Genomic DNA, 288,358 nt, shown 5'->3' on the forward strand with positions numbered 1-288,358 from the left:
TATTAACTCTAGTTGCAATGCTGTACATTGCATACCATGACATTTATTTTATAAATCGGAAGTCTCTATATTCTCTTCCCCTTCACCCATTTCATCCACTCCCTACTTCCTGCCTGTGGTGACCACCAATCTGTTCTCTGTACTCCTTATTTTCTTCTTGTTCTTTTTTCGAATTCCACATAAAAGTGATATCACATGGTATTTGCTTTCTTCTGTCTGACTTATTTCACTAAACACAATGTCTGCAAGTTCTGTCCATGATTTCACAAATGGCAAGATTTTTTTATGGTTGAAAAATATTCCCTTGTTAATTTTTTTTTATATATATGCCACTTCTTTTTATCCATTCATCCATCAATGGACACTTGAGTTGTACTCTTTTCTTGGCTACTGTAAATAATGATGCAGTGAACATGGGGCACAGATATGTTTTCAAGTTAATATTTTCATTTTCTTTGGCTAAATACCCAGAGGTAGAAATGCTGAGTAATATGGCAGTTCTATGTTTAATTTTTTGAGGACCCTCCATACTGTTTTCCATAGTGGCTACACCAATTTACATTTCCACCAATGGTGCATGTACCGCGCAGCTGTGACAACCAAGAATGCCACCAAATGCCACATTGCCAAATGTTCCCTGGGAGACCAAATCGCTCTCGGTTGAGAACCTCTTAGCTAGATGATGTGGTCCTATTCTGGGGACATTAGTTATAGTCCTCGTCTTAATTAGCAGCTCGGCAATTTTAGAGGTTACTAATTTTATCAATTAACAGCTCCTCCATTTACCACCTGTGTGACCTGGGCAAATTACTTAACCTCTCCATGCCTGTTTAATTCTGCGTGCAATGGAATTTTACAGACTTCATCCTACATCAGAAACTGCTGTGATCGGCAATGCATGCAAAGCTTTTGGAGCTGCATCTTGAACTTGGAAAGCCTTCAGTCCACATGGGCCAATATTAGGTTGGTTTAGTGTGCCAGGGCTGCTCTCTAAGGAGGCAGATTTTGAGGTACATCCTAGAGCACATTATCAAAGCAGAGGAAGTGGACATAAACTGCAGGCCTGGACAACAGGAAAGAACCTGCCCTGTGAGAGACCAATGATCTGGGGAGAACTCCCGTTTGCTGACCCGCTGTGTCATTCGACTGACTCCTCCACAAGCTCTATGAGGTAGGTACTATGCCCATTTTACAAATGAGAAAAACTGCTCAGAGGACTCCAGAAGATGCCTAGGGTCTCACAGAGGTAGACTCCGCTTGCAAAGCCACATTGTCCTGGAGCCCAGAATTTGGAATAACAATTTGGAAGATTGCTTGGTTCTTTTCTCTAATTAATGTTGTCTCCTGAGGAACCTGGGTGTACCGCACCACCATGAATGTGTCCTACCCCATTCACATGGCCATCATTGTTCTCTTCTACCTCCACCCCACATGGGGCTGTTGCCTGATGTGGACAAGTGAGGCACAATCTCAGCCTTGTTGCCCAGCTTACTTCCCATGCATATAAGAAACGCTGTCTAAATTTTTGCTGAGAGCACGACTGGAAGACGAGTGAATAGTGTTATCTAATGTGTGAAATAAGCTTAGTCTTTCAGATGGATTCAGATCTCGGATCGTGCCAAACTTAAAAACATTATTTTAGTGGGTTTGTTTTTATTTATTTTAACACGTACTAGAAAAAAAATAAACACATTCAGCCTTTGCTTGAAATATAGCTGATTTTAATTATAGCCAAATTGACTTTTTTTTTACTGCATTAAGTAGATAACAGTCTTTATTTCTGGCAACCACAGGAGCCGGGAGTATGAATGACAAGGTTAGTGTGCTTCCCCTAAAGAAGCAAATCCTTGTGAATCACTAAAATTTCTGAAGCACGGGGAAGCACCAAACACCATCTTCTCTATTTTACCATCTTTTTAAATTTGTTTTAATCATCACTACCAACCTACGATATAGTCTTACTTCTGTATTAGAAGCAAGGAAAAAGAGGCAGGGAGCGAGGTATTAGTAAAAGCCCCACAGTGAGCAGTCTTAAGGCCAGGATTTGAACTGAAGCAGTCAGACTTCAGAGCCGCACTCTGACCTTAAGCACAAGGTGAGGCCAGAGTTGGAGGGCAAGGTGGAACCCTGGAATACTTGGGGATCTGATTCCTTAGCCTGAAATGCAGATGGGGAAGGTGCAGTTTGCACTGGAGGGGCGAGGAGTGGCCATCAGGGAGCCCAGGAAGCAAAAGTCATTTCTCAAAGGCATGTGAACTCTGGGCTCCAGCCCAAGTGCTCCAGCCAGAACAGGAGCCAAGATCTTCTGACCCCTCTTGCAGGCTATGTTTTGCCTGGGTTCTTTCAGTTCTGGGTGCTGCAAAGCCAGAAGCATTCCTGGTTGGCAGTAAGTCTCTAAGCACCCTTGGCAGGGTCTTGATCCTTGCACCGTCAGCAGCTCTGGATGCAGGCACTCCTGGTGCCTGGGAGTTTCTAGTTGGCAGGGGTGGGTTTTGTTTTAAGCTCTCTATGCAAATGACACACTAATAGTCCAGTCCTGAGGGAAATCCCTTCCCAAGGTGACAGAGAACTTTCCATGTATGCAAGCATGCCCATCCTTTTTCACAAAAGTCACCACAGTTGGCATTTGCAATTTTGTTCATTTTCCTCCCAAAATAGGCTGCCTAATTGTTGCTTATCACATTTCTAATTAGTTTTTTTTTTTCACTTGAATAATTATAGCTCCACACACTGAGTTTGGGGCCATGGCTTTTGGTCCTACTTTGCAAAGTATGCAGATAAAGACAAGATTGTGAACTTTCCCACATTACATGGCCTGCCAATCAGCCTCACAGAGTATAATTTAATTCTAATACACCTCTTGATCTTCAGTGCATTTAAAAATAGCTTGCTAATAGTCTTCCTATTTGAATTAAGCTAAAATTGCACATGGTGTGAAATGTGTGCTCTCTCCCTCTTGTCTCTACACACACACACACAGGCACACAGGCACACACATCCCTGATCCTGAAAAGGCACTCCACATGCGGCTTGTGCAGCAAAACACTTCTGAGATTGTCCTCAAATCTTCCCCATCCCGTGTCTGCAGTATAAACAACAGAATAATGGTAGCCTTGGGGCCAGAGGGTCATCAAAAAGGATAAAATGCCTCAAAATCATGTTTTGTTTGAATATCCATAACAAAATCCTTAAAATTGGGACCTCTGGAGTCAGGCCTCCTTGGTTCAAATGCTAACTCTGCATTGACTGTCTGACTTGATGTAAGCCTTTTAACCGTTTTATTCTTTTGGTTTCCTACCATGTAAAATGGGGTAATGGTAGACCCTCCCTGGGAGAGTAGTAAGAATTAGTATAAAAACAGAGCTACTGTTTTCAAAGTGGTTAGAACAGAGTGCATATAAGCATTATTATTATCTGCTTCCAAATGAAGTTGTGTTGTTGTCATATTTTAAAGACATGATATTCCCAAAATCTTTGGATAAAACGGACTCTTGAGGGAGCTAAGCCCTATTTCCCCGTAACTGTAAAGAGACCACCCCTTATCCTTAGAGGCTGGGTTGTCAGTGTGCCTGGTGTGGCTGTGGTGGCACATATGGAGCCCTGTGGGACTAGGAGTCTTGGGTCTCACCCAAGCTCCTCCATCTACCACTTCTTCCATTATTGCTCTTTTGCCCTATCTGAGACTCTCCCTATCCTGCCTACATTAGAAAGCTGGGAAAACTCAGAGGAGATAATAAGGAAAAACATATGTGAAAAAACACTAAGTATTATTAATGCCAGCTATATTTATTAGCTCTTTGTTTGAAATGGATATGTACACTGAGAACTTTGCTTGAACATTAGACCTGCATTTATTAGTTTATATATATATATTCTTTATGTATGTTTTTAGAGCTGTTTTCTATATGTGTTTATATGTGGTATTGGTGTGCCTGTGTGTGTAACTGTGATAAACTCACTAGTTCACTATTCTGGAATCTTTTTTTCAGAATTAAATCAACCAGAAGGATATCTAGAATCTTATTTTTGAGAAGCATCTATGGATGCAGTAAAACATAATATTCTAATTAAATTGTACTGGTATCAACATCAGGTTACAAACTTGGGTGTGCAAATAATGTCACACATCTTATTTTTCTATAGATTTATTTATTTGTGATCCTGAACCCCTATCCTACAGAGCTGTGGGAAATTCAGCTCCTTATTCTTGAGACAACCTTTCCTACTAATTTTCAAGCTTTCTGGTTGTTCCAGGTCTTGTTCAGTGAGAACAATGGGATGGGAATTAGAGAGTTCTGGCTCTCAGTTCTCCATGAAGTCTGATGGCCCCTGAGATGCCCATTTTCCTGTGTATGGGTTTGTTCAGGTCTGCCTGTCCCTCTGGTTCCTTGTCTTGTAGGGCACTTCGTATGATTTGGGGGAACCTCAGTGCCTGGGGCGTATATTTGCTCCCCTGCTACTTCCATGGGATACTTGCTTACCACCCACTGCACCCGCAGGTCCTTGCCTGGGAGCACTAGGCAGGGACCCTCTGCTCCAGAGATTAACACTCCATTAAATCCTAGGGTTTCTGATCCTCCAGCATTTCCTTTGCTTAAGCTCTGATCCTGCCATTTTCTCAATAAATGTTCATAGCCTATCAACTTGGAACCTGAGTCATTAGCAACCAAATAACTGGTTTACTTAATCTGCTGATTTCAAAAGGTGAAATTCACACACTACCAAGTCAGTAACATTGGTACTTATTTGATCTCATTTAGGAATCATTCTTCACAGCTCTGACCATCAAGCTTTGGTTGTTCACTCTGCCTTATTTCCCAACTTTGCTGTCTGGATCTTATTATAGGGTTGGCATTTCCAGTGTTTAATCCATGCTTTCCCAAGGTACATAGCACGGTGGTGCTGCTGGATCACTGCATTCCAATTAAAATCTGCAACTCACTTTCTGGCTTTAGAGAACCCACACCTGCTGGCAACATCTGGTCAACATCCAAGTTAAGCTAACCCCAGCCTTATAACCACACACCTTCAACCTATAACCCAGCCCCACCATATAACTAGACACACACACACACACACACACACACACACACAAACACAGTGAAGGGGAAGCTAGAAGTAGAGCATTTGGTTTAAAGCTGTATCAATTGAGATCACATTTCCATGATCTTGCAACACAGACCAATACAGGCAAGGGGATGCTAAGCTACAGCGTAAATATGCAGGATTAGGAACCAAGAGTTTTTCCAGTGGTTTAGTTAGGCCCAGGAGGAATGGAACAGGCCCAAATGCCACATAGTCTTCTTATGTGTAATCTCCAGGCTCTATGCTTCACCCTTGATTGTTGACATTATGAGAAGTGATGCAGAAAATTCTACCTAGGCTGGATTATGTGGCTGCAACTGTAACAGGCATCCAGAGCTTGCAGGTAGTGGAGGAGCCCAAACACATCCTTATAATTTGCATGCCAATTAGGAGAAATGTGTGTGCTCTTGCCTGGCAGACCAGCAAATCCCTATAATATAAAAATAACCTCTTTAAAAGCCATGCCAGTTGAGTTGTATAGTTCTGTCCCAACAACATTAGAAATACCAAAATTTATTCACAGACTCCAGGGCAACAGTCATTTAAGACTAAGTTGAGACTGTGAGTCCCAGGATAAGAAAATTCATCTCTGAAAAGGCCAGAGAAAATATCTAAAGACAGTTGAAAACTCCCCTAACATGGGAAAGGAAACACTCCCCCAAGTCAGGAAGTAAGGAGAGTCCCAAACAGGATAAACCCAAGGAGGAAAATGCCAAAACATACTAATCAAATTGACCAAAATTAAATATGAAGAGAAAATATTAAAAGTAACAAGAGAAAAACAACAAATAAATTATAAGGGAATCCTCATAATATTAACAGCTGATTTTTTAGCAGAAACTGTATCCAGTAAGAAAGTGATGAAAAGGAAAAACCTACAACCAAGAATACTCTACCCAACAAGGCTCCTATTCAGACTGGACAGAGAAATCAAAAGCTTTATAGACAAGCAAACACGAAAAGAGTTCAGTACCACAAAAGTACTAAAGGAACTTATCTAAATGGAAAAGAAAAGGCCACAACTAGAAATAAGAATAATTATGAATACAAAATTTCACCCATAAAGGCAAACATACAGTGAAGGTAGGAAATCATTCTCACACACTATGATATATAAACAGTCATCATGAGAAGAGAAGAGTACAAATATAGGATACTAGAAAGGCATTTGAAATTACCAGATCAGCAACTCAAAACAACCATATATCTATATAAATATATAGACATAGCTATATCTCAAAATGTCATGGTAACTGCAAACCAAAAATCTACAATAGACACAAACACAGAAAAAGAAAAAGCATTCCAAACCAAGCACTAAAAAAGGTGATCAAAATAACAAAGAAGAGAGCAAAAGAGAAAGGGACAAAAAAAGACCTACAAAAACAAATCCAAAACTATTAGGAAATGGGAATAAGAACATACCTATTGATAATTACCTTAAATGTAAATGGATTAAATACTCCAACCAAAAGACATAGCTGGTTGAATGGATACAAAAGCAAGACCTATCTATGTGGTATCCACAAGAGACCCACTTCAGATCTAGGGACACATACAGGCTGAAAATGAGGGGATGGAAGAAGATATTCCAGCAAATGGAAATTGAAAGAAAGCTAGAGCAGACATACTCATATCAGACAAAATCAACTTTAAAATAAAGACAATTACAAGGTACAAAGAAGGACACTACATAATGATCAAAGGATCAATTCAAGAAGAAAATATAACAATGTAAATATACATGCACCCAACACAGGAGCATTTCAACATATAACACAAATGCTAAAATCCATAAAAGGATAAATCAGCAGTAATACAAAAACATTGGGAGAATATAATACCCACTGACATCAATGGACAGATTATCCAGACAGATAAGTAATAAGGAAACACAGGCTTTAAATGACACACTAGACCAGATGGGACTTAATTGATATTTACAGCACATTCCATCCAAAAGCAGCAGAATACACATTCTTCTCAAGTACTCATGAGACATTCTCTGGGATAGATCACATGCAGGGCCACCAGCCAAGCCTTGGTAAGTTTGAGAAAACTGAAATCATATCCAGCATCTTTTCTGACCATAACACTGAGACTAGAAATCAACTGCAAGAAATAAAAAACTGCAAGAAACATAAACATATGGAGAATAAACAAATGCTACTAAATAATCAATGGATCACTAAAGAAATCAAAGAGTAAATCAAAAAATACCTAGAGACAAATTAAAATGAAAACATGATACTCTAAACCTATGGGACAGAGCAAAAGCAGTTATATGGTGTAAGTTTACAGCAAGAAAACCTTACCTCAGGACATAAGAAAAATATCAAATAAACAACATAAACTTACATGCAAAGCAACTAGAAAAAGAACAAACAAAATCCAAAGTTAGGAGAAGAAACGAAATCATAAAAATCAGAGCAGAAATAAATAAAATAGAGACAAAGAAAACAATAAAAAAGATAAATTAAACTAAAAGCTAGTACTTAGAAAAGTTGAGCTCAATAGATAAAATTGATAAACCCTTAGCCAGACTCATCAAGAAAAAAATGGGAGAGGGTTCAAATCAATAAAATTAGAAACAAAAAAAGGTGGGAATTCTGTGGTGCAGTGGGTTAAGAATCTGACCACAGACTCAGGTTTCTGCAGAGGTATGTGTTCAAACCCTGGCCTGGTGCAGTGAGTTAAAGGATTTGGCACTGGCACAGCTGCAGCATAAACTGCATATGTGGCTCAGATTTGATCCCTTTCCCGGGAACTTCAATATGCCTCTGGTGTGGCCATTAAAAAAAAAAAAAAAAAGGAATGATAAAAGTTACTATTGCCACCACAGAAATACCAAAGTATGATAAGAGACTACTATAAGCAACCATACGCCAATAAAAAAAGACAAACTATAAGAAATGGAAAAATTCTTAGAAAGGTATGATCTTCAAAGACAGAACCAGGAAGAAATAGAAAAGATGAATGGACCAATCACAAGTACTGAAATGCAAACTGTGATTTAAAAACTTGCAAAACCAAAATCCCAGGCCTCACAGGCAAATTCTACCACACATTTAGAGAAGATTTAACACCTATCCTTCTGAAATTATTCCAAAAAATTGCAGAGGAAGGGACACTCCCAAACTCATTCGCTGAAGCTACCATCACCCCAATACCAAAATCACACAAAGGTACCACAAAAAAAAAAAAAGAAAGAAAATTACAGGATAATATCACTGAGGAACACAGACACAAAAATCATTAATGAAACACTAGCAAACTGAATCCAATAATACATTACAAAAATCATACACCATGATCAAGTGGGATTTATCCCAGGGTTATAAGGATTCTTCAACATCCACAAATCAATCAGTGATACACCACATTAACAAATTAAAGAATGAAAACCCTATGATCATTTCAATAGATGCATAAAAAGGTTTTGACAAACTCCAACACTCAGGTATGAGTAAAAACGTTGAGCTCAATAGATTAAAAAAGTGAGGAATGTAAGAGATTTCTGTGTATTAAGGGAACAATCCCATTTAGAATGAAATACCTAGGAATAAACCTACCTAAGGAGGCAAAAGACCTGCATGTACTCTGAAAACTGTAAGATGCTGATGAAAGAAATCAAAGACAATACAAACAGATGGAAAGATAGATCATTTTATTGAGTTGGAGAATCAATATTGCCAAAATGACTATACTACCCATGGCAATCTACAGATTCAATCCAACCCATATCAAATTACCAATGGTATTTTTTCACAGAACTACAACAAAAAAATTTTTAAATTTGCATCAAAACTGAAAGACCCTGAATAGCCAAAGCAATCCTGTGAAAGAAAAGTGGAGCTGGAGGAAATGGACTCCCTGACTTCAGGCTATACTACAAAGCTACAGTAATCAAAGTAGTATGGCGCTAGCACAAAAATATATATAGATCAATCGAACAGGATAGAAAGCCCAGAGATAATCTGGACAGATACATGTTAAAGAATTAAATTAGAACATTCTCTAACACCATGCACAAAAATAAACTTAAAATGGATCAAACACCTAAATGTAAGACTATATGCCATAAAACTCTTAGAAGAAAGAGAAACACTTTTTGACATAAATCACAGTAATATCTTTTTGGATCTACCTCCTATAGTAATAGAAATACAAAATAAATAAATAAATTGGACCTCATTAAACTTAAAAACTTTTGCACAGCAAAAGAAGCCATAAACAAAATGAAATGAGACAACTCACAGAATGGGAGAAAATCTCTGAAAATGACATAACCAACAAGGGGTTAAACTCCAAAATATATAAAAATATCATGTAGCTCTCTCTCTCTCGCGCTCTCTCTCTCTCTCTCTCTCTCTCTCTCTCTCTCTCTCTCTCTCTCTACATATATATATATATATATATATATACAAACAAACAAACAAAAAACCCTTAATAAAAATTGGGCAGACGATCTAAACAGACATTTCTCCAAAAAACACATACAGATTATCAAAAACCACATGAACAGATGCTCAACACTGCTAATTATTTGAGAAATGCAAATCAAAACTACAATGAGGTACCACCTTACAATGGTCAGAATGTCTATCATCAAAAAGTCTTCCAACAATAGATGCTGGAGAGAATATGGAAAAAAAGGGAACCCTCCTATACTATTGGTGAAGATATAAATTGGTGCAGCCATTGTGGAGAACAGTATGGAGGTTCCTCAAAAAACTAAAACGAGAGCAAACATATGATCCATCAATCCCACTCCTGGGCATATATCCAGAGAAAACTGTAATTCAAAAAGATAGATGTACCCTAATACTCATTGCAGCACTTCTTACAATAGCCAAGACATGGAAACAACCTAAATGTCCATTGACAGAAGAGTAGATAAAGATGTGGTACATATAAACAGTGGAGTATTATTCAACCATAAAAAGCATGATAGAATACCATTTGCAGCAACATGGATGGACCTATATATATATGATGATGATACCAAGTGAATTAAGTCAGACAGAGAAAGACAAATATTATATGATATCACTTATATATGGATCCAATTTAAAAATGATTCAAATGAACTTGTTTATACAACAGAAACAGACTCACAGATCTTTAAAAACAACTTTAAGGTTACCAAAGGGGAAAGGTGGGAGGGAGGGATGGACTGCAGTTTTGAGACTAGCATATGCACACTACTATATATGGAAATGAATGATCAACAGGGTCCTGCTGTATAGCACAGGGAACTCTACTCAATATTCTGTGATAACCTATATGGGAATGGATAAGTGTGCATGTATAACTGAATCACTTTGCCGTACAACAGAAAATAACACAGCATTGTAAACCAACAATAATTCAGTAAAAATGCTTAAAGTGAAAAAAAGTTCTTCTCTTTAGACTCAAGCCTAGGCAAACTAATACAGCTACCTGCTGACCTTCCTCAGTGGCATGGTTATTTATTGAATAATTATTGTGCTAAGCCCCTGTTACATTACAATCTAATTTTTTAAGTGCAAAGAAATACATAATTATGAATAGTGGTGCATGTATTTTAAGAAAATTATAGAGGGCTTGGTGTAGATTTCTTTTTCAGTGTGTGGAGGGCAGGCAGAGATCACCCCTAAGAAATGGAGAATCAAACTGAGATTTGTTCTATAAACAGAAATTTCAGCTTGGTGGAGGGGAAACAGCATTGTAGGAAAAGAGAGAATGACATCCGAAGATTCTGACAGCTGTTCTAAAGAGGGAGGGATCTGAAAAAAGCCTGACTTCCGGCTCCTATCAGGAGTGGAGAAGTACAACACAGAGCTGAACCTCTAAGGGGTTGGAAGAACACAGGGCCTTAGCAACCACTTAAAGAACTGGATCTTTATCCCAGGAATTGAAATCACTCGCCTTCCTATAGCTTAACTATCAGGCCTGAGAGCACCTACGTCAACATGATTTAACTTTGTTTCGGGAGACTCTCACTCAGAAATTTCGTGTTGTAAATCAATGGATAACTTTACCGTTTGCATTAGGAAATTCCTGCCAACTGACTTATCCAGACAAATACTTGACTCATCTCTCCCATCAGGACAAAAGAGGGCTCAGCTGCAGCAATAACTCGCTTTTCACACAACTGTTTATCTATCAAGATGTGTGCCAAGTTGCTCCCCTGGCTGAGCACACTGGCCCTACTCTATTACACGGTGGACTGTATCCCAACTGGTTTGCCTTGAAGACCCACCTTAAGCTGATTGAACACACACCTGAAGCCTGCAAATATGCTTCTCCAACTCCCCATTCTGAGACTCCCCTGAGACTCTTTCAAGGCAGTGTTTGCCCATACTCACTGGGGCTAATAAACTTATAATTGGCTTTGCTTGACCAACAGATTTTTCTGAAGGCCTCTGGCAGAGTCTGCAGTTATCAATCCTAAGAGCAAACAGAGAGAGAAAGGATCAGTGTTGTGTTTTAATCTGGCTGCGGTTTGGCAAGCAGATTGGACAAATGCCAGAATCAATGGGTGGATGCAGTAAGAAAGCTATAGCTATGGTCTAGAGGAAGGGTGGAAGCAGTATGGAATTTGGACATGACAATGGAGTTGGAATAAATGGATGGATTAGAGATATGTTTTGGAAGTAAATCCAACAAGGCCTGCTGATAAATTGGACAGTAGGGGAGAGATGGAGACAGATATTAAGCATGAATTATAAATTTTGGTTTTCTGAACTAGATAGAAAATGACATCATTCACTGAGATGGAAACCTACACAAGGGAACTTGCCTGAAGAAGGGTGTGGGGTTGGGGATAGAAAATTTTGAGTCAGTTTTAGGCATGCTGAGTTTGAATGAGACCCCTGAGTAGAGCTGTCAAGTAAGCATTTGCCCACATGGCATGGAACTCACAAAGGTCTGAGAAACAAAGCAATAGCCAACTTCTTGGAAACTATTTCTTCTTAACTCCACTGTGGTTCCTGATAAAATGTCTTAATATTTCAAATCAAAAGGCCCTCTAGACTGTTTCCCTCCAACTTCAATGACAAAAAGCTGCCAGGAACATCTCTAACTTTTGGTTTTGAGAAAGGGGCCATGGCAGTATGATATAATTACTACCCTCTGAGACTAAGTCAGTTCTTGATGCTTTTGTTTGCCAAGTAACTGTGGGATGTCAGACTCAGATTGCTAAGATTAGTCCAAGATGATGTTTTCTTCTCAACCACAGCAGCAAAGTGAAGAAGTTGAGAGCCTGGGCTCTGGGGTGAGAATTTAGATTTAACCCTTGGATCTACCACTCAGTAGTCTGATAATCATGGAGAATTTTCTTAAACTCTTTGAGCACCATGTTCATTTGAGTACTGAACTGTAAAATTCAGATAACAAAACTCCCACCCCAATGGAGTTTTGTGAGGTATAAGACAGATCATGTAATGTACTACCTTGCACAGTGCTTGGTACTTCATATGGACTCAGTAAGTGATAGCTATTGTCTCCATCATCCTTGGTTTCCCGCATTGAGGATTCTCAAACTTGTGGAATTTGCCATGAGAAACACCACACCTGCAGCACTAACAGGTTAAGGAAACAGGAAATCTGCATGATCTTTTTACTTTTGGCTACTGCACTCCACATGCCCTGCCCTAAGGGTCTTTATTTTAAGGGTTTGGGAGTCCAAAACTTCATTAGTTCAGTCTTATGCCTGTGAAGACGGGAGTGGAAAACAGGATGAAGACTGAGAGCTCTCATTTTTTTCCACTTGTGACTCCAGTTTAACCTTGGGATTGTGCTTTGTGCAGTTTGAGGACCTTTCTCTGAGATGCTGGTCAAGACTCTGCTTCTAGTGCTTCTGCTGAACTGCATTCCCTAAAGCTAAGAGCTTCCTGAAAAGGGGAATGTTTTGTGCTTCCAGCTGGATTAAGCAAATTCAACCCAATTTTCCCTGCGTTAAACCATATAAACCAAATCTTATACAAATTAGAACAAATCATTAAACCAGAACACATCCTAATTTGTTGAAATAGATTCCCACAAGATCAAGCATGTGCAAATGGAACTGACTGAGGCAGAGAGAGGTTAAACTGCTACAAACTGGAGCCAAACCATTCAAATTATATTAGGTGAGTTCAGACCAGTTTGAATTAAGAGAAATCAAACTGGTCCTGAAGAGGTCAAATGGAATTATTTAAAAAATTTTCCCAGTTCAAAATTGGCTCTAATTGAGTTAAGGGGATTAAGACATTTCAAGTTGTATTAATCCTTTTCCAGTTGGAGTAGATAAATGAGAAAAGGAGAAAGCTGACTCTGTTCAGCTTGAACTAGCTAGACTGAGCTGCAAAACAATTTAAATACAAATCAAATTTTATCAGTCTAGGTTGATTTCTGACCTTTCAGGGGAAAAAAATGCTTTAAGAACTGGTGTTACCCAACATACATGACAAGTTGCCTGCCAATGTGTGTGTGTGTGTGTGTGTGTGTAGCTATAAAATATGTCTAGTATGTGTGTGTGTGTGTATATATATATACACACAATATGTCTAGTGTGTGTGTGTATATATGTTATATATACATATATATATATATAGCTACTAACAGAACTATTTACATGATTGCAGACATCAATATATCTAGCTAAACAAACAAACAAACCCTGATGACAACAAACAAAAACCCCCAGTATACTTCCTGGTCTCCCATAAAGAGAAGCTGTGGCTTGATGAGTGATGAGTTTTCTTTTGGGGAAGCATCTCTTATTTTTTGCTGCCTGAAATGTGGAAGAAATGGGTTCAAATAGCACTCTGAGTAAAACCTGATGATTTAATCCAAGTCAGAGAGCAAAAATAGAGGAGGATCTGGGGTCCCAGACAACACAGTGGATCCCTCCATTCCAAAAACCATCCATCAACGTCCTCAGCATTCACCAACCCTGCTGAAGGCTTCAGCTGCAAGTGCCTGTTCTCCCTGCCTGGAGGCTTCCCAGGACCATGGAGGCCCAATCAGGACTGCCAGGGAGCAACTGTTCCTGGCAACTGCCCTCGACCAATGAGTCCATTAACAAATACCCCATCTTCCTCACCCCTTGGGTAGGACACCTCTGAGGCATGTTCTATGCCTTTTCCTGGAGGTCATGGACAGGGTCAAGGGTCCCTTAACCACACCATTAATGTGCTCACTGATATTCACTGTGCTGGCTTCCTTCCTTCTCTGTATCACTTCACTGCTCCCTGCAGTTGTGTCCGGGGGTCACCCGATGGCTAGGCTGCTTGCTCTTGAATCCTTGTCTGTGTTTCTGTAGGGGGGTATCCAAATGTAAGACACCATCTCTGGATTGTCTATCTTGGGACTTCTTTTGAATAACTTAAAAATAACCCCCTCTAATGAAACCACAATTACTTGGGTTTTTCTGTTACAGAAAAACTCTCTGATCAGTGAGTAATATGATACTTTCTTAAGTTTCAATCTCTTTATGTTACTAGATCTCTTTTCCAGTAAAGAACCATTGCTAAAAATCAAAAGCCAGAGGAGGTATTTAAATCTTTGGAGTGAATCAAGTCTGCTGACTATTTGAAGAAATATTAAAATCACAGTCTAATGCTTCCTTTTCTTGCAAATAAAATTTTAAGAAGTCAATGTCCTCTACATTGCCTACAGTAAGTCTCAGTTCTTACTTGACCCATGCCCAGCATTTGATATGGTTGATATGTCAAAAATGTTTTTTGACCATTCAGTGAAATCACCCTTCTAGTGGTGGTATATCTGATTATTTTAAGGAGAAAGGAGTGGGATGTTCAAAGTACCTTGCAGCAGTTGTTTTTGTTGTTGAGCAAGGAACTATCATCTCTCTTTCAAAAAAAAAAAAAAAAAAAAGGCCCAAAGGAAGTTGAGCTGTGACTATAACGTTTCCCATGGCTTGACTAGTAGATAAAGAAAGACTAAACAAGAGCAAAATCCATACTTTTTACTTCATTGAAGGCATTAACTAAAAACAGACTGCTTCCTGTAAATAAAAGGTGTCTGGTACATAGATACAATGGGATTATTCAGCCATAAAAAAAGTACGAAATACCGCCATTTGGATCAACATGGATGGACCTAGAGATGATCCTACTACGTGAAGTAAATCAAAGAAAAATCGTGGCGCAGTGGTTAACGAATCCGACTAGGAACCATGAGGTTGCGGGTTCGGTCCCTGCCCTTGCCCAGTAGGTTAACGATCCGGCGTTGCCGTGAGCTGTGGTGTAGGTTGCAGATGCAGCTCGGATCCCGTGTTGCTGTGGCTCTGGCGTAGGCCAGTGGCTGCAGCTCCGATTAGACCCCTAGCCTGGGAACCTCCATATGCCGCAGGAGCGGCCCAAAGAAATAGCAAAAAGACCAAAAAAAAAAAAAGAAAATAAAAATGTCATATGATATCATTTATATGTAGAATCTAATAAAAATACAAACAAACTTATTTGCAAAACAGTCCCTCGAAGACTCACAGATTCCAGAAACAAACTTATGGTTACCAAACAGGAAACAGTGGTGGTGGGGGGGATAAATTAGGAGCTAGGGATTAACATACACATTACTATATATAAAATATATAACTGCCAAGGACCTATGGTATAGCACAGGGAACTCTACTCAATACTCTGTAATAACCTATATGAGAAGAGAATCTGAAAAAGAATGGATATATGTACATATAACTAAATCACTTTGCTGTACACCTGAAACTAATACAACATTTTAAATAAACTAAACCCAATAAAAGTTAAAAAAAATAAAGTGTACAATGTGATGGTTTGAAAAAAAAAAAACCAACAGACTGCTTCCAACCTACCCTCTCAATTTTAACTAAAATGCCAACAGAGCCCTATTCACTTCTAAAATGTAGTGGTACAAACCAGTAAAGAGGGGGTGACAGGAAAAGAAAAGCCAACCACACTAAGTGTGTGTTCATGTTGCTTTTTATTTCATGAAACTCAAATTATTGCAAACATCAATTTCAGAACATTTTATGAAGACATTAAAACAAAAAGGCAACAAGAAATGCAATATAAACACACACACAAATATCGCCAGAGACTAAAGTCATTCAGAGAAAAATTAAAATAGTCTTTGACCGAAGAGATATTGAGAAATCACACACCCTAAAATGAAAATATGGAATAAAAGCAAATAGTATACAATTGCTTTTTACTCTAAATAATTTAAATGATGCAAGTTAATGAAAGAGTACAAAATGGTAGTTGAATATGCTAAGTCTAGTACTTGAACACTCTTCAATCATGGGTCTTCCAAATCAGAACTCTAATTAGAGTTGTAATCGTACCTTGTTGACCTCTGCACCCACATCTCTGAATTCTGCTTATTTTTTTAATCAAATAAGATTCTGCTAGAAATCTAGGACCAGGATCAGTGGTAGAATTACAATTATTCATCCCCAGGAGAAATGGAGGAGGTGTTTTCCCTGAAAGACCTCTAATTCCCAGATACTCTGTCCAATACAAACCACTTAATTGTCTACACTGACATTTCAAAGCTTGAGAAAGGGAATGTTGTATAACCCTGGACTTCATTCTGGTTATTTCCTATAAGCAGAGAAGATAAGAAAAGGGCCCCTCAAGCTAAGAGAGGTACCTAATTAGAGACATATATACCTAATGTCTGTTCCCAATTAATGACACAAATGATTTGGGGAAGTGAATTAGGACTATTGCTTGGATTAAAGAGAGCTACATCACAAAGTCGTTGTCTTTTATCCTTACCTCTAATTTAAATAATTTATAATAGATAATGGCTAACTTTAACTTTTGAGAATAAACATTTAGCCTGCATAAAAGATACCTTTTTATAAAGTAAATAGCTTATATAGTTTCTCTTTTAAAAATAGCTTCAATATACTTTTGATGCCCCTAAGCATTTGTGCTATAGATGCTACAGCTGTATTTTCAAAGACTGATGCAGGGGCCACTGCAATATTAGAAATCCCTTTGCTGGCAAAACATCAGAGTGATCATTTAGTCAATTCAAAGTTAAGCTAAACCACTGGTTCTCAGTTTTTACCTTGCCTTAGAATCACCTGGAAATCTCCTTAAAATACAGAATACTTGGCCCACGCCTAGAGTTTCTGATTCAGTGGGTCTGGGGCTAGGCTGAGAACCTGCATTTCTGACAAGTTTCCAGGTGCTGCTGGTGCTGCTGGTCTAAGGACCATGCATTGAAACCACTGCTTTAACCTACTAATTTATACCTCCTTTAAAGAACAATGAAAGCTTCGAACCCAAAGCCCACATGGTACTTATTAAACTCCCTTCAAGGCTCTCTCCCACGGATGATCTTTGAGAAAAGCCATCTGTCATTACCTCCTTTATCGCAACAGAGGCACCCAGGCAGCTAAACAGTCCTTAAATCTATTCACTTAGCATTTTGGTTTTGCTGGGCAAGGATGGAGTACATTTCCTATTTCTCATCAGAACAGCTGCGATCTCCTAAGTGTCCCCAGATGTCCTGGATCTGCAACCCTCCAGGGAAGGGCCCAGGCCTCTGGGGGACCAAAAGCCACAGCTACATGTCCCTACCCAGAAGGTCTATCTCGTCCAGGAGGAAGTCCATGTCCTCCCGGCTGACTTGAGGGCTGATCACCACCTGCCGGAAGAAGTTGACCTTCCCCCGGTGGGGCTGGTACCCCAACATGAGGCTCCCCTTCTTCATCATCCGCTCCTTAATGGCCGGGGCCACCTGTGTGGGTAAGAGGAGGAGGCAGTGAAAGAGCAGACACCAAGGCACTGCAGTGCATCTCACCCAGTCATTACAGTTACATGGCAGCTGCTTCTGGGGATCCCATTCTTACACACACGACACGGTTGGCATTAATAATAATCATCTGCTGAGAATTCACTTAATTTTCACAATAACTCCATGAGGGAGACTATTAGTATACACTTTACAGATGAGGAAATTGAGGTGCATGAAGATTAAGTAAATTGTCTGAGGTCCTGCATATTGCAAGCCAGAGAACTGAAATGGAAAACCAAGCAGTCTCATCCAAGCCCATGCTGGGAAACTTAGAGCATGATGCAACTGCTGCTATATTAAAAACAAACCAGGTGTCCTCAGGAGTCACAGTCTCAAAAGTGTGAAATGTTATATTCCCAAATTTGTCTCAACTAAAAAGTACTCCAGTTCAAGCATCTCAAATAAAGAAGGTTAGTCAGAGATTGGCAAAAATCACGCATGGAGAGTCTGCCAAGGAAAACACAAAAACAGGTATTACGTGCAGTTCTATTTTGAAGACTACCAGTTGATTAGTTTATTAATAGGACATATTAGTTTAGTAATAGGAAATATAAACACTCTGTCCTTTATTAAAAGGTAGTAATAAAATTAGGAAGCCCATATTTTAAGGATTTCTGGTTAACATAAAGATGGCCTCTGATAGTCCAAATGTACACATTTTTCTAATTTTTCATTTCCATGTTCATTTTAACTTTTTCAAGTTTCTGAGTGTGTCCTAAGTGAATATGGGAAAAGAGAATATAATGAGAGTGTGTCCTCTCTTGTCAGGAAGATGGGGCTTAGCTAGTCCAGAAGGGAGAAACACCACCATAATAAGACCAGGCACAAGGTGGTATAAAATCCCTTAGGTGAGGGGAATAAATCTCGGTTCCCATGAGCCCTCTCCCCATGTGACCACCCCACATCACTCTACTTTGAAACATGCCTATGTTTTGTCGGATACTTCCTGAAAGACAAGCCAAACTACTTCATTTGACTCTCAACACAATCTTGATCTGTTCCAAGCTCACAAGAAGATCAATGCCTCAGACCTTCTCAGATACGAGTGTCAGACTCGACCAGGGTCTTCTCAAGGGATGGCCTAAGGTCATTTTAGCTAAATACATTTTCGTCACATGAAAATGATTTTAGAACCTCAATCTTGTAAAAACATGGACTATACTGTGAGAACAACAGCAAAAACAAAGACCTCTTAAGCAAAACCACACTGTTATTCCAGCAAAGGTTTGGGTGTTTCCCAAGATATAAGGGACAAAAAGAAAATATATAAGCTCTAACAAAAAAATAAATGTAGAAAAAGAAAATGAAGTCAGAGACCAAGTTAGTGAAAAGAAATGGACCATAAGGTTCTAGAAATTTCTGGAAACATGTCACAAATTTTATCCTGAGCTCTTTAGAGATTAGAAAAACGGTTAAGTCAACACCATCTCCATTTTCTTTGCCAAACTTAGTGACAAAGGTCAAGTGGATGCTAGAAGCTGGAAGCTAATACGGGACTTTGTATGTGCCTATTGTGTGTCTATTTGAAACCCTTAAATCTGTATGCTCCAAGCATCCATTTTCTTCCAAAGCTGTTTATGCAAGTACCATTTATTTTTAGGGCTGCACCCATGGCATATAGATGTTCCTAGGCTAGGGGTCAAATTGGAGCTACTGCTGCCAGCCTACGCCACAGTCACAGCAATGCGGGATCCGAGCTGATTCTGTGACCTACACCAAGCTCATAGCAATGCCAGATCCTTAACCCACTGATCGAGGCCAGGGATCGAACCTGCATCCTCATGAATACTAGTTGGATTCGTTTCTGCTGGGCCATGACATAAACTCCAAAGCAAGTTCTATTTTTTATTAGAATTATAAAATCTAATGAAATAATATGTAAGCAAATGAAATATGAAAAAGTATTTTCTATAAAAATTAAGTTGAATCCTTTGGAAAAACAAGATGAGGGGGGCTGCCAAACATTATCTCCAGTCAGGTGTGATAGGGAGTGTTTAAAGCTTTAAAACAAAGTGCTGAGTCTGCACAGGTGGGTTGCACAGGTGCCAAGCACTCATCCCATCTAAAGAAACCCAAGCTGAATAGGACAGAGAAGTGGGGTGGTTTGTGCAAGCCCCATAGAAGCCATCTGAGCATCAGCCCTCTGCTCAAGAAAACCTTCAATTGCTTTTGGAGAGCATTTGGAAATCCTCACTTGGTGGAAAAAACCTTTCAGAAGATCAGGAAATAAAAATGTACACAGATGTGTTTGAAGTTAAAACATTTAAGTTATGTATACACCACATTTTTTTCCAGGGTTATTTGCTTTAATTGACTAATCCTCATCACTTTAGGTAGGAGGGTTTCTGGTACATATGTGGATGTGCATGTGTGAGTATGCATGTGTGGTGCATGTGTGGATGTGTGTGTGCATCTGTGGGTATGCTTATGTGCACATATGGGCATGTGTGTGCATGCATGTGCAGGAGTATTTATGTTCATGTTTGTGCAGAGGTGTATATGCAGGTGTGCATGCACGTGTGTACATGTATACATGTGCATGTGTGGGTATGAATGTGTGTACACATGTACATGCACAATCTCATGTAATTTAAAGTTCTAACCCCCCACTTATCATTTATTGCACAAAACGTCTCCTATGTGGTCACACAGCTACACAGAACTGTGGTCTGACTTAGGTTCTTGACAAAGGCACATTTATTTTTAATTCTAAGAGTGAGTGGGCTCTTGAATGGAAGCTATAGCTTTGAGAATAAGTGTTAAGAAGGCATGGCCCACAGAGTCAATCATCAATGTCAGGAAAATCTGGCCCACATGGGAGAAATGTCTGCCCAGGAGAGTCATAGATTATCAGTTTTAGAGTTTACAACTTGTGGTTCCATAGTTTTTTGTTTTTGTGTTTTTTTTGTCTTTTAGGGCCGCACCCACGTCATATGGAGGTTCCCAGGCTAGGAGTCTAATCAGAGCTGTAGCCGCCAGCCTACGCCAGAGCCACAAGCAACTCCAGATCTGAGCCGCATCTGCGACCTACACCACAGCTCATGGCAACACCGGATTCTTAACCCACTGAGCAAGGCGAGGGATCAAACCCGCAACTTCATGGTTCCTAGTCATATTCGTTTCCGCTGCACCAGGATGGGAACTCCAGATGTTTTTTAAAATAAAAATTCCCTTCATATTTATCTCAATTCTCCTCCAGGAACCCAGAGTTCTGGCTTATAGCCAATTTTAAATTTAAAACAGGCATGCTCTTGGCTCAAACATAATTTGCATTGTCTACTGCTATTTACTTTTCCCTATTTTTCTTCCCCCAATGATATTGCCTTACCTATGGAGAAGAGTAGAATTTGATTCCAGTTCTTAATGTGTCAGGGGCTCACAGGAGGTGATTTTCAAAATGAATGTCAGGCTTGCACTTCTTATAAGCAAACCAAAAACATCTAATGTGAACAAGAAAGATAAAACTAAGAGGGTCCTTCAGCTGTTCTAATATAAAGATATTTTTGATCTTTAATCTCTTCCTCTTGTGTAAGGCATGACTGTGCTTCCACAGGCAGAACATATGGCATACGAACTAAACTTCTAAACTAAACTTTACCATTGACTTTCAAAAAATAGAAATAAATGATAAATATCTGTGATTCAGAGAACTGACTAAGTAATAAGGTATTAGCAGTAGAGCACCCATTGTATTTTTGTACCATGAATATAAGCCTAATTCCTAGAGGCAGTTACTCCTGGGCAAGAGAGGAAAGCCTCCTTTGTCTACGAATACTTTTTGGACAGAGCAAGCTAGAAGCAACACAGAGGCTGATATTCATTAAATTGGCCACAGTTACAACAGTAGTAGGAGCAGTTGTTGTTATTTTTACCAAATATTTTACGACCCTTTAAAAATTTTCAGTGTGCTTTCACATCTCTGGTTCCCACAGACTCAAATCAAAGCGTATTTGAAAGGAATCCATGTTTTTTTCAATTTCTCATTAACAGCCAGCTTATCACCTTTGCACTTTGAAAAAGTTAACCATTTCCTATTTAGAAAGCTTCAGGCATAATCCAGTGCTGGGCAACTTGGATAGTCTCTTTTGCTGATTACAGCAGAAAAAACAGTCCTAATCTGACAGGATGGAATATTCACAGGGGAAAGAAAATATGCACAAACTAAACGCAAGTATCCGAATATCGCCCCTAAATGGAGCACGCATGGAGGAAAGCAATCTGGCAGGAGTGAGATTGCTTTCCAGCTCTCAATTATTTTACTGCTGGTTTTCCTTCAAATTGTAAATCAAATTCCTTTCTCCTGCTTCACTGCACTGGTCTCTGCATCTTAAGTGGAGGAAGATCCTGACATTTCTATCTGGTTGCACAGAAACAAAATTGACACGTTTCTCTAGGATTGCTGTATCTCCCCTTAAATTATGTTTCAGCAATGATTTAGTCATTTTAATAGAATTTTTTTTGTCACGCCCCTGTTGCATAAAATAGCATCTGGTATTTAAAAGTTGCTTAAACCCAAGGAAAAGAAAAAAACATCTCTCTCATTCTGGCCAAGTACAATAATGTGATAACAAGTAACTGACCAAGTGCTACCATAGCCTTTTATTAAAACAAAATTGTAACATCCATTAAATGACATTGCTTTTTTTGTTTGTTTTCAGGGCTGTACTTGCGGCATATGGAAGTTCCCAGGCTAGGGGTCAATTTGGAGCTGCAGCTGCCAACCTACGCCACAGCTACAGCAACGTGGGATCTGAGCCATGTCTGTGGCCCACATCACAGCTCACGGCAATGCCGGATCCTTAACCTATTGAACCAGGCCAGGGGTTGAACCCGCATCCTCATGGATACTAGTCAGGTTCTTTACCACTGAGCCACAATGGGAACTCCCAAAATATTTAATGTTAAACACATTGTTTTCAGTATACAAAGTGTTTCTCAAACTTTCTATAAGAAAGTTTTTTTCCAGCCCATTACATACTTTTGTGAAATACAATAAAAATAAATTCTTAAGTGAAAATAAATTACTAAATAAAAATTAGGAGTTTCCATCGTGGATCAGTGGAAACGAGCCTGACTAGCAGCCATGAGGACGTGGGCTCGATCCTTGGCCTTGCTCAGTGAGTTAAGGATCCAGCATTGCCAGGAGCTGTGGTGTAGGTAGCAGACACGATTCCAATCTGGCATTGCTGTGGCTGTGGTGTAGGCCATGAGCTGTACCTCTGATTTGACCCCTAGCCTGGTAAGCTCCGTATATGTATTAAAAAAGGAAATTCCCATGTAGCATAGTGCATTAAGGACCTGATGTTGCTGAAGTTGGAGTGTTGGTTGCAACTATGGGGCAGGTTAGATCGCTGATCCAGGAACTTCCACGTGCTGTGGGTGTGGCCCCCCAAAATAAAATAAAAATACAAGCTAAATTATTTTTTAAAATCAACAGTAAAGTCATTATTGTTATAAAAGTTTTTTTTTTTTTTTTTGCTTTTTAGAGCCGCACCTGTGGCATATGGAGGTTCCAGGGCTAGGGGTTGAATTAGAGCTACAGCTGCCAGCCTACACCACAGCTACAGCAACACCAGATCCGAGCTGCTTCTGCAACTACACCACAGCTCACAGGAATGCCGGATCCTTAACCCACTGAGTGAGGCCAGAGATCGAACCTGCAACCTCATGGTTCCTAGTCGGATTCGTTTCCACTGTGCTACAATGGGAACTCCATTTTTTAAATTTTTTTAAATAAAAGTTTCTAAACAGTAACTCTGGATTCTCAAATTTTGCTTATTGCAGACTGGAAACACCAGTTCATGGATCTGCAGGGGGCTGAGATTACATTTTGAAGATTGCTGCTCTGTTCTGAACTCCCTTGGCTCCTTGGGGGTATATGTAATTTTACTCACAAATCTTTGTGTTATTTTGCATACTTATTTCTGCATATTGTCATGATCTCCTGACATTCTGCATCGTGTTTCTGCTTTTCATGAAATCCCTGAGCCATGGTATACCTAAACAGGCCCTGCTTGTTAAATCTTAGAACTCTTTCAGTTATAATGGTATTTCAGTGAAACCATGGACCTAATCATGAAACCTCCAAGTCAGTTCTTCAAAATCTAGTTCAGAGATTATAAGAGAAAGTGTCTCAAAATGTTCTAGACTTAAGGATCTTTATGCAACCTTTCCCATCATTTACTGTAAGGGTGAAATATTCACATTTTCACCTGTAAAATATGGCACAGCACAACACTCAGTGTGGCTGAGAAGAAAAACCCATAATTAAAGGAGGTGATCTTTTTGCAGCAAATACGGGGAACGAGGACCACACACTTCTACGATGACTCTAAACAGCAGAATCATTGAGAGCTTCTAACAAAGCTAGCAAGATTTGTGTTTTGCTAAATTTTCCCCTAAATCATTAACAAATCAATGTTCTTCAAATTCCAGATTTTAGAGCTGTTTTCTCAATTTCAGTTTATTTATTTATTTATTTGCCTTTTAGGGCCATGTCCGTGGCATATGGAAGTTCCCAGACTAGGGGTAGTAGTTACAGCTTCCAGCCACAGCCACAGCCATGCTGGATCCCAGCTGCGTCTGTGACCTACACCTACACCATAGCTCACAGCGAACACCAGATCTTCAACCCACTAAGTGAGGCCAGGGATCGAACCTGCATCCTCATGGATACTGATAGGATTTGTTTCCACGGTGCCACAATGCGAACTCCCTAATTAAATCTTCATTCTATAATCTCCAAGGAAACAAAGAATCTTTAAGGGGTAGAAAGTTATAAATTCGTAATACTTTGCACATCTTGCAAATAGAGCATGGCGTGGGCAGGCAGACTAATAAAGAGAAGAATAAATTATGAGAGTTTTATTGTCATTAACATTATTTTCCCAAGATTATCTTGCCTAAAAGAAAGCTGTATCAAATGCAGAAGAAAATATCTACAATATTCTTTTTCTATATAAACATCAATTGAAGCAGTTTATTTCCTTATATTTACACTAAACTTCATACATCTCAGGCCTCTTCTGTACTTTCCAGAACACAGTTTAGACCAAAGCTACTCACTGCAATACATGGTTAAGCAATAAACTTTGAGAAAGCAATATACTGGGGGCTAATTCAGCTACTCTGCTTGAATGTTAGTTGTTTTAGATATGGCTTGGCAAGCTTTTCTTCTCTAAAGAACCAAAGAGTATATATTTTAGGCTTTGTAAGCCATACAAGCTCTGTTGCAAATTCTCAAATATGCCACTGTAGCACAAAAGCAGCCCTAAACAATATGTGAGCATGGCTATGTTCTAATAAAACTTTATTTATTTAGGGACAATGAAATTTAATGTCATATGATTTCCATGTATCACAAAACTGGTTTTGATTATTTTTAACTACTTAAAAATACTAAGCCTATTTGTAGCTCCCGGGCTTTACATAAATAGGTGATAAGCTAGATTGGGATTTGGACATAATTTACCAACTCCTTGGTCAAAATGGGAAAAATACATTATAATATGTAAAATTTACCCCCTCAAAAGAAAAAGTATATGAAAATTATGTTCATTGAGCTTCTTTCATAAATTCTGAATTGAGTCAGGAAAAGATAAAGGTCTTTTTTGCTCTCCTTCTCCAGGAAGGCTGAGCCACAGGTGAGTGGGCAGGGTTACCACTGTGACTTTCTTTCAGAAAGGAAAATTATTCTTGAACTACCAAAAAAAGCAGCTTGCTTTATATTTTCTTCCCAAATAATCTAGACTCCAAATAATCCCTATCTTCCATGTTAACTTGAGGTGGGGTCTTCTGAGTTAGATATTAAAATAGAGCTCATGAGAGAGCTGTCATGAAATGGTCACACTTTGTACCTGGCACCCAATACAAAACTGTTTTTGAGACTTACAACAAGCTACATGACTCCTTTTCCCTTTAAGACACTACTTCTGTATAGTTTGGGGTCATCTCAGATTTTCTTAGGTGCAATACAGATCAAGGAAGGGGCCAGAATTCAGAACATGAAGAGCAGCAAGGACCAGAATTTACATGAAAGAATTCTAGTTCAAGAGAAGAACTGACATAACAAAACATTCAGAGAACCAGAATGAGCTTTCAATGTCTCTCCTTCTTCTGAGAAGGATGCGGGCCAGTGCAGTAGCAAACTAGGAAGCAAAGAGAGCTTTCCTAGTGCCTATAAGCTAAAGGCTAATCAATCATCTGAGAAAAGCTGCTCTGGAGAGATTACCCAGGCAGTCTTGAATGCCCAGTTCTGCAGTTATGGAAAATAAAATATGAGAAAGCCTGCAATTTCTTTACTTGTTCACTGATTTCTCTGGTATTTAGTTTGTTAACTAAAGCATCATGATGGTCCTTGCATTAGCCAGTGAGGGGAAGGTCATCAGAACACCTATATTGGATCAGTCTTAACACATATTTTCATCTCTGTTTTCCTTTTAGCTTCAATTAAAAGAAAAAAGGAGGCAATAAAAAGAGGTATACTCTCCAGTGAAAAAGTGTATTCCATCAATTTCCCATGATGAATGAGCTCAAATGTATAATAAATTCCTAAAGCTTAAACATTTTTATCTTTGAACCAAATATCTTGATTTCTTCTGACTGTAAATAAGAACTGGCTTTTCCTTTGCACACACAATTCAAAACATATAGAGTTGAAATGGGTTTGGAGTTCAGCTAAATATATATCTTACAGTTTGCTACCTCTATGTTACCTAGTGAAGTTGCTCCTAAATGAACTATTGAGAAAACATTCTTTATGGTCTAAACATGCTGTCATCCAAAGGAGAAAGTGATTTCTTAGTCTTATATAAAAAGTTCTTTATGGTAATGATTAGCTTGAAAATGAAGTAAATGGACTCTCTCACCTGATACTAAAGAAACAGTTGCTACCTCACAGTATAGAAATCATCCCTTTGTATTTCTAAACATATTTGATTAATTTGCCCCAAATGTGACCTTCAATACAGAAGAGGCATTTGCCTTCCCAACACAGTTTGCTTTGGTCTAAAATTATTCTGATCTGCAGAAATTTTGCTTGTGCCTGATCATATAGGCAGCTTCCACCCCCTATCAAGGGAGAAACCAGCAGCTGCTCAAAAAACGTTAAAGCACTTCTATGTTTCTAGAGTGTTTGGTGACTCAAAGGGGGAAAATTCTGTGATACTGTGGTGACGCATGCATGACCACTGGACTATAAACTCTGTTCAAAGCTGGGTTTTCACCTCTTTTTTCCTTATATCCCTCAGGACCTAATGTAAAGCCTTGCCAGTAGCTAATGCTATGCACTTGTCCAAACTCATAGAACTGTGCGCACCTTAAAAGGTGAACTTTACCTGCATGTAAATTTAGAAATGAATAAATAAATTAATTTAAAAAACAAAAGAGGTCCAGGGAAGACATGTAGATACATGATATTAGGCAAATAACTTCCTTTCCTGGTGGCCTGGTTTCCTTATCTCTAGGCAGGAGATGATAAAAACAGTGCTGTGCCTCTTCCTATGATGGATAAAATTTGAAAAGTGATATTGTTGGTGAAGTATGTAATGACATGGTGGAGAATAAAATTCTTACTCAAGAAGGGTCTAGAATACAAACTCTAGAAAGCAAATGGAGCATGAATTGATATGTTTCTTTCCAGTTCTACTACTAAATGTATGTCCTTACATTCTCTGTAGGTCTGAAAATGAGAAGGGTCACATTGACCACTCTTAGGTACAAAGGATGGAAGTATTTTGGACATGGTGGCACTTGAAACTTTTTTTCATGGTGAGCACTGGAGGCAAATGCAAACTGTTTGGCTAGAGTCTTTTTGGAGGCTCCACAGCACGAAAGATGAAACATTTCAATATAAACCCACCAAACTTATTAACTTAGAATTCAAAGATTATCAATTACAGAAGATTTTGGTTCAGTTGTATAACTAAATTAACATAGTCTTTCATTATGTTTGCTTTTGCAGCTTTTCTTTTGCATTTTAGAGCCATCTTTAAAAGCTTGAAAGTATTTTTTTTGTTTGTTTGTTTTTTGTCTTTTTTGTTGTCGTTGTTGTTGCTATTTCTTGGGCCGCTCCCGCGGCATATGGAGGTTCCCAGGCCAGGGGTCCAATCGGAGCTGTAGCCACCGGCCTAGGCCAGATCCACAGCAACGAGGGATCCGAGCCCGTCTGCAACCTACACCACAGCTCAGGGCAACGCCGGATCGTTAACCCACTGAGCAAGGGCAGGGACCGAACCCGCAACCTCATGGTTCCTAGTCGGATTTGTTAACCACTGCGCCACGACGGGAACTCCTGAAAGTATTTTTATAAGCTGCTCTTCAATTCCTATGTCTCCCTCCCCATGCTTATTTTGTCCAATGACTAAATAAACTAGTTCTATCCACATTAGAGTAGCCAAATATCCAGTGTCCTCAGGACAGACCCAACTTATACTTCAACAGCAGCCCTTTTAATGGTTATAACTATCCCAGTTTAGATGCTAAGTTATATGTTTTAGACTAATCACGCATAGAGCAACAGACTAGTTTACTGACCAGGGACCCAATTCCTGAAATTTTATATGACTTTGGACAAGTATTTAACTCCTCTGGGACTCACAGTTCTCTCCTATGAAGAACTGATAATCCTTGTAGGATTGTTATGTAGACTAAATGAGACGACACATATAAACGCATTAAGCATGGAGCTGGCACTCAATAATATGAACTAGTGTTATTAATTTCTTAAAGTGAATTTGCTTTTAACAAATTTACATTCACACCTGGTCTTTCATTACACTATTTCATTTACCTCTTGGGACATGAGCATTTGAAAGTGTTGTGAAAACATGACCTGTAATTTATTCTTTCTCCTCAAAGCATATAAATTGTATAAATAATACTGAGAGATTGTGAGTTAGCAGTTTTAGAAATTAAATCTTACACCTCATGTATACTGCTTCTACATTAATCTTCTATTTTTGTTCTGGGTTTTTTTCCAAACCAGACAAAAATTAACAAAGCAAACTTTTTTTTTCTTTATAAGTACAGCAGTTGTTGATTATCTTGGCAGTTTGGTGGTAGGGAGAGATATTTCCAATGAAATGTATTAGCAGGGGTGAGCGTCTATTACATTCTAGGAATTTCTATGTGTTGTTATTTTGCAATACACAGAAATATTTTCCAAGTAAAGACGTTACTTCTTCTTTGGCTATGTGAAAAAGTCAAACTTGGCTATAATGAAAAGGTCAATTGTCCCTATATTCATGACTTGTGTCTCCTTGTGGATTCAAAGGAAGATCAAAGGATTGTGTGAGGTGCTTCCCCAAAGCACCTGCTGATATGGAGCACCTGGACCCAGGCCCCACTCCACAGCAACTAAGTCTGGATCTCCATGGGATAGGTAGGCCTGGTGGCCTGTATGCTTACTGACTAGGCACTCAAGTTGTTGCTATCATGATGCAAGTTTAGGAAAATGGATAATGGCAGTCCTTTAACCAGGGCTTTGGGAGATCGGCTAGAAGTTAGAGTTGTTGGACAGGAAAGACAATATTGACAAAGGAAGGGAAATGAGACCAGAAATCTTCCTTCTTGGATTGCTTATGTCAGTTTCATAATAAACCAGTGACTTTCAGACACTTTCCTATTAGTCATAAAACATGAAAAAGTGTTCAAAGCAGTTAACCATGGCCCAAGAAACAATGAAGTTCTTCATTCTGACCACTTGAAGAATGAACTTGCCTCTCAATACATTCTCTGCCATTCCTCACTTGCTCATTTCTGCGTGTACTCCTCTACCCAATGCTCACTTGCTTCCCCGATGTCTCCCTCTCTAACTTAGAGGTAAGCTGTACTGGCAGGCCTCCCAAAATAAATTATGTAAAATTGGTGGTCTAGACTCCATGAAATCATATGCATCTAAGAGATCATTTCAGCTTGGCAGACATGGAGAAATAGGCCACACTCAGGGCATACCTTTTTTCAAATATGACTTTTTACCCTTGTTTTCCTTCAGAGTATATCTCAAAATCAGCACATCTTAAATAAATGCTTAAACTTAAAAAGCACTGCCCTGTCCATACCCTTTCCAATACTGATGAGCAAAGCCACAGGAACGAAGGGGTCAGACCCCCCAGGAAGACTAAAGAACATGGTTAGCTTCACCTGTGTGTTTGCAATGTAGAAATGATGATGACAGCAATTCCTATAAACCTAATGTCAGGCATATATTCAAGGCAGCCGAAACGAACAGTCATAAAAAAGAAACCAAACTGAACTGAAAGCTTCAGCTGAAGAATGGACACAATAAACATTTTACACACTTGATAAAGCAAAACCTGAATATCAATCGTGTCACATCTGAGCCAATAGCTTCTTAGTACTCAAATGTTTGCCCATGTTGGGAGATCTTTATATTGTTCCTCAAAGTGATAAGTTATTCGGCAGTGCTCAGCTAGGGCTGGCACCATCTCTCAGAGGCATCTGGAAAGAAGTCTAAGCATTCTGGGTTGTTGCAATGATGGCAGAGTGCTGCTTTATGAGGTCTATTTGAGAAATAAGAATGGTAAGTATTTACAGTGTATAATGTAACGTTTTGATGTACACATGCATTGTGAAATGATTACTCCAAGACCCTTTACATGTTCAGAGTAAGGTTCACTGGATAGCAGCCAAAAGGTCCAACCTTTCTTGAAGCCAGAGGGAGAGACTTCGGTCAATCACTGTTACAGCTGTGTGTTCTCCCTGCTTTCTGGGACCAAAGCAACAGTGTATGGATTGATGTGGAACACCATCTAGTGAAGGATTTGAGGAAGTGCATGAACAGAGAAAAAAAAATCCCAAGTCCAGTGCTGATTCAACTGATTAAACTCCTTCAGACTATTTTAAATGGTCCTAAAATGATGATGGCATTTTTTTTTAAAAGTCAGAGAAGAAGTGAAACAGAGTGACCTGTGTGTACTTCAGCAAAGACTGGAGTCAGCTAGTTATCCGGCATGCCTCTTGGGACAGAACTACTGCCCCCTAGAACTTTCCCATGGACTGTAAGGAACACCCAAGCCGCCAGTCCCCTTCTGCCAGAGAGCTTCGTCTGGGAATGGTGCCAAAGGGCTTGGGAACAATGATGCCAGGGCGCCAGATTTTCAAACATGCACCAATCAACTGTGATGTTTTTCAGTTAAACAGAGTATAATGTCAGAGGTCTTAGGTATCACAAATTTTAAATTTTTTCTGGAAGTCAATAGCTTTTATTGCCAGAAAATGAGCACCAACAGTACCTATTTCACAGCGGGCTGCACACAAAAAGCACTCAATAAATAGAACATTGTTCAATAACTAGAGACAGCAGTGAATGTTTAACTGGGGAGGAAAGTTGAATATAATTCAACTACTACATTTTGAATTTTTCTATATAAAACTGTGTCATTCATTCATTGATCAATAGCTTCTCAGTTCCACTTTTCAATGTCACACACCTCTGCACACTGATCTACCTGCCCTTGGCCCTGAATAAATGTCATGTGACTGCATCTAAACTTCAGGGGGAAGAAAGAAGCAAATGAAAACAACACTCCCAGATCAATATTGTGGTACATTTGCCATAATTAACTATCAATAATTCCTCACAAATATTTATTCATCTTGCTCTGATTTTCAGAAAACTTCACTTGGGCTAGGGACTGAATCTAAGCTGCACCTGTGACCTACACCACAGCTGCGGCAATGCCAGATCCGTAATCCACTGCACTGAGCCAGGGATTGAACCCACACCTTAGCAGCAACCAGGGATTGAACCCACACCTTGGCAGCAACCTGAGATGCCACAGAGACAATGCTAGGTGCTTAACCCCCTGTGCTACAGCAGGAACTCTCATCACTTCGCCATTTTTTTTTTGCCTTTTTTTCTAGGGCTGCACCCGAGGCATATGGAGTTCCCAAGCTAGGGGTCTAACTGGGGCTGTAGCCGCCAGCCCACATCACAGCCACAGCAATGCCAGATCCAAACTGTGTCTGCAACCTACACCACAGCTCATGGCAACGCCGGATCCTTAACCCTCTGAGCAAGGCCAGGGATTGAACCAGCAACCTCATGGATGCTAGTCAGATTCATTAACCACTGAGCCACAATGGGAACTCCACTTCATCTTTCTTGACTGGAATTTTTATTGTCATTTAGCTATTACTCTAAAGTTAAACAGTCTGTTTGCCATTTGGAACATCACAGTTCCTAAGAATAAATGATTCTAGCTACTCTAAATGAAATCAATCCTGTAACTGTATCTCATGTTTCTAGGTTTTCCTTTTTAGGTGAAGAAAAAGGGCTCCATCAGGCCTCCCAGCCTTGATCACAGGTGCTGAGAAGATAGTGACCTTCCGTCATACCCTTGGTCTCTCTCTGGTCAGGAGGAAAGAAGACTGGCCAGATCACTGGAAGGCTCTCTTACTCTCCCCTTGAACTCTCCCACGGTTTGCCAGATAGGTCATTAGCTATCATTACCTTAACCCAGCCCTGCACTGACCACACCAGGCTTATGCTAAGCAACAAGTGACTCTTAGGACTTTTCTCTAAGAAGCCAACACTTTAAACCAATTGGGCTTATGTTGAACTTAGAGGATATAGAAGTTTTCAAACATTTCAACTATGTTTTCCTTATATTTATTCATGGGCCTCTATCTAATAAGGAGGGAAGGTTTTTCACCTGGCAATACATTCTCCATCTGCTAGATGATGCATGAAGAGCTCCTATAGGCAGGCAGGATGGCGGGGGTGGGGGGTGGCGGCGGCAGTAGCTTAGGGTTTAGAGCCCCACTACCTGTGTCATTTGCTTGAAACCAGTACCTCACAAGCCACTGAGGCATTCTAACCAGGAATGATCAGGAAAAACACACCACCTCTCAAGGAGGATGAGAAATCATGAAAATAACTATCCCATGAAATGAAATGTGTTAAATATTAGAACTGAAGAACCACATGTGTGGAATTTCAGTCACAGTGTTCTATAGGCAGTGACTAGGGTGATGAAAAAGGTTGTTTTGGACAAGGGTCTAGATACTGCTGGAAGTCAGGTGTGCAGTGTGTAAGTAACTTATTAATCAAGTTAAAGCATAGTAATTTGCAAGTAACTCCTTCTCCTCCTCCTCTTTCTTCAAAGTTAAGTTAAAAGCATTTCAGATTATCCTCAGATAACGTCTTTCTCACTCCCCTGACATGCTTTGGTGAAAGGAGAGGAGTTAAAATTACAATCAAAAGAGCATATACCAGACCATTTGCCTCTGTTATTTATAGTTAAAAATGTAAAAACTAAATGTCAATAACACAAGACCCAGTCACATAAAATGATGGTAATTCATTCTCTTGTGTGTATAGCCACTGAAAATGATGCAGCAGATGCCTGAGTATTTACTGAAGGAAAGCAAGTTGTAAACATTTATTTGCTCCCATTTGTGTAAAAGTATATTAGTATATCTGTGCACATAGGCTCATATGTAGAGAGTATCCGAGGAGTGTTTACCGAACTGTTAACAGTAGTTATCTCTGGGTTCTGGTGTTGCAGTGGTTTTTTACTTGTCTTGCATTTTCTGTATTTTCTTTTCTTTTTTTTTTTTATTTGTGTTTACAACGAGTGTGTATCATTTTCACTGAAACAAAGGTCTCTTTTTCTGCTAGTTTCATCAAACACATATATCAAAAACTGAATGCTTTCTGCATTTGGAATTCATCAGAGGAATAATAATGAACTAAAATTGTGACAGAAATGCTGATTTGCTCTGAGATATATTCTTCTGGTGTGATTATTAATAGCATCCACTTCACTTTCAAAAGTGTCCTGAGTTGAACAATACAGTTGCTGGTCACCAGATGCATAGTGACTCTGTCTTTTGGATGCTACATAAATGGCTGGAGCTGACCAAGTGGGTATGTTGCATTAGCAGCACCCACTGGCACCAGGAGCACTGCTGGTCTCTCTCTGCTTAGGTTTCCAAAATGCCCGGTCTCCCAAGACATCCAAACAACATTCCAAAGGTGAGGCTGCCTGCAATGTCATGGTGGCCAAGGAGAGGGTACCATTTTATGCCTTCAGATGTCAGAAAGCATACTAGATCAAAATCCCAATCGCTCCCTTCCTTCCCCAGATGCCAATCTTTTGCCATAATTGCTACAATTAATTTCCAGTATTAGCAAGACATAACCCCATACACACATGCACATCCATATAGGGAAGCTGTCCTGTGGTTTCATATTGCTAGATTTAAATTAGTATCTTCAACAACTAGTTTATTGTCAGCTCAACTCCAAATAAGTGCTAATTCATTTGCTTGAAGTGGCTTATTTCTTATTTATAATGAACACAAGGCCCTGGTAGAGCCTATATTAAATAAAACATGATATATTTTACACATTTTTGGAAGACACAGGACATCATCTGCATTCCAAGGTCAACTTTTGTAGCAAATGTAAAAGGGCATATTTGGTAGAGAGAAGTAAAGAGCTACTTCTGAAGCAAACTGAATATACTAAGCAGAGTAGGAAAAAAGCCCTCCAGGTTTTGAATGGGGGTATCTGCAGAAAAGAAGATAATATAAAAATTTAAATGATCTGAAGGATAACCATTTCCCCTCCCGCAGTCTATCTGTACTGCAGTTGTGTCTCAGAGACATGGAGAAAGGTAGAGAAACTCGATTAGATTTCTGCTACAGTGGCACCCCCCACTGATCTCACCATCTCACTGCTCGCCATTTCAGAGGAAAGCCCTTTGGAAACTTTTTCACTGGTTTTTGTCATAGGCTGGAACAGCTAAATCCAGCTAAATCTCACCCTCAGCTACTTTCATTCCCCTCTCTTTCCAACAAGTGAACGGCAAAGGGTAATGAGGCCAAGGATGAAAAGGACCATACACACACACACACACACACACAGACATGCCAATGGCTGAATAAGACAGGCTGTGTTTCTGAAATTAAACCCAGCAGGTGGAGATGGGATTAAGATGGTGGAATAGAAGGACTGGAGCTCAACTTCTCTGCTAAAAACAACAAAATTCACAACTAAAGACTGAGCACTCTTCACCCAAATGGATTGGAAACCTTAAAAAAGATATCTTACTCCAGAAGAAAAAGAAGAGGACACATCAAGATGTAGGAGGGGCGATTTCACGATATAAAAACCCCATACCTCCTGGGTGGAAAGCTCCACAGACTGGAAACTAACTGGTTCACAAAGACTCACCTACAGGAGTGAGAGTTCTGAGCCCCACATCAAATTCTCACCTGTGGGGATCTGGCATGGGGAGAAAGAGCTCCCAGAGCATCTGGCATTGAAGTCCAGTGGAGCTTGTGTGCAGGAGCTCCACAGGGCTGGGGGAAATGGAGACCCCATTCTTAAAAGACACACACAGATTTTCACATGCACTGGGTCCCAGGGCAAAGCAAAATCTCCATGGGAATCTGGGTCAAACCTGACCTCCTGGGAAAACAGGGGTGAATGTGGCTTGTTGTGAGGGAAGGACATTGAAAGCAAAGCTTTCAGGAATATTCAGCAGCTGCCTTTCTCTGGAGGTGGCCATTTTGGGGAAATCTGGCCCCACCCATCAGTCAACACTGAGAAGCCCCAGGGTAAACAACAACCCAGGTGGGATCACAGCCCTGCCCCTCAATAAACAGGCTACCTAAAGACCCCTCAGGCACACAGCTGCCTCTAATCCCATCCAGAGACTAAGCCCCACCCACCACAGGGATTAGAATCGGCTCCACCTACCAGGGGGCAGGCATCAGCCCCTCCCATCAGGAAGCCTTCAGCAAGCCCCCCATACCGACTTCAGCCACAGGGGGGCAGATATCAAAAGTAAGAGAGGCTACACCTCTATTATCTGTAAAAAGTTCACCACACCAAAAACGTATAAAAATGAAAAGACAGAGAACTATAACTCAGATGAGGGAGAAAGGAAAAACCCCAGAAAAACAGCTAAGTGAGGAGGAGATTCTCAGCCTCCAGGAAAAAGACTTTAGACTGTCAATGCTGAAGATGATGCAAGACATTGGAAATAAACTGGAGGCAAAGATGGACAACTTACAGGAAACACTGGCCAAAGAGATACAAGATATAAAACTTAAACAAGAAGAGATGCAAAATACAATAACTGAAATAAAAAATTCACTAGAAGCAGCTAACAGCAGAATACAGGAGGCAGAAGAACGAATAAGCGAGGTGAAGGACAGATGAGTAGAAATTACGGATGCAGAACAGAAAAGAGAAAAAAGATTAAAAACAAATGAAGAGAGTCTCAGAGAAATCTGGGACACTGTTAAACGCACCAACAGCCATATTATAGGGGTGCCAGAAGGAGTAGCAAGAGAGAGAAGGGGACAGAAAAAATATTCCAAGAGATAATAGCTGAAAACTTCCCTCACATGGGGAAGGAATCACTCACTCAAATCCAGGAAGCACAACAAGTACCATATAAAATAAACCCAAGGCAGAATACCCTGAGACACATATTAATCAAACTGACCAAAACTAAAGAGAAAGAGAAAATCTTGAAAGCAGCTAGGGAAAAGAAACAAATAACATACAAGGGAACCCCAATAAGGTTATCAGCAGATTTTTCAGCAGAAACTCTGCAGGTCAGAAGGGAGTGGCATGATATACTTAACGTAATGAAAGGAAAAACCTCCAACCAAGATTATTTTACCCAGAAAGGCTCTCATTCAGATTTGAAGGAGAAATAAAAACCTTCACAGACAAGCAAAAGCTGAGAGAATTCAGCAACATTAAACCAGCCTTACAACAAATACTAAAGGAACTTCTCTAGGCAGAAAAGAACAAGAGAAGAATGAAAGAAAAAAAAAGCAGCAAAAACAAATCCAGAGAAATTAATAAAATGGCAATAAGAACATATATATCAATAATTACCTTAAATGTTAATGGACTAAACGCCCCAACCAAAAGACACAGACCGGCTGAATGGATACAAAAACAAGACCCACATATATGCTGTCTTCAAGAGACCCACTTCACTTCTAGGGACACATACAAATTAAAAGTGAGAGGATGGAAGAAAATATTTCATGCAAACAGGGATCAAAAGAAAGCTGGAGTAGCAATACTCACTCATATCAGACAAAATAGACTTTAAAATGAAGAATATTTTAAGGGACAAAAAAGGACATTACATAATGATCAAAGAATCAATCCAAGAAGAAGACATAGCAATTTTAAATATCTACTCACCCAGCATAGGGTCACCACAATATATAAGGCAATTGCTAACAACCTTAAAAGGAGAAATCAGCAATAACACAATAACAGTGGGGGACTTTAACACCCCACTTACAGCAATGGACAGATCAACCAGACAGAAAATCAATAAGGAAACACAGGCCCTGAATGATGCATTAAACCAAATGGATTTCATAGATATTTATAGGACATTCCATCCAAAAGCAACAGAATACACATTCTTCTCAAGTGCACATGGCACATTCTCTAAGATTGATCATATTCTGGGCTACAATTCAAACCTTGGTAACTTTAAGAAAATTGAAATCATATCAAGCATCTTTTCTGACCACAATGCTATACAACTGGAAATCAACAACAAGAAAAAAACTGCAAAAAACACAAACACGTGGAGACTAAACAACATGCTTACTAAACAACCAATGGATCACTGAAGAAATCAAAGAGGAAATTAAAAAATACCTAGAAGCAAATGACAACAAAGATATGACACTCCAAAACCTATGGGATGAAGCAAAAGCCATTCTAAGAGGAAAGTTTATAGCAATACAAGCCCACCTCAGAAAACAAGAAAAAGCTCAAATAAAAAAGCTAACTTTACATCTAAAGCAGCTCGAGAGAGAAGTACAGCAAGACCTAAAGTTAGCAGAAGGAAAGAAATTATAAAGATCAGAGCAGAAATCAATGAAACAGAAACAAAGAAAACCACAGAAAAGTTCAATGAAACGAAAAGCTTGTTTTTTGAAAAGATCAACAAAATTGATAAACCCCTAGCCAGACTTATCAAGCAAAAAAGAGAGAGGACTCAAATCAATAAAATGAGAAATGAAAAAGGAGAAGTAACAACAGACATCGCAGAAATACAAAGGATCATAAGAGATTACTATATGCAACTACATGCCAATAAAATAGAAAACCTAGAAGAAATGAACCAATTCTTAGAAAAGTACAATCTTCCAAGACTAAACCAAGATGAAATAGAAAAGATGAATGGACCCATCACAAGAACGGAAATTGGAATTATGATTAAAAAACTTCTAACAAACAAAAGTCCAGGACCAGATGGCTTCACAGACGAATTCTATCAAACATTTAGAGAAGAGCTAACACCTCTCCTTCTGAAACTATTTCAAAAAATGGCAGAGGAAGGGATACTCCCAAACTCATTCTATAAGGCCACCATCACCCTGATTCCAAAACCAGACAAAAGATACCTCAAAAAAAGAAAACTACAGGCCAATTGCACTGATGAACATAGATGCAAAAATCCTCAACAAAATACTAGCAAACTGCATCCAACAACACATTAAAAGGATTATACATCATGATCAAGTGGGATTTATTCCCATGGATGCAAGGGTTCTTCAATATCCGCAAATCCTTCAGTGTGAAACACCACATTAACAAACTGAAGAATAAAAACCATATGATCCTCTCAATAGATGCAGAAAAAGCCTTTGACAAAATCCAACACCCATTTCTGATAAAAACCCTTCAGAAAGTGGGCATAACGGGAACCTACCTCAACATAATAAAGACCATATACGACAAACCCACAGCGAACATCATTCTCAATGGTGAAAAGCTGAAAGAATTCCCACTGAGATCAGGAACAAGACAAGGATGTCCGCTCTCACCATTACTCTTCGACATAGTTTTGGAAGTCCTAGCCTTGGCAATCAGAGAAGTAAAAGAAAGAAAAGGAATCCAAATTGGAAAGGAAGAAGTAAAACTATCACTATTTGCAGATGACATGATACTATACCTAGAGAATCCTAAAGACACTACCAGAAAACTGTTAGAGCTCATCTGCGAATTTGGCAAAGTCAGAGGATACAAAATTAATACACAGAAATTGATGGCATTTCTATATACTAACAATGAAAGAGCAGAAAAAGAAATTAGGGAAGCAATCTCATTTACCATCACATCCAAAAGAATAAAATACCTAGGAGTAAACCTACCTAAAGAGACAAAAGACCTGTACTCTGAAAACTAACTATAAGACACTGATGAAAGAAATCAAAGATGACACAAATAGATGGAAGGATATACCATGCTCATGGATTGGAAGAGTTAATATTATCAAAATGACTATACTACCTAAAGCAATTTACAGATTAAATGCAATCCCTATCAAATTACCAAGGACATTTGTCATAGAACTCGAACAAAATATTTTATTTATTTATTTATTTATTATTTTTTGTCTTTTTGCCAATTCTTGGGCTGCACCCTCAGCATATGGAGGTTCCCAGGCTAGGGGTTGAATCAGAGCTGTAGCCGCCAGCCTACGCCAGAGCTACAGGAACGCAGGATCTGAGCCGTGTCTGCTATCTACACCACAGCTCATGGCAATGCTGGATCGTTAACCCACTGAGCTAGGGAAGGGATTGAACCCGCAACCTCATGGTTCCTAGTCAGATTCATTAACCACTGCACCACGACGGGAACTCCTTGAACAAAATATTTTAAAGTGTGTTTGGAAGCACAAAAGACCCAGAAGAGCCAAAGACATCCTGAAAAAGTAAAATGGAGCTGGAGGAATCAGGATCCCAGACTTCAGACTATACTACAAAGCAACAATCATCAAAACTGCATGGTACTGGCACAAAGACAGAAATAGAGATCAGTGGAACAGGATAGAAAGCCCAGAATTAAACCCATGCGCCTACAGCCAACTCATCTATGACAAAGGAGTCAAGGATATACAATGGAGAAAGGACAGCTTGTTCAATAAGTGGTGCTGCGAAAACTGGACAGCCACATGGAAAAGAACGAAAGTAGAACACTCCCTAACACCATACACAAAAATAAACTCCAAATGGATTAAAGACCTAGATATAAGACCAGACACTATAAAACTCTTAGAGGAAAACCTAGGCCAAACCCTCTCTGACGTGAATGACAGCAACATCCTCTCAGATCCGCCTCTTAGACTATTGACAATAAAAACAAATTAAACAAATGGGACCTAATCAAACTGAAAAGTTTCTGCACAGCAAAGGAAACCCTAAACAACACAAAATGACAACACACAGAATGGGAGAAAATCTTTGCAAGTGAATGAACTGACAAGGGATTAATCTCCAAAATTTATAGACAACTTCTGCAGCTCCATACCAAGGAAACAAACAACCCCATCCAAAAATGGGCAGAAGATCTAAACAAGAAAGTTCTCCAAAGAAGACATACAGATGGCTGAGAAACACATGAAAAGATGTTCAACATCACTCATTATAAGAGAGATGCAAATCAAAACCACTATGAGGTACCACCTTACACCAGCCAGAATGGCCAACATCCAAAAGTCTACAAACAACAAGTGCTGGAGAGGGTGTGGAGAAAAAGGAACCCTAGTACACTGTTGGTGGGATTGTCAATTGGTGCAACCACTGCGGAAAGCAGTATGGAGATTCCTCAGAAGACTAAAAATAGAACTCCCATTTGATCCAGCAATCCCACTCCTGGGCATCTATCCAGGGAAAACCATGACTCGCAAAGACATGTGTACTCCAATGTTCATTGAAGCACTATTTACAATAGCCAAGACGTGGAAACAACCTAAATGTCCATCGACAGAGGAGTAGATCAAGAAGATGTGGTACATATACACAATGGAATATTACTCAGCCATTAAAAAGAATGAAATACTGGCATTTTTAGCAACATGGATGGACCTAGAAACTATCATGCTAAGTGAAGTCAGCCATACAATGAGACACCAACATCCAATGCTTTCACTGACATGTGGAATCTGAAAAAAGGACAGACTGAACTTCTTTGCAGAACAGATGCTGACTCACAGACATTGAAAAACTTATGGTCTCTGGAGGAGACAGTTTGGGGGTTGGGGGGATGTGCTTGGGTTATGGGATGGAAATCCTGTGAAATCAGATTGCTTTATGATCATTATACAACTACAGATGTGATAAATTCATTTGAGTAATTAAAAAAATTAAATTAAATTAAATTAAAAAAAAAAAAACCCAGCAGGTGGAAACTTCCAAAGGCTGCTGAATTGATAGCTGAAACCTTCTTCATCCAAGTGATAATTGTGGGTTCTTAGTCTACACACAAAGTGACCTTCACTGTCACACCTGAGCTGTGATTCTGCTCCCTGGGTTTTCTCAGGTAATTCCAGGGTCATTACCATGGAAGGCAGATTCACAAACTGAGCACTAGCCCAGAATGGCATGAGACAAAACCTAATGTTCTCTCATTTCAGACACTGTAGGGCCTGCCTCTACTATCTGACAGTTAGAAGGTACAGTTTAAGCATAAATCCAGATGAGTGGTGTGCTGTGCATGAAGATGGAGAAATTTATGGTACAAGATAAAGGGGCTAACAGTGGAATCTGTGCCATGCCAACCTCAGCTTTAGAGGATGCCCTGCATCTCATGGTTACCATAGTTACTGTGCATTTACAATAGTCCTCGGGATGAGAATGACATGAACCTCAATTTGCTTCTTTAAATCACCAGAACCACCTGGAGACACAGTCTCAAAGAGCTAAGTGAATTTTTCCTTGCTTTTTGTTACTTCACCTCTTCCCCTAAAACATCTGACAGTCGCAAGGAAATGACGGTTGGAACACATTCCACAGGGGATGGCAGGAGCAGAAGGGCAGTATGGATTGTTCTGGAAGAAACTTCCCTCACCTCTTAGTTCACGTGTCGGTTTCTAGAAAGTGCTGGAGTCCAAAGATTTGTTAACATCTGAGAGATGTTAATGATTTGTGAAAACAACCTAACTGTTGGGAGATGAGTACTTGCTTCATTTAAATTAATATGGATAATTATTTCTTAAAGTTTCAAAAAACAAATGCTAAAAAGGCAGATAGAATTCAAGCCAGTATACATGGGTGACAGCATACAAGTAAGACTCTTGAATCAGCTGAGGACTGAGACTCTTCCTTCTTACCAACTTCAGCCAGTGTAGGACACTCCACCAACAGTACAGATGGAACCTTACATTAAATTTCAAGTATATTCAGATTCTTAGAGGAGAGTCCTAATAGGCATCTTTGTAAACCATCTCTTGAAAATAAAGCACTGTCACTGCCAACAGACAAATGCAGTGTTTTCTCTTACTGGTGAGACAGCAATTCACTGCCTCTGTGATCTCAGTCAGCTAAGTAGCCTTGTGAAATATTAACCACACTCCAGAAATCCCACCACGACTGCAAGCAAGTGGGGAGGAACTGCCTGCAGATTGTGTAAGAGGAGATGGTTCCAAATGACATTACATGCTGTATCCACAACAGCATTTTTTCCCTCTGACAATTATTCCTTCAATTTAGAAGTCTTTCCTCAAAAGCAGCCTTCCAAGTTCTGGATACATCTTTAAAGGCACCAGGGACAGGATTGCACACAATATTCATTTTGCTTACCTGTCTTGGTTAATTGGGGTTCTTATTTTAAACTTTTCTCAAGGGTATTTTTTAGGGAAAACAGGATATTATACACTCTCAAGTAGTCGTTTTTCTGTTTGTTTGATTGATTGATTGATTTAAGGAAGAAACCAAACTACTTCTGTTAGGGAAGGATGGTTTCTTACAGAAGAGTGATTAACGAGAAACCCTTGTCCCCACCCACAACCACTGAGCACACCCAAGAAAACCACAGACGTTAAAGGATAACTTGTTCTTCCTTCTCCTGTGTAATACTTGCGTTCACCCTCTTAACCCTATGTTTACCTCTGAGATTGGGGTTATAGGAGATCCCACTGACTTGTGGATAAATAATATGAGAAAACTAATGTGAATCTAGTAGCCCAAATACAAAGTACCACAAAAAATAAACAATGACAGCCTCATTTGCTTCTTAACTATTAAATCTGGAAGGCATGTGTTGCTATGTAAGCTTTAGTTAATTCATAAATTGCAAGAAAATGGGCCAGTTTCCTTCACTTAGGAAGTTCCTGACCCAGTACCTAGTCTTAGTGAGGCCTGCAAAAACGGGTAAATAGAGCCTTGACTAATCAGAGTAGAGGAAGTGACTGCTTAAATGACATCACTAGTCTGCTAGGAGCACACTTAAAGCGTGGCCCTGAACCGAATTTCCCTGAGGGCACTAAAGGCCACTTGCATCAACAATTTTACTCTATGTCTCCAACCTTCAAGTGATAAATTCCATTAGTGACACACAGGCTCCTGTGAAGAAGCATCTGATATATGGCCTCCAGATGATTAAAAATCCTTTTGGTTAAAAGAGAAAAGGAGGCATACTGGTTTGCCTTGGAAGTATAACTCCATCCTTGTTACTCTCTCCACAGGTTACAGGTCTAGCATAGTGGAAGGGCATTTATTTTTATCAAGATATATTAAAAGGGTCCTAAATGTAATCCCTTTGGCATGCAAACTACAGTTTTATTCAACTGATGAAATAAAAGTTATCAACTGATACTACCTTACAGATTCCTTCAGAAAAAAAAATGAAGTGTGTTGTGACTGCATTTTGAGAGTAACACTGCAGTCCCCATGATAAATGTTATAAAGCCTAAATCCTAAAGGGGTGCAGAAAGGGGCAACCCCACAGGAATGCTGATGACAAACATTTGAAGCCACAGGACCTGAGAGACTCAGGAATGTGGGAGTCTGTGGCTATGCTGACAGATGATAGAGTATATTACCTCAATGGCTAAATATTTGAGCTTCATGGAGTAGAAGATATTGGACTGTAAATGAGCCAAGAATACAAAATTAGAAGGAAAAAAAATGGCCTGTGAAATTATACTACAGACATAAACTCTCAACTGCCTGAGAGCCCCAGTTTTTTATAAGCCGTGGCTGACAGAACAAATTAAGCAGTAAGATGGTTACCACGTTTAACAGAGATAAACCGGCACATGTAAAAGACATAATTAGCCAGCTTGTTTTCCTAAAAATGAATCTTAACTCTGTGCACAAGGGCAACACTGCAGGGCACTGGCTTATTTTCTCTTTTTTACTTCCTTTCTGAAAAATCGTCTCAGGTGCTTGGGAAATTTTTAAAAAATTTCTTTAGAAAAATTAGATTTGAAAATATTAGATTCAAATACTGAAAAACAGAGACTTTCATTGAGAAAACATTATAGTATCTCTGAAGAGCATTTCTTGGATGAAGAATATTACTTGAGCTAGCATGAAATCTAGAGAATTTGCATTTCAACCAAGGACTAAACTTTGCCTTGATATAAATTACATCTAGATATGCCTTGTATATTATAGGAGATAATATTTACTGAATTGAAGGTATATATACAGAGATATTTACATCATGAAGCCATCAACCTGATTTATTAAAAACCTGGATTTTTTTGTATTAAATGCAACAGTAAAAGAGGACAGTTCTGATCTTGCTCTTGGAAAAAGAGAACCACTATAAATACTTAAAAATTCCTACATAGTGGAACATTAACAAAAAGTCAGCACTGGAGTAAATACAAGGATAATTCGTCACACATTAAAAAATGTATTTAAAAATATATTAAAGTCTTGGTGAAGAGTCTTCCTCTCTGTAGGGTATTTTTTGGGCTACCTGCTTTGCAACACTGTTACTATATATAGTAGGAATATATATATATATATAAAATAGGAAATTGTCAGAGGGGTTTTGTTAGAGTGTATCATTGGAGAGAATTGTATTTGCTGAATGATGTTAAAGTTACAGTTGTTTAAGTGTTTATCTGTATATTTATATATATTTATATATTTTACACATATGCACAGATATACACATACATGTATATATGTTATATATTTATATACAATAATGTAATGTTTATCTGCATATTTATATGTAGGCAGTATATATACACATGCACATATATGTATCTACACATGTATACATGCATGTAAGCATGTATATATGTAGTATCTTTATATGTTTTTCTCCATTACACCTTAAACTCATTGAGGACAGAGAGCCCTCCAAGAATAGTGCCTGATATATTGGAAACACTTAATAAATATTTATTAAATGAGTGATGAAACAAAATCAAAGCTGAACGTCCAGAAAATATGTTATGATCAAAGTGATTTAAACATGTGCCAAAAGGAGTTACTGTTGTGGCTCAGTGGTAACAAATCTAACTAATATCCATGAGGATGTGGATTTGATCCATGGCCTCACTCAGTGGGTTGAGGATCCGGCATTGTCATGAGCTTGGTCACCGACGCAGCTGGAATCCCACGACGCTGTGGCTGTGGTGTAGCCAGAAGCTGCAGCTCTAATTCAACCCCAAGCCTGGGAACTTCCATATGCTGTGAGTGTGGCCCTAAAAAGACAAAAAAAAAAAAAAAGTGCCTAAGGACTCCCTCTTTTCCTACTAAGAGAAAGGGGGAGCTCTCAACTGTACACCAGCACTCACACAGACCACCCCAGGCTGACCTTTCAGGGCTGCTTCCTGTGGGTGAGCCATGCTGCTTCACTGCCGAACTCCAATCCTGACAACTCACAGGGGCACCATGCCCAGGCCGGGCCGCAGAGGCCCAGCACCGTAACGGAGACATCACTGAGCAGGAGGGAGCTTCACAAATGCCCAGGCGGCATGGAGCCAGCAGCAGCAGATACACAGGGATTCATCACTCCTTGCACACACACAATCTCGCTATGTCAAGAGGCATTTCTTTTCATTTCATCCTTTGATATAATAGTTTCATGCATCATGAAAACAACAGAGAATCTGATTATACTAAGAACTGCATTTAAATCCTGGCTCCACCTCAATCCTACCTAATTAACTGATCTGGGCCTCGGTGTCTTCATATGTAAGATGGAAATGATCATAAGAATGAAACTGACTTGATAGGATTCTTAGGAAAGTCAGCTGAGACTGTGGATGTAGAAACACTTCTCAAGCCATAAAACACTCTGCAGTGTATAAAGTCATAAGGAAGGGTGTCTCTGTGGTAGAATGGTTGCAATACAATGCTCACATTGTATCCTTCTGCCACACTCTGCAATGTCATTTTCAAGTTCTTCCCATCAGCAGTGGTGGAGTCTGTTCCTCCATCACACCTCCTCTCCATTCTGTCTGGCTTTGCAATTTGCTCTGGTCTATAAAAAACAGCACAAGGGATGATGTGCTAGTTCTGAGCCCAAGGAGTCTAGCAAACTTTCACTTGCTCTCTTGGAACCCTACCACTGCCAGGACAACGAGCCCAGAATAGCTTGATGAGGATTAGAGACCATTTAGAGGATGGCTCAGTTGTCCCAGTGGTGGCCATGCTAGTCCAGCAAACACAGTCATGATGAACAGAGCTGCCTTCCTGCCCCATAGCTGGCTGTTGGTGTAACAGGGAGCCCGGCCAAGACCAGTGCAACCATCCAGATTATCCGTAAATTCATGAGAATTGATGATTGCTTTTTGTTTTAAGCCACTGGGTTTGGTTGGTTTGCTATGCAGCAATCACTAATTGATCCAGCCTGACAGCTTCCTGCCAGAATCCTTCGGAAGATGGCCAGAAATGAGGACTCATGTGGTCAGAAAATGTGTGAGTCAACAGCAACTGCATGGTACAGCTTTTCCCTTCGGCTTCCTGAAGCATTTCCAGCCTGGTTTTAGCCACAACTCCTGGCTGACCTCAGGATTAAGGCTGAAAGATTCTGATCTCAGCAGAAAGCCTACCCTGAGTTTACCGGACACCATGTGAAGAGATGCGCTTCTGTTTCCAAGATGCAATCTAAAAAGAAAATAAGAAATGGCCCCCTGGATCCCATCCCTCTTTAAGTATGCTGCCCCATTAAAGAGCCAAAGATGCAGGAAGGTCTCTTTTAAATATAGCTTCTGAAATCAACCTCCCAGACTGACATTTAAAAACCAGCTGATACAGGAAAGCATAAGGGATTAGTTAGCAAAAGTGGAAAAGGGAATAGAGCAGAGGCTAGATCATCAGAAGTCTATAAATATCATAAATACTCAGAACAATCTGCATGGCAAGTGGAAAGGTAATAAAGAAAGAAATGAAAAGGTAAGCCATCAAAGTCTTCCTTACGACCAGCTGTGTCCTTGCTCACAGAGCACTGGCCATCATAGCCAAGGCTAATGTGATGCCCTTTGTGAATATTCCAAGGGTGATCACAGGGCCATGAATAAATGTTTCCCTGCATTTCTGCCTTGTGTTTAACATGTTCTTTATTTCCTAGAGCTTAACCTCCCCCACAGAGTATGCACAGGCATGAGAAGAGGGCCCAGGACTCCAATCATCCAATATGTCTCATGATTATAGTTTAGGTTCACAAGTTACAAGGACTTGAAATTCTACAGCTTCTACAAATACATCCCTGCCCTTGATTAAAGGGCCCAATTTTCAGACTGCAACTTCTAGATACCCTTCCCTCTTTCTTCTTTTTTATCAAAATATACCAGCAACTAAGTTGCTCAAACTGCCAGCAAATCAACAAAAAGTGAGAAAGAGCATCTGAGGTTAGGATGAGAAGGCCAGGTTTGTTCGCATCAACAATGACTGCAGATACCATTTATCGAGCACTTTACCATGCACTGAGTGCCACCATGTACATTCACTATCTCAAGTTTATCTTCTCAACAATTCCGTGAATCAGGTATTATTAAATCCATTTCACAGATGAGCCTTGGCAAGAGACAGCAGCGTGTCCCAAAAGTCTCATAGAGCCAAGAGCAAAACTAAGTCCGGATGAGACCAAAGCACTTCTCTCCCCAAACCACACGAACCTCATTTGACTCCAGCCAACATTCTTTGCATCTGAAAGTAATATTTATTCAACATGTTACCACATGGAAAGTGTTGTCAGCTACATGAACTAAATGTTTCATCTTCCTGAGGGTATGTCTTTCCTTGGCAGAGGCTGGTCCAGCTCCTTGCTTAGCTCCTCTTGGCTGACAACTTTTCTCGGCGCCACTCTGCAGTCTCTCTCATCTTTGCCTTTTGTCAGAGCTCCATTACCTACACTTTGCATTTCATCCTTTTCACTCCCTTCTCTTTACTAAGAGCCACAGTGCCTGGGATTAAGAACTTCAGGGTAAGACTAGCTCTTTCACAAACTAACTAGTTAACATGAGATATTGAACAATAACTTACCTTCAGAGAAAAGACTAAATGATAAATGCGGAGGTCTCCACGGTTATCCCATTCAAGAAGACCTCATTCCATAAAGTGAGACTCCTTCCCATGTGCTTGCTGATTTACAGTTTATGAGGTACATCCATTAACAGAATCCTACACCATCCTTGCCACAAGGCGGCATTTTCCAACTCCTGGTACCAATGCCACCATCTCAATGAAAGCTTGCCTGAGCTTCCCACAGAAGACATTAGGGATTGACTCAGCACCAATCCAACCTCCTTCTAAAAAAGTCCCTTCCTATACTGAAGAGTCCTATGCATTTCCAAGACTCCCTTGTAGCTAGGGTATCTGAAGTGATTGAAGGTTGGCCAGTCAGAGGCAGGTGTATAAGCTGTCATTTCAGAACTGACTTTAGTGAGCGATGAGGGATAATGATAAGGATACAGTTTTGCTGGGAAGGTAATGGTGGGGCAGCTGGTTCTAGTTCCTGTATCTCTTATGGCAGGTTCACAATTCAACAGGGCACTTCAGACTGGGGCAAGAGCAGCAGCCCCCTGCGAGGCCAAGTTCTTGGGCAGAGCTTTGAAACATCTGTCTTTTTAGCCCTCCAAAGATTATGAAGTTTTTAATTCTCTATAAATCCCTTTCTTCTTAAATTAGCCAGAGGATATTCTATTTTCTGAACTAAATCTCTAAGCAGTCACTTGAAAGAGGAATTCTTCTTGACCTCCTTTCTAAAGCCACAGTAATTTGTTCCTGCCCATAATTCCTGCAACATTTGACTTTTCTTTACAGTAACTTTTATATATGGCCTTCTCTTCTTCAAATTGGAAGCTGCTTGATTGACAGCATTATAATTTTCATCTTGGATTTTCCCCACAGTGCTAGGCCCCATGTATGTGCTGAATGGAACTGAGACAGGTTCCCACAGCAGCACTGTGGCTGGCAAAAGACTGGTTTTGAATTATCACTAGATTTTATTATTCAATGTTTGAGGTCTTGTTAAATTAGGCCTAAATGCAAATTTTCAATGTGGCCATCCTATTTGTGGTAGATAAAGCAACTCTTCAGAAATATTTATTCTCACTGCCTCACTTCCAAGGGAGTAATATAATGATTTTGGCCAAGTGGCTTGATTTGGCCTCACACCAGGGTGGAGTGTATCTCTACCATCTTTTCATGTGGGGTTCAGTTATGTGATTTGTTTGGCCAACCATCTGCGAGCAGACATGATATGACAGAGATTCTTGAAATGCTCTTATGTAGTGGGTTTGTGCTTGTGGGTCTCTGTCACTGTCATAACATCATGCTCCAGGCAGCCCACTGGTTCAGGAGAAGAGAGATCCATGGAGCAAAGCTACCCCAAGAGTCCAGCTTAAATCTGCACCCTGAGTTCCCATCATGGCTCAGTGGAAAAGAATCTGACTAGCACCCATGAGGACACAGGTTCGAGCCCTAGCCTTGCTCAGTGGGTTAAGGATCCAGTGTTGCCGTGAGCTATGGTATAGGTTGTAAACACAGCTTGGATCTAGCATTGCTGTGGCTGTGGTATAGGCCAGCAGCTACAGCTCTGATTGGACCCCTAGCCTGGGGACCTCTACATGCTGTAGGTGCAGCCCCAAAAAGAAAAAAAATACAAATCCACACCCATTCCCCTTTCCTTCTCATCTGCAGATGTATGAGCAATACAAGCTTACTGTCTTATATCACCGAGGTTTGTGATTGTTGGTTACACAGTGTCATTGTAGCAATAAATCATGTTCCTAGAAAATCAGAAAGGGAAATTCTCCTTTCAAGGAAGACTTTCATTTCCTAAGGGTACATTAGGAAATGAAAGTGCATCCTGTAGGAGGTCTCATACTTTCCTGGAACACCTTCCTTTCCTCCACATCCACCTTCCTCCTGGAGACTCATCTTTGCTTCCAAGGCCACACGCATTGCAGGGGCTCCAGTTACTTTCTACGCTGCCCACACTACCCTCCTTGTGCTTCTCAGTGGATGTCGCTTAAAACATTTACTTCTCTTCATTGAGTCTTCTTCTCTTTTCTCAATAACATTTTCTAGAATTTGTATCCCTCTCTGTGGAAGACTCCCAAATTCTATCCCCAGTCCCTAAGTTGTCCCTAAGTCATAGCCACTGAGTTTCAGCTGCCAACAGACCGTCTCCAGCTGACATTCCTCCTGGGGATCTTTCACACATAACTCCCAGACCATGACCAACAACTTTTTCTAATTTACCCTTCTGCCTCCTCTTTCTTTAACTGACCATCTCCCAGTTCATCTGTACACAAAATATCAGTATTAAATAGTATCTCCCTCTCACAAAACCACACTCCAAATTTAATAACTGCCAAACACCTTGCAGATGAACTGATGTGGCTTTCAAAGGCACTAAATGGGAGTAATTTAGGTTTGTGGAACTTCTAAGTTAAAGGAACACTTTGGAATAATTTTTGGAAAGCAAAGAGAGACTCTGGCAATGCAATTTTGCCTTGAATGTGTTCTCTAATTTCAGGAATGTTACTGTACACATTTTACTTGAATTGGACAGAGGGTGGTGATGGAGAGAAGATGGAGCCTCACCACCAAAGACTGTGGGACCAGAGAAAGCTTTGGTGAGAGAGAAGGGGCATAGGGAAACCGTGGCCACACCCAGTTTAATCATCAGAATTAAAGGCTGATATCATGTACTGTCTTATTCAAAAATCAATGGCTGATGAAAATGTAAGCAATAGTAACTCAGACTGGAAAAAACAGGGATTAAAGTTTACCATGTAGAACACAGCCCATAAAATTTTTGCAACTGGATTTTCTTCCACTCAAAAAGGTTATCACACTCTGCTTTTATATAGGAATTTAATGAAGGACCTCTGAAGAGCTCCTGGGCGTAAATCTCATATTGGATGCTTATTTAACTCATTTTATAGAATTCCAGCTTTTCGTCCAATCTGGCTGAGTTTCTATCATACTGTCCATTACTGAGAGCTGTCCTTTCGGGGAAAGCAATGAGAATTCTGGGCAAAGCCTCCAGGGAGGAGGCAACGAGAGCCTACTGGAGCCCTTTACCAAATTGCCAAATTAAAATTGACTCAGAGAATATTTATTTGGTGAATTCTAGGAATGAATGACAACTGTTTACTGAGTATGTGTGGGGCTTCTTGACAGAACAAGTGGCTAAGGCTTCTCCCAGGCACCTGGTGTCAGCAGCACACACATTTTCACATCCCATTAACTGCAAACCTGAGGTTTTATGTGTTTACTTTTATTGCATGGCATATTTTAGCTCCCGTGCTGAGTATTTTTGTGCTGATGGAAACTGGGTAAGGTTCCTTCCCTGATTCTGTAATTGATCCTTATTCTTTACCCAAAAATTATCACTGAGTCTAAACTTTATCAAATTGAAAATATCAATATTTATAGCACACTGGAGTGATCAAAAGGGAGACTGGAATGAGATTTTTCAGAGGTGTGTAGGGAGAGAGATAAACTGAGGGAAAATGACTTTACTAGACCAGTATTAAGTCCAAAAATCATATTGGAGCTGTTATTCTACACTATACCTACAATCCAGCACCCATACACAGGCCAAGTAGGGTCAAACTTAAGGTTAGTATTCAGACAGTGTTGAAATAGTACAAGCCTCAGCACGTTATAATTTTCATTATATATAAGAAATGTATATGTGTGTGTACACACAGACATACATTCACATATGTGATGTTTGGGGAAGTTGGGACCATGGGTGGAGTGGGATTCTAAGAAAAGGAGGCACCCAGAACTGAGCTACAAAAGAGAAAGATGAGACCTTGGGCTCGGAACTCTGGAATGTGAAAGGAACTCATGAGGCCTAGACAGGTGGGTGGTATGGCCATAGGAGGGGACAAAGCCGCGTTCCCAGATGACACAAAAGCCCTGCCCAGGAACTTGCATTTCCTAGAGCAGGTGGTGAGAAGGTCTTTAAAAAGTGGAATACAGTGACTCAGTGGCCATTTAAACATGGTCCTCTGACAGGGTGAAGACAGGCAGAGGCCGTGCTGGCAGGTGTGTCAGGTGGAGACATCTGTGGCAGTGGCCTATGTAGGAAAAGGGGAGTGAGGACATACATTTAAACAGTCTCTGATCCACCCAGAACTTCAATATAATGTCCCTTTGGAAGGCTGGTTCCCATGGACTTTTTGTGTTTTTTTTTTTTTGAAGTACCATTACCTGAAAAAATACAGAGGCATATATGAGTTCTATAGTGCAACAAACTGACTTCCAAAACCAGAGATTAGAAATTCAACAAAAAATAGTTTATTGGCTTATAAACTATTTTTTTATTCAACATAGCTTCTGCTCTCTGACTTCCATTACAGATCTCTCTCTCAAATATGTGCATATAAATAAATGTATATGTACACATTCAAATTATATATGTAAATACATATATATGTGTATATGTTTATATGTGTTTATATGTATGCATACATAAAAAAGTTTTACTCAGCTTTTGACCAGCATTTTTACCAAAATTTTGTAACAAAGTTAACATACCTATAAAATGAAGAAATGTACAAGTATCAGAAAATATCTTTTTTGAAATGATGTAAAATATGAGTATCTATAATTGGAAAATATGGCTTCATAAATAAGTTTGATAATACAAAAGGAACAATCTTTCCATTGATATTTTTTCTTTGTAACAAAATCAAACCAAAATGTCATAGGTAATAGTTCTTATTAACTAACTTTAAACCTCTGCATGAGGCTATCAGGCAATAAAATACTTTATTCAATATTAATTTTATGATAATAACAGAAAATTTAATACAATAAGTATTTGACAGAAATGTAAACTTATTTATTTATTTATTTATTTTAAGGCTGCACCTGTGGCACATGGAATTTCCTGGGCTAAGGGTGGAATCAGATGCAGGCCTACACCACAGCCATAGCAAAAGCAGATCCAAGCTCCATCTGCAACCTACACTGTAGCTTTTGGCAATGCCAGATCCTTACCTTAATCCACTGAGCGAGGCCACGGATTGAAACTGCATCCTCATGAACACTATGTCAGGTTCTTTTTTTCTTTTTGGCTGTCCTGCAGCATATGGAGTTCTCAGGCTAGGGATTCAGATCTGAGCCACAGTTGCAACCTAAGTCACAGCTGTGGCAATGCTGGATCCTTAATCCACTGCACTGGTTGGGGCTGGAACCTGTGTCACAGTGCTTCCAAAATACTGCCAATCCTATTGCACCACAGTGAGAACTCCTATGTCAGGTTCTTAACCTGCTGAGCCACAATGGGAACTCCAAATTTATATTTAATACATAGATTTATATATTTATATTTGACATATTCAGATTTATCTTTAAAAAAGTAGTGAAGCTATTTTATATTTAAACTTCATACCAAAAATTAAACTGCTTTAAAGAAATTTTCAAAATTTAGTTCTTTTAAATAATAACTGACGATATGAAGGAAAAAAAGTCTCTTAATAGAGTTATAGGATAAGATTTTAGATCCAAGGAATTTTCCCTGCTCAAACTGTAAGAAGATACACAGTAGAAAGGGTTCCAAGGCAGGATCTGATAGATTCTGGTGCTCAGAGTATAAAAGAAATCATAACTCAGTTTTGCTACATTTCTGTTGAATCACACTTACAATGTGAGGCACAAGTGTAAGAAAAACAGCACTGCACTGCAAGACTACTGCATTACAAACCAAAAACCAGGTTGAACCTTCAGGTGTAATTCAGTGTTAATTTTTTAACCTTTCTTGTTATCTTTCATGAAAACTCAGTTATAATTTTAATTATAATTTTTCTAAGCTTTGATCAACATTTTTTAAGAGAAATTATACAACAAAATAGATGCACCCCCAAGCACCTAGAAGAGTGTTTGGCACATGGTATGTGCTTGGTACATATTTTTTGAATGAATGGGCAGATTCGAATGAGAATTTCGACTTCCTGATTATCCTTTTACACAGAGGCATTATTAACTCACAGGAAAGACATGATTAGGGCCCAATTTTCTACCTACAAGATTCTGGTCCATGGTAGGACCACCTGGACAAGCAGCTCCCCCCAGGTTGCAGGCAGAAAGGCAGTCTCCACCTTGAGTCAGGCAGGTGACATTACAATCAACTATAGCAAGCTCTGCTGCATATTTCTAGTTTTTAATTATCTCTGCCCCTCTCAAAACAGTGGGGTACTACCATTTCCAGGACCTCCTAGATAAAGCAATACTTTCCTAAGGAGCAGAACATGGGTGTTCCCACTGTGGCACAGTGGGTTAATGATCCCATTTGGTCCTGTGGAGGTACTGGTTTGATCCTGGCCAGGCACAGTGGGTTAAGGATCCAGAGTTGCTGCTGCTGTGATGTAGGTCATAGATAAAGCTTAGATTCAATCCCTGGCCTCTGAACTTCCATATGCTGCAGGTACAGCCAAAAAAAAAAAAAAAAAAAAGAGCATGATTCAAAGATAGATAGTAGGAAAAGTCTGAATGAAAACCAAGAGAGCCATCTAAAGTCAGACTTACAAGTTTTGACCTTCAAAAATTTTTTCTCACTCTGAACTAATGATAATTTGGCCAACAGATTACAATTAGATAGCAAATTACAATACTAACCCTGTTAGATTTACAGAGAAACAGAGGAGGTGGCCTCTTCCAATTAAAACACCTATCTCTCTAAATTGTCTTCCTTATCAAGCTGCCCTTCTCCTGAGAATTCCCCTCATAGATCATTCATGAGATGCTATGGTCCTCTGTCCTTCCTGCCTCCTAGAAGCCAGATAAAAAAAGATGATCCTAGAGCTTCATTCTGGACCAACCCAATCACACTCTAAAAATGAGCAGACAGTTTTTAAAAATTCTGTGGATGAGTTCATGGGCAAGAAAGGTAAGAACTAATGCCTCTAGGAAATTACTATAAGCATGTGATTCCCTTACCCAAAGGGTAAGCCATTAGTCCATGTCTTTATGCACTGATTCATTCATCTGCATTCAAACATTTATTGTACAACTACTGAGTGATAGCAGCAATGTGAGAAAATGCAAAGCAGTAACAGTAGCAACTACCCCCTTAATAAATACACTGCACCAGGCTGGCTTCAAGGGTGTACAACCAGTGCAGCTGCACAGGGCGCTGGGTGTGGGAGAGCCCCATGCTTGGTTTAATGTTCTGCTGTCACCATCTTGAAATCCTTGCTAATTCTGGAACAAGGAGCTCCACATTTGTGTCTTTCACTGTGCTCTATACTAGCCTGGCTTGGAATATCAATGATCAAACATGGCTAACCCAGGTGCACACCCTACCCCACTTTCTTCAACTCCTCTTCCAACAACAGTATCATCAATATGAATGAGTACATCTTTGTTGATTAGAGGGATTATCAATGCATCATCCTTGTGCTAAAATCCATCAGCTAGTTCCTCTGACTGGTGACTTTTCATTGCCTGCTCCTCTCTTTCCTGGCTTGCTGCCATCTTTTCCACTCCTCACCCCAAATGTTGCTATTTTATGGTAAGAAAGAGTAGCAAAGATATCATAGAAGTGTGTGGGGGGAGGGTATTGACACTCATGTGTTAAGAAATGCTTCCTGCACAAGCCAAGGAACTGATAGTCTAAGGTTGGGTCAGACCCCTCAGTTCCTTAATTATGAGGATGAAAGACTTTGAGAAGTCTACATCACAACCATGTACCTTCAGAGGAGGAAATAAGTGCATATCTCTGGGGCCTCCAGGAAGAAGCCGCACATGAAGAGAGTTAGCAGGGAGCTCCCTGGTAGCCTACTGGTTAGGATTGGTGCTTTCACTGCTGCTGCTCAGGTTAAGTCCCTGTCTGATAACTGAGATCTCACACTAAACTTCTGCATGCTGTAGCAAATAAATAAATAAATAAACAAATAAATAAATAAACAAACAAACTAGAAATTTAAAAAGAGGGTTAGCAGAAGACAGGGAGTGACGGCTGAGTTAAATCTGATCTCTGGAGTCCCTGAATGATTGTGGACTTTTTCCTTTGGGACAAAGGAACATAAAGAGTGTCATATGCAGGATTGTATTTTAGAAAGTTTATTATTATACAGTATTTAAAGTAATTTGGAGGAGGACAAGCAAAAAGCCATGAAGAAGGCACTTAAGGCTTATATAGTCCTTCAAAAATGGGGAAACAGGATTAATAATAATGAAAGGTAATATTTAATTAACACTTACTCTGTGCCAAGCATTGTATCTGGATTATGGATTATGCGCCTTTTTTTTTTTTTTTGGCTGTTCCCATGGGTCATGGCCAGGGACAGAACCTGTGCCAAAGCAGTGACCAGAGCCACAGCAGTGGCAACATCAGATCCTCAATCCACGGAGCCACCAGGGAACTCGGGTAGATGCTTTGTATTATCCCCATGCTACTGATTTTTAAAAGGAGGCAGGAGTTCCTGATATGATGCAGTGTGTTAAGGATCCTGCATTGCTGCAGCTGTGGCACAGGTTGCAGCTACAGCTTGGATTCAATCCCTGGCCCAGGAACTTCTATATGCCATGAGTGCAGGCAAAAAAGAAGAGGCAAAGAGATTTTAAGTAACTTGTTCATGGTTATAAAGACATTGAGCAGCATTGGTATTATTTATTTAACTCCATATCCAGTGATTTTAAACATCAATAAAAATCCTAACAAGATGTCTTTTCAACTAAAGAAAGTTCTTCAATACACGCAAAAAATTAAATATAATATTAAGGAATGCTCTTTTAAAAAAAAGAACCAGAAGGGTAGTATTTTAGCAGCCACGAGAGCTCATTATAAAGCAACACCATTTAAAACTTTAGTTCCTGGCATGGAAACAGAAACACAGATCAATAGAACAGATTGGAAAATCCAGAAATAGAATAAAGTGTTTTTAAAAATGTAACACATGATAACACAAGCTTCCCATAATAAAAAAAAAATGTTGGGAAGAATTATTTAATATGTCAAGTTAGAATAACTGGATGATGACAATTTGGGAACTGATCAGGTAAGATACATATTTTACACTGTACGCAAAAATAACCTCCACATAGATTAAGGAGCCAAATACAAAAAAAAAAAAAAAAATGAATGACAGAAAAACCAGCAGGAGATGGAATAGAATATTTATCAGATTTGTGAAAGAGCAGTAACTCCAGCTTTGAAGCAGTGGAATAAATCATGAAGGGAAGGACTGACAGATTTGAATACACAAAAAATTTGAAACTTTTGTACAATGAAAAAACAGCAAGACTAAAATAAAAAGGACATTATACTGAGGGCATTATTTGCATTCCATCTGACAAAGAGGGCTTTAAAACTCAAACTAAATATACCCTTATTCAAATGTATAAGGAAAACATCAGATCTCAAAATATAAATAAGGAAAAAAACCCCAATGAATTGACAGAGAGGTACCATCAGTAAAGAAAAAAGAAAAATAGAAAATTGTTCAGCCCAATGACAATTAATACAATAAAAGTAAAGCAAACTTAAGGTAGGATTTTCCACCTTTCTATTAACACTTCCCTCAAACAGGCAATACCCAATGTTGCCCCAATTAGATAGAAAGCTGTGTACTCGTTGATTACGGGTAGGATGTAACCTTCTTAAAAGTCATTATCACAATCCACAGTCAGAGTCAGGATCGAAACCACACTGATTTCCATAATCAGCAGTTACACAGAGAGCACTTTCTCTTCTGGGATAAAAAAGCAAAAAGTGGGTTGAGCATAGAGATAGTCATTTTTTATTGCTCACAAGGGGGGAATGCTGGAAAGAATCCAAACACTCCAAATTATGGGAATGGTTTTATTAAACTATTACACAGACTATTATACAGGGCGAGACATTTTAAGATTCTCTTTTCAGAAGTTTAGTCCAAATGAATGGAGAAAGAGACAGGGACATACCTTGAGGGGAAACAGGATTAAGAGAAAATCATAAAATTATTCTGTTTAAGCTTGTCAGAGCCTAGATGTGCTTATCACTTGAGGGGACCAATATATTAGAGAAAAAAGGAAGAATGAGACTGTGAGAAGGAGAATGAGAATGAGAGAAGCAAGGAGAGGAGATGGTGGGAGGGCAGAGAAGGAAAGGGAGATGCATGGTGAGACTGCAGGAAGAATCAAGTCCAGAAAGCAGACGCAAAGGTAAACACAGAAGAGTTTGCTGGAGAAATGAGGAGTGAAGACAAAGAGGAGTTCCCGTCATGGCTCAGCAGACTAGCATCCACAAGGACGCAGGTTCAAGCCCTGGCCTTACTCAGTGGATTAAGGAACTGGTGTTGCCCATGAGATGTGGTGTAGGTTGCAGATGCGGTTCGGATTTGGCATTGCTGTGGCTGTGGCGTGGGCCGGCGGCTACAGCTCCAATTAGACCCCTAGCCTCAGAGCCTCCATATGCCGTGGGTGTGGCCCCAGAAAAGACAAAAAAAAAAAAAAAAGAGCAACAGAAGCATGTTTAAAGTGAAAACACACAGATAAGTTTGATCCTCTGAGAATTCCTTCCTCAGGGGAGCTGTTCTTGGTTTAGCAGAATCCAGTAGCCCTCACCCAAACATACCAAAATTCTGTAACATTTTATAACAGCATCGCTTCCCAGCTAGGAAAGGAGAAATGAGCAAAAATGCCACCAGGGGGCAGGTTTGGTACTGGCAAAGGGACTTCAAAGATAACTTGGGAAAAAAAAAAGAAAAGAAAAAGAAATATATTGAACATGATGGAGGATAATGTGAGAAAAAGACTATATATATATATATATATATATATATATATATATATATATATATGACTGGGTCACTTTTCTGTGTAGTAGAAATTGACAGAACACTGTAAATCAACTATAACAGAAAAATAAAAATCATAAAAATAAATAAAATTTAAAAATATATAAAAAATACATGTTGTTTTTTCCTTTCTGCACAGGGTCCATTCTTTGTTTTGCAACAATAAATACTCCATCAAGTCCACAGCAATTTCCTTAATGGTATAGTAGATATGAATTTTGCCCCATAACCTCAGGTATGTAAGAAATGTCACAGTATTTCATATCCTTTAAATAAAATTAAATCCAACCTCAAGCCACCATTCTTCTAGGTCAGGTTCAAAGTCAGTCTCAGTCATTATTATGGTTCCCTCAGCTTCAAAGGGTCTTGGAAGGGTTCTGGGGGTCTCAGCCAGGGCTAATGTTTCGGTCATTGGTCCAATATGTGCAATGCTTATGGTGTGAACCAACATGATCCCTTGACAGGCTGTGACTAGTTGGGAATGGGCAGATATTCCATCACATGGAATGCTCTCTCTCTCTCTCTCTCACACACACACACACAGCTCCTTAGGGCTCTCAGAGAAGGGAGGCTGGGAATTGTCCTTATCTATAGAATTCTTGCCTCCAGTACACCATGCCTTTCTGCCCCTCTCTCCCATGCCTGCCTCTCTGCCTCCAGACTCCTTACCTTGCTCTTATGGGTTTTAACACTGGCCAGCTGATGCTTTCAGAAAATCTAGGAGACAGGTGTCTTCAAGGCTAGAGAAGACTCAAGAGAAGTGTAGAGCTGAGAGAACAGGTCTAATCCTCAGAAGTGGGAAAGGAGAAAACACAGGACAGCAAATACCCACATACCGTAATTGTGCTACCACACTGACCACAAGATGGCAGTTCTTAAAACCCCCCTTTTACAAGTCTGACAGAATGTGAAAGTGGGTTTTCTTTTCCTGGTAGATGATGCAGAACTCAGACATCCCTCAAAGTTTATGGGCCAGAGAGTGGCCATCAGATTAGGTGCCCTGGGGGAACAAAGACAAAGAAGGGACACATCCTCATCTTAAGGAACTTCCAGGGACATATGAACAGAAACAGGTGATCAAGCACTGATGGATTTAGGTAAGAGCTGCAAACTAAAAGCCTGAAGGCTAAACCTCACCGGTGTTACAAATTTTTCATGTGCCAACATTTAAAACATTTAAAGTAAAGGATAGTTCACATAAGTATCTGTAAATCTAATAGCCCTTAAAAATGAATAAGTCCTGGCACCCCAGATCTGCATCCCACATGGCAGCCATCATTAGGAGCTATGTAAACAGAGGCTCATCCCTTTAGCTGGGGTCACTGCTTTCTGATTTACTATAGTCCCCACCACTTCCTATTATATTATGCCCCATCTACTTTTCTCATGCATGCTATTTACCTAGCTTCCACAGGTATTTGGGTTTGCAACCTATAAACTAAAAAAATTGTACTCGGGACACAGTGGTTCAGTATTGCATGATGCTAATCAAGTTTCTGCAGTTCCTCAATGCTCACCCTGATAGATCTGGAAATTCAAAATTATTTCAGATGGGCCTTAAGATCTGAGCAGAAACTACGGAAACTGGCATATTTTAGTAATCAATTTGATTCATATGTGAATGTTACAGACAAGGCTAGCGGTACTGCTAGCATGGAGCAAAGTATAATCATGCTTGTGTGTGGAAGAGTAAACAAGGCAAAAAAAGATATTTGTGAACTGAAGATTTATCTGTGTTCTTTGGTTTCATTTCCCATTACTGTTATCTCAAGTGCCCCATGGATCAACCAGTCACAAGTGGATAAGTGTTGCTGGTGTGAGTGGGCTGTGGGAAGTCAAACCCATGGACACTGCGTTCCTGTTATTTGCATCAGCAACATCACCTACTTATAAGAGCCTGCATTTGAAGACTGCTCACATGCACCGTGATTCTGAGTATGTGGGAGCATGTTATTTCCTTGTCTTGACTAATATTGTAATGCCAAATGTTGGTGTAAGAAAATACACCTTTATTGTAAAGATTATGTTTTCTCCAGGTGACATGTAAGGCCTTCTACTGCCTTGGACAAAATTATGTGTAGATAGGTGCTATTTTCTATTGGTTTCATCCCAGGAGAATAAAGGAAACATTAACAGCATTATTATAAACAGTGGTCACTGGGCTGTCTGGTTGAAAGCTGCTTCCATAAAGAATAGGAAAGCATTAAGAGGCTTCCATTGGGAAGGCAACCAGATAAAGAAGGGCTGCAGGTATAGCTGTGCAGAGTGTATGGAAAATAAACAGGAGGCAGAGACCAGAAAAGAAGCAGAAACAATCTGGGCAGGGGAGTAATAAAAATCTAGAATACCACAATTTCCCCCCAAAATCAAAAAGAGCATTTACGGAGGACATCGTAAAAACTTGGTTGTTGAACACAGTGTCAGAGAGGGGTTGTCACAGTGTCATTAGATTGGAGAGTGACGATGTTCTCACATGTGCATGCACCCACACACCTTTAACACACTCAAACTCCAAATGAATTACCAAATACTCCCTCTCCCCTCCTGCCACCACAGGGAAGACTCACTATACCAGTGAGTCTGAAATCTGACGGCTCCACCTAACAGTAGTCTGAATCAGAGGGGCAAAGCCTTCTTTCGTTATTTATTTGTTTGTGATTCTTCACCCAAGATAAAACCAGAAATAAATTTCAAGTGTGCTTTCAGTGCACTCCAGGTTATAAATCACACACTTGGATTCTCATACTACAGTAAGCATAAAACCACACAGATCAACAATAGATAAACACATATATATATGCCTCCAAGCCTTGCCAAATTCATGCACACACACCCACGCAAAGAGAGAATAAAAGGAAACTAAGAATCTGAGAACCAGCGATAATCTGACTGCAGCATGCATGTTTACGAATCAGAAGCAAGCAGGGCAATTAAAATAGTGTGACATAAGCCTAGGCAGGGGCACCATGGTTCTAAATGGCAGACAAGCATTTCCAAAATTGAGGGATGGAGATTCATGGATGTGAACCATAAGAGAATCAATGCTGGCAAATAATGGGGAGAGACAAGAATGTCCTGACTGAGATTCGATTTCCAGTTCAGATTAAAATTGTATTAGATGCTGAATTATCTGATTTTAGCTTATATTTCAATCTTCAATTTCAAATTTTCTGAGACTAGATAATATAAATATTTCTTTAAATAAAGGAAGAGTAAATAGACAGTATCTCCAAATGTAATGGGGCTATTTAGTCATCCTGATCCATGTCCGTACAACAGTATTGAGTCCATAAAACGCAAATATCACCTTCTCTATTGCTTTTCTTAACAATCAAAAAGTGAGAAAAATGGCAGCCATATCTCTCTTAACTGTAAGAAATTATACCCCCAGCCACCAAACAATGCCTGCTGCATTCCATCAAAGTGGAAGATGTCCGTGGAAACCTCACCATTAAATTCTCACACTGTCCAGCTCTTGCTCTTTCTCATGGGCTACTTATCATCTGAAATGTATTCTTTAGCACTTAGCCATTTGTGTGACAAAAAGGCAAGCCAGATCTAAGGAAATGCTAACTGTCTGAAATGGCCAATGGAAGGCTTGCCTAGGCAAAGGCACAGGTAGCCCCCTGCATCAATCTCTCTCTTTCTGCTGCCTGATCACAGGTTTGCCAAGAGGGAGCACATTTATATATTGGGTATTACTGTGTACCTTGCAGGGGACTAAATGAGCCATGAATAAGCAGGAAGTGACTCAAGGCTAAAGAAGATGCTGCAGGTGACCATCCAGGTGGCTATGGCTTAAAGGCCACAGTCTTCCCACCTCCACCTAACTAGGCACAAATTCCAAGGGCCTTGTTGCAAAACACGGGCCACCATGCCACCCCCACCTGCTGCTCTCTTCCCACTCCCAACATTGCCCTTCTGCCCACTGTGGTCTTTGATCACACCCTCCCCTCTCAGGTCTCTGGGCTGTCATGCTGTGATCCTTCTTGGAACCCACTTCTTCACTGTTGTCCCTGATTCATACCTACTTACTGTTCAAGACTCTGTCACATGTTGGGGTAGATATCCTTTATCTCTGTCTTTAAAGGATTTATCTCCAACTTGGAACTAGTTACCTTGTGATGATCTCTTTACTCACTTGTCTCCTAGAATATGAGCTTCCCAGGGCGGGGACTAAGTCCCTTTGATGTTTGTATCTCCAGTGCCTGGCACAGTGAACACCCAGTGACTGTCTGTCCCTTGCCTGACTGGGAGGGTTTTCTTTTTCTCCCAGGGGGCAAACAGAAGGACTATCACCTGTAAAAACTGTTAAAGCTATCATTGATTTCCCCGAGGGCAGGGGGGAGTTGGCAAGTCAGAGCCATCACTAACTCGGGCCATGCAGCTGGCTGTGCTGGAAAGGGAGGATGCAAGCAATACAGGATGCCCCGACTTGATGGTACCTGCTACTGAAAACTCTGCATGAAATGGAATGGCTATAGAGTCCTCAGGGGACACTCACTGGCTCAATTCAATCTACTCTATGTCCATGTGGCATCAAGCAATGTTAACTCAGGAAACTTCACAGTTCTTGGAAACCTAGGTTAGAGGCAGGACTTTCCCTGGCAGGGCCATGCTAGAGGAGGCACAGGTGAGACACAAATATCCCTAGCACCCGGCACTTCTCCTCCCTCTGGGTGGTCAGCCCTTGAAGCTGTGTTGGAGGACATCTTCTGAACATTTAGATCAATAATTGGATGAAATTCATTGTTGTCATCTCTTTTCTTTTTATCACATGGGCTTAAAGTCCCTTGGTAGAAAAAAGAGAAAGTCTCCCACTTACAAAACATACCAGACTCAGACTTTAACATTATCTGTCAATAAGGTGATGCTAGCAGTCACAGACATGTACCAGCAGAGGTGAAGGAAGACGCCATTAATCATATGATACTAAGTATTACCAGATCACATGCTCTCAAGTGCACTATGAATAACAACGTCTGATAAATTCTACAACCATCTTGCAAACAGCACAATTATTTTGAATTTGTGTGTGTGTCAAGTACATTGACTTGTTAAATGTAAACAATGCTTAGAACTGTTTGGCATGTCTCTAGACCTTCAAGAAGTTCTTCCAAATACAAAATTATTTATAGGATCAATAGGCAATGGGCGCTGGATCTGCTTCATTGACAGGAAAAATGCAATATTCCTATTACTCACCAAATGAAGTTTTGCCCAGAACTCAGGTCCTTCCTCCATCTCTCTGAGGCTCGGTGGAATGTACCAAAAGCAAATATTGGCATATTCAGGCTGAGGATGAAGAAAATTTTGAAAGTTGTTTTATTTACCTAAGATTACTCTTAGAATGCAATTTAGCTCTTAGCTAATTTCTTTAGGAGTAACCATGTGTGTATTAAGTTGATAACATCAGAATCTGATGGATTAGACATCCAATCTGCCTTTTTTTGGGGGGGGTTCTTTTTTTTTTTTTACTCAAATGAATTTATCACTTCTGTAGTTAAATAATGATCATAACAATCTGATTTCACAGGATTTCCATCTTAGATAACAGCTAATTGGGAAACGTTCTTCTCAGTTGGGTGCACCTAGGGGGCGCTCTTCCATCTGGGTAGGACATGAGCCAAGAAAAAACATAATGAGGTTTGAAGGTGACTCAGTGTGGTTGTGACCTTCAGTTAGCCCCTGATACACAGATACCCACGATGCCCTGGCTTCTCTGTCTTCAACCCTGACCTTATCTCTCACACACCACCATCCTTCCAATGATTTCTTTTCTACTTAAGGTAGCCAAAGCAGTCTTCTATTACCTGCTACACTTGACAGATGCAAAATCGCCCACTACCCGAGTTGATAATATACGACATACGTGGGCTTCACTTAACTAGTCCTGTTGTGACCATGGTCATACATCTTCAGAATGAAAAAAAGAGCATCATTTCACTCCTAACTCTCAAGTATCAGTATCAGGAAGGGTGTGTTGGCTAGAGGGCTTGCCTAGAATGTAGACTCTCAGTCCCTGGGCTCAGAGTGCTGAGTCTGATTCAGTCCATCACAGAAATGGCTGGAGAACTGGCATTTTAAGAATCATCTCAGTTTTCCTGAGGTGAGTACTACATGGTCTATGTTTGAAAAACTCTGGTCTAAAGTGGCCATAGCCCAGTCATCTTCTCTAGTAATCTGTTTTCCTATCAGAAACAATTTGATTAAATGTGGGATAAAGTTCCAGAATAGGCTTCAGTGCAGCTATTGTCACACAGACAAGGGGGTCATCTCCATCACACCCTCCACCCTCACTGCACATAAACACAGGGCATGCCAAAGGCCATCACAGACTTGTGATCAGTGACCAGGTGAGTCGGGGCATTATGCCAGGGGTTATGACTTAGATACACAGAACTGTATTCAGGAAAGCCTATGGGTCATGCCCACCCACTCAGCACCTTCCTCATCTGATGCTTAGTGCTGACAGTATTTGAAATGACTTCCATTTATCCACCACAAACACAGTTTGTAGGTAATAATCAGTGTTATCAATAACCAACAGAGTTATGTTCCAGTGTCAGTATACAGTTTCAAAGTATTTCAGAGAGAGGAAACAGCTATCATCTCATATCTTAAAATCAAAACTGGTACTATAGAGAGTTTTGATTTCAGTGGATTTTAAATTACAAGTGATAGTCCAGAAACATTCCCAGCTCAACAAGATAAGCTCTTGATCTGATCATCCTTTCACCTGTGAAGTCTGTGATGTGCCTACTGAATTTGACAAAAAAAAAAAAAAAAAAAAGGAGCTACAAATCTTCAAAACAAAGAGTAGTTCAAAATGGAGTACTATGTATTTCAACTCAATTTCCACAAACATTTATCATGAGACAATAAGAGTGTTTATAAATCTACACAATTTACACTTGGTTTTCTAATTTATGATTAATTTGCTTTATCTAGAATAGAATGTCCTGGCCTTCAAACTATTTAATCACTTAATGTGAGCAAATCTTTTCAAATAAAGTAACTATGGTTGATTAGAATGTAGAAGGAAAACACAGTTATTTTCTGTCACTAGATTCCAGAAATTTGTATCTTTATGTCAATGAAGATTTTTTTCCAGGTACCGTTTAAGTCATTATCATTTGTTACCTCTCAGCCATGGTTACCAAATCCACCCATTCTTTATGTCCTCCAGTAATGGAGGTGGACTTTACATAAAGATTTCTCCTTGCTGTCTGGTCCAACTGGAGACTTGATCAGCAGAGGGTGCTGGAGGGATGAGGAGAAGGAAGAGACTCTTTCTGGTCCTATGTGCTCACTTCACGGGCCTCCTGCAATAGGCAGGGCTCTTTTCACCAGCACTGTGACCAGCAGCAAGTGGGCCCCTGATAGCCTCCCCATAACCATGCCCTGGGATGGCCTCACAGCAGCCTGGCCACAGGTGGGTGCCCATAATGGTTTTTTCTTGCACACTCTCCTCAGGGGAGTGCACAGGGGAGGGCTGCCAGGGAGGCACCTTGCCTGGGTGGCTTGAGTGAGTTCCGAGATTTGGCAGTGCCCTAAAATTGCGTCTTCTACTGCTCTAGCAGGTGGATTCTTAGAGACCCCACAGGTGTGACACCTCAGTGGACTTCCTGCCATCTCATGAGCCACAGTGAACCCATCCCCAAACAAGTCTGATCTCAGCCTGGGAGACTGGCCCCTTCCCCAGATGCTCCATCCCAGTTCTAGGAGTGATGGCTATTCTCCATGGTATGTGCTAACTGCTATTTTTAGGGTCTCTCTTCTATGAGGTGATCTCTCATGACTCCAACTCTCTGTTAATAATTCTTTTTTAAATATGGAACTCTTTACAAATTCGCATGTCATCCTTGCACAAGGACCATGCTAATCTTTTTTACATCCCTCTAATTTTAGTATACGTGCTGCTGAAGCAAGCATGATAATTCTTTACATTGCGCTTTCCCATTTCAAATTACTGTGCAGTTTTTGCCTTCTTATGGGACCCTAATACATCATTAAATTAGCCATTCTTTTACATTTATGTGGTAACATTATTAATAATTTTGCCACAGTTTCTATCTGCTACCAGATATGCTCTATAAGTTAGCACCTAGACCTTTTGAACGATCTTTTAAATGTTCTTCTTTATAAGTTTCAGTTCAGATATTTTAGAAGTGACAACTCTGTGATTTTTTTGCCCATTCTCTTTTAGAATGGGATGGCTCCAGTGCTATGACATTTAAAAACTGGTGAAGAAGCCCTTTCAATACTTTCATTTCAGTGGAGGAAATCTGGTGTTCTATTTTGCAGAATACCTTTACTACAGTTATTCCTAAAATTATTAAAAGTTGGAAAAAACATCCCTTGAATGTTCATAAGGAACATATTTGAGTTTTTTTTTTTTCCTGTCTCTTTGTCTCTGGAGCTTGTTATATTATACAGACTTTTTCAAGAGGCTTTAATATACTAAAGTGTATTTTCAGGGTAGAACTGTTTACATGCCACTTAATTCCTACATATGTGAAAGCCTGACCTGTTGGGTGTCTTTGGACCACATTTAGTCCATGCTGTCTTGACACCATACACTGAGAATGCATAAAAAGGACCCAAGTCTCTGGACCTGATAAAAGACAGAAAGGGGTACCTAAAAACAGCAACAATAAAAGCAATGCCACGATCTTTAAAAATTCATAGAAAAGTAGAGAAGTGTCACTAAAGAAAAGAAAGGTTCATTTTACCCTGACTTTCAAAGAGAAAGAAAATAGATATATTTTAAGAAATAAAGCTAATGCTTTGAGGTCGATTCCAGCAAGGGTTTTTGAGCAAATACCATGCGGCACTTGAGAAGAAACGTCATTGGTCACCAAGCTGCAGTAGCTTGCATTCTCTAAACCAAGTTTTGTCAAAAGAAATTCATCTCTGTTGCTTTGATGGTATTAGGTCACAATAATAGTAATAATGATAATAACAATAATAAACAGAGCTAGCACTATCTTTTTAAGGGATAAATGTAGAATCTAGCACATACACTGACATGATCAAACATGCAAGTATAAGATGGAGAAGAGGATCACAGTGAATTTTATTTTACTTCAAGCTTACAAGTTTTAACTATCGACTGGACTACTGAAAACTGCAAAGGCAGCCCTTATTAGCACCAAAATCCTGGGTTTTGGAGTCACATGGATGTGGTTTGAATCCCAACTTCACCAGGCCTTTGCTTGCATAAGTGTCAAACTCTCTCAGCTGCAGCTTCCCAATCCATAAAATGGAGATTATATCATCTCCCCCGACAGAAGAGGTTTGATGAAAAATACATTATTTCCAATATTTACTACCACATCTGGCCCACAGAAGGTACTCTATTAGTGTAGTGACTATTAGTTGGAACTATTGGTAGAAAGAAATGTCTTTCTCAAGTGGATGAACAGCCTCATTAAAACCTGTACTGGGAAAGACATGTCCCTGTATTAATTTCTGCCTACATATTTAAGGGGAATCTTAAAAAAGTACAGCATGTCTAAAGAAGGGCAATTGAAATAAATGTTCAATTTAATAAGAATTAAACACAGTATAGAACTCAGAATTTTTCTATGTTCTAGATATTACACAAGGCATTTGGATAAGAAAAATGACTTATATTTTACGCTTATCTCCAGGAACTCAGAGAATAGTAATAAAGCTAGGGACAGGCAATCAAACTACCATGGGATGAGCATTTCAGAAGAACTTTCTCATAACCCAAGAAACATTCTTGGCAAAATACACAGCACCCTTGTAGAAGCCAGTGTATTCAGGGTGAAGGCAGGTACTTGGGATGCATAGATGGCAGGGTATGCTACAGAAGTAATGCTGGAAAGAGGTGGGTACCCATCCATGAAAAGCTTCCTCACCCACCATGCTGGGGAGTTGGGGCTTGATCCCAGAGGCAACTGGAGGGTTTCAATCATTTCATTTTAGGAATCCCACAGTGTGGCTACAGCAAATGGTATCTAAGACTGGACACAGACGATGAGCTGGGGTCCAGTGCCAACCTGAGTAGTTGGGGAGCCTGAGCTAAGGTGGTGCCTTTAGAAGTGGAGAAGGGAAAAGGTGGCGAAAATATCAAGACTGGTGTTATGGAGTTTCCATCGTGGCTCAGCAGTTACCAAACCCTACTAGGATCCATGAGGATATGGTTCAATCCCTGGCCTTGCTCAGTGGATTAAGGATCCAGCACTGCTGTGAGCTGTGGTGTAGGTTGCAGATGCAGCACAGATCTGATGTTGCTGTGGCTGTGGTGTAGGCTGGCAGCTGTAGCTCTAATTGGACCCCTAGCCTGGGAATCTCCATATGCTGTGGGTGTGGCCCTAAAAAGCAATAAAAAAAAAAAAGACTGGTGTTTAGGTGGGTCATAGTTCTCATGAATAAAAAGAAGATGGAGCATAGTTCTAATGGAAAAGAATTCCATAATTCATCTTGAAAATGAATTTACCAAAATTTTGCTAAAAGAAATGGCTACACTTCAGCTTTAGAAACGATGAATTTGAGATGCCTGTGGGAATCTAGTTGAACATTCTAGGGCACATCTATTTATAAAGGCTTAGAGTTTAGGAGACAAGTGAAGGATGGAGACATCATTGAGACTATTGATCACAAAGCTCTAGATATGGATAAAACATTTTAAGGAATGTATGTGCACACAATAAAGGCACAAAGACAAAAGAGTGGTATCCAGATGAGAGCTTCACAAAGAGACTGAGAAGATAAAGTTACATGGAAAGGAGACAAACTGGGAAAGAAAAGAGACAATTTCAAGAGAGATGGAGTATCATCACTCTGAATTCTTTTTCAGGTAGACCGCCTCTCTCCTCTTCATTTAGTTGTTTTTGTATGTTTTCACCTTGTTCCTTTGTCTGAAAAATATTCCTTTATATCTCATATTGTCTAACTTTCTATGTTTGTGGCCTCCTTGAGAGTGGGTGTATAGATGCTGTCGGTGGCTGGTGCCCAGTCCTAGAGTTCTTGGGGGTGGTGGTGGCTCACATGTACCCAGAGCATGTGATGAGAGCAGTGGCATCATGCTACCTCTCCTGGAGCTGGGTGGCTACTAGCGATAGGGGTCCATGAGGGAGATGGCACTAGGTCATGGCTCATGGGAGCAGGGGTGGGGGAGAGTGGCTGTAACATTTCCCACAGCCCCTCCCTTTGCCAGAAGGCTTGTGGAAGATCTGTTTGTGGCCGTGGGGGAAGATGCCCTTCATGAGGCCCCTCACTTTCCCAGGAGGTTCAGGGGATTGCTCTCTGCAACTATAATGGGGATGGCAGATGCTTCTCCTGTTGCAAGGCAGCAGCTGCTCACACTATGGCTCTTGGAGTTAGAGTCGGAAGTGCCTTGCCATCTGAGAGCACATGTAGGGTACGAGGCTGTAGTGGTTGATCCTTCCCTCCAGAACCTCCAAACAATGGTGCCTAGACACCAAGCCCATCCAGATTTCCTCAGAGTAATGATGGTAAAGACAATCCAAGATCTTGGAAAAAGAATGGAGGCACAGATAAAAAAGTTACAACAAATGTTTAACAAAGAGTGAGATGATTTAAAGAACAAGCAAACTAAGATGAATAGCACAATATCTAAAATGAAAACACTAGAAAAATCAATAGCAGGATAATGGAGGCAGAAGAACAAATAAATGATATGGAAAACAGAGCGGTGGAAATCACTGCCTCAGAAAAGAATAAAGAAAACAGAATAAAAATAATGGAGGACAGTCTAAGAGACCTCTGTGACAACATTAAACACACCAACATTTGCATCATTGGGGTCCCAGAAGGAGAAGAGAGAAAGAAAAGGCCAGAGAAAATGTTTGAAGAGATGATAGCCAAAAACTTCCTTAATGTGGGAAAGGAAATACTCATTCAAGTTGAGGAAGCACAGAAAAATCCTATACAGGATAAACCCAATGAGGAACACAACAAGACACATACTAAGCAAACTTACAAAAATTATATACAAGGAAAAAAACATTAAAAGCAACCAATAACATATAACAGAACACCCATAAGGAGAATAGCTGATTTTTTCAACTCTGCAAGCCAGAAGGGAGTGGCAAGATATATTTAAGGTGATGAAGGGGAGGAACATAGAACCAAGAGTACTCTACCCAGCAAGGCTCTCATTCAGATACAATGCAGAAATCAAAAGCTTTACAAATAAGCAAAAGTTAAAAGAAGTCGGCAACCGCAAACCAACTTTACAACAAATAGTAAAGGAGCTTATCTAGGTTAAAAAGAAAAGGCCACAACTAGAAAAAAGAAAATTATGAATGGTAAAGCTCACAGCAAAGGCAAACATACAGTAAATGCAGGAAATCATCCACAGACAAAAATGGTATCAAAATCAGTATTTGTAAGAAGAAAAAATACAAATGCAGGAGCTTGGAAATGCATTTGAAATTAAGAGACCAACAATTTTGCCTATATTCAGAATGCTGTAACAAAACCTTGGGGGAACCACTAACCAAATGAGGATAATAGACACACATGGAAAAAAAAAGATCAAGAGAACAAAAGAGGAAGGGAAGAAGAAAGTCCAACATCAACAAATCCAAAACAATTAAGAAAATGATAATAAGTACCTATATATCAATAGTTACTTTGAATATAAATGGATTAAATGCTATAACCAAAAGACACAGATGAGCTGAATGGATACAAAAACAAGACCCATATCAAGGCTGTCTACAAGAGACCCACTTTAGATCTAGGGACACATACAGACTGAAAGTGAGGATATGGAAAAAGATATTTTATGAAAATGTAAATCAAAAGAAAGAAAAAATAGCAGTAATCATATCATACAAAATAGACTTTAAAATAAAGTATGTTACAAGAGACAAATAAGGATACTACATAATGATTAAGGGATCAATCCAAGAAGAAGATAGAACAATTGTAAATATATATGCACCCAACATAGGAGCACCATATTATATAAAGCAACTACTAACAGCCATAAAAGGAGATGTAAACAATACAATAATAGTGGGGGACTTTAACATGCCACTTTCAGATGGACAGATCATCCAGACAGAAAATTAATAAGGAAACTCAGGCTTTATTTATTTATTTTTTGGTCTTTTTTAGGGCTGTACCTACAGTACATGTAAGTTCCCAGGCTAGGGGTCAAATTGGAACTACAGCTACCAGCCTACCCCACAGCCACAGCAATGCCAGATCTGAGCCACATCTGTGAACTACACCACAGCTCATGGAAACACTGGATCCTTAACCCACTGAGTGAGGTCAGGGCTCGAACACACATCCTCATGGATACTAGTTGGGTTCATTATTCCTGAGCTACAGAGGGAACTCCAGAAACACAGACTTTAAATGACACATGAGACCAGACAGACTTAACTGATAGTTATAGAATATTCCACTGGAAAGCAGCAGAATACACATTCTTCTCATGTGCACATGGAACATTCCCCAGATTAGATCACATCTTGGGCCACAGATCAAGCCTTGGTAAAGTTAAAAAAATTGAAATTATATTAAGCATTTTCTCCAACTACTATGCTATAAGACTATAAACCAACCGCAAGAAAAAAAAAACTGCAAAAAATACACAAACACATGTAATCTTAACAATATGGTACTAAAAAAACCAATGGATCACCAAAGAAATTAAAGAGAAAATAAAAAAATACCTAGAGACAAATGGCAATGAATATATGATGATCCAAAACCTATGGGATACAGACCTCAGGAAATAAGAAAAATCCCAAATAACCTAATCTTAGATTAAAGGAACTAGAGAAAGAAGAACAAAACCAAAAGTTTTGAAGTTTATAAGGAAAGAAATCATAAAGATCAGAGCAGAAATAAACCCATGTGCCTATGGTCAATTAATTATGACAATTGAGGCAAGAATATACAATGGAGAAAAGACAGTCTCTTCAATAAGTAGTGCTGGCAAAACTGGACAGCTACATGTAAAAGAATGAAATTAAAATACTCTCTAACACCATACATAAAAATAAAATCAAAATGATTAAGAACTTAAATGTTAGACCAGATACTATAAAACTCCTAAAGGAAAACAGTCAGAACACTCTTTAAGTCACAGAAATATATTTTTTTACCCACCTCTTAGGATAATGAAAATAAAAACAAAAATAAGCAAATGGGACCTAATTAAACTTAAAAGCTTTTGCACAGCAAAATAAACCATTAACAAAACAAAAAGACAACCCACATAATAGAGAAAAATCTTTGCAAATGAACTAACAAAGGGATTAATCTCCAAAATATACAAGCATCTCATATAGTTCATATAAAAAAACCCAAGCAACCCAAGTAAAAAAATAATCAGAAGATTAAAAATAATTTTCCAAAGAAGACAGACAGATGGCCACAAAACACATGAAAAGATGTTTAATGTTGCTAATTATTTGAGAAATGAAAATCAAAACTACAATGAGATATCACTTCATACCAGTCAGAATGGCCATCATCAAAAAGTCTACAAACAATAAATACTGGAAAGGGTGTGAAGAAGAGAGAACTCTCCTACACTGTTGGTGGGAATGTAAGCTGGTGCAACCACAATGGAGAACAGTATGGAGGCTCCTTACTGGAGGCCCCTAAATATAGAACTACCCAGCAATCCCACTCCTGATATATGTGGAGAAAACCATAATTTGAAAATATATATGCAACCCAATGTTCACTGCAACACTATTTACAATAGCCAAATCATGGAAGCACCTAAATGTCTATCAACAGAGGATTGCATAAAGAAGATGTGGTACGTATATACAATGCAATATTACTCAGCCATAAAAACCATGGAATAATGCCATTTGCAGCAACACAGACAGACCTAGAAATTACCAATGCTAAGTGAAGTCAGAGAGAGAAAGACAAATATCATATATCACTAATATGTACAATCTAATAGAAATGATACAATAGAACTTACAAAAACAGAGACAGACTCAAGGATTTCAAAACCAAACCTAAATTTACCAAAGGGGAAACATGGGCAGGGGAGGGATAAATTAGGGTGTGGAATTGATATATACACACTAATATATATAAAATAGATGGGTAACAAGAACCTACTGTATAGCACAGGGAAATTTACTTAATACTACGTAATAATACACATGGGAAAAGAATCTGAAAAGAATTCTTTATATAACTGACATACTTTGCTGTACACCTGAAATTAACACAACTTTGTAAGTCTTCTATACTCCAATAAATTTTTTAAAACAAGAGAGAAGGAATAGATAACAGTACAAAGAAGTTCAAGAAGATGAAAGGATGTGTATTGGATTTAGCAATTTGAAGGTTTTGATCTAATAAAATTATATAAAAACTGTTTTTAAAAACTATAGGAGTTCCCTTGAGGTACAGTGGCATTGATGTAGGATGTGGCATGTCACTGCAGTGGCTTGGGTCACTGCTGTGGTGCAGGTTTACCATCCCTGGCCCAGGAACTCCAGAGTGCTGTGGGTACAGCCAAAACAAAAACAAAAACAAACTAAGTTGCGATGTGCTTGATACATGTTAAGATTCAATAAGTATTAGAATATGCATAATCAGACCTCCCTGGAAGAAGAATGAACTGTGAATTCTCTTGCACAGGAAGTTTTCATGCTGAAGTTGACTTCCTGTTTCAAAAACTGTCAAGAGAGGTTTCCAGCATTGAGTAGGAAGTTGACTGGATGTCCTTGAAGATCCTTTGTAACTTGAAGAGTCTATGAAACCAAAATAACTCTCTCTAAAGTAGAACTCAAGAAGAGAAAAACAAAAAGTTGAATAATTAGGACTCTCCCAAGAGATCAAAATAAAATATGTGAATGATAGTATATACCTCCAGGAAAATATCTATTAGATCTTAGATCCAACACAGAAAAAGAGAGACGGGATTTTCATGGGCCTATGAATAATGCAGAATTCATTTGAAATGATAACTCTCAATCATCTTCAAGAAGATATGCGTTATTTTTGTTCTTTTTGGGAAAAGATATTCAAATACTGGATACCCTGTTTTGCTGTGTTTACTTACTGTTCTTGATGTTCCATTTCACACTCTTACTACCACCTATCTGCTTTACAGTGAAAAATATATTATAGACTGTGGGTTTTCCTAAACCGAAAGACCTGCAGTTTCACAGACCTGGGCTCCCATCAAACCTTTATATTTCTTCTCTTAAGTATGAATTTGGATTATGTTTAATCAATCCAAAGAAAGCATTTTCTAACTAAAAGAGGTTAACCAACTTGACACTTACATGTGAAATTCAAGGTCTACATTTACTTTATTCTCCAAATGGGTAAAGATAAAAGAGGCAAATATGAATCATATACAAAAATCTCTCATAAGTAGGAATTCTGGAGGACCACCGAAGAAGCCACCTTCACTGCTTTTGAGCCATCTGGCTCCCACAGATAAAATATGCAGGGCAGAAGGCTGCCTAATGATTAAAACCTACCTTACCTTTCATTACAAGGATGCGAATGTTTGAAATTCCCTAAAGATGATGGCAAAAGGTTCCTCCCTCAAATTTTAAGCCTTTAGGAAGAATATATATTTATATATATAATACTATATGATATTAAAAATCTATATTTTAATATATAAAATCATATTTATATAACATTTAATATATAAAATATAATTATATAATTTACGTATTAAATTAGATTTATATATTAAATATAACATATATTTAATGCATAAAATTTATATTTTAATATACAAAATATAAAATTTACACAATTTAATATTATATAATATTAAAATATAATATTTTACATATATATAAAATTTTAAAATCAGTTCATTTTTCCTGTCACTTTTTTCTCTTAGTGCCATCAAACAATTATGCCATTCTGAGGTGTACAGCTCTTTCCATAAGTACTATATGCTCCCACAGCCAGAGAAATAAAGATGGCAATTCATACTTGAACAAATAAAGAGGTAATTCATCCTAGAGAAAATAAAGATGGCAACTCAATCTCAAGAATATAAAAAAAGGTGATTCAAACTCAAGCCAATCACATAGCTCTTGTTTCACCCCTGCAATGGTGAGCATTCATCACTAGAAAATAGACATTTTCTTCTGTAGCTACCCATGCCTAACAAAATTACTGACAAACCTACAAGTTCATAGTAGAAATTCCCCAACTGTTTCAAAATTTGCTTCTTACAACTGGCTCATTCAAACTAGGATTCCAACAGGTCCATACACTGCCTTTGGTTGTTACGTTTCCTAGGTTTCTCTGACCCCTGAAGTGATCACCATCATTCTCTCCTTTACGTTTCTTCACACCACTGATCTGTTGCGGAAACTAGGTCAGCTGCCTGCAGAATGTCCCACATTCTAAAGTTGTCTTCTTGCTTCTTTGTAGTGTTATTAAAAAGTTACTTAAATATGAATTTTTCAGCATTTTTTTGGGAAGTTCCTTTATATCCCTAGTTTTAAGGAAGTTTGGATTCTTAGAAGCTTCCAGACTAGAAGGTCCCCATTACAGACAGTGGTGGAAGCCATTTCCCAGAACCTCTGGAGCAGTATTTCTAAGTTGTCTGAGAACCACTATCACACCTCACCTGAGTCACTGCAACAGTCTCCCAATTTGTCTCACTTATTCTCTTCTTCTCCTTTCCTCACCATCCTCCATTCCTCTTTTCTCATGACATCCTGTTAGATTCCCCTCTGCTTAAAACTTCTCCAATGATCACACTTGGGAGAAAAGCCAGAGTCATACCTGACCTACCTGGCTCCCGCCAACCTCTCCAACACAAACACCTACTATACCCCATTTCTTGCTTAATGTGCCATCTTTTGGCTCCACAAACACCAAGAACTCCTTTCAGCCTTCAGCCTTGGCAGCTGTTCTTTGATTCTATCTAGAATGACTGTCCCTCATTCTAAGGGAATGGCAAGCTACTTATGTCACTCAGCAGGTCTCGGTGCAGAGACAGCCCCAGAGCTCTACCTGTTCTGCCCAAACCAAACAGGCTGCTCACCCCTACACATCCATTTCAACAGTTCACCCTATTTATTTTCATTATGAGTACTTCCCATATCTGGATATAATTAGTTATTGTAATTATTTATTATCTCTCATGTATCTGTTTTATTATTTTCTTAAGACTTCCCCCAATCTGATGTTTCCTGTGTATTAATTTGCTTGTTTATTGCCTGTCACTTTCCCTTTGAATGTAAGCACCATGAGAGCAGGCAATGTCCCTGACTTGTATCTCCAGTGCCTAGAACTGTGCCTGGCACACAGCAATTGCTCAATAAATCTTGTTAAATAAATAAATATCCCACAATAGCCATATTGCTTATATACAGGTTAGGTTGCTAGTAGCAGTCTCTAGATGATTTTTACATTAAGTTAAAAATTGCTATAAAGTACATGCAATAAAAAGACTGATGAGAAGCTCACACTTTGTATTTCTTAAAAATCAGGATTAAATGATATTTTCCATAGTTTCTAACCATACACTTTAGGAAAAAAACACAATTCTCTATCTTTGTAACCATCTTCTTTCTTATATACAGTCAACAATACAACAAGAAAATGACCTATTTTCCAATTGTTTCAAAGTTAATATGCTCTCACTGTTTTATAAAAAGAGAAAACTATATATGCCTTATTGTACATCCACTTAATTGATTTTTCACATGTGGCCACCATGGAGCATGGCTGAATATTTGCAGTACAATCATTATGCAATTTATATATCAAGATAGAGGTCATAATTTATCCAGCATTATCCTTGGTAATTATTATTGAGCACTTTAATTTTCAATACTTAAAGGCAAGTGTGTTCTCTGTGAATTCAACAAAGGAAAAATACTTACTAAGAGAGTAAATTAACATAATGGACTCTATGAATTAAGCTAATGACTTATTTCTAAGTCTGCAACACAAAAACCAATGAAATATAATAGATGAGAAAATTACCACCCCCATCACTGTTGACGGACAAAATCACAAGTACAATTCTGTAATTACTTACTTCCAGCAGTAACTTGAATCCTTCTCTTTTCTTGATTTCTTCTACTAAGTACCTAAAAAAAAGTCATGATGATACTTATAATCTGCAACCTAAAAATTCCACAAATGTGACTGACTACAACAAAACTGCTATACTGACAAAGAGATAAGGCTTAGAAACAAGTAAGGTACACATCTAGGCATAGGTGTGAATTTAGAGAGAGATACCTGGGCCTACTGCAATCTGCTGGGGCTTAAATAAAAAGACACATCTTTCTGATGAGATGATGTCTATCTTACATGTTAGCATCAGACTTTAACACAAATGTGAAAGCCATGCAAAACAAACTGGATATATATCTCTAACCATTCATAGTCCAGATGAGGATTCAGCACAAATACTTAAATTACCTAGATGGCTTGGAGGAAAGGGTTTCTGTGTATAGTTTTGCTTTTGAGTTCTTTTAAGATCAAGGAAGCTCAACATCATCTTTCCAGAGGCCAGGCCAGGAGGAAGAGAGACTGATTACTGGTATCGTGCTAAATAAAAAAAGTGGGTTGTGGCCATTGATAGAATATCTATGAAGTTATCTTGAATGTCAGGAAACAGAGAATTATTATGCCATAAGCAAAGAGTGTAGGTAGATGACATATGGAATATGATGGAGAAAAATCTAAAATGACATTGAGAATTTTTGAATGCATAGCAAATAATACCTGCCTATTGGCTAAAGTAAAGTTAAAAATGTTTCACACTGCTAGAATATAAGTTGGTGCAATCACTATAGAGAATAGTATTTAGGTTCTTTAAAAAACTAAATATAGAACTACCGTATGACCCAGCAATCTCACTCCTGGGCATATAACCAGAGAAAACCATAATTCAAAAAAGATACATACACCCCAATGTTCACACAGCACTATTTACAATAGCCAAGACATGGAAGCAACCTAAATGTCTGTAAAGAGGACTGAATAAAGAAGATATGGTACCTATGCAACGTGGTATATATACAATGGAATACTATGCAGCCATAAAAAGATGTGTATATATACAATGGAATACTACTCAGCTATAAAAATCATGGAATGATGCCACTTGCAGCAACATGAATGGACCTAGAAATTACACTAGGTTAGACAGAGGAAGACAAATATCATATGATATCACTTACATGTGGAATCTAATAAAAATGATACGAAAAAACTTACAAAAGAGAAACAGACTCAGATTTTGAAACCAAATTTATGGTTATCAAAGGGGAAATTTGGGGGAGGGAGGGAAAAATTAGGGGGTTGTGATTGCCATATACACACTACTATATACAAAATAGATAAGCAACAAGGACCTACTCTATAGCTAGGGTAATCTGCTCAATAGTGTCTAATAACCTATATGGGAAGAGAATCTGAAAGGAAATGGATATATGGATATTGTACAACTGATTTACTTTGCTGGACAGCTGAAACTAACACAACTTTGTAAGTCAACTATACTTCAACAAAATTTATTTAAAAAAATGTTTCTATATTAAAGCCCCCTCAGAGCCCTTAAAGTGCTAACGAACTCTGTGACTCACCAAGAGAAGACTAATGTATTAGTTAGCATTCCCCAAACATATCTGACTGTGGAAACATTTTTGGAAAGAATACCTATTAAGGTCTTCTGGAAGCGTATTATCCTGTAGAGGTTAGGTTCAGAAATGCTAACTAAAAAGTGTCTCTTCTACAGGGTACTTACCCTCTCTTTAAATAAATGCTTAAATGACATAAGTTTTAGAGAGGGAATCCAAATAAGGTTTGAGTCACTTCTGCCTACTTTCATAGGATGATTTATTCCTTGCAACTTTTCAATATATAGAAAAAGGCTTAAGATAAGATACATTAAAAAAAAAAAAACTATTCTTATCTGAGGAAAGCCAGAAAAAAGGTGTATGTTGAGTTCCTGGATAAAATTCAGGAATCATAAACCACGTCTACCAAAAGGCATCCAGATAAATGTGTTCAAAACACAACAATAGTTTCATAAAGTTAACTTAGTCCTTCCCACTAAGCTTAGCAAAAGGAGAAAAAAGAGAGAAAAAATATACATCAATAAGAGTTGTCACCACCCCCCTGGGTAAAAACTCATTATATTAAGATTCTGGCTTAGTTTTGAAGCATACGTTGATGAAATCTTGCTCTAAAGCACTTCCCGTCCTTAGTTACATGAGTCCATTTAACACTTGTGCATTTCATTTGCCCTTCTGCAGGACATGCATTCCTTTCTGGAAATAGCCTTTCCAGTTCCTTTCTCAATTCACCAGCCACTTGGAACCTCCGAACCAAGTTATGTCTCCCTGTCTCATCTCATTAGAAATTTCTTCTGATGCAATGGAAACTCCCAGAACTCCTGAGATTTTTTTTTCCATCTGCTTTCTGTATGCTCTGCATATATTAGAACATATTGCATGGCATGTGTGATTCATCTCAGACACCTACATGCTACATTCTACTGCACTGTGATTTTTTTAAATTACAAATATAAAGAAAAAAGTTCTCTAGACTCTCTCTCATCACCTAGAGAAATACGCTAGCACAAAAGTGCCATTGTATAACTGCTCACCTTTTCCTTACTGGTAACCATAAATCCCTCAGTATTCATGCAAGTCAGTGAAATGAATTCCATCTGAGAGATTACAGAGAGTGTGTGTGTCAAGGGAATAGATAAATGACACACAGGAGACCTAGCAAAGGAGCAGAATGGGAGTTCCTGAGTTGTTTGTTGTTGTTAAAAAGACTTCAGCACATGACTCTTCTAGATTTGCTTTTAAAATTACCCCTTATTGAATATCCATTTAACTTGAGTGTCCTAACAAAGGCTTACAAGGGTCCCCTCAGCAACTGATAGGCCTGGGTATTGCAACACATTCTCAACTTTCCTAAGCAGATATCAGAGATACATAATCGCCTACCTTATGCCAAAAATGGTGGTTTTAAACCTCAGCCATTTGAGTTTCAATTATGCTTAATAATCACATGCTGCTTTAGGTTTCCAAAAATCAAGTTTTTAGTCATTATTATTTCTTGAGAGAAATGTTCTCTCATCAGTTGGAATGACAAGGGTCAAATGGAAATTAGGAAACGTTTTAGAGATCTTCTGGGCACTAAGTAGTCCTTTATGCTGGGTTTCTGATAACTCATAAAATAGGAATCGTCCTCTTGCTTTTCCGAGGGAAGAGGGAACATCTGATTAGGGTGGTGGCCGTCCAATGGTCCATCAAAATCTGGTCTTAAAACTAATTCCATTCATAGAAACATAGAACATAGAAATATAGTTTCTATGGAATCAGTGTTATCCTTACTGTAACAGGCCAAGGGGAAAGACATGCACAGCATTCTCTGTGTTTAAGAGGCCTGACCTAGGTAGGCTGAGGAAATGGACATCTTTTCTACCTCAGGTTGCTGTTGATAGATACACACCCCAATACAACTGTCACGTGCAGCTTGACTTTGCTAGAGTTGTTATCTACTGAAGGAAATCACACTTCTTAGAAACAAAAGAGCATTGCTCTGACTTAGAAATTAGGACAAGTGGTGTCTTCTGACTGTGGATGAGATTTATTTTTATTAGGTAAACTCTAAAGCAAGTGGATGCAGATTAGTAGACTTGATGAGAAGTGGCATTTTAATTCCCACCAGCCAGTGGTTTGAATCAATTATGCTGGATCACAAACTCCATGGTGGTCCTAGAGCTGGTTTGTACTGGCTAGTGAGAGCCAACCATTAAATATTCAGGAATTTACAAACTGCAACTGTTAGGAGTTTGCAATTTTCCATGGTGGGTATATTTACACCACAGAAACTGGCAGACTTTCTAAACTGGGTTTTTTTTTCCCCTCTTGAGATCCAGTTTACCAGTACACAACTGCACATAGTCTCCAGCAAATAGAATAGACCTCAAAACTCAGAAAACTATTTCCTCTGTCCTAAAGAACAGAACTACAAACTATTCAGTTTGAAAAGAAATAAAATAACGAAAATAAATCACTTATGTTGCTAACGTAAGATAATTCTCAATCTCAGAGAAACTTTCTCCAGGTTTACAAATTTCACATTCATTCCAAGTGACATGCCTAAAAGGACTCTGCCTTTGCACTTGGCATCGGGGTAGGGAGTAGGATGACTTTTGCCGACTCTAGGAATGGAGTGTCAGGTATCAAGAACGTGGAAAGTTAAGGCGAGAAAACCATTATAACTAACAGCATGACAGAAAAGGGATTATTTTTCAAATATTTAAATATAGGCCACGGAATCTGCAGTGATGTTCACTGAAATGTTAATTCAATTCAACTTGACAAACATTTACAAACAATAAGTGTTGTTGAATTGAATGGAAATGTCAACATTTATCCTCTTGTGATATTTCTATGCAAAAATTAGAAAAGTATCCTTAGACTATAAATTAAATTCCACTCTGAGATGAATGTTAACTTTATAATAAATATGATCATCAAATATTTATATCTAGCCTTGTTTCAAGCCACTTGCCATTGAATTACTTAGCAGCTTAGATAAAATAATGCAGAAAGCCTACCATATGTATGAGAAAAATGCAAGCAAGAGAACAGAGCCACCTTTTAGTTTAGTTTAATGGGCAACTATGAATATTGATGGTAGACAGTTTCATGTTTTCACCACTGGGTAGTTATCTCCCTACTTGTGACAAAGGCACTTTAACTGTACTTCTAACAGAGGCACACTCCTCACCCAGTGTCAGTATATATTCTATATACATAGGAGGAATTGGGAGACCATGTGAGTCAGAGTCCCTAGCAGCGGTAACTGATTCAGAGATGGACATTTACCTCATTCAGAAATAATTAAAAATTTCCTTGGGATTGTTACAAAAGAAGCACTCTCTTTTTTGGCCTTCAAGTTGAAACTGGGAGGCTATAGAGCTGACCCTTTTGGCAGCTACCTTCCTACAAAGGAATAAATCCAATATGAAGGAGAGCAGACCGGATTGATGGACAGAGATTAAGGTCTAGTGATCTTGTTTAAGGCCCTAGAGCAAGTCATTTCATAGCTACCATTTCACTGGTTTATGAGTAACAAGGGCAAATAAATCACCTTTCTTTGTTTATAATACCTTGAGGGAAGGTTTCTATTGCTTATCACCAAAAGAGTCCTAAGTGACACAATATTTACAGATTTTTCAAACTACTTTTTAAACCAAAATTACCAGAATTGCTGACTTCTAACAGTCTTCTGAAAGTACCAAAGCTGTCTCTTTCTCTGTTGTTAGAGCCAAGCCCTTTGCCATGGATAACTTTATGGTTCTTTCTGCCTCTTAACCTTGGGGCTTGGCCATTGGAATGGTAATAAACAGGATGCAATCAGGAGTTTAAAATGGTCTGGCCTTCTTGGGCTTCCACCACCACCATCAGAAGAACAAGGTCTGCCTAGCCTGGTCCAGGGAGTATGCAAGATGTATAGGCATCAGACACAGACCCTCCCCCTCCACCCCCAAGAGTCACTACAGTATGAGGTGAGACGCTTCAGCCAACTTGCAGACCTCTGAGAATAGACTACAGTTGTTTTAAGATACTGGATTTTCAGACAGTCTGGAGTGATGTTCAGAGTATCACTGTTACACACAGCATCACAGAGCACTCATACCACTCGCCTATGGAAAGAGAAAATTCTCACTTCCTCCAGGAAACCAACCTCTGCCAATGCCCCTCAAGAACATACTAGGAAACCCTCCTGAGTGCCTCTGGAGCACCACATAGTTCCCCTTACCAAAGAGTAGGTGCACATGCAATTTATCTGCTTTGTTACCTGGATGTATCTCTCACGAGGCTATGCTGAATAGTAGAGGGTAGGACTGCTTTGTCTTCAATTCCTAACACATAGTAGGTACTGAGAAAATGGTTATTCAATGAAAGAAGGAATACACACATGAAAGAACATGTATAGTCCCTGAAAATGGTATTTTCACTGAGTCTTTCTAGTAGACACCCAAGGACACACACACACACACACACACACACACACACGCACACACACACACACACACACAGCAAGTACCTAGATAAAGCAAGAGCACGATTAACTCTCTCTTCAAGGCCTAATGTGCCCAGGGCCTTCCAGGTCATCCAGAATTTGAATGCATCTGGTCTCCTGCTACACTGGATAGACTTGTCTCCTGTGTCATAGCTGACATCATAGAATTTATCCTGCTGGAAGAGGTAAGATGCCTTGGCAGAGTAGCATTTCTTGAGAAGATCCTTTTGGAAAAAAAAAAGAAGAAAGAAAAATTCTAAGACTGTTCATTTTTAGAATGCAATAGATTTGAAAAACACATGCCCTCAAACAAAACCTGTGTACACCTTTGTGCCAAAGATATTTGGTCTCACAGTGTGACTGGAACAATAGGAGTATATTAACTCTGAGATACATATTACACATTGAACTTTCAAAAAAACTCCACATTCCTCAGAGTTGAGAATGTTAAGTCCATCTTCACAGTTATACTGATGACTTGAGAAGCTTTGAAATGACCATGCCATTGCCTGTATGACATCAAGATGGGCCAATTTCTCAAGACGAAAAAAAAATCTGTTTATAACTCACTCAAGGCTCCTATTGGAAAAAATACCCAACATATTGTATATGCTTTACATAATTTCATAAGCCAAAAATTAGGCTTTTAAATAATTTTTTCAATTCATACCCACATTGAAAAGGCCAGAATTGACAGTAAGCCAGGGATAAAACAAACCTGAGGAAAGAGCTCTGGGAGAGTCAAACAAGAGCCAATGAGTTTTAATTACCACAAAACAGTATCTACAATTCCATAGTTTTAGGGGTTGGTTCTCCCATTGGTTTTATTTGGAACCAAATTCAATTTGCATTTACTTCTGTTTACTACTCTCTCTGATTTACCATGGGTGACATTGACCTTGTTTATAACAATTCTAGAATCTTTACTTTGACCTCAAATTATCAGAGTTCAAGCCCCATTTCCTTCAATGTCATCTGGTATCTAAATCTCTCAGGTTTCCTAGCCTGTTCATCACAGCTCCCACAGTTCTCTGAGCATATTCATTCACAGAGAATGCCTATCAGCATCCTCTGTTCCCCAGCATAACCAAACTACTCAATGTCTTCTAATTCTAGACCTTGCCCCATCTGTATCATTGTTCACACCATTTGTTTGACCTGATCTCTGGTTTAATACATCTGACACATTCAAAAGAACTGTGTGCAGCATATTTATAAGTTGTAAGGTTTCCTGACACTGAAAGTAGTCTTCCTTCTTTGTCTAGGTCTGCTTTCCTTTGGGTCCCATCTCAAGTTCTGCTTCCCCTCCAGCTTCTTTATCTGCCCATCCCACTGGACTCATATCTCCCTTTCACATGTGGCTACACTTGTTGGCTGCTCCTACTCAGTGAGCAGCTCCATATACTCCCTCTTGTATGGCCAAGCAGCTTCTTGAGCACAGGAATCATTTCATACCCATGTCCACATCCACAGTCCTGAACCTTACACTGGGCACAGAGGACCCTCACTAAGCAATTAGAGCAACTATACCACTCCCCAAATCCCATACTTCTCCCACGTCCCCCTGATGTGCCATATGAACAGAATAAACACAGACATAGGAACTTCTCATTTGGTGCATCTTCCAAACTTTAACAATGCAGAAACATCAGTGATATTCAGGAAGATATGGAGAAACTCTTTAGGAGTCACATAGGTCCTAGAAAATGATCCTTCCTGAAGACAGAATGTGTTACATGGACTCATTTGACTAATAAATTTGTACTTAAAAAATAAAAAGAAAACCTCAAGGAATCACATTCCAAGCAAAAGGATATATTTGCTGTCTTAATAACAATACTGTCTTATGTGGACACTAGTCTGGATATTATGTGCTCTGGAACCAGAAATTATGACTCTATGCTACATCAAAAAAGATATACCAACTATGGGGAATTCCCTTGTGGTATAGTGGGTTAAGGTTCTGGAGTCACTGCAGCAGCTTAGGTCACTGCCATGGCGTGGGTTTGATCCCTGGGCCAGGAAACTTCCACATGCTGTGGATGCAGCCAATATATATATCAACAATAGTTAAGAACTCCAAAATCCCACTTATCCAGTATCCAAAAGTAAACTGATTTTAAATAAAGGAATACTAGTAAGCCTTTGGCCTGGCTCAAATGTGTATTATTGGTAGGCACAAGGAAAGAGGAGACTGCTCTGACCTGATCACTGGGGTAGAAAAAAAAACCCTATTTTTAATCTTTACTTTAATTCTATCATTAATCTCTCAACTCTGATCACAGCTGCCACCACTGCCTCTCCCTACTCTCAAAGGTCAGAAAATTTGGTTATTGTTTCCATAGCAATTACAGCCTGACCATATATTATAACATTAAAAGGCCACTGCATTTTAAGGACAAAGCATATACACACACACACTCACACGTGCATCTAATTATAAATTTACTTTCATCAACCATGAAATATTCAAAAAATTCTCAAAGCAGATGAACTTTGGACATGTCTTTGGCAAGTATCAGTGCCTTATGCTAGTGATTAAAAGGAAGAGGAAGCCCATCCATTATCAAAAGACAAATGGCATCATCATAGGCAAATGGAGAAAACGAGAGCCCAGAAAGCATATCGCAGAATGAGTGATTACCCTGCAGTGTGACAGTGTTAATCCTGCTGAACTGAAAAATCCTTCTGCATTGGGAAGGCTTTATAAAGAACAACTAGAGGCTTGGGATTTACTTTATTGAAAATAAATGAAAACTTCCCCCCCACAAAGTTCCTGCTTTGCATTTTAGTTTATGTCCTTGTGTTAAAATAGATGAGATGTCTTTAGTTTTGAGATAGACAACAACTAAGAGGAAATGTTCAGATCTCCAGAGAAACAACATTTTAGAATAACTGTAGTAAAAGTTAACACTTTTGAAAACAACTAGTCCAACTATTGTGCTATCAAGGAGAAGAATGTTTATATTGCTCATCTATATTGCTCATATATAAATATTTAGGGCAGCACCCACAGCATATGGAGGTTTCCAGGGTAGGGGTCAAATCAGAACTGTAGCTGCTGGCCTATGCCACAGCCACAGCAATGCAGGATCCTTAACCCACTGAGTGAGGCCAGGGATTGAACCTGCGTCCTCATGGATACTAGTCAGATTCACTTCTGCTGAGCCAAGAGGGGAACTCCTCATCTTTATATTCTTAATCATAGCAAGATAATAAACAGTAGTTATCTAAATTCCAGAGACAAATATACATGGAATACCAATTGCTTCATATTGTAATAGCATCTCAAATAGTTCTCAGGAATTTGTAGACATTGGATTAGTACATGCATAGTTGCAAGTAAAAGAAATGCAATCAAAATAGCTTAAGCAAAAAGGAGAACAGGCTCATATATTTAAAAACCCAGTCATATGCAATCTTCAGGCACAGCTATATCTGGGCTTAAATCTGGAATCTGTTCTTTTCCTCTTGTTCTATTTTCTTCTATATTAGCCTCACTCCTGAAGCAGGAAGCTGGGAGGAGGTCTTGGAATGGGGGTCCCTTTAGGGCCTGTGAGCCCAGAGGGAGGCTATGTTTGGAGAGTCATGAGGAAGGAGAAGAAAGAGCCCCTGACAGTGATGCTACCCCAGCAGAAAGAGACCATTGGCTCCCAGCTGCAATCCCTATCTGAGCCTGGGAAACATGGTTTCCAGCAGTTAGGTCCCTTTCAGAGCAAAGCAGAGGAAGGCTGGACAAGGACTTATAAAGAAAGAGAATGACAAATGACAAGCATAAAACATGGGTCTGGAATCTACAACTCTCCTTTTTACCTAGCATGTCACAGGAGTGATGGGAACTAACAAATATGGAGTCCTTACTGTGTTCCAGGCACTGTATGTGGATGAACTCATTTAAATCTCATGACAGCCAGGAAGTTCTATTACTCTTTCAACATGACTACACATGTGTGAAAAGTGCAACCAGTGAAGTTCAGTTAGTGACATAAGATCACATAGCTACTAAGTGGTAGGGCTGGGTTTCAAACCAAGGCTGCTAGGTAGTCAGGGCATGAACTCTTTGCCCACTGCACTCTACTCTCTCTGCACTGGAACTTAAATACATGTGGAGGAGAGGGCCTTGTAAACGCTCATGAAGAGTTCTGTAACATGGCACTAGAGAACACATGGTCCTAGAGGTCAAAACAACTCACATTGTGTTTCAGATCCTTATTTTGCTCCTATAAATATGACTTCTGGTCTTACTAGTTTAGTATCTTCCCTATAAAGCATTTTAAGTTTTATCTAAATATTTGTGATTGATGATACTTAATAAGACAACAAAAACACATACCTGATCATGAGGTTACATATTTCCATTGTCAAGATGAGCTAAGCCACCTTTGATTTCCATGGGCCAGACTAGGTTCTGCAGGCTCTTCAGCAGAAGTCAGTGGCTATGCAGGCCTACTTGGGTTTTTTTTTGCTTTTTTTTTTTTTGTCTTTTTAGGGCTGCACCCGCGGCCTATGGAGATCTGCAGGCTAGGGTTCAAATTGAAGCTGCAGCTGCCAATCTATGGCACACACAGCAACATGGGGTCCAAGCTGCATCTGCGGCCTACAACACAGCTCATGGCAATGCCAGATCCTTAACCCACTGAGTGAAGCCAGGGCTTGAACCTGGGTCCTCATGGATACTAACTGGTTTTGTTACTGTTGAGCTATGATGGGAATTCCTACTCAGGCCTACTTTAATTCCTCTCTTCTTGTAATCATGTTTTTCAGCTTAACAGGAGCTACTAAAAACTTTTCCCATATGGTTTTTCCCATATTCTATCCTTTATCACAATTGTTTACATGTAAGAAACTGCCTAAATGCTTTAGGGAATGAATATATCTTTGTATTAATTAATTCATTCCAAAATTATGCATTGAGGACTTTTTGTAACACACACTATGATGCCAGGTGCTTGGACATGCAACCCCATGGAGATACTAAGCATGTAATAGCTAATACTTGTTGACTGAATGTGTAAAACTAAATTTAGACGGTGAAAAGCAGGAGGCCTGGGCTGTAATCTAGAATACAAAAGTGAATTTCAAAGATAATTATGCTTTCTGATATTGGCTTTACTTATTTGTCAAGGAAACATTTTGAGAGCCTTAATATACGCCAAAAGCTGTGCCAGGCCCTGGTGCTGTAGTGGTAAATGAGAACATCACTATGTTTAAGAAGTTTAAGTTGCAGATGGGAAGAGAAAAACAGGCACTTACAGTACAAAGCAAGATCAGGGGAAAGAAAAAGGTCTGAGGAGCAGGCAGGAAGGTCATCTTTCACAAACTTAGTGAAAGGGGTATTAGATAGTGTACTTCGGAAGCAGGAAAGTGTCACCTGAGAGCAGAAGGATGGAAGCAGCCTACTAGAAGAGAAGATGGAGATAATTCAGTGTGGCTGGGGCCTGTGAATGGGTGGCACATAAGAAGGAAGGAAGAGGAGCCAAGTCACCAAGGAAGGGGCTTTAGCGCCATTGTAAGAAGGATGGGTCATGGGATTTTCTACTTCTCCTAGAGGTAGAACAGTTTAAACTTCATTACTGATCTGGCAAGATAAAGAGTGAATCAGCACATGCGGATTCCACTTTTGATTTAATCATGTGGGGTCAGAGCTCAAAGCAAGTCATTTAGCAGTTTGGGCTTTATTTTCCTCAGACTAATGGAAGTAATGATCCTTGCTCTGCCCATCATCCAGGAAAATCTAATAAGTAAGGTTACCTTGGACATCTTAGTCTATGGCCAAGACCCTCCCCACCACTCCTTTCCTCTTGCACATCCCCAGACCCACTCTTCCTTCGACCTACTTCTCTCCCCAGCAAGCTGCAGAATAGGATGTCAGCTCTAGACTAACTCACCCACCTTACCCTCTTTGAAAACCTGCTTAATGGATGGCCTGATTCAAGCTGTTTCCAAAAATTTTCTGGGTGCCATGTGCTAGGTTTCCCACAAAAAAGGTAATTTCCTCTCTTGCTTCATTTGGTTCATATATAACGCTTTAAAGCAGGAAGTGATCTGCAAAGGTTTATCTTTCTTGAGGAAACATCACTTCATCTTTGATTATCCAAATGGAAAGTTTTATATGATACATACTTGTATCTATCTTCTGCTTTAGGGCTATGGTTATTTTTTTTTCCAAAATCTCTAAGTTGTTGTGCCTAAGTGAGTTTAGTCTCTCCTTTCTTTAATGTATTTGACGTAGTTTTCAAAATCATCACTTTTCCACTGTGTATTTTTCTAAGTTATCAAACAGTCCCAATAACCCCGTGCCCTGATTCAAGGTAGAAGGGGCAGAAAGCACACACACACACACACACACACACACATACACACACACACACACACACCCATTGTTTCTGAAGTATAGATCTTCCTTAAATACCCCTGAACTAAGGGTTAGAATAAGTGGATTTGGAAATGAGGAGGCTGAGCTAAAACACATTTTTAAGAAATGCAACTTAATAACTCTGAGCAGTGACTCCAGTGCTACAGGAGAGGGCAAAGTCAGACTCAATGTCTCAAAGAATGTGTAAGGGCTTCTATAAATAGGTAAGAAACATTTGATAGCACAGGGATCACTTGGCAAATACCTCTGCATGCCCAACACGTATTTAAAAATAGTTCAATCGGGCTTCTCCCTTAGGACAGATGGAGATTTTCTGATCTTCCCCAGGCAACTATCAACATACTTTCTCTGTTAAAAATAATCTAAAACTGTTTTTTAAACTTTGACTACAATCCACAGGAAGATATTATTTTTAAACAGTGACAGCATCCACCCTAAAATACATGAAACTGAACCAAAAGTTTCATGATAGAGTATTCATCATTACCACATGCAATACATACTGATGTTTTCTATTCCATTTTGTTCTCAGTGTTCATTAAAAAGGAAAATAAAACCCTGATGTGACTTTCAACTGACTTATGTCTCAAGTTAATTAGTTTAACCCAAGATAATATTAGCATTATCTGAAAATTTGTTGTTGTTGTTTTAAATAGCAATGCGGGGTTTCTACTCCAGATCTCAAACTCAGGAATCTTTGGTGTAGGGGGTTAGGAAATGCTTTTTTTTTTCTCTTTTTTTTGGGGGGGGGGGCACACCTATGGCATATGTAAGTTCCCAGGCTAGGACTAGAATCAGAGCTACAGCTTCCAGCCTATCCCACAGCCACAGCAAAACCAGATCCAAGCTGCATTTGCAACCTTCACCACAGCAATGCCGGATCCTTAACCCACTGAGCAAGGCCAGGGATCAAACCTGCCTCCTCATGGATATTCGTAAGATTCCTTTTCAATGATCTATAATGGGAATTCCAGGAAATGCTATTTTTTAAAGCTTCCAAGGCAATCCAATTGTGCAGCCAGGATTGAAAACCACTGCTCTGGTGGGTCTTGACCTTGTGTTAAAAAATCCTGACCCAGAAGTTTCAGTCAGCATTACATTCATTTTGAATCTGGAGAACTCTCAAGTGTTGACTTTTCTCAAGAGCATGTAAACCAGGGTGATTATCTCATTTCTTTTTGTGCTGTGAGTGCGAAGCATCAAAGTTTTATTGGTGTGTGAATACAAGGGAAGAATGACTTTATTCCATGTGCCTAAATAAAGAGAATATAGGTTGGCTACAGATAATGCTGGAATCTTCTTCAGAGGGGGAAAAAACACTCCAAGCTATGAAATGTCTGTCCAAGGATTTGGCATGGATGTGATGTGCCAAAAAAAAAAAAAATCCCACAACTTTAATCTATTCAACTGTTGATTTGTTATACTTTTGTGATATGGAACAGAGATTCATTTTTTTAAGAAGCTTAATCATATCAACATGGATAGAAGTAAACCTCCATCACTCAAATCCGATGGGAGGAACTGTGATCATTGTTTTTCTTGCATTACTCCCAGCTCTGAATTTCTATGATTCTATCTGATATATATTTATTTTCTCCTTACTTTGTTGCAAAAGATATTTAAGACAGCTTACGAAAATAAAATATAGCAGGATTAGAAGAGAAAAGGAGGAAAGGAGGATCAGAGAGCAGGGAAGGTAGGAGAGATGTGGAAGGTGGGGAGGTGGGGAAGGGAAACAGAGGAGGAAGGGGAGGAGGTCCAGTGCAAGAGAAAAGATGATGTGGAAACAATGAAACCTGGAGTGACATCTGCGCACCTAAGGCTGGAAGGAGGATAAAAGGGGACAGACGGTTTGCCAACTTCTCAGCACACCTGGTCACACAGGCACAGCCAAAGCATCTGGTTATCACTTGCTTCATCTGAGCTCTGAGTCTCTCCTGTGAGCTGTCAACTGCATCTCTTTGCCACTTCACATCATTCCTCATTCATCTATAAATTGAGGATAATGACACTGTGTTGTGTCCCACTCCTGGGGATGGGTTTTCATGGCACATTGTTTAAGTGAATGTCTGGAAATAAATATTTACTAACACAAGACATACTTCTTCAGTCTAGACGACTTAGTTGCCTCTCTCCAAAATAAGTGGACAGATGTATATGGAAACAAGGTCTTTCCAAATGGACAAAATAGACACTGAGCAAGTGTGCTGCTTTGGATGGAGGCTAGGAAAGTGATATCACTGCAAAAGCATGATATTTAACAAAATCAGTCAATGTCTCCTGCTTATTGCAATGCTGTTAACATGCTGCTCGCCTACATTTCTTAGAATTTCAGCATTGTTGAGAGGTCTGGCCTCTGAGGCCTGGAGGATAGGTAAGAGAATGATTTTGTTCAGGGGAAATGTCACCCAGGAGGGCCATTTCTAAAACACTGTTCCCTGTTCCTCTTTGTATAAATTCCATTGAGGGGTTGTTGGAAATTGTTGATATTACCATAATCATGGGCAATCTCATAGAAAACTGGCCTAAGTAATAGTTTAAAATAAACCAGGAAACACTTGGTAAAAACCTTTGAATAGAACCTAAGATGTAGTGAACAAAAGAATTTTTCTTCAAAGACTCATGTTAAAATACAAAAATATGCTAAAACAACAAAGGATTTCCCTACTATAACATGGACATTTATCCATACAGAAGAATCTGTGCATTTACATGTGGCTCACTCCTCAATTTGGATCCAACAAGGAAACAAGAAATTACACTCACTGATGCCCACCACATGGCTGGCCATGTACTGTACACTTTTGAACATAATCTCACTCCATGTCATAGCACTTCTTCAAAATAGGAGAAGTATCTCCATTTTATAGAAAAAACAATGGAAGTTCATAGAAGTTAAGCGAATTGTCAAAGTCACACAGGGGTTAAGCAAAGGCAGAATCTGAACACAAGACTTGCTGGGTTTCAATAGCCCTAGGTGGATGCTCCCACTGAGATATCACATGTAATCTAGAATTTCCTAGTCACACTGTGGTCCCAGAGCATGGGGAAGACAAAGTCCTTTCCTCTGGATATTCTCAATCAGGGATGGACAGTTTCTGTAAATGGCCAGAGAGTAAATACTTGCAGCCTTATAAGCCATGTGGTCGCTGTCACAGCTACTCAACTCTGGGACTATAGCATGAAAGTAGCCTTTAATGACCAGAGCACATGTTCTCCATTTCAGACTATTTAGAACTGGTGAGAAATCAGAAAATAACTGGGATGGAGGCTTCACTTCAACTCCTAACCTGTATTCTAACCCTGCTCAGTATCCTCTAGGAAAGCACTGCGGGCTGACAGGCCCAGTCACCAGACCCATAGGAACCTAAGATGAACCATAATGGCTTTCTTTTCCCGGCCTTGCAAAATCCCTGAAATTGGTACAGTGACGCAGGACCATATGTTTTCTCTACAATTTCATCTAGCCCGGCAGTGATGAATGATATTTTTGGTCCTAAGTAATTATGGCAAATGCCCTGAATGTAAGAGATGACCTGTCACAAGGATGTCTAAAGCAATGGCAGCTGTGGGGAACACCCCCACTTAGGTAAAGTTAATCTCATGAGTTCCCAACATGTCACTGTTAAACTCTAAAGCCAACTGCTGGCTCCTTGAAATTAACCTCACAACCAATCATGAGTGAGTCAATTCCCCAATCACAATAATTTTAAATTAAGGAGACATACAAAGAACTCCACTTCCCTGGAGAGTTCCCTTTTGGATTCAACTGAACCCTTTGAGTGAAGGGCATCCTATAACTCTCATAATGGAGAAATAAAACCTGTTAAAGTGACTAACCTTATGCTTGCAGCTGCTACCTCACTGGCAGAAAACAATCTTTTCCTTATTCTGTATAAATTTCTGGTTCTTACTAGCTCTGAAAAAAAAAGCAATGTATTTCATTGCATTTCACTACATCTCTGGCAAGCTGGATATTGAAATGGCACAAAGACGCTGACAATACTCTAAATGAATGCACTGGTATTTCTGTGACTGGATGTTGGAGGTTTTAAGCTGCACGATGGTGCTGTCTAAAACCGGTAATAAAACAGAGGAATAATACATCAAGATAAGATCCAAAGGACATATAATAGTGACATGTGCTTCTCTGTGACAAGGGCATAATGGAATGTATTGAAAAGAGAGTAGCCTTATAAAAAAAGAAACTGTGAACTTCTTTCTGACAACTGCCGTGGAGCTAGAAACGGGTAAGATATAATCCATCTTCCTTGTTCCATATCAGTTTTTGGACCAGGTTTAAAACTCAGTAGTCCATTAGTAACTTGTCACAGCAAGAGATGGAAGAAGTTTAGAACAGACACAATTTGGGCTCTCTGCCCAGTTCACAGCAAGCCCTTACTCCCTTTGTCTCGCATAGAGATGGTCACATCGCCCTGCTCCTCCATCCCAGCCCCCTGGCCCCAGCTGACTGGACCAGAGGTGGAGATGATGATAGATTTGGAATGAACACTGAGAGATCCTAATTTAGCTTGGTCTATTGGGCAAAGATGTAAACATCATACTGTGGAGTGCCAGCTTTTACCTGTCACATGAACTTAAAAACAAAAAAAAACATTATGAATTTCAAACTGATAGCACTTTGGATATGCAAAAAAAAAATGACACTTCATTTTTCTTTCACTGAAAACATTTCTGATTTGGAACTACATTTATTTTTAATGCGAAATATTTAATCAACTCACTTCCAGAAAAACACACAACCCAAACTAGGTGATTTCTCAGACCACGAAGACATAAACCACGGGCAATCAAGATTTTTTTCTCTGCGAGTCCTCTTCCTCTTGCTGTTATTTAACATATTTGAGACAAACGCCACTGAAGGGTTGCCAGATAAAACACAAACCAGCCTATTAAATTTGAATTCCATATAAATTTTGTATACATTCATAAGAACCAAAATTTTTAGTAAAAGTATGATTATCCCATGCAATATTTAGGATATACTTACACTAAAATACTATGTGCTATTTATTTGAAATTCAAATTTCACTAAGCCTTCTGTATTTTCAGTTGTTAGATCTGAAGCTAGGGAAGGAATGTCTACCTCTACAGTGTGATCATGCCATCCTCAGACTGACTGCCCGCCCCATCCCCAGCTCAGCCCAGTGGTCTCTCCATCTCCCTGCTTATGTCTGAAGATGTGCCATGGGCTGTAGTTGTCAGATCACATGAATCCTGCCTCTTGCTTCTTGCCCCTATTTCTAGGCTACCCAGTGCCCTCTGGTTCATTTACAGTCACTTTCATTTGATCTCGAGACCAGCCACTCTGAAGCCACAGAAGAACCAGGGGCTAGCTCAGGCACTGGCACCACGTCTGCCTTGATACACCCCTTCAAGTCCTGGTTACCTCTGCTTTTCAGATTGACATGAGAGCTGGGGGACAAGGGAGGCTTCCCAACTCTCTGAGTCTCACCTAGAACTTGAGCCAAGAGAGGGAAGAACACACTTATTCTGTATTACAGGGAAGTTCTGTTTTTTCTTGAACCCTCTGGGTTTTCTTATTCACATTTAATAACTGGTTCCTCTTCCCACACTCTTCTCCTCACCCCATACTTGACAGTTTATCTATGGAAAAGAAGATACAAACTAAAAATGGGTTCTGGATAATAAGATATTCTTTCAAGAATAACTTTTGCATTTAAAAAGTAAAAATTCATCACTCGATCTCTGCTTTCATGTTGATTATCTGATTACAATAAAACAAGCTAGAATTTCATAACACACCTTAAGCACGTGGGAAGTTAAAATTACTTTTATAAATCACTCCAGGCTCAAAGGCACATCAACACAATTACTATAGATTAATTGGAAAATAATTTAAATGAGAACCCTCCAAAGTAAAACTTAAGGAGCTGAGCCAAAACTGCCCTCAAATGTAAAATAACATTTTTCCAGAACAAAAACATAAAGCAGGAATAAATGAATAACAATTAAATAAACTTAATAAAGAAGTGAATTGAAAAATAAATACAAGAAGTAATTCTTATGGAAAGAATATAAGGTAAGCAAACTAAGTCATAAAACCATTTCAAAAATTAGGACTTCAGGCAAGAATATAAGGTAAGAATTAGATGATAATGATGAGATGGTATATATTCTACTAATATACTTGAAAATCTCAATAAAATGTATTAAATATCTGGGAAAATATTGAAACTGATCTCAGAGCAGGAAATTCTTAATAGTTGAATAAAAATGGGAAAATAAACAAAGAATTATCTCCTCCCAAATTTGTGCATAAGAGTTTTATCATTGACTTTTCCACATATCTCTAAAAAAATGATGTCTATGCTATTGTAATTATTCTAAAACAAATAAGACTGGCACTCAAAATACCATCCAATCAAGATAACATGCACATAGACACATGTGCATACACAAAGTTTATTTAATAGAAGTTTATGTATATAGTTTATGCATATAGAAGCCAAAATCTAAGTATACAAAGCCATCAATACATTAAGGCAATTTACTGCAGTTCAATGAGGTTAGTCAGTAATGTAGAAAATCGATGATCACATCTTACTTCGTTCAAGGAGTAAAATGATAGAATTATCCTATCAGATATTTTAAAAGATATGGTGAAATTCAGTGCTCATTCCTAGATCATTTTTCAAGATTCACACTAAAGATTGTATATCCCAAGGCACTTTTAATAAAATCACAAAGAAGATAAAAATGCCTTCTATTTACTATTATTACTAAACATATTTTTGGAAATTCTACCAGTACATTATAATTACAACTGCACAAAGCAAACAAAATTACAGTTACATACTGATATGATTATATATTTCGAAAATGAACAGAATAACTTGTAATCTCTCAGATTGATAAGAAATCTGGTAAGATAATGGTGGTCATCATTAAACAAATTAATAATTTTAAATTTAGGTTCTATAAGCCTAAGCACCTCTGTTTTTTAGATCATAAGGGGGATAGGAATGGGAGAAGAAGGCAGTTGCTGGTTACGGAAGCAAAATTTATGAATTTGTATCTATCAACGTAGATGAAGTATAATCATATTCACCTAACAGAAAATTTTAAATGACTGAACTTTGACAGGTGGGTTGTGACCAATTTTTATATTCCTTATAATGCCTGACATTATGTTATTTTGCTCATATATTGCTTTAAAAATGGAAAGGAGTTCCCTGGTGGCTCAGTTAGTTAAGGATCCAGCATTGTCACTGCTGTGGTAAGAGTTAGATCCCTGGCCCAAGAATTTCCGCATGCCATGAACATGGCCAAAAAAATAAATACATAACTTTTTTAAAACGGAAAGAAAATATTAGTAACTGATATTCTAAAAGTCACCTCTGTTGCAGTTAAGTTTTCTAGACCAGCTTCTTCAGCAGGGCTTGCCTCATCTACATTTGAAAAACAACTGCTCACTATGCTATTACATAAATAAAGATATTATTATATTTGCTTAAAATCTGTTTTTTTTCTACTAGTCCCTGATTTCACTTGAGTGGGAAGCATGTCTTACTTATCTAACACAGAAGAAGCTGTACACACTTGCAGGTTGAATGCAAGGACGAGTAAACTAACAAATGCTCATCTCTACTGGCAGTACAGAACAGCAGCTGATTATTAAAAAGCCAAAGCCTGACATGGATAAACTCGAGTAATAAAAGAATAGGTAAATATGAAAACAATAAACAATGCTGGGGAAAAAAACATAAAAACTGCATCTGATAAAAAGCATGGCAGACCTACATAAGACAGAAGGAAAATTCTGGCAACCACAAGGAGAGGAGTGGAGCTCAAGAAGGTGAGATATTTCCACCCCAGGGCATGTTCAGATGTAGGAAGGGCTGCTGAGACCAGGGCCAGAATGGGGAGAGGTGAGGGAAGAGAGAGTATGGCCCCCAGGTGTGGAAACCTGGAGTATCATCAGCACTTCTCCCAGCAGGCATTTCAAGAGCTTCAGGAAAAAGTGCAGAGGTGTTCAATATAACAAGGGCATTAAAGCAATCCTTCTTCTTGTTTAGGACCCAAAGGTCTCCACAGAAATAGAGAAAATCTTCAGGTCTTGGTCTTAGACTGCTAATCCCTCTAGATGCCCATAGAATGAAAATAAAATCCTTTATAAAGAAAGAGAGCTTCACTCCAGGTTTCAAATTATTCCTGAACATAAATTTTGAAATAAAATATTCAGTAAATGATCAAGGATTATAAGGTGCTCTGTAGACAATATGAGAGCCAGGACCCATTGACTTCAGAAACAACAGGCATCTGAGGGAATCTAGATACCAGAGTCAGCAGAGGGAGATTGTGAATCTACGTTCAAAATGTTCATGGAGATAAAAGCTGGTCTTAAAAATGTCATGAAGAATCGAGAGAATTTCCATATGTGAAAAATATTCAATTTGATATTATGAAACTAGAAAGACATAAACTAGATAATAAAGTAAGAACTCAAGAGACAGTGTTACTAGCAGGTAGACATAGCTGAAGAGAGAATTAGTGAATTTTAATACAGGCCCTAAAAACTATCCACAATGAAACATGAACAGTCAAAGTTATGAAACCTACAAAATAGAGTAAGAGACAGAAGAAACAGTGATAAGGTCTAATATACATCCAATTGGAGTGCTAGAAAAGAGAGGAAAGGAAGCAAGGTCAATAATTAAATGGAGAGTCTTAAAAACTTATGTAATATGTCAATACACAGATTCAAGAAGACCAGCAAAGCCCAAGCAAGATAAACTAAACATAGCATATATTAATAACATCTTAGCTAAATGTTAGAAAATTAAAGGAAGCTTGAAAATCGAAAGGAAGTCAGAGAAAGAAGTATTTGCCATCAAAGGAATGGCAGTTAAGTAAACTTTCCAAAAGACCAAAAAAAAAATCATTAAAGTTTTAAAGGAAAATTACGGACAGAATTCTGTCTCCAGAAGTTAAAAAAAAAAAAAGACATTTTCTAAGAAGCAAAGTCTAACAGAGTATGCTACCTTTTGATTCATCAAGAAATTCCTAAATATAATCTTCAAGCAAAAGGAAAATTATACCAGATGGGACCTCAAGGAAACAGCAAGCAAAGAGGATGTGTGCACAAAATTTAGCAAAATTTTCTAAAGGCCCCAAATTAGAATAACTCAAATGTCCACCAACAGCAAAATGGATAAACGAATCATTATGTACTCATGAAATAGTATAAAGCAGTGGAAATGAATAATTCTCAGACTGTGCAACACATGAATGAATCTTACAGATATAAGGTAAGTTTGAGCAACAACAACAAAACAAAACCAAAACAATACATATTGCATGATTCCATTTATGTAGGTTTCATATAAAGGCAACAGTAAACTACATTCTTTGAAGATGCATAACTACAAAGCAAAAGTAAAGAGAAAAGTAAGAAAGTAGGTAACAGGATTAAGATTTCTGTTCTTTAAATCTGTGTGGGAATCACCTGATTATTCTTTTCATAAAAATAAATTAAGTTGTTTACATATATTTCAGGCATATTTTTATATTTTCTTTATATTTCATAATAATTAATTGAAAAAAATCACTATCTTCTAAACACACAAGAGCCCTCAGATTTAACTACCAGAGAAGATACTGGTTCCTTTCTCAATTAACAAAACTCTCTAAATTATGATTTTTCCATTAGCATCATAATGACCTAGAGGCAAGTATGTCTGCTGTGTAAATGCACATGTGCTTGCATGCATGAATTATACACATCTTCAAAGTATAAGATATAATTATTTTACAGTATTTGTTTTTCTTACTCAGTCCACAATTTCTGTACAGTAACAATTTCTGTACAAATTAGGGTTTAAATACAAATACTGAAAGTCTATATAAAATAAACATATGTTTACTACCTCTGAGTTACCTGCAAAATTACTTCTTTTATTCATATGCACTTGTAATGGCATTTTGAATTGCTATGGAAGAGAAACACACACACACACAAAATAAACTCCTTGAAATTATTTGGCCTTGAAACAACAAAGCTAGGAAGCCTAATTAGGAGTGTCAGGTATGTTTTTAGATACCTTCCTTGGAAAACAACAAATACAACAGCTAGAATTGTGCAAAGGAAAACAAATCGAACAATTTATTTCAAGAAGTCAAGTGTCACACCAGGGAGCAGAAATAGAAGAGAAAGCCTTGGTGCTGCAAGTTAACAGTAACAACAGCAACAAAGATAGAGAAGAAGAAGGGAAAAAAAGATGTTCAGAATCCTTAAAAAAAAAAATACTGAAACCGGAGCTCCCATTGTGGCTCAGGGGATAACAAACCCGATTAGTATCCACGTATCCATGAGGATGCGGGTTCAATCCCTGGCCTCGCCCAGTGAGTTAAGGATCTGGCATTGCTGTTAGCTGTGGTGTAGGTCACAAACATGGCATGAACATCTTGTTGCTGTGGCTGTGGCATAGGCCGGAAGCTGCAGCTCCAATTCAATCCCTAGCCTGGGAAACTCCATATGCCATGGTACATATGGCAAAAAAGACTTAAGACAAAAACAAAAAACAAAACTACTAAAGCCAAATTTTAGCCTACCTACTGAGGCAGGTGTAGCATGCTAATTATGGCATGAACTTTTTCCATTAGCTTCTTCCAGGTTTCCTTTTATGCCTTTATCCTTATGTTTCCCTTTTTCTTAGATTTTTGACTTAAATAATCTTCCTGTATTACGGGAATCTAATCCGTTTTGTTACAAGGTAAGATAAAAAGATTCAATCCATAAGTAGAATTCTATTTCCAGTATATTCTTCAACTTTTAGTTTTTGTTGAATCAGAGATGGCAAAAGGACACAAAGGTACAATTTCCTATTTTTCCTCCCTGATCATTTCTTAGCAAATTGAAGTCTTCTGTGATGAGTAGCAGAGAAGCAAAGGTTGAGGTCCCATACTGAAATGGGATGGCTGCCATGAAGGATGAATTCTTTACCTGGAAGGATGTCAGAGAGATTCCACACTCTTTGGGTTCTCCAGAAATAGACAGGCAGATGAAATTAAATCCAACCATGGGCAGCACCCCAACTCATTCAAGTCAAACTGATGAAAAAAATGTAGCTTCATCAGTTGGACCAGGTGGCAGTCACCCAAAGGTGTGAAGGAATTCAAGGATGAAATTGGAAAACTGTTGGCCAAGATGCTGGGTCCAGCATTACAAACAGCCACCATTGTCAATGTGGCAGATTGTGTCATTCTGTTCTCTAGGAGGGTCAGGAGAGGACCCAGGAACCTTAGAAAAGAAAGCTTCTGGAGTTCCCGTCGTGGCGCAGTGGTTAACGAATCCAACTAGGAACCATGAGGTTCCAGGTTCAGTCCCTGCACTTGCTCAGTGGGTTAACGATCCGGCGTTGCCGTGAGCTGTGGTGTAGGTTGCAGATGCGGCTCGGATCCTGCGTTGCTGTGGCTCTGGCGTAGGCCGGGGGCTACAGCTCCGATTCGACCCCTAGCCTGGCAACCTCCTTATGCCACGGGAGCGGCCCAAAGAAATAGCAAAAAAAAAAGACAAAAAAAAAAAAGAAAGCTTCTCTTCCACTTGTCCAGTATCCGATAAAGAACAGCACCATTAGACATTATGCAAAAATAACTTTTTAGGGGAAAGACAATATGGTTTCTGAAAAAAGAAAAGCATGAGTCACTGATTTATTATTGGTCTCTGAGGCATGGAGATAAAAGGCCAAAGTTGGCAAAGTTGAGAACAAGGACTTTTTTAAAGCACCAACATGAAATGGGATGTAAGGAGATAATGTATATCTCAAACCATAGGAATAAGACAATTCTTACACCCTATCAAAAAAAATATTTGTACAAACTAGCAAGAAAGGACACTCTTTGAGACTTGAAAGAGTTCAGGTTGGTGATGATAAAGGATCTACTGCAGGTTGATAGTATTGGAAAAAGATACAAAGTAAGTTCACTTTAGGAAACATTTTTAGTGACCATTAATCGAGTACTAAGTAGGAGAACTATGAATAAGACCCCTTCTGCCCTCCAGTAACTCACAGTATACCATACAGATGATTCCAAGAACTGAGGGACAGGTTCTGCATTGGGACTTGTGATCGTTTATGACATTATGAAACCAGGCAGTAAATCGTGATCATACAATAACATACCCCTAAGAGTTCACAAAGGATTAATATACTAGGCTATATGATGCATGATTCTAAAACAAAGTACAAATTCCCTTTTTAAAATTAATAACAATTGCAATATGAACAAAATATATCCTAAAATCCATAAAATTACAATAAAAAATCAAAAATTTCAATAAAAAATCAAAAAATAAAAAACAAACCAATAAAAGTTTGTTCAAAGGAGAAAGATATGATGGATTTTCAACACTTGCAACTCTAACATTATTGCAATAAAAAAATTGCAATAAAAAATAAAAAAATAAAAAACAATCCAATAAAGGTTTGTTCAAAGGAGAAAGATATGATGGATTTTCAACACATGCAACTCTAACATTAATTATCATATCTCTTTACGTCATGAGGAAGGAAAGCAGACATGATGGGGTGTTTGTTATGACTGTATAGATACCATGTCAGTTTTTTCAATGTGATGCATACATAAAAACATATGTATGGGAGTTCCCACTGTGGCTCAGTAGTTAATGAACCTAAGATCCATGAGAATGCAGGTTTGGTCCCTGGCCTCACTCAGTGGGTTAAGGATCGAGAGTTGCCGTGAGCTGTGGTGTAGGTCACAGATGCAGCTTGGATCCTGCGTTGCTATAGCTGTGGAATAGGCCGGCAGCTATAGCTTGGATTTGACCCCTAGCCTGGGAACCTCCATATGCCTTGGATGCAGCCCTAAAAGGACAAAAGACAACACACACACAGAGACATGCACAAGTTTCCAAAAGCTTCACAAGAGAAAATTAACTTTTAATTATAAAATTAAAAAAAAAAACAATTAAAAAGAAAAGAGCTAATTACCAACCATGGATTGGAAGAGTTCTGCCAGTGTTATGCAATTCTCAACCTTGCCGAAAAGTTGAATTTTCTCAGCTCAAGCTAGAGTATCCAAGATCTGGAGAATAATTTCAGCAGCCTCAAAGCTGATGCTTCTCCTACAAGTCAATGCTTCTTTTTTTCTAATCCGTTTTGGTTTTTTTGTTTTTTTGGTTTTTTTTGGTCTTTTTGCCATTTCTTGGGCTGCTCCCGTGGCATATGGAGGTTCCCAGGCTAGGGGTCCAATCGGAGCTGTAACTGCCAGCCTATGCCAGAGCCACAGCAATGCGGGATCCGAGCCGCGTCTGCAACCTACACCACAGCTCACGGCAACGCCAGATCCTCTACCCACTGAGTAAGGGCAGGGATCGAACCAGCAACCTCATGGTTCCTAGTCAGATTCGTTAACTACTGCGCCACGACAGGAACTCCTCTAATCAGTTTTAAACATCTACTTTCCCCCATGTCTGCTCCATTATACATTTCCAAAGAAATGTATAATGTACATGTGTAGGGAAAGTGCATGTTCCCTGGCAGGAGAAAAAAAAATTGATGATCAGATTGTTGAGTATTTTCAAACCATGCAATGATACTTCCACAAGAACTCCATGAAGCAAAACCAGAGATGAAAAAGAAATCCTCACAAAGACAGTTTGTTCTAGTTTCTCTGATAAATCCATGTTCTTGCCCTTTCTTTTCTGGCACAATTTTTTTTTAAATGCTATATATACTAGTTGTCATTTGCAACATCAATTACCATTTAGAACAGAAATTTAAATGTGTCTAAGAGAAAACATATTTCTCAGGTGTGATTTTCCAGTGAAAAATTCCTGCCTTTTCTTAAGGACCCACACTGGGAGTGGTATTATTCCCCCATTTTCATTTTTTCTCTGTGCACAGAAGTGCCAGCCCCACAGTATGTCTTCAACTAGTAGGTATGGAATGAATTTCCCACTCCTTTTCTTCCTGCTACTTCTCCAAAATAAAACCGGGAACATTCTGAGCCTCCTCCAGAATGAAGATGAAAAGGAAAGAATTGCAAGTTTATCTCTAAGCCCTCACATTTGAAACCTGGGTAGCTCAGAATTGCATGTCAATACCTCTAGCTAAAGAATATCCCTGAGAAGGAGGTATAGCATGTCACCTGATAAAATGAGAACAAAAATAGTTACGTTGTGTCTGTAAGTATGGGTGTACAAATGCTTTGCCTATCAAATCAACAAAGCTAAAAACCCTTTCAATGTCAGAAGTTACACACACACACACACACACACACACACAAACACACAAGCTCATACTCTGCTAATGAGAAGGCAAGCAATTTTTCAGAAGGAAAATTAAGAAACAGGTATAAAAAAGCATTATCAAAGATGATTATTGCTCTTTGACTTCTAATAATTTATTCTAAGGGAAAAATAAAGGATATGCATAAAGATTCAGGCCTCAAATGTAGGAGCCATATCTACATTAGCCCCAAATCAAAACAGTCTAGTTGGTCAATGGTAAGGAGGTGGTCCAGTTAATTTTCAAATATCAAAATGATAGAATACTATCATTGAAAATACATAGAATGAATAATGACATGGAGCAAAGTTCACAATTTGTGAATGAGAAAAAGCATGTTAAAATCAGTGTTTTTATATATTAGAAATGTGTGCATATATGTACATTTAAATACATATGCAAAAAAATGATGCATTTTCAGATATTTGTAAAGGCTATCTTTTTCTTCATACCTCTCTATGTCTGAATTTTCTGATTCTGGTCTATGATGAATATAAATTACTTCTGAGGTGAACATAAAAAAGGACATAATAATAAAAAAAAAACACCTTAATATCATGATCCTTCTAGGGGGAAAAAAATGTCCCTTTAACTATCTATAGCTGCTAGGTTAAACAGGAAGTCCTTATGAGTTAATATTGGATGAGAATGATAAGTAGAAAAAGAGAAGAACAATTTATATTCAAAAAGTCATCTGATTAGCACATTTCAGGTTCTCATATATCTGTCAGATTGTTTTCTTAACTCAAAAGTACTTGCAATAAACACTAAAAATCAAAAGCCAATAGTGAGATTTTTCTCCATCTATGTAACTGATTCTTAGAATATATTGCCTTTTATTTCAAATCAAAGCATCAAAATTGTCTTTGATCCAAAGCAACCACATAGATCTTGCATTTGCCTCTGAAATCAACCTATTTATAATCACAGATTTTCCTTAAAAAAAAATCCCTGATTTTCTCCCTATGATGCAAAGTGTGCTAGTGACAGTACAACTTGGAGAGCAACAGCCCTGCTTTGTTTGGGAAGCAGTCTTCTTTAAGAATACAGGAGTAAAAACGCAAATACCACTAGCCTATCAATCAGGAACACAGCATTGTGAATTCTGGGGCTTTGAGGGTAAAAATTAGGGAATTCATTTTTTCTTTAACAGAAGTCTATTCACTAAGTAATTTGCTTTCTTTACCCTCTTCTATTAACTGAAGAAGTCCAAATTAAAATCACTCTTCATCAATTGCTGCTGGAGGCATGCTCAAACCTTGTGTTAGGACTTAGGCAAGAAAGCCCATCAACTATCATTTTAATCATTGTTATCTCAGAGCTCTCAGAAGGAATAATTTGGGCTAGGGGAGAAATTGGAAATTCCTAGTTATTGCTGACAATAAGGCAGATATTTCTGAGGGTTTAATTTAATCATTTTTATTTAATCATTCATTTTTTTGGTGAATTTTAACTTTTTCCTCATTCAGTGAATACTTGCTTAGGCAGGAGGGATACAATGGTGAATATAATGACACAGTCCCTGTCTACATAGAACTTACATTCTAGTGGGAGGGGAAGTTAATACAGGAGGATTCATAATTATAAATCATAATGAGCCCTTTAGAAGAAGGGGACAGGGTCTGAGAAAGAAGAATGCCAGTTTACCTGGCTGAGTCAAGGAACTCTTCCTTAAGGAGGTGACACTTAAGCTCTGACACAGAGACAGAGTCACTCTCACACCTCATGACTCGCCTCGATTCTGCAGCATCACCCTTTCCTGGTCTTTCCACTGCTTCCCCCAGCCATTCCAATTCAGCTTTCGCTCCCACTGTGGGTTCCTCTTCTTCTGTCCCATCTCTAGCTCTGAAGTTCTTTGAGACTAAGTCCTCCATCCCCTTCTCCCTCCAAAGTTCCTCCCAAGGCAATGCATTCCTCTCTATGACCTCAAGTATCATCAACACTCAACAATCTCCTAATATGTTTTTCTAGCCCAGAGCTCGTTTCCTAATTTTGTATCTGTATGTCAACTGCCTACACGACACCTTCGCTTGATACCTTGCAGGAACCTCAAATTTAACATAGCCCATGCTAAAATAAGACATTTCCCTCTCAAATCTTCTCTTCCTTCAGTGATCTCCATCTCCCTAACAGGACCATTTACTCAGTTTCTGTATCACTCATCAGGGGATCAATCAAGACACTTCTTCCTCATGTCCCATATAGAACTGGGAATGCAACTTAGTCTAGATGGCAGCCAAAATATATCTTGAATTTTATCACATTTTTTTCCTTCTTTTGTTTGGATATTGCACTACTTTTCTCTTCTTGTATTCATTCTTGCCCCTTCCAATTCATTGTCTTAAAATATTTTCTCATTCTTCGCTTTTAAAATTCTTCCACTATCCTGAACACAGAGGCTAAAACCATTAAAATGTTTTCCAAGTCCCTACATGATCTATCCATTGCCATCTAGTCTCATCTCTTGACACTCTGAGCATTATTCTCCATGCTTTCAGTTTCTAAAATTAAAAAAAGAACCCTCCTTTCTTAAAGATTTTTTGCATGCTGCTCCATCCACCTGGAATTTCTCAGGTCTCCCTGCTTGGTAAGCTCAGAGTAACATACTGTTCTCTGTCTCAGATAGGAGTGCATTTGGCTTCAAGTAACAGATTGTCCAGTGGAAGGAATTTCAGCAATAAAGGCACTTAATTAGCTCATATCACAAAGAATCTGGAAGTTGGCACTTCCAAAGTTAGTGCAACATTTCAAAACTACAATCCAAGACCTTTCCCCTTTGTGCTCTGCCATTCTGTGCATGTTCACTTTTTAATTTAGGGTCATTGCCTCATGGATGCAAGGTGGCTATCAGAGCTCTTGTATCACATTCTGACACAAGAATGTTTCTGCATTTATGGTAGAAGAGGGGGAAGGAGGTTGTCCTCTTGCGTATATCACCTCTACTGGAAACTAAAACCTTTGTTTCATTTTCCCCCCACAACATATTGGCCAAATCTTAGCAGCAAGGGGGGCTGGTTAGATGAGTACTGGGAGAGAGAAGAGAAGGCAGGTTGGAATAGCTGGTGAATTTATAATCAACAGTGTCTGACACATTCTCCAGAGCACGTAGCAAAACAGTAATCAAATGATTAAATCTGCACATTTCGTTCATTGTCTCCCCCATGAGATTATAAACTCTTTAACTATGGGGAATGTATCTATTTCTGAGCCCAGAATTAGCAGTGTATGGCTTATGTAGGAATCAGTTTGAGGTAGCCAAATGAATGAAAGTATGAAAGAGAACAACAGAGGTAGAAAATACATCTAACAGGGACAGAAAACTGCCGACAAAGAACTTAAGCTGATGGTCGTATCTCATGGTTCAGGTCTCTATTCCAGTTAATTTGAAAACAGTCTTTTATCCCCCCAAAAGGGCAACTTTTGAAAGTGCTCCATTCTTTACACCATGAATGCAAATTTTCTCACCTCTTAATTCCTGCCATGTAAGTAGACATGTGTGTTATTATTTTTATTGAGGTCCAGGAGTGAATTCTTCAGAAAATTTTGTTTCACCACTGTTAGATGATCCAGAAAATTTTAAATTGCCTCAAGGACATAAATGCAAATCAATTCTTGGCGAAATCACTCCAAATATCATTCAATAAGAAAAATGTATAACAGCTAGAAAGTTATTTAAATGAGTAGTCATAAAATTTGGGGTCTACATTTTTCCATTTCTGAGAGCATCCCACACTAAGAAAAAGGATGTCATTCAGATCATCTGATTAGGGAAAAGCAGGTGTAAAATGCCTGGCACATAAAAGATGCCTGGTATATTTTGTTCTTATGTCCAGCCCACAGGAGAACCTGGGTTTACTCCTAACTCATGTCCTATATATATAACTCTGGACAAGTTGAGTATGTTCTTTGGTTCACAAATGGTACAGTAATCTTAAACCACCTTTCAGTTACAACATGCAGTCACTCTACAGTTTAAAAACTTAAATGAATAAAAGTTAAAAGACATTGAATGCAGTCCATGGTAGCCAGCCTAATAAAACTGCAAGGAATAGATTAGTATTCCTAAGAGTCTATCTATCTATAGATGCAGAATCTGCTCACAGTTTCTGATGGACATCCTATTTGGTCACTTCAAAACACAAAGGGCACTGGTATGCAAATATCAGAGATTTGTGTAAAGAAGGTTGTAGATATCCACACATACAAGATTGGGCTCAAGCTTTAAATATGGCTGTCATTTGAAATAAAATTCCTTAAAAAGAGAAAATGACTTTAGCATTGGCAAAGGGAGTCCCCTAAGAAAAAAATGTAAACAGATGGCTGAGAAAGATCACCCACATGCTGCACACAGATCTTGAGGAGGCATTTCTAAGAATGAGGTAGCACTTCTCAGCCTGGGCCACTTCCCACAAGGATCCTTATTTACCCCCACAGAAAGCATACGTTTTTTACCTCTAACTGAGAGAAACTCAGCCCACAGCTCCAGCTCCCCAATGCACCAGCAGAAGCCAGAATCACCCACTTGAGACAGGAAATCCCCTCATAAATCAGGATTTGATGATCATCCCTGAACCAACATCTCCCTATATAAATGGGCTGTTAAGCCCAGCTAAGCATATTAAGCACTCAATTTAATGTATGACACACATCTGCTCCACTTTTTCAGGGAGCCAGAAGTTTCAAGAGAACTTAAATCCCAGACTTAATCAAGGGAAAAAATTTCTTGGCAATGGTTAAAACTGAGTTATAAAATATAATCCAGATGAGTGCAAGAAAGACCATTTTGTGGTAACTAATGAGATTATATAATACCTAAATCAAATACACAAAATTACCTGAGCAGAAGCACTTGATCTTTTATCTAGGCCTATTTGTCTTTCCTTTTGATGCCGTCAACATTTACTGAAGTCCTTCATCTACCTCTGGCCCAAGGCACAAAATATAAGCAAAAAAATGGGTCCAATGCAAACATGGTAATCTACCCCCCTTGATGCCCAAGGGCCATAAGAGGAAAACTCACAGATTTGTCTTTTACAAGGAAAGCACAGCACTGAATTCCAGCCATCAGCATCTTGTGTGGGTTCCAAGCCACAGAGTCAGCCCTGTTGCATTAAACAAAGAAAAGGACAAGGTAGGGAGGGGACTCAGTGTGTACTGGTGGGAAGAATGCCATCAGTGGCAGCAGGTACATTCAGTATTCACATCTGAGGTAGTGCTCTGCAGGATTCTTTGTGTGAGTGGGTTGGGGGCTCTGGAGCTTGGGGGGTTTGGGGGATTGTGTTTGCTTTTGGTCATGTCTATGGCATCTGGAAGTTCCCAGGCCAGGGACTGAACTGGTGCCACAGCAGTGACAATGCTGGATCCTTAAATTGCTGTGTCATGAGGGAACTCCAGTTTGGGTTTTTTTAAAGGCAAAACAATACTTAGTTTTTTGCCTGTCTTCAAAATGTCACTTAATTAGGCAAAATCCAAAGAGCCTCAGGCGGAAATAAAAGGCACTGTGCCTGGGAAAGTACATTTACCTGTGGATGCCATGCAGAAGCTTGCGGTGTTTCCTGGACATCAAGGCTGAGCCACCCCAAGAAGCCTGTTGAGACAGTTACATAACCAAAACAGTGTTATTTCAATGTTGGATGTATTTTGATATTTTGTTTAAAGTCGATGTTAACCAATGTGTCCTCTAGGAAATTTTGATCACTGGCTCTATCAAGGCAATGAGGACCTCATCACAATAGATGGAACCTCCCCCCTGACCCTTAGGATTTGAATTCCTGTATTATAAAGAAATTATTGCAGTTACTCACTGAGTTTCCTATGGATATAAAAGACGTTTAAAAGACACAAGACACAGTCTATACACTCTCACATTTTAGAATCTAAAATAGACAACAGCCCTCCACACTGACATTCTACTGTAAATAGTGTACAAGTGCTGATCATGAGACATGGGCTAAGGACTGGCATTTCATATAATACATAAGGCATGTGCTTGCCAAGGAGGATAGAAGGGTATCCAGGAAGCCATAGCCAACTAGGACTGGCGAGGTGGACATGGATCCTATTGTTGAAAAATTAGATCCTGTCAGTCAAATAGCTTTCAGAAATATTTGCAAATCAAAAATGTTAGAGTGGGAGAAAGGAAAGTTAAGGAAATTTTTCATTGGAGAAGTAAATATGATAAGCAAAGGAGAGGGGTGCTTAGAATGAGGGAAGGAAAGGAAGTCCCATAGTCAGCAAGCCTGGAGGGGAGGGAGAAGGAATCAGTGGGAGAAATAAGAGCATCATGTGATACTTGAAATGGAGCAGACTTATAAGTTTTCTTTGTAGGGAAGTGAAGGGTGACTGCAGTGAGGGGACCAGCATGGGCTATGTTGAAGGCTTACCAAAGTTATTTAAACTGCAAATATCACATTGAGAAGAGAGTTATTAAGACCACAACTTTCAAGTAGAAAAACTAAAGTTTAGAGGCTATAAACTGTCCAAGGTCTCAACAGTAGTAAAAATCAGATTAGGGAGCAAAAGCCCATTTTTCTTTTTTCAATCTCTTTAGGGCCACACCCATGGCATATGGAAGTTCCCAAGCTAGGGACTGAATCTGAGCTGTAGCTGCCAGCCTACACCACAACTCACAGCAATGCTGGATCCTTAACCCACTGAGCAAGGCCAGAGATAGAATCCACATCCTTATGGATACTAATTGGGTTTGTTACTGCTGAGCCACAACAGGACCTCCAAGCCTATTCTTTTTTATGCTAACAACATATGTTAGGGAAGTTGGCTGACTGGCCCAGTGGTAGAACTCAGTCTGGAGAACTGAGAGTGGTAGGAATCCTATAGGCAGAAGGGGAGCTCAGGAGCTGCTAGGAAGTAGACAAAGCCTATCCTATTTTTTTTTATTATTATTATAGTTTATTTATTGTATTATTCCATCAATTTCTGCTGTACAGCAAAGTAACCAACTTATACATACACACACATTCTTTTTCTCAGATTATCCACCATCACGTTCCATCACAACTGATTAGACATAGTTCCCTGTGCTATCCTATTTTGGGCTATAGAATTTTAAAGGTAATCACATGAACATGTACTCCCAGTGTTCACTGCAGTACTGTTTACAGTAGCCAAGACATGGAAGCAACCTAAATGTCCATCAACAGATGAATGGATAAAGATGTGTTACATATATATAATAGACTACTACTCAGCCATAAAAAGAATGAAATAATGCCATTTGCAGCAAAATGGATGAATCTAGAGATAATCCAACTAAGTGAAGTAAGGCAGATAAAGACAAATACCATATGATATCACAATGAAAGAAATCAAAGAAGACACAAATAGATGGAAAAATATACCATTCTCTTGTATTGGAAAAATCAATACAGTCAAAATGACTATACTACCCAAAGACAATCGACAGATTCAGTGCAATCCCTATCAAGCTACCAATGACATTCTTTACAGAACTAGAAAAAATATTTTAAAATTTGTATGGAAACAAAAAAGACCCCAAACAGCCAAAGCAATATTGAAAAGAAAAAACAGAACTGGAGGAATCAGGCTCCCTGACTTCAGATTCTACTACAAAGCCACAGTAATCAAAACAATATGGTACTGGCACAAAAACAGAAATATAGACCAATGGAACAGGATAGAAAGCCCAGAAATAAACCCAAGCACCTACAGTCAACTAATCTATGACAAAGGAGACAAGAACATACAGTGGAAGAAAGAAAGTCTCTTCAATAAATGATGCTGAGAAAACTATACAACCATATGTAAGGGAATGAAATTAGAACATTTTCTAACACCATATACAAAAAAACTCAAAATATATTAAAGACATAATGTAAGGCCAGATAATATAAAACTCCTAGAGGATAAAACAGGCAGAATGCTTTGATGTAAATCACAGCAACATCTTGTTTGACCTACCTCCTAGAATAAAGACAATAAAGACACAAATAAACCAATGGGACCTAGTTAAACTCAAAAGCTTTTGCACAGAAAAGGAAATTACTAAAAAACTAAAAGACAACCCACAGAATGGGAGAAAATTTTTGCAAAAGACTCAATAAACAAAGTTTTAATCTCCAAAATATATAAACAACTCATACAACTTAACAACAAAAAAAAACAAACAACCCAACTGAAAAATGGAAGACCTAAATAGACACTTCTCCAAAGAAGACATACAGATAGCCAGGAGGCACATGAAAAAATGCTAAACATCAGTAATTATGTGAGAAATGTGAATTAAAACAATAAGGTACCACCTCATACCAGTTAGTGGCCATCATTAACAAGTCAACAAACAATAAATGCTGGAGAGGATGTGCAGAAAAGGGAACCCTCATTCACTGTCGGAGGAAATGTAAATTGATACAATCACTGTGGAAAACAGTATGGAAATACCTCAGAAAACTAAATATAGAACTACAATAGGACCCAGCAATCCCACTCCTAGCCATACATATATCCAAACAAAATTTTCACTGAAAAAGATACATGCACCTGTATGCTCACCACAACACTATTCACAATAGCCAAGACATGGAAAGAACCTAAATGCCCATTGACAGATGAGTGGATTAAGATGTGGTACCAAATAAGAAGAGTAGAGGTAAAACTGTCACCACATGCAGATGACATGATACTATATATAGAAAGCCCTAAGGACTCAACCCAAAAACTACTCGAACTGATCAACAAATTCAGCAAAGTAGCAGGATATAAGAGTAACATTCAGAGAGAGAGGACAAGATGGCGGAGGAGTAGGGGGACACACTCGCCCTCTCCCACAAACACAACAAAAAAAAGCACATCTACAGAATAAATGACTCACACAGAACAGCAACCAATCGCTGGCAGAAGAATCTAAACTCCAATAATAGCAAGAAGTTCTTGACATTACGGGGCAGAACGGGAGAAAAGAGGAGAGTGAGAGAAGGTGAATCCGAGCGGGACGGGCGCTCCCGAAAGGGAACTGTGGAGGAGAAAGGGATCCCGCACCCTGGAAAGTCACCTACATGGGGGAAAGATCAAACGAACCAGAGGAATCTCCAGATGCAGAGAAGAGTGTAGCAGTAAGTTGGAGTATGGAAAAGCCGATCAAGAACCAAACGGACCATCTGAACTATGGGCACAGTCACCAAAAATTGAGACGCCTGGGTGGGGGCTGGGCACGGAGACCTCGCCTCCGAAGTTTGGTCCCCAAGAAAGGGCCCGGGGACGCCTGGGTGGGGGCTGGACACCGAGACCTAGGCTCCAGAGGTTAGTCCCGGGGCTGGGGGGGGGGGGGGCGGGGCGGAGCAGAAACTGCTTGGGAGGTCTAGAAACCATTTGACGGGGCAGAGACTGCCTGGGAGACTAGAAAACAAAGCTGTCGCAGAGGAAGGGAGCAATACTCTAGGGACGGGGAAGTGGAAAGCCGCATCAGAGGGAACAGAGCCTGGGAAAAGAGCCTGGTCTGCGCCCGTGCTGGGGAGGGGAGAGAAGAAGGGGTGGGTCCCCATAGAATACCCCCCACGCCACAGCAAGCTTACAGGCCCGCTAGATAGCTGAAAGCTGTGCTTCCCAGTGCATCCCCTCCCCCCACACCCAGCACCCCCTTCGCTATTGCCGAACCTGGGGCTGCCTGCCATCCAGGAGGGCTGGCCTCAACAATTGCCTGAAGCCTACCACTGCAGGGGCTGTCCCTGCACAGGCCTGCCTGCCCTTTGGAGGGGCTACACTTCCGCAGAGTAGCACCAAACACCACCAGCCCCCGAGAAAAGGCCTGCAGCCCCGAAAAGCTAGAACAAGCCTAGCCAGGCAGTGAATAGATCTGCCTAATTCCCGGGCAGTTTTTCTGAGTTGGGCTGCCCCGGGGAGGAGCCTCTTTGGTTTCCAATGGCCCTGCTACCCGCCCAAGCCCCCAGGGGGTGCCCTAGTGGACCAGCTGATAGGACTGCCAGCTCTAGGCAGGACCCCCTACAGCCCAGAAAAGCTGCAACAAGCCTGGTCGAGTCGGGAAAAGATCTCAGACAGTTTTTCTGAGTTAGGCTGCCCAGGAAGGAGCCTCTTGGGTTTCCAACGGCCCTGCTACCCGCCCAAGCCCGCAGGGGGTGCCCTAGTGGATCAGCTGCATAGGACTGCCAGCTGCAGGCAGGACCACCTACAGCCCAGAAAAGCTGCAACAAGCTCGGCCGAGGCGGGAAAAGATCTCAGACGGTCTTTCTGAGTCAGGCTGCCCTGGGGAGGAGCCTCTTGGGTTTCCAACGGCCCTGCTACCCGCCAAAGCCCCCAGGGGGTGCCCCACTCCCGCAGAATAGCTGCTCAGCACCACCAGCCCCCTAGAAGAGCCCCTGCAGCCCAGAAAAGCTGCAACAAGCTTGGCCAGACTGTGAAAAGATCTGCCTACATTCTCAGGCCATCCTTCTGAGTTGGGCTGCCCTAGGGAAGAGCCTCTTAGGTTCTCAGTGACCCAGATAGCTGCTCCAGCCCTCAGGGGGTGCTGCACTCCTGAGGAACAGCTGCCCAATACCGCCAACCCCCTGCAAGAACCCCACAGCCTAAAAACACCAGACCAAGCTCTGCATGACCAAGTGAAATCTGCTACCATCGTGGTGTGGACCTCCCAGTCCTGTCTGCCCTCACGAAGTCCTCCATTGCTTCAAAGAGTCCCTGTTAGCCCCATCAACACTCCAGAAAAGCCACACTGCCTCAAAAAAGACTGACCAACAACACCAGCCCTCAGGAAACATTCCACGGCAGTGACAAGGCAAACACTGCCCGATAACGGAGAGTACAACTCCCTCAGGAGAAAGAAAACACCAAGCAAGATGAAGAAGCTGAGAAACCACCCCCAGTCAAACCAACAGGAGAACTCACCTAAAACAGTCAATAATGAAACAGATCTCTGCAGTCAGACAGACCTGGAGTTCAAAAGAGAAATAGTGAAAATACTGAAGGAATTAAGAGAAGATATGAACAGTTATGCAGATACCCTCAGAAAGGAACTAGAAAATATAAGGAGGAGCCAAGAAAAACTAGAACATTCATTTGCAGAGAAGCAAACTGAACTAAGGGCAGTAAAAACCAGAATGAATAATGCAGAAGAACGAATCAGTGATATGGAAGATAGAATAAGGGAAATCACCCATCAGGTCAACAGACAGAAAACCAAATCAAAAAACTGGAAAGCAATATAAGAGACCTATGGGATGATATAAAGTGGGCCAATCTACACATAATAGGAATTCCAGAGGAGTAGAAAAAGATAAGGGGATGGAAAATATATTTGAAGAAATTATCGATGGAAACTTCCCAAATCTAAAGGATGCTGGGTTCAAGATACAAGAAGCACAGAGGGCCCCAAACAAACTGAACCCAAATAGACCCACACCAAGACACATCATAATAAAAATGGCAAAAGTTAGTGATAAAGAGAGGATCCTAAAGGCAGCAAGAGAAAAACAGAATGTTACCTACAAGGGAACCCCCATAAGAATATCAGCTGACTTCTCTACAGAAACACTACAGGCCAGGAGGGAATGGCAAGAAATATTTAAAGTGCTCAAAGGAAAAAATATGCAACCTAGAATACTCTATCCAGCAAGAATATCATTTAAAATAGAAGGGGAAATAAAAACTTTTTCCAGCAAACAAAAACTTAAAGAATACTGCAACACAAAACCCAGGTTAAAGGAAATATTGAAAGGGCTTCTCTAAACCAAAAAGAAAGGAAGGAAAGGGGAGAAAAAAGAAAAGAAAAAAGAAAAAAAAAAGAAGAAGAGGAAGAACTAGGACTGAGGAAAGCGCAATCAGAGAGCAGTCACTCAAATAAGCCAGCATAATGATTTAATCATGAACAGGCCTCAAACAAAATAAAATTAAAAAGAAAAAAATAAAAAAGAGTCATCAAAACCATAAAATGTGGGCAAGGGATGTTAGGAAGTAAATAACCCTTTTTGTTTGTTTGTATGTTTCTCTTCTTAATTTTATATAGTAATGAAGGGTTTGAACTTACAGGACCATCAGGCTAAAACACACAATTATGGGAAGGGGTTAGCATACTTAAAAAACAGGGCAACCACAAGCCAAAACCAAATATTGCATTCGCAAAAAATGAAAAAAAAAAAAAAAAACACTCAAGCAGATAATAACAGGAGACCATCCAACCAAAAAAAAAAAGAAAGGAAGAATGGAGAACCATAGAATCAACTGGAACACGAGGTTCAAAATGGCAATAAATAATCATCTATCAATTATCACCTTAAATGTCAATGGACTGAATGCTCCAATCAAAAGACACAGAGTGGCTGAGTGGATAAAAAGGCAAAAACCTTCAATATGCTGCCTACAAGAAACTCACCTTAGGACAAAGGATACATATGGATTGAAAGTGAAAGGGTGGGGAAAAATATGTCACGCCAATAGACATGACAGAAAAGGGGGAGTTGCAACACTCATATCAGACAAAATAGACTTTAAAACAAAAGACATAAAGAAAGACAAAGAAGGACACTACTTAATGATTAAGGGATCCATCCAAGGAGAGGATGTTACTATCGTCAACACATATGCCCCAAATATAGGAGCACCCAGATACATACAACAAATATTAACAGACAAAAAGGGAGATATTGATGAGAATAAAATCATAGTAGGAGACCTTAATATCCTCCTCACATCAATGGACAGATCCTTTAGAAAGAAAACCAATAAAGCAACAGAGACCCTAAAGGAAACAATAGAAAAGTTAGACTTCATTGATATCTTCAGGACACTACATCCAAAAAAAGCAGAATACACATTCTTCTCAAATGCTCATGGAACATTCTCAAGAATCGACCACATATTGGGACACAAAGCTAACCTCAATAAATTGAGGAGCATAGAAATTATCTCAAGTATCTTCTCTGACCACAATGCCATGAAATTAGAAATCAACCATGGGAGAAGGAAAGAGAAAAAACCTACTGCATGGAGACTAAACAACATGCTACTAAAAAACCAATGGGTCAATGAGGAAATCAAGAAGGAAATAAAAAAATACTTTGAAACAAATGATAACGAAGACACAACCACTCAAAATCTATGGGATGCTGCGAAAGCAGTGCTCAGAGGGAAATTTATAGCAATACAGGCCTTTCTCAAAAAAGAAGAAAGATCCCAAATGGACAACTTAACCCTCCACGTAAACGAATTAGAAAAAGAAGAACAAAAAAGTCCTAAAGTCAGCAGAAGGAAGGAAATTATAAAGATCAAAGAAGAAATCAATAAAATAGAGATTCAAAAAACAATAGAGAAAATTAATAAAACCAAGAGCTGGTTCTTTGAAAAGGTGAACAAAATTGACAAACCCCTGGCCATACTCACTAAAAAGAGGAGAGAAAGAAACCAAATAACCAAAATTATAAGTGAAAAAGGAGAAATCACAACGGATACTGCAGAAATACAAAAAGCCATAAGAGAATACTATGAACAACTATATGGCAACAAGTTTGACAATCTGGAAGAAATGGACAAATTTCTAGAATCTTACAGCCTGCCAAAACTGAATCAAGAAGAAACAGACCAAATGAACAGACCGATCACTAGAAATGAAATTGAAGATGTCATAAAAACACTCCCTACAAATACAAGTCCAGGACCAGATGGCTTCACAGGCGAATTCTATCAAACATATAAAGAGGATCTGGTGCCCATCCTCCTTAAACGCTTTCAAAAGGTTGAAGAAGAAGGAATACTCCCAAAGACATTCTATGATGCCACCATCATCCTCATTCCAAAACCAGACAGAGGTACCACCAAAAAAGAAAACTATCGCCCAATATCATTGATGAATATAGATGCAAAAAGTCTCAACAAAATCTTAGCCAACCGAATCCAACAACATATCAAGAAGATCACACACCATGACCAGGTAGGGTTCATCCCAGGTTCACAAGGATGGTTCAACATACGCAAATCAATCAGCATCATACACCACATTAACAAAAGAAAAGTCAAAAATCATATGATCATCTCAAGAGACGCAGAAAAAGCATTTGACAAAGTCCAACAGCCATTCATGATCAAGACCCTCACCAAAGTGGGTATAGAGGGAACATTCCTGAACATAATCAAAACCATTTATGATAAACCCACAGCAAATATAATACTCAATGGGGAAAAACTGAAAGCCTTCTCACTCAAATCTGGAACAAGACAGGGATGCCCACTCTCACCACCGCTCTTCAACATAGTTGTGGAAGTCCTAGCCACAGCAATTAGACAAACCAAAGAAATCAAAGGCATCCATATAGGAAGACAAGAGATAAAACTGTCACTGTATGCAGATGACATGATACTATACATAGAAAACCCGAAGGACTCAACCCCAAAACTACTTGAACTGATTAAGAAATTCAGCAAAGTAGCAGGATATAAGATTAACATTCAGAAGTCAGTTGCATTTCTGTATACCAGCAAGGAAATATTAGAAAAGGAATACAAAAATACGATACCTTTTAAAATTGCACCTCACAAAATCAAACACCTCGGAATACACCTGACCAAAGAGGTAAAGGACCTATATGCCGAGAACTATAAAACTTTCATCAAAGAAATCAAAGAAGATGTAAAGAAATGGAAAGATAGTCCATGCTCCTGGATTGGAAAAATCAACATTGTAAAAATGGCCATACTACCCAAAGCAATCTACAGATTCAATGCAATCCCTATCAAATTACCCAGGACATTTTTCACAGAACTAGAACAAACAATCCAAACATTTATATGGAACCACAAAAGACCCAGAATCGCCAAAGCAATCCTGAGGAACAAAAACCAAGCAGGAGGCATAACTTTCCCAGACTTCAAGAAATACTACAAAGCCACAGTCATCAAAACAGTGTGGTACTGGTATCAAAACAGACAGACAGACCAATGGAACAGAAGAGAGAACCCGGAAACAAACCCTGACACCTATGGTCAATTAATCTTTGACAAGGAAGGCAAGAACATAAAATGGGAAAAAGAAAGTCTATCAGCAAGCATTGCTGGGAAACCTGGACAGCTGCATGCAAAGCAATGAAACTAGAACACACCCTCACACCATGCACAAAAATAAACTCAAAATGGATGAAAGACTTAAATATATGACAGGACACCATCAAACTCCTAGAAGAGAACATAGGCAAAACACTCCCTGACATCAACATCATGACTATTTTCTCAGGTCAGTCTCCCAAAGCAATAGAAATTAGAGCAAAAATAAACCCATGGGACCTCATCAAACTGAAAAGCTTTTGCACAGCAAAGGAAACCCAAAAGAAAACAAAAAGGCAACTTTTCAGGATGGGAGAAAATAGTTTCAAATGATGCTACTGACAAGGGCTTCATCTCTAGAATATGTGAGCAACTTATACAACTTGAGAGCAAAAAAGCCAATCAACCAATGGAAAAATGGGCAAAAGACCTGAATAGACTGTTCTCCAAGGAAGACATACAGATGGCCAACAAACACATGAAAAAATGCTCAACATTGCTGATTATAAGAGAAATGCAAATCAAAACTACCATGAGATACCACCTCACACCAGTCAGAATGGCCCTCATTAATAAGTCCACAAATAACAAGTGCTGGAGGGGTTTTGGAGAAAAGGGAACTCTCCTGCACTGTTGGTGGGAATGTAAACTGGTACAGCCACTATGGAGAACAGTTTGGAGATACCTTAGAAATCTATACATAGAATTTCCATATGACCCCACAATCCCACTCTTGGGCATCTATCTGGACAAAACTCTACTTAAAAGAGACACGTGCACCCGCATGTTTATTGCAGCACTATTCACAATAGCCAGGACATGGAAGCAACCCAAATGTCCATCGACAGAGGATTGGATTCGGAAGAGGTGGTATATATACACAATGGAATACTCCTCAGCCATAAAAAAGAATGACATAATGGCATTTGCAACAACATGGATGGAACTAGAGACTCTCATACTGAGTGAAATGAGTCAGAAGGACAAGGACAAATACCATATGATATCACTTATAACTGGAATCTAATATCCAGCACAAATGAACATCTCCACAGAAAAGAAAATCATGGACTTGGAGAATAGACTTGTGGCTGCCCGATGGGAGAGGGAGGGAGTGGGAGGGATCGGGAGCTTGGGCTTATCAGATACAACTTAGAATAGATTAACAAGGAGATCCTGCTCAGTGGCATTGAAAACTATGTCTAGATACTCATATTGTAACAGAACAAAGGGTGGGGGAAAAAATGTATACATGTAAGGATAACTTGATCCCCATGCTGTACAGCAGGGGAAAAAAAAATAAAATGGCTCTGTCATTCGGGGCTGGGCCCAAGGGAAGTGAGTCATCCAGGGCACTTATTCCCCGAGTTGGGCTCTTGAATGGCCCTAGGAGTGAAGGTCTCCTTAATTTTCAAGTACCACACTGAGTCTCTTATTTCTCCCATTGAGTCTTCCTCCCACACCTCCAGGCTTGCTCATATGAGACTTACTTTCCTCCCCTCTCCTCTGTGCATAATGTTTACCCCTCCAATAAGCCTGCTTTGATTCCAGCCCCACTTCCATGGCCTAGACTCTCCAGTGACCAATGGGGTTCCCAAAGGTTTGTGAGCTGAAGGTGGTGTGCAGGTTAAAGATTACCAGGTAAAGGATGATGCTCGGGGTTGTCAGTCAAGTCCCCTGGCTGCTGCCCTCTCTCCCTCACTGGCATTCATTACAGGCCACATGTAACCAAGGCTGAGCTATGGAGGCAATTGCCCTCAGCCTCTAGGAAAACCTTATGTGAAACTGCTAAGTAAGGATCCCCCAGGACTGGGTTTTGAGACCTTGACCCTCATGAACATGAAAATGACTTAGTTATTAGGTTCTCTTACTTCTCTTACACACCCTAAACACTAAGTTGCTTACGTTCCTCAATCCTTTTATCCCCCAGCCTCATAAAGAACCTACCAGTGGAACTAGGGTAAGTTCTAATGGGCAAGACCCAGTCACATCCATTTACTCTCACCCTTTCCACCCACCCGTGGGGCCTCCTGCTCTGTCCTCTGCCTCTTCTTTCTCCTTAAAAAGGAGACAATATTCTGTCAATCTTACTGAGCAGGACTGCAGTTTTAAAATTACATGAACTCTTTCAAGGCATCAGTTCAGTGGTTTACCAAGTGGTTACGCAGGGTTAGGGACAGCTCATCCACAGATGTGCTCCTCAAAAGGGATGAAAGGAGAAAATAACAGCCCTGATGCTAGTGTCCTACCTCTTCATCCCAAAGCCTGCAACAACACCAAACCAATGGATGCCATTTACTGAGCTATGAGTTAGGCACCATTTTAATACCTTTTTTTTAAGTAATTCATTAATAAATAAATTGTAGGACCGGTCTGGAAAGGGAAGTGGAGGCAGGGTGAAACAGAGGTGGCAGCCTCTAAAGCCCATGATTTTAGACACAATGTTTGCCACCCTCCTGGAACTTAGTTGTGCTGTGAGCCACAAGGGAAGTTCAGCCCTTCCCAGAACTTAGGATGGAGTGTGGGTGAAACACTGCAAAAGTATTTCTGGGAGAGAAGAGCTGGACTAGCCCTGAAATCCTGGTCTGAGGCAGAGGCGAGAATAACTCTGGCTCTTGTGGCTAAAGAATGGTCCTGGGGGCAAAAAGTTCCAACACAATGAAAGTTTTTCTCATTCAGTTTTTTCAAAATGCTTGGTAATTAACCAAACTTAAGATATTATCTAATATAAGAGTACCATGTTTTCGTGGCTTGTTAGGAAGGAAAAAAAAAATATTAACATATCAATCTCAGGTACATTAAAAATGTAAACAAAATGTATATCTTAGAAATAATTAGTATGGAGTTTCTGTTGTGGCTCAGCGATAATGAACATGACCGGTATCCACGAGGATGCAGGTTTGATCCCTGGCTTTGCTCAGTGGGTTAAGGATCAAGCTTTGGCGAGAGCTGCAGTGTAGGTTGCAGATGTGGCTCAGATCCCACGTTGCTGTGGCTGTAGTGTAGGCTGGCAGCTGCAGCTATGGTTTGACCCTTGGCCTGGGAACGTCTATATGCTACCAGATGTGGCCCTAAAAACCAAAAAAAAAAAAAAAAAGGCAAAAAAAGAGACAAGAAATAATAAGTGTGGTATATAGGTAGGATGATTGGGTTTTATGAAAAAGTCAGAAGAACAAGCAACTCTAATCACAGTTTTAAAAAGAAATTAGGTAAATGCCAGTTTTTAATATTTTAAAGGAGCTATAAAATATCCTTTAGAAAATTTCAAATAGGCCAAAGCAATTGGTTTAATTTTATTAATTTTTTATCTTTAAAGTTAATGAACTACCCTTAGTATATGAAGTTTCTTCAAAAGAAGTTAACATTGTCCTATATAAAATTTTATCAACAGAATCAATGTCTGCAATATTGGGGGATAAATGGGCACTGTCTCAGTGCTGGAGCTAATTTTTTTTTTTTTTTTTTTGCCTTTTAAAGCTATACCTGTGGCATATGGAAGTTCCCAGGCCAGGGGTCGAATGTGAGCTAGAGTTGATGAATTACGCCACAGCCACCGGAAGGCAAGATCTCAGCCGCATCTGTGACCTACACCACAGCTTGCAGCAATGCCATATTCTTAACCCACTGAGTGAGGCCAGGGATTGAAACCACATCTTCACAGAGACAACACTGGATCCTTAACCCACTGAGCCACAATGGGAACTCTTGGAGATAATTTTTTTAATAGGTCAGATAAACTGCTGTCAAATTTATTCTAATACTACAGACGTTCGACTAGATGTCTATTCCATGCAAAAGGAATAATTCGTGTGACTTAAATATTTCCTTATAAAAGTGTTTTCTTCAAAAATTCCACCTTTGATAAATCCAGAGAGGTTTTAACTCCTATATTATAAATCATAATTCTCTCTAAGCCCCATAAATCTTTTCATATACTTCCCAATTTGGAAAATGCTGTAGTTACTCTGTTCTACATAAACTATATAATCCATATTTGATGTTTCTTTTATGAGAGTAGAATTATTAAGTATAACTGCTGACATATTTGATTTTGCCCCATTTCCACAGTCACAAAAGTACTTATTTCATATTATCTTTTAGGACAAAATATATTATTATGCTTCTAAGTCTATAAAAATCAGTAAGATATAAGCAGAAATGTGAACAGAAACAGATACTACAATCCCATTTAAAGAAGTCACAAATAATTCACCTGATGTATTGCCATTGGCATACTAATCAAGCCTATAACTCCAAAGAGCTTTATATGACTACTGCTGCTTTTACCAGATATTAGCATACATTTAATGAAAGCTTGAGTTGCTGAAAAATTCTCTCCATATTATATCATAGACACTTTACCCTGAAAGCAGAAAATCATCCAAACTACAAAAATTATGTGTAGGTGTATCTCTCAAGTTCTAAGTTACCTTTCATTCAGCAAGTCAAAAATACTGTTCTTCCTTTTCCTGATAAGGAGGGTATGAACCACTCACCTAGCAGAGGAAAGTTCCCTAAAGTCTCATCAGCCTGTTTGCAGTCCCTTCTAGTGGGTAGAATCAAACTAATTAACTCCTGGTTTCACACACACATAAAGAAAACTAAAAAGCTCAATAAGAATTCATAACTGGCTGAACTTGACTTTTTAATTTTAGATAAGTAGAATTTTAAGAGTTTTTTTTTTTTTGTCTTTTTGCCTTTTTTTTCTAGGGCTGCACCCACGGCACATGGAGGTTCCCAGGCTAGGGGTCTAATCAGACCTGTAGCCGCTGGCCTACACCACAGAAACAGCAACACGGGATCTGAGCTGCGTCTGCGATCTACACCACAGCTCACGGCAACACCAGATCCTTAACCCACTGAGCAAGGCCAGGGATCGGACCCGCAGCCTCATGGCTCCTACTTGGATTCATTAACCATTGCGCCACGATGGGAACTCCTTAAGAGTTACTTTCAATTAAGGAAAAATGTATTATGAACAACCCCAAGACCTATCTAATTAACTGGGGGGGGGAAGCCAACCATTTATTTAAGTTAGAAAATTGTGAAGAATATATCATCCCTGCCCCCGTCAAAGAGTTATCTATGACAGATCCAGATAAAACTTGAATTTTTTTGTGTTCATTTCCATTTTTGTTATTTTTGTTTTGGAAAAACCTGAAGTCACACAGCTTTCTGCATTTTCTGGCTGACTGGGATCACAGAATGTTAGAGCTAGAAGATCTTTTACTGACCATGTCAATCATTTCCCTCTTTACAAATGAAACCCAAACCCAAAGGGCTGGGGTCACACTGAAGAAAAGGCAGATCAGAATCCAAAATCAGCCATCAATTCCACAATTCAACATGGTCCCTCACACTGTGTTACCCTAGTGACAATAGATTTAAGAGACCAAAGAAATGATTCAGAAGAAAAGAGGAAATAAAGTCTGGAAAATTCAAAAAAAAAATGTGTATTAAGTTTTAGGATCTTCTTCTTTATCACCTTCCAGGAAACAACATGCTTATTTCCCCAATTAGAAATATACATTTAAATATAAGTAGTTACGGACTTCATATTTAGCTCCTGAGAATATGAAAAACTTCCCACCAAAGATGCAAAAAGGCCAGAGAGCCAAAGAAATGCGCACACACAGGTGAACTTACGTCCACGTGGAGCCAGAGGCCATGTCTCTCACAGATGTCTGCTATCTCATTCAGGGGATCGAAGGCCCCCAGCACCGTGGTACCAGACGTGGCACAGACAAGGAATGGAGCTGCGCCCTGCAGGAAGGACCCACACTTGAGAATTACAAGAATCGTCATCATCGCCACCAAATATGCTCTGTAGTAGGCTGCTAAACACAAAGCTTATACATTTATCTGGTTTCTTTAGAGATAAACATTAATTCAGTGAGCGTGTTTAAACTTCATCCCCTGGCATCTAGTCACTATAAACAGGTTAAGAAAACAGAAAATGCCATGCCAACAGTAGTCCTTTGTCCCAGCTCCACAGGCATCTTTATTCTTTTCACTCTCATTTTCTTTCTTCGTTTTTTTCTGTTCTCTAGCCTTCCCAGATAGAAGTGTATAAGCTCAAGGGCCCTGGCAAACTGGCATCCTGTGTGATTCTTAACTCCTCCCTTGGGAGCCTCACTGGGGCCACACTCACATCAGCATTGTTACTCTTCTCCAAATAAGAAGGAACAGGACTGGGAGACAAACATTAGCTCTGGGGGGCGAACCATGCAGGCCTATCTGCTGCCACTGGGTGAAGCAGGTACAGTTACAAGGCAAGGGATGTGCTCAGGTACAGATCTGGTATCAGAAAGGATAGGGTAACCTCACTGGGAGACACTCCCCCAAAATGAGTGCTGCAATTGAGAAAGTCATTAGAAGCTGCTGGAAAAGAGAATCTGAGTCTTTCTGCCATCCTCCTGCTGGTGGCTGCATCTTACAGAAAGAGCAGGTGCCTGTGTGAAACAGGGAGGGTTGCAGGCAGAGATGAATGGTAACTCCAGTGGAGTGAGCTGCCCCCCGACCCCCGCCCCATGGGGGATTTTATGGCAGCAGGTAGAGGAGAGTACACGAGGTCTATCCCAACATGCCGGCAGGGTGTGATGCTCTCTGTGGAAGTCCCCCCAGGGGTATTTGCAGGCAAAGGTAGGGGTCAGGGAGCAAGTAAAATCCTGATTCTAGAGCACCAGGAGTTAGTGACAAGAATGCATATTGTCCCTCAAAGACATTTTAGAATGGAGTCATGTTCCCCTCAGTTTTATCTTGAAGTGCACTTGTTCTTACAATATATTTTTATGTCTCATTTAATGTCAGGGGTGTTCAGTTCGAACAAGATTCATTCCTATTAGCTGACTTTGATAGAAAGACGTTATTTCTTGATGGAAAGTGGGTCAGAACAAGGATGCTTCCCCACCTGTGGGCTGAGATGCATAGGGACCAAAGTGATGGTACAAAATGGATTCCTTTGCCATTTGGGGAGATGGCAGTGACACATGGAATCCAGTCCACCAGGCCTCCTAGAGTAGAGCCAATAGGTGACAGAGCCCCAAGAAGCACAGGCTTTGGGACACCCCTATACTCAACTACCAACCATGACCTAAATGAAATGAGACCGGACTTATATCAATCATTAAAAGCAATAGAAAAAGTAATTTACTAAAACCATTGACGGTATCTTCAATGGCTAGGCTTTCCTTATAAACTCTACAACATGCTGACGATAGTGAGAAAATATCTGTGCAAGCTCTTATAATTCAGAAATGAGTTTTCCTCACCCTTTTCACAATCAGGCTATAAATATAAGATCCAGAAATTAAACTTTTGTAATCTGGATTTAACATTCCAGTTCCCCACCCCCTCTTCTCATATCTCATGCTATAAATGAGAAAATCTAAGGGAAACAGAATTGATTGTGTGTTGCCAATCAGCTGTCTTCCCTAAGAAAATGTGTCATCTCAAATATTCATATACAAAAGTACCTCCAATTATTCAGTGTTTATGCTAGTTTTATCCTCTTATAACCACTTCAGAGCTTCTGATGCTTCTGTGTAATGGCACCAAGGTAAAGGTCACTGCTCAGCAGATATTTAATGGATTGTGATTGTCCAGGGAATTGAATCCCAGCAGAAAAAAAGTTGATGTACTCTTTCTTCCATCTTTAACAGTATGAGTTAAAAGCTTGAAGCCAAAAACTAGGTCTGAAGCTACTGAGAAAAAGAAACTAGTCATCAGGTATTAGAATTTCAGAATGGACACAAGGTTTGTCCTCAGTGAATCCAAGCTTAAGTTTTTTAACTGTCTTAAAAGGCAACTGAGTAGGCATGGCAACTCTAACCCTGACGACCTACTTTCAAATGTGCCTGAAGCAATTTTTACTTTTTAAAAACTTCTCTTTTCAAGTTCTCAACTTCAGGATATGTCACTTGCATAGTTTTTTCACCAACAAAACAAACAAAAATTTGAACAATAAAAATAATAATGACTGCAGAACTAATTTATTAGTGGAATAAAACCTATCCAATAGGCTAGAAGGAAGACGAGTTCTTATTGATTCTTTAAAATGAAAAAAAAAAAGGTTTTGGCTATCTTTCAGGATGCTTGGCAACTCACTCACTATTCTGAAAATTGGTAAATAAGGGAAAATAATAAAATAGTGATTCTGTCTTGCTTGTTCAAACTGTTACCTTGGGAAACCAAATAGGGGTGAAGGAACAAAAATGTTTATGGTAGTAGATCTGCCACTAAATGAAGAAGGAATGACAGAATGAATTAGAACATTATCTAATTAAATAATGGGTCTAGATTATGCTGACAAATGGCAGCAAAATCCATGAGGTGAGAGGTTGATGAAGAGCTCTATGATAGATGGTTTGTGATGATTATCACAAAAAGAGGCCCAAGACCTCTCCTGATCAAAGGACAAATGCCAGCCATGAAGCTTTCCTAGTAAAAATTCCAACCTGAATCTCACCAAGTCTCAACAGAGAGAATAGATGGAGGTAGAGAGGAAAGGAGCACTTCGAATCTCAAATTCTTGATGGAACTGACAAAATTTATAATGAGGAAAACTCTACAGGACAAAGGACTTGGTTTCTTCAACAGATCAACTGGAAGGGAGAAAAAAGGAGGGGGACTATAGATTAGAAAAGATTTATGTGATATATCAACCAAGTGCAACACATGGACCGTGAATGAATCCTTACTCAGACAAGCCGACTACTAAAAAGGCAATGTGAGAAATCTTAACACAGAGTGAATATCTGATGTCATTAAGAAATTATTCTTTCTTATAATGGTGTTATTTTTTAAGAAAGAGTACCTAAACTCTCACAGATATACTGAACTATTTATAGATCAGATGATCTGATATGTGGGATATTCTTCAAACTAATCTAGTGGTGATGGGAGGGGATGTGGCATAGATGAGATGGTATGGAGCATAAGATAATGATTACAGAAGTCACATGACAGGTGTATGGTATCTCATAATGTTAGTTTCATATATACTTGAAATTTTACATAACAAAAAATTTAAAATTCAAAAAAGAAAGGAGGGGAGGGAGGAAGGCAGGGAGGAAGGAGAAAAACCTGGGGGAGGGGGAGAGGAGGGAGAAAGGAAGGAAGGAAGTGGGGGAGGGAGGGAAGGAAGGAAAAAAAGGAATCATATAAACCATAAAAAAGTACAGTCAAGGGATTCCCATCGTGGCACAGTGGAAACAAATCCATCTAGGAACCATGAGATTGTGGCCTTGTTCAGTGGGTTAAGGATCGGCACTGCCATGAGCTGTAGTGTAGGTCACAGATGGAGCTCTGATCTGGCATTGCTGTGGCTGTGGTGTAGGCTGGCAGCTGTAGCTCCGATTTGACCCCTAGCCTGGGAACTTCCACATGCCACAGGTATGGCCCTAAAAAGAAAAAAAAAAAATACAGTCAATATTCCCCAATGAAAAGCATTAATGACATAAAACTTTTTTTGATAGGGACTTCTATCAAGACATAAGAACAAGATGAAATTAGATTTTAAAAAGAGATAAAACTAGAAGGTGATATCCATGGTTCATAGCAGAACAAACAGGTTGTAATGTAGAATTTTACCTGGGAAAAATAAATCTGATAATCTGTATCTCCAGACAACTATCAAATCTACTTGTCAATGGAATATCAAAAAAAATGTGTATCTAAGAACACACATCTGAAACCAACACATCTGCAATAAAGGCATAACTTTTAAGTACAGAATTTCAAACTAAATAATCTAGTATGGTCCAGAGAAGGTGAATTCTATGAAAAGTTAAAAAATATAAAGAGCAAGATAAATGTAATATTAAAGCTGAAAAAATAAAATAACTCATTTTCCTAAAGTGTGAAGTCCTCTGAGAGATGTATCTCAGCTGAAAAGCTGGGGGTCTAATTTTTCTGCAGTCATACCTGATATTCTTGCCACCTATTGGAAAGTTGTGGGTGAGTGGTCTAAGGCTCCACTGGTGTGGGGACCATGGGAGGATGGGAAGAAAGCCATACAGGACCTGCATGTAACCTAGCAGGCGTTTGATTCACAAAGCAAGGCAGCTGTATTGTAATAACAGGTGATCAGGGTCAGGCCTTGCCTTCTCCAGAGATGGACGTGTCAGCTTTCATACATTCTGGCAGCTAAGGAAGAGAGGACAGTCTACCAGAGCTGAAATACTACACCCAGATCCAACGAGGGGTTTGGTTATGGATGGGCTTTGGGTGGAAGCAACCTTGGAGGATAGTTTGATCAACCAATCAGAAATAATTCTGAATACAATTGGAGACAACTTCTTTGGCCTTCAGCATCCTCAGAACCAGGATCTATGTAGGACTGTGGATGCTGGGACCCTTCTGGGGAGGCTGGGCATATCTTTTGAGATCAATTCTAGGCAAGAATCCTGAATACAGTGATGTCAGTGTTTTAATAAGCTCCAGCCACCTGGGAATGAACACATAGGAGAAACTCCACAGAATGTGTAGAGCTGAGCACCCAGAAATAGCACATCTGTCAATGAGCTTCCCTACTTTAATTTTAACAGGCCCTCTTCTCTCCCCCGCCCACAGAAAGGGCCTGGCTGCTGGCCCTGCACCCTCTCCCTCAGGCCCAGACACACACATGTCTTCTCCCCCTCCTTCTCCTTTCCCTTCTCACCTCTCTCCTGGCTTGCCACACTTGCTTCTCCAGTTCTTCAGGTATCATCTTACCTCTAAGAGACACAGATTTGAGATGTTCTGTTACATTCACTAGTGAACAGACATTGGTGCTGTTTTTTAAATGGTATGAGCCTCCCCCTCCACCCACCAGGCTTCCGGATCCTGTCCCCATTACCTTCCATCTGTTTCCACAAAGCAAACATTCTCAGTACCAATCCCAAGAAATGAGGCTGCCTTCTTCATGGAGTAATGACACTAAATTAAAAGTGGCGAGGGGGAAAGAGACATGAATACATAGCATGGAAAAGTACTGCTTATTATCTAAGTGGCTGTAAGTCATATAGCTGAGCCCAATCTTTGCTACAGTACTACTTAAAAAAAGAAAGTAGTCATTTAATGGAGCTCTTTAGTATGGTGGCTGAAAACACTGATTGTGGTTAAGGTCAGAGAAACCAAGATTTAATTGCAATTTTTTCCAGTTATAACTACAAACCCTTGAGCAAAGAATGCACACTCTCCAAGCCTCAGTTTGCTAATCTATAAAGTGGGCATGTGGATGCCCACGTGAATGCCTCCTATATCTGCTTGCCACAGACTTAAGGGGGTCAATACATGTGAAGAACTAACATGTATTATTCTGGCATACAGAATTAAACTTGATCACTAGAGGTTTTTGTTTTCAATAACAACGAGAAAAATTTCTCTTAGTGCTACCAATGGAAACAGAATCTAGTCCACTGCTGACTCAAAATCCTCTAAGGAGTGAGAAAGACTGTCCCCCAAACTAATCACAAACCACAGAAGAGTCTATTTCCAAGATCAAACAGTGGGTTATAAAGGCTTATCATACACCTGGTCAGTCATGGTTAATACTGAATGTAAGACTGAAATTAGACACATAGGAATGTGGCTAAAATCACAAATAACAAAATAATAATAATTTACAGACACTTGAGGCAGCCATGGCAAGAATGAGGATAAGAGCTGGCTTTGAAATTAGGCCTTGTCTATTTCTTATTGGCAAAGAGTCATATATACTTCGGATTGTTGGGTATTTTTCCCTACCACATAAAGCCTATAAAATAATTAGCATTCAAACATTGGAGATGTTGCTCTTTATACATTAGTGTGGACAGGTGGTCAATTAATTCTCTTTCATGCCAGAAAAAATGAAGGCACTAAAGGACATTATTGTACCAAAACCCTTAGTAATTTAATTTGTAGGTATGAATACATTAAAAGAGGAGTCATGCCTTCACACTTAACTTGATAGATTCCCTCAAATGTGGTAATTTTTTTCCTCTTTTGACAAGAGAGTTTTATTGGGAGCTCTTTTTTTTAACTCTGTAAAAATAAATGCAGAAGTAACACCATCAGGAAAAATGAACCATCCTAAATAATTAATTTCCAAATATCAAATAGGACACATTTGAAATGCCTGTAGGAAGCATTCATTCCAGGCTGTTACAAGAATATATGCATACTGAAGAGTAATAATGTACATGAAAATATAATTAATTCTCTACCTGCTGCATCAGCCCTCCATAGCTAAGGTGCCACAGCTAAGGCGCCACAGCTAAGGTGAATTATTTCTCACCAGAGATTGGGGCTCTGGCACCAAATAGTTACTGACTTCATAATGATAAATAGTAGCCTACCCCCACTGACATCAACCAATAAGGCAAATCACATGGCTTTTCCCTGAGAAATAGCAAAATACCCGCAACCAATGGGTCTGCTGAATAAAACATTTGTCATGAGAATAGAAATAGCTTCAGTGGAGTGGTCTCTGGGCATCTCAGGGCAAAGAAAAGTTCAATGTCAATCTCAAATGGAGAGGGGCAGATTGTAAAAGTCTGCAAAACTGAAGTCTAAGCATCTGAAAGCATCAGAGGAAGAAAGGAGCCCTGGAAAGGGAAAAAAAAAGAGAGGGTAATGCTTCAGACATGATGAGTTGTTTCAAGGAAAGGAAAAACCTAGAAGGCTGCAGTTCAGAAGTAATAGCTGCATTTAGAAACAAGAGGTGCCTGCTCCCATCACTGGCAGAAGATAAGTCAGCCCTTCTAAGACCCAAACTCTCTCTAGGTTTCACTCATCCACATAAGATGCACAAATCTCAGGGGGTATTCATTTCTATAAAGATAATACAGCCAGTGCCCAGACTTGGGAGCACTGCAATTGTGAAAGACACAACTGCACTAATGTTTTACTTTCTAGTCCCAGCAAGGATCTTGTCTGTGACCTTGGGTTTCTCAATGAACCGCTTAAAACTGCTTTCTCCTCCCTTAGAATGTGATCTAGACACTTGGCATCCTTCTAAAGCTGACTAGCTTGATAATCAAATTAGCTTCGGGTAGTGGGGAAAGCAGGGTTTGTCAACGTCATGCCTTAAGAAATAAGTACAGGGACTTTTCCAAGAGCACACAGCTGGTTCAGTTCCTATAGAGGCAGAGCTGGAATCTAGATGAACTCCTGAGAAGCCCCTACTTGCTGGGAATGCCTGCAATGACATGTGAACCCATGGAGGCCTCACCTAGAGAGCAGGTGCCACAAACAGGGTGGAGTAAGTGAGGCACCTGGGATGGAAAATTTAAGAGGGAATGACCTTGAAATATGTCCTCTAGACACCTCACTTGCCTCACCCCAGCTTCAATCCTGCTGGAAAGAAACGTAGACAACTGACCACTGGCTGGCCTGGGAGTGGAAGGGTTTCTTTCCTGCCTTGCTTTTTAGTGGCAGACAAAAATCACAGTTCATGCTAATTTAAATGATTTGAATTACAAACTTAAGATTTCTACAAATTTAGGGAATACATATCTAACTGCTAATCAAGCCACAAAAGTGTTACTTTTATTACTTTGTTCCAAAAGTCCCCTTCTTTGGTTCCCATTTGGCCTGGAGAGGCTACCCTGGATAAGCTGACAGTTCAATGGTATCCCTCTCCACCAACAGCTGAATTACCATGGAAACCTGAAGTGGAGGCAAAAATACCTTCAGTGGTGGGTGCACCTGCAGCTGCATTTGATGGTGAGAGGCAGAGACAGAATGATTACCCTGGTTCACCTGGGAATGCATAAAAACTGGAAAAGTAAACTTTTAGGAAATATAGCATTCTTTAATTCTTTTTTTAACTAAGTAATGAGTGGATTTGTTGTAAATAGTGGTAAAAAAGTCACTCAAATATGAATTAAAATAATGGTGATACTATGACCTGGGTCTCTTTGGCAGAGCAGGAAAAGGAATGAGGTATAAAGAGGAGTATGGATGGACCAGGTAAAATATATAGACCAAGCTATTGTGTGTTCAAAGTTATATTCCATTTTCTGTGGAGTTCACTTTGTTATGGACTGAGTATTTGTGTCCTCTCAAAATTCACGTATGCTTAATCCCTAGCTCCCAGTGTGATGGGATTGGGTTTACTGGGTCACAAGCATGAGATTTTCATGGGATGAGTACCCTTGTAAGAGAGGAAGGCAGATCTCACTCTGACAAGCATGGACAGAGGCAAGGCCAGGAAGCAGGCCCTCACCTGACACCAGACCTACCAGCCCCTCAATCTTGGATGCCCCAGCCTCCAGAACTGTGAGAAATATGTATTTCATTTAGGTCATTCAGTCTCTATTTTGCTATAGTAGCCTGAGCAAACTAAGATACACATCTGCTTCTTGGTTTTCTGGCTCCATCTTCTGCTGCCATGTTAGTCAAGACATATTTTGGAGTTCCCTTCGTGGCTCAGTGGTTAATGAATCCGACTGGGAACCATGAGGTCCCTGGCCTTGCTCAGTGGGTAGAGGATCTGGCGTTGCCGTGAGCTGTGGTGTAGGTCGCAGACGTGGCTCGGATCCCGCGTTGCTGTGGCTCTGGTGTAGGCTGGCAGCTGCAGCTCCGATTAGACCCCTGGCCTGGGAACCTCCATATGCCGCGGGAGTGGCCCAAGAAAAGGCAAAAAGACCAAAAAAAGGAAAAAAAAGACATATTTTAACTCTTGTTGCATATATCTCTCCACCAGAGATTTAAAAAATACTTTGTTCTGGTCTCACAACTGCAAGAGATTTCAATTTCTTTTCATTCCCAATTCGCCAGCAACACCTGTGTTACTAATCTTTCCCAGGCATAATCTTTATTCTAAGCTTCCACAGAATTCCTCCCCAACCCCTGCTACCAGGGCAATTATTCCAGCAAAGAACTCCAGAACATTTTAAGCCAAATGAAGAATGAAAAAGGCAAAAGTTAAAGCACTGCACTGTTGGCCGGACCCATATTATTTAATCAGCTTTCCCAAGCATGGAGATAGCAATTCAAAAGTGGAAGGAACTCTGCATTTCTGATACACTAGGGTTCCTCAAACTGAAACACTGAGGGAAAATCTACTACACAATCATCCCAAATAACCAAGTTTTTTTCCCAGATATCCACATTCCCAAACATTCTTCTGCTACAGGAAGAATGTCTCATGAGAAAGGGCCTGGGGAGCTGCATGTAGAATCTCAGACTGGATGGCTCCTCCCAGCTGTCCCCAAATCCATGCCCACTTTGTACTCAGCACTGAACTAACCAGAGGTCAGGTAGGGGTGGTCAGGTTCTTGCACAGTTTATACTTTTGTGATAATAAAGTAACTTTTGCTCTTGAAATAAAGTAACAGATACAGGCAAGTCCAGCTGGAATTAACAGAAAATTTTCAGATTTTGCCTACCTCACATGTTTAGCAGAAGACCTAGAATTATTGCAGAAAGTGAAAGACCTAAAATCTTCCTGCAAGGGGTGTGATGGATGGGGCACCCACAAGAATGGCAAAAATAGAAGAGAAAAAAAAAACACTTCCTCCAAATAAGTCTAAACTTGAGCTGTGCCATCTACCCTACTCACATTGCTGTAGCTGGGTCATTCTCCTCCTACTACTAAGGTCCAACATTTTTGTCTGTCCATTTATATGTCAGATGCTACTGTACAAGCACTAACTCATTCAAGGTTTGCAACAACCCACTCACTAATCATGACTTCTAAGCTCATGTGGCTGCTGAGTTGTTTTAATGGCCTTAGACTATTCACTGCTTCCTGGTGTCCAATCCCTTCTCCAGATGATGAAATGCCTTAAGAGGTGAAGCTTATTTTCTCATGTCTCGGATCTGGGTTCCTAGATGCAACTTACTACTTAACCAAGAAAATGATGGAAGAAAGACAATGTGCCAGTTCAAAGCCCAGGACTCAAAAAGCCCAGAGTGTTTCCATGCTGTTCCTTGTCTGCACCACCGCCACGACAATAGAGCCAGACCAGCCTGCTGAGGGATGGCGGACATGTGGAATGTCACTGGGGTCAACCCAGCCCAGCCACTGACCAGGCAAGCCCCAGACACATAAGGGAGCCTAGGCAAGAAGAGCAGCACTGCTCAGCTATCCCAAAACTTGCAAGCAGTAATATCTAGCTATAGTTCCAAGCCACTGGGTTTTGGAGTAATTTGTTAGATACTAGAGCTAACCAATACACTCTATTTTATAACTTGGGAAACTGAGGCACAGAGGATTTGATAAACTTACCCAAGGTCACTCATATAGTAAATAGTGGGGACAGGAGTTGACTTTAGGCAGCCTAGCTCAAAGCCAATGCACTTATCTACAAATGGACCGCCTACTTGAGTGGCAAACACAATGAGACAAAGGACCATGGCAATATCCAATTGTGTGCATGTATGTGTGATGTTCATTGTTACTGAAGCTCTCCCTTTCCTCTTGAAAAGCCCTTGTGTTGGCCATTCAAAGCAATCAGTTTCCCAAGTAAATGGGAGTAGAAGGCATAGCTGAGATCAGTGGCAAACATCTAAGTTCTAATAAATAAGACTCTCAAGGAAGAGATTCATAGAAAGAGATGGCCCTTTCAAATTAAGTGTTCTCTTTTTTCCAAGAAAATGTTAGAGCCTATAAATTTTAAATAAAGGAGATGTACAAAATTGGGTGGCCAGGGCTTACAATATCCAACCCCATCAGAATTTCTCTTGAATGAAACATGACGTTGTCCTAGGCATGTGACTCACACAGGGATAGGCTAAAAACACATCAGGGACGCTCAAAAAAACAAGCCTTTCATGAGTTCATTCTCAGAAAATCTATATCATATCAAAAGTAGGGTTTGTGTGTGTGTGTGTGTGTGTGTGTGTGTGTTTACCTCTGCAGATGTGAAAAGGATTAATCTTGGCAAACCAGACAGTCCCTTTTCCTTAATATCAGGACAGTACTTGTATCTAGCCAAATTCATGGCATACATATTGGACACGGAACCACCTGCAAAAAGTAAAAATGGAAATGGATTAGTTATAGCCTGATGTCATTGTTCCCTAGGTGCCAGCTACAGTGGGAAGCATGGATGGCTGTGTCTGCACTGGTCTCATGACAAATCACAGGAGGTACCCCCCCCCCCATTCCATTACTCTTAGACACTTCCTAATCTCCAATTCCAGAAGTTCTGGTCTAGTCACTTATTACAGAGTTTTTCTAAACTAAAAGTATCCATCTATGGATTTAGGGCCAATATCCAAGTCTCCATAGTTAATAATATTCTTTCTGTCCATATCTATTAAATAAAATGACAATATGTGCTCCTCCCTGGTTCCATAGGAGAAACAAAATATGATTCAGGAAATTTCTCAGGTAAAACTGATTGAGAAACAAGAAAACTTATGATAGCCCTTCCAAAGTCCCATCTGCAGATACATTCATTTGTATTGGACATAAATCCAACACTGTCGACATCTCACTTGTTAGCATTTAGGTCATTTATGCAGCATTTATGCAAAATATTATCACTCTGGAGAAAGGCACAAACTAGATTCTCCCCCAAGCAGCAATATTTATATCCAACTTTTTGTAGTGTAAATCTGCAAGGAGTTGTTCCTCATATAAATCATAAATAAAATTTTAGATGCTTTAATGGAGGGAGATGGCAATAACTAATTGTACTTACCTGGGTTAAATATTCCATCCCCTTCTTTCCAGCCAATAAATTCAATCATTTTCTTCAGAACCGCTTCTTCCACTAACAGAAACACTGGGGACACCTCATACGTATAACTAGACAGATATAAAAAACACTTCACTTCTATGACTAGAGTCAAACCATCCCTTTGGAGTCCCAAGAAATGTACATAGAGCTTTATTAAACCAAGTGGCTGTCAAAGTATAGGTAGAGTCTTTGGAGATGAATCCATCAGAAATGGAGAAATACACTCTATGACAGTGCTAGTAGTGGTTAAATAAATGCCAATGGCTGGTGGTTTTAGGGATACGCAAGCTAATCTGGCAGTCTTAATTGACAGGAAACCTTCACAAAGTAGTGCATCTGGATTCTTTGCATTCACCACAGCAGTGGCCATTTTGCTCTTTGGATGCTGGTTAAAGAAAAGCCCTTATCTCTCAGTGGATTTGTTTGTTTGTTTGTTTTGGTCTTTTTAGGGCCGCATCTGTGGTATATAGAAGTTCCCAGACTAAGGGTCAAATTGGAGCTGCAGCTTCTAGCCTACACCACAGCCACAGCAAAGTGGGTTTCAAGTGGCTTCTATGACCTACACCAAACCTGTGTCTTCATGGATACTAGCCAGGTTCATTACTGCTGAGCTGTAATAGGAACTCCAAGAAAAGCCATTATCGTGGGAACCAGGCTTATTAGGTTACTACTACGAGTGCCCTGGCAGTCAGCTCTAGAAGCTGGGCTTCCTCCACCACACTCCCATATTTGTACAAATGGCAAGAGCACTGTGGACATCCCTTAAAGTGTGATGATTTTACTAAAAAGCACTGCACAGATCCCTCTCATGAAGGTTTGTGGCTCTGGGCTAGAATGCTGTCATTACAGAACATTGCTAAGTTAGCCCCTTTAAGAATTTCCTCTGGTGGTCCACACCTGATGACTGGTCCAGCTGGAGGTCCAAATGGGCCTGGCCATGTAGCCCAAGGGTACCTCCAGAGACATCAGTGGGGTCAGCTGAGGTGGCCTTAGAGCCTGCATGGTAGCTTAACTCTTCTCTCTGCCCACTCCCCTGCTTCTTCCCCCTCCATCACCCATGTTGATCCCAAGGGTATTCCTTACTAGACCTCCTGCTCACTAAGCTCTCTCTAGAGGAGTCGCCCAGGAACTCAACCTGGGACAGTTAATACATAATTCTGAAATGTTTCTTTCTTTCTCCAGATAACTGGAGGGTGATTAAGTATGTATAATCTCCTTCTCTAACAATTAGGTGATTACATTAAATTGAATTTGAATAACTGTGTACTCTAAATATGTAAGCTAAGCAGACACATTTAAATTTATAGTCATGGAATTTAATGCACTTATGTTAACATCCAGAAGGGAAAATTTTGGTAAAGAAAGAAAAAAGGAAGGGAGGGAGGGGGGAAGGAGTAAAAAAAAAAAAAAAAAAACCAAAACAAAACAAAAAAAAAACACCTACTATGTATCACCTCCCTATGTGCCAAGCACTTTACAGACAATATGCATAATTTTTCAAACAATTTAAGTTCTATTTTCTTTTTTTTTTCTCTGTCTTTTTTGCCATTTCTTGGGCCACTCCCAAGGCATATGGAGGTTTCCAGGCTGGGGTCCAATTGGAGCTGTAGCTGCCGGCCTACGCCACAGCCACAGCAACAACGCCAGATCCGAGCCACAATTGCAACCTACACCACAGCTCATGGCAACGCCAGATCGTTAACCCACTGAGCAAGGGCAGGGATTGAACCTGCAACCTCATGGTTCCTAGTTGGATTAGTTAACCACTGCGCCACAATGGGAACTCCTAGGTTCTATTTTCAAACATGCTAGGAAACCAGTTTACACTTATCAAAAGTGTGAAAAAATGTGTGTGTATGTACACCTACAAATAAAAGTGAAATAAATCATTTACTTCTTTAACAAAAAAAATACTATTAAATTTGTGTTTGAAAAGTTGCTCAACTGTAAACCTGGAAAGAGGCCTGGAGGTGGAGGAGAGAGCAGTATTATAGAAAGCTCTCATGGCTTGGTGACATTATTAGTGTACTGTCCAGCTTAGCAGAAATTTAATACTTCAAAAACCTCCAAATATTTCAGTAAAGGAACTCAGATGAGGAGTTAGAAATCCCAGGACTTACAAGGAAAGGTTCACAGAATTGTGGACTTCTACTGTCTTTTCTACCACTTAGCTCTTCCACTCATTGTCTCCAATTATTCCATCCAAAATTCTCTAACTGAAGTCACCAGTGAAATCCATGCCATTAAACCAGGGGATCTTTTTAAGTCTTTGTCTTAGTTAAATACTCAACAAAATGAGTCTCTCCCCCATGGCTCCCATGCCTTCCTGATGGATTTTTCTCCCTCTCTCTTCATTGCAGTCTGATTTCCCTCTCCCTAATCCTGAAATGTCAGATGTCCTCAAGGCCCAGTCCTAAACCCTCTTCTCCCTTCACTATACACTCTGTCCTAAAGGCAGTGCTTCTTCAAATCCCAGTTTGTTTTTATTCTAACCATCACCATGCTGCTCATTAAAAACACTTGTTGGGCTATGAAAATATACCAGGGCCCGGGACACATTCACAGAAATTCAGATTTAATTGTTCTGAGTGAGGACCCAGGACTTAATATTTTTGTAAGTCCCTAGGTTGATTCTTTTTTTTTTTTCTTTTTATGGCCACACCTGCAGCATATGGGAGTTTCTGGGATAGGAACTGAATGAGAGCTACAACTGCAGGCCTATGCCATAGTCACAGCAACACCAGATCCGAGCCACATCTGCGGCCTATGTCACAGCTTACAGCAATGCGGGATCCTTAACCCACTGAGTGAGGCCAGGGACTGAACCCACATCCTCATGGAGACTACACTGGGTTCTTAACCTGCTGAGCCACAACAGGTATTCCCAGTTGATTCTAAAGAGGAAAGAGAGTTGAGAATCCCCTATTTAAGGAATCTCATCCATGTACACTCTTGCAATTACTATCACTCACCAGTAGCCCTTAAATTTATAACTTTCCTATAAATATCAGACTTCCAGGCCCATATGTATCTCAGCTCTCCAAGAGTACATACTTTGGGATATTTTGAAGTTACCAAGAACTCAAATGTTCACAACTAAAAACCAAATTCTTGTTCTTGCTTTTTATCAACATATTCTTGAAAAATCGGTCCCTCTTCCACTGCTTCTTGTGTCAGTGAGCGACATGACCATTAACCCAGGTATTAAAACCAGAAACCCAGGTATCATCTCATAAACCTCACTCTTGCTCCCATTTTAAAGATCTAATATATTATCCAGTCCTTTCTGTTTTATTTTCCAAATGCATTTTTTTTTCTCTCTATTCCTACCACTTCTGTCTAAATTCAAGCCATATCCTCTCTCACCTGAACAGGGTCATGCCATCCTAATTGGTCCCCTACAACCCACTCTCCATATTTCCAAGGACCTTTTCAATAAGCAAATGTCACCTAGTGATTTGGAAACATTCTATGGCCTTTCACTGTGCTTAACTCATAGATGTGACCCATTGGGTCCTGCATGTGTGACCCCAAACATATCCTCCATGACCCTCCCCATACCTTTCTCAGCTACACCCACATTGACTATTAAGTTGATAGCATAGGTCAGTCATGCTGTCTCCTGCCACAGAGCCTTTGCACATGTTCCCTCTGTATGGAACTCATCCCCCCTCTTTTGTTCTAATTAATTTTCAGTCATTCTTCAACTCTTAGCCACCACTTCCTCAGAGAAGATGTCCCTGAGTGCCCAAGTAGGAAAAATGTCCCATTTATATTTATAGCATCACATACCTCTCCTTCATTTGAAAATCTTACATTACTCAGTATGGGCCACTTTGATTAATTTGCATGAAGCATCTCTATCTCACTAGATTATGTGCTTCATGAAGGAAAAGCCAAGGTTTGTTCTCAAACTATCTTTCTAGCACCTTAGCACAGACATGGCTTTTTGTGCAGGAGTGAATGAAAACTGGCTTAATCAATTTTCTCAACTGTTAAGTGGAGATACTGCCTGCCTTACTCATCTCACAGTACCATTATCAAATCAAACTGTTCTTTGAATATTGCTAAGTGTCATAAGACTCTTCTATTATTTATGATGACACTGCACAAATGAAACCATTAAAAAGAAGTTCATGAAATAAAACTTCATCTACTTAAAAAAATCTCTAATCCATACTCAGTATAGAATTCCAGTAAAATGTACTTACACACTTGGGTTTAATGCTTCTGTCATAAATCTGGCCACCAAGGAGTAATAATCAAGTCCAGCATATAGCTGGTTGAAAAATCTTGGATGGTCTGTAAATTGAAATAGAATATTAACCTACACAGCAATTAAAAAAAGAAATCAAACTATTGATAGAGCAATAACATAAGTGAATCCTATAGACAATGAAAGCAACTGGATACAAAGAGCTTACAATGCACAATTCCACTCATATGACATCCAATATCTGGAAAAGCTGATTAAACATTTGTTTCCCATGGAGACAGATGTTAGAATTCCTGGTGCCTTTGACAAGGAGATGTTGATTAGGGAGGGGCTGAAGGGAGCCTCTGGAGTGCCAGAAATGGTCTACATCTTGATCTAGGCGATGGTCACTGATATGCAGATATGCACAATCTCACTGAGCTGAGCTCCTAAGATATGCCCACTTTACTAAATGTAAACTGTACTTCAATTTTTAAGAAGTATCTAATCATGTGCAGGGGAAACAAATGTTGAAGACCTATCTCATAGCTCTGTCTACTGAACAATATGTTTTTAAGCAAAACTTGAGCATTCTTTTGAGAGCTTTAGTTTCCCTGTTCCTTTTTTTAATACAACCCAGACCCAAGCCAGAACCATGAAAAATGGATTAGTTGAACAGTCTGTAGCCTGCTGCTACCTTTACCCTCTAAAAGTACTGATGGTAAGTTCCCTAAATTTAAACACATTTTACTCACCAACAGGGTTCACTTCAGGCTCCTGGCAGTGAGTGGCCTTTTAATTTTTCAGATTGGACTATTTTTCATAGTGCAACTGGCATCATGAAGATAGAGTAAGATGTGACTCATCGTGCCACTTATATAAACTTTCTGATTCAACGTACTTCAAAGGCAGTTGCCTTTAAGACTTAAAAACTTCAGTTCCAACTTTCTATTTTTTCTCTCCTGTGAAAGGTCTCATAAAGGTTCTTGGCTTTACACAGTGTGAATATTCACACCAAACACCAGGCTTATGGCTGCCTGACATTCTCAATCACAGGAAGCCCAGCATGACAAAGAACAAAGAGGCAGGAGTCCTATTTCTAAATTTGGGTATTTGGGAACCATTTTAGTTAGTGACCTCTCATTACAACTCACACCATTGGCTTCAGGTTTGTTTTTTTTTTCCTCTTTATACTAGTTCAGTGAAAAACAAGTCTCAAAAGAAAATGTCTTTTCATATAAATCATGGCAAACTCCCTCTAATCTGGCAAAAGAACCCAGACATTGCTACAAGGATTTTAATAAGATTTTTTTTTTAGTTCCATGTTAATTTATGATTGATTTCCATGGTAACATTATGGAAAATATCCAGTAAACTGAAAAATCTACTGCATTAAATGTCATTCTACACTTCTGACATGCACTATAATAATGAGATGTGTATCTCTGCTTTTGAAATGCTAACTGGGTTTTTGATACATACACCAGACTTTCCCAAGGGAATATAAACCAATTATTTTTAGCCAGGATTTTATTATGTTCTTTCCACTAAATTTAGCTCAGTGTCAGAATTCACAAATTATAATAACTGTATGGTCTTAAGCACTAGATTACCTTTACAGCATACTGAGAAATGCATATTTTGGAAAGTTATTCTCCTACTTTTGAAACTTGTTCACTGGGTGTAGAGGTTATCAGCAGTCAGTTGGAATAGTATTTGTGCACAAGATTAATATCATGTTACCGCATTTACAAATCACAGTGGTTAAGAATTTTTGTGAAACTATCATAGCAAAAACTAATCATATATTCACTTTCTTATACCCTCCTAATAGATTTTTTTTTATCGTGCTAGATTTGATAAAAGAATTGGGTATGTGTCAACTTCCAAGAGTTAATCAGTACCTTCCAAGTAAACTGATTCCTATATATAGTAAAGACAAACTCTTGGGGAGAATATTCTGGATGATCAAGATATAAAATCCTGGAGTTCTCTTGTGGCTCAGTAGCTTAAAAATCTGGTGTTGTCACTGCAGCAGCTTGGGTCACCGCTGTGGCGTGGGATCGATCCCTAGCCCAGGAACATCCACGTGCCACAGATGTGGCCAAAAGACAAAAAAAAAGAGATATAAAATCCCTTAACAAATTCTATAGAAACTCTCATACTGAGTGAAGTAAGTCAGAAAGAGAAAGACAAATACCATATGATATCACTTATATATGGACTCTAATATATGGCACAAATGAACCTTTCCACAGAAAAGAAAATCATGGACTTAGAGAATAGACTTGTTGCCAAGGGGGAGGAGGAGGGAGGGAGTGGGATGGATGGAGTGCTTGGGATTAACAGATGCAGACTATTGCCTTTGGAATGGATTAGCAATGAGATCCTGCTGTGTAGCACTGGAACTATGTCTGGTCACTTATGATGAAGCATGATAATGTGAGAAAAAATAATGTATACATGTACGTGTAACTGGGTCAACATGCTATACAGTAGAAAACTGACAGAACACTATAAACCAGCTATAATGGAAAAAAATAGAAAATCATAATAAAAAGAAAAAAATATCATTTGTCAGTTTGGACCTGCATAAGAAACAATAAGTAGCAGTCATAATATATGGTCTTGATTATAAATGGAGGATGGAAATTTCTAATGAGCAGATAATATTTATATAGGACCACTAATACCATCAGTTTTCCTATCAACCTGTCTTTAGCCTTGACAACAAATCTGTATTAGTGATTAAATGGATCACAGTCAAAACATCAGAACTACTATTTTTGTTTTTGTTTGTTTGTTTTCTGGATCCACCCACAGCATGCAGAAGGTCCCAGGCCAGGGATGGAACCCACACCCCATCAGTGACAATGCCAGATCCTTAACACATTGAGCTACCAGAGAACTCCAGAAGCACTATTTTTGATTGATGATTCTCATCTCATAAACATGGTCATACTCGGTTTTACTATGAGATAAATACATGCCTAAGAAAATGTAAGAACATGTTTGAAGTACAGATCCAGGGGGTAAGTTAAAGTTCTTACTGGTTTTGACACTGTAGCGTATGACATCGTGGCAGAGTTCCAATAGCCGGTTGTGTGGCTCTCCTGTGTCCCTGAGCTCCAAATCAAGGAGTTGTTTCAGCTGTTCTGGAGGCTGCCACTCACAGACCTGGAGATTCAACAATGGCACAGTTAACTGGGCACCAACTAAAGCCAGGGCTGGAGAGGATGTCAGAAGCGTGGACCCTACCCTATGAGTTTCCAGGAAAGGGAGAGAGAGATTTAACTGTGCAACCAGAGTTCCCTGTGGGCAGAGCTCTGGCTATAATGCAGATGTTGAAGGAACAAAGGAGGGACCTGTCTTACACTTGGGAAGATTTCCTGGAGGGAATTATATCTAAATTGTTACATAAAATAAGAGTGGAGTGAACAAAGCGAAGATTAGGGAAGTATGGTCATGCAAAAGGCCTTCCAGGTGGGAGGAACAGGACAACCAAGGCTGAAAAATGAGGGCAGCCATGGCCCTCCTGAAGAATGAAGTTGGTTGGCTGTGGCTTGAGAGAGTGAGGAGGGGCAGAAGTGAAACTGGAGCCAGTTGCTCTGCTTGCCCCCTGACCCATACAATCTACTCTCAACCCAGCAGCCAGAATCCAGAACACTCCTTTTCAGGCCAAGTCATGGTCATTCCTAGGCTCAAGTTCCTCTGATTCCTCCTCATTTCCTTCCAAGTCCTTCCAATGACCACAAATGATCCTGCATGACCTACTACCCTGGTGATGTTTTTTCTCTAGTCTCATCTAGCACTGCTTTCCTCCCAGTTGACTCTGCCCTACCATACTGGCCTCCTTTCTGTTCCTTAGAGGTACCAGGCATATTCTTACCTTAGCATCCTTGCCCTCAGCCTGGAATGCTTCCCTCCACAAATGTCCTCATGGCTAACTCCCTCACTTTATCTAAAACCCCTCTCAAATATTACTTTCTCAATGGCAGCAATCCTGAGTCACAAGCTGTGCTTTACCCCACCTTTAGTAATTTCCCCTGTTTCTTCTCCTCCTTATTCCATAGCACCTGTCACTTTCTAGTATGGTGGGTAATTCATTTATGATGTCCTACACCATCTCCATGAGAGGAGAGATGTCTTTCAGTTTTCCCTCTGCACTCAAGTAATTAACAGAGTGCCTGCCTTAAAGAGATTTTCAACAAAGATGTGTTGAATGAATGAATGAAGAGATAAACGAGTTTCAGATTGTGAAGGCTTCATGTGGCATGTTACAGAGTTTGAATGTGACTCTAAAAAAACCACTGACACAATGGAACAATATGATCCAGTGGGACAATATGATCATACTTGTGTTTTAGATAGCAGCTTTGGTTGTATATGGAGATTCCAAGTAAAACTAGAATTAAGAGGTTTCTATAATAAAGGAGGCAAGAGAAGTACCTTGTCCAAGTACTTTGGACAAGGCTGGCTGTTTTAGGAATGAAAAATATCTGGAGACATTTAAAATCTACAACCAATAGAACTTAGAAAGCAGTAACACATTCAGGATAAGGGAGAGGAATGAGCCAAAAGTCATCCTGAGGTTCCAGCTTGAACATGGGTTGATGGTTGGTGGGGTGGAGTGGGGATGATGAGTTTGGGGCATATTTAGTCTAAGGACATACAAAAGAGGGCTGTCAGTTGGTCTGAAACTCTTGTGAAAGATCAAGAACAGAGTTCCAGGTGAGACAGGTGACACAGCTCAGAGGAAACCAAGAGGAAGAAGGGAAGGTGTGGGGTCTCATCTGGGCAGCTCCAACACATAAGAAATGTGCAAAGGGAGAGGAGCTGGCTTGTGAGGTGGGGACAAGCCAGAGAGGCAGAGCAAATCCTCGGAGAGTTTAGTGCTACAAAAACAAGGAAGAAGGCTGCTTTAAGGAGGAGATGGTTATCACTGTCAAATCCTGCTGGTATAAGACAAAGGAGAAAGACTGTTTTAAGGAAAAGATGGTCACCACTGTCAAATCCTTCTAAGAAGCCAAATTAGACAAAGCCTGAGAAGTGCTTCTGGGATTTATCAACAAGGAGGTGTTCTTGGCAAGAATCTGACTTAGGGAGGTGGGGGTGGAGGCCAGATTGCATGAAGTGAGGATGTGGGAGGTGAGGAAGTAGAGGGAGGAGGGCAGTGTTGACAGTCTTTAAAAAGTTTCCCCGTGGAGGGGAGGAGAGAGACAGGGAGTCATCAGGGAGTAAAGACCAGGAGCGAGGAGGGATATTGCGAAAGGCAGGGGGAAATACCAAATCCTAAGAAGCACGAAATCAAACTCTGAGCTATTCTGTGGCAGAAATCAATCAAATGGGCTAAGATCATCCAAAGGAAGGCTAAAGACTCATGGAACATGGATAAATCTCCGGTGCATTTTGCTGAGAGAAAACAGCCAGACTCAAAAGGCGACCTGGGATACGATTCCATCTACCTTACCTTCGGAAAAGGCAAAAACTGCAAGGACATAAAACAGATCCATGGTCACCAGGGGCTAGAGGGGAGGGGAGAGGTTGATGATGGAGGGGCAAAAGGAAATTTTGGGGTGACAGAACTATACTGTATCTTGATTGTGTTGATGTTACATGACTTGTCAAAACTCACAAAACTGCACACCAGAGTAAATTTTCTGACTGCAAACAGTAATAATAATAATTACAGCTCAATTTTTTAAAAAGCAGCTGAGAAAGAGTATCTACCAGAGAGGGTATTAGAAGTAGTCATTTCACTAAAGGTGGGGACCTATCCCATCCTCAAGTTACCTTTTATCGGGGCCTTGCTGAATCTTTAAGGAAGTAGTTAAGTCAATGGCATGAAACCTGACATCCCTCTGCCAACTCCAACCTCACTTTCAATCCAACTTCACAAGGATGCACATCTACTATATTGCAATGGACTTGGAATTGCTTCACTGACAAGGCAGGTTCTTAACACTGCCCTTCTCATCCTACCTCCCAGTAGTTCCCTATGTGAGCCTTTCTCCCTGGGCAAAGGGTTCCCTTAGTGTACTAAATCTTTGTGCTATTACTACCATCTCTCCATCATTTACCTTCCGCTCTCTTAAATAAGCCTGGGACAACTTCTCTCTGCCCATCAAAACCTGACTTCACCTTCAGACTGCATCAAAGTTCAAGGTGCCCAATCCTGCATGAAACCCCCCAAAGTCTGCCCTAATCCCATACAGGATTTATCACCTTCTTATTGGGACCCCTTACTCTCTTTCCCAATGAAAACTTGTTCTTCTGATCAGATTACAAATTCTATTCAAAACTGAGCCTTTATCTCATTTTTCTTTATATCCCCCAGGGCCGAGTATAATGTCTTACCCTTCATTAACACTCAGTTAGTATTTAATGACTGAATAAAGGCCAATTTAAAAAAAAATTCAAGATTCTAGTGTACTCCAAAGTAAAGCAGGTCCAAAATATTTCCCAAGTACAGATAAGATAGGAAAACATGCAATTGTAATTACATAATCAGGAAATACCTTCAGTGATTTTTGCCTTGAATTTATTCCAAGATCATGGGTCATTTCAATCTATCTTATTCGTTTTCCCAAACGCATGTTACCAAAAATTCAGAATAAATACCACTTCACATTCAAAGTCTTTTTTTAGATGACATTTATTTCTGACTAATAAAATTGGAATAGGAGTTCCCTTGTGGTGTAGCAGGTTAAGGATCCAGTGTTGTCACTGTAGGGGTTAGAGGCACTGCTGTGGCTTGGGTTCAGTCCCTGGCCCAGGGCTTCCACATGAGTGTGGAATTAAAGTCTCTACTATACATCCATTTGATGATACTCCAATTTCAGCAGCAAAGGTGATCAGTGTGAGGATAATTTCCTGATTTTTAAGAGCTATTTTAAGAAGAGTAATTAAAAGCACAGACTCTGAAGCCAGCTTGCCTGGATGTTAGTGCCAGATCTGATACTTGCTAGCATGTGCTCTTGGGCAAGGTGCTTGACCTCTTTTGCCACATTTTCTCCCTCATCTTTAAAATGAAGTTAATAAATAGTACCTGCACCTTAGGGGTCTTTAAGGATTAAATTATGAACACATGGATATAGACACAAATATGAATCATGGAATAATTCTTAGAACTTCACTTGGCACACAGTAAGTACTCTTAAGAATAGATGTTATTAACAGTAACTTCAATATGAATTTGCATCTGAAGTTGAGTCTGAATTTGAAACCTAGAACCAGTAATTGGTGCCAGTCAGAAGTCAGACTTAACAACCCCAAATTTCCAGTCTAAGCTTGGACAAGCTCCTTGTAAAAACCCTCATTTAAATTTTAAAACTTTTCATACTTTTTCCACCTTCTGCTTGGTTTTCACTAGTAACATAAAGAATACACACAAGAAAATGGAAAGCAGAGTGTGTTCTGGAGAGTGCAGATATCAGATCATCTGGTATCTGATCTATATTGTTATCTGGGGCAGAAAGCTTCATCCTCTGTTTCACAACCTGACCTGCTTAAACTCTGAATCTCAGCCAATCTCCCAACAAATTCTGGCTGACAAAGTAAAAGTCATCCCTCCAAGAAAAGCAGGTATGTGGTGGGGATCAAGAGGCAGAGGTGAGGTCAGGGAGTGGGTAAGAACTTTAGTGTCTGGGCATTCACTTGAAACACAGGTGTACAGGTAATGAAAGCATGATTCCCGTTTTCCTTACATCTACCCATCCAGATTTGGATAAAACCCATCTTTCCCATTCTTGGGATTTGTTTTCCCTTTACCTTCTCATTAATGTCTGTAGCCTTCAAAACCACCTCTTCCATTATTAATCTACAGGCCTCTTCAACAAATTTTTCTCCTGCTTTTACATCTATGGTGGGGCCATTCAGTACAACTCCATCCACAAGAACAGCATTCTTCCAGCTTGGGACCATCTCTTGTGGGTTGATATCTCCTGGAAGCACAATCAAACTGTGCGTGAGAAATAATCCAATGAAAGCACAGAGCAAAATGCAGGAGGAATGGCTCACCATCCCACCTTCAAAGGGCATATCTTCTTTTAACACATTTAAGACATGGATGCTGACAGCTTTTACAATGCCCAATGGCATGGTAGAGTTAAAGAAAGTTCCATTGTCCATTTCTTCAGTATGTTGTTTAGCATCAGGGAATATGGAGGAGCTCAAGCAATGGAAATTCAACCCATTTTACTTCCATATGCAAACACCTTTCAAATACATGTACAAAAAGATCTTTGTAAGCCCAAGCCGAGGTCTATTTCATGTGCACACACTCTGCTGTAATGTAAGAATGACCATATATCTCCCTTTCGTAAGTCATTCCTAAAGAAGCAATAGCAACATGCCACTTCTCTTACTTTTACATTTTAAGCCTGTGATAAAACGCCCCTCTGCGGTGTCTCTTAAAGCCCTTCCTTAAACCCACTCAACCATTTCTTGCTGGAAGGAGGATGAAAGAATGTGAGCAGTGTGACGGTTCCTGTAAACCTGTATTTAACACTTTTAAACTTTGCCAACTTGCAGTTAAGGCAGAAGGATGGATCAGAACATTTTCAGGACTGGACAACAGCCGGCCAGTGAGTAAAGGTTAAAAGTCAACATGGAAATCTATATCTGAGAATAATGGTTACAGCTGACCTGAAATAATCCTCCACAAAAATAATTCTGGGCAACTTAATCCAGAATTCAACCAATATCCAGCTTGAGTTCTGATTTGATTGTGTTCTTTTTCTAATCACCATCTCTTTCCTCCGTATAATGCACATGTTTCTTGAGTCGTGGAAATTTACAGAAACAAATTTTAAAAGTATTATTCAGCACTGCAGCCACCACAGTACCTCACTTATACTTTATAAAGAGACGTTAAATATGGTGATGGTCTGTATGTAGTTTAAATATTTTTTATACTTACTGAGGGTTCTAACAGTATTAACATTTATTATGCCCTAGAGTCCGACTTCTCAAAGTTAAATGTTTTGGTGAAATTCTGAGCTTTTATAAACCCTTTAATTTTATGACTGGCAAACTCAAATGGTATCCACAAAGGCAGATAAAAATGTCACAGGAAGATTCTCCAATTTGAGAGAGACAGAATCTGTGGCAAAGATCAATCTTTTATCCTCACACTGAAGAGTAAACCATTCAGAGTTCCCACGATGAACTTCAGTTCCATCCTTCGTTTCCACTTATCTTTCACTTGAAAGGATGCATTTAACATGGTTTAGGGCCAAATGCTGAAGCCCTGGAATTGAGCTTTTGGATGGAAATGCTCTACACCTACAGGCACTTTCCTCCCCCAAATTTTAGGTCCTAAAAATAAATTGGAAAAGGGGTCAATTATTCAGGGAACCCTGGTTATGTCAGCAGGCACTGCTATCATTGAGCACACAGGAAAGTTTGATTTTTTGCTAACCTCATTAGTAGGATTTCAGGTTTTTATTGCCCAGGGAATAGCAGCCACTACACAGCTCTCTTGGAATCTCTTTCTCTTACACACACACACACACACACACACACACGTGCATGTGCGCATACACATACACACTAAAAAATGTCAAACACCCACTTGCAACCAGAATAGCAGTGAAATAGAAATTAAAATTGTCTCTTTCTCCACAGCTATCAATTATAGAAATCCTTATAATTCATACAATTATATAGGATAAAATACTGCTCAAAAAGAAAAACTATGAAGAATTGGGTATAGATTATGTGTTTTTTCTTGACAGATATGTCTTATTTCTATTACAGATGTGATTCTGTACCTCTTTCTCCACTACATTTGCCCAGATGGGAAAAGACCCTCTGGATACCCGACTGGAGACGGTCAGTCAAGCGGTAGTCTTCTGGGATGCACACTCAAGACCTTCCATCTAATTGCTTGGGTTGACAGCAATAAATAATGAAGCCTTTCAATGAGAGGAATGTTCCATGAAGAATATATATAGAGTCTGTCTGCTCTTCATTACCCTCTCCCTTACCACCATCAAACACCTGGGTTAGCCCTCCTAATAACCCCCAGCTGCCACCCTTGCCCTACATACAGTGGAGGTTTTCTCAACATAGAAGCTCCTATGTTTCTTTGAAAAGATAAGTCAGATCACATGATAATTCCTTCACTCAGACCATTCCATGTCCCCTTATCAAATTAAAGTCAGAGTCCTAATAATGACCTCTTAAGACTCTAAATGAGTTCATTTCCCCATTCTCTTTTGGACCTCAAACCTCATCTCTTACTACTGCCCTCCAAGGTCACTACAGTCCGCCCACTTTGGCCTCCTTACCCATCTTAGACTCTTTCCTTAAACACCAGCTTCTCAGCAAGGTGTCCCTGATGACCCCATTTAACATTGCACTCACTTCCTCCCCCACCATCTTTCTCTGCTTTACCTCACCCAACCCTGTGACATGTGATACATATTTATTAATTTAATGGTTTAAGTACTGCCTCTGCAACAGAGGTTTAGCTCTATGAGAACAAGAGCTTGTGGCTGTTTCACAACACTCAGAAAATAACTGGCAGTTGGCAGGGGTTCAATAAACATTTGTGGCTATGGAATAAAGAAGCCCTCCCTTGTTCCTTCAACCAGCCTGTGATCATGTCCTCTTCTCTGAGATGCCATTGCAGGTTGCCATACCTAAATAAGCAAGAGATACCTTTGGTAGAAATAAAGCAGATATACAACACAATTCATGGGCTAGGGTGGGGAAAGTTGGGGCTAAAAGACACATCTGGGGAACAGGATCAATGAGACAAAAGTGAGTTTGTCATTGCCATAGTTTGTATCACTATATGTAAGAGATTCTCACCTTCCTCCCCATGTTGTTCTTTTCACTAGGACCACTCTCCATCTCTTTCCTTTTCTTTCCTTTCTTGTACTCATCAGACTTCCAAAAGTTAGTCCATCAGTTAAATCTTACTCCAGGAACTATACTTCCAAATGTGAAAACCAGTCTATCCCAAAACACTCTGACTTCTGAATTTCCACCAATTCCTTAATTCCATACTTTCCAAACCTCTATATAAGCTCAACTTCTGTTTTGTTGAAAGAGATGCACAGCTCTGCCTGGATGAACAAACAATAAATTCAGCTTCAAACACTGAAGAGATTAATTCATGGCCTCTTTCATTGACGTAGGATTAAATTAATTAATACAGATGAAGAGCTAAAACAATGTTCGGTACATTGTGGGCACTCAATAAATGTTATAAATATTAGCTAATTCAATAAATATTAGCTAATAGTAGTAGGCAATCAAGACTATTTATTAAATACGTAAACTTACAGGAGTAATGTATATGTGGCAGTAAGCTATGACAGCAGAGAGGGAGACCTCCGAGTAATCAAGTACCCAGGATAATGAACTCTACACCCAGTGGCTGGTCAGTTATCCCCTGTGGAAATGCAGGAAGAGGGGGCCACAGTGGGAAAGGACTGTCCTTGTAAAGAGAGTGGAACTTCCTGGCACAAAGTTCAGGACAGAAGATGGCAGTCAAGTAGTCCGAACCACACTGGGTGAGCAGCTGTCTAGACTTCCCGCCTCATCACTTTCCACCTTGCGCTGCAGTTATCTGCATAGAAGTTTTATTTATTGTACCAGATTGTAAACTCAAGAAAGGATCCATGTCTCATTTTTCTGATATGCCAGAAAACAGCTCAGCCAATGGCATCAGTAGGCATTCAAGAACTATCTGAGGACTGACCAGCTGACTTTATCATTATCTTGGAAGTCATCTTATCTAACTCTTTCACACAATCCCCAAATCCCCTCCCCAACCCAGTGGCTGAGATATTAGGAGACCTGGTGAGTTCGAGTCTCCTAGGTTCTCTGATCCTGATAAATACATCATCCCTGTGCCTCAGTTTCCTCATCTATAAAATAGGAGACAATTCAAGGAAACTGCTGTGCTGGATGCACTGACTTAGACTAACAGTACTGAAACAGACTAAAATGAAACTGTTTTAGGGACCACTGATCTGGTAAACCTTTAAGACCCTTTCAAAATCTGGAGTTCCCATTGTGGCGCAGCAGAAATGAGTCCAACTAGTAACCATGAGGTTGTGGGTTCAATCGCTAGCCTTGCTCAGTGGGCTAAGGATCCAGTATTACTGTGACCTGTGATGTAGATCGCAGATGTGGCTCAGATCCTGCATTGCTGTAGCTGTGGCATAGGTCATCAGCTATAGCTCTGATTCTACCCTTAGGCTGGGAACCTCCATATGCCGTGGGTGTGGCCCTAAGACATAAAGCAAAATTAAAAAAAAATCTAATATCTTTGGTTGTCTGGCTTCCCTCTCATCTTTAATAATTATGTATTAATTTTAACAACTATGTATTATTCACATAGCATGTGCCACAGAGCAGGCTAGAGACTAAAGACAGGAATTGAGTCATCTCCTTGAGGTTCTCAAAGTCCCTTTGGGGAGTTAAGTGCTGAAAATTTATAGGAGTACAAGACATGTTCTAAAAATTTTATAGATTTAGAAAATTTAATTGTCACAAATTAAATTGTTACTCAATTTTATAGCTGAGGCAGCTGAGACACAAAGGGTTTAAATGGCTTGTCCCAGGTCACAGAGCTGGTAAGTAGTGAAACTGGAGTAAACAATATATTAAAGTTCTAGGAAGGAGCAACAAGATTCTGCTCTGTGGGCATCTACAGTTTGCAAGACAACATTATGGAATTAATAATGACAGAAAGATGAGTTAGACTCAGTTTCTGTCCTCCGTAACTTAGGGCCTCGGAGTTTGAATAATGTGATAGATGATGATGGGAGTCAAGTGCCATGAGAAGGATGCCACGAAAATGTTTTGAACGCAACACTGTAGATATTCAGGGTTAAGGCTTAGGATTGTAGAAGAAGTTGAAGTATCAGAAAACACTTCTGAATTCGAAGACTTGCCTTCTCTTTAAATATCTGCAGTAATACATAATAATTTTAAAATCTCATCAATTCTTAAGGTAAGAACTCCATTGACAGACAACTGGAATGGTAACAAAGATTCTCTTTAACAGTGACTCTGAATGTACATTTGTGTTTTTTCTTCAGACTTTGATAGTAGATGGGTAGACAAGACCCGGGACTCTAACCAAACACAGAAAGATCTTCATCAACTCTCACCTAAATCTCTTATGTGCCAGTTAAAACTGCTCCAGTTTCTTCCATGGATCTGACAATCCATGGTTATTAGTCTGGATCAGTTTATTTATATCTTATAAAATGATTCATAGACCAGGTGTGGTCTTAACCAGCTGTAAATACGGTGAATTGGTATTTCCCATTCTCTAGTTGCCATGGTTCCATTAATAAAGCTTCCACTCACTTCCTAGTTGATTTCATACTTAAGCTTTGAAACCAGTCAGTTCCTGGACCCATTTCTAAGTGTGCTGCTGTGACCTTACCCACATTACTTAACTTCCACGTAATCCAGATTTCTTATGTGTCCAATGGAGAAAATAGCCACACCTACTGCTCTGAGTCACTGGAAGGGTTGACTGGGGCTATGCATGCAAGCTTCAGAGCCAAGTGCCAGGAGCATAGCATAGAACACAGCAAGGGGGACCATTACTATGGGTGGTCTGTATGGACTCTTCCAATACCCACATCACACTGTTGGCCCAGGTTAAGGTTGGAATTAATAGCCTTAGGTGTTTATCAGAAAGTCTGCCAGTAAGAGCCAAGCTTCCCACACAAAAGCTTTTATTTGTTAAGAGCAAATCAGCACTAGGAAATAATGCTTGCTTCCAAAGAATAGAAAGAGGAACAATGGGGCAAAAGTGAATCCAGGCATCTGGTTTGGAGGCCAAGGAATTCTTCAGAAAACTTGTGCCAAAGATACTAAGAACCCAGGGAGATCTGAGGGTCAGGACCTGGAAAGCCCAGTAGGCCAGTCCAAGATAGACATGAGAAGCAAAACCTGGGGAAAGAGGATAGTATTAATTAATAAATTAACAAGGGCCTACCAAGTATCATGCACCCAGCCTAGTGGCTGGGGATAAAGAAATAAGTAATACAGAGTCTCTGCTCTCAAGTTGCTAAAAGTCTTGAAAGAGAATATCTAGGAGGCTGGGGGTAGAAAAACAGAGTTGAGAAGAAGTCCATAGCCAAAAATCAGCCTCAACTAGGCAGAAAAGTCTGTGTTTGTGTCTCCAGGAAACTTCAAGAACTCCTGTTTGTCCAAGGGGCAGGGTCTCTAAATGGAAGAAATGACTGCTGAGAGGCAGCATGGGCAATGATCTTGGCAAGAACTTGAATAGAGACTGAGGAATTTAGGTGTTACTTGGTAGGCAACAGGGAACCATTTGAGAGTTTCTGGTGGGATAAGAAGAATGCTTTAGGAAGATGAAGTGGTTACTGGTGTCAAGTTCAGGTAGGAAATTAAGAGTTGAATTTGGGGAGATAAGATGGCAATAATTCAGGCCAGGGACAGGGAGAACATGACTAGATAACACACAGGACGGGGTGGGGGATATATTTATTTTGAATTTTCACCTATCACAATAGTGTTACTTTAAATTTGGAGTCAGGAATTTCATGTCTTTCGAATGAGACATACTACTGTTCATGGATAGGACAGCTTTTCTATCCTCTAGAAAATGTTCTAAAATGATCTTTGGATGAAAGGTAATAGAAAAAGTTAGGGAAAAGTCATTTTGTGCATCTATACACCAGATCTTCTCTTGCAAAGCATGGATAAACACAGAACATTTCTGGGAGGTGACCTGTCTCCATCACTCCCAGTCTTATTTTATGAGATCCCGTTGTCTTAGCATCCTGGGATGCCAAATGATTCAGATTCTGTGGAAATATCAATACATGCCCTTTAACGAAAGAGCTGGGTCCACAAACACCATTCACCTCTGAGAGGACAAGTTTCTTAGAAGAAAGTCTCTGAAAGAGCGCCCCTCCCCCCCAAAGAGCTGTCAGTGCCCTGCCAATGGCCAATAAGTGCCTGGTGCACCATAAGCCCTATTTACTTACTTTTAACTTCAAAAACGTTTTCCTTTCACTGAGCACTAGGCCAGAAATTGGGTAAGCTTCTGATGGTTCCAGGAGAGTTGGATTTCCTAAGACATCTACTCATATTGCTTGAGTTAACATTACATGATAAGCTCTATATTCCGACATGGTAAGCCTTAGCGTGTCATATTGATAGGAAGCTCTCAAAACCACCCCTACTTACCATCCCCCATTCCCACCTTATGAACTTCTCTGATGGGTACAACTTCAGCTCACAAGGACTTGAAGGCAGCCAGGCTCCATGAGAAAACTGGATTAGTGTAGCATACAGTAAATGTCAGCCCCAGGCTGGAGAACATGGCAATGGGTGATGTGCTTTCCTCTGGTTCAGCAGGAACCACTGCATGAGGGGTAACACGGTCCCTGGTAGCCAGATGCCCCATAACTGCCCTCTCCTTCATCACCCACTGCCCCCAGTGTCACGGTTCCTACTGGCATCCCTCCTCTGTCATTTTGCCTTTGAGCCCTCTCTGACTCTTCGTCTAGCTTCTTACCTACATAAATTTGTGAAAAATTAGATTTGATTTGTTGTTTTATCAGTGACTCCTGTGTTTTCTGAGATTTAAGGCTAAGGAGAATGCCCATTTTGAGTTTGCTTGTATGCCTAGGGAATTTTTAGTGTAGACAGCATCCCAATGGAACCACCCTTCCCCAGACAGGAACTGGATCATCTCCTTGAGGTTCTCAAAGTCCCTTTGTGGAGTTAGGTGCTGAAAATATATAAGATAATAAGACATTTGTGGACAGTAGGTAGAGTACCATCCTAACAAAGGGGCTACAACAGCCAAAAAGAAATATGTCAGTCACCTGTGTGATTTTATCTTTTCTTACAGCTTTTCTAGTAGCAGTATGACAAAAGGAAACAAAAACATAATTGTACTTAGAAAATAATAATAGTTACATTTACCAGGTATTTGCAATGGATGACATCTGAGCTAGGTACCTTATATGGGTTACTCATTTAATTCTCATAATAATTATCTTTATTAACTCAATTTTTCAGATAGGAAAACTAAGGCCAGAGAGATAAAGAGAGTTTAAAGTGGCAGAGCCAGAACTCAAAGCTAGGCAGCCTGAATTCAGACATCATGTTCATAACGACCACATTCTATCTTTTTCCCAAAGAAGGGAAATAAGAAGATATTGCTTCTTGTGTCTTATCAACCACTCTCAACTATTTGGACACATATTTTGTACTCCTAAAGCAATAAGCAATTATCTTGGAACTATGTATTAAATTGCAATGTGCTGCAATTTAATATATAGTTTTAAAACCAATTTGCTCAAGTGTTGACTACGGGATTCTAAATGATTCCACTTAGCCAGCAATTTAAATGAAAATTTAAATAAATGCTATAAATGGGTGCCTCATTTGCATGATGTGCTGATTAACTCTGATGTGATTCTCATCTGTGCCCTGGGGTCTGCCTCCCTGCATAGGCCCTTGAAAGATCATCTTCTTGGTCAGTGGTGGGCAATTATTCTCACAAGTGTTGTGACACTCACATGTGGCCACCCTCAAATGCAGAGAACTACACTTTTCAAAACCTCTTTATGGAGTTTATTACATGGCACTGGAAAGAATATACTGAAAAAAGCTGCTTAGAATGGCAATAAGACCTCCCCAGAAAGCTGCCTTCTAGGGAGGGAGGACTCTGACTTGCAGGGCAAATGCATTGCTAACGGGGGTATGCAAATTTGGGCTCAGAGATAAATTGCTCAGGAAAGTAGAAAAGAGGGTGAGGCTACCACTAGCATCTTCCTCCTGATCCATTATGCTACACAGAATCAGCCTCACCTCCACATAAAATCAGAGAAAATACTCCCTGAAGCTTAACCTACCTAGGAGCCAACACAGTCACATAAACTATATTGTAGTTGGTACCTCTAAAGTGGCAAATATAAGAGATGTGCAGCATGCCCACACATCTCATCGCTATTCTTATGTTGATAAATGAAGCTCTCACAGAAGCATAACAGACCATAAAGACACTGGCATGGGCTATTCCACAGCTGAGACCCAATGAGGCATGAGTTTAGATCCATCTAGAATATGTGCCAAGGTTGGATTTGGGCCAATTTTGTGCAGGACCATGGGATCTTAGAACTTGACAAGCAATTACAGACAATTTAGTTAATGTCCTCATTTTGAATTTGAATGAACTGTGATTTAGTGGCAAACACATTGTTTGACCCCTTCTATAGGTCTACCAAATCCTCTAAGGGCTAAATGCCCCCTCATAAACAATTAGAACATATTTCACATAATAATAACTACCATTTATTTACCATTTCCTATGTGCCAGGTTTTGATAAGTCCTTTACAAGCAGTATCACATTTATCCCACACAACAACCCCATGAAGATACAAACAACTAAAACCCACTGCTTAAGTTAAGCAGGAAAAATAACTTACTGGGAGGATGGATATGTTATCTATAGTTGTGATAAATGACATAAAAACTTAGTAGCTTAAAACAAGAATGTATTATTTCTTGTGATTCTGTGGCATGACTGGGTAATTTTACTGGTCTTGCCTGGGCTCACACAACTGCATCAACTTGTTTGTTGGTATGGAGCTGAGCTCAGAGCTGAGAAGACTGAATTAGCCAGACTTCTCTCTCCTTGTGGGATTTCATCATCCAAGAGATTAGACTGATCTTCCTTAGAAGATTATGGCAAGTTCAAAGACAGTGAAGGCAAAAGCTGCGAAGCTTCTTGAGAGCTCAGATAGGACATCACACAACTTGCTTTTTCTTTAACTTTAGCCATACTCTTTTGGTCAAAGCAAGTCACAAAGAAAATCATATTCAAAGATATAGGAGGAAAAGCTCACCTGTTGACAGAAGGCAACAGCACATTGCCAAATGGTATGTGTCCTAGGAAGAAAAGAATTTGAAGCCATCTTTGCAATCCATCAGAGCCTACCCTCTGACTACAAATTATTCATAGTTCTCTGAACCGCAAAATAAGCTCTTTCCCTAGACCTAGAACCTTCTCAAATCTTATAGAAACAGACTTCAATTCTGGGATCTAATGATTCGTATCAGGTCTACAGACAGACAAGGCTGTTAAGTTATCTACTCTTGGTCCAGGAACCCATTAACTAAAACACGTTATCAGACCCCCCCCCCAAGCAAAACATACAATAGTGAGGACAGGATAAATACCACAGACATACCCAGGAAAGAATAAGAGGCACAGGGCTAGGCACTGATCCATAGCAGTTCTGTAATCTAGCAAGGCAGATATTGCACGTAATTAATGGGTCTGATTCTGCCCTCTGGGGAGGTTTCCTAGCCCATTACTCTTCGTGGATCTTGGCTCTGATCTCTGACAGAAGTGAAGAAGCATCCCAGCCTCTCTGACAGTCTCTGAGGCCTCGCTCTCTTCCCTTTTCATCTGGATGCTTGGTACTTGACTCCCTGAGATGGAAATTACACAGAGAAACAGGTTTGTTTCTTCAGCTTTTTTACAGTCACACTTTGGCAACTGTGTATACCTGCATTCACGGATTCCTGTACAAGCTCTAACTTAGTGGGGGTGCTTCAGGAGGGCTGGTTAGTGACTTTTCTGAATTTCAACTCCCCCTTGTGGAATAGACTTTTCACAGCTCCTCCCACAATTACATAAGCTTTAATTCCATGATCTCTTTCTGTTTTTTAGATAGGATTGTCTATTAGATTCCAGATATAAGTGCTATCATATGGTAATTGTCTTTCTCTTTCTGACTTATTTCACTTAGTATGAGAGTCTCTAGTTCCATCCATGTTGCTACAAATGGCATTGTTTGTCCTTTTACAGCTAAGTAGTATTCCATTGTATATATGTACCCTTCATCTGTTGATGGTCATTGAAGTTATTTCTATGCCTTGGCTCATGAATAGTGCTGCGATGAACATAGGGCCACATATATCTTTTTGAATGAATGTTTTGTCTGGATATATGTTCAGAAGTGGGACTGATGGATCATATGGTAGTTCTCTATTTAGTTTTCTGAGGTACCCCCATACTGTTTCCATAGTGGTTGTACCAATTTACATTTCCACCAACAGTGAAGGAGGGTTCCCTTTTCTCTACACCCTCTCCAGCAATTGTTATTTGTAGACTTGTTAATGATGGCCATTCTGACCTGTATAAGGGGGCACCTCACTGTTGTTTCTATTTGCATTTCTCAAATAATTAATGATGTTGAGCATTTTTTTCATGTGCCTACTGGCCATCTATTAGTCTAGTTAGGTCTTCTGCCCATTTTTCAATTGGGTTGTTTGTTTTTTTGTTGTTGAGTTGTATGAGTTATCTGTTTCATCATTTGCAAAGATTTTCTCCTATTCTGTGGGTTGACTTTTTGTTTTTGTTTTTAAATGGTTTCCTTTGCTGTGCAAAGGCTTTTGCATTTAATTAGGTCCCATTGGTTTATTTTTGTCTTTTTGTCATTGTTTTAGGAGGTGGATCAAACAAGATGTTGCTGTGATTTACCTATGTTTTCCACTAGGAGTTTTATAGTATCTGGCCTTACATTTAGATCTTTACTCCATTTTGAGTTTATTTTTGTGTATGGTGTTAGAGAGTGTTCCAACTTCATTCTTTTATATGTAGATTTTGTTTTCCCAGAACCATTTATTGAAGAGACTATCTTTCTTTCGCTGTATGTTCTTATCTCCTTTGTCCTCGATTTGTTGACCATAGGTGCTTGGGTTTATTTCTGGGCTTTCTATTCTGTTCCATTGATCTATATTTCTGTTTTTGTGCCAGTACCACATTGTTTTGATAACTGTGGCTTTGTAGTATTGTCTGAAGTCAGGGAGCTTGATTCTTCCACTTCCGTTTTTCTTTTTCAATATTGCTCTGGCTATTTGGGGTCTTTTGTATTTTCATACACATTTTAAAATATTCTGTTCTAGTTCTGTGAAGACTGTCCTCAGCTATTTGACAGGGAGTGCACTGAATCTGTCGATTGTCTTCAGTAGTATAGTCATTTTGACAATATTGATTCTTCCAATCCAAGATTGGTATATCTTGGTATATCTTTTGATCTGTTTGTGCAATCTTTGATTTCTTTCAACAGCATCTTATAGTTTTCAGAGTATAGGTATTTTGTCTCTTTAGGTAGGTTTATTCCAAAAATATGCAATGATTCACAAATCTGCATGTCATCTTTGTGCTGCATTTAATCTTCATTACAGCTGTGTAAATTATTTGTCTCCCCATTTTACAGACAAGGACACTGAGGCTCACAGAAATTAGGTAAATTTCCCATGACTTCACAGCTAAAGATGTCAGAGGTAAGATCTGACCTAAGATCTGATTCCCAAGCCTATGCATGCAATTCCTATTCTCCATCTACTGGGAGAAAAAGGATAGGGGCAGTGGTATGCTGCTAAAATTGCTTCTGAAAGAAAAAAGATCCTGATTGATAGTATTTGCCTATTGCTATAGTATGAAGACCTCCAAGGCTTACAAATATCAAGCTAATTTCAAGATACCAATAGTTTACAAATTGGCTTACAACATTTCTGAATACTTGACATTCTCATGAGCTGGTATGAGATGTCTTCTACCCACCACGGGATAGGGATCCAGGAAAACAAAAAGTTCTTCAGTAAGGAAATGTATTCACAGTTAACAAAAGTAGGGTGGGGTGGTTCTTCAGGTATTTCTTCTATGTGAAAGTTATCTGATTCCCAAGTGCTAACAACTTTACCTTTTGCCTATGGCCTTTCTATTCTGCCCACACACACAGCAAACCTGAAGCTCTGAAAAATGAGTACCCATATCAGCATCCCTCAACCTACAACTGAGAGAAATTAATGTGTAAACACCCAGAGCTCTTGTCCTTCATATGGGATAACTCTGAGGTGTGTATACTTAACTGATACTCCCAAATACACTTGGAGTAAGCTTTAGTTACCCACAGTGATAACTTGCTTTATACGATATTCTCTGTTGATCTCCCTGGGACCACTTTCCAAAGGTACTACTTCTGTTCCAATCCTTGACTCACAATCTGCTTCTGGAAAAAACAAATCAAAACAAAACAGATGCTGCAATTTTCTGAATGCCTATGGACCAGATAAACACTGTACTAGGTATTGACATTACATGTTTTTGCACAAATCTTCATAACACTTTATGAGACAAGCATCATTCTTAGTTCTACAAATATGGAAATGAAGATCAAGGAGGTTAATTAACTTTATGGAGGTCACATAGCTGGTATAGCAAATAGCAGAGCTGATATTTAAACTATGATTGATTGCAATGTCTCTACTCTTTGTACTAAACCATGCAGACACTCTCACCAGGGAGGTTGGACTAACACAGGTGAAACAATAAAAGAACAATTAACTGCTAAGCTGACATATTGTATTGAACACTTCTGGGCAAAACTGTCATCATATGTATGTTCCACAATTACTTTCTAAAATTCTCTTTTGTTGTGCCATCAACTTGAAAAATAAGGCCACTGATGAATATTAGGAAATTCAATTTTTCATAGATTTTCTTTCTCCTCTATCATTGCTTCATACAAATTAGGCACTGAAATAAAACTGAGCTGATGGCATAGCAGAATATACAATAAGGAAAATGCATATGAGGAAAATACGTTCCCTGGATGTATTTTTGGGCCCACATAGCATCTAGAAGAACAGATAAGATGTGTCATAAAATACCACCTAAGTCTCTACTGATTTTGTAAGTCGATAGCAAGTATTAGAAGATCAAACAACATGGCATCCAGAGTGTTGAACTGGGAATAGTCTTATCAGCTAAGAAAATCAAACAAAGGAGAAATTTAGCAACATATTTAAGAGGGAAAAATTAGAGTGTGGAAATTTAAGATTTGTCACTGCTACCACTAAATTACCAAAACAGATTTTAATATTTTACAATGGACTGGTGACATCAAGTAATTTAAATAGTTATTCAGCAAAATTTCCCACTAAGAAGCTCCTGGATACCAAAATTCTTAGCACTGCACAAAGATACCACAGACGCTGGTGGAAACGAATATAAATCCAACTCTGATTTAATCAGTATTTTGCAGGGTTAATTTCTCACATTTAATTATTTGCTCTGACACACTCTGGAATTTAGGGTGAAGGAGTCCTAGCCCCAGCTCTAGCCCCAAAAAACTTCTGTGGCTGCAAGTAGTACCTTAACCTCTCTGGTGAAAGGATGCTTTCAGTTAAAAGATGCTTTAAAGACAAATTGCCACTCTAAGAGTCAATGATTCTATGGCCAAAGCCCTTTTTTCAGTTAAATTCTCATTCATGTAACTGACATAAGTCACATTCTAGCATTTCTAAAAGTGGTCCCCACTGATAATTGAGGAGAAACAGTGAATTCCTATAATGTTTTGGGCCCTCCATGGTAGTTGCTCAGGGGAGGAACTGATGGAGAGGATGAGCAGGTGGGCCTGTTTTATCTCAAAGCTTCTTTATACTGTTTTACTTAAACTGATTCTGTAGGAATGAATCAATGAAGGAATACTTTGGCTTCAAATTATAATTGATAGACTTTAAGATTTTTATTTTTTTCCATAACAGTTGGTTTACAGTGTTCGGTCAATTTTTACTGTACAGCAAAGTGACCCAGTCACACACACACATATATACATATATTCTTTTTCTCACATTATGCTCCATCATGTTGCAACATAAGTGATTAGATAGAGTTCCCTGTGCTATACAGCAAGATCTCACTGCTTACCCACTCCAAATGCAATACTTTTCATCTATTAACCTGAGACTCCCAGCCCATCCCACTCCCTCCTCCTTCTCCTTGGCAACCTCAAAAGTCTCTTTTCTGAAGAAAGGTTCATCTGTGCCGTATATCAGATTCCAGATATAAGTGATATCATATGGTATTTGTCTTTTTCTGACTTACTTCACTTACTATGAGAGTCTCTAGTTCCATCCATGTTGCTGCAAATGGCATTATTTTGTTCTACTTTATGGCTGAGTAGTATTCCACTGTGTATATATACATCTTCTGAATCCATTCATCTGTCGATGGACATTTAGGTTGTTTCCATGTCTTGGCTATTGTGAATAGTGCTTCAATGACTATATAAGTGCATGTACCTTTTCCAAGGAAAGTTTTGTCCAGATATATGCCCAAGAGTAGAACTGCTGGATCAATGGTAGTTCTACATTTAGTTTTCTAGGTGCCTCCATGCTGTTTTCCATAGTGGTTGTACCAATTTACATCCCACCAACAGTGTAGGAGGGGTCCCTTTTCTCTACACCCTCTCCAGCATTTGTTATTTGTTGATTTGTTAATGATGGCCATTCTGACTGTTGTGAGGTGGTACCTCACTATAGTTTTGATTTGCATTTCTCAAATAATTAGTGATGTTGAGCATTTTTCCACGTGCTTGCTGGCCATCCTTATATCTTTTTTGGAGAAAGGTCTATTCAGGTCTTTTGCCCATTTTTCAGTAGGGTTGTTGGGTTTTTTTGCTGTTGAGTTGTATAAGTTGTCTGTACTGATTGACATTTGACATTCATTGCTTTTCCTTCTTTAAAAAATGGGTAACTTATCCACTTAGCCTCTCAACCTGGAACTGAGATTTCATCAGCAGACCTGAGACCCAGCTTTACACACATTTTTCTTTGACAACTGCACACCCCAAAGCAATGCCAGTTGGTTTAAACACAGTGGCTAAAGCAGCCAATTTCATTTGATTAGAGGTTATTTGAAAAACTATTACATTTATGACACTCAGGTAAACTGAGAAAATATAGTGCAGGGATACATCTGAGATATTTCATGTTCTGTTTCAGACCACTGCAATAAGGCGAATATCAAATAAAGGAATCACTAATTTTTTGGTTTCCCAGTGTGTATAAAAGTCAGTTTAGCCTATACTGAAGGTTTTTATACATACAACAGTATTATGTCTAAAAAAATACATATACCTTACCTAAAAATACTAACCATCATCTGAGTCTTCAGCAAGTCAATCTTTTTGGTGGTGGAGGGTCTTGACTTGATATTGATGGCTGTTGACTGACCAGGGGTGGTGATTGCTGAAGGCTGGAGTGCCTGTGGCAGTTTCTTGCTTTTTTTTTTTTTTTTGGCTGCACCCATGGCATGCAAATGTTCCTGGGCCAGGAATCAAACTTACCACATAGCAGCAACCCAGCCCGCTATAGTGACAATACTAAGCCACAACAGAGCTTATGTGGTAATTTCTTAAAATAAGACAACAGTGAAGTCTGTCACATCAATTGGTTCTGCCTTTCACAAATGATTTCTCTATACTATGCTAAGCTGTTTGATAGCATCTGACCCACAGGAGAACTTCTTTCCAAGTTGGAGTCAATCCTCTCAAACCCTGCCTCTGCTTTAACACCTAAATTTATTCAAAATACTTTGTTGTTTTTTCAACAAGCTTTACATCATCTTCACCAAGAATACATTCCATCTCAATAAACCAGTTTCTTTGCTCATCTATAAGAAGTAACTTCTCATTTGTTCAAGTTTTATGATGAGATGGCAGCAATTCAGTACTATCTTGACTTCTAATTCTAGTTCTCTGGTTATTTCCGGCATATCTGTGGTTAATTCCTCCGCTGACATTTTGAACCCCTCAAAGTCATCCATGAGGGTTAGAATCAACTTCCAAACTTCTGTTAATGCTGATATTTTAACCAACTCATTATAATGCTTAATGAAGTTAATTTAAGAACTAAGGAGCTGCACAGGAGAAACTTAATAAAATGCTTTTTGTCTAATAATAAAAATCTTAATAGATAAAATGACTTAATAGATAAAGTGACTTAATGGATGTTTCTAGAATTTAAGGATCAGAGTAAGATGTGTAACTTAGCCAAAAGAACTAAGAAAGAGGAAAGCGAAGGTGGCAGAAACTGTAGTTCAAAGGAAGTCAATCTTTGAGGAAAATTTTAAACCATGAACAAGAAAGCAGCAAAATCTAAACTGCTGAGAATTCTATATACCAAATGGCCCATGTTATTTAACAGACAAATGATCTGAATAGAAAAAGGACAGAAAAGTAAATCTATAAATTAAAATAGTTACAATTTTTTAAATCAGTAAGACTAAATTGTTAGGTCTAGGAATGTACATTTAGTTGGTTAAACTATTAAAAAATGCAAAAATCAGGGCAATGGTTTCTTAGCGGAAGGAAAGGTGTGCTCTTAGGACAAATTATCTTTTTTCATCTGGATGATAGTTCCAAGAGTATAAAATGATAACAAGGTGTTCTACATAATCAATCCTTCATAATCCAAAAGGAAGTCTAATGAAAACAAAACAGAACAATCATCTTGGAGTTCCAGTCCCTCAGGAATCATTAGGTGCTCAAGGCAAAAAGAAAGTGGGAAGAGGAGAGAAGAACTGAGTCAGATACATGAGTGTTGGGGCAAATTAATGGAAGGGGTTCTGTTTTTGAGCCAATATTTCCTTTCAGGTAATTTTTTCTTTCCATATCTTTTGTACTAGAGTGGGGTGGAATAGGGGTACTTTCTCAAATGAAGAGGTCAGAACTTCTGGAGAAGGAGTGTAACAGAGCTAGAGAGATGGGGTCTCCCATACCTAGAGAGGTTATTAGAGTGCCTGGGAGAGAAAACATCAAAAATGAGGTAGGGATTTCCTTCAAGACTGAAAACAAGTTCTCCTCATGAAAGAGAAAAGGGTTGCTGCCAGCATATCCTGGAAAAAGAGGCCCAGGATAATGTTAATTATCAAAGAAATGCAAATTTAAGCCACAATGAGATATCACCTCACACCGGTCAGAATGGGCCATCAATAAAAAGGACACAAATAACAAATGGTAGAGAAAAGGGAACCCTTATATGCCGTTGGTGGGAATTTAAATTGGTACAGCCACTGTGAAAAAACTGTATGGAGGTTTCTCAAAAAACTAAAAACAGAACTACCATATCACCCATCAATTCCAGTCCCAGGTATATATTAAAAAATAATGAAAACACTAACTTGAAAAGATACATGCACCCCAGTGTTCAGAGAAGCACTATTTATGCCAAGATATGAAGCAACCTAAGTGTCCATAAACAGACGAATGGATAAAGAGGTAATACACACACACACACACATATACAAACATGAATGGAATACTATTCAGTCATAAAAAGAATGAAAAAAGAATGAAATTTTGCCACATACACATATGCAACAACATGAATGGACTTGGAAATAAATTAGTAAGTCTGAGAAAGACAAATACTCTATGATATAACTTACATGTGGAATCTAAAAAATAAAACTAGTGAATATCACAAAAAATAGACTCACAGATATAGAGAACAAAGCAGTGTTTACCAGTGGGAAGAGGGAAGCAGGGAGGGGCAACATAGGGGTAGGGGAGTAAGAGATATAACCACTATATATAAAATTAATAAGCTACAAGGATACATTATACAACATGGAGAGTATAGCTAGCATTTTATAATAACTATAAATGGAATACAACCTTTAAAATTGTACATCACTATCTTTGTACACCTGAAACTTATATAATATTATTCATCAACTGTATCTCAATTAAAGAAAGAAAAAATATGTAAGGTCAAAAGTTACTCATTTACTGCTCTGTTTCTAAAGAATGGTGATTCCCCCCCACCCAAAAAAAAAGGCAAGAGATCACCTTGCTTTACAAATTTCTTGTTATTGGAACTGATTATGGAAACAAAGAAAGCTACTCAATGGTATCCACCACACAAGCACCTCAAACACACAAAAAACAATTATGAAACACATACTAATTATTTATTCATGAACTGTCAAAACATCTCTACATAACAAAGCAAGTAAAGCCAAAAACAGAGGGGAGACCAAAAGTTAGCTTAACTATGACTTACAGCAACATGTTCAATATGATGACATGTTGGAAAATTAATTTCTTTTGTCATTAACATTGAGTTACTCTTTTTTTCTTGCTTTGAGTTTCTTTTTCAATTTCTTATCTCTTTTAAATAAATTATGCTACCTTGTAACCCTAAGACATTCAAACTTATTTAAATGTTCAAAAAGAGGCAGGCAAATTTGGAAAATAAGTTGAGAATCCAATGAAAGGAGATTGGGAGGTGTAGTGTCAGGCAAAGTATGGTAATGTCTTTCGGTACATATTTCTTGCATTGTGTTTCCTCCTTATAAAAGAAAGCAAGATCATTACATAAGAATCAAAAACATAAGCAAGTAAAAAAAATTTAAGGAATATCCATCATCTTGTCTACCCCGAGGCAACACCGATTAATCCTTTGCTATTTCTCCATCTAGACTCTACAGCAACAGATAATCATTTTCCAGAAACAATGCCTTCACATAACACTTTACAGCCTATCATAATTTATATAAGCCATCCAGAAAAAAGAATATTTATATGTTTTAAGTAACATCATATTGATTGGGATGTAAATACAAATTTTCACTATTTTATATAACTTGGAGGAAAAGAAAGTAAATATGAATTCAAAACTTAAGTGCAAAAGCAACAAGGACTAAAATATTTCATGAATCATACATTGTTACCTCGCATCATGCTCTTATTCATTCATGTATCTGTTTATTCAACAAACATATATTGGATATATGGACCAGACACATAGCTGGATGCTAGGGATCCAATAAATAGATAGACAGAGGAATTAAAATAAATAAATAAATAAATAAATAAATAACTTTTTTAAACCCCCCCCCAAAAAAAGAAGAAAGAAAGAAAGATATGGTCCATGCTCTCACGAGTTTTACGCAAGAAACAGAAATATAAAAAATTCCAAAATACTTTGAAAGGTGTTATTATATGGGCAATACAAGGTTTACAAAATTATGCTGGAAAAATCAGTGAGCAAGAATCATAGTCTTGAAGTCATTTGTGAGGGTAACTCCATGATACTGCTGACCAAATCACTTTCTGAAACTCACTTTCCCAGGATTCGCCTAGACTTCAAACTCATCTTTCATTAATATATAAATTAACTTCTCAGTCTTTGCCCCAAATGAAAGCCCAAGCCACAAAAACACAGCAGTAGCAGCAAAAGCACATGCACAGCACATGTGGCTGATCACACAGCTGTCAGACTTCCTACATTAGCAGGTATGCCCAGTAGTGAACGGATGTCACCCCAACCTGATCTTTCTGGGGAACTGCATGGAGATAACACATTCCAATTACCTCATTAACTTGTACATCCAATTTACTGGATATATTGTTTGTTTACAGGGAAGCTGATACCTGTCAGACACTCTGTATATTATTCCTAATATTCATAATAATTCTAAACAGTGGGTGTTTTTATCCCTATTTTACAGATGAAGAAACTGAGACTCACAAAGTTTCAATCATGTATACAGAGACACACATCAGAGCAGACTGTGGGCCAAAGTCTTCCCTGTGCATCAGTTACTCATAGGGAACAACTCTACTCCACTGCAGGACTATCTGCTCTCAGGGCAATGCCTTCTAAGGTGGCCCATCTGCCGCAATCTGAGAGCAATGGGACCTGAGTGAACCTGCTCTAGAGAAGGGAGGGCTTTAGAGAGTGTCCCATGGGGCACTTCCCTCTCCCTGGGAGAAGCCACGCTGCCCTTCTTTCCTAGCAACCAGAAGGCAAAGCATAGGTCCCAACTCAGGCCAGAGGGGCTGAGGGACCTACCAATTCCAGCCCTCTGAATATCGATGCCTTTCCTCCATTGTCCCCGCCCAAAGGAAGAAGGAAGAAAGCTAATGTCACTTCAATGAGCTTAGAGCCACCTCCCAGGGACCACTCCAGGGTTCTTCCTATGGTCCCTGCATAGGCAGCAAAGGGTGCTGCTGCAAGCCACCTGTGGACATTTCCCATCATGGTCCAGCAGGATGCAAACTGGCCCCAGGTTAGATGTTAGGTGCATGGACTGAACACTCAGAGCTGACAATCACCCTCTCAGAATCTCAGTTTTCTCAAAAACAAAACAAAACAAAAACAAACAACAATAGTTCTCCCATTGACTTGCAAGTGAGGGTTAGAGAAGATAGTGCTTGTAGCTCAGCATAACCAGTAAGCGTTCAAAAAACGTGAGCACTTCTTATCCTAAAGGAGGGATCAGCCACTGAGTGACACATTTTACCTGCAGGGGTTTTATTTAAACTGTGATATAAAAGTAGAAAGTTTACAAAGAGAAAGAAAATGGAGAGACATAGAGAAGGTCAAAAAAATTACACCGAACTTTTGTTCCTAAATGTCATGGTTTCAATTTTATTTCAACATACCAGATTTACAGACTTACAACAATCTAGAAAAGTCAGCTTTTCCACCAAAAGAAGAGTTTCTGTTCCCTACTATTAAAACGTAACATTTTCTTCCATTTTAAAAGTGTTTCAACAAGAATCAAAGCTGAATAAAAGAAAACCAATGACTTTGCAAGCCAAATTATGTGAAAGGTCTGTGTTTTGATTTCAAACCATAAGGAAAAATATGACTTGAATCCAGAGAATTTTTTTTTCTAATGGAATTAAAATTTTAATCTGATTAATTAATTGCCCAATTTATTCTGGACATACTCTGGGAAGATCATAAACTAGATCAAAGAATGAGGAATAGAATAAGAATTCTTTATCTGCAACAGGATTCTTTGAGACATTCTTTTATAATGTATAGACTATAACAGATATTTAACCAGAGTTTGTTTAACACAAGCATGTCATTAAATATACTCATCAGATATTAATTTCACGATCTTGTCATATACACTTGGAAATTTACTAAGTCTGACATATATTCTATACTCTTTTAAAATGTGATAGCCAACATCTGGCACAATTTGGTATTACTGGACATGTTATCGCCTTGTCACTTACTCAATGACAATCAGACTGACAGCAGTCTAAGCTTTTTGGTATTCTCCAAAATTCAGTTTTAAGGTTAAATTTTGCACTTCACTATTCATATATAGCAACTATTGATGTAGTCACAAGTTTCAGACATGCCTGGTTACAAGGCAAGGATATACACTTAATTTGGGAAGACTAGATACTTTTTAGTAGAGTTCTGAAGAGTTTGTAGCTTTAAAACAAGTACTAAGATTCCAAACAAAACAAAACAAAAGTGTGCAGAGCTAAGGTAGTAAAATATAATGATCCTGCCTGTCCTTGCCTCACATAAAGAAGCCTGTCATATTACTAGTGTTGTTTTGTTTTGTTTTGTTTTTCTTTTTAGGGCTGCACCTGCGGCATATGGAGTTTCCCAGGCTAGGGGGTCAAGTCAGAGCTGTAGCCACTGGCCTACACCACAGCCACAGCAGCTCGGGATCCAAGCCACATCTGCAACCTACACCATGCTGCCCACTTAGCAAGACCAGGGATTGAACCCACATCCTCATGGATACAAGTCGGGTTCTTAACATGCTGAGCCACTACGGGAACACCCAGGATTTTCTTTTTTAAATCAACAGTCTTATGTATCAATCAGTTTTCAAATAACCAGTCGTCTTAAATTACATTGTGTGCTGACCTTAGAAACACAAAAGTAATCGTTTTACAAAAAGTTCCAGCCAATTTTTTATGTTATTGAAAACAATAACAGTGCAACTTTTTAAAAATATATTTTCAAAAGAAGATCCAGGGCAGTGATGCTGGGAACTTTGCTTAGGACTGTCAAAGGAAGGAATGAAATGCTTCTCGCAGCACAATGATTCTTGTCTTGCCAACTACTGTGCAAAATCCCCTGCCCTGAATATGACTGGTTCTCAGGGAACCCTGGCCCTGTTCACCAGGCTCACTAAGCCCCCAGAGAGTTTCACCTTAAGAAGCAAGTTCATTAAGTTATGTTCAGTACAATCTGAAAAGGTTATTGATGCAAAGAGAAGCTATTCCTGAAGGAGCACTCTTCCTAAAAGGTCAACAACTAACTAGTTAGTGAAAATGCCTGAATAGTGATAATGATGACCTTTCAGAGTAGGGCTTCTGAATCAGGGGATAACCTGAGGCAGTTAAGGGGTTAAGTTGCAATCTTCAGCAAACATGCAAATATGTGAATTGGTGAATTTTGCTGGAAAAAAAGGTTCGTCACATTCAAAGCAACCTGAGACGCTTTCCTCACAGAATCAAAGAACCATTATTCTCCAGAATAACTAAATGAAACCTGAGTTCTAAAGTCAGATTGGGGAACTCCCAAAACTGAAGGCATTCAGCAGGATGCCTTCTTTAAACCACTAATGTTCTGGGTACCCCACCCACAAGCTCCAATCAGAAGTATGCGAGTGCATCACTCTGCAAGATCAGGTAGCTTCTTTTCATGCGTTTGTGGAGGAGTGGGATGGAGAGGTGATGCTTGGCACATCCCAAAATAGAAGCAAAATCATTTCTCAATGGGAAGGGACTCCCACTGAGTATCTGTCTAGAGATACCTGCAGCAGAGCACCTGGCCAAGAACCTGTTTTGCGTTTTTATTTACCCAACCTGCACATCACTCACTGTGTTCCAAGCGCTGTTCTCTGTGCTTTATCAAAGTTAACTTGTTTAATTCTGCAAATAAGCCTAAAGGAGAAAAATGGGTGCAAAAATCCAAAAAGGGTGGGGAGGGGGGACTTCCTACACCTGCCAACTGCCTTATGGGTAAATAAATAACCCTCCTACTGGTCCCCGCCCCATCCACTGGAGCCTGGGAGGTCAGACCCCACATGGGGCCAGTTAAGGACTAAGAGGCTGCGGGCGCCCGCAAGTTGTTACCGTCCAGCGGGCGCTCGCGGTCGGGGTTGGGGTCGCGGCTCATCGCTGCTCCAGCTCCAGGCGGCCCAGGCGCTGCTCTATCAATCCAGGCGGCGGCTGCAGTTACCCAGGCAGCGTCCCCCTTGGGGAACGCAAGTGCGCACACGGGAGCCGCTGGGCGCTCGCCACCACGCAGGGACAGACGGAGACGTGCTCGCACTGCCTTCCCTCTGCCGCCTGAGGCCCTGGCGCCAGCCTCCTGCGGCCCGCGCCTCTCTATTAATACTTGGCCAGCTGCTGGCAGTCTGCCGCGTGCTTGACTCATGACCAGGGTCCCTCTGACCGAAATAGGAAGGGCTGGGGGACTGTGTGCAGGGGCGCAGGACATTTGCCTGGGTACCATGGGCAGGACGCACCTCCAAGGAGCCCCCCGCCCCAGGGTAGAGACTGAGATACAGCAGGTGAGTAAGCCTTGGCCTGTGATCTTTCCAGCATCCAGCTTTTTGGAGTCATCACCTAGCAGGGCCTGATCTGGCCTCAGAAACCCTAAGCTAAATCTGATGCCCGCTCCAGCCACCAGCACAGGGAACTTATTTGGGGCCAACTGCTGTGAACAGGATTCTCTGCCCATTCATTCAGTACAGCCTTGACATTTAAGAGTCCCACTAGCAAATGCCCTGTCCCTGATCAGATTTCACCCTTTTGCATCTGCAAAATTCCAAGTTTGGAGAAGGGAAGGAGTAGGCACCTGTTGTCTGGTGGTAAAGGGTGGAAAGTGGCAGTTAAGTCAAAAGGCCCACTATTTGGTCTTTAGCCTAAAATTTTCATCACACTGTAATTCTTCCACGAGCCCCTAGAAGCTGGGTTTCAGCCATGTTCCTATTGTAAATTTAAATTTAATCAGCAAGTGCTGCTTTTTTGTCATCCCTCCAACAAGTTTTATGTTTAAAGTTAAATCCCTTAGGACATCTTAACTTAGGCTGTTGATATGATAGGAGCAATCAGTTAATGCCATTTCAAAGCACATTTATGACAACTACATTATGGAACTGCATTTGTAATCTCAATCCTTCAAGGGGCTAGAAAAAAATCTTGGTTTACTTTTGCACAGAGCCTAGTATGGTCTCTTAGCTGGTGAATTATTTCCTCTGGCTAGTGTAATTAAAATCCCTATCAGTGAGGACAGTGCAGACCTTTTCTCTCAAATAAGAATTGATTATTTCTAATATGCCTACAATGAGAGTTATTAAAAATATTAAAGTTAAGGCCCGGCAGACAAATTTTATGAAGTTTTGGAGACCCATCCCACCTTCTGCCCTTTTGTATGCTGTTTCACCAGATAAAGGACAGAGATCTAGTGATGGAAGTTCAGGAGTTAATCTTTGGCGATTCTATTAAAACATACTGAAAGCAGTATACACTCTGGCAAGTTTTTCCTTTTATTTTTTTTAGCTTTTTAATAAGTGGACTCTCTCTATACCAGCTACTAACAGTAACCAGTGTCAGCTGCTGCTAAATTACATATCCCTCTGTCTGAGGCAAACCATGACCAATTGGGGCCACAGTGGATTGCAGAAATGCCCATTTATAGACCTGTTTCTCTGCCCCTCTTGCCCCAACCAGGGAATCTGCCATCAAAAATGCCTTAGACCGAAAACCAGAAACTGCTCTATGAACTCACCGGTTATTGGCATATCTCAACTCTCATATTTTTTCCTATAACAAAGGCAGTGTGTTCTATTCCTTCTTGCTCTCATTCTTCAATTACTTGGCACTTCCTTAGTGCCTGTTTCTAGGGATTTCAAGAAAAATGCTTCCCTCAGAGTGCTTTAGTGTATTGAGAGAGACAGGCTTAGAAAGAGCTCATTTTCTTATCTATTTTATGTTCAGTGAAAAAATATGGACATTGGGAGACACAGCTGAGGAGATGGCTAATTCTACTTTAAGGATTAAGAAATGTTTCCTATTAGTAATTTTCACTAATGATAGTTGCTATTATTTTTAAACATGTACTATGAACTAGGAACTCTGATAAATGCTTTTCATATATTCCCTCCTATAATCCTCATATAAATGGGAATTATTGTTATCCCCTTTTTACAGTTGGACAAAGGCTCAGTTTAATAACTGGCCCACAAGCACAGATAGAAAATATTTCAGAACCATGACTGGTATTCCACTTTCTGTAATTACAGAGCCTGTGTCCAAATTACACCCTGGGTTGTACTGATGAGCAAAGACACTTTGCACCATCTGTGGTAAGAGCTTTTCACCAAAACCTTTCAGGAAAATGGATTCATGGAAAGTACAGAGGACAGGCCAGTTGTCCTTGCAGGAAATTGGACTGCATCCTGGCAGTCATAATTGAATCAAAGAGGAGCTACCACATCTCATAACATGGTGGGACTTAAAAAAGGCTTTTAAGAAAAAATGTGGGAATCCATCACAGGAAGAACTGCCTTAAGAACAGCATCCATTCATTCATAAATCCATTCATCACTTGTTGAGCACTTATTCTATTACACACACTTTGCTGGAAGCTGATTTCATCTTGAAAACATATCCCTGTAGGGATGCTCCAAGGAATTAGGAATTTGCATTCAGATAAAGAAAAACAAAATACTGCTCGACACAGAGTTGTTTGGTCATTGGGCCAATTTACTCAAAGTTGAAAAACATCCCTTTTGCTGGACAGGAGTTGACCAAGAAGAAAGAAGATCCTGAGTATCCATTCCAATAAGAACATTTCCAATGGTCACACCTGCTGGAGGCCCACAAGTTGTACTGGTCTAAAATTCTTGCAGCATTCTCAGCACACAGGCAGAAAAATGTAATGATTAGGAAACCAGCCTTTGTTGTCAGACAAGCACTACATTCAAATGCTTACTCATCAGATCTTGGATCAATGATGATCTAGTACTGGTCAATCCAACAATACCCAGTGAATGAGTAACTTGGGCAAGTTATACAACTAGTCTAAGGCTCCATTTTGTAAAATGGGACTAATAGCATAAACCTTATATGATTTTTGCATGATAGTCTATGTACTGAGTTGTAAGTAGTAGAGACCAAAATTAGCAGTGATTTGAATAAATTAGATCATTTTTTCTCTCCTTTAACATGAAAGTAGTGGAGTTAGATTGTCTATAATTGGTGTAGTAGATCCATGTTTTCAAAAAGGACCTAGAAACTTCATTTTTATCCTTAATACAAACTTTGGCCTCAAGACTTCCTCATGGTTGCAAAATGGCTGCCAGAACTCCAGACTGACTTATGTCCAAACATGGGGAAGGAAGGGGGAAAGGGCAAAAGTAACACCTATCAGCTGAGTCAGGTCCCTAAAAATAACTTTCTGGAAAGTCTTTCCAACAACCTCTGTGTAAAATTCAAAATGTACTCCTTCTGCAAGCAAAGCTGGGTTGTGTATTGTGTGTTGGGTGTGGGTGTGTGGGGGTGTGTGGGGGTGTGTGTGTGTGTATTAGTTAACCTAGGCATTTCAGAGATTCTGTTATTCTCAGAAAGGGAGAGAAAGGATACTTGGTAGGCAGCCAACAATTTATGCCATCACTGTAAAAACATTTGACACAGTGCCTGGCACAAAGTAAATTTAAATCAAGAGAGAGAGACAGAAAAGTAGCCGTGTTAGAGAACCAAGAAGATCCCCAAACAAATAGATGATAATAAGACTGGTCTAAATATGGGTGTGTGCTGGGCAGAGAAGTGGTGAGTTTGGGTCATGCAGTTATTTTCCATGAAAGAACATTCATTCATTTTCTAAGTTTAAAGCAGAGTTCAGAACTGCCAGGAAATGAATTTAGATAATAATCAGCACACTTTGGTGCTAAAACTTGAGAAGGAACTCAAATCAATCAAAGAACTCCAATTCAAGAGGAAGACTAAAGAAATTCATAGAAATAAAAGTAGAGAAGTGGGAGAGAAAAAAATGAGGCAGTAACCTACCATTTACTGTTTTCAAACAACCTAAGTGACCTCTGGCTTAAGATGTTTTTTTACAACAACTTTCCCCTTCCTCTCCTTGTTCGGTCATTAGTCAGTCTGGGATTCTGGATGTCAAGCATATCAAGGACATCAGACTTGAAAGTCCAGCAAGAACCAAGTCAATGAAAGTTCAACAAGGCATTTTTTTGCAGGGACAAGTCTAATCAAGGATGTACCGTCCCTTCAAGCCCCATTGCTACCATGAGACCCTACCTCAAGTACCCTGAGGGGATGCAGTTTTTTATCTTGGTATCACTTAATAAAGTCAATCAGATGTGTGTTTCTGATTGGCCAGCCTGGACCCAATGGTAGATACAGGATGGATCTTTACCCTTTGGCTTTCCCAGGCTAAAGTGTCCCACTATTACAATACTCAAAGACGGGACCCCACACGGGAAGGATAGATGCAGGATAGCCAAAAAAAAAAAGAAAGAAAGAAAAAAAAGAAAAAGAAAGAAAAAAAGACAAATATCAACTGCAGTGTCCCAATGAGCTAAGCTGTATTGAGCATTTAGCATGGCATCTTCCTGAGAAGCAACTGTAGGGGTTCAGAGCAAGCCTTCCTCAAATGTGCCACTTTTGCACATGGAGTATTTTTTTTTTCTTTTTATGGCTGCACCTGCTGCATATTACATTCCCAGGCTAGGGGTCAAATCCAGGCCCCATCTGTGACCTATGGCACAGCTTGCGGCAACACCAGATCCTTAACCCACTGAGCAAGGCCAGGAATTGAACCCACATTCTCACAGAGATGATGTTGGGTTGTTAACCCACAGAGCCATAAAAAGAATACCTATGTGTGGAGTATTTTGAGACAAAGGCAATCAAGACTTTGCAGGTTCAAGAGAAGCAACTTGTCCTCCCTTAACTACCTAGAACTTAAATTGGGGATTTTTTCCCAGAAAAGAGTTACCACTGAAGGTAAGTGTTATCTAAGCGGCCCATGTATATGGAAGGACAAACCTCTAATTACCAAGTATCCTCTCTTCTGATCAGCCTGTAAATTTCCCTCCTATCCCTAGAAGCCCTAGGCCCAAATCCCATTCCTAGCTCAGGATGGCATATATAACTCATTTTACCTTTCTGTCTCTGATACTCTCCTGTATGTGGGGTTCCCGTATATATGAAATTAATTTGACATTTTCCTGTTAATCTGTCTCATGTCAATTTAATTCCTAGATCAGCCAGAATAACCTAGAAGGCATAGTTTTCTTCCTCCTCAAACTAATTGGTACTACTTTCATTTTATAAAGTTTACATTACGCCTTTGTCTAAACCTACATAGTTAATAAGTAACAGAGCTGGGATTCAAACTCATGGATTTCAAGACCTCTTAATTTTTGCAATATTTGACGTACTTCCATGCTTTGTCTATCTGGATTTGTCACTGTAAGAAAACAACTACCTCACTGCGGCTAGGGTTAAGGGATTTGGAGGATGACATTGGGATATGAAAAGTCATGTGACATTGAACATGGTTCTTACAGCTAACAGACAATGAAGACATAACAGTTGTTTGTCCATTGATTGGTCATTTGTTCAAGTAACTCTCTTTGAGCTTTGATGATGTGACAGGCAGTATGTTAAATGTGGTATGCAAATAAGACGTGGTCCTTCAGAGAATGCTGTCTGGTAGGGGAAACAGGGTACTTGATCTTCCCTCTGAGTGTCTGTGTCCTAGCTGCCTCTTCTTATAAAGACACCAGACACAGTAGATTGGGGCAAACCCCAGTTACCTCAATGACCTCCTCAAAGGCCCTGTCTCCAAATACAATCACACTTTAGGTACTGGCAGTTCAGCCTTCAACATATGAAATGAGGGGGTGCACAATTCAGCCCATAACAGATCATAAGCACCTTTTAATATGCTTATTTTTTCTCCCTTTTTGTTAATTCCCTACTCCATTTTTTTCCATACTATATCTCTATAGCCTCTCCTAAGGTAATCCATGCATATATATTTCTATTCCTATGCTATGTTTTCATACTCATGTCCATTATAAACACACACACATACATTCATACTCATACATACGTATGGGAGGGCCTTTAAAATGTACAAAATGGCATATATTAGTCACCTCTTTCTGTATTTTATTTTTCTTTTTCAAGCAAACCCCATGTAAATATCTCCATTAAAAATCAAACTCACTCATTCTGAGGCTGCACAATATTTTGGGGTGCAGATGTTCCAATTCATTCATCTGTTGCCTTGATAGTTTTACGGCCACTAAAATAATGCTGTACAAACACACAAGTGCCTTCTCTTCCTATGGGACAGATTCCAGAAGTGGGGTTTCTAGTTTGAAGAATACTCAGATTTTTTATTTCAGTAGATGATTCCAGATTGTATATGAGGCAGGATTACTATTTCCCTTTTAAATCTTAAGTAACTAAAGTGGTGAGAAGGTCTGGAATATGCTAAGACCCAAACCTTACCTGCCTGGCTTCCAAACAGGTGCTTTCTCCACCTCATACTCAGCCTCCCATGTAATTGCACCTGTCCTTCTGTGCCCAAGTATGGGTGCTTCAAAGTGAAGAGCTAGTTTTCTCTCAAACCTCTTGTGCATGCAGCTGGCAGTGCCCTCCCTACAGCCCAAGGGGCCACCACTACTGGGTTTGTGCTATTTATTTACAACATATAATAGCCCTCTCATAAAAGTATAATGATGTACAATCTATAAGAATAATGGTACCCCTGGAGCAGAGTGGTTACCAGAGCTTGATGCTACTAAATTTTACCTGAGAGGTCACAAGAGATCCCAGTCCAATGAAAAATATGGGGATGTTTCTGCTGTATTAAACTCATTGCCCAGGTAAAGGTGCTAGGAACATAAAATGAGAAAAAGAAGCAAGTACCGGGATCAGTTTTGTTACCGTATCTCAACCCTTTTAGTTATTATGTTTTGTAAATAACTAAAGATTGTGCCATTCACTAAGTCCTGTTTACTTAGTAGATACAGAGAGAGGGTGAGAGAGGGAGAGAGAAAGCAGAAAGCAGGATTGATTTTAAGAATAAACAAGCTCAAGCATGTTTCAGTAGCTATTGTCAATGGAGTTCGTTTTGGGGATTCAATTATGCCTCTGGACATATACACTGGAAAAGTTTAGCTATAATAATTCAAAGAGCATTGCTGTAACAATATCCTTTCCAAATAAATTTGAGAAAAAACAAACAAGTTTCTGTTTTGACCACAGGGGGGAATATCAGCATGGTGTTTGAGTCCTTTCACAGTGTAACAGGCAAGAAGTTTTGCCTATTTGTGAATTCTGGCAGGAGAGACATCATAATGAATAATATTATGAATAATAACATCTAACTTTCTTCATGGAAAAGTATTATAGAGAGTGGTTAGGTTGACATGGGAATGGTCAAGTAGGGCCAAACCATAAACTTCATCAGGTCTAATTTACATCTGACCACGAGCACATGATGGGACAGGAGTTTATGGGTATTTGTAGCAGACAGGAAACTTGTAGGAAAAATAAAAAGCAAGAAATATTGGCGTGATCCAATTCTGCAGGATGGGGTAATCCCTCTAACCTTCAACTTTCTTTTAAAACGTTCTTTAAATAATTGAGGTTTGTTTTGTTTTGCCTTTAACAACTGTTGAAGATCACTTAGAATGAATGCTTTAGTTTGAACTAAAAAAATAACCAGGAAGTGGAGATGGGGAAAAGTAACACAGAATCTACTTCATTTTGAGTCCAAGGGTGTCTTCTTCTATTACTTCCATATTTGCTCCATTTTATGTCACCACTTGTAGCTTTCTACATGGCTAACGGAATCAGTAATAAATATTTGTAGCATATCTTTGACTTTTTCTAAGAGCAGTCTTTTCACAATTGCCTAGTGGGGTAAACACGTAGGTGTAATTACCTCCAATTACAAGTGTACAAATCAGTTAAGTTGCCTACGGAGGGTCACTTAGCCAGAAATAGATTCAGGAAGGAGCCAAGCCTCTAGAGGCCTAGTCCAAACACTATCATTATCATCCACTTTGTACCAATAGCTACGTAGAGTCAAAATCGGCATTATCCCCTTCTGTGTGAAATACCCAAGCTCTGGGCTGACAACACACCATGTACAGAGGTGTTTGAGAGGGATCACAAAGGCACCAGTGCCAGGATGAGTTGGTAATATCTGCTGCAGGCAAGGACATGCATAGCACACCAGCCCCAGGGGCCTTACTCTATCTGGACTACAGCTTCACTGGCACCCAGTTCTATCAACTCAATCTCACAGTCACTTCCTGGATGGTGACCATGCTAACATCCTCCACTTTCTTCATCTCTGTCTACAACCCCTTTTTCTTCCATCTTCCTAACTCCCCGAACACTTATTTTTTCACCTCAGTTATAACCCCAATTTCTTGACCACTTTCTTATTGGTTTGCCTGACTCCACAATCCAGTCATTCAGCTTTTTTCCTCCTTTGTCTTTTTACTAAATGTTATTTGAAAACTTCTTACTGTGAATCAGTCCAATCAGTGTGCTCTTACCTGAACCCTGCTGCAGTAATGTCTCCATATATAAATCTTAGTGCCACTAAAATTTTTGGATGTTCAACAGGCCCACCTGTATCCTTTTCAAACCATCTTCTCCACATCAGTCAGCAGACCATCATGCTGCATAGCACTGTGCCTGGGGTTGTACAATGCAGCAGTACTGTCCGTCAGCATCCCTTCTCATACTACTCACTGGTTATCTCAAAATTTCAGAACCAGTCTCAAAGTTACCTGATAAATACCCAATTCCCTCACTCATTAAAAAAGATAACCTCGTGGGAGTTCCTGTTATGGCTCAGGGGGTTATGAACCTGACTAGTATCCATGAGGATGCGGGTTCAATCCCTGACCTTGCTCAGTGGGTTAAGGATCCAGCGTCACCTTGAGCCTTGGTGTAGATTGCAGACATGGCTCAAATCTTGTGTTGCTGTGGCTGTGGCATAGGCCAGTGCCTACAGCCCCAATTCAACCCCTAGCATGGGAACTTTCATATGCCACAGGTGCACCCCTAAAAAGAAAAAAGCAAAAACAAAATAAACAAAAAAAAAGATGAATTTGTGGTACATTAGTAATTTGAAATTATGACATAAGGTAGACCTCAGTCTCTCCACCCTCAACCTGAAAAATTGTCTATATCCACCTCCATTTTCTCTCCTTCCTTCCCACCCCTAATCTGTTCTACAACTCTCCCATCCTCTGGTCAAGGTCACGAGGCACCTCCTCTCTGTCACTCTGCCACATGAATCGATTCCTCTTTCTCCTCAATATTAGGCCTCTCCCTTTCTATTGGCCCCTTCCCCTTGGCTTATAAACATGGTCGAGTCTCACACACTAAAAACCAAAACAGAACACATCCTGTGCAGCAGAAATGGTGAGAACATATAGGCTCATATAGCTGTATATGCTCGATTCCATCCATTTCAGAGTACGCCAGCCTAATTTCAAATTTTTGATACTGCTCCTCTTATCCAGAGGTTGCTCTGGCCACCAGAGTCCATTCTCCTTCCATTCAGCCAGCTGAACAGTTCCATGGAATTAATGAACTGCCCCGTACCTTTGGAGCAACATCCCACTGGTGATTAATGGTAACTGGTGTATAAACACCCAAGCTCCTCAACTCATCTGATAGGATAAACTCTAAAGTGAATGTTCTATGTTTTTCCCAAGAGTCCTCCAAAAGGATTAAGTGCCAGTTGCCCCAAAGAAACTTGTTTTAAAATATATTCTTTTGTAATGTTTCCTTCTTTCCCTCTATTCTCTATTTCCTAGAATTCCCTGCCAAATAAACTACTTTCACTTGAATCTATGTTTCAAAGTCAGCTTCTGGGAAAATTCAAATCAAGACATACTCCTTTGACCCTCTGTTTTATATCTAGTTACCATATACCTTTCACTCCTTCACTTAACTGAATGAGTCCTTAAAATACAATCACATCATGGAGTTCCTGTCATGGCTCAGCAGTTAACGAGCCTGGCTAGGATCCATGATGATGTGGGTTTGATCCCTGGCCTTGCTCATGGGTTAAGGATCCGGTGCTGCCGTGAGCTGTGGTGTAGGTTGCAGATGTAGCTTGGATCCAACATTGCTGTGGCTGTGGTACAGCTCCAATTTGACTCCTAGGCTGCAGCTCCAATTTGACTCCTAGGCTGGGAACTTCCATGTGCTGCAAGTGCAGCCCTTAAAAAAAAAAAAATCATATCATGAAGAAATTGCCTTTTACTACTAACACAAAGAACCCAAATGACTTAAACAAATTCAGGGTTATATTTCTTTCACAGAACAATACATTTGGAGCTATGAATTCTCAGGCTGATATGGCAGCTCCACAGTGTCCTCTGTCTTCTCACTCAGTCATCCTTCATATCTCCTAGCACCTCATCATCTTCAAATGGCTGAATCTCTTCCAGTATCACTTCCAGGTTTGAGGACGGAAGGTGATGTTGGGTGGGGAAAAGACAAGGTCCCTGCTAGCTGAGTCCCCTTTCATCTAAAGACTTCCAAAAGCACTAACCAACAGCTTCTTCTTACTTACATCTTTTTGGCCAGAATTTAGACCACACTTAACTTCAAGGGAGACTGAAAACTTTTTTTAATAATCTGGGCTTGTTGTTTCCTCTAACAATATTGGGATTGTCTTATAAAAAGGAAAACTGGATACTGGTTAAATAAACAACCATCTCTGCTGTAAAAAGTCTAGATAACCAGTCAAAATTTCTCAACTGCTGCTGTCTGGCTTAACCGCTCTATGGAAAAATCTCTAAGTTAACAATTACTGCCTAACTCTGATACGCAACAGATAATTTTCATTCCATTTCTTACTGACTTCCTTGATTTCTCATCAACTCTTCCCATTTCATTTACCACATTTGTATACATTTCCCTAATACTGAATTGAATTAAAAGTCCTTATCAAATCCCTCAGGTTTTCAAGGTCAACAGTTTTATGCTAAAGCTAGTTAGGAAGGAATGAAGAAAAAAAAATAAAATGATGGATAGGGTATCTTACACTCTGCCCAAGGCCCTCAAATCCTCTAGCATTTGTTTATTTACAGACTTGGTTTTATCACACTAACTTTTACAGCACTTCACAGAAACTGTGTTTTTACAAATTGAAGGTTTATAGCAACTCTGCCTTGTCAGATGATGGTTAGCAGTTTTTAGCCATTAAGTATTTTTTTTATTAAAGTATGTACATTTTTCAAGCATAAGGCTATTTATCCCACACTTAATAGACTACAGTGTAATGTAAACATAACTTTTATATGTACTGGTAAGCCAAAAATTCATGTCTCGTTTTATTGCAAAATTCACTTTATTGCAGTGATCTGAAACCAAGGTGTGTGTGTATTTAGCAGACGTGTGCACATACCCGCCGCTACCCTGGGACACATATGCTTTTGTGTCTGGTAGCTTTGTTTCTGAGGATGCCTCTCAACCCACTGGAATCCACTTTGTCTGCATGAACCAAGCTAGAAGTCCCAGAAGAATGAAGACCGTGCCTCCCGCCAAGGGTACAGGGGTATAGAAGCCCCCAATTCCTTGCCTGGGAAAGTGACAATGTTGCAGAGTGATTAATGGCCCAGAGCTAAAGCTACCCTCTACAGGACTCTCCTGAGCTCACACCTCTGCTTGGCTTACTCCCCGTCTCCATCCTGCTTCCCCACTCCCTTACTGGTTTTCCCTGAGAGCCTGCCTCAATAAATTATTTGCGTACTTCTGAGGAATCAATGTTAGGACAATTGGATAATAAATATCTGTTGGAACGCAATGAAACCAAACAAGCTTTTCAGGATGTCTTGTTACATTTAGATAACTTCTGAGGTTTTCATATCACCTTTCTAAAAATTAGAATGTTGTTTCTGGAAAATAATATTTTGCTACAGTTCATAAAGTCTAAAAAAATCCAATTGCAAGCATTTGCTTCCATGCGTAGCTTATCTGATGTTTGTCCATATATCATAGGTAAAACCACATAAATAATTTTAATACAGTATTGCCTACACAGTTTGAATTGCTAGCATTCTTAATTTTATCATTTCATAAGTTATTAAAGTTATAGATACTTTATAAGCAGTTTCTGAGAAATCTTTTCAGAGATATAGGAAGATATAGACATGTTATCTTTATGTAAACCCATGCTTTCTTTTCTAGAGAAGAAAACAAATCATGCCAAATTCTCCAACTGTCTCTTCTTCTGCCCCTGTGGCTGGGCCAGTTATCTACTGAGCCAGTCACCCTTTTTGCCTGCTCTGTGGCAGGGAGGCAGCCCTAAAAGTTACTCCTATGAGAGCTAGGATGATGCTAAACCTCATCAGTAGAGGGCGCTGAGAGCACTGGAGAAGAAAGGGGTGTTTTCTTCTAGGTTCTGGTGTGCTCCTCTGGTTGTCCTGGTTGTGCTCCTACAAACTAGGTGGATTTTTGTGCCTGTGTTCCCATGTCTGGCAGCAAGAGTAACCTATCCGTGGGGTGTTTAGCAGCACCCCTAAGGAAGCTAATGAGTTCCCTGAGCATGCAGCTCATTTCCCTGTCATTTCCCAATGGCAGCTTCTTCCCAAAGAGGAACAGCATCTTGCCAGTTTTAGGAGCTTCCCAGAACCTTTCTAGAATACCCATCAGGTATCCCAGCTGGTTTTCCAGAAAGTCAAGGGTACCCACCCCTTTGCCCTCCTTGGAAGCTTCCTGGTAAGTTTCCTTGGCATCCCTGGTGGTCCTCTGCCTGCCAGCCTCAGCCTCCTGACTTTGGACACCCCAACACAGCAAACTTGTCCACCACCCCACGGGCTTCTACCACAGCCTTGCCAACGAGGTCTGAATCCCAGCCTTGGGAAGGACACTCACCTCCCAAACTTGTTCCTTCCTTGGGTAGCCTCCCTCAGCCCTACGGTATCCTTAAGAGTTCTTTTTTACCCTTCTTCTTAGCCAATTCCTTGTTAATTATTCTTCATATTAAACTTTTCTTGTCTATCTTCCAATAAGACACCAGCTAACAGAGTGACTAAGGAATCTAAAATATCTGAATCTTAATAACAGAAAGCTCTCTGATTGTGTGAGTTCTTTGAAGATTTTTTTCTAAAGATATTTAAATAGGTCATACCCTTTAAATCTTTTTTTCTAAAGTTGTTCTTGAAGTCTGCAAATGGTTTTCAATTTGAGGCAAAAGAAGTTGCTGGCCCCAAGAATGACATCTCTGATTTTTTTATATAAACCATATGGCTAAATGGCCATGACTAAATATGGTTATTATAAATCCAGTCTGTCCCTTGGAGTATCTACATAGTACTCAGCACCCTACAAACAAGCATTTAATGACATGCTATTGTCAGAAGGGCTCTGCAAGGTCAGCATCATCGTTGTCTTAGAGGTAAGGAAACTGAGGCTCAGAGACGTGAAATTGTTTTCCTGATGTCACATGGCTGGTTTGTGGTCCAGCTGAGATTTAAATCCATATGCATGGATCCAAACCCTTTTCCCTATCTTCCATGGAATCTCATGTAAGCATAGAATAAAACTTTCCAGATCTTAATTAATTAATTCCTTCATTCTTTCCCTATCATTAGTTGGGTACCTACTATGTTTCAGGTACTAGACCTCATGCTAGGTTAAAAAATATTAAAGAAAAAGCAAACAAACAAAAACAAAAAAGCAGAGCTCTTGGACCCACGGAGTTTTCATTTTAAAAGCACTTTTCTCAACTACATGACCTTAACCATTCATTGTACTTTGACCCTTTGATAGGATCTTAAATTCCCATCCATGTCTGTGGCACTTTTCCAATGTTGCTATGGGCACCTCCTGCTTGGCAACACTATCTGACTGGCCTAACTTTTCTGTGCCTTCTTGGATCGCTGTGCCTCAGAACTCAGTCTCAGCCTATTCTATTGGCTGCTGACCCACTTGGGGGCTGATTATCCCTCCTCTGACCTTCACCTCTTCCTCTCCTCCATCTTAGTATCTAGGACCAGTCTCTAGGCTCTTCTAGCATCTGTATTCAGGGACCCATCACCATCACTCCTGGCTGGCTCCCCAGTCAAGTAGCGGCAGGAGCTTTCTCTACATGGAGAATGTCAGTTTCACCAGGACTCAGATGTAGGGGCAGCTCTGACCTGCCTGGGGGCACAGAGGGCAACGCCCTTACAGAGGCAGCTCTTCTGGCCTTCTCCTGTTGCCTCAAACCAGGCAGGTTGCATGTCTTTCCTGAATCCCCTTCTTTTCCATCCTTGTTTCTTCTGCTCGTCCCCATAATGCCACCCTTCACTCCAGCTGCCTGGAAAGAGTCTACTGACCCTGTACCTTTCACATCAGCATTAATTCCACTAAAATTTTTTTTGAAATTCTTTTCCATTATGGTTTATTACAGGACACTGAATATAGTTCTCTGTGCTATATGGTAGGACCTTGTTGTTTATCCATTCTACCTAAAAAAAGTTTGCAACTTTAGCATTAATTCTTCTTGACAACCCCTCCCTGTCAAGTTCAAGGGACATGGGCCTCACCGGAGCATTGGGTTGGAGTGGCTGATTCTTTGCATCTCACCACAGGAACCAGGAGTGTCTGTCCTGGAAGGATGGTGCTGTTATTAGTACACACCCCAGGGGCCTGTGCTGAGCTATATGGTAGGCACTTAATGAACATCTGAACATGGAGAGTGGGAGAGAAGAGAGAAAAGGCAGGGATGGAAAGAAGAAGGAAAGATAATCTGTTTCTCTTTTGGTCATTTGTATGGCATTTTATCATCTGAAATAAAGTTTTAATCTAACATTAAGGCTATCTCTAAAAATACTGTTTTAGGTGGGTCCTGGCTGAGCCTCTGTTCCATCCAGGGGTCTCACACACAGACAGAAGGAATAGCTACACCACCACCACCACCACAGCATAAATTACATCAAAAAATGTACCAGGTCCGGGCTGAGCATCTTCTGTACATTATCTCATTTATCACCACAACCAGCCAAAGTGTAGATACTATCCCTGTTCCTAATAAGGAAGCTAAAGCTTAGAGATATGAACAGTTTTGTCAAATCACAAGGCTTGTAAATAACAGTGCTGGGATTCTACATCAGGCCTTTGGACCTTGCTGTGTAACAATACACCTTGCTGTGTCTCTCAGGAAGTTCTGTACATTTTCATGCCCAGAAGGCATACAGGATAGCAGCCTAGATCCTCAAGAGAGACACCTACCAACTTTGATCAATAAAAGGCATTTTAAATCCACAAAAAGTCAACACATGATGGCATTTTCTTATAGAAGCAAAGTAAAAGTCATCCCCAGAATAGCATCTGCCTGCTTATTTGAGTGTCAGGAGGGAGGGAAAAAGGAAGGAAAGAAGGAAGAAGTGACTAGCATAACTTGCACAATTTCCCACCAAATTGAAATAAAAAATAATAAAATGATCATTAACACTCAATCAGAAATTGAGGCATCAAATAGACTATGGTAAAGAAAATACTGCAGTTGTGAGGCTCTTGGGCAGAATCAATTCCCCAACAGCCGGATAAGATTCTGGTTCAGGGCACAGTACATGTGCTCCATGCAAGTGCCCCAAACACTCAGTAGGAAAAAAAAAAATTAGATGGAGAAGGCATTTTTCAAAAGGAGGGCAACTGAATTTTTAACAGTGATGAAACAAGCTTCACAAGAGTTGCTTTCAAAATTAAATGGCTTGTATGATGTTCACTTTGACTCCTAGTGCATCAAAACATAAAATGCTCTTTTCATGCATTTCAATAGCTGTTTCTCTATAATACTGCACTGCTCTGACAAGCGTGTTATGTTAAAAGGAAATAACAGACAAAGGGAGGTGGGCTGCCTGGGGACCTGTCATATGGAGTCCCTACGACTTGTTTAAATTTATTGAAAGATCAATGCAAAGAAACAGGTCTTGCATCTCTCCCCTAAACCTCGACTCATCTCCTGAAAAGGCAAGGATGAGAATTTTCAGCTTTGAACTCTCAGCTTCAGAAATTCTCCAGCTTGGTTCTGCACATATTAAATTTTAGAATGGTTTCTACTCTCAAGTGATTCATTCTCAGAGTGACTGGTCAATTGTTGGCTGACAGGTTATTTACTTGGATGTGGGCAGAAGGCAGTAGGACACTATAGGGAGAATTTATTCCCAGCCCCTAGTCCTCAGATAGGAATCCACAAAAACCATTCATGGCATGTTGTTTGCCAAAATGATCATGACCTTTTATTCTTGTCTTGTGACTTTGCAGCTCCTCCCATCAAGAGATAAAGTTTATTTCACCTTCTATTAAGTTTGTGTCTGGATTTGACCAATAAAATGTGGCAAAAATGACACTGTCCTGCTCTGAACTTGGGCTGTAAGAAACTTGCACACCATTACTCACTGACTCTGCTATGTGAACACACCCGAGCTGACTTGCTGGAGAGCTGCACGAGCCCAGATGTCCCAGTCAACAAGAGCAAACCATCCACCTGGTGCAGTTCATCAGAGGGGCATGAAGGAGACCTGCCAAGACCAGAACTACCAAGAGGCAGCCCTTCCAAGACCAGAGCCCTGTCAAAAGCAGAGCCTCAACTAAACCGTCCACCCATAGAATTATGAGTTAAAAATGATTGTTGTTTCAATCCTGTAAGTTTGTTAATGTACAAGAGGTAACTGAATTCATTCTCAGAATTCATTCTGAGAATTCAATCTCAGAATTCATTCTGTTGTTGGTAGGAAGCCAGAGAACTATCCCTCCCCAATACTGAGAGTGGAAGGAGTCCAGGCTCTGTGCCAGTTGAGTGACCATGGGCTCAAATTTGTGGCTCTGGAGTGAAAACTGGAGCTTCTACAGGACAGAGCTCAGAATTCACTATAAACCAGATCACATGCAGGTACAAAACCTGTGAAACAAGGTATCTAAACACCAGATACCAGTGAATACTCCTGAGGGCTCTTGGGGGTCATTGAGTGGGAAAGAGGCAAAAGGTGGAAGACCCAGGGAAGAGGACTCCTCTGCAGCTGCCCCATGTGCTGGGTGTGCTCCCTGAGTGCAGACGTCCTACTCAGCATGCCCACCAGGGCCTCACACCCAGTAGCAGCTCAATCCATATTTGAAGACTGAATATGTGAAATGAGAGCCCATACTTGAGACTTGCCCGTCTGCATCTGTGGCCAGGCATACAGGAGACACGGGGCTTTCTTCTCAAAAGGAACACGCCTGAATGATCAAAGAGTCCACTACTTTAAAACAAATTAAGATATATTTACATAGCACTTCCTATGGGTTAGAAGGATTCTAATCACTCAATAAATAATAATCTACTTAATTCTCTTAACAGCCATATGGAGGAGGCATGCACTTTATCCATACCCCCCACCATGAAGAACAGAGGCATAGAGCATTATACAGCTTGCACAAAACATGCAGTCAGTAAGTGGCAGAATCAGCATCCTGGCCCTCAAGTCTGCCTGCTGGCATCTCCTCATACTGCCCATCTTAAAGTCATCACAAGTCACACAGAGGCTTTAAAAGGTGCTTATGTTGACCCCTCTTTCTACAGATTTGAATATAACTATCTCAAAATCACACCATTAATGGCAGAAGCTGGATCAGAATATACACCTCCTGATACAGTTTGATATTTTCTCCTCTAACCACTCTTATGTTGTGAAGAGCTATTTCATGTGCTTCTTTACTTCCAAAAGGGTTCAGAATTTTGAATTCTCTTGAACTCTGAATCTCAAACCAAAGAAGGAGTAGCAACTAATAAGAGTGGTATGGGGGAGAAAGGAAACATGAACAAGACAAGTGACAGATTCTCCAGTACACAGACAGCCAAGTTATGTCACAATGGAACATGGGTCCCACTTACAGACTGAAATCTACCAGGGATTCCAGAAGCCTCCAGGACTCAAGTTTTTGTTTAGCATGTATGTGGAGGGCTCTGGTTGACTAGTACAGAGCTTCTCAAATGGCAGTATGTCTAAAAATCACCTATGATCTGATTAAAATGCAGATTCTGATTAAGAAGTGCTAGGGGAGGGAAGTGAAGATTCTGCAGTTCTTACAAACTCCAAGGTGATGCCTGGTCTTGCTGTCTATAACCACACTTCGAAAAGCAAGGAAATCAAATCCTTAGCTGAGTTTTTCAAATAAGATCTAAGGTCCTGATACCAACAAATTCTACTCAGGCACTTAAAACAACCTAAAAGTAAAACCTTAAATTGTGGCCAGAGGTTATTCAGAGATCTGGGAACATGAGATATATTTCATATACATATCAATACAAACATGCACATATAAAAAACAGCCTAAATTTTCACAATGGAGAAAATACCCTTAGAGATCACTAACATTACATGAGGAAAGACAGCTAGGGTTCATGTGCTTGTGATGTGACACAATAGGAAGTACCCCACACCATCTACAGAATATTCTTCCTAAAAATCATTCTTGAATTGAGCGTATCTTTATAACTACCAGTTTGAAGGAAATATGGGGAAATAGAGGAACATGTTAAATACCTACAAAGTAAAAAAAAAAATCCAGAATGTGAGAAATTGTATAGAACAAGACGATTTCTTCAACAAAATTTACACAAAGGGAAAATAAGAAAGGAAACGTAGAAGTCTCTCAAGAGACTTAAGAGACACATCAACCCAATGTAATGTAAGGAAATTGTTAGGATACTGACTCAAACAAAATAAAAAAAAAAGTTTGAGACAATTCAAAAAAATTTTTTTATGTAATGATTTTTATTTTTTCCATTATAGCTGGTTTACAGTGTTTTGTCAATTTTCTACTGTACACCATGGTGACCTAGTTACACACACATGTATACATTCTTTTTTCTTACATTATCATGCTTCATCATAAGTGACCAGGCATAGTTCCCAGTGCTACACAGCAGGATTGCATTGCTTATCCACTCCAAAAGCAAAAGTCTGCATCTATTAACCCCAAGCACCCCATCCATCCCACTCCCTCCCCCACTCCCTTGGCCACCACAAGTCTATTCTCCAAGTTCATGATTTTCTTTTCTGTGGAAAGGTTAATTTGCGCCATATATTAGATTCCAGATATAAGTATATCATATGGCATTTGTCTTTCTCTTTCTGACTTACTTCATTCAGTATGAGAGTCTCTAATTTCATGCATGCTGCTGCAAATGGCATTATTTTGTTCTTTTTTATGGCTGAGTAGTATTCCATTGTATATATATATATATATATACCACATCTTCCTAATCCAATCATCTATCAATGAACATTTGGGTTGTTTCCATGTCTTGGCTATTGTGAATAGTGCTGCAGTGAACATGTGGGTGCATGTGTCTTTTTCAAGAAAAGTTTTGTCCAGATATATGCCCAAGAGTGGGATTGCCAGGTCATATGGTAGTTCTATGTTTAGTTTTCTAAGGTACCTCCATACTATTTTCCATAGTGATTGTACTAGCTTACATTCCCACAAACAGTGCAAGAGGGTTCCATTTTCTCCACCCCCCCCCCAGCATTTGTTACTTGTGGACTTATTAATAATGGCCATTCTGACTGGTGTGAGTTGGTACCTCATAGTAGTTTTGAATTGCACTTCTCTAGAAATCAGTGATGTTGAGCATTTTTTCATGTGCTTGTTGGCCATCTGTATGTCTTCCTTGGAAAAATGTCTATTCAGGTCTTTTGCCTATTTTTCCATTGGGTTGTTGGCTTTTTTGCTGTTGAGTTGTGTAAGTTGTTTGAAGACTTTAGAGATGAAGCCCTTGTCAGTTGCATCCTTTGAGAAATTATTTTCTCCCATTCTCTAAGTTGTCTTTTTGTGGGTTGTTTTTTTTTTTATGGTTTCCTTTGCTGTGCAAAAGCTTGTCAGTTTGATTAGGTCCCATTGGTTTATTTGTGCTTTTATTTCTCCAGTTGCTTTGGGAGACTGACCTGAGAAAACATTTGTTAAGACTGATGTCAGAGAATGGTTTGCCTGTGTTCTCTTCTAGGAGTTTGATGGTGCCTTGTCTTATATTTATATCTTTCAGCCATTTGGAGTTTATTTTCATGCATGGTGTGAGGGTGTGTTCTAGTTTCATTGATTTGCATGCAGCTTGCAACACTTGCTGAAAAGACTGTCTTTTTCCCATTTTATATTCTGTCCTCCTTTGTTAAAGACTAATTGACCATAAGTGTCTGGGTTTATTTCTGATTTCTCTCTTCTGTTCCATTGGTCTGTATTTCTGTGTGCCAGTGCCACACTGTTATGATTACTGTAGATTTGTAATATTGCCTGAAGTCTGGGAGAGTTATGCTTCCTGTTTGGTTTTTGTTCCTCAGGATGGCTTTGGCAATTCTGGGTTTTTTGTGGTTCCATATAAATTTTTGGATTGTTTGTTCTAGTTCTGTGAAAAACGTCATGGGTAATTTGACAGGGATTGCATTGAATCTATAGATTGCTTTGGGTAGTATGGCCATTTTTACAATATTAATTTTTCAACGCAGGAGCATGGAATATCTTTCCATTTGTTTGAATCCTCTTTAATTTCCTTGATTAATGGTGTTTTTTTTTGTTTTGTTTTGTTTTGTTTTGTTTTGTCTTTTTGCCTTTTGCCAGGGCCACTTCCATGGCATATGGAGATTCCCAGGCTAGGGGTCTAATTGGAGCCATAGCCACTGGCCTATGCCTGAGCCATGGCAATGCGGGATCTGAGCTGCGTCTGTGACCTACACCACAGCTCACAGCAATGCTGGATCCTTAACCCACTGAGCAAAGCCAGGAACCGAACCTGCAACCTCATGGCTCCTAGTCAGATTCGTTAACCACTGTGCCACAATGGGAATTCCTTATTAATGTTTTACAGCTCTCAGCATATAAATCTTTTACCTCCTTGATCAGGTATATTCACAGGTATTTGATTTTTTGGGGTATGATTTTAAAAGGTATTGTATTTTTATATTCCTTTTCTAATATTTCATTGTTGGTATACAGAAATGTGACTGATTTCTGAATGTGAATCTTATATCCTGCTACTTTGCTGAATTTGTTGATCAGTTCAAGTAGTTTCTGGGTTGAGTCCTTGGGGTTTTCTATATACAGTATCATGTCATCTGCATACAGTAACAGTTTCACTTCTTCTCTTCCTATTTGGATGTCTTTTATTTCTTTCGTTTGTCTGATTGCTGTGGATAGGACTTCCAATACTACACTGAATAAGAGTGATGAGAGCAGGCATCCTTGTCTTGTTCCATATTTTAGTGGGAAGGCTTTCGGCTTTTCTCCATTGAGTATTATATTTGCTAAGGGTTTATCTTAAATAGATGTTATTATGTTAAGGTATGTTTCCTCAATATCCACTTTGGTTAGAGTTTTTATCATGAATGGATGTTGGACTTTGTCAAATGCTTTTTCTGCATCTATTGAGATGATCATGTGGTTTTTGACTTTTCTTTTGTTAATGTGGTGTACGACATTGACTGATTTGCATATGTTGAACCATCTTTGTGAACCTGGGATGAATCCCACCTGGTCGTGGTGTATGATCTTTTTTATACATTGTTGGATTCGGTTGGCTATAATGTTGTTGAGAATTTTTGTGTCTATATTCATCAAAGTTATTGGCCTATAGTTTTCTTTTTTGGTGTTATCTTTGTCTGGGCTTGGAATTAGGGTGATGCTGGTGTCATAGAATGTCTTTGGGAGTGTTCCTTCTTCTTCAACCTTTTAGAACAGTTTAAGGAAGATGGGTATAAGTTCTTCTTTGCATGTTTGGTAGAATTCACCTGTGAACCCATCTGGTCCTGGACTTTTATTTGTAGGGAGTGTTTTTTATTACATATTCAATTTGATTTCTAGTGATTGGTCTGTTCAGTTGATCTATTTCTTCTTGATTCATTTTTGGCAGGCTGTAAGTCTCTAGAAAGTTGTCCATTTCTTCTAGGTTATCCAATTTGTTTGCATATGATTGTTCATAGTATTCTCCTATGGTTTTTTGTATTTCTGCAGTATCCATTGTGATTTCTCCTTTTTCATTTCTTATTTTGTTGATTTGGATGTTTTTCTCTCCACTTCTTGGTGAGTCTGGCCAGAAGTCTGTCAATTTTGTTTACCTTTTCAAAGAACCAGCTCTTCGTTTTATTGATTTTTTCCACTGTTTTTTGAATCACCATTTTATTAATTTCCTCTCTGATCTTTATGATTTCCTTCCTTCTCCTGAATTTAGGTTTTGTTTGTTCTTCTTTTTCTAATTCATTTAGGTGGTGAGTTTAAGTTGTTGATTTGAGTTTTTTTTCTCTTTTGAGGAAGGCCTGTATTGATATGAATTTCCCTCTTAGTGCTGGTTTTGTGGCATCCCATAGATTTTTGAGTGGTTGTGTCCTTCATTATCATTTGTCTCAAGGTATTTTTTATTTTCCTTATTAATTTCCTTATTGACCCATGGGTTTTTCACTAGCATGTTGTTTAGTCTCCATGTAGTCAGTTTTTTCTCATTTCTTTTCCTGTGGTTGATTTCTAGTCTCATACCATTATGGTCAGAGAAGATATTGAAATAATTTCTACACTCTTAAATTTCTTGAGGTTAGCTTTGTGCCCCAGGATGTGATCAATGAGAATGTTCCATGTGCACTTAAGAAGAATGTATATTCTGATTTTTTTGGATGTAACATCCTGAAAATACTGATTAAGTCTAACTTTTCTATTGTGCCATTTAGGATCTCTGTTGCCTTACTGATTTTCTGTCTAGAGGATCTGTCCATTGATGTTGGGTGGGAGTGTTAAAGTCTCCTACTATGATTGTATTTCCATCAATTTCTCCTTTTATATCTGTTAACATGTATTGTAGGTATCTGGGTGCTCCTATATTAGAGGCATATATACTGATGATTGTAATATCCTCTTCTTGAATGGATCCTTTAACCATTAAATAGTGTCCTTCTTTGTCTTTCTTTATGGCCTGAATTTTAAAGTCTATTTTGTCTGATATGAGTATTGCAACTCTGACTTTCCTGTTTTGCCCATTGGTATGAAATATCTTTTCCCATCCCCTCACTTTCAATCTGTATGTGTCCTTTGCCCTAAGGTGAGTTTCTTATAGACAGCAGATTATAGGTTTTTGCTTTTTAATCCAATCTGCCACTCTGTGTCTTTTGACTGGAGCATTCAGTCCACTGACATTTAAGGTGATTATTGATAGATATGTATTTATTGCCATTTTAAACCTTGTTTTCCAGTTGACTCTTTGTTTCTCCTTTCTTCCTTTTTTGATTTGATGATTTCTATTTATTTTATGCTTATGTACTTTTCTTTTTAGTTTTTGTGAAAGTAATGTTTGGTTTTGATTTGTGGTTGCCCTGTTTTTTAAGTATGTTAACCCCTTCCTGTATCTGCTTGCTTTAGTCTGACAGTCACATAGGCTCAAACCACATTATTTAAGAAAAAAATAGTCTAGATTTTCTTACTTTCCTTCCCCACAGTCTATGATTTTGAAGTCCTTTTTTTTTTTTTTTTTTGTTGTTGTTGTTGCTATTTCTTGGGCCGCTCCCACGGCATATGGAGGTTCCCAGGCTAGGGGTCTAATCGGAGCTGCAGCCACTGGCCTACGCCAGAGCCACAGCAACGCGGGATCCGAGCCGCGTCTGCAACATACACCATAGCTCACGGCAACACCAGATCGTTAACCCACTGAGCAAGGGCAGGGACCAAACCCGCAACCTCATGGTTCCTAGTCGGATTCGTTAACCACTGCGCCACGACGGGAACTCCTTGAAGTCCTTTTTTAACATCTTCATGTTTGTCCTTTTGCTGTTCCTTGTGTTTTTCATTGCTTTTACTATAACTTCTTTTTTTATTTAGAGAAGCTCTTTCAGTATTTCTTTTAGAATGGGTTTAGTATTGCTGTACTCTTTTAGCTTTTGTTTGTTGGAGAAATCTTTCATTTCCCCTTCTATTTTAAATGATATTCTTGCTGGGTAGAGTATTCTAGGCTGCAAATTTTTTGCTTTCAGAACTCTGAATTTATCTTGCCACTCTCTTCTGGCCTGTAGTGTTTCTGTAGAGAAATCAGCTAATAGCCTTATGGGGGTTCCCTTATAACTAATGCTTTGTTTTTCTCTTGCTGCCTTTAGAATCCTCTCTTTATCTTTAACTTTTGCCGTTTTTATTATAGTATGTCTTGGTGTGGTCCTATTTGGGTTCAACTTGTTTGGGGCCCTCTGTGCTTCCTGTACCTTGATATCAGTTTCCTTTAGATTTGGAAAGTTTTCAGACATATTTTTTTCAAATATATTTTCAATCCCCTTTCTTTTATTTCTATGAGGTAAATATTAAGTCCATTTTACAGATGAGGAAATTAATGACTAGAAAGGTCATGTTCTCAAGGTTACACATCCATGAATGAAAAGGCTCACATTGATATGCAACCCTGGCTCTGAGGCCCAGCATTTTTCAAGGTGTGAACCTCAGACCATCACCTGGGAAATTTGTTAAAATGCATATTTCTACGTACTGTCCCAGACATACTGAATCTGGATCTCAGGTGTTGGGGACTAAGACTGTATTTTATTAGCTTCCTTGGGAAATGAGGCATGTTTTATTCAAGAACAAACTCAATTTCACTACTTTCATGCAGTGCTTTGTTAGGGAATAAACTGGGCTGGGTTTCTCCAAGAGAGCGCAAGAGGCTCTGTCCCCACTGGGCAGCTCTATTGAGCTTCCCAGTGAGCTAAGCAAGTCTAGGTCCACCTACTATGCCTGGGGCCTCACTCTCCCCTCCTCCCACTCTGGCCCCCTGGGCATGCAGCTCCAGGCCAGCTGTGGCAGGCAGGACTCCAGCTGACCTAAGGCTTTCATGCAGGGAACCCCATACTGGCATTCCCTGGAGACCCGTTAGAAACCTTCTAAAGTTTTGATCTATGCTCCACTGAGAACACTATCTCTTTTCCATTTCTCTTCCTCTGTGCCACTGGGGTAGACTTTCCTGGGACCCCATCTCCATGACCACATCAGCTGTGTCCCCACTAGGCTCCTAGGGCTGGAGAGGTCTGACTCTTCACTGGATCCCAGTGCATAACACAGGATCAGGGACTGAATGAAATCCCAACAGGTATGTACTTGCTGATGGTCCAAATGATCCAGTTAATGCAGTTATAAGATTATTATTCCAGGAGCAGGTTTGACAAACTGGGGAGAAAGGGGAATAAGAAAATGGTGAGCAGAGAATACAGCTTCATCAAAGCCTTGAGGGAGCGCAGAAAAGAAAAAAACAAACCTATAGGGTGTCTGCAAAGCCAGAATACAAAAAATAAACCTATCTTTAAAGAGTATGTTAGCTTCACCTTCAAATAATATGTTCAAGAGAGTCTCTTTCATCTTTCACTCTAGATACATTTTCAGGTAAAGTGTCCCTACATTTAAAACAATGATTCTAATTATGAATGTACTACAGATCATCCAAAAAGTCTGGAAACACAAAGAAAATATTCATTTTCTAGTCTCACTGTGTTAAATTTATGGGAATTTTATCTGTAAATATGTCTGGAGATTGAAGAAAATATAACTTGCATACTATTTAAAAATCTTATGTGTGACAGTCAATTCTATGTGTCAACTTGACTAGGCCACACGGTGTCCAGACATTTGGTCAAAACTACTCTGAATGTGTCTATGAGGGTTTTACTAGATGAGATTAGCATTTGAATCTACAGACTGAGTAAAGTAGACTGCCTTCCCTAGTGTGGGTGGCTCATCTAATCAGTTGAAGACCTGAATAGAACAAAAAACAGTAAGTAAGAAGGAAGTCCTGCTTGATGACTGTGCTGTGACATCACCTTCTTCTGCCTTCAGACTAGAATTTACATCATCAGTTTTCATGGTTTTCAGGCCTGTGCTGAATCTACACCTGGGTCACCAGCTTGCCAACCATAGATATTTGGACATCACAGTCTCCACAATTATGTAAGCCGATTCTTTGCTAAAGCCTGTGATTGCAGAGGCTGGGATGTCCCAAGATCTGTAGTCAGCGAGCTGGAGATCCAGGAGAGCCAGGGGGCCAGCAGTTCTAGTCTGATTACTAAGGCCTAAATATATATATTCCTACCTACCTACCTACCCTCAGGTCCAGAGCCAAATTCAGGACTTCTGTAATTCAACCTTTTCCAATATATGTTCAGCCAATCAAGATACTACCCACCTACTCCCAAAATGTTTTGGTGGCCAAATACATGAGAGAAACACTAGATAAACAGGAAAAAATGGAACCAGAAGGTCTAAGATGACTGCATGCATATGAGTCTCAAAGACAGGAATATAACATGTGGTTCTTCTCAAATGCTTTTGACCCCTTATTCTGCATTCCTCTATCATATTCTTTTTACTCTTACAAGACTTATATTCCAAGAAATGCACTGGGGAAAAGCTGTGCCCAATCCACTCAGAGTGGCTAGTTTTGTTAAGTGGCAGGTGGGGCTTCTGAGGTATCTTCCATAGATGGTACCCTCGGACATACATGGCTCTTCCCATTCAAATTCCCAAGACCTTGTACACATCTGTTGGCTCCACTTTTGTCATCATAAAACAAGGTTTTGTCTCTTCCTACAGAATCTGCTTCATTTGAGACTAAAAATTAATATAAAACAGAAAGACTGTGATTCCTGGCTCTGAGGTGACCTCAGGCAAGATGCTAACTTCTCTGTGTCTCACTTTCCTATATGCAAAATGGGGATAATAACAGTTGTGAGAATTAAAGGAATTAATACACATATAGTCTTAATATAGATTTGTGCTTACCACATGTGATCTCAACTAAAATTAATTAAAATTAAACAAAATTAAAATTCAGTTCCTAGGCTGCACTCAAGTCACATTTCAAGTGCTTAATAGTGATGGGCGGCCACCATATTGGACAGTATAGAAGAGACATTTCCACTGCCACACAAGGTTGTAGAGTGGGCACATAGCAAGTACTTAAAAGGGCTCTTTTTATTTTCCCAAGTTCATTGATTAAATCCTTAAATCTTCAGGCTGATTTCCCTCTAGGAAACTGTAGGTTCCCAGTCACTCTTTGCCCTCTTAATCTTATTTACTCCTCACTCCCTGGAAATCTTTCTCTCCTTGCTTCCTCCCTTCCTTCCCTCACTTTTGCTCCTCTTCTTCCTTCTTTCCTTTCCTTCTTCCTCCCCTCCTTTTCCTTTCTCCTTAGCTCTATCTCCCAGGTAGAAGTATCACCAGAGAGCTCCCTGGTCCCTTATCATGATCTGACACCTGAACCTGTGCTGTTGTGTTCTCCTGGCACAATGTCCTGCTCACAGGGAGTTCACTGTCCCAAGGTCACTCCTGCACCTGTGCCTGAATTTTCACATTGCTCTCACACCACCTTTGGGAGGCCCCAGTTTTGAGTCAGAGAGCTGAGCCTATCTTTCCACTAACTCCATCCTTCCTCTCTATCAAAGTGAAAGATTTTGACAGAGATAAATGTGCACCTACTAAATTATTTGTGGTAGTAAATGTCGCTATAATGAGATCAACCAAGCACTGTTGCTATGGGCTGCTGCCTAGGCCTTAGGGAAACAGGCTAAAGGAAACTTTCGTTGATAATACTCATGGTGACAAGATGTGGCCACCATTCCTTTCTAAAAGGATCATAGTGGATATTGTTTCTTAGTTTTGGAGTTTGGCTCATTAAAATACCAAACAGAATTCTATAGGGAATGAGCTATATTTATTGGCTCATTTTGCTTTATGGGCTTGTTTCCTACATAACATGTAATTGTATTTTATAGTTGCTATAATATGCAAGAATTAAAGACCTAATTTGGCTAAATAAGAATTAACTTATAAATTATGAAACATTCTCTACCATCAAACTCCTGGATAATTAAACAAAATTTTAGCAAGTATCTTTGTAGATTGTTTTGTATTGGGGTGGAAGCTGGCAGAGTGGGAACTTTTTTTTTCTCCTGTCACTTCTTAACTTTCTTAGCACTTAAGCCACTGGTAATGAATTTACTGATTTCAGACAAGGCTGTTAAATTTTTGCTGAGGTCTATTAAGATGTCTTTTCTTTCACATTATTTTGCTTCTAAGATATCAAAATGAATTGCCATCAGCATTATGGTGGCAAAAGCACAGGTTCTGGCAGTACTTAGAATTAATTTCAAATTCTGCCTCTCCTTACTCATTTTAGTAGGTAGGTTATACTTCCACGCACCAGTTTCTGCACTTGGCCATGTAATACACCTAGCTCAGTAGGAAGTGAGCAGATATGATGCATGGAATAACTTGAAAAGCATGTGTTACTGGGCTTGCCATATGGTCCTTTTGTCATTGCCAGGAGAGGAGGAGGCTTATATTAGTACCTTGTCCCAGGAGAAGGAGGAAAAACACCTGGAGGAAAGCCACCCCCAACCAAGTTCAACCTAGATAGCCAACTCTTAGTCCACAGGTGTAACTGTGGGCTGGGAAAGTGATCATTACTGTATGGTGCTGTGGTGTATATCCAGTTAACTGATACAGCCTGCAAAGCACCCCTCACTATCACCTCCTTCCACTGTAAAGGGGGGTGACTCTCTCAGCACTGCCCTCAAAGATGAAGAATGACACCAAAAGATTAAAGAGATCTACTAAAGTGCTGAATGTATATGAATACATCCAGTAGCAAAACAATCTGCAAGAGTCAAGCTTGTAGAGACAGGAAAGCATTTGTTTGTTTCTAAGGAGTAACTGTCTGGAAGACTAAGAACACAGCCTTTATACCATGAAACATATACTAGAGAAAGGTGTTGCCAAAATAGGGGAAATCATTAGAAAATAAGATAGAAGAATATGAGGGGAGATGCAAGAGATATTTAAGGGCCCAGTTCAATCCAAAAATGAAAGATGAAGACAAAGTCTAACCCGGATTAATTTACATGTTTTTCTCCCTTGTTTAAATCAGAGTCTACAATTCTCATAGGGGATCCAAGCATCTATCATGACCCCCTTCATGGTAAGTTCACAGAGGCTGAGGGAGTTACCAAGGGAGATAAGCTTCATAAACCTACTCACCTCAGTGGTGGGTGGTAAAAACAGGAACTGGCTCTTCAACCCATCTTGGAGAATCCTTGCACTTCACCCCAAGGGGTTCCTGAGGAAGCCAGAAGAGCAGAAGGGATCACGGGCATCCAAAAAGGGATGCACAGAAATGTGAACCTCAGGACCAGGTGCTCGGGCTGAAAAGTGAAGATATGGCTTCAGCAAAGACAAGGGGGAAAAGGGAAAAGACTGAAGAGTGTTAGCTATTAAGTCCCTGAATCCCTGTCTTATTTGACATTTCCAGCCAGGAAGTATTGCAGAGGGAACTCTTTGCATCCATGGATCACACTAAGGTCTTTTAAGTAATAAGTAACAGGTTTAAGGCAGCTGAAGAAAGATCCCACAGGACTGATGGCTAAAAGGTGGCAGGTGAGATTCAATGTTGACAAACATCTCATAAAATGTTTTAGGAAAGTGGTGTTCTTCGACAAAACAACCATCTATATAGCCAGTTAACTAAAGATAATTGAAAAGTGGGACATACTCACAAAGACAATGAAAATAGGAAAGATAATGTCAGAAGAACATAGAAAATGACAGACAAGTGGGAAGTGACTCAGAAGAAAAGAGAAACAAGAATGAGAAAGGTCTACAGAGGAGGGTGTCAGAAATACACAAAGAGATTCAGATCATGGAACCCAGACATTGAAGCTATGAGGAGAAGGTTAGGGCAGAAAGCAGAAGGGTTGGTATAAAGTCTATATATAAGGAGTAGACACCCAGATCCCCTCTCCTACACCCTTAGACAACAAATGACAATTATTCTCCTACCCAACAAAGAGATAGAAGCTCTTGGTTTGTTTTTCTGAAAAAAAAAAATTGAACAAGGGTGGTTCCACTTCCTGCGTGGTAGGAGATACTACACTGATAAGAGAATTAAGGAAATCTCTACATAAATAACAGGCAGATTTCCATGCTCCTTCTTCTATTTGTTTACTATATTCTAGGACACAGGCTTATAAACACTAGGTAGGTGACTGGAAATACTTTCTGCAAAAACAGACTAGCCTAAGAGAAAAATTTAATTGAAAAGCCCAGCTTACTCCCTGATTTGGCATTAGTGAAACAGAGATTTGAGAAGCCTTACTCATATATGCAGAGCTTTTGAGTAATTCAAATAAAATATGATTAGATCTCCAAGGCTCGCCAACATGTGTGAAAAGCTCTCAACATCAAAGACTGAACTGGATTGGCTGCATGTAATAGTTGGCCAATAATAATAATAATGCTTTAAGTATAAAAGAAACTAATAATGTTTTGTGTAAAAGAAGTCTGAAAGTAGGAATTCCATGATGGGTAGGGTGGTTCAGGGTCATTAGAGACATAGGTTCCTTCTATGAAGATAACAGAGAACTGTTTCATTAATCTTAAAGCTGAACCATGACTCAACTAATCTCATGGTCCAGTATGGCTACTAGAGCTCATCCATCCTGCCCATTTCCAAGCAGCAGGAAGGAAAAGAGCAGAAGGACAAAAAAGCAAACCTCCTAGTTGAGTCAACTTTCTCTAGAGAACTTCCCTAGTAGCCCTCCAAATACTTCAAATTACATATCACTACCCGGAACATCCTCTTATAATAGCTACAAGGGAGGCTGATAAGTGCTGTCTTTTAACAGTATACATATCTGCCCTGAATAAAAATGTTTTGTTGGAAAAAGGAGAGAATGAATTTCTGGTAGACAGTACTCTCAGACAGAGACAGACACACACATAGAATGAAGCAACTGTAAAGAAACAAGGCTGGTAATAGAAGAAAACGTCAAAAAATGATGTTCTTAGAAAGTTAGAAGTTGTCTCATCCTATTAATAAAGAACATATTTCTATCTAAAAGAAATGAACAAAAAAATAAGAGCTATTAGAAATCTAAAATATAGTAGCCACCAAAAAGGGAAATGAACTGAAAGATATAGTAGAAGAAATCTCACATAAATGAAAGCAAAAACATTAGGAGATAGGATAGTAGAAAAGACCAGGAAACAAAAAATTTAGTCCAGAAAACTTAATATCCTAATAATTTTTAAGAAAGAGATATTAGAGAAAATTGAGGAAGGTTAAAAAATAATTAGAATTTTTCTCTCTTCTGAAGGGTATGCGTTTCCATTTGAAAGTGTTCACTGCATGTCTCGTAGAACAAAAAGAAAAACTCATATGATGTACATTACTATGAAGTACCAGACACCAGAAAGACAAGATAAAATTTCCAGAAAGAAAAAAAAATTCTCAAAACTACAACAGAATACAGAAGAGAGAATTCAGAAAAAAAAATGTCTTACATAATTTAAGGGATAATTATATTCAACCTAGAATTCTACACCCAGCCAAACTATCAATCAAATGCAAAGATAAAACAGCCATTTTCAAACACAAAGTGACTCAAAATGTTTACTTCCCATGTATTCTTTCCCATAAGATCATTAGAAGATGTTCCCTATTGAAACGATGCAGTAAACAAAGAAAGAGAAAGATGTAAGACCTAGGAAACACAAGATCCAACACAGAAGGTAAATAAAAGAAATTCTTAGGATGATGATAAAGGGAGGTTTCTGGATACCAGCTTGTAATAGGACTGGGGAGCAACCAGTCAAGATTGTAGGAAGTGTATAGAGTGGTTCAAGATAATTGTGGAAATAAGCAAAGAATAATGAATACGACCATCCTGAGAGAGAGCCTCTACTCAGAATGGTCGTATTCATCATTCTTTGCTTAATAAAATCATGACAGCTATCATCTCCTTTAAAAAAAATGAAAATTTGTATGTGAGGATATATAATACAGGCTAATTCACAGCTAGTTTATAAACAATATTTATAAAGCTATAACAATGGAAAGTGTTAACATCTAAAATTGTGATATAATCACATAAGAAAGAAGAGGGAGAAAAGTTTAGGAAGTATATGTGGAATATAAAGTTAATGAAGTTAAAAATAGCAGTCTAGAGAGTTCACATCATGGCTCAGCAGTTAATGAACCTGACTGGCATCCATGAGGACTCAGGTTTGATCCCTGGCCTCACTCAGTGGGTTAAGAATCTGGTGTTGCTGTGAGCTGTGGTGTAGGTCGCAGATGTGGCTCAGATCCCGCGTTGCTGTGGCCATGGCATAGGCTGGTGGATACAGCTCCAATTTGACCCCTAACCTGGGAACCTCCATATGCCGCAGGTGCAGCCCTAAAAAGATAGACAAAAAAACTAAATAAAAATATTTTTAAAAAATAGCAGTTTAGGAGTTCCCATTGTGGCTCAGCAGTTAACGAACTCAACTAGCATCCATGAGGACACAAGTTCAATCCCTGGCCCGCTCAGTGGGTTAGGGATCCAGCTTTCCCATGAGCTGTGGTGTATGTCACAGATGAGGCTATGATCCCACACTGCTGTGGCTGTGGCATAGGCTGGCAGCTACAGCTCCAATTGGACCCCTAGCCTGGGAACCTCTCTCTATATATGCCGTGGGTGCAGCCCTAAAAAGACAAAAAGACAAAACAAACAAAAAAAAATAGCAGTTAAAAGCATATGATTTAAAAAATGGAGGTAAATATGAAAAGAAAGAGTTAAAAAAAAAAGGAATTAAAACTAGTTGTTTTTGGGGAGTGGGACTCCTGGGTGGAAATCAACAATATAGGTTACAGTTTTTCGGTTTTTTTTTTTTTTAACAATAAACACTGTGGTAGTACTATTTGACTTTTAGAACTATGAAACTTGTTATGATAAAAGAAATTAATCATCTATTCAGAAGCAAACAAAACAAACTGGTTCTATAATGATAACCTCTGGGCAGCACTTGAAAAGATTTGTAAAAATGAAAAAAATGAAATGTCAGCCTGTTTGAGCATAGTTTCTGCAATCTTCTACTCAGACCCCCATGAGCATTTCCGTTCTCCCTGCTCAGAAAGTTTTGCCAAATAATCAGGAAAATACACAAGAAGAGGTTTTTAATTAATCCAGCAATAAAGTGGCTTCATCCTACAGTGACTACCTTCCATTGAGATGCTGGCCCTCTCATTATCCTAAAACAAGACTAGTAATAAGATCTTCTGTCTTTGAGGGTGAAGATTGAGAAAGGAATTAACATTTAACATCTTGAAAGTTTTGCCAAGAATAAACATAGTGTCAAAGGGACAGAGAAAGGAACAGGGGACAAAGTGTCCTTATATCTTTTCCTCATCTTCTCAAATACAAAGAGTATTAATTGAGAGAAATAAGTCAGTAAAAATGCATTCAATCAGCTCTATAAATTACAAAGCTAAAATCAGTGTATATACCTAAAACATTGCATCAAGAAACACTTAGCTAGTGAACAGAGTGATCCACTCAACATATGCAACAATATGGATCAATACCAAAAAAAAAAAACCATTATTTTGAGTGAAAGAAGCCAGACACAAGAGTACATACTGCATTTATGCACTTTGGCATTGTTCTTTAAACTGTACAGATGTGACTCATGTACTCTTAAAGGGTTACAGGTTTCCTAATTTGAACCATTCTGAGGTTTGCTCTTGCTGAATTTCTGAAATATAAAACTTCCACCTAAAAATGCTTGTATTTATAGGAGTCATTAATGTTTGCTGAAAATCTAGTGTGCTATAGCTACTTTATATATATATATATATATCCTCATTTTTATAATGAGAGTAGCACTGAATTAGTTATCACTGTTCTAAATTAAAGATTAGACAATTGAGGCTCAGAAAGATGAAATAATCTTGTCCCAGACCTAGACATGCATGAAGATCTACTTCACTCCAGTGTCTCTGCTCTTTTGACAGCATCAGAAAGTGGTAATCCTGTTCTTCTAAGAGGTCTTTCCAAGAGGAAACAAAAGATTATTTGGAGTTGTGTGCAGAACACGTTCAGGAAAGGCAGCCGAGGTTATCTCTCAGAAGTCTAGAGGAGACGGCAGCAGTGTCTTTCTGCTGCCCAACTGTTGCAGCCTCCCTGGAGGACACCCCTGAGTCAACTGTAGCATTACTCTTTCTTCCATCGTTTTTCACTCTTCTAGATAATTATGTGCTCTGATGTTTTGAGAAGTTCCATCCTAAAAATTAACTTCATCAATGATACAGAAACATTTGTCTTTCCTGGTAGGAAGCCAAATGAGAAAACAACTGATCAATGATGAAGAGAAGCCAAGCTGGAAAGTGATGGTTCAAACTGCTGGGTGCCTTAGATGAATTATGTAGGATATTCCTAATAAGTTGCACTAGGATTTGACTCTTGCCAAAGAAAGTAAGTGGAATGCTGGTGATTTATTTAAGAGATTGTTTAAATTCACTTGATCCATGGCAGAGGCTCCAGAGGTGATATCAGCTAGCCAGAATTGCTCCTCTTTCTGGAATAAGACAAAATGAATAAAAGGAGAGAGAGGTAACTAAGTTCCATTCTGATCATAAAAGAATGCTTAGTGATCATTTTTAGAAATCTCTTCAGGTTGTATAAATGGCAGAATACAGAAGCTGCCCTCTCTCTAGCCAGTTTCATTTTTAAAAGCATCACAATGAAGCCTCCAGAAGAGACACAAGAGCTGCTGAAGACAGCTGCAAACAATGACTTTTTAAAAACAAAACTGAAAAACAGACTAATTAATTTACAAAGTATAGAGTGTGCCAAAAATGCAATAAAAATCCATCCCACTTAGTGTCCACTCATGTTTCAGCAAAACAGAGCATTTGCAAAGTGCTGTAAATTAAACTGTAAGGCCTATCAAAGAAAAAAAAAAAACCTACAGAATGGGAGAAAATAAAATTCAGAAAATCCTGTTGGTTTTACCTTCCTATAGATTATTTTTTAGATCAAACTGCCAATTTTAGGAAAGCAGGATTTAAAAAAAAACCCACAAGATTCTTCCTCTACTTCTCTTTACTCCTATTAGTAAGAATAACAATGAGAGTAATAACCATAAGGGATGAGAGCAGGAAATCTGTAATGTAAACCCCAAAGTTATATTTTTAGTTCAAGCTTCTAGCCCACCAAGCTCATATATATATCATTGTCTCCACTTGGAAGTCTAATAGATATAGCAATCTCAAAATGTCCAAATTGAATCCTTAAAATATTTACACCCAACACAGCCTACTCATCTCAGTTGATGGAAACCTCATCTTTCCAGTTATCCAATCCTTCCCTAGGTCAACAATTTGGGACACTTCCCAATTTCTCATACCTGCACTCACTGTGTCAAAAAACCCTTAATCTGATGACTTCTTAGCACATCCACCTCTGCCACCAGCTGCCTTTTCCTGGACTATTGCAATATCCCCCCTTTCTGACCATAGCCCCCAAAGTCAACTTAACAAAGCAGCCAGGGTGATGCTTTTAAAATATGACTCAGATCATACTTATCCTCACTCAAAGGCCTGAGTGGCTTCTCGTGTGCCTCACAGCAACGGTCAGGAACTGCACAGAGGTCTCCAAAGCCCCAGGACCTATCCTCCTGACTCCTCTCCCTGCTCACTCAGTCAAAGCCCCATGAGGTCACCTGCTATTCCTGAGAAAAGGCAAGCATCATCATCAGAGCCCTGCCTAAAGTGCCCTTTCTGCCCATCATCCCCTGGCTCCTGCCCTCGTCTCCTTTACTCTTCCCACAGATCTCACCTTCTCAATGAAGCTGACCTTCATCCTTACTTAACATTTCAACTAGTCCCCACCTTGGCATGCTAGCTTCTCCTTGATTCTATACAACTTTTTCTTTTTATCCACAGTGTTCAACATTTTATTTATTTGCTGTGTTAATTCTCTCCCTCTACTCAGAAAGCCAGCTCCTTGTGGGCAGGGATCCATGCCTATCTTGTTCATCACTGCAGGCCTCAGGCTAGAATAGTGACTGACACACAGGAGGCCTATCCTAGAACAGTGACTGGCAGACAGGAGAGAACTCTGCAGTGCACAACTTCAAGTTATACCTACTAACCATGTCTCCCTGCATGTATCATAGAACTATTATATTTAATAACAAAGGTATTAAATTGTTTATGAATAAAGACCATTCTCAGCAAATCATGGTGGCCTATTATTGGGATTTTTTTACACAGGTTTTACATCATTTCATTAGAAAATATTGCACTCATGGCTTACACAGCTTAGCCAAATCACTTAACCATATCCAGTGGTTGAAAGAATTTAAAAAGAGTGATAAAAAGAAAACCATCCATTTGTTTCATGAAAGGCAGAAAAGTTGGCAAGACTTCAGATTACTAAAGAAAGAAATTCTCAATGGTTTCATTTTGGTAATTATACCTGGTATTAATAATCCACCAAGGTATTGTTTAAACATGCACAGTCAATATATTATGCAAACAACACCCTGGCCAACTGCATGCAAGAGACTTTTCAAACATGCTGCATTTAAACTCAAAGTCATAGTTAATTCATGGCCAAGGACACAACTACTATGAACAGTAAATAAAGTCTTGCCCTGAGGGTCAGCAGATCAAGAAAGATGCTACTACCCTGGAATTACTCAAGGTCCTAAACTAGCACCTCTTTATCTGTTTTCTGGACCAAGGCCCAGATCAAGCATAGTATGGACAGTGTTCATGGAATGAATGAATGAATGAATGAATGAATAACAGGGCTGCTAAAAAAGACAGAGTCCTTTACAGACATTTCTTAAAGTTATCCTCATTGCTTTCACTTTTTCATTTATCCTTCTATTTCATTAAGATGATTAAAGAGGAGGATAAAAAATAATCTTGTGAGAAGAATCTAAAAAATGATCAGTTTCATGGAAAAAGAATTAAAGGCCAGAGACACAAAATTACTAAGCCAAGACTGAACATCTTTTGGAAAAGACTTTACAAATAAATAAAATTTACAGATGTTTTCTCACATATTTATAGCATTTTTTCTAAACCCAAACTCACAATTCTAATAATCTGTCTAGACTACTAAAGATTTTCAGATTTACTCTATCTTTACAATCTAAATTATGGGGCTTTCCTTTGAAACTATACATCAAAGTCCAAGGGGATAGGGGAATAAAATTCATGAGTGGGGAAATAAAACTCATACCAAAAGAGCTCACATAGATTCCTAGTAGCATATCCCATTTTCACTTTTGTATGACCCTGAAAAACACAATAACTGATTTGGAGGGGGTAGGAAGTGCAAAGACTCCTTCTTCCTCTGCTCCATCCTTCTATGCAGGGACAGTTTCTTGAAATTCCTTTTAACAAAGGACCACAACTGTTATTCCATAAAAATACTTAAAATGCAGATATCTCTGGAAGAGAAAAAACAAAAACTGTTCACCTAAGCTGGGATAAACTGCGTATCAGATTGCTTTTCCAGGGAGGAGGTTCTGATAGCTTCAGACTCCAAGGAGAAAAAAAGGCACTGGGGGAAAATAAAACAAATGTTGCCTCACTTACATCTTTGCTTGAGGCTACCCTGTTCTGAATTTAGTGGATCCTCTACCAGACCAATTTCCAGGAATATGTTCTGAACACTCAAAACTCCAGTGCCCGTTCTGTTCTCACTACCTCAGCCTTACCCCTTCCTCTACCTGCCTGCTTTGCTGCTCCCAAAAGTCATGCTGCCAAATACAACTCCAGTTTGGTCCCTGTCAGTCTCCACGAAGCTGCTCTCAAGGGATAAAATATTAACCAAGAATCTTTTTGGACAACTGTAACCTAGCTGACTAGTAAAGGACTCAGGTTTTCCCTAGGGCAGTTTTACTTGTCAGCTCCCATGGGAGCAGGCTGGGAGATGAATTTACAGCAGGAAGTTTATTGCAGAGTATTTGCAGAGTCAATCAACATCCCTGGAGAATAGAGGGGAGCCAGGGTGGGCAGGAGGGAAGTTGTACTGCAATGCCCTTTAAGCAAAGATCTCAGCCAATCCAACAGTGAGCTCTACAGCCTAGATGGCCTTTCAGAGCTGTCCTGAATTAAGGCAAGGAGGGCTACCACACTTATAACCCAGCACCGACCAGCCAGTGAATGAAGTCTGTGCCTAAGCAGGGGGCATAATCTTGGAGTCATCCTGGACAAGGCAGCTCCTTCAGTGGAGGGCAAGACCCAAAGGGACTATCCCCTGAAGGCCATCAGCCATCAGCACTCCCAGCTGCTAGGGAAATAGGTGTTTCAGTCTGGAGGAGGAGCCTCACAAGGTATCACAATACCCACTACAATAAATCACTACTCCTTTTTTTTTTTTTTTGTCTTTTTGATATTTCTTGGGCAGCTCCCGCGGCATATGGAGGTTCCCAGGCTAGGGGTCTAATCAGAGCTGTAGCCACCAGCCTATGCCAGAGCCACAGCAACGCGGGATCCGAGCCACATCTGCGACCTACACCACAGCTCACAGCAACACCAGATCGTTAATCCACTGAGCAAGGGCAGGGATCGAACCCGCAACCTCAAGGTTCCTAGTCGGATTTTTAACCACTGCGCCACGACGGGAACTCCCACTGCTCCTTTTAAGTATACATTTTGAACAAGGGCTCAGAGAAATAACAATGGATAGTTATTCCATGAGAAACTTTACTAAGATCTGTCCTTTTCAGGAAACCATGCCCCTCCCTGCAGTAATATCACATGAGGTCTGGTTTCTGAGCTGCTAATTCAACACACCTGGATCAATCTGCATTTGCAACTGTCACACTGATAATAATTCAATGCAAGCATCTGCTTGCACTACATAAGCATAGTCAGACACAAATTAAAATGTTTGTAATGCATATTATAATAAATTACTTTTCTGTTATTTCACCTTTATATTTCAGTTAAAAATATGTGCATAAGCAATAATATTCATACAAATTTCACTTCAGGATAGTAAAGAAAGCATTATAAAATATATGATTTGAAAAAGAAAGAACTAAATCTGAAAAAGTAATTTAGGATTGGACCTTGCCCTAGAGTAATTCTTTTGGCTGCCCATTAAAATCATCTAGGGAGCTGTAGAATATCTTGATGTCCCGGCATATCCCAGAGCAGTTAAATCAGAACCTCTGGGGGTAAAACCCAGGCATCATTATTTTGGAAACTCCCTAAGGAACTGCCATGTACAGATAAAGTTGAAAAGTGTGGGACCTGGCATGGTAGCTCAAACTTGAAAGTGTTTTACAATCAACTGGAAAGCCGTTTCAACTATGTTTTGCTGGGCCCCACCCCCAGAGTTTCTATATCTACAGCTCTGGGATCAGTCTGATAATTTTCATTTTCTAATCAGTTCCTGGGGGATGCTGATGCCGCTAGTCCTGGGATCACACTCTGAGAGACAATGTTCTTGGGGTTTTGTCTAAACAGAGTCCCCCACCATATTAGCAACTCCCCACCCTTACTTCCTGGTTCCCCTACCCTCCACCCCCCAAACATCTTAGAAAATCTTGGAAAATTCTTCCCTTAAATCACCTTGGCAAAGACCCTTTCCCCTCTAAACAGCTATCACCATGCTGCGTTTTCCCATTCCCCTGAGTAACAACCACCGGCCATCAGGTAACATAACCTTGAACTTCTTCCATGATTTTTTCATCTCCTTTTGTCTTGAATTTCTGTATCTTTATAGGCATGATTCTACAGATTACAGAACCAGAAATACTCCCTTGACACAGCAAACTAATTGCTTCTATTGCACACTTTAAGCCCAACTGTTTATGCTGTTTGAAAGCAAATGCACTCACCTATGTCTTTTCACACTCGCTGTTTTGTATCCTGAGATGGGCAACATGCAGCTGTTCTTCTCCACAGCATTTTGCTGCCAGGACCTAGAGATGCATTACACTTGATATAACTCAAGTCAAACAACGCCAGTAAATAACACAAAATGGGCAGTAGTAATCTGGCTATATTCCTCTCTTAGTTCCCCCTAAAATCAGAGTATTTCACAGGAGGGCTTAAAATAAGATTTAACTCCTGCCTCCCTGCAGTGCTTTCACTGGGATGGAGACCTTTCCAAAACTCATATTAAGACTCATACCCTCGGGAGTTCCCGTCATAGCCCAGTGGTAATGAATCCATGAGGATGCAGGTTCGATCCCTGGCCTCACTCAGGGGGTTAAGGATCTGGGGTTGCCATGAGCTGTGGTATAGGCTGCAGATTCAGCCCGTGTTGCTATGGCTGTGGTGTGGGTTGGCAGCTGCAGCTCTGATTCGACCCCTAACCTGGGAACTTCCATATGCTGTGGGTACGGCCCTAAAAAGAAAAGAAAAAATAAGACGCATACCCTCAACTGCAAATGCTAAATGTTGAAAGGCATTTGAAGACTCAGATAAAAATTAACTTTCCCTTTTAAGAGAGCCTGAAGAAAAAAGAGACCAAAAAAGTCCTTATTTTCCCAAGCAAAAGAAAAATATTCACACAATTTTTCAGTTTGGCCAGGATTAATGACTCATAATCTGAAGATATTGGCTTCTGTTGAAGTGAATATCAAGATTTACTGACCTGCAGAGTAAATATTAACAGAGGTGAAACCGAGGTTAATAACAAACCTCAAGTGATAATACATCTTTATATTTGCTGAAATAAGAAGTCAGCCCATATATTGCTCACACATCCATTCAAAAAGCTCCTTAAGCAAAAGTTGAGGTTTCCTTCTCTCACCTCCAACCTGTGGTCACCATGCTGCCACTAAGCTTTTCTCTCCTCAGTGCTTGGCTCCCACTGACCCCTCTGCCCCAGCTCTCCACCTCACCTTATTCTTTCTCCCCTTTCTCACTGGGCTAACTCTTGTGTACCCTACAAGTTTCAGGAAGCCCCACTTCCTCTAAAGATGTGACCAGCCGCTCTGACAGATGGATGGATGGTCTCTCCCTGATATTGCCTTCATGACCTTCATATTCCCTGTATTGCCTACAAGTACCTGCTTATGCATCTCTCTCCTCTGTTAGATTATATGAATTTTGCCACAGGAGAGGGAAGGCCTCAGTTCTGGCTTTATTCCTAGAAACTAGCACAGTGTAATTGTGAGACCTCAGTGAATTTTGGTTGAATGCATGAATAGATGAAAAACACATATACACACATCAAAACACACAGAGTCAGTCTCTTTCTCTCTCCCCCACTCTCTTGGAGGGATTAAGAAATTGTAGCTAGAAGACTTACTTCTAGAATAACTAATGCCCCAGTTGAACAGATACACCTGCCATCCCAGGAAAGAGCAGGGATTTAAAGAGCTGGATGAAGGATGAGTAGTTTAAAATGCAAAAGGTAACTGGAGATTGAAAAAAGCTTACATGCAGGAGTCATGGAATGTGTGAAGACGGAAAGGGAAGAAAATTGACATTTGTTGTTGACCATTTTTACCAACTATCCAGATTAAGTGCTACATACTTTACTGATTATTTTAATACTAGTTAATACTAGTTTAATATTCCTCAAGTCTTTCTGAGGTAGATACTATTGTTCCTCCAAATAAGGAGACTACAGTTGAGAGGGTCTTAAAGATATAACCTCATTTAGGAGTTCCTGTCGTGGTGCAGTGGTTAACAAATCCAACTAGGAACCATGAGGTTGCAGGTTCGATCCCTGCCCTTGCTCAGGGGGTTAAGGATCCAGCGTTGCCATGAGCTGTGGTGTAGGTCGCAGATGTGGCTCGGATCCCGCGTTGCTGTGGCTCAGGCATAGGCCAGTGGCTGCAGCTCCAATTAGACCCCTAGCCTGGGAACCTCCATATGCCACAAAAGTAGCCCTAGAAAAGGCAAAAAGACCCCCCCCCCCAAAAAAAAGATATAATCTCATTGAACAGCTTGTGAGAGAGGGGACTGGAACCTCTGTCTGTATGTATGCTTCTAACCCTGGCGTCCTTTCTGCCAAACTATGTTGCTTCTAAAGATGTGTAGATGAAAAATGTTGCTTTTTTTCCTCAGTTCTTCCTGAGGGCAGAGGGAAGGGAACAGAGGGCCTAGTCACCATCTCCTGGCTTTTATAATAATAACAAACATAGAGCACTCAGCCTGTGATTTGTACTGCTATAAGTGTGCTGTGTGCCCTCATTTAACCCACCCCTAGCCCTGTGAGGGAGGTGCAGAGGTGGTTCTCCTCATTTGACAGATGAGCAAGTGGAGGCCCCAAGGGTCCACAAGCTTGCTCAAAGCCACACAGAGAGTGAGCGGCAGATGTGAGATTCACAACCAGGCAATGTGGCCACTGGAAGGCTCCAATGGTCCCACATGGGACAAAGAGGACCAGCAGAGCCTAAAAGAAAAGAAACCCAGAATGCAAAGATTTTTTCCCAGTCACCCCAAGGGTTTTCACCATAACTTTATGAAGAGAATAGCAGAGGTGTATATTAGCACCCAATACATAGGCAACCTTCACGAGCCCTTCCACTGGCCGCTAACTTGATTTGGAAGAAGGCTACAAGTCATACCATTATAACTGAAGCCCTGATTTCTTATAGGTACATGTAATCAGGTTTCATTTCTGGAAAACTATTATACATCATTAAAATACCAAGATAATCAGAAGAATACAGGAAACGAATACATATGTAACCTTTGGTAAACATTTCTTAAGTTAAAAAAAAAAAAAAGACATTTAACCTAAGTTTCATTCCTGCAGGTATTAGTCTTGCTGCAATTGGTTAAAATATGAACCAATGAAGTTTGAAGATAAATGACTTCTTAGCAGATTTCCCTATGGTGAGCACTAGGCATCTTAGATTTGAATTCAAAATTAGAGTGATTTGTTTCAAAAATTTTATTCTTGTTCAGTATGAATGAATGGAAATTTTTGCACAGTGAAAGCTAAGAGTTCCCATGATGTCATTTTTTTCCATGATTGCTTGCTTCCCTATTTGAATAAGTCTGTTGACAGTAGCTTATTCTGTCTGATCTGTCAATGTTCCTAATCATTACAGTCGTTACTGGTTTTTGGTATTTTGGTGTTGTGATATATGCTATGAAAAATTCAGGCATTTTTATTAATGTTACACCATTGTTTTAAAATTTAAATAAATCTGAAAATGATTTGCATGTTGATTGCACACTGCTGCATTCAGATTTTGTGTTGAACAAAACCCTTCTTGTTTAGAAAGCATTTTTCTAAAGCTTCAGAATCTTTAAGAAGAGGATGAAAATGACAATTGATAAAGCCACATCCACAAGAATAATTCTTACATAGTTCAAAGGCTGGCTGAACAAGTGGTGTATAAATCTGACAGTTCTGAAATTGGAACAGGTAATTCTGCTTGGAGTATCAGGAGTACAAGATAAAACCAAAGAAGACATAGATAAATCTCTTTCTTAGAGACAAAAAAAAATACAGCTTTCTCTCTCTTCGTATTCTATTTATTTATTTATATTTCTATGACTTCAGTTTGTTTATATTTATATGACATTTATTTATTTATTTCTATTGATATGACTTTGGTTCCTGAAAGTTGTTTAAAGAGTTTCCCTCAAATAAGAGATACAATTATTAAATTATTTGAAGATGAAGTTCTTTCCATATTCCCTAATAAGAACACAGGCCATGTAAAGCATGAGACCAACTATGGGATTACACAGCATAAAATTTATCGTGAAACGACAATTTAGTTTCAGCAAAAGAGCATCACCCATCACACTGGATTTACATGGTAATTAGATTTTTAATGGTCTTATATGTAAAAAATAATTTGTAATTCCTTTTGATTTCATGCTTTTTAAGAAATACAACCATGAGAAGTCGATTGAAACTAATAGGTTTATATTTATTTAAATAAAGTTATAATAAAAACAACTAAAGCCAGTGTTGGGGGCTAAGAAAACTTTCCCCTCTTAAGAGAGCATCCATGTACTAGCCAGGCTTAAGAATGAACATCTTTAGAGATGTCAATCCCTCTGTTTCAAATAAATTCTCAAAGCAGCATGAAGAGGCACACAACTGACTGAGAGTGAGATACCATCTGAGGGGTAACTCTGTCAGGGTCTTTCCCAGACCACCCCCCGCCCCTTTATTAGACAGGTGCACCTATTCCCCAGCTGCAGGGAATGATGGCTGCTAATGGCTCAGAGCTGCTCCTTCTCTGGAGAGGCAACTTCAGACAGAATGGAACCAGGTGAGAGATTATATCTTCCCCTCCAAATGGGGATACGCCACAGCCATGGACTGGCTGACCTAAGGGACAAAAGGCCAGTCCCCTTGCTTCAAGATGGGCTCTCCTTGAGGGAAAACATCATGCTCCAGAGCTCCCCATGGCATCAGGCAGAAGCCAGACTCCAGATGAGACCACATCCTTGCTTCGCATCTTTCCCTTCTTTATCCTGCTTCCTTTTCTCTTTCTTCACTAAAAGTATACCCTAACATGCAACCAAACTCCTGTCTTAGTCTCTGCTTCCAGGGAGCCATGGCTAAGATGCCCTCCAATCCATAGAAAGCCTATTTGATACTAAGGCAGGCCTGCTGTTTGTACACAAAGAGTCTCTGTGTATCTGGTCCTTCCTTCTCTCCCCATTATATGTATCTCATTCCCCAAAACAAGCTGGAAAATATCCCCAAGTGAGATTTAATAATGAAGGAACTCTGGCAGATTGAATTTGAAAATTTCTGACTCATAGTCTGTGTGAAAATCTCAAAAACCAAAATGACTTTGTTTAAATATTTCTAAATCTCCAAAACCAAATGATTTCTTTTCAAGATCCAGTTCTAAGAAACTTTCTCCTGATGTGGGAAGTCAGCATCTCCCCAGCACTACAACACTATAACAAACTGAACAATCTTTGGACCTTGGAACAGGTGTACCTACAGCCAGTTATACATCTTTACCCCTAGGGACCATCACTCTCTATTTGGTGGAAGCGACCTAGTCTCCAAGTATGGAAAGTGGAGTCCTGATTATCAACCCGCACTCTGTAACATACTGTTTCATGAAGCCTATGGAATCGGATGCTTTTCTATTTCTTGTCATTCTATAGCCTTCTCCATTCACCACCTGACCTAGAAGACAAAAGAAACTTGAACAAGTTAAAACTGAGTTGATACCACAGGCAACAGTGACCAGTTATTGAGCGCTTACATTTGTGTGTCAATTACTATACAAAGAACTTTATAATCAATATCTCACAACTGCCCTCAGAGGTGATTCTTATCTCCATTCCACAAAAGACTAAACTGGGACCTCAGAGGGCTTAAGTCAGGTGTCTAAGATCACAAGACTAGCAATGATCCTGGGATTTTCCACAGTTCCACTCACTCTCCCATCAATAAGGCAGATCATGCAAAGTGTTTACCTGTGTGTGTTTTTAACAGAGATTTATTTCACACAGCTCAGCATTACCCAGAGTCAACAGTCTGTGAATAAACTTCTCACTCCTGATCAGAGTTCCTTGTTACCTTGGCAAATTACTGAAAAATGTACCTTCTGTTTCTCCAGGTGTGGGTAACTTTCTAACTTGCTTTAAAAAAAAAAAAAAAAACCCACGATAATAATAAAACAATAATTGCTGGAGTTCAGTTATGGGTATTTGGGGGCTCATCCTGCTATATATCTACTTTGGTGTGTGTTGAAAACATCCAGAATTTAGTAAAACACAATGACAAAGAAAGATGTAGACTGTAGTCTTAACTAATGCATAGCTCCTTTACAACAGAAAAGGAATGAATGTGTTTGCCGCATGAACCTCCTTACCACATTGCTCTTTTTTTTTTCCTTTTATCACCATGCCTGCAGCTTTTGGAGGTTCCCAGGCTAGGGGTCAAATCAGAGTTGCACCTGAGACCTACACCATAGCCACAGCAAAGCCAGATCCTCCTCAACCCACTGAGCGGGGCCAGGAATTGAACCCACGTCCTCACGGATACTAATCAGGTTTGTTTCTACTGAGCCACAACAGGAACTCCTTGCTCCACCTTATTATGACCTGACATTTAAAAAATACCAGTTTTTTTAATTGAGTTGGGTATGATATAAGAAATCATATTAAACTGGCCAAAACCAGTCAGTTAATTTCTTCCTGTTACAGCAAGTCGGAGGTGAGCAGGTTGGGCCTGTGCAGCAGGTCTAGGAAATCACCAGTACCTGTATCCTCCCACCTTTCTCTTTACCATGCTGGCACTTGACCTTTATCCTAACACTCATGCCCCTCTGGGCGCCACATGCGTAGTCCAAGCAGGAAGGAGGGGACAGAAGCTATAGTTTCCCCCTGGTGCTCATTTACTTGGGGAGGCAAGTCCTTTGCAGGGATTTCTGCCTCTGTCTCAGGGACTAGAACTGTGACAGCCTGACCACATTAGGAGCAAGGGAGGCCAGGAGATGCAGCATCTCACTTTTAAATATTATAGCAGTATTCCCAAATAAAACTGTATGTCAAATACTGGAATAAATCATGTATTAGTTTGCCTGGTACAGTCCTGATCTACTCTGGTAGTAAGGGCATCATCACTGAAAGGGTCCCTTTTAGCCCCAAGTGTACAATTTGGATGATGAGTGATATGGTTAACCTTTCAGAAAGAGAGAGCAGCAGTGGAAGTGCTAAGCAAACCAACCCTGAGTATCTGCAGTACTCCAACAACAAAATAATTGAAAATCAATGCAAATCTTAAGAGTCTTCCACAAAAACACCAAAGCAGTGTGTATTTACAACGTGAAGCTAAACTTCTTTCAGATGTTCTTTCCCATTTTGCTTGCTGTCAGTATCTGACACATGCATGGCTGACTCCCAGGTCTTCATTGTGCCTGCCCACCTTGCTGCCTCCTCACCACTGTCTCCTTTCCTTCCTGCCTGAGCCCCACGCGTCTCCCCCCTCCCCTCCACTAAGAAGCAGTTGCCAAGGTTGCCTTTGACAACCAGCCAGTAACTGGCGAGAGTGAGCCTGAAACAGAGTGGAAGAGCCCAGAGGGACAGTGCTGGACCCCAGTGTTCTAAACATGGCAGGGGGACCCACCCCTCAGGACATATAACAACCACGACAAAGGTACCAGTGCTATCCAACTGGAGAGCACCTTTGCCTCTTCTCTTGACCAAGTTAAGAAGACATTTTCCTCTGTTTAAATCCAACACTACAGCCTAGCACTCATAGCTTTGGGGTAGAAGCTTCAAGTTTAAAATCCATTTGTTGTCGGGAAAATAGAATGTGATTTTCTATTTGCTGGCAGGAAAGAATGTTCAAGTTACTCCTTAAATACTTTTTGGAATTTAAATCACTTCTGCTGAGGAAAAATGATGAGTCAATAGAAACTAAATCATGATCAGATGGATTAAATTTTTCTCAATAAAACCATTTTTTAAAGGAAGGGCAAAGTGTTTAGAAGGATGGATTTCCAGTAGATTTTATATTAATGATCATCACTTTTCCATACTTAAGGCTTATCCAGCCTGTTGTTGTGGAAATATGGGATGTGGTCCCAAATGCAATAGTATAATTTCACTGCAAGATTAACATAGAGAGCAGTAAAACCCCTAGTGAAAAATGTAGAGCTTTGGTATTCTATTAAGTACAAGAAAGAAAACAGTATACAGGAAGGAATTTACATGAGACCTTACATTTCTAAAGCTTTGGTTCCAGTGGAGAAATTCCTTTTGACTGCCTCCCCTTCTGGACGGGCTTTTAATTGCATAATGCAGCCTTTCAGAGAATCCTAGCACACTGGAGCTGGAAAAGGGTTTAGGAAGGATTGCATCCAGATGCTTCCTTGGGAAGGTTAGGACTGGAGCTCTAGGAGGAGAGGTCTTCACTCAGTGACAGAGCTGGGGGAGGGAGGACTCGACTCCCCCAGCCTGATTCCTCATACCAACGTCGTGTCCTTATTACCACCCATCTAAGTCTCTTAGAAATAGCTCAGCAAAAGCATGAGCCAGAGCTAGAAACTAGAGACACCTGGAGGAAGAGGGATATTCAGAGATGTCTGCTCTTTGTGTCTTCAGCATCCATCCCCTGCTGGCTACAGTCTCTGTTTTTGTTTGAAGACCTCTGGTCCCCCACTGCAGTCAGAGAGGATAGGTAGGGTTAATGCCAGTAGCCCGAGGGGACAGCACATGAACCAAGATAAGCCAATCACCACAATACAACCAATTCTACTGGGATGGGTTCACAGATGGGCACATCACCCAATCAGAACCAATGGAAAAAAAAAACTATTTTTTTTTTTTTACTTGAGAAAGTATTTCATTATTTTCCTCTTTCAACTTGAAAGGGAGAAAATATTAGGTTTGAAACCACTGCAGCCCTCCTTCTACAACTTGGATATTGAGAATAAAGCTAGTATATCAGCCAGTAGAGCCAAGGGATGACTGAAACCATATACAAGAGTCATTGCTTGAATCCTGAACCCCGTCATATCTGAAACTGTGCCTTTCAGTTACTTGAGCTGATAAAGTCTACTTAATCACTCAAGCCAGGTTGGGTTGGGGTTTTTTATCACCTGCAATTATAAGGGTCCTAAATAAGAGAAAACCCTTGAGATAATTAGACCTATTTCCTATGTTACAATTTTGTTATAAAAACTATTTTTAATAAACTGAATCCAGACAACTGAAGCATCTTGTATAATATCACTGAATTTAAGTGGCAAAGCCAGACCAGAACTTGACTCTCTAAGCCCCACGTCAACTGTTCTTGTCTTCTGAATTTTTCAATAAGGACTGATGCCTCAGGCAACCAATGTGGGTGGGTTCTCCCAGTCAACCAAAATATGATGAGGAGAGTAAAGGCCTAAAGCCAGGGAAAAGCCTGGATAAACACAGCATGTAAAAGAAGTGAAAACTGAGACCGAAGATGAGAAGTGGAGACGTGAATCGGGAGGAGAGAAAAGCCAGGCACAGAGCCCCACCCTAAGGTTTGAGTACTGATGGCAGTGCCCATCCCTGTCAGCTAGGAGGCTGTGGATATCCTGAAGATTAACAGTGCAGCTGTTCTGACCTGGTTTGTGATTACCAGGTCACCCCAAGAGGCTTTCAGAAATATCTAGGGCACAGAGCTAAGTCTGGGGAAAAGTGTGTATAAGAATCAAGAAATTTGACGTAGCCACCTATCCCAGCATTCTGTCTGTATGTATCCATAGCAGGGAGCCATGCTAATCACAACCACAAAATCTCAGTAACATACAATAGGCACATACTTCTCACTCATGTGCCTACAGCTGGATTGACCCAGGCTAGGCCAAGCTGGACCTACCCAGAGCCCATAGTCAGGTCCAAGTTGGCCACACATATCTTCTGTTATCCTGGCACCAGCCAACTATTCACAACATCAATATCATTTCATAATAGCAGAAGCACACCAAGAATAAGGGCAACAGGATCCAGGACAAGACAGCAGAGTAGAAGGACTTAAACTCACCTCCTCTCACAAAAACACCAAAATCACAACTAACTGCTGAACAACTACTGACAAAAAGACTAGAACCTACTGAAAAAGATATTCACACCCAAAGACAAAGAAGAAGCCACAATGTTCTGAACACAACTTCCTGTTCAGAAGTGCTATGCACAACACTGAGGTTTAAAATGGCTGTGGGCACCAAGATCTAGAGTGGGGAGCTGCACAGAGGAGACCCCTATAAAGCAGCCCTGCCCAAGACCTGTCAGGGAGACAGCTTGTCCTCTAGAGCAGGAGCTCTGCCGCTCCATTCTCTGATCCAAGGATAAAGCTTCCTTTGCTTCTGAACTGAACTTGGTCTTGATCCACTGATGCCAAGGACACTGGGTGGGAGGACCCTTGTTGGAGCCTGACTGAAATGGTCTATAACAAAGAAACTCAGGGATATGGAGACAAAATAAGTGTTGCCAGAGCTGTATGTGTGTGTGTGGTGGTGGTGGTGGTGTGTGTGTATGGGGAGGGTGCTTAATAGATAAAGGGGATTAAGAGTTACAAACCTCCAATTACAAAATAAATAAACCACAAGGATGTAGCAGACAGTGTAAAGAAAATAGGCAATATGGCAATATTGTAATTTGTATGGGGACAAATGGTTACTAGACTCCTTGTGGTGACCATTTCATAATGGATGTAAATGTCAAAACACTATGTAGTACACCTAAAACTACAAAATATTGTATGTCAACTATATTTCAATAAAGAAATTAAAAAAAAAGAACAAGGTAAACAGATGGAGGCTCTTAAGGAAGTTGATATTGCAACCTCCACTCTCTTTGACCATAACAAGTCACATGGCCAAGTCCAATGTCACTGGAACAGGGAGTATACTCTTCTCATGCAGGTGGCAGGAGAGGTGGGGAATATATGCTGACCAGTAATTGAACATGTCACAGTTATTGAAAATCAAAGCCCACGAGGAGAAACATACACCCTTAAGATGAAGTCTGCAAATATCCTCCCATTACAAACACACAGGCTCTTGCTTCTGTTCTATACAAACTGGTGATAGACCCATGCTGCCAGAGAAATATAATATGGCAGTCCTCATCCTCAACCTACCTGTGTGGATATCTGCTGAGCCTCCCATACATCTGAACCCCAATGACATGTCTCTAAATGGGATCTAAGTCCCCAGCTGGCGTGGAGTCCACTCACAGTGAGAGAAAACTCCATTTGGAAACAGTGTTCTTAAAATACGGCCTGTGATCTTATCATGCTGGGTATCGTCCAGCTACCCAGACTACTCACACAGCTTGCTGGCAAGGCCTGATATGTGAATTGTGGCATGCTCACTGCAAACTCAGTACTCCAGAAACAAATTCTGCTGAGCTCAACATGAAATTTGTTTTTAATTATCTTCTCTCTCAACTGAAGACTAGACAAAACCCCAGAAAAAAAAAAGATAGGGCCCTAAACTGTATGGTTCTCATAAGTTAGGAAAGTGACTTCCAGATGTTTACAAAGGTAGAGAACGATCTCTATCTTTTGTCTTTCTTTTTCCCTATTTTCTTTTTCTCTCTTCATTTTTTCACCACACCTTCGGCTGCATGCTGAAGTTCCTGGGCCAAGGATCAAACCTGAACCACAAGCCATAACAAGAGCCGCAGCACTGACAACAATGTATCTTTAATCTGTTGAGCCACCATGGAACTACTTGATCTTTTCTTTGAGAAAAGAAAAAAAGCAGATGACAATTTTGCAAAGCATGAGTATATTGACTATCTATGGTTGGAAACCATGCTATCAGAAATAAGATGATAGATTTTCTAGTTCGTGATAAGACATTAAAGGAATCCCGACCTCATCTTTCTGTCCCCCAGGAAAGAACTGGAATTCCGTCCAGTGAGTCACATGATGGTTTTATGTTGCTCTCATTTTTTTCTTTCCATGTACTTTTTTTTTACCTTTATGATTAAAAACTTAGTAGTAGTAAGCTTTGCCCTGGGATATTGTGAGATGAGAAAAAAGTCTCTAATTCTTTACTGATTAGTTCTGCTAGTGACTGGGCTCTGCATTCATTGAATTTCTGCTCAGGAGAATATAACAGAAAAGAGAACATGCTTTGTAATCAGACAAGCCCTCGGACAAGTCATTAGCCTCAATTTCCTTTTCTGTAGGATTGAGACGTTTATGTCTGATACAATTCAAGAGGTTATTCTGAATATCAGGTAAGGTCAAAAGGATGGATTCTCTGTTGCACAGAGGGTTAAGGATCCAGCATTGTCATTGCAGTAGCCTGGGTCACTGTTGTGGCCCAAGAGCTTCCTCATGCCATGCATGGCTAAAAAAAAAAAAAAGTGCTATCACACTGGGAACATTTTAGTCTTGAGTTATCATGAAATTTTGCCATCCCTTATGTCTGTTCTGCAGGGTAGACCTGAGTTAGAACACATACCTCACTCATCTCCTTGTCAGTGATGGTTATGGCTAGAATGTGCTTCCCCTGTGTTACAATCCTTAGTCAGTCCCCTGGCAGCCATCCTCCATGTGGGGACTCAACAATACTGTCGGCAGTAACAGACAAGGCAAAGAGACCTAGAGGTGGGGAAGGAAGCACACACTGGTTCACTGCATTGGTGACACACAGCACCTGTATTCATAGCCCACTGGTCAGAACCAGCCACATGACCTAGACTCCCTGCAGCAGGACTGGGGGACATGACAGAGCAGATAAATACTCACCTAGCAGTAAACATCTCCACCAAATCCAAGTCTTTGATCACCCTGACCACATTCCACTCTAACTGGGCATCCACGCCTTTGGGTAGGTTGGACACATAGTCACAGCCTAAGTCCTTCCCATCTCTCTAATGTGATCATTGCTTATGAGCTCAACAATGAGAATGATGTTAAGAGTTCAGTGGAAAGTTTTAAGAACACAATTCCCATTGTGGCTCAGCAGGTTAAGGACCTTACACTCTCTCTGTGAGGATGGAGGTTCAATCCCTGGCCTTGCTCAGTGGGTTAAAGATCCAATGTTGCTACAAGCTGCAGCACAGGTGACAGTTGCAGCTTGGATCCTGAGTTCACGTAGCTGTGGTACAGACTGACAGCTACAGCTCTGATTTGACCCCTAGCCTGGGAATTTCCATATGTCACAGGTGCAGCTGTAAAAAGAAAGGGAAAAAAAAGAAAAAGAACACAGAAGATAAAATACAGTGCGATAGGGTGAGATTAAGGAAGGAAACCTGGCAGTCTAGCGCTTGGGAAACAAGAGTCAATATGATGCCTAGAAGAAAAGAAATAATCCAACAATGTGGCAATTTAAAAAAAAAATCTAGAGCACAACTATGAACAGGGAGCTTCCAAGATACATCTATCCCACAGATGTGTTTTGTTTCACTTACACAAGGTTTGAAAAAAAAATGTTTTAATGAACTGCCAACACTTAAAAAATGGAAAATTCAACATAATGATCTAGATTTTCTGCTACTGTTGAAATATTGGAAGACTGGGCAACACTGAGTCAGCAACGGTTTTTCTGCTACATCTGGCAACAGTTAGCTGGAGAGAGGGCCACCTGCTTGCTAGAGACCCTACCAAGTACCTACCAAGCCCTCTGCACTCATTTATAGCACCCAATGACCTCAGTAGGTGTTTGCATTTACAACTTCAGGTCTTAATTACAGTTCATCCAAGTTCTTGCCAGCTCTGTGAGCAATCAGGCTATGAAGTACATAAGACTTGTTTCAAATAAGAATCTCAAGAAGGCATCTCCAAGCACCACTTAGACCAGCAGACCTCTTTTGGAAAATGATTTACAAGGTATCAAGGATTTTCCAAATTTCTACACTCCTTGATCCTGTAATTACACCCTTGAGAAGTTGTGTTAAAGAAGTATTACCTACACTGCATTAAGTAAAAGTTCATCATGACTGTTTATAATGGAAACATTTAGCAAGTTTATGCAGAAACCTTTGGGTAAACTATACTATACAACTAGTGGGCACACACACGCACACACACACACCAATTAAGGGTCATTCTGCTAAACCACAGGCCTGCACTCTACAAAAATGTTAATTTATACAAATCAAAAGAAAACTGAGAATCCCTTTAAGACTGAAGGAGACCCAGGAGACTGGCCTGCTAAATTCAATATGTTATCTATGACAGAATACAATTTGGAAAAATACTGCTATATAAGACATTGGTTGAAGCAAATGGCAAAGTTTTGTGGGGGGTTTTTTTGTTTGTTTTTGCTTTTTAGGGCCGCACCCTAAACCCACATACAGGATCCCAGGCCAGGGGTCAAATCGGAGCTACAGCTGCCGGCCTACACCACAGCCACAGCAACACAGGATCTGAGCCACATCTGTGACCTACACCAAGCTTACAGCAACACCAGATCCATAATCCACTGAGCGAGGTCAGGGATCAAACCTGTGACCTCATGGTTACTAGTTGGATTCGTTTCTGCTGCGCCACAACTGGAACTCCATGGCAAAATTTAAATAAGAACATTTATTAGATAATGGTATCAGTATCAAATACCCTAAAGTTGATCATTCTATTATGATTATGTGATTATTTAAGAGACTGTCCTTGTTTTTAGGAGATATTTTCTGAAATATTTAGGAATAAAGGATGATAAAGTCTTTAATTCATTCTCAAATGATTCAGAAAAAGAAAACAATACTGTGTACATAACAAAGATAGAGATAATGGAAATATGGCAAAATGTTAACAACTGATGAATCTTGGAGAAGGATAAACGTGCACTCATTGTACTAGTCTTGCAATTTCTCTAGTTTAAAATTTTTTCAAAGTAGAATTTAAAAAACAGACGCTCATCTAGAAAATGCTATGATATAAACAAATTAAAAAATTCAAACTGTATAATTATATATCCAGTGTGATCTTAATTAAGTTAGAAAATCCTTCTATAGAGAAAATTAGACTGGAAGAAAAACACTGAAACATTAACAATATCTAAATTTGATGAGTGAATTAGACTGGGAATGTTTTTACACTTCCATTTTTTCTATATTTTCTTCACATATTTAAAAGCCATCTATCACTTTTATAATGAAAAAAATATAAAGAACTACCAAGTGCCATAGGAAAAAACAGAGTCATTTTTTCCCACCTTCCCAACTTTTGAGCCTGAAGCCAGAATCCAGAGCAACAACAGAGGAAATGGGTTCAAGCTCTCAGCTATTAAGGTATGAAAGAGTGTGTTTCAGGGGTTTCCAAGTGACCTTTAATGAACACCTGTCTGAGGCAGAAAAATCATAGTTTTCCAGGCTGAAGACTTACTATATAATTTAGTTTTAGTATCATGGTAGGGCCACTGGGTATATTCCCAGATTTAAGATGTATAGCCAAGCAGAGGAATATTTCTGAATTTGGCCGATTCTTTACAGACCGAGATCCCAGGTTCATGTGCTGCAAAACAGCTAAACTTGACTTCAGATCATAGGCCTAGGGGGTCAGACCTGATCAACTGGTAATCCTGCAGACCTTTTCATCAAGGCCAAGCAGGGCATCTTCTCCATTCCCTGGAGGGATCCTGACTGACTCCGCAGCAACTCTTCCCCACCTCCTTCCAACTAGCTCTTTCTAACTGTGCTTACTGCTTTGTCTCTGTTCTCAGAACCTACATCTCCACACATATAGTCTACAAGGGAGCCGCCTACTCCTGTCTTTATGAAATAACTCCGTACTCTTAATAGCCCTCTTCCTTCCTCTGGCCTTGGCTGCAAGAGTCTAACAAAAGCCTCTCTTCCCTCCATCTGACTGGCCCCAGGGATTTCCTCCAAGCTCACCTACCCCTGAAATAGAATCACCACAGTGCCCCCAGATGGCAGGGAAATGAGGACCAGTGGCCTCATTACTTAGGTGAATCACATCCTGGAAGGTGGGTAGGTCTCCCACCTCCATCCCATTTATGCACCCAATGTGAAGACCAATTCTATAAGGTCACAGAATGAAGATTAAGGAATAGAATTGCTTGTGAAAAGGAAACCCTCACGAAGGCAAGGTCAGCAGTACAGAAATTCAGAGCAGAATTCTATTCTTTCATTATTCTAACTGAAAGGTATGCCAGGGTCAGGGAGGCAGCCAGGGAGGGGCACCTCCCTGACCTCATTCAAGAGAGATCTGCCATGAAGAGCACAGTGAGCAGATGGCCCTCTCTTTTAGATACTCTGGGATCTACAGAAAAGTCTGTTCTCCTCCAGCAGCCCCCACAATGGCTGAGCAACTTACAAGTACTAGGGCCTGGCCATTTTTGCCTGTGGGGGGGCACCCCTCTGTGGTCATTGTTGGCCTTCCCCTTTGGGCTGGCCAAAACAATTTCAGAGCTGTATCAGGGAGTACTTGGAGCAGTCTCTGTGTGCACAGACAGGATTCCCTGAGGTACCTTCCTATGAACGAAATTGCTAAGTCAAATGGAATTGCTTCATATGGCTTTCAAGGAAGTGACCATTACAGATTGCCTTGTTCATGCATTTGAGCATTTCAATTTCAAATCTGTATGACATTACGGAGTTAATTTGGAACAAACTGTAAAGGAATTTATAAAGCAAGTATTATTTAATATAAATAAATATCTTAAGATATTATTTATACATAATATAAAGTATTTCTAAAGCTAGATGCCCCTTTAAGGACAAGTCTGCCACCACCACTCAGAAATTATAAATATGAGAAACTAAAGATATTCCTCAAGCACATACACCAAAGACAAATGAACTTGTGTTGAGATTTAAAGACAGCAACAGACTCTCATTAAAAGAAGACAGCTCTCAGAGCAGCTGGAATCATGATGAGACAGAAACGGCATCTTCTGTGAAGATTACAAAACTACAAAGCTAATCCCATTTCATCCTGGTGAGAACTTCACAGGGCTTCCTTTCTGCATACCTGTATTAAGCGCTTTATCCACGAGTAAGTACAATGCACCTGCCTAAGGTTCTTCCTCCCAAATCTACCTGCCTTCCTCCTCTCTTGACACACATGTCAGATCCACACTGTGGTTGAAGTCCTTCCCAGCTGGCTCTTCTCTGCTTATCTTTCATGAGCATTATTTGCAATTTCTTGCACTTGTAAATGGGTTTAGGGTACACTTTATAGATCACCTAAATGAATACAGTCATGACAGCTGCTGGACATGATGTGGGCTTTGTCCCAGAGGAGAGAACCCTTTCTTCTTTTTGGTCCCCCATTTTCACATTGCTAGAGTATGGGGGAAGAAGGATAAAGAATGATATTGCCAAGCAGTTTGGATTTGGGGTGCCAGCTGTTTATAGCAGTTGTCTGAGCAAGCCAGCTGCTCTGATGCTGTGGGAAATTTGGCTCTTGAGATGATGGAAGGTCCTGGTCCTATGGGAAGCTGATTTTAGATGTAGCTTCTTCCACTGGGAGAAAAGAGGTCCTTCTCCCAGATAGCTCATTGCCCAGGACCCAAGGTAACTCCCAGGGATGTTTGAAGATGGTTCTGCTCATGGTACAAAACACAGACAACATTGCTCATTTTATTCACATACCACTGCAGTCCTTCAAAGCAGGAGCTAGGCAGTTCTGGATTCTACAGCTTTCCATTCCTAACTTAGAGCAAAGCTATATGCGCATTCCCTAATCTTAAAACTTTCAATTGAAAAAAAAAAGTCCAGCTGGAGAAACACTGTGCACCACTCTCAGTGCTCCAACTCCATAAACATGTTTTGCTTTTGAATCACAGAACTGTTATATTTTGCAAGGAGTTATTTTCCTGCATCTCCCCTCCAACATGCTAGCCCAACTCCTTCCACCTCTAACACCAAAAAACCATCCTGCTTCCCTTCACTTCAGTTTATTTGTTCCCCCCAATGCAGGAAGAAAGAATTAGCATGATCCCTTGTTTTGAACAGTTGATCTATTCCAAGGAGCAGAGGAGAGTTCACATAAATCCTGTATCCATACTTCTTTCAGAAAGAGGATGGAGAAGTTAAGACATGAAGTAAATTGTACTAACCAAAGTTATAACAGCTTTTCTAACCAGAGAATCCAGGACTTGGGTATATAATTTGGGTACCTCTGCCCCTTCCCCAAAGTCTAAGCAGGCAAATGAGACAAACAGAGAAATTTGGTGGCCTGCAGGAGAGGGGGCATCTTGGGGACAGACTAAGGTCCTTACTTGGCTCATAATACGTAGAAGGCAGGAGTTCCTGTCGTGGCTCAGTGGTTAACGAATCTGACTAGAAACCAAGAGGTTGTGGGTTTGATCCCTGGCCTCACTCAGTGGGTTAAGGATCCAGCATTGCCATGAGCAGTGGTGTAGGTCACAGAAACGGCTCGGATCCCACGTTGCTGTGACTCTGGTGGAGGCCGGCTGCCACAGCACCAATTTGACCCCTAGCCTGGGAACCTCCATATGCCAAGAGTACAACCCTAGAAAAGACAAAAAGTCAAAAAATAATAATAATAATATGTAGAAGGCAGCCAAAGATTTTTTTGGTCCAACACTTCCACATACAGATGAAGGAACAGCTGCAACAACTTACCTACTCAGAGTTGAACAACCAGTTGAGGCCTCTCAGAAATAGGACCCCAGTTTCCAGAGCCCTAATCCAGTGCTCCTTCCTCAGCGCCTTATTATTTCTTAGTCATTTAACACTTCTCCACCTTGCTTTCTCCAGCTGTTTCTGTGTAACCCTTATCAAGGATAAACCGAAATGGGATGGCTTTATTTCCTCTTTACCTGCAGCAAGGATGTGGCATAGTAAGCAAGCAGTTTGTGAATTGTCTCCAGCACTGTAATCTTCTACTATGGTCCAATTCCTTATATTTTCCAACTAACTTACCCTCTTGTGTCCAGCAGCCCCACTATCATCCACATTTATGGCTTTCTCCAGAGAGGAGAGAAACACAGTCTATAGAGTTGAGGAGGGGCACTGAAATCTTTCGTTTTGATAGCCAAGAACTGCTAATGGCAGGCAAGTGCTCCTCTCCTGCAATGAGTCAGTTCCCTACAGTTATTACATGTGATTATTTGCATCACTGGCCTCAATATTAGCTCTCGTCCTGAATCCACAACATTTTCCATGTGTGCCAGCTCTGTTTTGTCCACTTAGCTAAGCTGGAATACCACTTCTCAAGATGGTCTCTGTCTGGCCCTGGATTAAGTTGGCCTCAAGAAAAATTTATGTAGTTTTGGAAAAGGGAAGTAAAGGAGCAGCCATGGTTTATGCTCTGGAGGTGGTGTTGGGCCTGGTGCTGCTGCAGACCCCAAATACTCTCGCCACCATGCAGACTCCCCATGTTAGCACTCGGGGCAGCTAGCCCCCAGGCCTTCCAATTCCTGCTAGAAATCCTCCATCACCTGCAGCTCCTGTTTCAGCGGTGTGCGCATCTGGCCACACGTACCAGCAAGGGCCCCAGCCTCCCTACAAGTCACCCTGACTTCATGTTCAGAGACAGAGACTGGTGTGGGTTTCAGAGGATCCCTGCTCTGATTCCCATCTGCCTGACTTTCCCTCCCAGCTTCAGGCCCTGATGTCCCCAGGATAGGCTGAGCTCGCTTCCACCAAAGGAAGCCCTCAGGCTGGGAGTCTCTAGTATTTGTAGAAAGCATGATCCTTCTGCCCAGACCCTGGCAAGTGCCAAGATTGTGAACTGTGAATCGAGTATACAGGGTCAGGAAGAGATAGGCAATATGAATCAACCACTCCCTCCATTCTTATTCTTGCGTGGCTCCATCTCCTAAGCACCACAGCAAGCTGAGTGTCAGTCATTCTGATGCTGAAGGGAGGTATTTAACTGAACAAACAGAAAACTGTCCCAACTCATGGCATTTGGTGAGGCTTCTCATACACAAACTTTGAAGAAAGTCTTAGTAGCTGCAGTTTCCCTCTGCCCAGAGATGTAGTGAAAGGAAGGCAGCAACCAGATCAAAGGTGGCAGCGGTTAAAGGAAACATCATTATTTTAAACAGGTTGATAAAGGAGACCCAAGCTTTACTTCTGTCCCTCTATAGTGCAACACAGTTCATAAAGTATGAAAAAATGCAAGAACCTCTATACCACGGGATAGTTAATTGTTTTAGCCTTATCATAATCCTTTCCTCATATGGTCATGGGAATTCCATAAACCAGGCTGGATCCAAGGCTACCACTGTGGACACTCAATGCATTTCAATTCTTGCTTTCAAAATTGAGATTTTCTCAGTAAACAACATCATCAATGTAGTGTCTTGTGCCCTAAAAAGCAAAGGCAAATATGGCTTCAATCCCTAACACACTGGCTCCAAAATCTTCCCAAAAGGGAACTGATCCTGAAACTTCCCTTGGCCTAGGAAACACTTTCTATGTCTGGAGCTGGATCTCAGATCACAAAGTTTTCTCAGATGAAAAGAGGGGTGCTTTCCAGCTGTCATGATTAGCATGTTCTAAAGGCATGTGACATGAAACTCTCTGTACAAACCAGACCTACTGAAAGCTCTGAACTTGGCTGGGCACAAGTGGAAAACTACCTGCTTTTTTACACGTCATTCTCTTTGGCCATTCTCTGTTGAATCTCTCTTACTGGTACTGATCTTGGACAGATTCTACACCTTTCAATTGTTTTGGCCATTTAAAAAAGTCCAATCTACTTTACAACTTCAACTGTGTATTCAATTTAGCAAAAGAGAAAAAAAAAAGAGGTGGAAGTAGATAGAATTGCAAGGAAAGAGCAGTTGCAATGAAACTCTTGTGTCTCAGCCCTCTTGCCAGTGCCCTGGGCCTTCATGTCTGGCACTAAGAGGGCACATGATGGAGGAAGAAAAATGGAAGAGATGAGGGTCAGTGTGGCTGGGATAAAGTGGGTCATGCCTACCCAAAGTCTGTCATACTGGCTTGGTGCTAAAAGTTTAGACATCCTACACCCTCCTCCCTTCTCTTCAATACCCCAAATCTGGATTTTAATCTCATACTTTACTTGGGTGTTTTATAGGAATCTAGACTAACAGAAAACTCAACTCCTTAACTTTTCTTTATCTGTGCCCTGCATTCTGATTAATCCATTTTTGCTACCCTGCCATTGCCTTGCCAGTGATAGAAGCTAAAAACTACTGGATCATTTTCTTTTTCACATATGTTCAAAGCCCCTTTACTACTGTCAGAACCCAAAGCTCTTGCTACTAAGGTTTTATTATCTGGCTGACATTCCTCATGGAGGGCTGGCAGAAAAAACATTCCAGCCACACTCACGATAAACACATTTCTCCTTGTCACATCAAAAGTAGAGCCACATTCTGTGGCTGCTCTCTCCACCCTGCAGTCTCTAATGCTCTATCCCACCTCCTCCCAAAAGACAGGACAGCAAAATCAGCACAAGTAGTGCAAAGAGACATCCAAACACACATCACTGGAGAGAGCACGCAGCAGCACTCCCACTAGGCCAGTGATTTGGACTGAGCAATTCTCTCTCCTTCTCCCTGTCCCAGTTTCCTGCTTACATAGGATAAGTGAGAAGACTCAAATGGACAGTATGTCTGGGATATGGTTGAGGGCCAATGAACAATTCAGGTTGCCATTTAAAAAATTATTTTTAAAAGTTGCATATAGTCAAGTCCACTTTTTCTGGGAATATGCAGTTCTAAGTTTTGACAAATAGCAAGAATTATAACAATCACCATGATCAAGGTACCAACAAATGTTTCATCACCTCCAAATATTCCTCCATCCCTCTACATTCAAACACCACTCCCCTACACTTAAACCCTGGTAACTACTCATTTGTTCTCTGATCTTCAGGTTCATCTATTCTAGAATGTCACAGAGATAAGACTGTATACAGTCGTCACTTGTTATCCACAGAGGATTGGTCCCATACCCTGGAAGATATTGAATCTGTGGATACTCAAATCCTTTATGCAAAATGGCCTAGTACAGTCAGCCCTTCTTAGCTAAGGATGCAGAACCCTCAACAGGGGTGGCAGTGAATAGAGCCTTCTGTCAAGCCTCTTACTTAGCACAATACATTCCTTATTTATCTACACTGTTGCTTGTTCAATAATTGTACTTTTCTATTGCCCAGTAGTACTCCACAGTATGACTATCCCATAGTTTGTCATCCATTCACCAGCTGAAGGACATCTGGGTTGTTTCCATTTGGGGCAACTATAAATAAAACTTTCATAATATTCACATATGGGTTTTTTTGGGGGGGTGATAATGAGATCATATGGCAGGTTAAATTAAATTTCACAAGAAACCATTAAACCACTCCAAAGATAAATATGCAGCCAGTAAAAAATAATGTATAAAGAGGTTTATATTGGCAATGCCTATGTTCTGTTAGAAAATGAAAAGATTATATATATAATGCACTTCTAATGTACATATTATATACTATGTGTGTGACCAGCCTGCTTACAAAACTAATTCCTGGGAATAACTGGCAGCTTGGAGATATTTTAAGGGCTGTATGGATCAGCTAGATAACTGAACATGTCCAAATACAAAAGTTAAGCATAGGTAGCCAAAGAAAGATTATGAAATGAGTCACTTAAGCTCTTAGTGAATAAATGAGTTTGACTCTAATGGAATAAAAAGCAACCCAGAATCAATGGCACAGCCTGGGGTGGGCAACATCTATGAGTTCACAGAAGCCACGGGCTCTGAGCATGCAGGAAAACAGACGGTGTGGCTGGGTGAGTCCACTTTACATCAGGCAGAGCAATTTGACTATGTGCCAAATTACTACTAAGTACGTTGCTTGAACCTAACCCAGGAATTCATAGAAAAATGTGGGCTCTGGTGAAATATCACCTTCCCTGTTTTCACTGTAAAATGACATGAGAGGAAACATGGGGAGAGAATTATAACAAAAAGAGGCACCCAAATTAGGTTGGGATACGTCCACCAACAGGTCAATGGATGAGAAATGGCAATATATTCACAGAATAGATTACAGCTTAGCAACAACAAACCAACTATTGATACAGACAAATACAGGGATGAATATTACACATAGTGTGCTGAGCGCAAGTTACCAGACACAAAAATGATACCCACAGTACATTCCTGATTCTAATCTCAGATGATAGGATCAGGTATAGGAATCCTCAACAGTGGGCTGGAGGGTTAGGGAGGCTGACTACAAAAGAGCACAAGGCAACTTTCTGGTGTGATGGAAACACTCTGTGCATTGATTGCAGTGGTGATTACATGAGTGTGGTAGCAGAGACAAACTTCTAATTATATTTTGCCGGAGTTTTTTGGCTAGACCTGAGAATTACACTGACATAAGACATATTACCAGCTGAAAAGCACACATAAATTTATATAAATTTTAGCTGACACAGGAGCCCTCATAAGGAATTGAAGAGCCAAAGAAATGGGAGAACCTACAGGCTTCTATAGCAGGTTGAACAAGAGAGGCAATTGCGGAAAAGTAGCTAAACTATGGGATGGGGGAAGGCTGCTAGGAAAATAAGAATAATTTTTAAAAGGTCCATTTCATAAAATTCTCTCAATCTCAACTTCTCCTCCTTGATGATAAGAACATTACTTTCCTTCTGCTACAGGAAGGGCATCTTTCACATGGGAATTTCATTTCTGGCTTTTGAGAAAAAGAAGGAAGATGTCAGTGGTTTTCTTGCCTTTGCTGTTTTTCAAGTGCTTTTAACTTGATTCTTATGCCAAAGTGGCATATTATGGGGTGGTATATTCTGCCACTCTCAGTATATTTTTGCCAAAATTCATTGAACTATACACTTAAAATAGGTGCATTTTTATTCTATGTAAAATAATTTCTTAATAAAATGTATCAGAATGAAAAAAAAAACAGGTTGGTTGCTCAAAAGTCAAGAATGCTATCACGTGTTGAATAGAATCAGAAATTCCCTTAAAGGGCATTTTATTTTTTTAATGATTTCTTAAGTTTTCCATTATAGTTGGTTTAGAGTGCTCTGTCAATTTCTACTATACAACAAAGTGACCCAGTCACACATATATATACATTCTTTTACTCACATTATCCTCCATCATCTTCCATTGCAAGTGATCAGATATAGTTCACTATACTATACAGTAGGATCTCATCGCTTATCTACTCCAAATGCAATAGTCTAACCCCAGACTCCCAGTCCATCCCCCTCAGCAACCACAAGTCTGTTCTCCAAGTCCTTGAGTTTCTTTTCTGTGGAAAGGTTCATTTGTGATTCCAGATATAAGTGAAATCATACAGTACTTGTCTTTCTCTTTCTGACTTACCTCACTTAGTATGAAAGTCTCCAGTTCCTTCCATGTTGCTGCAAATGGCATTATTTTGTTCTTTTTTATGGCTGAATAGTATTCCATTGTGTATATATACCACATCTTCCTAATCCATTCATCTGACATTTAGGTTGTTTCCATGTCTTGGCTATTGTGAATAGTGCTGAAATGAACATGCAGGTGCATGTATCTTTTTGAATGAAATTTCTGTCAGGATATATGCCCAGGAGTGGGATTGCTGGGTCATATGGTAGTTCTATATTTAGTTTTCTCAAGTACCTCCATGCTGTTTTCCATAGTGGTTGTACCAATTTACATTTCTACCAACAGTGCCGAAAGGTTCCCTTTTCTCCACATCCTCTCCAGCATTTGCTATTTGTGGACTTATTAATGATGGCCATTCTGAATGGTGTGAGCTGGTACCTCATGGTAGTTTTGAATTTCATTTCTCTAGAAATCAGTGATGTTGAGCATTTTTTCATGTGTTTGTTGGCCATCTGTATATCTTCTATGGATAAATGTGTATTCAGGTCTTTTGCCCATTTTTCCATTGGGTTGTTGGCTTTTTTGCTGTGGAACTGTCTAAACTGTATATTTTAGAGATTAAGCCCTTGTCAGTTGCATCGTTTGAAACTATTTTTTCCCATTCTGTAAGTTGTCTTTTTGTTTTTTATGGTTTCCTTTGCTGTGCAAAAATGTGTCAGTTTGATTAGGTCCCATTGGTTTATTTTTGTTTTTATTTCTGTTGCCTTGGGAGTCAGACCTAAGAAAACATTTGTATGACTGATGTCAGAGACTGTTTTGCCTAAATTCTCTTCTAGGAGTTTGATGGTGTCTTGTCTTGCATTTAAGTCTTTTTTTTTTTTATCTTTTTGCCTTTTCTAGAGCCACTCCTGTGGGATATGGAGGTTCCCAGGCTAGGGGTCAAAACTGGAGCTACAGCTGCCGGCCTACACCACAGCCACAGCAATGTGGGATCCAAGCTGCATCTGCGACCTACACCACAGCTCACGGCAACGCTGGATCCTTTGCCCAATGAGTGAGGCCAGGGATCGAAACCACAACCTCATGGATCCTGGTCAGATTTGTTAACCACTGTGCCATGGCAAGAACTCCATGTTTAAATCTTTAAGCCATTTTGAGTTTATTTTCGTGTATAGTACAACCTAAATGTCCACCGACAGATGAAGGGATTAAGATGCGGAGGAGGAGACAAGATGGCGGAAGAGTAGGGGGACACGCTCTCCCTCTCCCACAAGCACACACAAAAAAAACTCATCTACAGGATAAATGACTCACACAGAACAGCAACCAATTGCTGGCAGAAGAACCTAAACTCCAATAACGGCAAGAAGTTCGTGACATTACTAGGTAAAACAAGAGAAAAGAGGAGAGTGACAGAAGGTGAATCCGAGCAGGACAGGCGCTCCCAAAAGGGAACTGCGGAGGAGAAAGGGATCCTGAACCCTGGAAAGTCACCTACTCGGGGAAAAGATCAAACAAACCAGAGGAATCTCTAGATGCAGAGAAGAGTGTAGCAGTAAGTTGGAGTTCTGAAAAGCAGATCGAGAAATGAACGGACCGTCTAAACTATGGGCAGAGTCACCAAAAATTGAGACGCCTGGGTGGGGGCTGGGCACCGAAACCTCGTCTCTGGAGGTTAGTCCCCAGGAAAGGGCTGGGGGGCAGGGTGGAGCAGAGGCTGCTTGGGAGGTCTAGAAACTGGTCTGTCAAGTTTGACGGGGCAGAGACTGCCTGGGAGACTAGAAAGCAAAGCTGTCGCAGGGGAAGGGAGCAATACTCTAGGGGTGGGGGAGTGGAAAGCCACATCAGAGGGAACCTGGGAGAAGAGCCTGGTCTGCACCCATGCTGGGAAGGGGAGGGAAGAAGGGGTGGGTCCCCATAGAATACTCTCTGCCACAGCAAGCTTACCGGCCTGCTAGCTAGCTGAAAGCTGTGCTTCCCAGTGCATCCCCTCCCCCCACCCCCACCACCCCCTATGCACTTGCCGGACCTGGGGCTGCCTGCCATCCGAGAGAGTTGGCCTCAACAATTGCCTGAAGGCTTTCACTGCAGGGGCTGTCCCTGCACAGGCCTGCTTGCCCTTTGGAGGGGCTACACCCCCGCAGAGCAGCACCAAACAGCACCAGCCCCCGAGAAAAGGCCTGCAGCCCAGAAAAGCTAGAACAAGCCCAGCCAGGCCTTGAAAAGATCTGCCTAATTCTCGGACAGTCTTTCTGAGTCGGGCTGCCCCGGGGAGGAGCCTCTTGGGTTGGCAGTGGCCCCGCTAGCCGCCCAAGCTCTCAGGGGGAGCCAAGCTTTTGCAGATCAGCTGCACAGGACTGCCAGCTCCTGGCAGGACCCCCTACACCACAGAAAAGCTACAAAAAGCCTGGCCGGGCCGTGACAGTATCTGCCTAATTCTTGGACATTCTTTCTGAGTCGGGCTGCCCTGGGGAGGAGCCTCTTGGGTTTCCAGTGGCCCTGCTAGCCACCCAAGCCGGCAGGGGGTGCCGAGCTCTCACGGATCAGCTGCATAGGACTGCCAGCTCCAGGCAGGACCCCCTGCAGCCCAGAAAAGCTACAACAAGCCTGGCCAGGCCGTGAAAAGATCTGCCTAATTCTCGGATGGTCTTTCTGAGTAAGGCTGCCCTGGGGAGGAGCCTCCTGGCTTTGCAGTGGCCCAGATAGCTGCTCCAGCCCTCAGGGGGTGCTGCACTCCTGAGGAACAGCTGCCCAACACCGCCAACCCCCTGCAAGAACCCCACAGCCTAAAAACACCAGACCAAGCTCTGCATGACCAAGTGAAATCTGCTACCATCGTGGTGTGGACCTCCCAGTCCTGTCTGCCCTCACGAAGTCCTCCTTTGCTTTAAAGAAACACTGTTAGCCCCATCAACACTCCAGAAAAGCCACACTGCCTCAAAAAAGATTGACCAACAACACCAGCCCTCAGGAAACATTCCACGGCAGTGACAAGGCAAACACTGCCCGATCACGGAGAGTACAACTCCCTCAGGAGAAAGAAAACAACAAGCAAGATGAAGAAGCTGAGAAACCACCCCCAGTCAAACCAACAGGAGAACTCACCTAAAACAGTCAATAATGAAACAGATCTCTGCAGTCAGACAGACCTGGAGTTCAAAAGAGAAATAGTGAAAATACTGAAGGAATTAAGAGAAGATATGAACAGTTATGCAGATACCCTCAGAAAGGAACTAGAACATATAAGGAGGAGCCAAGAAAAACTAGAACATTCATTTGCAGAGATGCAAACTGAACTAAGGGCAGTAAAAACCAGAATGAATAATGCAGAAGAACGAATCAGTGATATGGAAGATAGAATAAGGGAAATCACCCATCAGGTCAACAGACAGAAAACCAAATCAAAAAACTGGAAAGCAATATAAGAGACCTATGGGATAATATAAAGCAGGCCAATCTACGCATAATAGGAATTCCAGAGGAGTAGAAAAAGATAAGGGGATGGAAAATATATTTGAAGAAATTATCGATGGAAACTTCCCAAATCTAAAGGATGCTGGGTTCAAGATACAAGAAGCACAGAGGGCCCCAAACAAACTGAACCCAAATAGACCCACAGCAAGACACATCATAATAAAAATGGCAAAAGTTAGTGATAAAGAGAGGATCCTAAAGGCAGCAAGAGAAAAATAGAATGTTACCTACAAGGGAACCCCCATAAGAATATCAGCTGACTTCTCTACAGAAACACTACAGGCCAGGAGGGAATGGCAAGAGATATTTAAAGTGCTCAAAGGAAAAAATATGCAACCTAGAATACTCTATCCAGCAAGAATATCATTTAAAATAGAAGGGGAAATAAAAATTTTTTTACAGCAAACAAAAACTTAAAGAATACTGCAACACAAAACCCAGGCTAAAAGAAATACTGAAAGGGCTTCTCTAAACCAAAAAGAAAGGAAAGAAAGGGAAGAAAAAAAAAAAAAGAAGAAGAGGAAGAACTAGGACTGAGGAAACTACAATCAGAGAGCAGTCACTCAAATAAGCCAGCATACAGATTTAATCATGAAAATGCTTCAAACAAAATAAAATTAAAAAGGAAAAAAAAAGAGTCATAAAAAACATAAAATGTGGGCAGGGGTGTTAGGAAATAAATAGACCCTTTTTGTATGTTAGTTTGTATGTTTCTCTTCTTAATTTTAATATAGTAATGAAGGGTTTGAACTTACAGGACCATCAGGCTAAAACACACAATTATAGGAAGGGGTTAGCATACTTAAAAACAGGGCAACCACAAGCCAAAACCAAATATTGCATTCACAAAAAATGAAAAAAAAAAAAAACACTCAAGCAGATAATAACAGGAGACCATCCAACCAAAAAAAAAGAAAGGAAGAATGGAGAACCATAGAATCAACTGGAACATGAGGTTCAAATGGCAATAAATAATCATCTATCAATTATCACCTTAAATGTCAATGGACTGAATGCTCCAATCAAAAGACACAGAGTGGCTGAGTGGATAAAAAGGCAAAAACCTTCAATATGCTGCCTACAAGAAACTCACCTTAGGACAAAGGATACATATGGATTGAAAGTGAAAGGGTGGGGAAAAATATGTCACGCCAATAGACATGACAGAAAAGGGGGAGTTGCAACACTCATATCAGACAAAATAGACTTTAAAACAAAAGACATAAAGAAAGACAAAGAAGGACACTACTTAATGATTAAGGGATCCATCCAAGGAGAGGATGTTACTATCGTCAACACATATGCCCCAAATATAGGAGCACCCAGATACATACAACAAATATTAACAGACAAAAAGGGAGATATTGATGAGAATACAATCATAATTGGAGATTTGAATACCCCCCTCACACCAGTGGACAGATCCTCTAGGCAGAAAACCAATAAAGCAACAGAGATCCTAAAGGAAACAATAGAAAAGTCAGACTTAATTGGTATCTTCAGGACACTACATCCAAAAAAAGCAGAATACACATTCTTCTCAAATGCTCATGGAACATTCTCAAGAATCGACCACATATTGGGACACAAAGCTAACCTCAATAAATTTAGGAGCATAGAAATTATCTCAAGTATCTTCTCTGATCACAATGCCATGAAATTAGAAATCAACCATGGGAAAAGGAAAGAGAAAAAAACCTACTGCATGGAGACTAAACAACATGCTACTAAAAAACCAATGGGTCAATGAGGAAATCAAGAAGGAAATAAAAAAATACTTTGAAACAAATGATAACGAAGATACAACCTCTCAAAATCTATGGGATGCTGCGAAAGCAGTGCTCAGAGGGAAATTTATAGCAATACAGGCCTTTCTCAAAAAAGAAGAAAGATCCCAAATGGACAACTTAACCCTCCACCTGAATGAATTAGAAAAAGAAGAACAAAAAAGGCCTAAAGGCAGCAGAAGGAAGGAAATTATAAAGATCAAAGAAGAAATCAATAAAATAGAGATTCAAAAAACAATAGAGAAAATTAATAAAACCAAGAGCTGGTTCTTTGAAAAGGTGAACAAAATGGACAAACCCCTGGCCAGACTCACTAAAAAGAGGAGAGAAAGAAACCAAATAACCAAAATTAGAAATGAAAAAGGAGAAATCACAACGGATACAGCAGAAATACAAAAAAACATAAGAGAATACTATGAACAACTATATGGCAACAAGTTTGACAATCTGGAAGAAATGGACAATTTTCTAGAATCTTACAGCCTGCCAAAACTGAATCAAGTAGAAACAGACCAACTGAACAGACCGATCACTAGAAATGAAATTAAAGAGGTCATAAAATCACTCCCTACAAATACAAGTCCAGGACCAGATGGCTTCACAGGTGAATTTTATCAAACATATAAAGAGGAATTGGTGCCCATCCTCCTTAAACTCTTTCAAAAGGTTGAAGAAGAAGGAATACTCCCAGAGACATTGTATGATGCCACCATCACCCTCATTCCAAAACAAGACAGAGATACCACCAAAAAAGAAAACTATCACCCAATATCATTGATGAATATAGATGCAAAAAGTCTCAACAAAATCTTAGCCAACCGAATCCAACAACATACCAAAAAAATTATACACCATGACCAGGTAGGATTCATCCCAGATTCACAAGGATGGTTCAACATACGCAAATCAATCAGCATCATACACCACATTAACAAAAGAAAAGTCAAATCATATGATCATCTCAAGAGACGCAGAAAAAGCATTTGACAAAGTCCAACAGCCATTCATGATCAAGACCCTCACCAAAGTGGGTATAGAGGGAACATTCCTGAACATAATCAAAACCATTTATTACAAACCCACAGCAAATATAATACTCAATGGGGAAAAACTGAAAGCCTTCTCATGCAAATCTGGAACAAGACAGCTATGCCCACTCTCACCACTGCTCTTCAACATAGTTGTGGAAGTCCTAGCCACAGCAATTAGACAAACCAAAGAAATCAAAGGCATCCATATAGGAAGACAAGAGATAAAACTGTCACTGTATGCAGACGACATGAAACTATACATAGAAAACCCGAAGGACTCAACCCAAAAACTACTTGAACTCATTAATAAATTCAGCAAGTAGCAGGCTATAAGATTAACATTCAGAAGTCAGTTGCATTTCTGTATACCAGCAAGGAAATATTAGAAAAGGAATACAAAAATACGATACCTTTTAAAATTGCACCTCACAAAATCTAATACCTCGGAATACACCTGACCAAAGAGGTAAAGGACCTACATGCCAAGAACTATAAAACTTTCATCAAAGAAATCAAAGAAGATGGAAAGAAATGGAAAGATATTCCATGCTCCTGGATTGGAAAAATCAATATTGTAAAAATGGCCATACTACCCAAAGCAATCTACAGATTCAATGCAATCCCTATCAAATTACCCAGGACATTTTTCACAGAACTAGAACAAACAATCCAAACATTTATATGGAACCACAAAAGACCCAGAATCGCCAAAGCAATCCTGAGGAACAAAAACCAAGCAGGAGGCATAACTTTCCCAGACTTCAAGAAATACTACAAAGCCACAGTCATCCAAACAGTGTGGTACTGGTATCAAAACAGACAGACAGACCAATGGAACAGAATAGAGAACCCGGAAATAAACCCTGACACCTATGGTCAATTAATCTTTGACAAGGGAGGCAAGAACATAAAGTGGGAAAAAGAAAGTCTATTCAGCAAGCATTGCTGGGAAACCTGGACAGCTGCATGCAAAGCAATGAAACTAGAACACACCCTCACACCATGCACAAAAATAAACTCCAAATGGCTGAAAGACTTCAATATACGACAGGACACCATCAAACTCCTAGAAGAGAACACAGGCAAAACACTCTCTGACATCAACATCACGACTATTTTCTCAGGTCAGTCTCCCAAAGCAATAGAAATAAGAGCAAAAATAAACCCATGGGACCTCATCCAACTGAAAAGCTTTTGCACAGCAAAGGAAACCCAAAAGAAAACAAAAAGGCAACTTACAGAATGGGAGAAAATAGCTTCAAATGATGCAACTGACAAGGGCTTCATCTCTAGAATATATGAGCAACTTACACAACTTGAGAGCAAAAAAGCCAATCAACCAATGGAAAAATGGGCAAAAGACCTGAATAGACATTTCTCCAAGGAAGATATACAGATGGCCAGCAAACACATGAAAAAATGCTCAACATCGCTGATTATAAGAGAAATGCAAATCAAAACTACCATGAGATACCACCTCACACCAGTCAGAATGGCCATCATTAATAAGTCCACAAATAACAAGTGCTGGAGGGGCTGTGGAGAAAAGGGAAGCCTCCTGCACTGCTAGTGGGAATGTAAACTGGTACAGCCACTATGGAGCAGTTTGGAGATACCTTAGAAATCTATACATAGAACTTCCATATGACCCCGCAATCCCACTCTTGGGCATCTATCCGGACAAAACTCTACTTAAAAGAGACATGTGCACCTACATGTTTATTGCAGCCCTCTTCACAATAGCCAAGACATGGAAGCAACCCAAATGTCCATCGACAGATGATTGGATTAGGAAGAAGTGGTATATATACACAATGGAATACTACTCAGCCATAAAAAAGAATGACATAATGCCATTTGCAGCAACATGGGTGGAACTAGAGAATCTCAGACTGAGCGAAATGAGCCAGAAAGTCAAAGACAAATACCATATGATATCACTTATAACTGGAATCTAACATCCAGCACAAATGAACATCTCCTCAGGAAAGAAAATCACAGACTTGGAGAAAAGATTTGTGGCTGCCTGATGGGAGGGGGAGGGAGTGGGAGGGATCGGGAGCTTGGGCTTATCAGACACAACTTAGAATAGATTTACAAGGAGATCCTGCTGAATAGCATTGAGAACTATGTCCAAACACTCATGTTGCAACAGAACAAAGGGTGGGGAAAAAAATGTAATTGTAATGTATACATGCAAGGATGACTTGATTCCCTTGCTGTACAGTGAGAAAATAGAAATAATAAATAAATAAATAAAGATGCGGTAAGTATATACAATGGAATACTATGTATCCATAAAAAAGAACAAAATAATGCCATTTTCAGCAACATGGATGGAACTAGAGACTCTCATACTAAGTGAGGTAAGTCAGAAAGAGAAAGACAAATACCATATGATATAAATTATAATTGGAATCTAATATATGACACAAATGAACCTATTTACAGAACAGAAACAAACTCATGGAAATGGAGAACAGACTTGTGGTTGTTGAGGGGGAAGGGGAGGGAGTAGGATGGACTTGGAGTCTGGGGTTAGTATATGCAAACTATTGCACTTGGAATGAATGAGAAAGGAGATCCTGCTGTATAGCACAGGTAACTATATCTGATTACTTGTGATAAAACATGATGGAAGATAATATGAAAAAGAGAATATATATGGATATATAGCTGAGTCACTTTGTTGTGCAGCAGAAACTGAAATACCACTGTAAATCAACTATAATTAAAATTTTTTTAAATGGGAAAACTATAGAGAAAATGAACAACAACAAACTCAGTGTCATTCTGGCCTCTAAAGACAGAGAGAGGAGCTCATACAAACTGAAGGGTTAAGTGCCAGTTACCTTCCACACCTTATCTTATGCACTTCACTCTCCTATTTGAGCATTCTGCACCAAAGCATTACTTTGTCCATTTGGTGCTATAGCTGCTGAGGCTCAGAGCCTCACAGTAAATGGCAAAGCCATGCCTTGAGAATTCACCTCCTGTAATATCTATGTGCACTCTTTCCACTATGCAATACTGCCTCTTATGATCTTGAAAACTGATAATAATAACAGCAGCAGTTAGAGTAATAATAGTATTTATTAAGAGTTTTTCTATGTGCTAGTAATAAATCTAAAGGTTCTATACCTTTATCTATACTTCTATATCTATATCTAGAATTGTATTTATAACTAGATACAGATATATAAAAAGCCATTTAATCTTCATGACAACTCCAGGAGGTAAATACTATTTTTTGGCTACAGCCACAGCATGGGAAAGTTCCTGGAACAGGAATTGAACCCATGCCACAGTAGTGACAAGACCAGATCCTTAAGCAGGCCATCAGGGAACTCCAAGAGGGTAAACACTATTATTATCCTCTTTAAATAGGATACAACTAAGGTGCAAAGAGGTTAAATAAGTTTCTCCAGGGCACCAAGCTACAGAAGTCATTTGATGATAATTCTCCTAAAACTCACCCAACAATGCTAGCAAGAAAAAAAGGCTAAGAAAATTTTGCAAACCTTGCTTTCAACATCAGTACTCAATCCAACTGTGACTGTAAAGTACTGAGCCCTTCAAACTCTCCAAACTCGTAAGACTTCAGCAGTTATGGTATGTGGGAAAGGGCTAGTTATGGCAAACTCTGATTTGCAAGATCAATGAGAATATTATTATTTATCCTTTTAAAAATCGTGGATTAGTATGATGGAAAAAGGCTCTGACAGCTTCTACAGAAGGAAAAGCAACACACCATGCCTGACATTGTGAAACACACATGTGAAACACATTGCGAAAAGGTGCTGAAGAAAGTGGTGCTTGAAGCCAGGACTGGAATTGACGATGGAAAAGCAGGGCCTACCTCTTAATCAGATCTACTTCCAAGCAGCAGCCAAGCGTCAGGGCTCCCATTTCACCGACATATGCAAGTTCTTAGCTCGCTAAGTACCCGCAGGGCAAATACAAGCGTGGAAATGCGAACTGGGTCCAGCTCTGCCTCATACATCATCAGCACAGCTGTCGGCTGAGTTTTCACTGAAGAACTTTTACTTGTAAGAATGCAATCAGAACTGGAAGAGAACCATAGAGTCTCTCCTTCTAACACCATTTTTACATGCATTTATTTATATTACATATACTCACAGCCATGTTAAATAAAAGCTGAAAACTTTCCAATAGCAAAGGGAGATGATTTGAATGATAACTGGTGCTGTTTACCAATTTAAACTTGTATAGGTTACAAGAAACCATTTGCACCCTCATTTCAAAGTCACTCACATCCTGACCGCATCTCAATCTGAAGGTGTAGTCTCAGAGGGCTCCTCCCTTCCCTTTCCCTCAAAGCTAGCCAGGCTCAGCCATGTGTCTTCAGGAAGGAGAATTCTTGGGGTGTCTCTAGCAGGGGTACCTTCCTACTTGGTGCTCTGACACGCCCTATTGGCAGGTGAGAGTAGCCAGATCACATCCTCTCCATGGGTGTCCAGTCTCGGGGCCCAGCCCTCACATCATCAGTGGGATTCTACACTTCTTGGACTCTATTATGCTGGATGAAATTGGTTTCTTGAGTGCCTTTTCTTATCAAAGTAGAGACAAAAGACTTCTAGTTTTTCCCATCTCTGCTTTTATCCCTACTTTATCAAATCCACATTTTCTGTTCCTTAACATCTTAGGGACAGTCCAAATTATTTAGTCAGTTTTCATTATTAAAATTGGTCTGAACCAGTTTTAAATTTCCATCTTGTGTGCACTTCAAAGCTCTCTACCCTCCTAGCCCCCAACAGACTTGTGGCTGAAGGCACAGAGCATGTGTATTGGGGGGGTATGCTTACACATACCACTTCCCTCCCTCCTGAGTTCCACCTCTTCTGAGGTTCTTGGGTTAAGGAACAGAAGAAGGCAGCAGGAAACATCATCACTCCCCTCATCTCAGAGACCCATTTCTTCTTGTTGGCCATGGCAGGTTCTTTGGACTTCACATTCTGAAGCTCAAGACAGTGTTTCAGGCCTCCAAGTGCTTATTACAAGCACATGTGTAGATTCTCTCCAGAACCTTGAGGTCCCTCCTGACCCCACAGTTCCCTGAAGTGGGGGTCCAGCTCTATCTCCACTCTTCCAGAGCCCCCCAGTCCCCTGGCCTTTGATGGTGGGATCCCCTTACCTAGCAGGCAGCCTCAGTTGGTCTATCAGGACACCAGCTTAGGTGCAAGTACCTTGTATGACATTCCCTCTATCTATAGGCTCATCTTTGCCAAACTATGGAAGTAGCGAGCTTCCCTGCCTCCCCTCCCTGTGCTCCCAGCTCTGTTTCCCCTGCTCAATGGACCCCTTCCTGCATCTGCTCTTTCCCAAGTGCCTTCAGTTCAAACTAATCAATGTCCCAAAGCAGCAAGTTTTGGCGGCATGATCTGAACCCCTTCAGATCACAGTTGCAGGGAACTTCAACCACTCACACAGACATTCCCAGCCACCGCTATGGGTACTCATGCTCACACCGGATTTGATCTGTCTGACCCCAACAGACCATATATAAACCTGAGCATCTGAAAGCCATCAGACAATAGCCCTGGAGGAGACCCAAAGCAGGAGTGCACCTCCCACCACAAAGCAGCCAGGGCGGAAGGGACACCAGGCAGCAGTAAATATGGCAGCTGGTACACAGCATGGACTGAATTCTGTGGGCTGAATGCCTCCAGTTTTGATCTGTTTGTACTCAGTCCCAACCCTCTGCACATTTTTCTCCTGCTGATCACCACAGTGGGTCACTGGATCTGCCCAGTTCCCCTTGGATCCCTTTTACTGTTTCTGGGTGTCCCTCTCCCAACTTCTGTTTGAGTTGGCTTTGAACCATCTGCACCTGTAACTGACTCTGGACGACTGCTCTCAAACTGTCAGGACCTTTTTGCCCACACAGAAGAGGAGAAATGTCAGTTCCAACCCTGTGTTTGACTGTGGAACCCTGGATCAAAGGCTCATGGGTGGGGAGAAAGCCCAACTCTCTTCCCTCCTCCAGAGGGACAGCTCTGAGTGTGGTTTACATCCGAGCTCCCCTGGCCCTTGAGAATGGAGCTGCCCCAACTGGGGCTCTGCCTTGACTGCCACCTGCTCTGCTCACTCCCCTCCTGCCCTCAGCTCCCCTTCCTTTCTCTTCCTCCCCAGAAGACCTCCTTCATCAATCACTTGCATGTGAATGCTTAGCTCAGGGTGTGACTCTGCAAAAGGAGCCCAATCCCAGATATTCCCTTTTGATCAGGAGACAGAATAATAAAGAAGGGGTAAAACAGACTGGAGAAAGTCACTGCCCTTATCCTTATGCATTTCCATCATGGTTCCCTATTCATATACTCAAGATCCCTCCCACTGGTGTTAAATTAAACCACCCCATAAAAGCCCTAAAAAATTGAAATCAAATGCTTTAATTTCTTGGAACGTTTATATGAATAGATTTTTTTTTTCAGAAAGGAAAGGGCGTTCTAATACACTTATAGAAACTATGATAATTAGCTCCAAGAAGAACTCAAGAGTTTCAAAGTCATGGTGTTGGCAGAAGGAACTGAAACACATGGAATGAACATCAAAACTGTAATTTTCTAGAGTAGTTAGATCATGGTGTAAGTGCGTTTTGAGGAGAAGAGTCACTTTCTAATTAGCAGGAAACTTCTAAGAATCCCATACTGACTAAGCATTTTTTGATGAAAAAGTCCAACTGAAATCTAGAGCACAGGCAGTGAAGAATTTTTGCTTTTAATTTTTTATGTAAAATTACCATATTCAAGCAACTAAGAGAGCCTCTTTCTAGAAGGAACCTCTATTAAGCTAGTCCACGATTAAACTGGAATCTGCTCAGAGGGCAAAAATGGGGTGAGAGGGAAGGGCAGCCCCTTCACACTATCTCTGACAACAAGGTCAGATGGCTCTCTGCTCGCCTCCTGAAGAAGCCAGTTTCTCAGGTTGGGTTCCGCAGAGGCAGAACCTGAGTCAGGGCTTCCTAGGCATGTGATTAAGTGAGGGAACCACTCTTGGGTGAAACCAGAAGGGGGCAGAAGGACACAGGGGATAATAAGGCAGGTTAAAAAGTCTAATCAGAGACGTGGTTTTGGATGAAGTCTAACCTCAACTGATCTAGCGGTGAGCTCTGGAAAGTAAAAGCAGAGGTGTCCTGCCTAGAAGCAGCGGCTGGGCTTTCTAATCTTGGTAACAGTCACTCATGGCAGTTGGCTGCCAGGTAGGGATGGGTGGGGGTGGAAGTGTGGTTACCCACCATCTCTGAGTGTGACAGCATCAGCCAAGGAGAGACCTTCTCTGGGGAAGGGGGCAACTGTGAGCCATTAGCAGCCAGTATCCACAGCAGCAGGGAGTGGGCACACCAGCCTTGTAAAGGGCTATGGGGGCACCAGAATCAAATGCTGCACCAGGTTACCTCAAAACCTTGATGTGTTAGAGCAAATGCCACCGCAAGGTGACTTCCAATGCTCCCTTGGCCAAAGTGTGCCTCTATGTTCAATCTTTCTTCAGTAATTTCTAAATAAGGAAACCTAATCCTCAAATCATCCCATTTTATAATTACCCATTGCTGGCAACCGCACGAAAGAAAATGAATTTTTTTCTTCTCTTTTGCAACTTAACATTTCAGCCTTTATTAAAAGATATGTATCTCATCCTTTCCAAACTTCCCATCCTCCTCCGCACCCCACTGCCCCCAGGGCTGCTACATCCTTGCAGGGCTTTGCTCTGCCCTGGAGAAGCCCAACTAGTTGGACTAATGAAATCCTTGTTCCCCAGCTCAATCAAGGCACTAGGTCCCTGAAATCAGAAATAAATGGTCCTGCAGGGTTTTGCCATTTTGATACTGACAAGATTCAGTAGAGGCCTTTCCAGCACTGGGGGATTTCTGATGAATATCAGAAGCCCTGGAGTTTGGTCCTCTAGGGGACTTCAGTCACAGGAGGTCAGTTTGAGTTCCAGCACCGTGGCCAACTCTGGGGATGGGAGCGGACTGTGGGCCTGATTGCACATGCCCAGCCTCACTAGAATCCCAGCAGTGTGACAAGGAGCAGCAGCGGCACCTTGTGCCAAGGTAGCAATGGTGCCATCGCAGGTATAAGTCTGGTAGAGGCAGCCAAGTGGATGGCTGACCTCAGTAATGTTCCCAGATTAACTGAATGTCTCAGGCACACCCAGAGAGTTTCAGAAAAATACCCCATGGGCCATCCTAGCCCATTTGGAGGCCTTTCAAACTGAACAACCACTCCCTGATGCATGGGTTTTGAAGACTCAGCCAGCACTGCTTGCAGAACTGAAGGAAAGAGGTGTGTTCCTCTGTTGCAGTTCCCCTGCAGAACAATGGGCCTGTTTAGCTCAGGTCTATGTTAACGACTCTCTAGTCACCACCCTCCCAACTGGGCTCTGTGCTTAGAGAGCATTTTCAGGGTAAGGCGCAACCCTGCAAGGGAGGCTAGTTGGGTGGTGACACATGTTTGAAATGAATGCTGTTTGGGAGCCTTGTGAAGAGCAAAAGTATAGACCTATTTATTGACCTATAGTCATCCAGGAAATGGGATATGATCTCTGACACAAAGAATAGAAAACAAACTCTCTAATACTGCAGCTATCTAGAGATGAAAAAGTTGTTTGGGGCTGGGACTATTTTTTCATCTAAAACCCTAATGCCGAGCTGAAAAATCCAGAATAGTATTATCTGTTTCTGGACCTCAGAAGGAGACAGAGTTGGGTACAGATATTCAAAAGGAGCAGAATATACCAACCCCAAAATATGCCTTTTTGGTATGAGGATTATTTTAGGCCGATTACTTTTAAGGAAACATTAGACTCAAGTGAATTTCTGCCACCTGCACAGAAGTTATCCTTTTGGAAGAGACATTTACAACTATAAGGGAAATCTCTACTTGTAAACTGTCTTCCCTGCTGTTTCAGGAAGAGGATGGTACTAAAGCTCCAGACTCTCCTACCAGTGGGGAAGGCAAGGACTTAAATCTGCATAACAACCTCACCCTTGTTCTCTGTGCTTTTCCTGCTCACCTCCCAAAACTGGCTCTCCATCCCTCCAACATGTTCTTCTGTCTTTAGCTGGAGATGTTATTTAAGGTGGTGGCTTGGTCCATTCAAGGTGAGGGTGGAATTTATACTCGATTTTCCAGGGTGTCTCCCATGTGTCAGAAGGTATACATGTCATTAAACTTAAGTTTGTTTCTCTCCTTTTATCACAGGGGGGTGTCTCAGCCAAGAACCTAGAAAGGAAGGGGGAAAAAGATTTTTCTTCCCTTACAATATACAGATTTAGACATAGATAGCTATTTTGTTGTTGTTGTTGTCTTTTTAGGGCCACACCCACGGGGTATGGAAATTCCCAGGCTAGGGGTTGAATCAGAGCTATAGCCATTGGCCTATGCCACAGCCACAGCAATGCCAGATTCAAGGTATGTCTGCAACCTATACCAGAGCTCACAGAAATTCAGGATCCTTAACCGAATGAGCAAGGCCAGGGATTGAGCCTGTGTCCTCACGGATACTAGTCAGATTCATTTCCACTGAGCCATGATGGGAACTTCTAGATAGCTATTTAGATATAGATTTTTTATTTTAATAGTTCTCTTTTCTTACAGCCATTGTGGAGGATGGAAAAGTTCACTTTACCTTTGATGAGGTTCAGGGCAGGCTATCCCAAAATATGCCACTTTGGCATATTGATTATTTTAAATTAAAGTTACTTAAGAAACAGCAGGTGTAAGAAGAACACTCTGGGAGTTCCCTGGTAGACTAGTGATTAGGATTCAGAGCTTTTTACCACTATGGCTCAGGTTCAATCCATGGTCTAGGAACTGAGATACCATGTCAAGCTGCTGCATGCTGCAGCTAAAAAAAAAAAAAAAGAAGTACACTCTGACCCGGCTTTGTCCCTCTGAAAGCAGAAAATAAACTCCCCATGCAAAGGCACCCTCCCTGTACCAGGAAGGTAGAAGGCATCTTTGTCACCAGTGACAGGGATTTCAGGGCCAAGAGGCTGTATAAACAAAATTGTCATTTCTTTATCACTTTACTACCCCAAGCCCAAACTTTCTTATCTTGTCAATTCTTCACAGACTTATTGTTTCTTTATCTAAAAGGTATAAAATCTGCCTGCTTTGGTCATTTCCTTGGGTCTTTCATCATTAAGGCCCCTGTGTGTGTGTGTGAATGTGTACATAAAAAATTATATCAACTTTGTTTTCCTTCTGTTAATCTCTTTCATTACAAGGGATGTCAGCCAAGAACCTGGAAAAGTGAAAAGTCTCCTTCCTCCCTCACAGTATCACTTTCTGAGCATTTAATGGGGCACTCACCCCTCATCAAGTCCTCAAAGTGCCAACATGAAAACACTCTTAAAAAGCCAAGGAAACTGAAGCTCAGAATGTTACTAAACTTATTTGGGGCCACACACCTAGGAAACAGACCTAAGAACTCTGTTCAGTCTGACCCCAGACTGAGCTCTGCCCTAATGTTTCATTTAATTAAAGCACACTCTAGATCATGGCCGCCATTTAACGGGCATTCAGCACAACCTTGAGCATCTGAGGACAATGGTTTCCCTGACCCACCATCTTGTCACCAGCGCTGCTTGCTGCCTCAGGTGCAGGGTGGCTGTGGGCCTACAGAGCCATCACCATTGACTCATCCAGTGCTTTGAAGTTCGTAGCTGGTCAGTCACTAAATAAAATGGATTCTCCTTCAAAGTGACTCATCACCACCCTTCCTCACTATATTTTCCCTCCACTCTGGGTTCAGGTCTGCCCCCTCCTATCTGGGTCACATCCCATTGGCTTCTCTGATTTGCTCTCTCCTTTCTCATCCAATCTGCCTGCACACAGCCAGACTCAGCTTCCAAACACTGGGGACAGCTCTCCATTCCCCTCTAACCACTGCCTCATCACACAGAACCAAAGTCCACTCCCAGTCTGCACCTTTTCCATCACTGCCTCCCATACACATAGGGCCACCTTCACCACACTGTAAACCCCTTCCCACTGTTACCTAAGTCATATACGAATGTCAGGGTCAAGTTCATCAGTCACTGCCAGAGAGCTATTCCACTTGGCACTGAAGCCCCAGCACCTCTGGCCTATCAGCAAGGCCAGTGGCAAGAGAAAGCTCCAAAGGAAAGCAATGTATGTGCTGAAAGTTGGAAATCTAATGCATACACCAAGATGGTGAGAGTGAAAGGTTGTGGACAGTGTGTTGCCAGCATCTCCAACAACAGCCATACAGTCCATCACTCAAACCATGGCAATTATGAAAGTGAAAGAGTGTACCATGAATAATTATTCTGGGATAACAGGCAAAATTCAAAACAATCCTGGATAAATTAGTATGTATGACCTTGTATTTGTAACCGATTTTTGTATGTAGCTGGTTATGATTCTACAAGGTAACTTTTGTATGGTCCAGTTATGTCTTCTTCATTGAAGCTAGCAAGGTGCTGAAGACAAAGCAGATGTTCAGAAAGTGATGATCTGCGGGACCTAGAATTAGGTGGCCACCAAAAATTCAGAATCAGGTGCTTCAAAGTCAGACAGTCCTGAGTTGTAACTCAAACCCAACTGACTCACTGTTATCCCCTGGTGTCAATGTAACACATCCCAAGAGTCAGGATATTGATGATGATATCACCCTATAAAATTGTGGAACATCAGAAATGACCTATACGACAGTCAATTAATCCTCAATAAAGGAGACAGAAATATAAATGGGAAAAAGACAGTCTTTTCAGCAAGTGGTGCTGGGAAAACTGGACAGTCTTATGTAAATCAATGAAACTGGAACACACCCTCACACCATGCACAAAAATAAACTCCAAATGGCTGAAAGACTTAAATGTAAGATAAGACACCATCAAACTCCTAGAAGAGAACATTGGCAAAATATTCTCTGACATCAGTCTTACAAATGTTTCCTTAGGTCAATCTCCCAAAGCAATAGAAATAAAAGCAAAAATAAACCCATGGGACCTAATCAAACTGACACATTTTTGCACAGCAAAGGAAACCATAAAAAACAAAAAGACAACTTACAGAATGGGAAAAAATAGTTTCAAACGATGCAACTGACAAGGGCTTAATCTCTAAAATATACAAACAACTTATACAACTCAACAGCAAAAAAGCCAACAACCCAATGGAAAAATGGGCAAAAGACCTGAATACACATTTATCCATAGAAGATATACAGATGGCCAACAAACACATGAAAAAATGCTCAACATCACTGATTTCTAGAGAAATGAAATTCAAAACTACCATGAGATACCACCTCACACCAGTCAGAATGGCCCTCATTAACAAGTCCACAAATAACAAGTGCTGGAGGGGCTGTGGAGAAAAGGGAACCCTCCTGCACTGTTGGTGGGAATGTAAATTGGCACAACCACTATGGAAAACAGTTTGGAGGTACCTTAGAAAACTAAATATAGAACTACCATATGACCCAGCAATCCACTCTTGGGCATATATCCAGACAAAACTTTCATTCAAAAAGACACATGTACCCGCATGTTCATTGCAGCACTATTCACAATAGCCAAGACTTGGAAACAACCTAAATGCCCATCAACAGATGACTGGATTAGGAAGATGTAGTATATATGTACAATGGGATACTACTCAGCCATAAAAAAAACACAACGCTATTTTCAGAAAGAGAAAGACAAATACCATATGATTTCACTTATATCTGGAATCTAACATATGGCACAAATGAACCTTTCCACAGAAAAGAAAATCATGGACTTGGAAAATAGACTTGTGGTTGCCAAGAGGGATGGGAAGGACTGGGAATTTGGGGTTAAGATGCAAACTACTGCCTGTGGAATGGCTAAGCAATGCAATCCTGCTGTATAGCACTGGGAACTATGTCTGGTCACTTGTGGTGGAACATGATAATGTAAGAAAAAAGAATTATACATGTATGTGTGACTAGGTCACCTCGTTGTGCAGAAGAACATTGATAGAACACTATAAATCAGCTATAATGGAAAAAATAAAAATTATTAAAATTTTTTTTAAAAAGAAAGCAAACGGCGCTATGGTAAATTGAACTTGAATTACATTATTATTACACAAGCTGGTAATATTGATATCATTATAATCACTATCCTTCAAGAGCCTCCTAGGGACTGGTACTGTGCTTGTCTCATCTTAGCACTTTATTTTCTTCTCTATGGCTGGGGATCATTTTCACATGGCAGATGAGTTGAGCCTTGATGACCATTTCTTGGAGACAAGAAATCTGGAACTTGACTGGACATTCTCTAAGTCAGAGGTGGATATGAATTTTAAAAGGGGAAAATATTTACCAGGAGAGAAGGTGAGAGGATAATATCTGGCACAAGCCATCAGCTAAGCTGGCCAAAATCAGAATATCCTGATTAAGCTTCACTGTTTCTTACATTTTTTAAAAGGCTGTGAATTAAGACAAAAGCCACAGTAGAAAGACACCTGACTTCCCAAAAGGAGATGTCTAACATCTGGGAAGTAAAAAGACTTTCCTTAAGCTTCTGAGATGCACCACTGGTTTACTGCCTTCACTACTGCTTTTGATGTCCACTGGGAAGATTTTCTTTGTATTCACAGGAAAAAAAGAAAATAAGGTACAGTGAGGGAAGAACATATAAACCCAATTATTAATCCCTCTGTGATTCTGAATCATAATTTTTCAGTTTGTGATGAAGCTTAAATATACCAGATTCATCTTATATTTAGAAATGAGGCAAAAGGGGAGAGACACAGCCTCTCAACCTGCATAACCCACTTTCACATCCACATGTCAGGGACTCTATGATTTAACTTATTTTGTCAAAATAATGCATGTGCATAATTTTTAGAAATTAAAGATAACAGTACTTAAAGTTTGTAAAAAAAAAAATACAGCAATAACATGCACCACCTCTCTGCATCCAAAAGGCTTATTTTCCAGCCAGCAACTATTTCAGTGAATTTAGATATTTTGTCTGGAATTTACTCCTACACTTGTGAATAACATACATGCGTGGAAGAAATGGCTAATTCCTTCATATCCACTTTCCCATTCTTCCATATGAATACATATCCCAATTTTTAGCTGGGCTCATGACTTTCAGAATAAAAAAATATATTTTCAAGTTCTCCTATGTAACTACACATAGTAATTATACAAATAAATACTGCCCAAAGGGATGTGATTAAAGCATTACATGTAGCTTTCAGGAACCTCTTTAAAAGACAGCTGAAGCATACCCTTTGTTTTCTTCTTTCTTGCTTGCTTCATGATGGATAGAATGCAGACATAATGGTACCAAATTGAACTATGAGGTTAAATTGGGAACAGAGATATATAGAAAGAGACTGGATAACTACAGATTTTAGGACGCAAAGCTGTCACCCCAAACCTGGACTATATAGCTACACTGAATGAGAGAGAAATAAAAACCTGTTCCTAGTTTAATTCACTGCTATGTTGTGCTTCTGTTTTTCACAGCTAACCAAACATATGTCTTATTACTAACTCTTCCTTTGACAGTTTTAGCAATTATCTACGGATGACCTATAGTACCAGGTAAATACTTAGCTTCCTTAAAACCTCCACCCATCCACTTACCCATCCTCGATCTCAATATACTTCTAGGAATTCCTATTGTGGTGTAGTGAGTTAAGGATCCAGTATTGTCTCTGCAGCAGCTCGGGTACTTGCTGAGGTACAAGTTCAATCCCTGGCCCGGAACAGTGGGTTAAGGATTCAGCACTGCCACAGGTGTGGCATAGGGTGCAGCTGCATCTCAGATTCAATCACTGACCTGATAACTTCCATATGCCACAGGTGCAGCCAATAAATAAATAAATAAATAAATACAATATAAAATACAATAATAGAAGCATATACACATACATATACTTCTATTATGATATTATAGCTATGTGATTCTTGTTCACTGCCAAGCCAAGTAGTACATTATCAATGTTTCCTTTCTTGTCCAACTTTTCATTTTATCTGGATTTAATAACTTCATTTATTTCATTTTCTCCATAGCTATTGCTGGTTTGTTTATCTGGTGATCTCTCATTTCTACTACTATTTTTCAGAACCTCCCCACAGAGCCTTCTGTCCTCCTGCCCTGAAGCTGTCATCCCAGGGCTTTGCTTCATGCTCATCCCAGAGGTTCCCTTCACCTCACCCCTAAGTTGGATTCTCAGTTTCCTTTCTGTTAAGTCTCCCAGTGTTTTGGTTTGTCATTTATTGTGGAGAACTGTGTCTGGTAGCTTCCTAAGAATGTCAAAAAGAGGAATTACATTTAATCTGCCTGGTGAAATACAGATATGTGGATGGCCCCAGGATTTCTACAGCCTGCAGTACCCATTTGAGCCTAGAGGAAGTGATGTCAGTAGAATACTACCTCTTTTCTCATCTTTACGTACAATTGTGCTATGTAGAAGAATATAAACAGGCAGAGAAACACACTCCCCACAACGGGCCTTTCTAGAAAGAGAGCTTTTTCCAGAAAAAGCACTGCTGATGCATCTGGACGCAAGAAATCCAAGAACTCCAGATGTTCTTCTTATGAATGTGCCACCTTTCAAAATCCTAGCTTTAACTCAGTCCCCAGGGGCAGAAGATGTCACATGACATGTGATGCTTTTTCCCCTCATCCCCTGGAGTGAGAGAATCTGAAAGCAAACTCCCTAGAGCTCCCTTAACTGTATAATTAACATAACATTTTACACTCAAAATCTTCCAGCAATTCACAATGAAATCAGCAGACAGAACAGGCCAGCAATAACAGGGCAGCCCTATTAGCCAGGAGGCAGCATACAGGTGTACCTCTGAGAAGCCCAGTCTTTGCCCTGCTCTTCTCCAGGCTCTTCCTGGACCTTGATTTCAAACCTGCAGTGGACCATGGCCTTATGAAAACTCCAGCCCAGGTTTTGTGCCACTTCCTGTGCAGTCTTGGATGGGTAGTTTAGAAAGTCTGTTTTGCTCCAGGTAGAAAACCAGCCATGATGAATTAATTCAATACACTTTCTTGTTTTTTAATTTAAAATTGTGTCTTGAAGTGTATTCACTGAAGGCAAACACACAAAGATCCAGGAAGCGAAGGGAGGGGCTGTTTCCCATTACTTGGCTCTTTGACCTAGAAAATCAGGCTGGTGATGTTATCACAGTGTAGTCTCAGCACCATCAGCTAAGCTACTGAGAAGCCTCTGCTCCAGGGTTCATCATCATAACAGGGACCTGGGGAGCAGCTCCATCCCTAAGGATTACAGAGGGGATGGTGGGAAGGTTTCCCAGCCCTCTGACAGCCTCTGTCATTGCCTTCCTTTCAAAGGAAGACACAGTAAATGTTTCTTCCTTTTGGCTTTATGTCCTTCTCCTATTTCTATACCAGCGTACATTCCCACCAGCAGGGTCTGAAGCTGTTATTCCTCTACATTTCATCAATTTTGGATATCATCCCTTCTTCCTTTATCGTTGTATTATGCCTAACTCTTATTATAATTAACACTGGTGAGAGTTAACAATAGATTCTTTTCCTCCTTTCAGGTGGATTGAAAAGGAAATTCCCTAAGTGGTAAATAGGAGATTAAGTTTGCCCAGAAGTAATTAGCATTTATATAGTGCTTATTCTCAGAGCTAATTCCCATGTACACACACAAACTGGAATTTTACAGTGGGGAGAATTTTGCATGCCCTTCCTGGAGCCTGTGTTCTGCTATTCTTGGCCTAACCTGTGACCTAGAACCAGCAAGTCCCCCTGAAGATAGATTAATTTGGGGGTGTTTAGGAAATACTTGAGAGGATTTAGAGGGAAAATGGAGATTTCTAGCCTTCCGATTTCCCATGTTGATTCAGGAGGTCCTGAGTGGGGCATTTTTGTGTCTTTTGGAATGTGAAAACCATTTGGCACACAAATCTTACTGCTCCAGGTAGGGCCATGTCCTTGTTTTATTCAGTAATGCACGTGCATTCCCCTTACCATCTCTAACTTCCCTCCTCTCTGTAAGCAACCATTTCAATGTACTGGATAAATTAGTGTCTTTGGGAAATATGCAATGTGCTTTTTATCTGAATATATATGTTATATATATAGTAGATTTAAAATATTTAAAGATATAATATTAGAAATATGTATGCAAGTTAAATTGTGATATGGATTTTTCTGTTTCTTGCTTTTTCCCTCATCCCTCTATTTTAAGATCTATCCATACGGCTGTGGGTGCATCCAACAGAATTTCCTGCTTCTACCTGCAGACTACCATATCCTCCTACACCACCACCACCTTCTGTAGGCATTCCTCTGTAAAGGACAGGGAGGTTGTGTCCAACTCCACCGGCTGCTACTACAAACCAGGCTGCAATGATCAACCACATATAAGTCCCAAGTGGGAATTTCTTTGGGTTTTTGTCCAAGGTGTTTGATTGCTAGGATTGGATACTTGTTTTTCTTGAACTTATGACAGTTTTCAAAAATACACAAGAGTACAGAAAACAGTATAATGAGCCTCCATTTGCCCATCTTCCTGAATTCTGAATTATCAATACTTCACTGTACTTTAGCTCTCCTTTCTTTAGTTGCACTATATTAGAGAAAAACCCCTGACATTGGATCATTTAACACTAAATATTTCCATATGGGAAGCAGACGGCCACACCCAGACTTCTGAGCAGGTACCAAGCCCTGTCCCCACTGTCCAGTAAGTGTGAGAGACACAGGCACCCCTGCATAACCCACTGGTAGGCACTGGGCCCTGTCCCAGCTGTCTCGGGAGTCACAGGGCCCAGCTACCTCTGAAAAACCCATAAGCAGATACCAGGGCCAGTCCCAACTGTCCCAGAAGTGTGTGGGCCCCAGCCACTCCTTTGGGGCCTGACAGCAGGCACTAAGTCCTGTCCCACACTGTCCTAGGACTGCACAAGCCCCAGTCACCCCTGAGAAACCTGCAAGCAGGCTCCAAGCCCTGCCTCCACTGTACTGGGACTGCATGGGCCCCAGCCACAACTTTGGGGCCAGTGAAAGGGTGCTGAGTCCTGCCCCTGCTGTTCTGGAAGGGCACAAGGACTACCAACCCTGCATACCCCATATCAAGGGGGATGAGGGCCAGCATATGCTGCGGAAAGAGGCAGCAAGCATCCAAATGAAAAGCAACTCCTTGATTCCAGACAAGATGACAGAGTAGAAAGACTTGAGCTCACCTTTTCTCAAAAACACCAAAATCACAACTAACTGCCAAATAACAATTGACACAAAAGACTGGGACCTACCAAGAAAGACATTTTACATATAAGGACAAAGAGGAAGCCACAAGATGGTAGAAGCGACACATTTGTGACATAATCAAATCCCATATCTGCCTGAAGGGTGGTGCACAAACTGCAAAATAATTTTATCACAAAGGGTCTCCCACAGGAGTGAGAGTTAAGCCCTACATCATGCTTCCCAGCCTGAGGGGCTGGAAAAAGTAAGAGAAACCCCCAGAGCATTTGGTGCTGAAGGCCAGCAGCGCTTGAGTGCAGAAGCTCCACAGGACTAGGGAAAACAGTCTCCACTCTTGGAGGGTGCAAACAAGGTTTAAACATAAACTAAGACCCAGCACAAAGCAGTTACTCCATAGAAGCCTGGGCTAGATCTAACTATGGGTCTTAGAAGGCGGGGGTTGGCTGAGGCTCACTGGAGGGGCAAGGACCCTCATGGTAGATGCCTCAGGGAATGGAATACTGATTGGCATGAGCTCCACCAGAGTTTACCATTTCAACGCCAAAACCAAGCCCAACCCAAAAGGCTGCAGGCTCCAGTACTGGAATACCTCAGGTCAAACAACCAGCAGGAGAGGAAAACAGCCCCACCCTTCAGCAGACTGGCTGCCTAAATTTATACTGAGCTCATAGCTACCTCTAAACACATCCTTTGATACGGCCCTCCCCAACAGAGGGACCACATCCAGATCTACCCACCAGTGGGCAGGCACCAGTCCCTACTACCAGAAAGCCTGCACAAGCCCCTGGACCAACTTCACCCACTAAGAGGAAGACATCAAGAGCAAAAGGGAACTACAATTCTACAATTTGTGAAAAGGAGACCACAAACAGAAAGTTAGACAAAATGAAATGGCAGAGAAACATGTTCTAGAAAAAGGAACAAGATAAAAAAACCACAACGACAACTAAGTGAAGTGGAGAGAGGCAATCTACATGAAAAAGAATTCAGAGAAATTATAGTAAAGCTAACCTAAGATTTTAGAAAAAGAGTGGAGGCACAGAATTAGAAATTACAAGAAATGGGTTGTTTGCTTTTTTATTTTTTATTATTAAAATATAGTTGGTTTAGTGTTGTGTCAATTTCTGCTATACAGCATAATGACCCAGTCACGCATACATAAACATTATTTTTCTTATACTATCTTCTATCATGGTCTATCCCAAGAGACTGGATATAGTTCCCTGTGCTATACAGTAGGACCTCATTGCTTATCCACTCCAAATGTAATAGTTTGCATCTACCAATCCCAAACTCCCCAGCCATCCCACTTCCTTCCCCCTTCCTCAGGGCAACCACAAGTCTGTTCTCCACATCTGTGAGTCTGTTTCTGTTCTATAGATAGGTTCACTTGGGTTTAGATTCCACATATAAGTGATATCATACGGTATTTGTTTTTCTGACTTACTTCACTTAGTATGAGAATCTCTATTTGCATCTCCACTTGCTACAAGTGGCATTATTTTGTTCTTCTTTACAGCTGAGTAGTATTCTTAAACCATTCCTCTATCAATGGACATTTAGGTTGTTTCCATATCTTGGCTATCGTGAATAGTGCTGCAATGAACACAGGGGTACATGTATCTTTTTGAATGAAAGTTTTGTCTGAATATATGCCCAGGAGTGGGACTGCTGGATCATATGGTAGTTCTCTTTTTAGTTTTCTGAGGAGCCTCCATACTGTTTTTCATAGTAGTTGTAAAAATTTATATCCCCACCAACACTGAAGGAGGGTTCCCTTTTCTCCACACCCTTTCCGATATTTGTTATTTGTAGACTTATTAATGACAGCCACTCAGACTTGTGTGAGTGGTACCTGATCATAGTTTTGATTTGCATTTATCTAATAATTAGTGATACTGAGCATATTTCCATGTGACTACTGCTATCCAAATATCTTCTTTGGAGAAATGTCTATTTAGGTCTCTGTCCATTTATCGATTGGGTTTTTGTTATTGTTGAGTTGTACAAGTTGTTTGTATATTTTGGAGATCAAGTCCTTGTCAGTTGCATAATCTTCCAGGATTTTCTCCCATTATTTGGGCTGTATTTTCATTTCTTAATGGTTTACTTTTCTGTGCAAAAGCATTTGAGTTTAGTTAAGTCCCACTGGTTAATTTTTCTTTTTATCGTCATTATTCTAACAAAGACCTAGAAGATTTAAAAAACAAACAGATGAATAATACAGTAATTACAATGAAAAAAACAGACTAGAAGGAATAAATAGCAGAATAACTTTGGCAGAAGAAGTAATATGTGAGCTGGAAGAAACAGTGCTGGAAATCACTGCTGCAGAACAGATAAAGAAAAAAGAATAAAAAGAAAGGAGGACAGTCTCAGAGATATCTGGGACAACATTAAACAAACTAGCATTAGCATTATAGGAGCTTTCAAAAGGATAAAAGACAAAGGGCCTGAGAAAATATTTGAAAAGACTATATAGTCAAAAACTTCCCTAACATGAGAAAAGAGACACTCACTGAATTTCAGGAAGAACAAACAGTCCCATACAGGATAAACCCAAGAAGTAACATGCCAAGACACACATTAATTAAAATGACAAAAATTAAATACAAATAAAGATTATTACAAGCAACAAGGGAGAAGAAAAAAATAACATACAAGGGAATCCCCATAAGGTTATCAGATGATTTTTCAGCAGAAATTCTGCAGACCTGAAGGGAGTGGCATGATACATTCAAAGTGATGAAAGAGAAAAACCTACCAAGCAATGCTCTCATTCAGACTTGATGGAGAAATCAAAAGCTTTACAAAGAAGCAAAAGCTAAGAGAATTCAGAACCACCAAACCAGCTTTACAACAAATGCTAAAGGAACTTCTCTAGTCAAAAAAGAAAAGGTCACAACTAGAAACAAGAAAATCACAAGTGGGAAAGCTCACCAGTAAAGGCAAACATAAAGGAAAGGTAGGAAATCATCCACATATAAACATGATATTAAAACCAGTAGTCATGAGAAGAGGAGAGCACAAATGCAGGATACTGAAAATGCATTTGAAATTAAGAAATCAGCAACTTAAAACAATCATATATCTATATCTTAGATATATCTAAGATATCTATGGGGGGGGGGTGGAACCACACATGAGAGAGAGTGTGCATGAGACTGCCTTATCAAAACCTCATTAGGAACCACAAACCAAAAAACTATAATACATGCACAAAAAAGAAAAAGCAACCCAAAGACAACACTAAACAGTCATCAAATCACAAAGGAAGAAAAGAAAAGAGAAAGGGAAGAAAATCCCACAAATATAAATCCAAAACAATTAACCAAGAACACACATATAGATAATTATCTTGAATGAAAATGGATTAAATGGTCCAACCAAAAGACACAGACTGGCTGAATGGATAGAAAAACAAGATCCATATATATGCTATATATAATAGAATCATTACAGATTTAGGGACACATATAGACTGAGAGTGAGGGGATGGAAAAAGATATTCCATGCAAATGGAAATCAAAAGAAAGCTAAAGTAACAACATTCACATCAGACGAAAGAGACTTTAAAGAATCTTACAAGATACAAAGAAGGACACTACATGAGGATTAAGGGATCAATTCAGGAAGAAGATATAAAAATTACAAAAATATATGCACCCAACATAGGCATACCTCAATATATAAGGCACCTGCTAACAGCCATGAGAGGAGAAATCAAAATGACACAATAATAGTGGGGGACTTTTAACACTCCACTTTCATCAATGGACAGATCATCTACACTTAAAATCAATAAGGAAACACATACCTTATATGATACATTAGACCAGATAGATTGAATTGTGATTTACTGAACATTTCACTGGAAAGCAGCAAAATACACATTCTTCTCAAGTGCACATGGAACTTTCTCTAGAATAGATCACATCTTGGGCAGCAAATCAAGCCCTGGTAAATTTCAGAAAACTTAGATCATATCAAGCATCTTTTCTAGCCACAACATGATAAGACTAGAAATCAATTGCTAGAAAATAAAAGGTTTTAAAAAAAGGAGTTCCCGTTGTGGCGCAGTGGTTAACGAATCCGACTAGGAACCATGAGGTTGCGGGTTCGGTCCCTGCCCTTGCTCAGTGGGTTAAGGATCCGGCGTTGCCGTGAGCTGTGGTGTAGGTTGCAGACGTGGCTCAGATCCCACATTGCTGTGGCTCTGGTGTAGGCCGGTGGCTACAGCTCCGATTCAACCCCTAGCCTGGGAACCACCATATGCCGCGGAAGCAGCCCAAGAAATAACAAATAGACAAAAAAAAAAGGAAAAAAAAGAAAAGAAAAAAAGAAAAAAAAAACACGTGGAGGCTAAACAATATGCTACTAAACAACCAATGGATCACTAAAGAAATCAAAAAGGAAATCAAAAAATACCTGGAAACAAATAGATGTTTATAACAATAGAATTTTACCTCAGGAAACAAGAAAAATTTCACGTAAATGACCTAAACTTACACCTAAAGCACCTAAAGAAAGAACAAACACAACCCAAAGTTAGTAGGAGGAAAGAAATCATAAAGATCAGAGCAGAAATAAATGAAACAGAAACAAAACCGAAACTAAAAGATGGTAAGATAAACAAAATTAATAAAGCTTTATCTGATTCCTTAAGAAAAAAGGAAAAGGCTCAAATCAAAATTATAAATAAAAAGGGAGAAATTAAAACTCACACCACAGAAATACAAAGGATCATCAGAGACTACTACAAACAATTACATGCCAGTAAAACAGACAACCTAGACAAAATGGATAACTTCTTAGAAAGGTACAACTTTCCAAGACTGAACCAGGAAAAAATAGAAAATAGGAACACACCAATAACAAACACAGACATTGAAACAGTGATTTTAAAACTTCCAACAACAAAATTCCAGGACCAGATGGCATCATAGGCAAATTCTAACAAACACTTGGAGAAAAGTTGACACCTATCCTTCTGAAGCTCTTCCAAAAAACTGCAGAGGAAGCAATACTCTCAAGCTCATTCAATGAGGTCACCATCCCTGATACCAAGTCAGACACAGATATCACAAAAAAAAATAGAAAATTACAGGCCAATATCATTGATGAACATAGATACAAAAATTCTTAACAAAATACTAGCAAACTGAATCCAACAAAATATTGAAAGGATCATATGCCATGATCAACTGGGATTTAGCCCAGGAATGCAAGGATTATTCAATACCCTCAAATCAATCAAAGTGATTCATCACATTAACAAACTGAAGGGGAAAAAATATATAATCTTCACAATAGATGCAGAAAAATCTTTTACAAAGTCAACACCCACTTATGAAAAAACTATCCAGAAAATGGAGAGGGAATCTACCTCAAAATAATAAAGCCCATATATGACAATCCCACAGTTAACATCATACTCAACAGGAAAAGACTTCTTTTTTTATTATTCAATGAAGTTTTTTTTATTATTCAATGAATTTATTACATTTATAGTTGTACAATGATCATCACTTTCTTTTAAGATCAAGAACAAGACAAGAATGTCCACTCTTGCCACTTCTATTCAACAAAGTTTAAGTCCTAGACACAGTAATCAGAGAAGAAAAAGAAACAAAAGTAATTCAAATTGGAAAAATAAAACTTTCATTCTTTGCAGATAAGATACTATACATAGAAAGAAAATCCTAAAGATGGTACCAGAAAACTACTAGAGCTCATCAATGAATTCAGTACAGTTGAAGAATACAAAATAACAACAAAAGATGAGAAAGAGAAATTAATGATATAACCCCATTCAACATCACATCAAAAAAGAATAAAATACCTAGGAATAAACCTCCTAAGGAGGCAAAAGACCCGTGCTCTGAAAACTGTAAGTTGATGATGAAAGAAATTGAAGATGAACAAAACAGACAGAAAGAAATACCATGTTCTTGGATTGGAAGAATCAATATTGTCAGAATGATTATACTACCTAAGACAATCTACAGATTCATACAATCCCTATCAAACTACATTTTTCACAGAACTAGAACAAAAAATTTTTAGAATTTTATGGAAACATAAAAGACCCTAAACAGCCAAAGTAATCACAGAAAAAAAAAAAAAAAAAAAAACAGAGGTGAAGGAATCAGGCTCCCTGACTTCAGACTATACTACAAAGCTACAGTCATCAAACCAGTATAGTACTGCAGTATAGTACTGCAGTATAGCACAAGCAGACACATAGATCAATGGAACAGGACAAAAAGCCCAGAAACAAACCTACCCACTTACGGTCAATTAATATATGACAAAGTAGGCAAGAACATACAATGGAGAAAAGACAGTCTCTTCAAAAAGGGTTGCTGGGAAAATTGGACAGATACATGTAAAAGAATGAAACTAGAACATTCTCTAACACCATATACAAAAATAAACTCAAAATAGATTAAAAATCTATCTATAAGACCAGATACTACACAGACACTATAAAATTCTTAGAAGAAAGTATAAGCAGAATGCTCTTTGACATAATTGAAGCAGTTATCTTTTTGGATCCACCTCCTAGAATAACAAAAATAAAAATAAACAAATGGGGCTTTATTAAACTTAAAACCTTTTGCACACCAAAGGAAGCCATAAATGAAATGAAAAGACAACCCTCAGAATGGGAGATCTGTAAATGAAGTGACTGATTAGGGATTAATCCTCAAAATATTCAAACAACTCATGCAGCTCAATATGAAAAAAAAAAACAATTAAAAATGGGCAGAATATCTAAATAGATATTACACCAAAGAAGACATACAGATGGACAAAATCCACATTAAGAAGATGCTCAACATTACTCAAGAAACACAAATCAAAATTACAATAGAGTGTCACCTGAAATTGGTCAGAATGGTCACCATAAAAAAGACTACAAACAACAAATGCTGGGGAGGGTATAGAGAAAGGGGAATGCTTCTACACTGCTGGTGTAATGTAAATTGGTACAATCACTATGGAAAACAGTATGGAGGTTCCTTAGAAAACTAAAAAGATAACTATCATATGATCCAACAATCCCGGCCTTGGGTATACATCTGGACAAAAGATAAATGCACCTCTATTTTCATTGCAGCACTACTCACAACAGCTAAGACATGGAAACAACTTAGATGTCCATAGACAGAAGGACATATAGGATATTTAGGATGGATAAAGAAGATGTAGTACATACATAAATACAATGGAATACTACTCTGCCATAAAAAAGAATGAAATAAATCCATTTGCAGCAACATGATTTCAACTAAAGATTCTCATACTAAGTGAAGTCAGAAAGAGAAAGACAAATACCATAGGATCTCACTTTATATGTGGAATTTTTTAAATGATACAAATGAACTTATTTACAAAACAGAGTCACAGACTGTGAAAACTAACTTATGGTTAACAAAGGGGAAAGATGGGGGAGGAGGGATGGATTCAGAGTTTGTGATTGGCATATGCACACTACTGTATACAGAATGGACAGTCAATGGGGACCTGCTATATAGCATAGGGAACTCTACTCAATATTCTGTATGGGAAAAGAATCTGAAAAAGAATGGATATGCAAAATGTATAACTGAATCACACTGCTGTACAGACAAAATTATAAATCAACTACCCTTCAATAAAACTTTTAAAAATATAAAAAAATTTTAATATTTCCATATGCATTTCTAATACATAAAAACATTTGTATTTAACCCCAATGTCAATATCACACCTAAAATATTAATATTTCCTGGACATTATCTTCTTCAAAGTTTTTAAAGCTTTATTCAGGAATAACTTACAAAACTGTATGTATTTATAGAGTATAAATGTGATGGTTTGCAGTATATATACACATTGCAAAATAATTATCAAATCAAATTAATACAACTACCAGCTCATTTAGCTAACACTGCTGTTGTAGCTATTCCTTAACTGTAGTTATTTCATCTTTACTGACAAAGTTGTAATATATATGTGTACAATGTGATGATTAGATATAAGTTTATACTGTGAAAAGATTTCCATCACTGCCACCAAGTTAGGTAACACATCTCTTACCTCACATATATATTTTTGGGGGAGGTGAGAATACTTGCATTTTACTTAGCAAATTTCAATTATACCATATAGTGTTATGTCACTAATGGTTCACCATGCTATACATTAGATCTTCAGAGCTTATTCATCTTATAACTGGAAGTTTGTACCTTTTTACTAACTTTCTCTATTTTTACAACCTCCAGTTTCTAGAAACCACCATTCTACTCCATTTCTGAGTTCGACTTTTAAAAAAAAGTTTAGATTCCACATATAGGAGTTCCCGTCGTGGTGCAGTGGTTAACGAATCGGACTAGAAACAATGAGGTTGCGGGTTCAGTCCCTGCCCTTGCTCAGTGGGTTAACGATCCGGCATTGCCGTGAGCTGTGGTGTAGGTTGCAGACGCGGCTCGGATCCCGCGTTGCTGTGGCTCTGGTGTAGACTGGTGGCTACAGCTCCGATTCGACCCCTAGCCTGGGAACCTCCACATGCCGCGGGAGCGGCCCAAGAAATAGCAAAGAAAAGACACACAAAAAAAAATAGATTCCACATATAATCGATACCATGTACATTTGCTTTTCTCTGTCTAGATTTTTTCACCTAGAACAATGTCTTCAAAGTTCATGCATGTTGTCACAAATGGCAGTTTTCTTCTTCCTCATGGCTGAATAATACTGATTATATACACCTACTACATTTTCTTTATTCAACTCACCCAAGGATGAACATGTTGGTTGTTTCAACACCTTGGCTACTGTGAATAATGTTGCAATGAACATGGGAGTGCAGACACTTCTTCGACCTTTGACATAGTTATTTCATTTCCTTTGGATATATATTAGAAGTAGGACTGTTGGATCATTTGGTAGTTCTATTTTTTGTTTTTTGAAACTCCTTTGTACTGTTCTGCACAGTGGCTGCACCAGTTTACATTCCCACCAACAGGGCACAAGAGTTACCTTTTAGCCACATCCTTACCAGCATTTATCTCTCATCTTCTTGATAATATACATCCTAATGGGTATAAGATGATAATGAGGAAACTGGACGCCCAGTTCAGGAAATGATACGGAAGAAAGAGGAGAGATATCAAAAGGGCAAAGAGGTGCCAGAAGTTATTCTGCTGCTTCTCAAGTTTGCCTTGCTACCAAGTGTTGCTGGGATACACTCTGTACTGTGAACAATTAAGGTAAAATATATTATTACATTCAAACTGAGCATCTGGTCTCAAAGGAGTTTGTATCTAAAAATAAAAATAAAATAAACAAGTACATACTGAAGTTTCCAGTACCAGCATAGATAAGGAAATGGAACTCAGCAACAAGGAGTATTTTTTAAACCACCTCTTAAAACTTTTTCATAATTTGGCTTTTTAAATTTTTGAAGCTTGAGGTACCATGATCACAAAGTTGAACGCTATCTCCACTCTTCACTATGTGATCTTGGACATGTCACTTAAACTCTGATTCCCAGCTTCTTCATCTATAAAGTTGGGTGATAATATCTACTTGCCATGATTGTTGTTTAGGGATTCACTTATTCCTCTAAAAAACTTTAATTCAGTGCTTAAGAGGATCAGAATAAGCCACTCCAAAATATGCCATTTTGGCATATGGGTCATTTTGAGCTCCAGACAATTGAGAACAGATGCAGAAAGACACCTTCTCAAATCTTCCCTTATCTGACTAAAAATAGAAACTTCTGAGAAAGGAGAACTGTCATAAATCACCTCTCCAGGGGAGTCTCATGGCCATAAGGAAAAACAGGAATTTAAGTACCACAACGAATCTGCATAAACAAGCCTTACTAAAATAAACCTATCTTCCAATTAGTTTCCCCATACGTAAATACATTCCCATAATCTACCACTCCTGGAAGCCCAAACTTCCCTTTCCCTTGTCTTGCTTGGGATTTTCCCACAATTTATCACCTTTTGTTAAAATGGTATATAAGCTTCCAAGTTTAACCACTTCTTTGGTTTTCACTTCTTTTTTTTGTGTGTGAACCCTCTATGCACATAAAATTGAATAAAATGTGTATGCTTGGAGCTCCCATTGTGGCTCAGTGGATTAAGGACCTGACATTGTCTCTGTGAGGATGAGGGTTGGATCCCTGACTTTGTGCAGTAGGTTAAGGATCCAATGTTGTCACAGGCTGAAGTGTAGGTCACAGATGCAGCTACAATCCCCTGTTGCTGTAGCTGTGGCATAGACCTCAACTGCAGCTCCAATTCGACCCCTAGCCTGGGAACTGCTGTATGCCACAAGCGTAGCTATTAAAAAAAGAAAAAAAAAAAGTATGCTTTTTCTCCTGTTAATCTGTCTTTTGTAAGTTTAATTTGCAAACCTCACTTAACCTAAAAGAATAAAGGAAAATATTCTTCCTTCCCTACAATGCCTTTGCTATAACTGAATGTTAGATACTGGATTAATCAGCATACATTTCATTCCTTTCAGGAACAGATCTGTTGAATACAAGATTGCCGGACTGAGTTGAAAGATAGTTCCATATTCAGTGGACAGAAAGCTGGGGCTGCCCTTTCCCATGCAGAAGGCCCTGCTTAAGCAAAAACTGAAGAAAGAAGCAGATGAAGATTAAATGAGCTAACAGTGTCTGGCACAGAATAGGTGCTCGATAGGTGTTCATTTTCTTCTTTTCCTGCTTTCCTCTCTGGCAAAAAAACCCAACTGATGCCATAGGTATTCATTTAAAAAACTGAATAAGTGGTACAGGTGCTTCACTACTCCAGACTCTACAAACCAGAAGCCTTGGGATCATCTGCGAGCTAGTTAGGGATGCAGCACCTCAGGCCCAAGCCCAGACCTGCTGTGTCAGATCTACCTAAATTCCCAAGTGATCTGTATGCACATTAAGGTTTGGATAGCACTGCTAGGGGATAGGGGAAAGGAATAATTGTACTGACAGATGAAAGGGAGATTCCAGAAAGCAGAGACCTTCAAGGAGAGATCCTCACACACAACAGCAGGCAGGCAGCATCAGGTGAGGGTAGGGAGTCCACAGGTGATCTGGGATAGCTGATTCAGAGCTCTGTGTGCTACAGGTTTACCTCCAGGCATCCTTTATCCTGACCAATGACCCCTTCCACCAAGTAGCCCATTCTCACTTTGTCAGTCCTATTTGCAACCTAGCTCCCTCTTCTGACAGTGTTTTCTTGCAATTTGGGAAGCACAGCTCAGATGCAAATAAGAAGCTCAAATAAAGCCAGGCCTTCTTTAAACAAGATTAGCCTCCACCAGTACCTGAGAAGTGGTCAGTAAAATTCCCTAGTTGAGATGGATGGATTTTTGTGGCCAGTTCTAAGCACCACGGCAGCTTGGAACAAGCAGAGCTGAACCTCAGTTTTCATGGAAGGAAACTACTTGGACCTACAGCCCGAGGGGGTTTGAGTCAGGCGGACAGAAACAGAGGTAAACTTCACTTCCTACAGGGCTAAGGCACTGCAAGGAACTGGTGCCCACCCAGCCCTGAGCTTGGCAAATATGCACAGGTTCTGTACCAGATTTCTGTCTCTCTCCATCTTTTTTTTTTTTGTTTTAACTATATTCCACTCTTTCCTACCCTAGTTAATAGTTAGGTAAATAATTAGATAATGTCTGCAAAAAACTTCTACTTTACTCATTTATGTTTAATAATTAGGGGCATGCAAACTAAACACAAAAGGCAGATTAATCAGAGAAAAGACAAAGTGTATTTTTATAAGTACATAGGAACTTAGAGAAAATGTGGCTCAAAGAAGCAGTTAGAATTTGGGGCTTATAATACCATCTTAACAGAAGAGGAGGAGGAAGGGCCCTTAGGAAAAAAATGAATGACTCTGGGGAAAGATAAAGAGGATTTTAGAAGAATAGGTGGGGAGGCATGATGATTTTGCAACAATGTTTTTGCAGTTTCTCATCCCAGTGCCAGCTTCCCAATTTCCCCAGCTCAGGAAACCTCCCTAGAAAGGGGATTTACTGCAATTGAATTCTTTTGAAAGATTGTACTTTTAGGCAAAAAAGGAGGGCTGGAGTTAGACAAACCCTCTTTTTGCATCTGTTGATTCTCAAATGTCTGTCTTCAGCTCAAAATAATGTTTTATGCCACACTGGGATATTTCAGATTCCTTCAATAATCAGGAAAATAAAAGGATATTAAGAAAAACACACCTACTCTCTCTCTCACACATACACCACCCACAAATCATAAAAAGTACTACAGTCATTTTTAGTTGGTACACCTTTTAGTATTTTTTATGATTAGCTTTTTAATCCCCTTTCTTTTCACTTTTTGGCACATGATTAGGTTCACGCTATATACACTGTTTTGCTTAAGTGTATATGGAAAAAATTTAATTTAAAAATTATTAAATCTTTCAAACATAAATGGAAGTTCACACACTAATATAACAACCATCCATGAAACTAAAGCCAGAATTTAATTTTTTATTTTATTTTTTATTTTATTTATTTATTTATTTATTTTTTTGTCTTTTTGCTATTTATTGGGCAGCTCCCGCGGCATATGGAGGTCCCCAGGCTAGGGGTCCAATAGGAGCTGTAGCCACCGGCCTACACCAGAGCCACAGCAACACGGGATCCGAGCCGCGGCTGCGACCTACACCACAGCTCACGGCAACGCCAGATCGTTAACCCACTGAGCAAGGGCAGGGACCGAACCCGCAACCTCATGGTTCCTAGTCGGATTCGTTAACCACTGCGCCACGACGGGAACTCCCTAAAGCCAGAATTTAAAGGACATGAATATTCTGCTATACTTGCTTTCAATCGCTCTGAAAAAAATGTCACAAACACATTAATGTCTCTCCCCAAATCCCACTATAGCCACCCCTTTCTGGAGATCACCGCCATCTTAAGACTGATATGTTCCACTCTCAGGATTATATTTTAAACAGCTGCCAATAAAACATATCAATGTTTCTTGGGGTTTTAAATTTTACACATATATATCCTTTTGCAGCTTGCTTTTTATCATTCAATATTAGATGAACTTGGTGAAAATTTTTCTTTTTTCCATTTTTTTTTTTTTTGTCTTTTAGGGCCGCACCTACGGCATATGGAAGTTTGCATGCTAGGGGTCCATCAGAGCTATAGCTGCTGGCCTACACCATGGCCTGCTGCAATGCCCTTCAATAGTAGAACAGGTGAATAAATGGCAAACAATTTACAATAAGACTTTCTGCACCGATGGGAATGAGCAATCCACAGTAAAAATGAACCTCACAAATAAAATGCTTAATGCAAGAGACCACATACAACAGCAACATGGGATCCAAGCCATGTCTGCAACCTACATCACAGCTCACAGCTAAGCTATATCACCCGCATCCTAATGGATATTAGCTGGGTTTCTTACCTCTGGGCCATGGTGCAAACTCCATTTAATTATACAAATGTAAAACAGGTACCCATTATTCTGTTAGAAAATGTCTTAGCTTTGCAAAGCTTAGAGCTGATGGCAAATATATGGTACCCACCCCCTCTCCTTACATGTGCTTTTTTAAATCTGTTAATTGTCAGGGGACTCAAGGAGCACTCTAGGAGAAATGTGAGCAACCCCAAGGCCCCCTCCTTCTTAAGTGTCAAGTTGTAGAGACATATTTAATGTGGTGCTGGCAAAGGCCAGGTGGCAGCAAAAATCAACAGAGAATCCTAGGGTGCTCATTAGAACAGTGGGAAATCTAAATTGAGCCTTTACTTTCCTTGGACTTGTCTTAGGAATGGGTTCTGAGAGTGAAGGGTGGACTTTTCTTAGTAAGATCCCATTGGCTCTGTGCCAAGAGATTTGAATATTTAATGAAATGTATCCCATTTATATATTCTCTAAAAATTACGTGTAAGAATGACCTATCAGCAGTGTTTCAATCACCTCCAACTGAAACTGCTGCAATGCCCTTCAATAGCAGAACAGGTGAATAAATGGCAAACAATTTACAATAAGACTTTCTGCACCGATGGGAATGAGTAATCCACAGTAAAGATGAACCTCACAAATAAAATGCTTAATGCAAGAGACCACATACAAAGGCACACAGACTGCAAGATGCCATTTAGGCAAAATGAATCTGTGCTATTATAAGTTAGATTGTGGTTGCTCCTGGCATGAAATAATGAGTACAAGGGGACCCAGGTGGACTTTTGGGGCCCTGATGATGTTTCATTTCTTGATCTAGATAAAATGGTATATTTCAGTTTGTGCAATTTCAAGATTTACATATGTCCCAATTTTTGTACATATATCAAAATTTCAAGGAAAGTTTTTAAAAGTGATTTTGCGTTTTATTTCAAGCTGATGAAATGAGGTTTATACATGAATGGTTATCAAAGCCTTCACTTTATGCTTCACATCTCATGGCCACTAGATGAAGATCAAGACAGCCCACTTGACACAGTCCACTCTAATGATTTAGCCATCTTTCAAATATCCTCCCAAAGACAGTGTCAGGACTTGACTCCTGCTCTGCACCCCCCAACCCCAGCCTTCTCTTGAACTTCTCAGTCCTATGAGAAAATGCTAGAAATCTGTGATACGAGGTAAGCAAGTGTGTACATACAGGAGGGAAGAGTTCTCAATCCCCAGGACAGGACTCTGGAGGTAAATTGATGATCTGAGGGAAGGCAGGTGGTACCCAGCACGCAAACATTCCCAGGAGAAGAGAGGCCCAGCTTTAGCCCAGCAGCATCTATATTTAGCAGCCTGATGTCTGCCTCATTCAAGTCACAATGAGCATTTTAAGAACTCCTGTCATCGCTCACCTGAGAGAAGCATCAAACATGGAACCTTCCTCTCAGCCTTAAGCCTTGCTTCCCACTCGATACGTCAGGCTCCAGGCAAGTTCTAAATTCTCTGCATTTTCACCCTGGCTCTTGCTTCTAACATCCCTTCTTAGAATTTTTTTAAGCAGTCTCTTTAGATTACTTAATTCCGTTTCAAACATTTGCCTCTGTCATGCCAACAAGCCTGAATTTGTCTATTAGATTCCTGTTGAATAAATCTCTTTCTCATCAATCCCTCATGAAAGGATTTCAATGCAAGTTGAAAGGATTCTTTGGAAAGCAAGGGGAGATATTTCCTTTCCTAATGAGAAGTGTGTCCAGTGACAATGCCTGGTGCCTCTTCCAGGTAGTTTGCAGACTTTGAAACCTTCTAAACATAAAATGTACTGAGATCCAAAGATTGCACGTTCTTGGAGAAACTAAGCCCTAGTAAAAATTCCTTTTCCTCTAGTGGTGTCTACATTATTGCATTGTTCCCACATAGTGCCTGACATATAATATGTTCTCAATGCATGAGGAGGAAGGAGAAAAAAAGATGAAAAAGGAATATGAGACAATTATCTCATTACAATCTATAAATCTTTTAGTCTTTCTTCACATTTTGAAATCAATCAGTTTGGCTAGATATGCTGTCAAACAATTATTCTAAGGTTTAGAAAAAAGTGGTGAACTCTGCATACTGAAATCCCTTCTTGGATATTCCCAATGCACACGACAAGACTAAAGGTGCTGGAAGTTCTGCATTAGAGAAATATATTTGATTTTGGTTTCTGCAGAGTATTCCATGGAATCCTTTAAGGATCCTCTATTAGACCTCTGGTATCATCTGGTCAGTCCTACATGACCACTGTTCTTCAGAGCATCCTTTGGCAAATGCACCTGTGTCTCAACCAGACAGGATTCAGAGACTGCCAGTCTGAATTATTCCCAAACTGAACTCATAGTTATCACCTACACGAGTACCTGAGACCACACCTAGGTGATTCTAATTAAACACCTGCTCATGTGAAGCCAAGAACATATGACTCTATGGTACTACACATACCGTGTGTTCTACACATACTCTGAGCCTAAGTTAGGAGGAGACCATTGAGTGTAAGTGGTTTCAGAAAAAGTGACAGTAGGCAGTATGGCTGCAACCAATCATGTGAGTAATGGTCCATTACAAATGAGTAAGATGATTGAGAGTCAGATTTATTTGTGTGTCACCAAATCCTGGCATTCAGTTTTATTCTGTGTCATTAATTTAATGCAGCAAAACAAAGCACTGATTACCTCTCCAAGTTCAATTATAGAAGGCCATGCTTAACAAGAGATCATCTACAAGCAAGCAAGAAAGCAAGTGGTTATGGAGACCAGATTTTGCAGATGTCAATCAGCCAATGATAAAAGCAATTTGAGCTTGTTCTGTATGGAAAATAACAGGAAGTTGGCCTCATTGTATCGTCTCTTATGACAACAAGATGGACGCTAGGTGGGACCTCTCATGCAGATTTTTTTTTCTTTCTTTCTTTTTTTTTTTTAAATCACCATACGGATACTCTACCAATCACTTCAGTGTGGAGATGCACTGACATCTACTGGACAACCAGTGGTTGATATTTTGGCCACAAATGACACTATAGGAATTAGTAAACTACATAGTAATGATATTTGAGAAAGATTACTTCAAAGAGAATTTTAAGTATGAATATAGATTTTTTTTCTCATATTTGAAACCACTTAATTTATACTTAAATTTATACAATATTTTGAAATCTTTTTTTCCTATTAGACTTGTGAAATACTGGTTCATAGTTGAATGCCTATCAGAATTAACAAGTTTACAAATAAAAAAAGGTAACATAACACCAGAAACATCCAAAAGAAGGCATGAAATGCTGTCCATTTTATGTTTTTGAAAAAGAAATATTTATCTTATTATCAAACACAGGTGAATTAGTAGGTTCTGGCTACCTGCCAGTAAGGAATTTGAGAATTTTAGAAGTTTGGCCAAAAACCTGCAAAGCTGGATATGATTATCCCAGATGCTCTCTCTGGTAGGGAAAAAGGGGCAATTCAAGACCAAAGAGAATGTCTGTGTGTCCGGTTTTCCTTGAATTACTTATCAAGAGAGTCTATGAAACAAATATTTTTCTAGTTCACTGAATGACATATTGTGGGAAGTGATTAGTGTTAAGATGCAAAGAGAAAAATGGACTCTTGGATTGTGAACCAATCAAGAGCTTGACTAATGGAGAAAACCAAAGTTTTAAAAACACAAGTCTTACCCTGGATAAAGCAGATTAGAGAATCCTGCTCAAACTGTGACATAAATCTTTCTAATATTGTCATTTCCTCCTGGATTAAATTTATGATGATATAATTACAGTGCTTCCCTACAGTTCCTGTCTAGTTTATACTATTTCCAGAACTGTATGTATTACTCACAACTTCCTATATCTGTTCTTCCCTAATATACAATGATAAGAAAGGCATTATCCAAAATTTGGAAATAATTTTACTTTTGAGGGCCACACATGCAGCATATGGAGACTAGGGGTCAAATCAGAGCTAAAACCACCAGCCTACATCACAAACACAGCAATGCTAGATCTGAGCCACATTTGCGACCTGCACCATAGCTCACAGCAATGCCCACTAAGCGAGGCCAGGGATTGAACTCTCATCCTCACAGATGCCAGTCAGATTCGTTACTGCTGAGCTACAAAGGGAACTCCAAGTATGACTTTAAAATGGGAGATCTTTTCAATGTCATACTAGAATTTTGTTTAATAGGCCTACACAAAGGACACTTTAAGTCGAACTTGTAAGAAGACTACAATCTCCAATAACAACTCAGGAAGCCAAACAACAACCACTGTAATGGTCAGCCCAAAATGGCTAGGACAATAAGTGACAGCTTTCTAATTTTTGTCCCTGCTTCCAACTTAAGACCAACCAGAGACATCCAAATATACGCCCCAACCAATCCTATTTAGCCTACCTATGGCCTCCTCCATGCTAAAATCCTCCATCGGGGCACAGATGAAGTTTTCTCTTTTTTCCCCTATAAAGCTTTCCTCCTCTTCTGCTTGTCATTATAAAGTGCAATTGACTCCCTTGCTACAGCAAGATTTAAACAATAAGCTTTGCTTATGTGGTTGATCTTCATTTATTTCTACAGTCCAACAGAAAAGAAGACCTCAATGGTTAAGGTTTTGTTGCCCTGTAGAACATTAGCCAGTTTTGTACACAGCCTAGCAACCTTATTTTAACAATCTTTTTCTTAATGTCTAGAAAAAACTGGTCTCTCATACGCTCTTAGAACCAGTTTTACTACCTTACTTGTTCCCTCATTAATGAGTTGACTAAATTGTTGACATGTGTTTGTTCTATATTTGTATGGGAATTATGTTTTTAAGTGTTTGAAAATTACACATTGACAACAGAAAAGAAACAGAATACCTATGAACATCGAAGGAGAAATTCAAATTCACATTATATTAAAAGCTGTATTAAAAGAGGAAACAGGATACTTATTAGGTCTACAGGATGTCTTCAACTCATTTTATTTAAAAAAAAAAATTTTTAGGGCCACCCCTGCAGTATATGAAGGTTCCCAGGCTAGGGGTACAATCGGAGCCGTAGCTGCTGGCCTATACCACAGCCACAGCAACCCAGGATCCAAGCCGCGTCTGCAACCTATACCACAGCTCACAGCAATGCCTGATCCTTAACCCAATGAGTGAGGCCGGGGATCGAACCTGCATCCTTATGGATGCTAGTCAGATTCACTTCCGCTGAGCCACAATGGGAACTCTCAATTTATTCTAATATTGTGAAACAGCTGTCATAGTTATTTGTTGATTTACTAACATTACTTAGATCATGGACTACTTGGAACTACACAACACTGACTCACTCAACCTGAAACCTACATTAGTCAGTTTTTGCTGTGTAACAACTCCCCAAATCCTACTTTCAGCAACATTTATTTTTGTCCAAGGTGTGCAAGCCAGCTAGGATGGCTCTGCCTCAGACATGGGTAGGTTCAGATACGTTCCACCTCTGGACCACAAATTCTTCCTAGAGCAATGACAAAAGAGCAAGAGAACAAACTCAACCATATAAGCAACCTCAACTAATGTCACCCAAGTCACCTAGGTGAGCCTGTTAGGTGTGGGGGCAAGGAAGATATTCCTCCAACAGTGGGAAGCACTGCAAAGTCACAGGTCTAAGAATGTGGATGTATGCATCCCTCACAGGCAGTAATCTAATCTAATCTACAGTGAAAGCAAAAATAAAACTGCAGAGGAAGAAAGTGAACCACTGAGCATTTTTCAACAGGGCTGACATCCAATCTCAGACCAGATGTGGAAATTGGCAAGTGGGGGTGGTACTCATTTTCCAGAGAGGTGGGCCCTGAGCTAGTGTAATCAGAGTTTTTGGAGATCTTCAGAACTCACTGGCAAAGTGAAAGTCACAATATCAGAAGCAATCTGCAGGTTAAGTACGAACCAAGTTTTATGCCTGTGTCAGCCTCTGTGACAGGAATCTCAGGAACAATTAGGCATGTGCCCTGTTGTACTCCAGTTCCCAGAGGCACTGATTGAGCTGGAAGTAAACCAAACCCTGTGAGCAAAGCCTGAGGCCTTGGAACCAGAGGACAAGTATATTTTGAATATATGAAATAATTACACTAAATAAAATTTCTGAAAATCTTATCATGCAGCCAAGTTCTGAGCAATGTTCATAAAATTGATGGAATTAAAGCTGAAGTCTAACAGCTTTGATATGCCTATTTGTATACATCCCAGTTTTGTCAAGAATTACTGTCTCTTAAAATATCAACAGCTCATTGATTGTGAGAGATAGTTTATTAGGTGCAAATTTTATTTTTATATAAATAAGTTCGATGAAACATTGAAAATGCTCTTACATAAATGATAAAATCTGCATTTCAACTATCACATAAACTATGATCACTACCTTTCCATGCATCTTACCCAAATATCAGTGTTCAATTCTAAGTCCAACTGCTGAAAAACTTTGGATGCCTAATAGAAAAATGCTTCAGTGTGCCACCCAAGTTGCTTTTTTCACTCATCATTGTGTTTGTGAGATTTTTCTCTTAAAACATGTAGTTTTAGTTCACTTATTTTCAGTGCACTGTTGCATCCCACTGTCTGTGTATTGTTTTGAAAATTCATTCTTATATTAATAGTTATTCAAAGTTATTACTTCAGTTTGCCACCCCCAAATATTCTTTCTCCTTCCTTTATCATTTTTCCTTACATATATCCTCACGTCACTACCTCAGAGGCATGCATCATGGTTGGCGTTCAGCACCACAGGGAGAGAGGCCCGATGGGGTGATATGCTGCCTCTCCACAACATTGTATTCATGACAGAGGCCAAAACTATTCTAGTAAGAGGAACATTCAAGATACTCTGGTCTTAACCAGGCTTGTGGATCCTGACTAGCTTGCTCATACAGCTGTAGTCAGTTAATGGGAGGCTGCCTGGTCCACGATGGTCTCGCATTTCTGGAGGAAGGGTGGCTTTCGGCTAGGGCAAAGAGCATCTGGGCACATATCCCTGATCTTCCAACAGGCTCCAAAAGCAAGGCACCAAGATGGAATCAGAAGCTCCCAAGGTCCTTTTAAGTTTAGGTGTAGGTTATATATCGCTTCTCCCACATTTTACTGCCCAAAGCAAAATACACAACCAGCTCCCATTCAAGGGCAATATTCTAGTTATCTACTTCTATAAAACAAACCACCTCAAACAATCATTTATTTTGTTCACCAATCTGCCATTTGGTCAGGGCTCAGTGGGGACAACTCATCTCTGCTCCACTATATGTCAGCTGGACAGCTAGGCTTGAGGGTCTGCTTCCAAAATGGCTCTGTCACATGGCTGGCAAATTTCTCTCCAGGTAAGACTCTCAGGGGGTGGGTTACATTTCTTACATCATGGGAGATGGATCCTAAAAGACAGGAAATGCAAGCCACTAGTTTAAAGTTTGGCCCAGAAACTGGTACAGCATCACTTCTGACAAGCCCTTACCACCTACATTCAATGAAAATGAACATATCTGTTAAATGAAAGGAATGTCAAAGAATCGGGGGCCTATATAATAAAACTGCCATAAGTAGGCTCTCGACTCCTACTTTGATGGGAGAAGTGCTATGTCACTTTGTAAAGGAACGAACACTGGAAGAGGTAAAGAGTTGTTGCCATATTCACAATCATTTTGAGCAGCAAGAGAAGAGATTTCTGGTTCAGTATTTCTTCTGCATCCTTTAACTAAGCTATTATTTACTTGTCTCAGCCTTATATTAACTATAACTTATCAAAAGGTAAATTTAGAAATGCTACTCTAATTATTTAAATGGCTTAAAGGATTTTATATAGAAAGGCTTTACAAGTGCCTCACTTTTATTTCAAAATAAATGTTAGTACTTTAGCTCCCCTTAAAGGACTGTGGAATCATGTTTTATTTATGGAATAACTATTATGCAACAAGAGTGCAGATAATCATTTTATTCCACTCAATGGGATGAACACAGCCATTTCTGCATAGAAAAGACAGTCAAGTAGTCAATTATAGCTGTGTGATCAATGTAAAATCTCCAATTTACGTGAACTGCAGAGTCATTACTTAGACATGGGGCAGAAAATTTTGTAAGCTGTATCTTATTTCGCCTGTCTTCTTGTGCCCGATGAACCGCAGTTAAATGACCTAGAGGCCAACCAAACAGAGTTATTGACCCTCTCCAATCTCATTTATACTCTTCACACATGGCTCCACAGGCACAGCCACTCCTTCAGGGAGAAAATTCTAAACTTTAGGCATCAATTATATTCCCAAATCTTTGTTTTCTTTTCCTAGATTTCAGGAAAAAGATCTGACCTTCTGGAAGTCCTAAATATAAAATATCTCTAGCATCCACCTATTACAGTTTGATAAGCCTAGTCTAAAAACTCCACGCCCATCCCACCTCCTGGCCAGCACTGAGGTGGTGATAGCTCTGATCCACTGAGCCACAGATCGAGACAATTTGAGTCTGTCTCCCTAGTATGTGCTTTTCAACTGCTTTCAGTCAGGACTGCATTTGGCAACAAGTAATGGAAAATCTTACAGATAGTGGCTTTTAAAAACTGAATTGTCTTTTTCCTTTTTAAATTTTTATTTATTTTTAAATGAAGTATAGTTGATTTATAATGTGTTAATTTCAGGTAAACAGCAGATCATATATTTATTCATTTATATTGATTCAGATATAATAGATATTTAGATATATCTATTCTTTGGTGGCTTTTTTATTTTTTAAAAAATTTTATTGGAGTATAGTTAACACACCTTACAATATTGCGTTAGTTGAATAAGAGAACAGTTACACATACACATTAAATATATATTCTTCTTCAGATTATTTTCCATTATAGGTTATTACAAGACACTGAATATAATTCCCTGTGCTATACAGTAAGTCCTTGTTGTTTACCTATTTTAGATGCAGTAGGTTTCAAGAATAATTCCTATGATTTGTTTTTGTTTTTTTTTAATGCACCCAAGAATCACAAGGATTCTGCAGCCTTATGACAGAGTCAGGTACTTATGCTTCTTTCTGTTTGGATTTTTTTATTTAGTGGTTTTCATCCTCATGTTTGTAACTGCAATGTTACTAATTGGCTCTTCTATTTCTGGACTGAAATTACCATCTATAATGACCTTCCTAGAGCAAGTGTGTTTAAAGCTGCAGACAATAGAGAGGAATCACAGCCCAGAAACATGAGAAGAGCCTACAGACTTCATTCACTTTGGTTAAGCCAATCCTGAGAACACTCTTAAAATATATTTATACATGGGTTTTTTAAAATTACCATTTTGTTAAACAGACTGGGCATCACTTTCTGATCTTTTGGAACTTAACCTTAACTGATGCAAACCCCATTAGGCATATGAAGAAATGTGAAGGTTTCCAGATCTACCATTAGAAAAAGATTACTGAGTATACTTGCTTTGGTATTCATATCATGAGAATTTGAAACATGAGGAAACCCTGAATTGAATTTGTGGAAAACTGCAAAAGTTGTATTTAGAGAGACTATATACTCTTAAATGCTTATAACAGAAATACAGAGTGAAATTTATTGAGCTAATCATAAGTGTAAGAACTTAAAATGCAAAATAAACTCCAAATAAAAGGAGAGAAATATGAACAAAAAGTGCAGTAGTTTATGAAACAGAAATCAAAAATAAAATATAAAGGATTAAAAATAATAATGGAAATTAAAAAATACTTCTAGCTAAATTATAATGAAAATGTTATATCAAAGCTTGTAGGTTAAAACAAAATTGTTAGAAGGAAACAGTTCCAAATGCTTGTATTGGGTGGGGAAGGCCAGAAGTTAAGTTTGCTGGACATCCAACTTAAGAATTTAGGGGATAAAAACAATAAAACAAATCCAAAAAGTAAAAGGAAGATAAAGCAAGCGCAGATCAAAGAAAAGGATCAAAAAGTCGAAAGTTGGTTCTTTGAAAAGACTATGAAATTAAGACAAAAGCCTAGTAATATTCAGCAAGGAGAAAAGCAGAGGAGAGGGGCAAAAATAAATAATATTAGGTATAAAAAGATGAACATATAGACAGATTCAGTAGATTAAAGCAAGAATAAAACAGCATTATGGACAATTTTTATGCTAATGAATTTGAAAATAGCTAAAATGGACAACTCCCTAGAAAAATATAATTTAATAAGATTGATTCAAGAAGAAATAGAGCCTAAACAGGCTAGAAGCATTAAAAAAAACAGAATCAGTAATTTTAAAATCTTCCCAGAAGCAAAATCTCTTTTCAGGAGGATTCTATCAAATTTTCAAAAACTAAAATATCCTAAAATATACAAACTCTTCCAGAGAATAAAAGGTAAAATATTATTCCCAGCCCATTCAAAGAAGGCAGAATAACTCTGATCCAAAACTAGAAAAGAACCTGAAAATGGCCTATTGATGGAATATCTTTATGACTCAAAGGTAGGGAAGAATTTCTTAAACAAGTGACAAAAATGACTGGACTGCACAATTCTACATTAAAATTAATATCTATTCATTGAAAAACACTATTCAGTGCATAAAGACATGGGGAAATTTTCAAAATGCATGTACTAGACAAGGGACTAATACCTAGAATATAGAACAAATTCCTCAAATCAATTAGAAAAATCAACAACAAAAAAAAAATGGACAAAGACATGAAGTGGTATTTCACAAGGAAAAGAATTACATATAGCAAATAAACACAAGAAAAGATGATCAACTGCATTACCAATGGAAGAAATGCAAATTAAGATCATAAGAAGACATCATTTTAAACAGATTAGATTGTCAAAAATTAAGACATTTGATAGTGCTGCCCCAAAGGATAGAAAGCAATGAAAACTTCTGTACTTCTGATGGAAGAATAAATTGTTAGAACTGTGGTGAGCAATCTGCATATTTCCTGTAAATTTGAGCATTTATATATTAGGATACAATTATCCCTTGCTTGAGTAACACCCTAGAGAAACTCTTGCCCATATGTACCAGGGTACAGTTACTGGAATGTTCATAACAGGATCCTTGCAAATAAGTGAATTGTTTAAAATGTCCATCAGTAGGAGATAGGATAAATAAATAATGTAATATTCACACTAGTGAGTATTTTATAGCATTACTAATTGAATTAACTACAGATATAAATGACTAGAGAAATGAATCTTAGAAAAAAGCAAGAACTAGAAGACTAAACACAGTGTGATATCTATATACATACAAAAGCGAGCAAAAACATGCACAATTATGCCATTTAGATAAGCCACAGACAAGAAAGCAAACTCAAACCCAACTGTGATAATAGCATTTTATAAACAAAATTCATTTAAGACAGTGGCTACCTCTGGTGTGGGCAATGTGGCAAAGTGAGGCGGGGAGAACCCTCAGGCAGAATCAATAGCGTTGAGAATATTCTAATTCTTAAGCTAAGTTGTGGGTGCAATGCAAGTGTTTATTATACATTATAATTTACATATATAATATACATTTATTACTTTGTGAATATCAAACATTACAAAGTTTTTATTCAAGATGAGAGATAAAAATTATCTGGAAGCTGTCTATTAAGCCAGGAAGTTCTGCAACAATGCTGACTCCAACTGCAATGAGACCATGTAGTCTCTCCTATAACCCACAGCGGAAAAATTGAATGCTGCATTCCATGCACCCTCCTCAGTTAAACCCACCCACATGAGGTTGGATAAGATGTTAAGCAAACTAATTCACAGCAGCCACCATACATGCTATCATCACCATTTCAACATAGTGTTAGAGGTGCTCTAAAACTGGGGATAGAAGAAAACAGTCATTATTTGAAAATCATATGATCAAAACTCCAGAGAAGGAATACGATGGCTAATTTCACATGTCAACTTGACTGGGCATGGGTTGCCCGGATATCCAGTTAAGCATTATTTCTGGGTGTGTCTGTAGGGATGTTTCTGGAAGAGATCAGCATGTGAATTGGTGAAGTGAGAAAGCAGATGGCCTTCCCCAGGGTAGGTGGGCATCACCCAGCTCACTGAGGACCTGAATGGAGCAAAAGGTGGAGGAAGGTTAAATTCACCGCCCCACCGCCCCCCCCCCCAGTCCTTCCCACCCCTTCTCTTTCTGACTGCTTGAGCTGAGACACTGGTTTTCTCCTGCCTTTGGATGGGGACTTAATACACTGGCACTCCTTGTTGTTAGGCTTTCCAACATGGACTAGAACTACACCACTGGCTTTCCTGTGTCTCCACCTTGCAGAAAGCAGATAGTAGGACTTCTCATCCTCCAAAATCATATGAGCCAATTCCTTATAATAAATATCTATTGATTCAATTTCTCTAGAGACCCTTGACTAATACAATGAACAATTTATTCAAATAGCCAAATTGAAAGAATTTTATAGCAAACGCCCATATACCTGCCACCTAGATTCTACCATTACTATTTTACTAGACTTGCTTTATCTCATATTTATCATTATCCATCTGTTTCTATGCATCAACTCATCTTAGTTTGGGGATGTATTTCAACAATTCCTCATTTAATATACTAATATGCATATCAGTTATTAACTAAAGTTCAATATTTCCATTTTTTCTTTTGAGAAAAAATGCACATAAATGCATTTTATACATGCAATGAAATGCACAAATCTTAAATGGACAAGCATTGAGTCTGACAAGGCATGTACATTTGTAACCAAGACCTTTATCAAGATATAGAATACTACCCTTCCTAATCAACACTGTTCTCATTTTTTCTCACCATAAAAAAAAAAAATCTGCCTGTTCTAGAACTTTATACAAACAGAACCATGTAGTATATACCCCTTTGAATAAGGTTTTATTCACTCAACACAATGTTCTTAGAATCATCCATATTATTTCTTGTATCAGTAATCTTTTTGTTGTTGAGTGGCATTCCATTGCATGGCTCTACCACAATTTACTTACCCATTCTCAGATTGATAGGGACTGTTTCCTTTTGGGCGCTATTATGATTAAAACTGATCATTCTTACGTAAGTCTTGTGTAAACACATGGTTTATTTCTCTTGGGTGAAATACCTAGGAGTGAAATTGCTATAACATAGGGTTGTATTCAGTTAGAGTTTAGTTTTGTAAGATGCTCTCAGATCTTTTCCACAGTGGTTATACCACTTAAGATTCCCACCAATAATTTGTGGTTGCTCCACACCCTTGTCAACATTTGTTCTGGTCAGTTATTTTAATTTTAACAATTCTGATGGGTAATAGTATCTCATTGTGAGTTTTATTTGCATTTCTCTGAGGAATAGCTAATTTGAGCACTTTTCCATGGGCAATTCAGTATTTCTGTGACAGGTCTGTTTAAATATTTTACCATTTTTAAGACTGTTTACCTTTTATTATTAAATTACAGGCATTCTTTATATATCCAATTACAAGTCCTTTGTCATATATCTGTTTTGTGAATGTTTTCTCCCAGTCTTGTCTCATCTATTAATTTTCCTATCGATACCTTTGATGAGAAGTTTTTTATTGTGACATTAGATTTTAATTGAATTTTATGGTCAATTTTGAAATAATCTTTATACTTAGTATTTTTGAGGTAGCTTTACAAACTGAGTTTTAAATTTTTTTGAAAAAAAATTTCCACAAAAAGCTGAGACAATTTTTATAAGTAAGTGCAAAGATGGCTGACTTATCCTACCAGCAAGCAAAATATAGTACAAAACATATCACTATTAAGATGTGTTACTAGCTCCGTAAGAGAAAAAGAGATCAATGAAATATTCCAACATGTGTGGAAGAAAGATTATATAATTAGATTATTTAATAAATG

The 288,358-nt window shown here is 39.7% G+C and overlaps 1 protein-coding gene and 1 non-coding gene across 2 annotated transcripts; both read right to left on the reverse strand.

The window, feature by feature from the left end:
* Positions 1–16,132: 16,132 nt before the first annotated feature.
* GADL1 (glutamate decarboxylase like 1) lies at positions 16,133–173,420 on the reverse strand. The gene is made up of 15 exons (XM_047769400.1): positions 173,199–173,420; positions 149,241–149,413; positions 144,521–144,647; positions 141,487–141,577; positions 137,237–137,343; positions 136,442–136,557; positions 130,456–130,535; positions 130,279–130,333; positions 125,265–125,381; positions 110,123–110,187; positions 109,621–109,702; positions 83,955–84,154; positions 77,905–77,956; positions 64,086–64,175; positions 16,133–17,802 (listed from the first exon to the last, which is right to left on the reverse strand). The coding sequence occupies exons 1-15, from the start codon at positions 173,239–173,241 to the stop codon at positions 17,629–17,631; spliced, it is 1,572 nt and encodes a 523-aa protein (XP_047625356.1). The 5' UTR covers positions 173,242–173,420; the 3' UTR covers positions 16,133–17,628.
* Positions 66,709–66,811, reverse strand: LOC125114175 (U6 spliceosomal RNA). The gene has a single exon (XR_007131723.1). It is a non-coding gene; the product is annotated as a U6 spliceosomal RNA (small nuclear RNA).
* Positions 173,421–288,358: the final 114,938 nt, after the last annotated feature.

This window comes from Phacochoerus africanus, chromosome 1, assembly GCF_016906955.1.
Source record: "Phacochoerus africanus isolate WHEZ1 chromosome 1, ROS_Pafr_v1, whole genome shotgun sequence".
In the NCBI taxonomy this organism is placed as follows: Eukaryota; Metazoa; Chordata; class Mammalia; order Artiodactyla; family Suidae; genus Phacochoerus; species Phacochoerus africanus.

Coding starts and splice junctions, on each gene's coding strand:
- GADL1 (XM_047769400.1), bottom strand. CDS start 173,241: ATGAGCCGCGACCCCAACCCCGACCGCGAGCGCCCGCTGGACG. Junction 130,536..136,441: donor TCCTTTTCACATCTGCAGAG/GTAAACACACAC, acceptor CTTTTAATTTAG/TGTCATTACTCCATGAAGAA. Junction 130,334..130,455: donor TTTGTGGAAACAGATGGAAG/GTAATGGGGACA, acceptor TGTGTCTCTTAG/AGGTAAGATGATACCTGAAG.